At 39.0% G+C, this 288358-nt stretch overlaps 3 protein-coding genes across 3 annotated transcripts; 1 reads left to right on the forward strand and 2 right to left on the reverse strand.

The window, feature by feature from the left end:
* The first annotated feature begins 6073 nt into the window (after positions 1-6073).
* LOC101415845 (maltase-glucoamylase) lies at positions 6074-223346 on the forward strand. The gene is made up of 71 exons (XM_058297493.2): positions 6074-6162; positions 21176-21302; positions 22093-22184; positions 31087-31207; positions 32186-32295; positions 32842-32993; positions 33471-33642; positions 35348-35447; positions 36330-36442; positions 36800-36925; positions 39243-39374; positions 39528-39644; positions 40532-40645; positions 41692-41776; positions 43621-43738; positions 44720-44891; positions 46093-46209; positions 46649-46803; positions 47844-47928; positions 48691-48747; positions 49640-49764; positions 52516-52604; positions 53274-53323; positions 53750-53917; positions 55456-55608; positions 55933-56133; positions 58367-58521; positions 59633-59801; positions 60067-60163; positions 61157-61269; positions 61997-62122; positions 63285-63413; positions 63667-63774; positions 64104-64166; positions 68593-68727; positions 69220-69307; positions 70117-70255; positions 72926-73059; positions 73203-73237; positions 73330-73446; positions 73810-73958; positions 74574-74658; positions 75525-75581; positions 82829-82953; positions 160872-160960; positions 161755-161804; positions 164401-164562; positions 164649-164711; positions 165712-165867; positions 166500-166790; positions 168394-168548; positions 169597-169765; positions 170835-170931; positions 171364-171476; positions 171956-172081; positions 174048-174176; positions 175722-175829; positions 177326-177460; positions 179362-179446; positions 180474-180612; positions 188000-188133; positions 188277-188311; positions 188405-188521; positions 188890-189038; positions 189664-189748; positions 190616-190672; positions 191062-191186; positions 192081-192169; positions 208433-208482; positions 213071-213244; positions 214713-223346. Exons 2-71 carry the CDS (start codon positions 21176-21178, stop codon positions 220578-220580), a joined length of 14025 nt encoding a protein of 4674 aa, XP_058153476.1. The 5' UTR covers positions 6074-6162; the 3' UTR covers positions 220581-223346.
* A 12039-nt stretch (positions 223347-235385) lies between these two features.
* LOC101414077 (putative DBH-like monooxygenase protein 2) lies at positions 235386-244620 on the reverse strand. The gene is made up of 14 exons (XM_004461680.2): positions 244545-244620; positions 243198-243424; positions 242104-242250; positions 241356-241517; positions 241031-241114; positions 240041-240208; positions 239733-239835; positions 239384-239550; positions 238961-239052; positions 238585-238681; positions 238385-238444; positions 236765-236895; positions 235938-236052; positions 235386-235628 (listed from the first exon to the last, which is right to left on the reverse strand). Exons 1-14 carry the CDS (start codon positions 244618-244620, stop codon positions 235386-235388), a joined length of 1872 nt encoding a protein of 623 aa, XP_004461737.2.
* Positions 244621-276281: 31661 nt separating this feature from the next.
* Positions 276282-288246, reverse strand: PRSS58 (serine protease 58). Its single transcript, XM_058298050.1, has 6 exons — positions 288230-288246; positions 287868-287953; positions 279483-279621; positions 279049-279305; positions 276614-276753; positions 276282-276525 (listed from the first exon to the last, which is right to left on the reverse strand). The coding sequence occupies exons 2-6, from the start codon at positions 287905-287907 to the stop codon at positions 276376-276378; spliced, it is 726 nt and encodes a 241-aa protein (XP_058154033.1). The 5' UTR covers positions 287908-287953; positions 288230-288246; the 3' UTR covers positions 276282-276375.
* Between the last annotated feature and the right edge of the window lie 112 nt (positions 288247-288358).

A 288358-nucleotide genomic window follows, 5' to 3' on the forward strand; every position in this document is an offset into this window, starting at 1 on the left:
CTCCACTTCTTTATTGAGAGGCGGCTTAGATCACACATGGCTGATGGATGTGATTCTCCTGCTTGCAGTTGTAGACTCTCTTGGTTCACTGGTGTGGTAGTTGACCATCCTCACCTCCCTGTTAGCTGACCTGGGTAAATCCAACGAACTGGAGAGTAGGTGTTGCAATTCACCTGAAGCTCAGGGCCCATCTGGCACATGGACAGTCCAGAGATTCAAGTCTCCTGAACACACACAAACCTCAGCAAAAACCAAAGGTTCAGTAAAAATGAAAGAAGAGGCATGTGTAGAGAGGTCACATCTGAATCAAACTCCATCACACTCAGGAGCACAAATTCCAAAGTAGGGCCCACTGGCAAGGCACTGAACTCCAGAGCCATCTGCCATGACCATAGAAACTGTGTATCTCTGTAGCCTCAGGAGCACCAGTACCTGGGGTTGAACCTACTTTGGCTGTCTCTGGGATCCTGCTGCAACATGCATAAGTGCGGTCCCTCTGATGATCGCCTGAGTCATTTTGAAATCTCTTAGCCATATAAGTCATTTGTCTTTACCATTTCCCCCTTTTATTCAAGGTCTTTTTCTAGTTGCATCACCAGCTAGTGATTGGTAGAAATCCCTCAGTACCAGGGAGGCTTATCCCCAGGAGTCATGCCCCATGCTTGGGGGAAGGTAAAGCATTTACATGCTGAGTTTGGCTTATAGAGTGGCCACATTTGAGCAACATGGAGGCTCTTAGGGAGGTAACTCCTAGGCACCCTGCAGCTCTAGGTTTAGTTGAATTTCAAGCACACAGGCTCATAAGCGTAGTCATCAGTATCAAGGGCCCATCATTGGACCATCCTTTTCACTGGTCTTTGCTTTTGCACTTGGGGGATTGTTGCTGTTCAATTGGGGAATGCAACAGATTTCTCCTGGCTAGTAACTCAGTACTCCCTCAGTTGTTGTGTATAACTCTACCTACTATGACAATAACCAATAAATAGCTGAACATATTTATACCCTATATACAAGCCCTGGAGAATTCCCTCCCAACCATGCATTCCCTAGCAATGACTCCATACACCAGTGCTCCTCCCCTGACATAGTTGAACCCCTCTGTGATCTAAAACTTCTTAAAAAATGAAGCTTAATATATTGCCAAATTCAGTTAGTAAGAAAATGAAATAGTAATGATAGGTTTAAAGATTAGAAATAGAATACATACTAATCTAGAAAAACTAAAATAAAGTAAAAAATAAATTGAGGTACTAAAAAATGAAAAATATTGTAAAATTTTGTTGTTGACATTTTACCTTTCATCACTGTAATAGGTGTTGCCCTGTATGTACAGTGGCAAGGCAATCTCTTCCATTCCTTCCTCAGTGTCTACATCCTTTTTCTAAAAATTTTTAATCTTGTCTTCAAAAAAGTTTTAGATTACAGTAAAGTCACATATACAATATAGGGGACTCCCATATACCCAACATCAAACCCTCTCTCCCTTCCCCTGCAATGATCTTTTTACATGTGGATATTTGCTGCAGCTGATGTACAGATATTGAAACACAGTTACTGACCATGGTTCCATTATGGTTTACATTATGATTTATATTTTATACTGTACACTTTTCTAAAGATTTTGGTTACATTATGGTTTACATTTTAGACTATACACTTTTATAAATTTTTGGTGAAATTTAACATGCCCTATACCCATCATTGCATGATCTTGTGGAATACTTCCATTGCCCCACAGTTACCCCCTCTTCCATCTATTCTATTCCTCTCTCCCCAGCCCCTCAGGGCCCACAGTGACAACCAAGCTTCACTGCTCAAAAGACAAGATTCATAGATACTTGGAGCAATGCTGAAGGCGTGACACACTAGTCTGTCCTCCCCAATAGGGAGTCACCCATCTTGACCCATTAGACTGGCACTATTATAAAAACAGAGGACTGCAAATTTTGGAGAGGATGTGAAGGAATGGGAACCCTCATCCACTGCTGTTGGGAATGTAGAAGGATCCAGCCATTCTGGAGGACAGTTTGGAAGTTCCTCAAAAAACTAGCTATAGATTTGCCATATGACCCAGCAATTCCATTGCTGGGTATATACCCAGAAGAACTGGAAACAAGGACACGAACCAATATATGCACACCCATGTTCATAGCGACATTATTCACTATTGCCAAAAGTTGGAATCAACCCAAATGCCCATTAACAGATGAATGGATAAATAAAATGTGGTATATACATATAATGGAATAGTACTCAGCTATAAGAAGGAATACAGTACTAACACATGGGATAATATGGATGAATCTTGAGGACCTCATCTTGAGTGAAGCAAGCCAGGCATTAAAGGACAAATACTACATGACTTCTTGGATATAAACAAAGCTTCTTTTTCAAGCTCTTTTAGCAGCTAGGGTCTTGGCCCTTGAGGCCTGCCTGCTGTTGCCTTCTCAAGCCCTCTTCCTTCAGAGGCAGCATGGCAATGGCAGAAAGCCCCAACGGCTTACTCCTCCCACCAGGTCCATGCCTTTGTAGGCCCTCCAGGCAGGCAGAGCCAAAATGGATGCCATGGGAGTTCCCTTCTCCAGGGATGTCACAGGCCAGTATACCCTTGCATAATTAGCCTTTACCCACGTTTTACCTTCCTACTTCTTGCTACTGAATTTCAGAATGTCATAAAATCTGTGAAACCGGGGAAATACCTTTGCTAGCAAGGAAGCTATTGCCTCAGGACCCCAAGGCCTGTTAGTTAGAAAAATTAATCTCTAGTCACTTAATGGCCTTTTGATAGCTGGTCTAACTGGAAATCTCCTAAACAGTATAATCATAAAACTAGAATGGCCTTAAGAACCTCTCCAGGCAGCAGACTTGGCCCAGTGGTTAGGGCATCCGTCTACCATATGGGAGGTCTGCAGTTCAAACCCCGGGCCTCCTTGACCCATGTGGAGCTGGCCCATGTGCAGTGCTAATGTGCCCAAGGAGTGCCCTGCCATGCAGGGGTGTCCCCCGCGTAGGGGAGCCCCATGCACAAGGATTGTGCCCCGTAAGGAGAGCCGCCCAGCGTGAAAGAAAAGTACAGCCTGCCTAAGAATGGTGCCACCCACACAGAGAGGTGACACAACAAGATGATGCAGCAAAAAGCGAAACAGATTCCCGTGCCTCTGACAACAACAGAAGACGACAAAGAAACAAAGATGCAGCAAATAGACAGAGAACAGACAACTGGGGTCGGGGTGGGGGTGAGGGAAATAAATAGATAGATAGATAGATAGATAGATAGATAGATAGATAGATAGATAGATAGATCTTTAAAAAAAAAAAGAACTTCTCTAATATAGGAAGATTTTGCCCCTTCTCTGATAAAGGAGCAATATTAAAGGAAGGAGCAACATTTGGCTTGCAGCTTCAGGTTGAAATCTATTTGGGATGTCTCCTAAGTTCAGAACAGCCCTGGGAATGCCCAATGGCAGGGTTCTGTGATTCCTGGGGTGGTGGGAATCAGAGAGCAGCCAAATGTTTCCTGAGATTTAACTTAGAGAACCAGAGCAGTAAACTCTGAACAGCCCTCATTCCTTAGGCCCTTCCATTCTGAGGGCAGCCAAATATCCCCTGAGACTTATCTCAGGCACTCTGATTTGGGGTAACTGCTCAGAACGTCTCCCACCAACTCAACTTGGGCTCTTTGATCTGGTCGCCAGAAGCATCAGATATCCCCCAAGACTTAGGTCACCCACAGGGATGCCTGTAGGCCAGGTAGGCTCTGAAAATTGAAATTCTCAGGACACTGGGACAGAGCATCAGCTCCAAATTATGTAGAGTGGTGAATATTTTAGTCAGACTTGGACTCTGGGACGCCAGATTGATCGACCAAAATGTGATTCTTCATTCTTCCTAGAATAATGGGTATGGTCTCTAGCCCACCAATAAACTTCCCATAGAGTGTCTTCTCAGGAATCAAGAAATTCTGCCTACTGCTGGTCCACATGGCCACAGTTTAGCCAAGCACAGCCTCTGTATGAAACTTTGAATTCAGTTAAACCAGTGTAAAAAGATAACAGACATATCTGAGGCCCAGAAACCTCATGTCGTGTCTCTTTAGAGAAATGAGGAACCACATCTCAAAGTTCCATTAGTTTAAACTCAGTTGTGCCTGTAAAAGGTGTGAATAATGATCAAGATAAAGGCACCTCATGCGCCACCAATTAAGATCAAAGAGTTCCTAAAAATGCGAAAGGTATAAACTGTTTTAATCTGCACTTAACTTTGTGTTCAAATCTTGAAATCTGTTTATGTTTGTCAGTTTGCTTGTCCACATGGGCTCTGGAGCTGGTGAACATGCATTCAGATGGTAGTTAGACCCTTGCTGCTTTTTCTCTAAGCCTCCGTAGTTGGTCGTGAATAGTGGTGAGATAATTCAGGTGAAAGGATTTGTATCCAACAGTCTTCATACCTGGTAGTTTTCCTTTTTTCCCGCTTTTAAGCTCTAAATTCCATGATCTCACCATGCCAAAGACAAATGGTAAACAATGGTTCTCAAATGCTAGTCTGAAGACTGGTGCCAGCTCCTGATAACATTTTCACTGGTAGTTGATGAAATGATAAAAATAAAGATAAGAAAGTGAAATTTTCAAAACGATAAATTGGTTCCATCTTAGTCTAGGCCCACTATGAAATGCCAATGAAAGCAGATGGTGACATTTAGTTTAGTTTTTTTTCCAAGTGAGATAAAAAGTTTGTAACCTTAGGTTTCTTGGATCAAATTTTTCCTGGATGTTCACTGGCCCATACAGGTAGATGCTTGGGAATAACAGTAGTAGAGCAGCGTTTTTAAAACTATATGTGGCAAAAGAACAATTTTTTGTTGCTGTTTTGTTTTGTTTAAAATTTCCATATGTCATAGGCCAATACTTTTGTTAAAAAAATGGCTTACTATAAAAAGAAATGAAATAAAAACAAAGGACATGCAAATACAAGCTCCTTTTTTTTATATTATTAGGGTCAACAGGCATAAAATCACTTTGCTTAAATTGCAATAAAAGCTTCTAAATATGTATCCTCAGTTTCTGTACTTACCTCTTTGGGAACAACCAGTAACATGTTCTCAGATGGCACGTGGGTAGGCACAGAGGGGAGGACGCTGCCCTACCTTGAGGAAGGGTGTGCCTGGTGATGGAGCAAGGCTCTTAACCTGGGGTTCATGTGTTTTCTTCTGAGATCTTGTGAAATGGGAAAGGGAAAATATTTACCGATTTTGTCTTGGTCAATCTCTAACTGATATTTAGTATTTCTTTTAATTGTAAAGTTAGACCACAAATTTCAGTAGTGTTAGAAATACCTATGACTTTGGTTTTAAAATAGATCACAGTTATTTCCATATGGTAGTTAAAGATAATTTTGAAATATTATATACTGTTTTTGCTATTTTGAAATTGCAGCAGCTATTAGACCTCTCACTAAATCTTGTTACTAGAATACTAAAGGAACAAATGCATTGCTATATTACAATTTTAAGAAATATTCAAGTAACTTTTTCAATGTAATTGGTTCCTTTGTAATCTTATGTAATTTATTTCTTGCATTTAAAAACTTTATTCTAAGAGAGGCCTGTAGGAGTCACCAGACTGCCAAAGGGCATAGCACACACAAAAAAGGCTTAGAAAATTATTTTAAAAACATTTTAAAACAGTTTCCCTCAAACTTGAATCAGCAGGTTGTGCTATTAAATGTCAATGGGCCACAGAGAGATGAGAGGTCACCAGGAGAGAGGGAGGATCTTTTGGGACATCAGAGTTGATTTTTAACTCTTTATCATCCACAGATAGGGTCAGTCCTGTATTCTCTTACCAGGCAAAATGTCTCTGGGCAACTGCAAACTTTCAGTGCCCAGAAGAACTGGAGTGGGTCATTGTTGATCATTTCTTGCTCCAAGATCTTAGGGATTTTCTCTCCAGTGGAAAAATCAGGATTACTAATTAACTAGCAATTCTGATTCTGGAAATTAAAGCTGGGCAGTCATTAGCATTTGAAAGCCACTAACATTTTCTTGATAGGCCTGTTTCCAGCCCAGTAGACTGTTGCCAGGGCTGTGGTTGTGCCTCTTGGACTGTGCTCGTCTACTTTTATTGCTGGCCCATCCTTCAGAGAGAGCAGGAGCCGTGACAAGAGGTATGTTGGTGAATTCTGTATTTGTTTATGGGTCTTGATCTGTGTTTGTGTGTGAATTTTTGTTGCTTTCCTTTAGTCAAATGCCCTTTTCAACAGTAAAAAATCAACAAAATGAATCAATAACAAACCAAAACAATCATCCAAGTGCACACACATGAAACAATCCAACTCATTTCTCTTTATTCTTTGAGGGGATGGGGAAGGATTCCTCTCTGTCATGGCTGGATCCACAAGTTTGATTATAACTAATCTTGTGTCTTTGTGTGTTTCTTTGTGTGTATGGTGGTGATGTGATGGATGATTTAACTTTGGGGGTAAGGTAACAGGAGAAATTCCTTCTGATTCAGAGGTTGAGGTCGGGGAGTAAGGGCAAGAAGTAATAATTTGAGATTAAGATTATTTCAGGGCATTCCTTGTATTTCCACATGACTTTCAGTCCAGATACCACTTCTTTCCTTTCAAAATCTCCTTTCCAACATCACATAAAATCTCTCTCACCCCCACATCAATGCAAATACACACCACAGTATTTCACACTGGAACCCACAGGACACGGGATTAGGACTCTAACATGTCTTTCTTGGGGACAAAATTCAAGCTACTACATGACTCAGATCTCTGCATTTTTAATATGACCCGACTTGCAAAAAATGCCTTAGTTATTTTACTCTTTCCCATTCTCTAAGTAGCTTGGAGACAATGGTTTAGATCTCCAAACACAAATCAGATATTGGCTGTAATGCAGGAATGAGGACTGCCAATTACCCGGGTTTTCCAGATTAATTTAGAGAGCCATGTCAACAATTTGGACCCTCATTTGGTCTGAATAATATGGCTTGACAGACAATAACAATGATGGTACCAGTAAAATGAGCTTCGGCTGTTATTCATATAACCGTATAATTCCAGAGTTAAAAAATACTGTTGAAGTTTTGCACAATTTATGTACAGTATTAATTCTCACTTTTTCAGTGAGATTTTACCTCTCCAACCTAAATAAAATCATAGCCCACACCCCTGTACTCCTCATCGTCTTTTTCTTACTTTAATTTTCTCTATAACACTTCTTGCAATCTAACATATACATGTATTTATTTTCTTTACTGTCTCTTTTTTTCTACTAACAAGAACATAACATCCAGGGGGCAGAGATTTTTATCTTTTTTGTTCATTGTGGCATATCCAGTTCCTAGAAAAGTGCTTGGCACATTGTAAGAGCTTAATAACTAATGAATGAATGAATGGATGAATGAATGAATGAACTGATCAGATATCCCTATGCTCCAAAGACACAGCTTCAAAAACTTGCTTGTGAATAAATGTGAGAAGTGCAGGTATCAGTAACTAATCTTAGATCTCAAAGAGAAATTAAAGCAGTGCTGTGGGCCATGAAGTTAATGTGAATTCAGATTCACTACAGATGTTTACAAAAACACTTTAAAATCCCCAAGCCGTTATGCTGCAGAATTTTGGTTTCCTTTTCATCCATAAACCTTCTAATCCCACAGTTGTCTTTAAAAGGACAGAAGCACTCCAATATACCCTACCTCCCCTTAATTTAAAAACCATTATTATTCATGGATATAAAAGTTTTCTGCCTTTGCATAACTTTGTGGGAGATGGAGGAAGGCCCAGGTTAAGAGCAATGGCTCCAGATCCAGGTGGTCTGGTTTGAAGCCTGGCTCTGCCACTAAGTGGGCTGGACCTTCAGCAACCCAGCCTCTGTAGGGCTCAGGTGAACATGTAAAATGGACATAGTAACAGGTCAAAATTGTAGGGTGGTTGTGAGGACTAAATTAAATTGGGCATGGGAAGTTTTTGGCCTAGTACCATGCACATTCTAAGACTCAGTTAATAAATCAGACACTGTTTGACAAACCTACAAATTGCACCAAAAGCCAAAGTTGGTATAGAATATAAAGTAATGGTCCAAAGCCCCGTATCAGCTATGGACATTATGCAGATTATTTGACCTAGATAAAGCTTAGTTTTCTCATCCATTAAGTGGAGATAGTGACAGTAACTAAGGTGGGAGTTATGCGGCTTGCATGTGACAAAGTATGCAAACCTCTTAGCATATTAGTTCAATTATCTTTAGCCATTATTATCATTACCATTAAAACCTGACATCCAATTTCATGTTTGTCATATAAAAAAAGAGTATTGAAAGATAGATGACAGAGTACAAAATAGAGGTTTTTTAAAAAAAACATTTTCTTCTTGCTTCCTTTTAAAAGCAGTAAAAACTCGTTAAAATACTTCCTTTTGTTGTTTACCTTTTGCCATTTTCCTTGATCTTAGTTTTTCCTAAATTGCACATAATTGAGATAGTATCACATCAAATCCCTGAAATCTTGGTAGTAAAGTCAATCAAATGGTGCCAAAGAGGTGCTTACACAAAGAGAGTATTCGAAGAGGAGCAGGGATGAAGCTGCAGAGGCTTTTATGGCCTGATCTTGGAAGTCAGACACCATTATCCTGCAATTTATATTTTTTTCATGTCACAAAGTCCAGCCCACCCACAACGGCTCCATCTCTTGAAGGAATGAGTATCAATGAATTTCTCAACACTTAAAAAAAAAAATCACCATATCATGAGTTTAAATAATATTGAATTTCATTATATTTCACATATTCACCTAGTTCCCTCTCTAAGATATTTAAGCTGTTTTTAGTCTTTTGGTGTTACATGTAATGCTTTATCCTATATGTCCCACATAGCTTAAATTTCTACTGTGAAATTGTGGGATTATGGCTATGAGCGATTTATAGTTCTTGCCAAACCATTCCTCATTGAGCATATGTCATTTCCAGTTTGGCCAGCAATATGTGGTGCTTATTGCTCTACAGTGTATAATGTAGTGTGTTAAACACTTGGAAATTTAAAAGTTATTAACATAAAAAACAATATCCTATCCCAGGACTATTAGCAACTACTAAAGACGTATGGTCACTTTGACAGGCATTCTGATATCTGCTCTTCTTGTCAGTGAACATAAGATCACTTATATATTTGTTAGTTTAAATATATCAGGCAGAGTAGGTTATTAATCATTATGGAATTTTATAAGCAAGATTAATACTATAAGATTTCTTTTAAAGCCTTTGGGAATGTGAGGCACTAAAGACAGTCCAGGTAAGAAAGACTTGAGTTGGGATAAAAAACAAGGGAATCCTTGTAGAGAAAGGAGGCCTTCACAGCCCTCTTTCCTTTTGCCTGGTACGGGGACATTAAGTTGACTAATAGCAATTTCACATTGATGTATGAGAAGTAGATCATCTTGTCACCTAATCCTTGGGCACGGGACTGACAGGGGCTTCCTCTGACAGGGGAGAATGTGAAGGTTGTTTGAAGACCACAATGACAGAGAGCAAGGCTACAAGGAAACATTAAACAGCACAGTTGAGCTGAGGACTTGAGGACTTAAGATTCCCCAGTTTGGGAATCATGAATTAAGTCATGGGGGAAAAATGGCAGGGGATGATGTTTGGTTTTTGAGTAAAGACAGTGATTTATAAGAATCCTGGGAGTGACTGGGTGGGTTGGTGGAGAAAGTGGGTTGTAAATGGGAAGACGCCCAGGACTTCCGTTTCTTCCTTACTTTGTGCATCTGTCATCTCAGATTCTGAGCCAGTTGCCTGATGCATAGGGCCATAAAGCACTTAGCAGAGAGGTCACATCAGAACAAGTTCGTAAGATAAGAACTGCAGTCAGAACTGAGCACCAGTCTGTCCACAAAATGCTGAGTCAGGTGCTCCATAAAACCCACTGAAAGTGGGATTGAGAGATGTTTTAGGAATATTTTATTTCTTCCCAAGGATGACTGTCTTCTCCATGATAAGCGATAATGTAATAATAGCAAATGCTCTATGACTTAAAGTGTTTTCATTAGGTTCTCAAAATATGATGATAATAGGTAATAATAACAATAGATAGTATTAGTGTTATTTTATAGATAAGAATATTACCTTCAAGAATATTAAATAAATAGTTTTGGTTACCATAGTAAGAAATGGTAGGGCTGGGAATCAAGCCTCAGATCTTCTTATGCTCTATTTAGTACTGTTCTTGCTTCTGAGAAGTAGAACTTGGGAGTACAATGAAGGAAAATACTAGTAAAGATTTTAGTCCAGGCAGCTTTTGTGGAAGGGAGGAGTAGAGATGCAAGAAATTTGTGTGATTCACTCAAACATGATATTAGAGGCTGCTCGGGGGGTTATAGATCTTCTAGTAGCACCTCTTTAATTTATAGATGAGGAAACTGAGAACGAGAAAGCTTACATAAATTCCCCAAGGTCAGCTGGCTAGTTATTTTCAGAATGAGGAATCAAATTCAGGTCTGATTCCAAAGACTAAAGTATGCATTCCTTCTATTATGCAGAAGGAATAACAGTATTGGACTGTAAGCTCCCTTAAGATAGATACCATCACTTTATCACCTAAAACACCTTTAGAGGGTACTCTTTATGGGAATTATTAAGGGATTTTGTAAATATTTGATTGGTGAGTGAATTATTGATTCAGTCAATAAGTATTGATATGCAGATCCTGCTAGTAGGTGCTGGGTAAGGAAATATAGTAGAAGAAACTGGCATAATTCTAGCCCCCCTACAAGCTCAGAATTTGAGAAAAGGGACGTTGTTTACCTCAGGAAGCAGACATACCTTTGTGGGAAAAGCCTTGTGAAAACTTATCCTTGATCACAAATAGGCTTGAAGTAGACAAGGGTATATTGGTATAATGGAGTTTGATAAAGAGCAGCCCTGAGTTGTAAACTTTCACAAAACGTCACCCATTCCTCACTACTCCCACCAAATATGTTATTTAAATGTCCCAAGTACTGCCTCCTACCTACTTTTTTTCCTTTATTTCTCTGTCATCAATTTATATTTGCCATTTCCCCTTTCATCCTATAGAATATTGTCCTACTAGCATAAATAAATTTACTGAGGAGCTCAAAATGCTCAAATAAATTCTCAAAGAAGAGTGTAGGGGAATTGAATACAGGAGTCATCTAGGGGACTTCTAAAACCAACATATAAGGTTTCAAGATGGTTGAACTGATAACATGATTTTATCTTTTTTTTTCCATTCCTTACTTCCATTGACAGTCTAATAAAGATGCACCAGATGAAAGAAATCTGTAACAACATGGAGAAAGAAAAGCAGACGGGACCATTGAATTGCTATATCAGAACAGAGAACATGTCAGTTCATAATCAACTTGGGGAGTGAGTTCTGTAGTGGATTTGGAAACAATTCTGCCCAGGGACCCTCAGGGCTTGATTTAGGAGTAGAAGAGTAGAGAAAGCAGGAGTGGGCTGTGGGCCAGTTTTCAGGTGTGGATCAGCTTATAAAGGGATTGTAAAGTATTGCGTTCCAGAAAGTGTAAGTAAATATTCTATACAAGTGATGGTTTTCAGTGATTCTTTATTATGTTCCAATTCACGTGAAGGATATTATGTACTCCTATGAACTGTAGTTGCAAAGACATGGAGGTCATGCAATAGAGAGGGAGGTGGCAGTGTATGCTGAAAACATTTCCCTGGAGATATTGATATACCTCTCCTCTGTTTTTCAAAAATGACTAATTTAAATTAACCTTTAAATGGATTCTTTTGTAAAATACAAATTCTCTTCTGGTTTATATTTTTTTAAGTCCAATTTATCTTTTATCTTTTTCACTTTTACTGCTATAGTTACTGGTAAGACTCCTAGGTTGAGGGCAAACTATTTCTCATTTCATTCTTCCCTTAGCTCTCTCTCTCTTTTTTTAATTAGTTTTTTTGTTTGTTTTTGTTTATTTCTCTCCCTTTCCCTGCCCTCCCCACTCCAGTTGTCTGTTCTCTGTGTCCATTCGCTGTGTAGTTCTTCTGTGTTTGCTTGTATTCTTGTCAGTAGCACCTGGAATCTATGTCGCATTTTGTTGCATCATCTTGCTGTGTCAGCTCTCTGTGTGTGTGGTGCCATTCCAGGGCAGGCTCTACTTTTTTTCGTGCTGGACAACTCTCCTTACAGGGTACACTCCTTGTGCATGGGGTTCCCCTATGCAGGGACACCCCTGCGTGGCATGGCACTCCTTGCGCTGCACGTGGGCCAGCTCATCACATGGGTCAGGAGGCCCTGGGTTTGAACCTTGGACCTCCCATGTGGTAGGTGGATGCCCTATCTATTGGGCCTACTCTGCTTCCCCTTCCCTTATCTCTTGGGAAAGGGTAATAATGACACAGCAGCACATATACAACACCTGGGATCTTGTGGATATTTTGCAGCTCAGTCTTGCTTACAAATTAGCTACCACTTATTTTGAGTACTTGGCTTGTAGCATCCAGTGAGGCTTTGTGCATTTTTCCCCCCATTTCCCACATCATAGTATACAAAGAAAATGATGACGCTATCACTAGGCTAATGGGAAGGGATCTGGATCCTGAAAGGAGGTAACTTAAATTATAAGAATCATCCACCCAGTTGCCCACAGAATAAGGGAGTTGATATCAGGCTCTCAAGCTGTAGGAGATTCAGGGAGGCGTTAGACACTCTCACTCACTGCCCTCAAATAGTTTCAAAGGGAAGACAGAATTTCCTCAGAGTTGTAAACATCACAGATGAAATGCCTTAGAGTAAGAGATGAAGAGAGGATTATTAATTTAAATCTTGAAGGAAGTATAGTTTGAATGGAAGGAATACAATTCTGGTAAGTGGAGATAGTAGGAATAGGAGAGGGTGTGTGCTTTGAGGCCTCTGGAGCATAGACTGGGAGCAGGTCTCTCAGCTTCACTCTTTCTCCATGATGGCTGACAAATTTTATACCTCTTCAGAACCTCTGTTTCCTTACTTGTAAAATGGGAATCAATAATTGCCGTATTTCAGGGTTGTAAAGACGAATAGTAATGGCTGGACAATGCCTGACATAGAGTAAAGCTATAAAACAACAACAACAACAAAACAAGATGTAATGATTATTAAGCATCAGATTGTAGATGATGCAATTTAATCCCACAAATAATGGGAAGTCATTGCAAACTTGTGAGGCCTGGAAACTAATGATCCCATTCATACACATAATTCTACTACTGCTCTTCTATTCTCTCATCTTCCTTTACTTTACATTCTTCATTATGCCTGACTCTAGATGCTGCTAATGTACAATCTCTTATAACATAAGGAGCTACAAGAAGCTAGATAGATCAGTGAACCTCACTTTAGAAATCATTGCATTGTACCACCCAACTTGCTAATGGCTTCCTTTGCTTCTTTAGACTAAAAGGTATAGATTTTGTAGAGACTCAAGAGAAATTTCTCCCTTATTTCTAGTTTGTGTATTGATTGGACTTGCTATAGCCCTTTTGAGTGGCACATTTTTGCATTATAGTATGACTGTATATAGTTTCTCACATTTTTAGAGAAGCGCCATTTTTGTGTCCATAGATATACATTCCCACACAAAATGTGAAAGACAGAGTGTCCCCTTATCAGTAAGGAAAATCCCTAAAGTGGAAGTCAGGACAACTAATTGTCCCACTGACTTGTCCTGAGCCTTGGGTAATTGTCTCACCGACTTGAGCTGAGCTTTAGGTAAACATACAGCACCTCAGTTCTTTCATCTGTAAGATGGGGAAATAAGCCCTGTCATTCTTATATCTCAATATTGTTGCAGATATAGAATCTTATCAGTGTAGGATGCTGCTAACCTAGGTAAACAGATAGGGTGTTCCTGGAGTTCTCAGATCTTGGTTAAGGCAATGAAATGAAATATCAAGTTTTTATTTTCAATGATAGTAAACATTACCTAAAAAATCCTGTTGAAATTTGGCAGTTTTCAAAGGATATATTTTAATTAATGTTTGGGAGAGAATGCAGAATATTGACCAGCAAAGGACAAGCCTTTTAAAGAATGACAGTATTAAGGCCATAAGAAGATGGTGGGGGTGAATGAAAAGGCATTAGCTAACTGTATTGGTCTGGGGAAACCAAGTGAGGCCATGAGGTAAGTAATAGGAGGGATTTAGTCACTGGCTAGTGATATGAGGTAATGCCACAACTCAGTTGAGAACTAAAATGGTCTCTGACAAAGGAAGGGTAAAGTCCTAAAATTAGGGCACTGGAGGAGATTTCTAAAAAGGACAGGGTGTGAGGCATCATCCTCATTTCAGTTTGTATATGGTGATTAATTTATTGACAAGAAAAAACCCTTAAGTTTGGTTTGTGACTTCCTGGCTGAAGACTAGGGAAGCCTGTACATAGCACCAGTTCCAGCCTGGGTCTTGGTGACTGACAAACCCCATGGTCTTGACTTTAATAGTTGTCAGTTCTTCTCTTTAAGTCCCTATCTCTCTGTTGATAATGATACTTGCCCTTAAGTGTGTGGTATTTTATTTCTTTATTTGAATGTTTGCTATTGTTTTTTGCTCCATATCTGGACAGATACCCAATCAAACTAATGAGACCAGAATAAAAATATCCATTCTTCTGAGCAGTTCAGTTGATCTCTGGGCACAGGTTTGCCTGTAACTTCCTCTACCAAGGAAAGATTGAATGAGAGTGTGGATGACTCTGCCTAATCCTTTCTCACTAATGAGAAAGAATTTAAAAGCCCAATTTATGGTGAATCATTGTATATAAAGGATTTGCCGTTAGGTTTGAACTCCATGAATCATATTTGAGAATCAAATTTTGATTTAAAACAGTCTATCAAATTTAACTTTCTGATAAGAGGAGCTTCATGTGTTTGATTTTAGTGTTCTACACTTCAAGACCACTCAGGAATCCCTAATGCATTGCAGAGATACTATTTGGCAGAGAGCAATGAACTGGGATTCACAAGACTCTGCATCAGTTTGAATAGCAGGAGAATGCCATCCATGTGGAAAGTTGTGTAGTAGGAGGTCCTGAAAGCCAGATGTAGCTATGAAGAGGATATTCAATTCCAAGGCAACTTGCAGGAATTAATTTATAGGTATCAGTGTATCAAGCCTTTGCAGACAGGAATATAATATAATATAATATAATATAATAAATATAATATAATTAATATAATATAATAAATATTGTATAATAAATATAATATAATACAATATAATAAAATATAATACCTGGCACCAAATCTGATGGAGGAGGTGAAGGCAGAAACAGGTCACGAGGATATCAAGAGCAGGTTGGAAGATGGAAGAGGAATAGGTTGAGGCAAATGGTTTAAGACTAAGTTTGTGGTAGGTCACCGGAATGTTCGATTCATGGAGTGCCTACTTAAAGTTGCCAGGATGGGTACAGTAGCCAGAGAGAACTACATTCACTTGCTTAGACAATTTGGGTTCCAGTACCTGATAATGTGACCTTGAGAAAGCCACTTAACCTACTCTGTCTTAATTTTCTTATCTACAAAATGAAAGTGCTAGGCTAATCTTTGGTTCCACTTCTATTTTTTTTTTTTTTAACCTTTATGGACACCATTTTTAATATGTTTGTCTAGTAATCAAAATGTAGCAAACCTATAATAGTATCACTGGTTATGAAACATGGTTGCTTGTCAGAATCATCTGTGGGGCTTCAGAAAAATCAGATATTCAGACATTCATCATAGAGATTCTGATTCTGTAGGTGAGGGGCAGAGTGTAGGTGCTGAGCATCTGATTTAAACTTCTTGGCAAAATGTTCAAATCCCTAACTAGGGTTCAGAATGATTTCTTTATTGAAATTACATATTCTCAAGGACTTTTTAAGAAACCCAAAGGCAGCCGCTGGCCAAGCTGATCCGTAAAGTGCCTTTAGAATTCTTGGTTAAATTTTAGAATTCTTGGTTAAATTTTACAAGCTGATCCGTAAAGTGCCTCTAGAATTCTTGGTTAAATTTTACCAGCTTTCAGTAACGTTATAGATTATCATGCTAATACCAGAAAGCAAGGACTGCTAGCGTTATGTCAACAGGATGCAGGAACCAAGTTGAAGAGGCTCCCACAGGCCAAAGATGAAACAATATAAGCATCCATAATAATCATAATAAGTAATAAGAGGTACCTGAATCTGACCAAATATCTAGGTCTAATAATTAATTTACAGGAAATAAAAAATAGACAACAATGGAAAAATTCAGATTAAGGGAAACTCTACAGAGCAAACTCTGTTGATTAAAATAAATGTTTGGATGGTGCAAGATGGTGGTGGAGTAAGGAGCTCCTAGAATCAGCTCCTGCCACGGAGTAGTTAGTAAACACCCAGAGCTCTCTGGAGTTAGCTGAAGCACCTGTTTGGGGGCTTCAGGAGGCCAGAAGGGCATCCTGCAACATCCTTGATGTAATGGAAGGAGGAGATGCCCATCTGCAGAGAAGACTCATAAGTAGAGCACTCCATGCCCCAGAGGCCAGTGCCCATCCTCCACTGGAGACACAAGCCACCTCAGGAGCTGTTCCACGGCTGGAATTGAAAGCTCCACTTTCCCAAAACAGGGGAGGAAGAGATGGTTGGGCACCAACATCAGCTACTGATGAGTAAAATTCAGAAAGCTAAAGTATAATCCTGAGAACAGCTAAAGTTTGAGCCTGTCCAAGTCAGAAAGAGGCTGGGAGATGCCATTTAACTCTGCACCTTGCTCAAGGGGAAGTGGGGTGGACTGAAAATCCCAGTGCTGGTGGGGACCAGCTTTTTTCCATCCAGGTCAGATTGCAGGTCTAGCCTAAACCTCAGTGCCACCTCCAACAGGGAGGAAGCTTCAGGGACCTGTGCCAGCCTCTCTGGGAAATTGCTGGCCAAGCCGCGGAGGCCGGTGATTGTCCTACTCTGGTGGTGCAAGCCACCCCAGGAGCTGTTCTGTGACTGGAATTGGAAGCCCCATTTCCCAAAAACAGGGGAGGAGGAGATAGTTGGCTGCCAATTTCAGCTACTGATTGGTAAAGTTGGATGGCTAAGGAATAACCCTAGGAACTGCTGGGGTGTGAATTTGCCCAAGTTAGAAAGAGGCCGGTGGCTGCCATTTTGACTCCACCCCCAGCCTGAGGGGAAGCCTGGCTGACCAAACAGCACAGTGATGGTAGGAACCAGTTTCTTTCACCCAGATCAGCCTGCAGCTCTAGCCTAGGCTTCAGTCCCACCTCTGGCAGGGAGGAGCCTGGCTAGCTCTGCACCAGTATATCCAGGTAACTGAGGGTACCTTTGGCTGGCACAAACTGAATAATTGGAAGGCTACTAGGGTAACTGCAATCATCTTGGACCAGCACTGCATAGATTGCTGCCCACTTCTGCAGCTCTATCCATGCCCTACGCAGGAGAGAAAGGGGGTGTGAAGCTTCATAAGTCTCTCTGGGCAACCACAGTCTAGGCCTGCATGACTTGGATTATTCCACACAACTGTGACTTGTCCCTACCTCTGGGAAAGGAGAAAGTTGGGAGAAGCTTTATTGGTCCCTGGGGCAATGAGGGCAGGTTGAGCCTCCACAGTTTATAGCACCAATTACATCCTTAGCACCTACTGCACAACCAGCAAGGGAGAAAGGGCAGGAAGCCCTAAACTAGAGAGAAAAACTGCACCCAGAATAAACACTCAAGTAATCCAGATGCCAAGGCACCAACCAAAAATTACAAAGCCCACCAAGAAACAGGAAGCTATGGCCCAGTTAAAAGAAAAAGATAAGCCTCCAGATGACATAAAGAAGTTGAGACAACTAAGTACAGATGTTCAAACAAATCTCCTTAATAAATTCAATGAGATGGCTAAAGAGATTAAGGATATTAAGAAGACCCTGGATGAGCACAAGGAAGAATTTGAAAGCATGCATAGAAAAATAGCAGATCTTATGGGAAAGAAAGGTGCAATAAATGAAATTTAAAAAACATTGGAGTCATATAATAGCAGATTTGAGGAGGCAAAAGAAAGGATTGGTGAGTTTTAAAAAATGCCTCTGAAAGTGAACATACAAAAGAACAGATCAGGAAAAGAGTGGAAAAAATTGAACGAGGTGTCAGGGAACTAAACGACAGACAGAGATGTACAAACATACATGTCATGGGTGTTCCAGAAGGAGAAGAGAAGGGGAAAGGGGAAGAAGGAATATTTAAAGAAATAATGTTAGGAAATTTCCCATCCCTATTGAAGGACATAGATATCCACATCCAAGAAGGACAGTGTACTCCCCTCAGAAAAAAATCCAAATAGACCAACTCTGAGACACATACTCCTTGGAATATCAAATGCCAAAGACAAAGAGAGAAATCTGAGAACAGCAAGAGAAAAGCAATGCATAACATGTAAGGGATACCAAATAAGATCAAGTGCTGATTTCTCACCAGAAACCATGGAGGCAGGAAGACAGTGGTCTGATATATTTAAGATATTATGAGAGAAAAACTTTCAGCCAAGAATTTTATATCCAGCAAGACTGTCTTTCAAAAATGAGGGCAAGATTAGAATATGCACAGATAAACAGAAACTGAGAGAATTTCTAAGCAAGAAGCAGATTTTCAGGAAATCCTAAAGGGTATGCTAGAGTCTGAAAAGAAAAGACAGGAGAGAGAGGCCTGGAAGAAAGTCTAGAAATGAAGATTATATCAATAAAAGTGTCAAAAGAGTGGTGAAAATAAAATATGACAGATAAAATTTAAATAGTCAGGAATAAAAACTTAAATAGTCAGAAATAAACTTAACCAACGATGTAAAGCACTTGTATTTGGAAAACTGCAACCCAATGTTAAAAGAAATTAAAATAACTGGAAGAACATTCCATGCTCATGGATTGGAAGACTAAATGTCATTAAGATGTCAGTTCTACTCAAAGTTATATACAGATTCAATGCAACCCTGATAAAAATTCCACCGGCATTTTTTAAAAAATTGAAAACACAATTAGCAAATTTATTTGGAAGGGTAAGGGGTCCTGAATAGCCAGAAACATCATAAAAGGAAAAGTGAACCCTCATTTCCAGACTTTAAGTCATACTAGCAAGCTACAGTGGTAAAAACATCATGGTTCTGGAATAAAGACATTGACCAATGGAATCAAATTGATGGCTCAGAAACAGACCCTCTCATGTATGTTCAAGTGATTTTTGACTAGCCTGTCAAAGCCACACAACTCGGGCAGAACAATCCATTCAGCAAAATGGTGCTGAAAGAACTGGGTATCTATAGCCAAAAGAAGGAAAGAGGACCTCTATCTCAAACCTTATCCTAAAATTAACTCAAAATGGATCAAGAACCTAAAAAAAAAGCAAGAACCTTAAAACTTCTAGAAGAAATTGTAGGAAAATATCTTCAAGACCTGGTGGTAGGTGGTGGATTCTTAACAGAGATAAGAGAAGGACTGAGATGGACTACCGATGTTTAATGTATGTAGACATTTTAATTAGCTTTACCGTAAAAGTGTGGAAATGTATAGAATGAATGGTAACAACTAGTGAGTAATAGCTAGTTTATAAATGAGGATGTGGCTGAAAATGGTAGTCTAGGGATGTAAATGCCAACTGACAGAATGCTAGAGAATAATCTAGGAACTGAAGATCACAGTGAACCAGAGGTGGATGAGAATTGTGGTTGATGGTACAGATGCAAAAATATCCTTTGTGAGCTAGAGTAAATGTATTTCACTACTGCAGGGTATTGGGAACACATGGGAAAAATACAACTGGAATGACCTATGAGACTGGTTAACAGTGATAATATAATATTCTTGCATCTACGCCAAAGATGTACTGTGTTGATAATGGGACAGTATGGAAAATGTGAGCGAAATGTATGCTATGTACATGGTAACAATCAGATGATATTACCTTATCTGTAACAAATGTTTCACCACAGTGTGGTCAGTTGATAGAGAGTGTGTTGCTTGGAAATTCTGCACAAGTGCATGATTGTTTTATAAGTTTACAACTTCTGTCATAAAAAATATATTTAAAAAATAATAATAGAGTGGGTTGGGGGAATAACACACCAAATGTAAGATAAGAACTATAATTAGTAGTAAGATTTTGACAATATTCTTTTTTTTTATCTTATTGTAGACAACTGACTACATAATTAATAGTACAAGTATAAGAATGTTCTTTCAAGAATTATAACAAATATACAACATTAATATAAGGTGCAAATAATAGGGTGGTATATGGGGAAAAAGACACCTAATGTATTAGTAAGTATACTTATACTAATACTATTTTATTTTATTTTTTTAATTCATTTTTTTTAGACAATATTCTTTTGTAATTTGTAACAAACATCTTATGACAATGCAAGGTGTTGGTGGAGGGTTGATGTATGGGACCCCTGTATGATGTTATGGATGTTTGCTTTATAAGTTCACAACTTTTACTATACACTTAATTGTTTATGAATGTTCATATATAAATGACATAAAGATAATAATAATAGGGAGGGTTGGGGGAAAATACTTTTGTTAGTACTAATATGTTGACATTGCCCTTTAATCATTAGTTAAAAAGATTTAACAACAATGTAAGGTGTTGGTGGTAGGATGAGTTATGAGAGTCCTGTATGATGTTATATATGTTTGTTTTGTAAGTTCACAGCTATTACTATACACTTATTGTTTATGTATATTTGTGTGTGGGTGATATATTTCAATAAATTAATTAAAAAAATAAACCTAACAGACAAACCAGTTACAATATATAAATCTCACTTGGATACTTATTAGAGTAGAATAAACAAACTATAAAAAATTTAGGAGACAATATTGTTAATATTTTATTAATTTTTTGTGTATTTCATTCATATTTTGTAAAATTGCTTATCTTTTAAAGCAATATAGTTAAAGATTTAAGATTAAAAGATAAGAAATATGAAATTTTCTTCAAAGTATTCCAGGGATAGGGAGAGAAGAGAGTAGGAATACAGACAAAAGAAATTTGGCCATGGGGTGATACTTTTTGAATATAGAGGATGGGCACATTGGAGTTTATGATATTGTTTTTATTTTATTTCTAGTACATTTGAGATTTTCCATTAAAAAACATGGTAGCTATATATTAAATAAAACCAAAATTTAATTGTTTTCTCTGTTTTTATAGATGGCAAGAAAGAAGTTGAAAAATTTTACTACTTTGGAGCTTATGCTCATTTTTCTTCTGCTTGCGTTATTCATCGTCACCATTCCTCTATTTGTGCTTTCGGCCAAAGATTCTTTGGAATCAAAAGGTAACAAAGAACTCTGGTGTTCTCTGTCTATATAGTGTATCAGAATAAAACCTCATCAGTGGCAGGAAATAGTTCCTCCATGTTCATTGATGTTGGGGGGTTGTTTATGTAAGAGTGGATTGTATATGTGTGTTATACATGTGCTGGGTAGCACCTAACTAAAACTGTGGCAGTTCAATAGATGCTCATCATAGGTTTAAGTTCTTGTACTTTCACTTTTCAATGTAATTAGCATAGTTCAGGGTTCCATAATTAATACTTGAAATATATTTTGAATTTCATTGAGCAGTCCTACTTCTGTTAATAATGATAATTAACAATACTTGTTAATAATGATAATTAACAATACTCTTTTATGAAACACAGTCAAATAAGTGTATAATCAGTTAAGGTATTTTGGGCCAAAATTTGGTTTTTAAAAGAAAATCTTCCTGAGTTATTGAAAGTTTACCAAACTGTTTTATTCTAAAAGAGGGTTATATTCTGCTGAGTTATCCATGATTTCTTATCTGCTTCATCTAGGAGCAGCTTCCTAGGTGAACCAGGCAGGAAAGTAAAGGGTCAGTCTTGGCTGGAGAAAAATGTTCCCTGCTCCTCCTATCCCACCCCAGTTATATCAATTTCTAATTTTTTTGTGGGAGCTTAAAGTGAGTGAATGAATTCTGAGGACATCAGAGTAATGTCCAATCAGTAGTGGTGGTTATATAATTGGAGGTGTTGAGAAATATGGAGTGTAGAATGCCTGTGATATTAAATCTGCTGAGGGTCATTATGTTTGCTTTTGTGATAGCCCCAGATCCAGGTCCCCCTAATTCTGCTGAGTGCCCAGTGCTCAGTGAAGTGGAGCGAATAAACTGTATTCCTGACCAGCAACCAACAAAGGTTTGAGATATGGGTCTTGTTTATATTTAAAGGTTTTGTACCATTGGGAAGTGTGTTTAGTTTAGTTTAGTTTAGCTTTCCTTTTTTCCTGCTTGTAACTTCCAGAGAGTTGTTTATATTGCAGCCACTAGTGGCTCAAACAACTTAATCCTCCATCCTTGCTTATATGACAGTGCAGCTTGGGCAGAAGAAAAACTGAAAAATTTGCTTGGGTTTAGAGTTGCCAAATGAAGCAAATACAAATATAAGCCACCCAGTTCAGTTTAAATTTCAGGTAAACAATTTATACATGTTTAGTTTAAGAATATCCCTTGAAATATTTGGAACTTCTTTATACTAAAAAAATATTTTCATTTTATCTGGCAACCCCACTTGGTTACTTGTTTTCTCTGACTCTGTCATTGCCTCTGGTTCTTGTATTCTCTCTGTCTCTTTCATCTTTCAGAATTCCAAAACGTTATCAAGACTTTACTATAAAATATTAAATACATATAACATGATTTAAAATAAGGACAAAGTTTCAAGAACCATATATTGAAAAGGTTAATTAACCCCAGATTAAAGATAATGCAGGCATCTGTGTATTTACTTTATGGAAGTGCTTCTTGATTATCAGCTGAAGTCCAGATAAATATTAATGATTTATAAAGTACATTGCACATATCATATCAGTCACTTTTCACTTTGAGAAAGATATGTGAATGAAAAGCAAAATGCTGCCTTCTGAATGAAGTCAATTGATAGGAAATGGCAGAGAAAGGTACTTTCTGCACATGATGGTCAGGCACATGGAGCCTCTCACATTCCCCTCTATAGCCAGTAGGCTAGGATAATCTATGATATCCTTGAGAGTTGCTGTTTTGATTTGTCTAAAGGTCCTCTATATCAAAAGACTTTTTTTCTTTCCTATTAGATGATAAATATGGCTTTGTGGATTACTTTCTTGTGGGTATGGAATGTGGTAGAAGTAGCCATGAGTATGAAAGGAAGAGGCATCAAAATCATCATCATGACTATCTCAATTAGGCAAAAGTATAGAAATGAATAAAGGCATAGAAATGAATAAGAAGTGAAGAGTCAATTAGAAAGCATGATGTTTCCAAATATCCAGATGTTTGGTGTCTTGCAGCACAAATTCTGGCAAATTGACTTGATTTCTCCTTTTGTCATGAGCAATTTATTATTGGGTACACCATGTTGATGGATCAGCAAGAGGCCAATATGATTGGAAAAATATGAGAGAAGGGGAGAACAGTAGGGGATGATGTAGTAGAGGAAACGGCATGCATTGGGGAGGGCAGGTGCGTAACTTGTAGGGTCTGTGAGTGATTCTGAGAACATGCATTTTCAGTTAATCAGAATATTTGATTAACCAATAAGAAGTCTGATTATAAATAAAATTAGGAGTTCAGATATGGGGTAGACAATCATGAGCCAGAGAAGTGTCACTCTTGATGCTGAGCAAGGAACTGGCCTTGAGCCCTGAGGAGCAGGCAAAAGGGAAGGTGAGAACATGCCTGTAAGAAAGGTTTATGTGGACAAAGTTGCAGTGATGGGAATTGTGGAAAGTAGGAATTACTTCCAACTGTGTTTCTGGTATTGATTAAAATGATACAGAAGGTGAGTCAGTGAGGACTAAGGGAGCAAAGAAAGAAAAGATGAGAGACAGGCATAGGATATGATGGACTGTGCATAGGGGAAGCTGGAAATTAAGGCAGAGAAGGACCAGAGCCAGATAGGTAGCTTGAAATAGGGAAATGACTAGTAACTGCAGGTTGGAGCAGAGTGATGAGCCAAAACTAGTCAGAAAGTTCAGAGGCCATATATAAGGCAAGAAAACATGGTCATATTGGTAGATAGTTAAGGATCAGGAAATCCCCAGAACCGGACAAAGAAGTGACCTGACCAGCTGTTAGGACACAAAAGGACATTAGGCTGGGCAACAACCCTGCTAAGGCAGGAATGAATCCCAGTTAGACCGACTTAACCTTACCAAGACTACTATAGTATTCAACCCCTCTCATCTGGCATCTTATCCTGTTTGGAATGAGCGTAGCCTTCTTGGAGTAGGAAGCTATGAGGCTTAACAGAGAAGGTAGGTTCAGATTTTGAAATAACTTGGAAGTAGACAAGTTTGGTTTTGATGTTATACACAGCAGCAAGGGGCAGTCATTTAGGGCTGAAGGGAGCCATGTAGTAGGGAAAAAAAGAAAGGAGATAATGAAATAACTTAGAAATAAAAGTGAAATAACAGAGGAAAGAGAAAAAAATGGTTCAGTATGGGGCCAAATGTAACAAAGTTTAGCATAGGTTCAATTAAACCAAAATGTTTCTTGTTAAATAGTCTGTTAGGGGAGATAAGCCAAGTGAATAAGGATTTATAACAAAAGACAATTGGTAAGATATAAAGGAAATACTATTGGAATAAGAAAGGAGAAGAAACTATTATCAGGGAGAAATAACAGATAGGGATTGAAGAGAAGCAGGATTTTGACAAACAGAGATGTGAATGTATGAAAAAAAATTCAAGATAGAAGAGAGAATGTAAACAAAGTTACAGAAGAGGATATTGTGGGGAAAATCCATGATATGTGAATGGTCCTATATGGTGTTTAAGATTGTAAAGTAGTTTGGAACTTGATGGTAGAGGACTGTTAATGTGCTGCTTTGTCAATAGAGATGGGAAGTTGTGGTCTACATATATTGCACCTAAATGGGATGTTTGGTGCTTTAAGTTTGCAGAAAGCAGAAAGTTGAGCCACACCATTTTTTCATTTTGCTTTTTTTTTTTTTGCCCCTGTCATATTGTGCTGGGAAATAGTTACTTTGCAGTCCACCAAGAAGAATACCACATCTTGTTATTGGCCACTGGTGAACTTCAGATATCATTACTGCCTCAGTAATGATGCCTGGTTTTTGATAAGATTTTTCAATAAATACTGTGTTATCAAGAGTATAGTTCAACAAATGACCTTTGACTTTTTCTACATGTTGCACCCAACAGAATTATTTTATGCCCTTGGTATTCATTCATCTTTATGCTCCTCTTTACTTCAGCTAGACAGTTACACTTTGGGAGCACTTTCCAGAATGTATTTTCCATAGATGGTGTATCTTATGCATTATGTTGTATTTTTTAAGTGTCCTAGATATTATTTGCTGATACAGACTGTTGTTGAGAGGATGAGTCTATGGATAATAATGTATTTATATAATGTACATGTTAAAGAGAAGTATATAGCTGTGTGAAGGAGAAGGGTTGAAAGAATTGTGAGCACAGCACACCGGCTAGGCAGAATGTTCAGGCCACTGAACACAGAATGTTCAGTCCACTCTTATAACACTATATCATTCCTAATTCCTTCTTTCCCGTAGGATTTCTTAGAAAGGATCAAGTGTAAATTTCTCCACAGATTCTTGGTTGCAGATTCTATAGTCTCTTGTTCCCAGTAATTGGAGGGGATCCTGTGTCCAGGGCAGGATAAAGTAATGTGTCAAACTATTCTGAGTAATCTTGGGAGACTTCTTTAGAGAAAATGCAGGAGGAGTCCATTTGTTAGGCCTTAGGAAAATGATGACTTAGTTATCTAAATCTCTAGTCCTAATCTTTAGTTCTGCATTTGCAACTGGTTTTGGGGCACCTTCACTTGGATGTCTCACCGTCACCACCAGGCTCAACATACTTTAAGCTGAATTAATTCCTCCTCACCAATCTACTTTCCCTTCTCAGCTATCATATTTCCGTTAGTGATTCTATTATGCTTATAGCCTCCGAAAGAAATATCAGAGCCTTTGCTTAACTTTTTTCTTCAATCCATTTGGACAGAATATCATGGTATTTTTAAACATTTTTCTTAACTGTATTTTTCAGAATAAGTACTTGATTTCCATTCTCACAGCCTTCATATTAGACATGATTACCTCATGCATGGATTTATTGCAGTAGTCTCCTAGTGTCTTTTCTGAATTTCATTTTCCCTGTCTACTTCATTGCATGTGTGGTCAAACATCTTTGACATCCTACTTCCATTGTATCTCTATCAACTTGAGTACTATAGCAGTCTATTATTTTATATTGAGTTAATATAAAATATTTTATTCTGTTATCTAAGACCCTATTTGACCTTCCTTGTGCCTATAAATTTCAGTTAGACTACCCTCCAACCCAGATTTTAGAGACAGCTCTCTATACTTATTCCAAATCTATCCATCCTTAAAGAGCATATCATTTTCTACTTCCTTAATGGAGCCTTTCATCCACAATTCTGGAACTCAGAGTTGACACATCCCATTTTTGGCAGGGAACACAAATATTTAGCCAAATTCCAGAAAAGAGATGGTAGATGTTTTTAAATACTTTGATTATCAAGATTATAATGTGTTGTGTAAATATGAGAGAGAGCAGAATTACATACTTAAAATACATCTGCATGCCTTAAGTAACCATTGCAGAATGGTTAAGCTGAGAGAAATTCACAATGAAACATTTTCCATGGATAATAATAATGATGGTAATCTTTATGATGATATTTGAGAGGTGACCATATTTCTCATTCACAAAATTTGTCATTTTATAGCAAACCCATTTAGTAATTATTATTTATTATTTGTTTATTGGCTTATGACATCTTTTTTTTCTAAATTTCAGTTTCTTATCAACAAAGGTTCTTAAATACTTAGCAATAAGTATTTAAGGGATAAAAGTTTATGACATATCAGCCAGTATACTTCATTTTGGCAAGGTCATTTTAAGTCTCTACCCTTAAAATTACTCTGTGTTATACAATATTAGTAAGCAAACATTATAGGGTGCTGGGAAGAGCTGTGAGCAGTAAAGTCCCAGAGATAGACTTATGTTTATTAATTTTGTGGATAGAATGGATCATGTAGCTGTTGGGAGGCAGCAGAGTAGGGGAGAGAGGAAGCTAAATAGACCTGGCTCTACTCTGTGACTTGGTGAAGTCTCTAAGTCACTTTTCCTTGCTAACCCTCAAATTCCTTATCTGTGAAATGAGATAATGTGACCAGGTACTTTTATTCATTAAACCAATGACTAGTGAACATGTGCCAAGCATGATACTGAACTCTGTGGTTAAAGAGATTTGAAAATCGTTCACAGACTAGTGATCTCAAAGGTCCTAGGAGATATTCTGTGAACATTTACTAAAGTTTGATTATGGGGACTAGAAAGTCTGAAGCATGGTAACTGCAGAGGTGACACTTTGGTTTAAAGTATTTGTTGCCACATCTCATCTTGGGATGGAAAGATGTGGCCAATTTAACTTTCCAAATCTGACAGATATGTGATTAATTTTACTCATTTTATTTATTCATTTATCCAAACTTGTTGCACAATAATGAATAGAGAATTAATGAATAGAGAGCAATTTGAGTTACCTTTATCATCAAGTGTTTTTCAACTTCTAAAATTCCTGAAGCTATTTGTAAATGGTATACTTGTCCTCATTCCACGCATTACCCCATACCAAGACTTTCTGTTTCTACCTTTCTGTTCACAATATCAGGTTCTCCTCACATTTTAGAAAATAAAGCTTTATTTCATATACCAACAGAACAGGGCAGTGTTCTCCCTTTTCATCTTTCAGCTTCCCCTTTGCTTCCTGAGGTTAGCATGAATTGCATATCTCACAGTGCTGTTTTTCTAGAGCCCTGTTGTATATAGAATCATGTGGAGAGTGGTAAAATATGCCTGACCTCCATCCCCAGAGTTTCTGTTTTAATTCTGATGGAGTGTAGCCCAGTTTGGTTACAGTATTAATGTTGGACAGGTGATTCTAATGTGCACCCAAGATTGATAACCATTGTTCTAGAGCAGTAGTTCTCACACATTGGCCTGCAGTAGAATCACCTGGAGAGCTAAGAATGACCCCAGAGGCCCAGCCTCATTGAAGTAGAATAGGACATGGGTGTTAATATGGTTACCAAGTTTCCCAGGTGATTCTGATATGGACCACAGATTGAGAGTGCTAGGTGAGATGTGCAGGTTTATTTCTTCAGGTTATGATATTGGAAGGGATTTTGGTGAAAGTATGGAATGTTTTCCATGTTTTTTCATATTTATTATGTACGGTTAGTATAGTCTTCTTGGTAATACAATAAATGGAAGCTTGGCAAATATTGATGAATTTGGAACTCACATTATGGAGGAAAACTGAGCAAATAGGTAGTTCTTCATTATTCTCCCATAGGATTTGATTTCTTTACACATAAAACTTAATTCCTTTTTAAAAAATTATCAGGCAGTAGTTAAGGTATACAAGAGTATGTAACCACTATTCAACATAAGTAATAAAACATTTTCAATAGAGTATCCCATTTTCCTCTGTCTTCTTTAGCAGTAACCACTTTTCTGAAGTTGGTATTTGTCATGCATTCCTTTAAATAATAGCTATATACAACCTATGAACAAAATGCTTTTTTTTTTTTTGCATTTTTTCTCAACTGTGAAATCTGTCTATGTTAATACTATATAGCTATACTAGCTTTTGGTTAGCCTTCCCCACACATCTGTTTTCTTGCCTTTTACTTTCAGCGCTTCTGTGAACTTAAGTTTTGAATGGCTTCCTATAAGCAACTTTTAGTTGGATTTATTCCTTCAAATGTTATCTTTGTCTTTTAAATATTTAAACCATGTGATAATTATATATATTTAAAATTTTCCCTAAAGCCTCGTTTGCATTTTCTGTGTTTCTTTTTTGTGTGTACTGCGCCCTGTCCCCTACCATATACATTTTTTATTTCTTTATTTTTCAGATTGAGGTTTTTTCCCCCCTAGTTTTTATCTCGGTACTGTTTTGGAAACTGTACACTCTATATTATTTTGGCAGTTTCTCTTAAATTTTCATTCTCATATCCAACATAAATATATTTTTGGTCTTGGGCCTAATTCTCTCTTTGTTTGCTTCATCCTATTTGGGTTGTCATTTTTCATAGCTTCACTCAAAAACTATTTTCCTAGGTGTCACATAAGTTCTGCTGTCTTGTTTATATACACCTTCCTCCACTTTCTTCACACTTCTCATAATTTCTTAGCTACACTAGAGAAGCTGGCACTTTCAAATGAGCCAATAGAGTCTTTCTTTTCCTCTCTGCTTTGGCTACTCCAATCTTTGCCCTTTCCAGTTCAATGAAGAAACTATTAAGCTCCAGGGAGCATACAAAAACTGTTCTATTTAACACCTTTTCAACACCAGCATACTGAGGTCTCATCTGAGTAGGTTTTGAAAGAATAAAGAAAAACAAAACTGCTGATTGAAATTGAGTTCACAGTGAAACCTGACCTAGTAGCAATACAAACTGAAGGTGGACGTGGTTTTTCATCTTTAACATTGGCATTGTGAAAAATTAGCGTTTGAGTAAAATCTAATTTTTCAGGTATCTGAGCAAATATTTTTTGAGTCTTAACGATTGCAAGGCATTGTTCTAGCCTCCTGGAAATATGCTTAACAAATATGCTACCCAGAGTATAGAAGAAAGGAAATGGATAACTAAGAAAACTAAGTTCTGGTCCTTGCCTTCTTAATAGCTAACTCTGTAACCTTTGGCAAGTCACTTCACCTCTGTGTGCCTTTACCTTTGTGGGCCCCAGCTTCTTCATCTGTAAAATGATGTGGCAGAATGTCTTAGTTATCTATTGCAGCATATTAAATTACCCCCAAAACGTAGTCCTTAAAACAATAAATGTTTATTTTCTCACAGTTCCTCTGGTCAGAAATCTGGGCAGTTTAACTGGGTGTCTCTGGCTCAGAATCTCTCACAAGGCTGCAGTCAAGGTGTTGGCTGACCCTCTGGTCAAGCTCACTCAAGTGTTAGTTGATGTTAATTGACAGAATTCAACTCCTTGCTGGGATTCAGGATTCAGCTCCCTCATTTGCATACTATTCCACACCTCCACATAGGACAACTTGTTTCTCCCAGCCTGAGGACTCCAGCAGAGAGCAAAAGCAAGTTGAAAGTCAGTCTTTCTATAATCTAATCTTGAAAGTGGCATCCCATCATTTTTGCTGTATTCTCACTAGAAGTCTCTGGGTCCAAACCACATTCAAGGGGAGGGGTTTCTTTGTACCTTTTAGTATTTAATCTGGTTGATTCTCCCCAGTTGGTGTGAGAAAGTAATTGTATTCATTGTAGTATCTACTTGATTCAGTCATTAATTGTGGTCTAAGGCAAGCGCTGTTCTTAAATAAGAATTAGAATCATTTGGGTGTCTAGGAAAGATTACTTTCTGCCTTGGGATATACACTATATATGTATAATCAAAAGTCAAAGTAAGTGAACCCTAAGTTAAACTATGGATTATAGTTAATAGAATAATTATAGAAATGTGCTTTCCTCGATTGTGGCAAATGTCCCACACCAATGCAATGCAAGATGTTAATAATAGGGAGGTTTATGGGAATCCATGTAAATGGATACACAATTGATCTATAAACTCACTACTTCTCTAATTAAAAAAACTAAATCAGAAAAGTCAAATTAAAATTGGTTTAATTTCAAAACTTCTGAATAAAGTTGATTCCAATGTCCTATTTAAAAAATAAATCTAAGACAATATAAATGAAGCTCCATTTGTAATTTTGGGTTATAGATTAAATATTTGAATATACTTATCAGTTTGGTTGCAATAACAGTTATTTAACACATTTGTGCAGAATAGAAGGTAATACTCTTGTGTGGATTAGACATTGCCCAGAAAAGCTGGATATTAGTATAAGCCCTGCAATTGCTTGGGATATAGCACAGTTTCTCTAAGTATCCGTTTCCTCACTTGTAGCATGAGGTCAGTGATACCACACACTCAAATTAAATGTTTTGTGTTTGATAAATGAATGACAGTGTTCTATAAATGAATGGCATTACTCTAACTAATCTCTTGTTTCAGGCCACGTGTGACCGACGTGGCTGCTGCTGGAAACCTCAAGGATTCATAAGTGTGCCCTGGTGCTACTATTCAAAGAATCATGGCTACCAAATGGAGGGTAACAGTGTAAACACAAATGCAGGTAAACTGGACTCTGCTATGAGACAGGAGCCTCATACTTTGGGAGGTTGGTCGGAATCCCCCCAAGAAGAGAGATGTAGCAGCATACAGAGTATTGTTCTATCCTGGCACACTACCACATGTGAGAGAAGGTGGATACTGCTCTTAAGCTGCAACTAGAATCTAGTCTTTCCCTTGGAAATTCAGAGACCATGTTCTTTTCCTGCCTCTGCCTTTATGTACCTTTTTGACCTTGAGCCTTCATCATGACCTCTTTGGTTCCCTTTTAAAGTGAAAAATTTGAACTCAGTAACTTCTGAGACTATTTCCAGCTCTAATATTATGTGATTTTAATGATATGGAAACAATTCCAATTTTATAAACACTTTATGAAAATCACTAGACACTGTGAATTGTGATGGACTGACTATCCTCTTTGACTTCTATCCCTCTGTGCTGAAATGCAGAACATAGTAATAAACATTCTAGGCAATAATAGAATACTTAGGGAAGGCTCTCAATATAAAGGAGAGGTTCTCAACCTGATGGACTCTACTCTGACAAGGTCTTGACTCTTACCTGGCTTACCACGTAACTGAGATGGCATCGAGGTATATGAACACTCATGGTCTAACATGAAAATAACTGAGGAGTTACATATAGTTACAATTTGAGGGCTGATAGAATGGTGTCAGATTAACACAGAAGGACTAATGGGCTGGTGGAATGAGAGTCAGGCCTTTTGGGGAAGATTTTCAATCAGATTTTGCAGAAGAGAGACATGGATTTCTGGATTAGGTGATGGCAGTTCCTAGCTTCAGGATCTGTCCTAAAGTGTATGTGTGTATGATGGGGTGCATGGCTGTCTCTTCTCTTCTTTGGGGAAATAAAGGCTTTTATCAGTCTCCTTTGATATAAAGCCTAATTTTTTTATGGATATTATTTATAAATTTGCAGAATGAGCTATGAAAATCTCACACACACCCTCCCCCTGTGTTAGGATTCACAGCCAAGATGAAAAGATTGCCTTCTCTATCCCTGTTTGGAAATGATAGCAATGATGTCCTCCTCACTGCGGAATACCAGACATCTAACCGCTTCCACTTTAAGGTTATGGTTTATTTATTTATTTTAATCTTTTGGGGAGGTTCTTGTTCCCCATCTGATGACTGCAAGTACTACAAACTAGAAAATTTTGTTAATGCACATATTTTTCTCTACTGTCATTTTATTCTTATTTAGCACATCTAGGTGGAAGGCATCTGTGACCTTCCTTCATGTGATAACTTCCTCAGTATGTATCATAGATTTGATTGCTGAGCTTTGGATGTCATTCACTTCACTTGATACCACGTGAAATGTAGTAAGGAGAGGAAAAAAAATTCTTTTTCATAAAAACGCCAGGGATAGCCCATCTCTACAGACTCGTAGTATATATTTCTACCTAAAGAACTACTTATACTCAAATGTTAAACATTTGAGTTTGGTAATATAATATGTGTACCTACCTTAGACATAACACCCTTTGGATCAGTTCTTGAGTTCCAGACCATAAGCACAGATGATAGGAAGCACTACTGTTGATAGGCACATTTTCCTTTTGGAAAAACAGAGTGGTTTCATTTTGCCTTTCTTTACCTTTATCTCTCTGGACAGTTGACTGATCCAAACAAAAGCAGGTATGAAGTGCCCCATGAACATGTGCAACCCTTCCAAGGAAATGCTGCTTCTAACTTGAACTACCAAGTTGAGGTCTCCAAAGAGCCATTTAGCATCAAAGTGATCAGAAAGGCAAACAATCGTGTTCTGTAAGTTCTGAATACCTGTGGGAAGCATATGGGGGTCTATAAGCCTGAGGAAGGATGCATCTCAACAGCATTCTTGCAGGTTGTGAGCCTGCTATCACTGACTAGATTCTCACTCCACAAGTGTACTTTCCTCTGCTTTTCTTCCTCTTTATTCCTTCTGTTTGCCCATTTTTTGTTTCTTTCCTCTATCCATCCAATGACTTATCCACCAGTCAATATTTACTGGATATCGATTATCATTTAAGTATAGTAGTCTGATCAGGTGGTAGGGTGTTTGAGAGATGACTCTAAGAAATATACCACAGGGTACCTGCTCTCAAAGGGTCCTGGTTTCCTGCTATCATGGGAGGACAAGTGGGGCTGATTAAAGAGAGGTTATGAGTCATTGAGATATAAAGAACACTTTCCAAGCAGTTGTGTTCTCTCCACCCTACTTACATACCTATCCCTGTGTTTTTGTTTTCCACCTGCGTATAGGTTTGACTCCAGCATCGGACCCCTCCTGTTTACAGATCAGTTCCTGCAACTCTCCATCCGACTGCCTAGTGCCAATGTGTATGGTCTGGGAGAACATGTGCACCAGCAGTACCGACATGACATGAATTGGAAGACCTGGCCCATATTTTCCAGGGACACAACGCCAAATGGGGTGAGCTTCAGAATGGGCCCCATCTCTGCTGAATATCATAATCTCATTCTTGAAGGTCACCTCTGGTAGTGCCATTTAGGAGTTAAAAGTAAGATCCTTGGGCAAGACAGCTTGGATTTGAATCCTGGCTCTGTTATTTACCAGGTCTGTGGCTCTGAACCGGTTATTTACCTCTCTGTGTCTTCAGTTTCTCATCTATTGAGTGGGGTAATATACTTGCCTTAAAGGTTATGGTAAGGATTAAATAAATTGAAGCATGTAAAATATCTAGAAGAGTAAGTGCTCCATAAATGCCAACTACTCTTGATTACATTTTCCCTTTGAACTAATTAATTGTGGAGAAAACATTACTAATGTCTAGACTCTATAATATGTTGGTTATACTCTCCTTATTTTTAGGTTGATGTTTAAAACCAGTAACTTCCAAGGTTTATCAGCAAAATAGGAAAAAGCACCAGCCAAAGCAATATATTAATCATTCCTTGTGTGAAGACCAATTGGGGTAGTGAAAGAATAAACAGAGTTTTGGTTTTTAATTTTTGTTTGCTTGTTTGTGTTATTTTGGCTGCTAAGAGTCAAAGCAGTTATTTCCTAGGCTCAACAATTCTATGTTCAGGTCTTGTTCAGCAGCTTTCTGATTATGCAGAACTAATGACTGGATGAAAGGCGATTATAGCAATAAGTTTTGAGCACCTATTTTTATACATTATTTCTATTTACCAAAAGGAATTAGAAAAAATGAGTGTAATTTACCCTAAATAACAGACAAGGAAACAGGCTCAGAGAAGCCATACAAATAGCCCAAGGTCAAAAAGTTTGTAAGTAGCAGAGATAGGATCTTAGCCTTAGCGCATCTGATTTAAAGCCCATTATCCCTACTAAACCATTTGCCTGACAGTAAAGCAAGACAGATACTGAGCCAGAGCAGCTCATCTGGGAAAAGCTTTAATTAATGAATGTTTGATTTTTAAAATCTCAGATTCTTGCTACTCAAAGTGGGCGGCAGGGGCGCTACCATGTTAGAGGTGCAAACTTTCAGTCCCCTCCCTCTATTTCCTGAATTGGAATCTGTATTTACATAAGATCCCTATGTAATCTGCCTGCGCACCAAATTTTGAGAAACCCGGCTCCAGAGCAGCGGCTCTCAAACATATATATTGGAATTGCCTGGGGAAATTTAGAAAATACCCATGCCTGTGCCTACTCCAGAGAATCTGTTTTAATTGGTCTGAGGTGCAGCTTGGGTTGAGAACTCTGTTTTAAAGACTAGAGGACTAGCTTGATTCCTAGACTAGAGCTCCATCTGGTTGTATGTTAGAAGGTGCCTGATTCATATTAAGGCTCCATGCAACTTTTGTAGATGTGGTTAGTTCAGGTTAAGACTGACCTCTTTGTGAGGGGAGGTTTTTCCAAAGACAGATTTAGAATTCACAACCTCCCTCATCCTAACAGATATTACATTTCACATTCCTACTGGATGAATAGTCATAGCTGACTCATTCTATAAGAATATACCAGTTCACTTGGTTAGTATCAACCAAATATAGACTCCATATTTTAAAATTTATTTGAGTTTCTCCTGACCATATGTCCCCTGTCAATTACTCATATGATTAATTAAAACTGATTTACTAAACCTTTTCTAGCAATCTGGGGTTTAGACAACTAAATTGTAAATTTGGGGTTTTTAATTCTCTTTCTGCAGGATGGGACTAACTTGTATGGTGTGCAGACATTCTTCCTGTGCCTTGAAGATGCTAGTGGATTGTCCTTCGGGGTGTTTCTGATGAACAGCAATGCCATGGGTAAAGGACTAAAGAAAGCACTAAAACAAAAGCACAGGAGTAGTTTTTAGCCCCTTTCTTATAGTGCTATGATAAAAGGAATAGATCCTTTTGAGAGTGGCTGAGCCATAGCTAAGGGACTTACTTGTATGTTCTCTGAAAGTTCCATTTCTATTTTATTACCTGTTGGCTCATGGTAGCCATGGGTAGGGGTTTCTCTCCTAGCCTATGATGCTCTGAGTCTGGTTGCCTTGTTAGAATATATTATTGTATAAAATTGAGACAGCTACCTCTTTCCTATAATCTGAGACAGTTTCTACCAGTTTGTTCTTCCTCCTTAGCCACCCATCCAGCAGTGGTGTTGATATAAGTTCAGGGAATAGCAAATTTCTCCAGCCTAATGATGAGAGAAAGTGTGCCTAAACAGGAAGATTTAACTGAGCAAAGAATATGTTCAGGCACTCCAAAAGCAGCAAGGTAAAGCCGTGGCAAGGGTCAGGTGGAGTTAAGATCAGATGGCTTAAGAGCAAATGATATAAATGTTTGCTTTCATAGGATGCCAGAGAGTAGCAAGCTTTCCTGTCTTTGAAGGTTTTAGACTAGATCATTGGTTCTCAACTTTTTCCTACTTGTACAAATAACAACAGATCCCAGTAGTAATGGGACCTGGCACAAGGAGTTAACTTCCAGTCTGTGAAGACGGTCACACTCAAATGTTTCAGCTCTGACGTGCCATGACTGTGGACTTTGACTATCAGAGTTTCTCACTCTTTGTACAAAATCCAAGACATCATTATTATTTTATTAATGTTGAGAAGGTCAGTGATCCTCTAGTCTAAAATGTTGTATTACTACTCCAGAATATATTCTAATTTTTATTTTCTTCATTTTTAATCCTTCAAGAGGTTGTCCTTCAGCCTGCTCCTGCAGTCACTTATCGTACCATAGGGGGCATTCTGGATTTCTATGTGTTCTTGGGAAACACTCCAGAGCAAGTTGTCCAAGAGTATCTACAGGTAAATTTATGATATCATGCTTATTTTGAGGATATCCTGAATTGCACAAAGAAAAGTAAATTTATTATGGAAGTGTAACTACAAAAATATCTATTACAAATTTGAGATATTAAGAACTGATTTGATGCATGCACTGGAAAATTGCTCTATTGCATTTTTATGTTATAATAAGAAGGTAAGAGAATATCAAGATTCCTAAAACATGGCCCTATCCTCAATGATTTATATAGAAAAGTAAGACTAACATTCTAACATTGATGAAATAGTGTGCTGAAAAATGGAGTATATTCTGTGTCCCCAAACCAATGCTTAGAAACAGTTGTAATAAAAATAGATACCTCATAACTTTCATTTCAGCTCATTGGACGACCAGTTCTACCCTCATACTGGGCACTTGGATTTCATCTCAGTCGTTATGACTATGGAACACTAAATAACATGAAAGAAGTTGTGGAGAGAAACCGAGCAGCACAGCTTCCTTATGTAAGTAGACTTTTAAAAAAATCCTCCAAAAGTGGAGGAATTCCCTTAAGTAGTAAGAACACAGCTGATTATATTTTTATGTTTTCTTCCCCTAAGCATTTCCTTTCTTTTCTTTCTCTCTCTCTCTCTCTCTCTCTCTCTCTCTCTCTCTCTCTCTCTCTCTCTCTCTCTCTCTCTCTCTCTCCTCTCTCTGTCTCTCTCTCTCTCTCTCTCTCTTTCTTTTTAATAATATAAAGATTTTTATGTATTTTTTAGTACTAGACTTTTGTTGGACCTCTGGTTCTTTTTAGTGGGGAACAGTATTTAGAGACCATAATCATGGGCTTAGAGAAGAAAACATAATCTTGTCTCTATTTCTTTTTTCGTCACAAAAATGTTCTTACATTTTATCAGCAAAATTTTCTTGTCCTTACTCTTTTAACTACATTTTACATACTATGTTTTTATTTGCGTTTTCAAGACATTTATCTCTCTAGTTTGGATTACAATTTGGATTACCATTTATACTGTAAAAAATTAATACTTCTAAATATAGATTTTTCTCTTACACATGTTCTTGGTTAGATTATTTTGATCCAACAGAATTATAGCGGAGACTGACCAGGAATGTGATATATTTGTTGAAATCCTCTAAGATTCTGGTGTAAGTTTGAGTCTTAGATTTAGTGTCTGTAATGATACAGACTGTAATCAGTATGCTTTACAGAGCCTTTTGGAGCAAATTGAGGAGGAAATTTTAGACCCAAAGGAATTTATACAAAAGAATTATACTTCTAAACATAGCCTCGGGTCATCTAGGTTCACACATGTATTTCACAGATAATAAATTGAGGCTAAGTCAGGGGGGAGATAACTTGACCAAGACCAGAAAGCTAATGACAGAACTGATACTATATGATTAAATAAGATTATCAAAATCATATAACAAATTTTAAGTCTATCTATGCATTGGTATTTTCATTAGTGCTGAATTAGCAATGATTCAAGAAGAGTTTGCCTCTCTGCATGGCAAACACATTTTGTATTTGAACCAGGGCTTCCATAGACAGTTTGGAGATGGCCAAAAGAAGGTCCATAAAAATGAAGTGTAAAAGAAAGCTTCTAACACAATGGAGATTCAAAAAGCCTAAGAAAACTGAGCAGATAGGGGGAAGTGAAACAGTTACAGTGGACGAAAATGGTTGGGCAGGGGATTTCACTTTCCATTTTGACTGCAGAGACTACACCCAGAGCTCACCTGCTTTATTCACGTAGGGGAGGGGGAGGAAATAACATAAGGTGTGTAGAAGCAGTATTGAGGTCAGGGATCATATACAACCATCCTAACAATGAGCTTTCCAAGCAGTGACCACCCCCTGTGGCAGGCACTGTCTTTAGTTATCACAACCCCATTTTAATACTACTAGGTAGAAGAACTGGTTTTCAAGTCAGATCTCTATCACCATCATTGCTCTCTATTTTTGATGCCATTCTTCTTAAATGCAATTAACAGATGTACATTTTTTGCTTAAGCTAGTCCAAGGAACTAAAGGATTTACTTTTATTGGGACATAGTGGAGTAAAATGTAAAAAGGATTATTTAGACGTGGACTTGAAGACTATTAACCAAGTTCAGTATAAATATTTAATTTTGCCACATTTCAGTGAGCAAGAGGATACATAAAGTATTTTTATGCTTTGAATGGCTCAATTTGAAGGTGTCTACTATTTTTGAAACTATAGCAGGGAATGAGATGTCATTAGAAATGCAAAGAGAAAAATCCCCAAAGTGTCTAGAAAAGTCCTTTCCCTGTTTCTCACTGCATGTCCTTAAAGGCAGATACCTTGGCCTTAGAGTAATAGTAAATTTCACTGTGGGTTCTGTACTGTTGTCAAACTGATAAAATTGAGAAAGAATAAGCACCAAGAGCAGGCTTGAAGTAGAAGTAACAAAACAGAAAATGGGGGAGTAAAATGGGAGAGTCAAGTGGGGAGAGATCCTCCCTTACTCCTTTAATCTTGTGGATAGGAAAAGATTTAGGTAATACATTATTGGCAACCTTAGTGGCTTGTGGTAGTGGTTGTGGTTTGTATGGCAGTAGTTCTGGCAACTGGGATTCAATGACGTAGCTATCCCCTTTGCAGGGGTGGGGACAGGTCTTAGGGAAGCAATAGATCTTTTGTTTTTTAAAAATTACTATTAGAAAAGAAGCACTTAGGTGTTAGGAATTGATTAAAAGCAGTCTTTTACTTGAATAACAACAATGTCAATTAAACTGACATGTTTCCCCACATAAGGTCCTAGGCGTAAAATTGTATACTTTGTGTATTCTTTTAGGACGTACAGCATGCTGATATTGATTACATGGATGCGAGGAAAGACTTCACTTATGATCCAGTAAATTTTAAAGACTTTCCTGAGTTTGTTAAGGATCTACACAGTAATAATCAGAAATTAGTCATCATTGTGGTATGTGCCACCCTTTCATTCCGCCCCCCCCCACCAGATATTTGCTGCTTCCTTTTCATCATACCCACCCTCCCCCTCTGAGTCCCTAATTCCCAATCTCCATTCTGTGTCTCCATTTTAAAGCTAGTTTCTTCATTATATTCTTCATCTTAGGATCCAGCCATCTCCAATAACTCGTCCCCAAGTAATCCCTACAGCCCATATGACAGGGGTTCAGTTATGAAGATATGGGTCAATGCTTCAGATGGAGTGACTCCTGTCGTTGGGGAGGTAACTAATGGGGAAGCTGGGGACTGGCTGGGGGGCTAAGGTACAGAATGTGTGTGTATATTTTTGTTTGTTTTATATTTTCAGGTGACTTATATATAGTAGGGATAAACTTTCCCTTATCCTTTCCCAACTACCTAACAACCACCCCTAGTTCTCACATTCCTTTAATAGCCCAGATTTTAAAGTCTAGTTTATACACTTCCTCTTTCTCACTCATTCCTCAGCTGATTGCAGTCTGATTTCTTACCCCACCACTTCACTGACACAGCTCTAACAAAAGGCACCAGTTACCACAGAATTGACAAATGCAGTGGAACTATTTCATTGCTCATCTTTCTCAATTTCTTTGCAGCATTTCACAAGTTTGACCATTTCTTTCTCAAACCTTCATTTGTCCTTGTTTTCTATGAAGGTATTATCTAATGCCTCAGAGTACCCTTTCACAGTACATAGTGTCTGTGGAGAAGTGGACAGGAAACAAACAGAAAAGACTGAATGATGATTAGGACCCATGTGATAAGTGGCTCCAACTTGTAATGGACTAGTTGAAATTTGTACAGTACTCTCTTCCATTTACTATTCCCAGAACTGGGAATACAGAAATTGAGAGGAAAGGGTGAACCAGAGTTGAAAATTGGCAAGTCAGACAATGCTTTTATCTGTGGATTTATTCATGAAGAATTTGCCTATGTTTTTAAATAAAATTTTTCTCAAGTGGCTATTTGACTCCACCTGCAGCTTTTTCCAGGTGTTCTGAGTGCCTTGCATTCCTAATTGAGAAGGTTCTATGCCAGGGACTGCATTAAGAATTTCTTTGCAAAGTATGCTATTTTACTCTATATTCCTTTAATTTTATTCTCATCAGCATTTTTCATTTTCTCCTACAGGTCTGGCCAGGAAAAACTGTGTTTCCTGATTACACCAATCCCACATGTGCTGTTTGGTGGACAAAGGAATTTGAGCTTTTCCACAATCAAGTGGAATTTGATGGAATCTGGATTGTGAGTTCTTAGTAATTTGATTATTAGGTGACTAATATTCAGATTGTGCATATCCATATATTTGAGTCATGGAGCAGAGGGGGAAGATGAGGAAGGAAATATGAGGGAAAGCAAGTATAACAATAATTCTCAGGATTCTCTGTTTCACTATTTGAATAATCTTATACCAAAGCATATAGCTTAGAATCAAAATCAGAAAGTTTGTAAATAAACTCAGATTTTTTTTTTTGAGTCCAACTCTCCTTTTACAAATGAATGAGTTGAAGTCAAAATAGGTTATAATACTCCTTACATTGCTGCAAAGTATACATATTGTCCAATTGCCAGTACAAGGCTCTTTTTATTTGGACATGTTTGACCAATTGATGAAAGTCAGTGTACAAAGGTTCATGAAAAAACTGTGGCTGCAATAAAGACAAATAATGTCCCATATATTATCAAATGAAAGCAAATGCAATAAGCAAAATTTAGGTAGATATGGAGTTGAATTTTTTCTATCTAAGAGAACTGTGGAAAATTCAAATAGTACACAAAACTTAAAAGATGAAAGGAAAAGCTTTCAAAAATATCAACAACCAAAGACACAGGCTATGAATATTTTGGTATACAACTTTCTAGACCCATCGCTATTACCACTATTGTACATGTGCTTTGCCACCTGCATGTATGTGTGTATATATATATATGCTTACATATATAGTGTATGTATTTGTATGTGTATTCATAGTTATGTTTTGATATGTACCTGATATATAAGTTGATATAAGTGAAATCATAATATATAAACTATTTTGAAAATTTTTTTTCAACTGATATCTTTTAAATTATTGAATTTTAGTGATTGTAGCCAAATATTTTAAAAGGATTTTAAAGAACCTTCTCCATGAGGTTTTCAATGGATATAGAAGACAGGAACATCTATTTCATTCCATGTATATAAATACCTAGAGTAATTTTTTCTGACCCCTGGAAAAAAAGTTACCACCAGTATAATATAAGGGACATGTTACTTTTTCTTAACACCTATTTCTTTCTTTGTCTTTTAGGATATGAATGAAGTCGCCAACTTTGTGGATGGTTCAGTTTCAGGATGTTCTACAAGCTATCTAAATTATCCCCCATTCACTCCCAGTAAGTCTTGGTGGTAGGCCTGATTAGAAGTGGCAGTGTGCATTTGACATTTTAAGTTCATTAGGATAGATCTGATCAATCTGTCAAGGGATTGCGCACATCTATCCTTAAATAAATGTGCATAGGCCAAGGGAAAAAAATCTCAGTAATATAATAAAAACTGTGAAATAAAATCAACATACCTAGGCTTTTCTAAATGAGAAAAAATCCAAAGGGATAGTACCTCTAGTCCAAGCTGGCTGTAGGGGAAAGAAAGTCCAGAAAGGATGTGGTATAGAAATCAGAGCTTAGTGGTTAGTTTCTATCACTCTCGAGTATGCCTTTCATGGGTCAGAGCTTACCGGAGGAGTTGATATGAGATGTAAGGCCAGAAAACTAGAATTGCTCTGCAGGTGAAGGTCAAGTTCCTTGATATCAGCAGTATAGAGAGCAGACAGGAACCATAGGATGAAAGGAAGCAAGAGTTCAAGGCTTGGGAGGTCAAAATCAGAGTCAGTCAATGTAGTCCAAGTGAGCTTTGCTTGATCTTCCATCAATACGATTAGGCATGGCTCTGACATTTGTTATAGTTAGAAGAAAGCTAGAGGCCTATGGATACATTGTTTCTTGCTGAGAAAAGTATGAAGATGCTGCTAGGATTATCACATTTTAGGAAAACTTCCTGTCTGGTGGGAAAATCCAGACAGATAGGTCTGAATCAAATGTTGCAGGGCTTGGATGGGAGATTAAACAGTTCATACATTTGATGTGTGATAGAAGCTTTTTATGTTTTAGTAAGAGGGGAATATCATAGTGTATTAGTCAGCAAAGGGGTGCTGATGCAAAATACCAGAGATTGGTTGGTTTTTATAAAGGGTATTTATTTGGGGTAGGAGCTTACAGATACAAGGCCATAAAGCATAAGTTACTTCCCTCACCAAAGTCTATTTAATGTTTTGGAGCAAGATGGCCGCAGATGTCTGCGAAGATTCAGGCTTCCTGGGTTCCTATGTTCCTGGGACTTACTTTACTTTGGGTTCAAGGTTCCTTTCTTCCTGGGGCTGGCTAATCTTTCCTATGTGAACTTACTTCCCAAAGCTCCAACTTAAGTCTTCAGCATCAAACTCCAACATCAAAACTCCAACATCAGAAACCCCTCAGCTCTGTTCTTTGCCATGTCTTTTATCTGTGAGTCCCCACCCCTTGGTGATCAGATTACAAGCATAATCCAATATCTATTTTTGGAATTCTTAACCATATCAAACTGCTACACATAGGTAATTGGTTTTAGAAAGATTATTCTGGCAATAAAATATGTAGTATGACTTAGAAGATAGAAATACCATTAGTAAGTTGACCATTAAGAAGCAATTGCAATACTTGGGTAATTTGGATCTGAACCAGAGTGGTACGGAGAAGGATAGATGAATAAAAAAGGGAAATTGGGGAATCATTCTTTGCAAGATATAGTCAAAGGAGAGGAGGGGCCATAAATTAATTTATGCCTTCATCCAAGATTTCTATTCTTGGGGCAACCACTCAATTTAGTTCAATTTGAAAGTTTCAGATTGAACCTCAAGACTAATTAGATCCTCTTGCTTCTGAATGCCTGCCTCTAGGCAAATGAAGACCCAGGTGGGAAGATGTGTGTGAGTTCACACAAATATTTTAATATCTGAGAAACTATTCCAATTGTACAGCTTTCTGATGTACAATTTCTGATGATGAAGAAGCAGTATGATCATTTACAGAATGGCCACATTAAATGCCTATCCAGAGAAGCCACTATTTCAAGTTCTGTGATAGCCAGGGAGCAGGGAATGTGCATCCCAGGCTCTCACTGACTGATCTTTCTTTTGTTCAAGGAGTCCTCGATGGGTACCTTTTTCGTAAGAGTCTCTGCATGGATGCAGTACAGCACTGGGGCAAGCAGTATGATGTCCACAATCTGTATGGCTACTCCATGGCAATTGCTACAGCAGAGTAAGAGTACAACTGCTGTAGACTTAACATATGGTTAAATATTAGTCTTACTAGATGCTGGATGACTCGTATGTATTATTTATAAAATTCTGCAAGAGGGGTATGGTTATGCTTATTAAATGCATGAAGAAACTACCTGATACATAGGAAGGAAGGAGTCAAATAAATATTTGTGGAATATATAGAATGAAAGAGAAAGAGAGAAAGGAAGGAAGGGAGGGAGGGAGGAAGGGGAGAAAGGAGGGAGGGAGGTTGGAAGAAAGAAAGAGAGGTTAAGTAACTTTATGCCCAAAGTCAATCAGCTATTAAATCACAAAAGCAAAATTTAAGCCCAATTCTGCATGAGTCCAAAGTCCATGTATTTTCCCCTCTGCCACACTACATAGACTGGAGTATGGAGGGCTAAGTGTCTTGTGTTTTGAGATTTCAGATACTGTAGTTTTAAAAAATATGTATAAATATAGGCTTCTAATTTTAAAATATATAAATAATATATATTTATATATATTATAAATAAAAGTACACATGTATAATTTTTAAATGTGTTTTCTTATTACAAAATTATTACCAAAGCCTTTCTATTTATACCATGTTTAAGTTCCAAATGCTGGTCTTCAGTCCTTTTTTTGTGTATGTCTGAAGTCACACATTACAAAAGATCAATGTATATATAAATCTAATGTTAAAATTTTGTTGCACAGAAATTGTATAACTTTAGTTACTAGCCTTTTAAAGGCAGCTTTTTAAATTCTTGGAAATTATGGGCCTAATGATATCTATAAAACACCTTAAACAATACAAAACATGAACACCTACTCAATAGTGCAGACTACTCCTTACAGCAAGTTTGACATTACTGGGAGAGAGTAAAATATAAGAATGGGGTATTACTTTTTAAATCCTTGTTATTGTCGCTGAATGCCCTGGACTGAGATGAACTAAGATCACATACTGAGTCCTTATGTCTCTCCCTCTTTCTAGAGCTGTTAAGACTGTGTTCCCTAAGAAGCGAAGCTTCATTCTTACCCGTTCTACCTTTGCGGGATCTGGCAAGTTTGCAGCCCATTGGTTAGGGGATAACGCAGCCACCTGGAACGACCTTCGCTGGTCCATCCCTGGAATGCTGGAGTTCAACCTTTTTGGTATCCCAATGGTGAGTACCAACCCGAAGTTCTCTTATGAACTTTAATTCCCATAAATCTTCATCCTAAAAAATTTCCAAACCACATAATGCCCCTTTTCTGCATCATCATGGCTGAAGAGATTTAATGTCTTGACATCAAGTGCTTCACCTATGTAAGTATGATTCTGATACCTTACTGCCTTAAAAAGATAGCAAGTTCAACCTTGAAATATTATCGCAGTAATTTTTCTTTTTTATTGAAGTATAACATACATACTGAAAAGTACATGTTATCATTAAGTATACAGTTTGATGAATTTCAGTAAGTGAACACATCTATGTATCCAACATCCAGATGAAGAAAAGAATATTGTCAGCATGCTAAAAGTGGTTTTGAAGTCTTTTAGTTAAATTCACTATATATATTTATTGAGCTTCTGTGCAAGGTATTGAGGTAAGTATGGATGATAAGGGTAGAGAAAAGCATAAATATGATAACAAAAGCCTTTTCTTTCCTTAAGAGTTTATCATTTCATAAGAAGAGATATCTGCAACAAATAAGCAGAGACTCATGTAACAAATAATTATGATAAGCTAAGATAAAAGTGCTGATTGGGATTTATAACTTCATGTTAAGAGAGAGCCTGAGAAAGGGACTGTTATCCCTGATGAGATCATGTCAAATGAAAAGAGCTGGGAGGCTGGATGGAACGTGAGAGAGTGTGGGCTATGGTGTGGACCACAGGCCATGGGGTGCAGCGATGCCCAGAGATGTACTCACCAGATGCAATGGATGTGTCATGATGATGGGGGAGAGTGTTACTGTGGGGGGAGTGGTGGAGTGGGGGCGGTGGGGGTGAATATTTTTTGAATGTAATATTTTTTTTTAAAAATGAATAAATTGAGTAGAATTTGAAAAAAAAAAGAGCTGGGAGGAAGTCAAGACTTCTTGGAAAAGATGGCACAAGTTTAACATTGAAAAAATGGGTATATTTCATCAGACTAATGGGGGAGGACATTTTAAGATTGAAAGATAAAAAATAAAAATTAGCGAAAACAGTAATGTGCCTTTAGGGACTGGTGCATAGGATTCCTGGTGGTCTGGGTAGGAAATGATACTGGACAGGTTGGTTGGAGCCAGGTTATGAAGAGCTAATAGGAAAAGCAACAAGAAACCCTTGATGGTTTTTGAATGATCAGAGTTTTATGTGCTCTCTGTGTGCCCTTCCAGGTAGGTCCTGACATATGCGGCTTTGCATTGGATGCCTCTGAGGAGCTCTGCAGGAGGTGGATGCAGCTGGGAGCATTTTATCCATTTTCCAGGAATCACAATGGCCAAGGCTACAAGGTAAGTCTTCCAAAAGATAAGATCAAAAGAAAGTTGGCATACATTAGACCTGCATCTGTCAGTATCCTACAAAGAATCCGACCTCTTCCATGGTGGTTTCGCTTCACATTTTATCCATGTTGCTCATTTTGTAATGAAAATCAATTGAGGAAACACTTCAAAATTTTATAAATGACAATACACTGAGAAGAATTCTGAAGAGTGAGTGATCCAGAATGGGTTGTAAGATAAAGTATGGCCGCCTACTTTTGAAACGACCACCCCTTGCTCACCAGTGCTCTTAGAGCCAAAGTTTGTAAAGTAGGTCCCAGGCCATTCAGAAACAAAACTCTCAGTTGCCATGAATGGGAGTGGGGCGGGGGGACTGTCTCTGGAATTCTCCAGGTGCTTATGAAATTCCATAGCTAAACCATAACTACAACCTTCTGCTTCCTACCAGGCTCAGGATCCTGCCTCCTTCGGAGCAAACTCCCTGCTATTGAATTCTTCCAAGCACTATCTTAACATCCGCTATACTTTATTGCCCTACCTCTACACTCTCTTCTACCATGCTCACAGCCGGGGGGACACAGTGGCCCGGCCCCTTCTGCATGAGTAAGTTCACCTAACTCACAGGGGTTTTGTTAATTCAACCTGAATGGCATTGACTATTCATCATCAGATGTCAGAGTGAAATTTGAAATAATTCAAGCAATTATTCAGATATTTTTTCTAATTGGAATGCCCAATTGATATTTATAAGGATATAGCTGCCTAGATATTATTCTAGGGGTATTTAAGTATTATAGTATGTTCTCTTTTGGGGAGAGCTCTGGACCTAAAACATGGATTTGAGGTCTTTTCTTTGTTCTTCCACTAACTAACTCTATATCTTAGACAAATCATTAGGTTCTTTGGTCCTTATTACTTTAGTCCTAATTTAAGGGATTTTATAATTTGCATACTAGTTTCCTCCTGCAGTAATGCATTACTATTCCAGGACTTTACTCAGGCTCTAGGTATGAGCCTGATATTTGAAGACAACTAAAAATAGTGCAGAGGATTTCTAGAACTCTAGAATTCTTATTGCCAGCAAATGGCCTCTCTACATTAATTCTAAAAAAGTAATGCTTTAATGGCTTTCCTTGTCAATATATAGTTATGAATCTCACTTATATGTCTAACACACAAGGCCCTCATGCACATATTTGCACTATTATATAGTCATTCTTTTGGTTACGATTTTGCCATCTGGAATTTCCTGTTAAAAGGCAAATATCCTTGAAGATAAAATAGTAAAAATTAAAATTATCTGCTAATTTCCATGAACAGTTCTAGTTCCTTCTTGATAATCAGCTGAATTTGAAAATTTATTATTTATTTTACTTACTATTATTATTTTTTAATAGATTCATGGCTGGGGCTGCCTAGCACAGTTTCGAGAACAGGAAATTTGGTCCCACCTGATGTTAGAATAGGAAGGTACAGGGTCTGGGGAAGGCCAGAAAAGTGGATCTGTCAGTGGTGTTTGAGGAGGTGTCAGAATAGTTTGGGGGGTTTGCTCCTGGCAGGCTGTCTGCATGTTTTGGGGAGGATAGGGGGACAGCTGCCAGAAAGCAGCCCAAATCTCAGTGAATCGTCTCTTTTGTCTCCAGGTTCTATGGTGACAACAACACTTGGGATGTGCACCGACAGTTTTTATGGGGACCAGGCCTCCTCATCACTCCAGTTCTGGATGAGGCAAGTGTTCCTGCAGGGATGCACTCGTGGTCTCTGCTTCTGTTTCTATTTACCCTCCAAACTCTGCTCTGTTCCTGGAGTCATTTCTAAATGCATTTCCAACATCTGTGGAGGAGTCAGCTTTGAAAAGGGTGTGCTATGCTTTTGGGGGCATGCATATCTGATACTTACATGCATTCTTCTCCAAAAACTCTTTTTCTCTTGTCCAAGTTCCCAACCAGTGTAGAAGCAGCCGCTGGCAAATCTGGGGTTTGTGTAGGGGTTGTTGACTCAGTCTGATAACAGATCACTACTTGTTCTGCAATGTAGAGGGGCTATGACCCAGCACTCTGACTCTAAAGTCAGCCTGATTGGAGTGTGATTGTTGCCTCTTCCCCTTAGTACCTATGTGATCATGGGCAAATTGTTGGGCTGGTTACTCATTTGGGGTAGTTAGGAAGATTAAATGAGGTAATCCATGTAAAGCTGGAACCTTTACCACAGTATGTGTTTTGTTATTATTATTTGTTTTATTTCATTGTTATTATCTTATTCCTAATGTCACCCCATTTGGGATTTTTCTTTGGGTTGGCAAGTTTTTGGTTATCTTATTCCTATTAGAGGTAAAGGTAGACAAAAGACACTATTAAATAACAAAGAAAAGAAAAGCCATTTCCATCTTCTCAGTACATAGTTAAGGTGTTCCCTAAGGAATGCTAAGAAATCCATTTTATCTGTTTCAGAGTCTGAGCCGTGAAGGCCAATATTTTGTTTTAATTTCAGGGTGCAGAAAAGGTGATGGCATATGTGCCTGATGCAGTCTGGTACGACTATGAGACTGTAAGTAGCTTTGACTTTTCTTAAACTTGTCAAGATCATAGCTGCAGCTACATAGACAAGATGCCTTCCTAGAGAGAAAAGCATCTATCCATGTACAGGAGGGTTTCTATAGTGCTTTCTGTAATTTCATAGCAGAGCCTAAGTCATGCACAAACAGTGGGGCTTGGAGCTTCTCATGCAAAATCCGAGCCCCGAACAAGCTTTTCGAGTTCTTTTTATACAGAGGAAGGGCCAAATGGTTCTTTGTTTCAGTGCTCAATAAGCTTGAATTAACATAGATCTTCTACATCCTAGGTAAGCTTTTAGCATGGACTTCATACATTCTAGATAAGCTTTTGGCACATTTGGTTTGCATTTTCCCTGAATACTTAGTTTATAGAGTTTGCATTGCTAAACTGCTTTTCTGGGACTGGAGTTGTTGTCATGGTTACCAACGGCAGGGCTGCAGTTCTCACTGTCCCAAACGCACTGCTCAGGACATTTACAGCTCAGGTTATCTACGAAGAGATGAACAGCCCCCCACCCATAGGCTACATCAATATACTTTCTTGAGTAATAACATATAAACTCAAATAGAGTGTCTTATGAGCAAGTATTGGAGGGACCTATGAGCAATTTGTGCTTCATCAGGAATCAGATTATTTGCTTAGAACTAACAGTTCATATGCACAGCCTTAGCATGGCATAAATGTTTGCACAAACACCACAACTGATTATAGAACATGTTGCACCTAATTTTTCCCCCTTCCTCTTGTTTTACTGCCTAATTAGTCAGTAATTTAGCTAGGTGGAGAAGGGAGAAAGCTGTAGATAACTCAGCAGCACAAGGATAAGCAGAGGAAGTGGCTGTGCTGCTCATGCCAATGTGTTTGATTTACCTGCATGTTATCAGGGGGGCCAAGTAAGTTGGAGGAAGCAAAAAGTCGAGATGGAACTTCCTGCAGATAAAATTGGACTTCACCTTCGAGGAGGCTACATCTTCCCCACACAACAGCCAGCCACAACCACTGCAGCCAGGTAAGCAATGCCGGGAGTAACTCACAAAGCAGGTCTATATATATAGGCACTATATATAGTGCGAGGAGAAAGGGTACAGGTATGTGGAGTCATCAAACTCTGTCCTCTGGATTTCCCTTGGACTCTTCTGAGGAAGCTGTTGGTTTAGAACTGTGTCTGGATGGATTTTGAAAGACATTATCACCATCCCTTCCTAAATCCCCAGAGTGAGTGTCTCTTCAAAGCACACTGGGGACTAGGTGGGTAGCCTTCCTGGGTAGCCCAGAGCTGTCCTGCTTTTAGCACTGAAAGTCCCAAGTCCTGGGAAATTTCTCAATCTTGGGCAAACTGGGACGGTTGCTCGCCTTACCTGTTCTAGCTTTGCCATGCATCCATGGTGCTGGGCTCAGGACTCGATCGTTTTCATTTCTAAAGTGTGGGGTCCACAGTTCACCTCTTCATAATTTGAATTGCCCATTCCTTTTCTTCCACTGAGCCTTTGCTTTCCTGAGATTCAAAAATGGGTTAAAAATTACCTTCTTGTGGGAGCCTCAAATCTTCTCCATATCATTGGTTTCTCCTTTAGGCATTATATTATATATTATATTATGTTATGTTATGTTATGTTATGTTATGTTATGTTATGTTATGTTATATTATATATTATATTATATTATTAATGAGGCCATCTGTACTAAAGGGGTACACGTTTATAAGTATATGTCTCTAAAATTATTAACTTTAAAAAACAGGCTGAGGGTTCTTTGGAGGCTGGAAGCTTGCCTTTCTTTTAAACCTTCCTTACTACCTTCATTTTTCAAACTGTAGACATTTTATGATACTGATAGAAAATATGCCTAAATCTAAAACTGGCTAGTTTCTTTTTTCTCTAGTTGTTCTGCTTTAGGTTGTTCTGCACATTGATACAAGATTATTTTTCCAAAAAGAAAATCTCCCCTGCTTGAAGTGTAAACTCTTTAATTATAGGGTGTTTAAAGCTAATCACTATCTGGTTCCAAATTATTTTAAGAACAATATCTCCTGCCACACCTTAATACATACCTGTTAGCCAGTCACACACAAAAAAAGCTTGCTGTTCCCCAAACCTAACCATCCATTTTATTGCATTTGGGCCTCTGCATTTATTGCTCTTTTCAATATACTTTTCAATATACCCTCCATATTAAATTATTTCATCTTTAAGAAATCATCCCCAACTCTTCTGGCAGAGGGAATGCTGCCACTTCTAACCTTGACTTTTTAAAATACTTATGTACTTCTTAATATTTTTAAATAATTCAATTATGGTTATTTTATATTGGGAACATAAATCTACAGGGAATATAAATCTACAGTTAGTTATTTTTTAGGTGGTTAGTGATTTTTTGTTTTTCAAACTGAGGTAATCTTAAGGATCCAAATAGGGATCTCATAGCTCCAGAAATGATTTGCCTGTTCTTCTGTTGCAAGCCAGAGACTGCTGCCAACTTGGGATCATATTAGCTTCCTTCACACATACCGGCTTCATGTGGAAATTAGGGGTTCATCTTCTCTACCCTGGATTACAAGGCTTAGTTGCCCAGTTTTATCATTGATATAGGCATTTGCCCCAGTGCAATCCCAGATTTTGCTTACTGAGCACACTTTTGATTTTAGCTCACTGTTTGGTTTTTGTTGTTTTGGTCTTTCAAATGGTATATTGCTTGTTTTCTTGCAAGCCCAGCAATATTTTAATAGAAATATGTGATGTATCTAGTGGGTAGGTCCTTTAGGATATCTAGAGTTTTTCAGAATATGGCGTCCACAATACTGCTGGATGAGTCAGACTGGACTCCTATAATATCTTAACTTACCTTTTTTATGTCACACATCACTTTTTCCTCATTTGGTGAATGTCTCTAATCTTTCTTATAATATGTAATGTTATCAAGGTCAGGAGTTGTGATTTCTTAGACTTCCCAGTCAATGATAGGGACACAATGCATGGCTGTTAAGTGAAAACAGGTGATTTGGTTGATAACTGACTTGGGTTAGCTTAGCATACAGAGTTTGACTGACCTGTGAAAGAATTCTGCAGGGAACACAATGCCAGTAAAGAATGCATGAGGGTAGGAAATTGGAAATTAGTCTAGAGGAGAGATTCAAAATGAAGTTGCTCTTTCTTTTCCTTTCCCTCGATGTCCATCTATTTCACCATCTCTTTGAGTAGTGTTTTCTGTTCCTCTTCTAAATTATGAAGCAGATAATTAAAATGTTGTTTTTCTCTCAAAACAAACTCATAATAAATAATCCAATAAAGAAAGTTACCATTATATAGATGGACCTTATTGTATTTTATTGCTTTCTAAGTAAAAATGGTCCTTGTGGGAAAGAAATGTATCTCCTCCTTCTGCCTCCATTAACACTTCTGCAGTTTTCATCTCTAAAATGAGCAGGCCTAACCAATTAGAGTCTAGGATATTTTTCATTTCTAATAGACTATATTCTAAATAACAGTTTCACTACCAGCTTTTTTTGTAGCTATTGCAGTGATTCTGGGGCTTAGATTCTTGTGTCCTATGTAGACTTTTCTTGCTGGAGTTTGGGGTTTCTCCATTTTCCCTGACAATACGAGATGCTCCTGTTGATTGTACCTTTGTGCCTGAAGAAAAGCAGAGCCATGCCCTGTCAGTAAGCTTTCCCATTTGAAATTTGATGGAAACCTTCCAGCTCATTTGGCAACATTCTTTGAGTCTAAGTCTTTGTCTCTTAGATAAATCTTCTTTTCCACAGTCGACGGAACCCTCTTGGTCTTATCATTGCCCTAGATGAGAAAAAAGAAGCAAAAGGTGAACTTTTCTGGGATGATGGGGAAACCACAGGTGAGCACTGTCAGGATAATGTTGCTGTTTCTGAATCTGCCACTTTGACCTCTATCCCTTCATTCCTGCTTGTCATTCAGCTGTGGAAAAAATCTCATCAGGCACAATTGCATTAGTAACTCAAGAGAAGAATTTTGTTTTTTTGGTTTCATTGCTCAGAGATAAGGAAAACTCATTTCTACTTCTTAGAATTCCACCACTGGCCAGCAATATAAATAGGCTCTCATTTTATTGTCAACAGGCAACTGGAAAAAATATTTTCAAGACTGTTCCTGTAATTCAATGTAGATATTTCCCCCAAAGATACATATGAACAAATGTCGCTGATAGGAAAGACTTAGGCATGCTGTGAGGCTGTGAGAATACACTTTTCTAGTATGCATACATGTAACCATGCTTTTTAGCACATTTTTCTGTCTCCAATCTGTCAATAATCTTGTGGCTCAAGCTTAGGAAATAGTTACTTTTGAGGCATATGCCTCAAAAGCTCTTAGAAGTAAATCTGTTCAAGGTTCTGGTGGAAAGGGGGAGAAAAACAGTGGCTTACCTTGGAGACCCTATTCATGATCTTGTCATTCTCAAGATGTAGCTTTAAGGAGAGAAAAAGGTGAAATCTGCTCTTCTGTGGTGGGCAAACCAGAATCTAACAAATCTTTCTCTTGCTTTCAGATACTGTGGCCACTGGAGCTTATGTTCTCTATGAGTTTTCTGTTACTCAAGTAAGTAAATTTTTTGAGTCTTCCATGTGGGCTCTTGACCAATTAGCTCATGTGTGTCTGTGTATGTATGCAATTATATTTGTGGCTTCATATGTATTTATGACTATAGGTGAACAGATTTCAATTTAACTTAACTTCCAATAATCAAGTCATCCGTGTTAGCAAGAGGAGGCAATGGTAAGGAAAATATAGGCAGTCAATGCTTCTAAATATAGTTTTATAAAATGTCTTTCTGTCTGTGTGTGTATTCCGATTTTTTTTTAATCAGGGGATTATTAAAATAAATTTATGCTTCTCAAGTACATATTAGTAGGGAGAACTGAGAGGCGTTCTGAGTGACTGGGTTATCTGGCTGAGGATGGAAAACTTGAGTGATTTGAAAATTTGTGTATGACTGGTAGCCCTTTGTGCTTGTTTGTTTTGCAGAACCGCTTGGATATAAAAGTTGTGCACTCAAACTACATAGATCCTAATAATTTAGCATTTAAGGAGATCAAAATCCTTGGGACCCAGGAACTTGGCAACATTACAGTAAAACGCAATGATAACCCAATTCAAACTTCTCCTAAAGTCACTTATGATTCCAAATTACAGGTAAAAGTCTATTTCGTCCAAGTGGTTTATCAAGAATTTTTTGTAGCATCATGTTGTTCCTTCTTGCCAAGGTTGCATGAACTCCTGAAGGACCAGCACATTCTCTGAGGCCTGTGGGAGAGAAGTCAGAGGGCTAGAAAAAACAAATCTGTGAGGAGGTACGAGAGCTAGAATGAGTTAAGGAACTGCTGAAGACCTGGGATGAAGTAAAACAGTATTATCATCCTTATTCCCTTCTCTGATACTTAGTCTTCTGCTCTCTCTGACTGGTTTTAACTTCAAAAAAAAAAAATAGCTATGATTGGGAAATAATTTTACAATCCTACCTAAAGGTGACTTATTTGATTAAATGATTATAATAAAATGATTTTTCATCAATTGTAATGAGACCTGACACTGCTGAGGAGGTTGTATTCATGGCCTTATGCTAGCACAAAAAAAAGAGGAAACAGGAAAGAAGTAGTCAAGATGATGGGGCAGGCCCTGAAATCAAAAAACCAATGCTTGGCTAGCACCCCTAGTGGACTTGCACTTACCTGCTAATGGCCACTGCTGTATTACATGGATTCTATGTGGTCAGACGGTGGAGGGTTTTAGGTGCCAGAATAGACAGACAGACTTCATCTAATGCTCAAAGAGCTGTACATTGGTTTTTAGAGCAACGATATACCATGGTAAAGAGCATTTTTCTGGGGTGAGCATGATGGGTTTATAGGACAGGGAAATTCAAGATGAATTTAGATTAGGAAGAGACAGGAAGAAGGATGATAATCCCTAGAATGCTATTTTGTTACTGCATACAAATGAGGACCTTCACTGTGGAAACTGCTATTTAAAGAAGAAACAAGCGTAAGAAAAATATACAGGGAGTATTAAATCTTTGGATTGGCAAGTGGCATTCAAAGAAGAAGGCTTCAAGTTTTGAACTTTTAGGCTTGGAGAGACGAAGAGAGTGGGGTGTTAGAAATGGCAGGAAACAACCATTTTGCTAACTAATTTTGCATTTGATAAAACTGAGACTCGAAAAATTACAATAATGTGACTAAGTTCCCATAGCAAAATGGGGAAGAGAATCCAGGCCACAAGATTCTTACTCCTGTGTCTTTCTACCATTTCACACTATCAGGGGACACTGGTTTAGGAAGAAGGGAGGGTAAAGAGAGAAACTCAATTTGGGATAATACTGTGTGTGCTTCTGTGTGTTATGCTGTGAGGGAAAGTGCTGAAGAGAGCCATCCTGATGAAACAGGGAGGAGGAAGAAGAGTCAGGGTAGGAGAGAAAAGGGGGTGAGCACGAAGGGTTTTATTTGACCTAATTCTTCTCAAAAATGTTATGTATAAGAGAGTTGTGACATTTGTTCTGCTGCTACTGGCTATTTCCCCCCTTCTACTGCTTTTCATATAAACTCCAGTGGTAGATTACTTGAATTGATGACAGTCAGGTCTTATTTCTACTTCCTGTCCTAAAAAGAAGTTTCAGATCCCATAAGGCCTTGTGCCTGAGGATGAATTTCCTTGTCACTTTCTCCTTTCTATAGGTTGCCCTTATCACAGAACTTAATCTTGACTTGGGACAAACATACACAGTGGAATGGAACCCGATGATAAGGGATGCAGGAAAAATAGACTGTTATCCTGATGAGTATGGGGCTTCCTCAGAAAACTGTACTGCCCGTGGCTGTGTCTGGGAGGTAATCAGAGTAACAATATTCACATATATTAAAATCCTCTGCACTTACTTTACCTTATTCATGAGCATAGTATCAATGTAACTACTAAAAATTGATAGAGGGAAAAGACTTCCAAAGGAATCTGAGTTTTCATTTGTGGGGTAGGAGTGGAACATTTTTACAAATATTTTGCATGGGACTAGAAATTTAAACTTTCATCAAATTAAATGTAAGCGAGTGAGTCATGGACTAACTTTATCTCCCTGTAAATTCTCTTTGTAACACCTTTCTAGTTGATAATCTTAGAACTATGTGCTGATATATGACTTTGGCCTTACCTTTCAGGCATCCAATTCTTCTGGAGTCCCTTTCTGTTACTTCACCAATGATCTATACTCCGTCAGTAATATTCAGTATAACTCAAATGGGGCAACAGCTGACATCACCTTAAAGTCTTCTCTTTATGCTAATAGTTTTCCCTCAACACCTGTGAGCTCCCTCCGCCTGAACGTTATCTACCATAAGAATGACATGCTGCAGTTTAAGGTAAACACGGCATATGTATAAAGTACTGCCTAGGCCCTTTTCAGTTCTATTAGTTATTGCTAGTCAAAGTTACAAAACCTTAAAGTAAGTTTGCTCTTCTAAGTTAACTATGTTGCAATATGCTAGATCATTATCCTAAGAGCAATGAGAGACCATTGATGGGACAGTGAGGCCTGCTCTGATTTGCATCTTGAAAATATTGCACTGTCTATATTAAGGAAAATAGGACATGAATGGATATGGAGAGATTAGCTAGTAAGTGATTGTAGTAGCCAGGAGAGGGATCATGGTAGCTTGGGCTGGGATCCAGGAAAGGTAACGGAGAAATTGGAGGCAGTATTGTAGAATTTACACTTGGATTCAATTATTTGCGTATAGAGAGCCCAGGACTCAGGAATGATTTTAAGAAGGAAAAATGGTTTATTGACAGCCTGCAGGACTCAGGAGCTTTCTGTTTCAGTCCCGAGCCCTGAACAAGATTTTTGAGTCCCTTTTATACAGAGAGGAAAGGCCAAATGGCTCTTTTGTTTCAGTTTTCAATAGGCTTGAATTAGCATATGTCTTCTACATCCTAGGTAAGCTTTTAGCATGGACTTCATACATTCTAGATAAGCTTTTAGCACATTTGGTTTGCATTTTCCCTGAATATTTAAAGTTTATGGACTTTGCATTGATAAACTGTTTCCTGGGACTGGAGTTGTTGCCATGGTCACCAAGGGCAGGACTGCGGCCTCTCATTGTCCTACACCCACAAGTCTGGACTGACAGTTTAGGTTAAGGTTATCTCCGAAGAGACAAAGAGCCTCCCACCCATAGCCCACATCAGTAGGATTACAGAATCTGGGAAGAGGAAGAGGGAGGAGTCTAGAATAATTCCCATGTTGCTGGCTTGAGCCTTTGTATGGATGGTGATGTCATTAACTGGAATAAGGTACATTGAAAAGATTTGAACTTGGGGAAATTTTGATGATCAGTTCAGTTTTGGATGCTGAATTTGTGATATCTGTGAAATAGCCATGAAGTATAGCAATCTCATCTCTTCCATGGCTTCAACTACATCAAAGTACTTACTAATTCAAGTAATTACAATTGAATAATTAAGTTGAAGTAATGGGCTGTTTTTATGTATGCTTCCCTACAAAACTGTAAGCTTCCCAAGAACAGAGATTTGTCCTTCAACTTTGTGCTTCTAGAATTTAACACAGAGCCTGGTAGAATGTACTGAGGGAAGGAATGGGAGATCAGGCCACTGCTTGCCTAAAACATTCTGCACAATCAGACATCCACCTGGACTCTGAGTTCTTTTATCACTTCTAATGCAGGATGATGCTATTTTTTATTTGCATACCTCACCACAGCACTAGCATGGGATAGGCACCCAGTAGGTTTGAAATTGATGAATTTACTTGGATTTCCAACCTTAATTCTTGCCTCTACCTACTTTACTTCATCATGACCATATAGTAGCTCTCTTCAAAGGTATGTCCCTCTTTCTGAGCCCACTTTAATTCTCTGTGCCTTTGTGTTTATTATTTCTCTACCTGGAATGGTGTTATCTCCTTTCTATGTTTGGTTAGTGGCTGCAAAGCTTTTAAGACTCAGCCCATATTTCTCCCATGAAACCATCTCAGTCTCCCAGAAAAAGCTTTGGGCATTTCCTTCCCTATAATCTCACAGCACTTCTACAAAGCTCTACATTAACACATATCACCCAGGTGTTATGGTTATCTTTTATCCACTTCCTAATGGATTTCTTAAAAGCAATGGCTATGTCTTATTCAGTTTAGTATTTTTAGCATCTCAAACAATACCAGTAAAGAGTATAATAGGTACTCAATGAATGAATTTAGATACTATTTTTTAGCAAGGATATATATTTATGTAGAGTTTATGCTTTTTAGGGGAGGATGCCTTTCAATTCAGAAAAGCTTTCAGATATTCACATACATGCATATGCTCATACACAAAGTAATAAATTATATATTCATATATACCACACTGATTGCAAACTGATTTTCCAAGAGAACACCACTGTCAAAATGAATAGTATCCTACAAATGAAATAAGGCAGATTCAGTTAAGAATGTCAAATCTGGTATTGTCTTTGACATTTTAATTAAATCCAAGGTATCGTGAGTTTAAAGAAGAAAGAAATATAGACTGCATGATTCTGCAAAGGGTATAGGTTGTAAGAGTACCTTCATTGCCCCAAATCTCTTTCCTCTGGCTCCAGATATATGATCCCAACAACAAACGGTATGAAGTCCCAGTCCCTCTCAACATACCCAGAGTTCCATCCAGCACCTCTGAGTCTCAACTCTATGGTGTCCTCATTAAGGCTAACCCATTTGGGATTGAAATTCACCGGAAAAGTACGCACACTGTAATGTAAGTGATTCTGACTCTTATTTGGAATTGATGGCTATCTGTATATACATCACTAGGCCCATTGTCCTTGGAGTTATAATGGCTTAAAACATCACCCTGTCCATTTCCAGATTCATGAAGAAGTTATTCCCATGAGAGCTTTCTTATGGGAAATCATTAGCCTTTTGGGAATAATTACTGAATCAGTTGTAAGTATCTGGAGATTCATTAAACAAATCTATGCAGGGTGACTTCTGCAGATTATGTGCTATTGTAGGCACTACGGTTATAGACAGATGACGCTTCTCTTCTTATGACAAAAGATGATAAATAAATAGCAAAGATGATTTAAGCTGAAATATAAATAAGAAAGTATAAGTAGTGGTAATTGCTGTGCAGGAAGTAGAGCAGGGTAATAGATAGTATTGGGTTGGTGCTGATTTTGATACTGTGATCAGAGAAGTCCTCTTCACGCAGGTGTCATTTGAAGTAGAACCTGACTGAGGAGAATGAGTCACCCCATGGGGAAAATGGGGGAAGGTTAAGAGCATTTAAGACAAAGGAAAAATGGTAAATGAATAGGCCACGAGACAAGAGCAAACTTGGCATGTTAAAGAACAGAAAGAGTTTAATGTAATTGGAGCAATATAACAAGGGTCAAGAGAGGGAGATGGAGCAAGGGTGTTAGGGAGACTCCAGATCAGGTTTGGTCTTGAAAGCTTCATAAAATATTTTAATGAAGAGCCACCGAAGAACTGTAAACAAAGGAGTGATAAAATGTGAGTTTTACTTTTTAAAATTATCATTCTGATGCTATGCAGAAAATGGGCCATCAAGATCAACAGCAGAAGCTAGGGCCAGTATGGAGTGATAGCAGTTGCCATGTCAATTTGACATTTAGAAGAAGAACTGAAAGAAGCTAGTGACAGAGGGAAATAGAGGAAAGAAAGATGACTCGTAGGCTTTTAGCAAAGGTATCTGTGATTATTTTAATCAAATAGAGTTTATGTTTTGTGTGGGAGATGAGCAGATTCTGGGGGTGAAAATAAAAATTTCTGTCTTTGAAAAATCAGCTGCTTGAAGCTAATAGAATAGCCCATTTCTTTCTCAAGTCTACTCTTTTGTGTTGCAGTTGGGACTCTCAGCTCCTTGGCTTCACCTTCAATGACATGTTCATCCGCATCTCCACCCGCCTTCCCTCCCAGTATATTTATGGCTTTGGGGAAAATGAGCACACATCCTATCCAAGAGACATGAACTGGCACACATGGGGGATGTTTTCCCGAGACCAACCTCCAGGGGTAAGGAAAGAGCCTTTGGGATACATGTCTCAGCCTTTCTCTACCCTCACTGGATAACTTTGTACTTCGTCATACCAGGCTCAACTAGGATGGTCACCTTCTAGTTTTGGAAAGTGGGTCATTTTTCATATTCCTTTGATTCTCATGGGTTTAATTTATTTTACACACAAGACTAGACCTCTTAGTGAGCGATCGTTTTTTGAATTCCTTTATCAATCACAATGTCTTTTAACCTACTACCACTTCTCCCCCTTGACTCGCCCAGTACAAGAAGAATTCCTATGGCGTGCATCCCTACTACATGGGTTTGGAAGAGGATGGCAATGCCCATGGTGTGCTCTTGCTCAACAGCAATGCTATGGGTAAGATAACAACAGTGTCTCCCCTTATTTTTCTGAACCAGTCTTTCTTGGGTTACTGATATGTTTGGCCTAGCTTTTTCCTGAAGTCAAAATTATTTTCTAGTGAACATTTTTGTTTGTTGTGTTTTGTTTGTTTTCTCTGATTAGCCTTTCTGTTTATTTCAGTTCAGTATCACATAATAATGTGAATTAACATATTTAATTTTTGGCATAAGTCAAGTAAAAAGGAATAACAAAATCAGCCAGTGGGAACCATGTATATAGTTTGAATTAATGGTGAAACCACTTATTTTGGGGGTGGGATGCATTGGAGAAAATTTATATGGTATAAAGGAAAGCCTTAAATGTGGAGGTGGATAAAAAGAGATCATGAAAAAACTGATGGGGTCTGAATAAGGTCTGTACCTGAGTAAATGGTATTGCTATCAATGTCAGTTTCCTGGTTTTGTCAATGTACTGTGGCTATAGAAGTTTATCATTGGAGGAAGTATAAATGGGAATTCTAAGTACTGTGCTTGCAATTTTTGCGTATTAAATTATTTCAAAATGAAAAGTTATAATAGGAAGCAGATATGGCTCAAGTGCTTGAATGCCTGTAGGTCCTAGGTTTGGTTTCTGGTGCCTCCTGAAAACAAACAAACAAACAACAAGCAAAACAAATGAAAAAACTAACTCACAGAAGCTGATGTGGCTCACTGGTTGAGTGCCAGCTTCCCACATATAGATCCCAGGTTCAATCCCTGGCCCTCAGTACTGATAAAAAAAAGTTACAAAAGACAATAATAAAGCACACCAAGGAAATCAAAATTCAGGGGTGGGATCCTGTAGACTTTCATTTAGCTTCTTCAGTTTTGTGTGAGTAAAGTACAAAATACCTGCTCTTAAAACTCTGCAGTAGGAGGACACAGTAAAGGGAAAAGGTATTAATTTAAGAATAACTCCTCATCTTGAAGGGTACAGTACAGTTTGGTTGGTATTTTCCTTTATTTTCAGACGTGACATTCCAGCCCTTGCCTGCCTTGACATACCGCACCACAGGGGGAATTCTGGACTTTTATGTGGTCTTGGGGCCAACTCCTGAGCTTGTCACTCAGCAGTACACTGAGGTAGGAAGGAATTCACTTGATTATCAAGTATTTGTACAGCACATTCTGTGTGCCAAAAATCATCTTAGGTACTTTCATTTTTATTATTCACAGATGATAGCTAGAATTGTTGCTCCTTCTGGAAGACAGGTAGATAATAGAATACATTTCAGTAACTATTAAATTTCTGGCTCTTCTAAGGATTTCAGAGTACGAGATAGCAGTGTTGGTAGTAAAGGTGGTGAAGGTTATGGTGGCTCCTGTGGTTGTGGAGTGGTGGTTGCGGTGACAGCAGTAAACATTTATATATTATTGCGTGTCAGGCACTGGTCAAAATATTTCACATGTATTAACTCTTTCAGTCCATGCAGAAACACTATGAGGTAGATACTATTAATATCCCCAATTACAGATGAATAAACTGAAGTTCAAAGAGGTTTCTTCAACTTTGCCCTAGTCACAGGTAGCAGGGACTGAAGCCCATACATTGACCTAACATTTTGCCTCCAGATTCTGTGCTCTTCACCAGTAAGCTTGACCACCTCTAGAAATCAGTATCAAATCAGATTTTCCAGAAATCCTAGAGAGGGAGCTCAAACCTAACAGGAAGCATTCTCCTCTGCAACCCCGCAATTTCCTTCTAGATTTGAATTTGTAGATTACCTAACTTGGGGTGTTCTTAATACTCTGAGCAATTTCAATTTCAGTTTTTCCTTTTTGGGGGTTAATATTTCTGCTTATTTTCTAGTTGATTGGTCGGCCTGTGATGGTACCGTACTGGTCTTTGGGGTTTCAACTCTGTCGCTATGGATACCAGAATGACTCCGAGATTGGCAACTTGTATGATGAGATGGTGGCCGCCCAGATCCCCTACGTATGTTCTCAGTCTGTGGTGTACTGGTTCTGGGACCTCACAACTAATCCCAGTTGTCTCTGTGTCTGGATTACTTTATCTGACTTTTGTGGGGCTTCATAAAGTTACACACTGCTTTTTCATTCAATATCACACTGGTTCCTATCCCAATCCTGTGACATAGGTGAGGGTCATTTTCCTCATTTTATAATGATGGTAGTTCAAAGATTAATTTTCAAGTGGAGAAGAAGAGAGGGCCAACTCCAGGGCTCTTTCTGCTATATCATGCTTCTTTTTATTTTATGTGACCCAAAACAGTTAGTAAAAAAATGGCCTGCTACCATAAGAATTGATGATTTCCAAAGGGTATTTTTGCTTAATTGAAAAAGAATTAATTCAAATTCAGTCAAAACATTTCACTGGTAATATAACCTCAGTCCCAATATTTCTCAGGACAGTGTTTCCTCAGATTGTAGCTAATCGCTGGTTGAATGTAATGATCTTGAGAATGGTTTCCAAAGGAAACACATGTGGAAACAAACTCTGTCCTTTAGTTGAGGAAAAGAGGGGTCCAAAGATCAGAGAATTAATCATGTGAATCACTTACATATTTATTTCATTTACTTTTCGATTGTTTAACTACATTGCTCCTATTAACAAAAGGCCTAGCATGCACTTTATCATTATTAATAAGGAAGCTGCATGTCTGATAAACCACTAGACTGGATATTCCAAAGGAATTATAGGTATTTTGTTTCATTTTTTAGGTGATTTACTGTCCATGCTGTATTAGCACTGATGGTTTGCATTACGTTATTTTCTTTGAACATGTACAAGGGCCAGGGCCAGCAAGTTGGTGGAAATAGTGGCAATAATTCCTAATATTGGTTGTTTACAAAGCATTTTCTCATCCAGTATTTTCATTTATTCTCAAAACAACCCTGCTGCAGATGGGCATTATCACCTCTATTGTCTGCTAACCTAATTTTTGCTACTTTATGACTGAAAAGTTGAAAATTAGATGAATTGCCCAGAATCCCATAGCTAACAAATGACAAAGGTAGATTTGAAAGTAAAAAAGAAGCCATTTGGAATTCCCCATTGGGTAGTGGAGGGTTATTTGCACATGTAACCCAGACTTTTACAGCCAGTGGCCACCCAGTTCCCTTGTGTCCTCCCCTAGGATGTGCAATACTCAGACATTGATTACATGGAGCGGCAGCTTGACTTCACCCTCAGCCCCAAGTTCACTGGATTTCCAGCTCTGATCACTCGCATGAAAACTGATGGGATGCGGGTCATCGTCATTCTGGTTAGTTGTTACATGTGGAGTTTGTTTGGGAGAGTGAGCAGGCTTTGGTGGTGAAAGCCTCATATTGTATTTCTTTCCACATTACAAACAGAAAATTTGAGGCCAATAAGAAAAGTGCATTTCCCAGGATTCACAGAAGCTGTGCAGTTTGGGTTGAAGCTAGGACCTTCCCTTTTGAGGAGCTCTCCTTTTTTCCCGTCCCTAGTCAGTCTCTGCCTTTGGTTTTCCCACCTGCCCTGTGCTTTGATTTCAGGACCCAGCCATTTCTGGCAATGAGACACAGCCCTATCCTGCATTCGCCCGGGGTGTGGAGGATGACGTCTTCATCAAAGCGCCAAATGATGACATTGTCTGGGGAAAGGTATGCTCTGAGTGATGGCCCACCACTCCCCAGCTTGGATATGGGTGTTAGTAACTGTTAGGATACCTTTGCATTGTTGTTTTGGCCCTTTGCATTTGCGTTCTGGGGTCAAAAGTCTCAACTTCTCAATCAATATTTGTTGACTCAGTTAACAACTTTACAAGGGACAAAGGTGCATTGTAGGCTCTACTTTTCTCTGTAGCAATTCTACATGAAAATCAATTATTTCCTGTAGGACCATGGTTTAGATTTTCCTAGGAAATACTGTATAAGGGAAATTATCTCATGCATTGCTTTTGAACATTTTTATCTCCTTTGTCTCTCCTCAGGTGTGGCCTGATCTTCCCGGTATCATTGTTAATGGGTCTCTTGACTGGGAAAGTCAAGTGGAGGTAAAAGGCCCTTTGTGACTGTTGACCACAGTTTGTGTTGCTAGAAAGGTGTTGCCACAACTGGGATACTGGGCATGTCCATTCTAGGGACTCCAATTTATGGAGCATTTCTGAGTGTCAGTCAGTATGACAATCACTTTACCACATAATATTTTACTCCCAATTTGGAGAAAGGTACTATTATCCCCAGGATATCTATGAATTTATAACTAATTAAGAACTTAAATAACTTGTCCATGGTCACAAGGTTTTAGGTGACTGAATGGTGATTTCAAATCTAGGTCTGTAAGATATTAAAGGTCCATGAAATTTCTACTGCAAGATAAAGAAATACTATCTTTTCCTTCAATTAGTAGATTTACTGTTGTTATTATTTTTGCTGCCTTGGTAATCCCTTTTAAGAGTCTCCAGCACCTACTTGCCTTTAATGACTGGGTGTTTTACTCTGTACATATTTCTTTCTTTCTTTTTTTTCTTTTCATGCACAGGCTTCTTTATCTTCACTCTTCTAAGTCCTCCCTATCCCACTTAGGTTCCTAAATTTTTCATTTAGCCTCGTTTTCCAACCTTATGTAAAATTTACTCTCTGCTGGGAACCAGGTTTTATTTGCATAAGTCCAGGTATCTCATATTTCTGGACCTGAAATTCACTCAGGCTTTGTTGCTTGAATGAATGCATGGTTCCTTGATGAGACAGGAAGCCTTCAGCCCCATCCTCTGGTCAAGACATGTGCCGAATGGATTGATGGATTGATGCAGGCTGTTTACTTTTTTTACCATTTGCCCTGATAGTACCTGTGAGCAGGATTCTGGGGTGGGGTGGGGAGCTCTACTGGAGAGTTACCTTACCTTGCCCCTTTATCTCCTCAGCAATAAGTATTACGTCTGAACAGGAATTGTAGCAGGGCATAGCAAGCAATGGGACCTCCACAGAAAGAGCTTGGAAGACAAGGAAAAGGCCTATATCCCAGGGCACCTTTCAAGGATTAAAGGAACAAGAGGCTGATCTCTGTGTGGACAGCCCTGTTTTGTGTGTTGTAGTGTCAATAAATTCTATCAGTCTCAAATATTAATCAGATAATTATCAGTGTTAGGGGATCAAAACACAGCAGTGGTGAATATAGGAACCAGGCACTTACAATCCCAGAAGCAAAGACTCTTCTAGGGAGCTCTTTCCATATAACACAGGACCCTAGCCAGAGGGCAGAGCTGCATGAGTGAGACATCAGCTACCAGGAACATGAAGGGCAGATAAGTTGGTGTTCAGGGAAAGTGGTCAGACCCAGAGGGGAAATGACTATTAGAACTGTTAAGGTCTGAGGACCAAGGGCTCAGGCCAAGAACAGCCCTGATAGAGCACAAGGAAGAGACAACCCTGCAAGCCAGTGATGCACAGTTACCTGATGTTAGTGTCTGACATCCCGGATCCTAGAGCCGGTTGGCAGCAGTGTCACTCTTCAGGCAAAGTGAGATCCCCATACTTCTGACCTGGCTGCTTGGCCATTGGTCTTGTATCTTATTTTCCAGCAGTGATGCAGTAGAAAAAACAGAGGTAGACCTGGGCAGGGTTTGAAATTGGTAAGAATGCAGACTCAGATTCAGTCAAGGTTGTTTCCATTTTATCTGTTACTGAATGGGTAGCACAAATATCTATATTTCAGATAAGGACTTGAGAGAGAGGACCTAGCTTCCTGTTCCCTCTGTTGCTTCCCACAGAGGATCACCTGAAGTTTGGTCACCTCAAGGTCATGGGCTCTAAGACTTATAAATCACTAAGCTAGGAGAGGGGCCCCTTTAGCAATCACAGCATTTGCTACCATTAGATGAACCCCACAGTCAGGAGCCAGTAGGAACAATATTCTATCTTCAGGCATGTGGAGATCTGTGGGACAGTTTTGGTTATCATAATGACTGGCATTTAGTGGGCAGTAGATGCCCATAGTTCTGATTGTAGGGGAGTCTCCTCAAAGAATTCTCCTACCCAAAATGCCAGTTGTGTCCCTAATAAGAAATGCTAATGGGGGCAGCATGTAAGAGACTCTTGGTAGATATTATATTATTTATCTCAGTAGATATTATAATTACTTATACTAATTAGATCCTCTTGATGAGGCTAGTGGGGATGAGGCTACTGATATGTAGGTATGACCTGGCTGAGGACAGCATTCAGGAAATAAATAAACAGACAAATACTAAACTCAAAGAATTTTAGTTCAGTAAGTTGGGGATTGAGTTCAGGAATTGGATTTTAATAGCTTGCAGTGGATTCTGATAAGTGATCCTGGGGTTAGATATACAAGTGTAGAATATTGTTGATTAAGAACCAGGGAATATGAAGGCAGAAGAGTAAGGCAAGAGCTGAACACAGACAGGAATAAGGCCAACCCAGCTCCTTGGGGAATATGTTGTATTACTGGGTAAAGATAATCAGAGTAGCATTTAGTAAATTAAGGTTGATCAGCATACCCAATGTATCCTATAGATTGCACAATTCTGATTCAGACAGAGCAATTTTTGACTCTATTTATTCTCATCTTCCCCTCCCCCACCCCCATCATTTCTAAACCTACCTGAAATGGAGCACTCTGTTTCTGGTGAAAGATTCTCTTTGTCCGGTTCCATTGTGTCTTAGTTTGCTACAGGGCTGCTAATGCAAAGTACCAAAAATGGGATGGCTTTTATAATGGGGATTTTATTAGGGTAAAAGCTTACAGTTCTAAGGTTGTGGAAATGGCCAAATCAGGCCATCATCACCAAAGTCAGCTGCTGGTGATCTGGCATCCTGCCACATGGTGAGACAAGATGGTGGGTCTGTCAGTCTCTCTCTATTTACTCTTTGAGCTCAGCTGCGGATGATCAGGCATCTCTCCCTGGGTTTCTCTCCTTGAGCCTCTTGGGGCTTCTCTGTCTTTCTGTAGCTGTAGGCAAACTTGAAGTCTGCACTCTTTCTACTTTCTCCTTTCTCTCACATGGCAGGATTAAAATGTCAGCTTCCTTTCTCTATGTCTTTCTGTGTGTTCTCAGTTTATATTATGCCCATCAAGAAGGCAGAGACCCAACCTGAGTCATGCCTCACTGACACAGTCCAGTGGAAGTGATCTAATCAAGTGATCTAATTAAGGTCCCTTAACTGAATCTAATGCAACCAAAGGATCTCACACCCACAGGAATGGATTAGTTCAAAACCATAATCTTTTCTGTGATTCACAAAAGAACTTCAAATTATCACACATAGTTTCTACCTCCATTTTCTAGCAAAATGGCATCCCTGGCACATTTCACTCTCATGAGATTCTCCATGATGGAACTCATTACCCTTTCACTTCTCAGCGAGCCAGAACCATGTATATTGGCCTGTTTCTGTTTTATTCTTTCGGTTTCTTTTTTTCCTTTTATTGCACATTCCTACTTGTTTTTTATCTCTTGTGTAGTGTATAAGAACTGGAGTTCACCTAGAACAAGGTCCTCTTTTTCCCCCAGCATTATTTAGATCTTTAACTCTTAAATTGCACTTATTGACTTAGAGGAACCTGATTACTGAGATATGCGAAAGATCATAAAATTCCATAGCAAGCAAGATAGGGAAAATAGGAATTCATGGAAATTTACTGTTGCTAAGTAGTGTGAATTCACAGTTATAACCTGAGCATTTATTTTGTAGTAGATTCTAAGCTAAGCACTGTGGGGAATATAAAGATCAATGAGAAGAATATAAGACAAGCTTCTAGCTCTCAGAAAGCTTACAATATTGTTAAGGACTTATACCCTGAATCTGTTTCCAGGTTAAATAAAGACGTGACTTATTATCTGAGGAAAGGTGAAGGGAAGAGTGGTTTGAAACTTTTCTTTAAGTCCTCCCAGTTTAATTTACATACAACTATAGTTTTCAGGTGATTCTGAAAGCACAGAAAGCACATATGCTACTTAGATATTCTAATATGATCTGTAACCTTATCCCTTCTCCTTTCCCCAGTGGGATTCTCGTAGGAGGGGATCCTCGGCAGGTTTTTTCCAACTTAACAGTGCTTTTGATATTGGTTCTTTTCAAGCAACTGTCTCCCATTTGGCTCATGCTTTGTCTTTGAAGAATTTTGGGGACAGGACTATAGGACAATTGTAGAATAGGAGGTAAAAAGTTGGGCATCTAATATATGAAGTTGAGTGCTGATTGCTATCTTTTATGTTCATACAAAGGGGAAAATATCCACGAATTCTTTCCAAACACTGCAAAGGTTTGTAATTTGTGCCATTGTCTCTCCTATGTATTTAGTGTATTTCCAATAAGCAAAGAACATTACTTAGTTTCTGTTTGGATTATCTGTCGCCATGCAGTACAAGACTTTGTGCAGATTAAGTTCTCAATAAATGTCTGTTTGCTGTCTAACATATTTATTAGGAACAAATGACTTGTATTTAATTTTTACAGCAATACCGAGCTTATGTGGCCTTCCCAGATTTTTTCCGCAATTCAACTGCTCTGTGGTGGAAGAGGGAAATAGAAGAACTATATAGAAATCCACAGAATCCAGAGAAAAGTATAAAGTTTGATGGCATGTGGATTGTAAGTGTGTGTGTGCATGTCTGTGTACATGAGAATAGATGTGTCTATCTTTGTGTTTCTAAGTGTATATTCCACTGACCTTTAGTCAAGAGGATACTAATAATCCAAGAAAGACTTTGGACATATCAGACTGTACTTCCTCCAGTCAGGAGTGGAATAGTTTTGATATTCCTCATACCTTGTACCTTGCCTGAAATTCCTGCCTATAAAACCTCCAGTGCAGTTTCTGGGAATTCCTTGGAACTGAGCCCTGCCTCACACCCTGAGGGAGAATTTTTGTTTTATTTTTTATTTATTACCCTCTAGATAGTATTTTATTGAGGGTAATTGATCTTTCCAGTGAATTCTCACCAGGATTTGGTGAGTCTCTCTGGGTTGATAACTACAGGGATTACTGTCTATTGAACAATTTGTTCACTGCTCCCTTCTCTCTGAATTGATAGGGTGTAATTATTTTAAAAAGTAAGATACATCTGTGTTTTAAATTTCTAGGACATGAATGAGCCAGCAAGCTTTGTGAATGGGGCAGTTCCCCCAGGCTGCAGAAATGCCACTCTGAATCACCCTCCCTACATGCCACGTAAGGACCCTTGGCCTCTTCCACTGGCAGAGCCATAGCTACCGGGAAGATGACTGAGGGCTTTATCCTGACTTCTCAGGGCATGTCATCAATTGTGCAGTGTGGTTTATTGAGAATCAAAGACAAAAGTACTCAAAGCACTTTACCCAGGTAGTTGAGTCTGTGCAAAATACTGGCCCCATGAAGTAAATTTTTGGTATTCGTTCAAAAAGCACTTGACAGTGGTAATGTCTCCAAAGGATTCTCATGGCTAGATTTCTTACTTCTTTGGGCTTGTATTAATTTCTCAAGAGGATTTTTTTGTACCACAAATGGATGGAAAGTAGGGGGTTCCCCCTATCATGGGGTCAATGGATTTCGGAATTTTACTTGTGGTCATATCTTGACTCTGGAAATTATTCTTTCTGTGAATTGTGGACCTTCAAAAGATTACTTGGTGCTTTCAAATCTCAGGTTCTGTACTGTAGGAGGAAGATAATGATACCTTCTTCACAGAGTTATTATAAGTATTACATGAAATAATTTATATTATTTCAGAATGCCACATAGGAAGTATTCTACAACTATGGGTTCTTTCTCCAACTCCTGCTTTCTCCTGGAGACCCTATCAGACAACTTGGTGTTGGAAACATCAGCAGGCACCACTACAACTAGGAATAGAGCATTCTTTTCCATGCCCCTGGGAAGGAGGGGAGTGAGCCATTCAGGGGTTAGGTTAATCTTAAGATCTAGAGTCTGATCCCTTGAAGAGAGTCAGGAATAAAGCAGCATCAAGGGTGGCTTTCTTATCACTAGACCTTTTTCCTCAGATCTGGAATCCAGGGACAGGGGCCTGAGCAGCAAGACCCTGTGCATGGAAGGTCGGCAGATCCTGCCAGATGGCTCTGAGGTGCGGCACTACGATGTGCACAGCCTGTATGGGTGGTCCCAGACCCGACCCACATACGAGTGAGTCCCCATCTCCCTCCTCCAATCAGTGCACCCTGTGCAGGCAGCCAGTGACTAACACAACTACCCTGCTTGTCCTTTGACTTTGTAGTGTATGCATTCTTTGACAATTTGTTTCATTCAACATTACACTTGTGAAAATTGTGTGCCTAGATATATTTTTCATTCACTCATTTTCTCTGCTGTATAGTATTTCATTGTATGGCTATGCCATGGTTTATTTATCCCTTCACCTGTGGATGGACATTTAGATTATTATCATGAAAATTTGCATGATCCAATAAATTTCTTTTCCTACTTAAAAAAAAAAGTGTTAAGAAGATTTTAATTACAACTCTATAGCAATTCTTATTTGTTAAACAAACATGCATTGAGCATGGAGCCAGGTCCTGTGATTGTAGTTAGGAGTACACATTTAAATGTAGCCATTCGGATTTCTGATGTTAGAGTTTGATGCTGAAGACCAGGGAAGCCACCACTCAGAGGAAAGAGAAGCCACCCCAGGAAGGAAGGAACCTTGGACCCAGAGAAAAGCAGGCCTCAGGAATGTAGGAACCCAGGAAGCCTGAACCCTCACAGATGTCGTCAGCCATCTTGGTCCAAATAGACTTTGGCCTTGCCGATTGTGAAGTGGCAAATCCTCTCCATGAGCGTGGAGACAGAAGGGAGCTATGGAGGGCCAGATAGCCTGCATGGAAGAGAATGTGCTTCGCTACAATTTTCACCCGTTGATCCTGATTCTGAAGAAACGTGGAACATATCTACCAGTTCTTCAACTGGATACGTGTACATTCCATTGGGAGGGTCCCAGCATGGCCTGCTGGGGACGCTGTTTTCCACTGCAATGACGTTTGCATTTGTGAGCTACTGGCATGGCGGGTATGACTACCTTTGGTGCTAGGCAGTGCTCAACTGGCTGGAAGTCACCTTGGAGAATGGAGTCCGGAAGCTGGTGGAGACCCCATGTGTCTGGGACAACTTGGCCCGATTCCTCTCTCCACGAGCTTGCCGGCGATTCCACGCTGCCTTTGCCTCGTATTCCACCTCAATGCTCATCCTGTCCAACCTGGTGTTTCTCGGGGGAAATCAAGTTGGAAAAACCTATTGGAACAGGATCTTCATACAAGGCCTAATATGAAGATACCTTCTTCCAGCCAAGATTGGTTCTGTCAGACGTGCGGTTCCATCCCCTCAGGAAGACTCTTCTTCCCTCACCAGGGACCAGGCTGGCCCTGGGTGACCCTCTCTGTCCTGGGATTCCTGTACTGCTACGCCCACGTGGGCATTGCCTGGGCCCAGACGTATGCCATGGACTAACGCTGCCCGGTCCCAGCCCACCCTCACTGCTGGCCTCCAAGACGAATGGTGCTTCACCCTGACCTCACACCCTAAGATATCTCCAAGGGACCTGTGCTTGATCTGCTCATCTTTTGTTCAGCTTACTTCACCCCAAGACTGGGAGCTTGAGCTATCAAAGAAAATTCACAGCCAGAGAACCTGCTAACTGTGGGGCCTTAGAGATCATCTACTCCAACCCTAATTCTCCTGCTGGGTAAGCTGGGGCCTGGAGCAGTACCGTGTCTTGCCCAAGTGCACGTGGTGATGTGGTGCATTAGAACCCAGTTCTGTGGACCAAGTATTAAATATTCACATTTCTTGATTGAGACATAGAAATTCTGGTTCATGATAGGCCTGTCCTCCACTGGGCAAATTTCTGAAACATTTTGGTGATGTTTAAGTGATCCCTTCCCCTTGTCCTGCAAGTGCAGTCTCTAGAACCCATTCTAGGGTATGAGGCTTCACACTACTTCTCCTTGGCAGGAAGGTGACAAAGCCATACCTGTATTTCTAATTATCTAGTCAGAGTATATAGAAGTTGTCCATGCCTTCCAAGTCAGTACCCAGGGAGACTTGTATTTTGAACTTTATCAGGTAGTCTAGATTTGTCTGCTTGGTTCCTAAGACTTGCAGAGAGGTATAAGTATGGTAGTTCCTCTACATGACAGTTAACTGTTTCTCAATAAAGAAGTAGAATTTTAAAAAATAAATAAATAAATGAATGTAGCCATTCTGCCAGTGGGAAACTGATAGTCCTATGAACTGTGGGGAGACAAACATGGTCACTACCTAGTAGGGTAGGTGCAACAGTCAAACAGTAACTTTATTTGCAAGTGGCAAAGAGAATACACAGGACTGGGCATATCCCTCTTTTATTTCCCAAGTGGAGAACCTCTTTTTTTTTTTTTTTGTCATTCTTGTTTGATAGCCAGCCAATGTTGGACTGAATTAGCATAGTCCCATTTTGTCAAAGAATAATAAGAATCATCCTTTATAAGTAAACCTTATAAAGGAATTTACATTCTTCCCCCAAATATATAAAACCAATTACTGAGTGAATAATTAGCAAGACTGAGTGATTACGTTCTATTTTTTGGGTAATCCAATGAGTTACAGCATTTAAATGAACAACAATGTTGTTATTATTTCCATCATCTAGGGCCAGTCAATGGGGTCTTCCTTATGTCTCAGATTGCGCGATCCCCTCAAAAGTGCAGAAAGCATTTCGTCACCAGGCTATAAGCTCAGAAGCTCTGAGGAGAAGCTCTATGGCTTTTCCTTGGTTTGCTTTCTTGCTGACATCTAATCATTAATTTGTTCCCCTCCAATAAGAGCTGTGCAGGAGGTGACAGGGCAGCGAGGGATCGTCATCACCCGATCCACATTCCCCTCTTCCGGTCGCTGGGGAGGACACTGGCTGGGAGACAACACTGCTGCTTGGGACCAGCTGAGGAAATCTATCATTGGTGTGTAGGCTTGTTCCCAGGGCCCTCTGCTGTCAGGGAGGGGACTTAAGGACCCTTGGAAAAGGATTTTCTGAGGAGGGAGGATGAGGAGGGTCGAATGCTCAGGAGTCCCTCACCTGACACAGCCGTGATTCTCTTTGCAGGCATGATGGAGTTCAGCCTCTTTGGCATATCCTATGTAAGTTTTCTTTGGCTCACTCTAATTACCAAACAGATGGCAATATCTTTCCAAAATTATGAACGGGCTTGTTTTATTCCATCTTGTTTTAGACAGGAGCAGATATTTGTGGGTTCTTTCAAGACGCTCAGTATGAGATGTGTGCTCGCTGGATGCAACTGGGGGCTTTTTACCCCTTTTCACGGAACCACAACACCATTGGGACCAGGGTAGGACATTAGCTCATACCTCAAATGATTTGTGTCACTTAAAATGCAGCCTCCAGATAGCAAAATCTCAATTCACTGGGAACATCTTCAAAATCATGTCTCAATGAACCATATTCCTCAGTGTTCTTTAGCTTGTTCTTTTCATTTAGGCAGAATTGCCGCAAACATATCCCAAGAAGAATGTCTCACTGGAAAATTTTATCACCTGTTCTGGGAGGCTTCCTTGAACTCTTTAAGTTTGCAAAGACTGTTCTCTGAATCTCATCTACAATTATCCCTGGTTTAGCAGTGCATAATCTTCATTTGGAATAAGGTTTCAATGACCTTCCTTAGGAAGTTCTGATTATTCTTTTTCTCCTTTAGAGACAAGACCCTGTGTCCTGGGATGCTGCCTTTGAGAACATCTCCAGAAGTGTCCTGCAGACCAGATACACCCTGTTGCCCTATCTCTACACCCTCATGCACGAGGCCCATACTGAGGGCAACACGGTTGTGCGACCCCTTCTCCATGAGTGAGTATCTAACTTGAATTTTATGAGAGGTGGCTAATTTTATTCTATATGGTAAAGATTGAAGAAAGCAAAAATCCTTCCAAATTAAACTAAAGATTTGGATTGCCTTTTGCCATAAGCTTTCCAGGGCACACATCTGCTAGCACAGTGGCATATATGCTATTGGTCCTTGGTAATTGGCTATTGAGTGAAAAAAATTTCTAAATGAAACAATATGGCACAGAAAGACTTCTTTCTAGTTTGGGCATGCCAATGGCTATACCTGTCTTATGCAGCAGTTTGGTTATGGACCCAGGCCAAACTGAGCTGAGATCACAAAAAAAGGGATTCCAGGGGGAGATAGATTTCAGGGCTGAAGGCCATCTTTGCATTTAAAATATGCCATGGATAAGAAACATAGAGATATTTTATGGGTGAGAATATGTCTAAATCCTGCCATTCCTGGAGTTTGAAGAATACGACATGTAGAAAGTAGAGCCATATGTACCTGGCAAAGCGAGACCTAGGGGAAGAGTCAAGGATGGCACACATGTAAGCTGGATTTCTGACTTGGACCTGAGCTGGATGAGCCCCTGTTAGGAGCCCTGATTGTGGTACTTTGGTTTCCCTTTTCAGGTTTGTGTCAGATAATGAGACCTGGAAGATAGACCGTCAGTTCCTACTAGGCCCAGCCTTCCTGGTCAGCCCAGTCCTGGAGCCTGTGAGTATGGAAGCTCCACTGGGCAAAGGATCCTGCCTAAGAAACATTTGGTGCAGTGGGTGAGGAGAAGAGGACTGGTCTGGGGGTGATGAGGCCCTGGTTTCCTATTTGCCCTCCATCTCTTCCTTTCTGTCTGAGCTAAAGTCCATCCCACACTTTAGGTATTCTGAGCCTCAGCAACCTCATTTTAAAAATCAGCATAATAATTCTAGTTCATAGGACAATTAAGAAGGGGGAAAAAATAACCCTTATGATCTATTTAAAGATATAATCCTTTCTCCGTTATCTGGAGTAAAGAGTAAGGGGCCAATTGGGCCAATAGTGTAAACAGTGCATTACAACACCATGAAAACAAAACTTTTCAGGATGATTGCTTGCAACATGTGTATAATATCGTTTTCCCTCTATAAGAAATCCTCAGACAGTAAAGGCCATTTCTTTATTTCCTGTTGATGACTAAGGTCTTCATTAAAATACTGTCGAATTATATTCTCTACAGATCTTACTACACTAATCAGTAGTTGTGAAGTATTAATATCATAAAACCTAAAGATTTTCCTTCTATACCACACCCAACCTCAATTCAGTCCCTTAGAGAGGGTATGAGGTAAACCTTCAAGTAAATGGTAATTTTATTTTCTAAAAGCCCTGAATCCCAAAGGGCTTTATGGAAGCCATGAATTTTGGGTAGGTAAATCTTCCCTATTTGAGGAGGGGGAAAAGAAGGAAGGCTTCCCTAACATTGCTGAATTCTAGAGACAGGCAAGAGGCCAAGGTCATTACCACTGTTTTAACTCCCATACTATGCAAATTGGCTATTCTGCACTAGATAACAAAGTTCATGCCTTATTTGTGTTTCCTTTTAGAACGTCACAAATGTCACTGCATATTTCCCTACAGCCCGCTGGTATGACTACCACACAGTAAGTTTTTTTTTTGATTATTCGTACAGTCTGAGAAGGTGGTTAAGTGTAAAGACTTCACATTCTGACAGACCTGATAGGCCAAATTCTAGCTCTGTAACTCTCTTGATGTGTGGCTTGGACAAGGCAATTTTAGCCTTCAATAGTTTTCTCACCTCCAAATGGGGCAAGGCCACTTCCCTCTCAGGATTGTTGCAGAATAACACATGAAACATCTCACTGTGGCCTCCTGAGTGTTCTTTATGTGGCAGTTTTTATCTTTCTTTCTATCACCACTATTCACCATAGTGGCTAAAGATAGATGCTAGTGCACTCTTGCAATTGTGCTGTCAACTATAGTTTTTTTTAATATCTTCTCTTGCTGGACTATAAATTCATAAAGGTAGACAGCCTTTTCCTCTCTCTCTTTTTTTTTTTTCATTAAGCACCTCCTTCCACAGCATAGATGGTTAAAGAAGAGTTGTTAAGTGTAATTATCTAAGGTAAGTGAATTACTAGGCATTATGTAAATGTACAGAGCAGGATGGTGCCCAACACTTGTGAGTTTAGAAATTTAGAAACAGGAATCAACAAAGAATTCTCTGTATGTGAAATGTCTGGGCCATTCTGAGCCTCATAGGCTTAGCTGGGAAAACAGGGTTTTCCGAAGTAGCTTCAGGCAGTGCTTTCTTGTGTGGATACACACATTCTAAGTATGAATTTGGCATCTTGGGGAAGAATCAAAGAGAATGGTTCCTTTCCCACTGACAGACCTCCTTTTTTGACTTTCCTGTGGAGAAACAAAGCAGAGGACTGGAAATGCAGAATAGGGATAACAACAGGATGCAAGAAATAGAGCATGCTCTGTCCCGTTTCATCCAAGAGGTTTGCAGTGGGACTAGGTGAAAACTACTCAAGGACAACGGTAGCTTTGCTCCCCCTCTTCTCTACCTCATGGAACCCTAAGTCCTCCCCTTTACACCTCCTTTCCTTGTTGGGGTACATCTGTCTTCAGGGTGGCAATTAAGACTGAGCGTTGTGCTTTCCAATCAGGGCTTTTCTAGGGGGATCAGCCTCCTATGAGTGTAAGCCCAGCCTTTGGCGTGCTTTTGCGTGGTGACTGTCCCATTCACCAACAGTCATTTTGAGTAGATTGAGGCTCACTGATAGGACCTGGACTAGGGTGAAGCTAGTGAGGACCCAGAGCATGCAATTTTTTGTTGTTTTTTTAAGGCTGTCCCTATATAGAGGGAGTGCCTTCTTAGAATTTGTGCCCTAGGCACCTCTGGGCTGTTGGAATACTAGAAAAGTTTCCTTATGAAGCTCACCATCTAACCAGCAGCAAACATTTGCATATCATAAACACTAATATATATGTAAATATATATTCATATCATAGCACATCATATGAATAAAGTGAAGTGTAAAGGCTAATTAAGAAAAATTTCCTGGAATATCTGATTTTATACACAAGTTTTAATTAGAAGATAACATTAGTTGATGAAGGAAAGAGAAAAGGAATCATTTGGAAGCCAAAAATTGAAGGAACAAACCATTTAGGAAAAGAAAATTTTGATGTTTAACTAGAATCAAGATTCCATGGTTGGGATTATGGAGAAGGGTCTCCTGAATTAGCCTCTATCAGTTTTGAGTACCTATTCTTCACTTAGTTTGCAGTGGTCTGCAAACTGAGGCCCATAGTCAAATCTGGCTGCAGGCTGTTTTTGTAAATAAAGTTTTATTGAAACACAGCCATGCACATTTGTTTACTTGTCAACAATACTGCTTTCACGCATAATGGCAGAATTGAGTAGTTGCAACAGAGACCATCTGACCCATAAAAACCTAAAATATTTTCTCTTTGGCTTTTCACAGACAGTTTGTCAATCCTCTTCTAGAAGTTACACAAACTGAATGGTACATATTCCAACACTTAATTGTGTGAAAAGGAATATATTAATTATTGAACATGAACAGCACTGTGGAATACTAACAAGCAGTATAGAAATTTAGAGGAAGAAGAGATACAGGCATTAGGCAGGCATTAGGGAGGCATTAGGGAGAACATGGCGTTAGAAAGTTACCCAGAAAGTTATATAGGATGCTAAAAGTACATTTAAAAAGTCAAAAAAATCTTCCATTGGTAAAAATTCAAACATTGAAGAAGGCTATAAAATGGAAAGTAAAATCTATAATCCTCATTGTCCTCCAACCTTCGTCCCCCTATCCAAACCCAACCCCTGTTAACAGTCAGTTATATATCTCTGCGGATAAAAAAAACCCCTTGTACACATATTAGCATACGTATATCCTTTTTTACTTACACATATGGTTTCTTTTTGTAAAATCAGAAGTTAATTGCTCTTTGTAGAGTAGTTTTCCATCTTGGTCATACCCAGTGAAGAGGCAAGCTGCATGCTTAAAGTTGTTTTCTGTCCATTCCCTTCTACTTCTGGTCATATTGGGCACTATATAGTTTGGAGATTTAGAATCACTTTAGGAAAAATAACCTGATTTGAGGAGGCGCATGTATGGGCCTCCTCTACCTCTAACTTGCCTATTGTAATGATAAGTCTAGGCCCATTATCTCGATGTTTAGGAGTAGACAATGGGCAAAAAATTTTTATCTACTTGTGTCCAGTCATTTTTTTATTTTTAAATTCACCATAAATTTTATTTTTAGAGAAGTTTTACATAACAGAAAAGTTACCTCAAAAGTATAGGGGAAAGCTAGAGAATAATCTAAGGACTGAATAATAACGAATCCCAAGGTGGATAAAGGATTGTGGTTAATAGTACAAATACAAGAATGTTCTTCTATGAATTAGAACAAATATACTTCACTATTGCAAGGTGATAAGAATATAGTGATGCAGTGGGATACAGAATTAATATAACTTATGGACTACAGTTAACAGCAATATTGTAATATTTTTGCATCAGTGATAAAGAAGGTACTATATCAACACTAAGAGTCAATAATAGGGGATATGGGATATTTTTCTTTTAGACTAAGGAAAACTTTCAAAGACATACTGAGGTGATAACTGCAGAACTCTGTGATGAAAGTGAGAGCCTCTGAGTGTACACTTTGGGTAGAAAGTACAAGGCACGGGGCTTTATAATACAGTGAACCATGTGGTGAAGATGGACTGTGCTTAACAGTACAAATATGAGTGTTCTCTTATGAACTACGCCAAATGTACAATACTAATACATAGTGTTAATATTAGGGGGTGTATAGAAAAAATATTCCAAGAGTACACTATGGACCATAGTTCTTGTTGATAGTCTGATCATGTTCTTTCATAATCTGTAACAGTTGTTCCACAACAATGTAAGGTGTTGGTGAAGGGGTAATATGTGGGAATTTTGCATGCTAGGCATGATTTTTTGTAAGCTCACAACTTTTTTGAAAAAAAAAAAAGAAAAAAAGTATAGGAGATTCCCATATTCATATTATCCCCACCTACCCACATTAATATTCACATCTTACATTAGTGAGGTACATTTGTTACAATTGATGAACCAAATTGAAGCATTGCTACTCATCCAGGTCTATAGTTTATAGTTTACACTTTATAGGCTTTGACAAATGTATAATGTCATGTAGCCATCATTGCAGTATCATACAGAACAATTCCAGTGCCCTAAAAATGCCCCGTGTTCCACCTATTCATCTCTTCCCCTCTCCTCTGAACCTCTGGTAACCACATCTTTATATCAATGCTGCTAGTTCTTCTGTTACCATATGATAATACCTACAGTAACAATAAATCTATGTTGGTCCCTGATTACTTCTCTCCCTCCCCTTGTTCATAATTCGGTCTTGAGGAATTTAGAATGACATCTGCTCTGACTTCTTTGGGTTGAGATGAGGTTTAGATATTATGGGGCAAGTGGAAAGGACTGCTCTGCTTGCAGTAGATTCTCCCTGATTTTTGAGGATAGGGATTGTCCATCATCGTCATTTTGTTAGTTGTCCTGGGCATGTCTAAAGAACTGGAGAGATTTTGGCTTTGTGACCATTTCTTATTTTTGGGAGATGGGTGAGAGATTTACAGGTTAGAATATATGGTATATTTTCTAAATCAGTCCTTCTCAATTACAATCAGTGACTATGTAGTAGGTGAAAATTTCCGTGTACATTGGCATGCTAGGTTGTCGTTTCTTTTTAACAGTGTTGCTGCTCGATTTTTCATATGGATAAATTTATGTGGATATTTTAACAGGAATTTGTTATGCTAGTATGCTCAGAAACAATTTAAAGGATAGTAAGCAAGTTTGCAACTCATTAAGTATTGCAAACGAAGCCTTAAGAAGATTAAAACCGTATCATCACATTCAGCTATAGTTGTAGAATGGAAGTGCCATTGAAAGAAAAAACAGATTTTATAGGATGATGAAATCGAAAGTTTAGCATTTACCCTCACTTGAGGGTAGAAAAATCAATGGAAGAAAATGTCCAATATACATAAGATACTGGAGTGAAATTTCATTCAAGACCGTATAATCCAGTTTCCTCATATCAGTGAGCAAACTAAGTAAACCCAGAATTATAGGACTAAACTGCTTTTTTATATTATCTTATTTTATTACAATATGGGTAATAAAATGTAAGCAAAATTAAAATCTAGGAGATAATTGCATTTTGCTTCCATCTTCAACTTAAATCTACTCTTCCTACACAAATCATTTATGCCACTATGTGTCTCAGATTTTAAAGAGCCATCCTGCTGAATTTCAGTCTGAAAAATGAATAAACAGAGGTGACATCAAAACAATTAAGCAGAGAAGGTGATATTGATAAAAAAAAGTTGAAAGTAAACTTTATCTTGGCTAGAATTGAACATTCATAAATAACTTTCTCCAAAAGAAAATCTCACATAAAGTTTCTTTTTCTGTACAGCCTAATACCAAGTCAGTTGGAAGTCATGACATGATGAAACATTTTCACTCTATTCCAATTGACTCATTGGGCATGCTATTTGGTATCTTTTTCTTCTCTGAAATAGCTATTTCTGAAACTGGAAATGAAAGCTTACCTAAGATTTAAGCTTTTAAAAAACAGCTTATAAAAACACCAAAACAATCAGGGTTAGAGGTCTTACCTTTTCTTCACTCTATAGCAGCTACTTCTACAAATAAAGACAATCTATTTTCTAAGAACTCAAACTGAGAAAACCAAAAACATAGAAGTCTGTGAGTACATGAACATGTGTGCACATGTGTATATAGGCTTAATCTCCACATCCTCTAAACAGATTTAAAACAGGGAAGATAAACTCAATATTATAAATGTTGAAAGCAAAAATAAACATGGTTTTGTTTGCAAATCAGTGGTTTTACCAGCTAATATAGTTTAGTTAGAATTCTGAAACTGCAGTTCAGGGGTACTTTGGATCTCATTTTAAAAAGTGTTCAAAATAATAAGCACATTCTTCTTAGCAAAAAATTCTCCCACTTTTTATTTGTTATACTGATATTTCTGTAAATTTACAAGTGGAAGATAAGCTACTTAATAAAAGTCATTTCATATATACAATATATAGAAATTATTTAAAAAGTCTGTTGATAAAATGGATTCTTTTAGTACAAACAAAAATTTAAGATGCAAATAATTGACTAGAAATATAATCATCACTAAACCAAAATACACAAGTACTATACTTCATTCTAGGAAAAAATCCAAATATTCTTACTGTGTTAGAAGAATAAAGTAGGTTTGTCATAGTATACATTTTCATATTCTCTTAAAGCAGGAAACATGCTTTTTTTGTATTTAAAAATGTTCAGGGAGTGGATGTGGCTCAAGTGCCCACCTCCCATGTGGGAGGTCCTAGGTTCAGCTTCCAGTGCCTCCTAAAGAAAATAAACAACAAGCAAAACGAATGAGAAAACCAGCTCCAGGAAACCCATGTGGCTCACTTGTCGAGTGCTGGCTTCCCAAATACGAGGTCCTGGGTTCATTCCATGACTCAAGGTAGCTCAAAAAAAAAAAAAAAAAAAAAAAGTTCAGGCTCACCTCTGTCTGTGTACATTCAGGAACGATAATCATATCACTGGTTGCATACAAGCATCATGCAAAAAATCTGTTATTTTCTAAGATCTAAACAGGTCAAACAATAAGCTAATAGTAATTATTTAATTAGCAAGCTGTAAACGAGAGATATGTACAAATTGAGCATTTGAATTGTATTTCCTGTTGGGACTGGAGTTTTGATTAAATCCTATTAGATTTCAGAGTCTTGAGCCAGGTCCATGGAGTAGGGCCTGCTGGCCCAGGAAATGTGGTTGAGGTCACTGTACTTTCTTCTCTCACGTGCACCTACAGTTTATACAGAGGAATGTATGTAAAATGAACACAGGGACCAAAAGTGAAGTGTTATGATAGTTTTTCTCCTTACCTCTAAAGTAGTGGTTCTCAAATGAGGGCGATTTTGCCCCCCAGAGGACATTTGGCAATGTCTGGAGATATTTTTGGTTGTCACAACCAGAGAGGGAGTGTGATTGGCATCGAATGGGTAGAGACTGGGGATGCTGTTAAAACATCCTACCATGCACAGGGCAGCCCCCACAACAAGGAATTATCAATCCCCTAATGTCAACAGTGTCAAGGCCAAGAAGCCCTGTTCTAACTTGAAAAAACTGTGGGAGGATGACCCCTTAGGAACTGAAGGTTTATACCTTGGAGAAAGGGAGTGCCTCTCCCTGTCACACAGGAGACAAGATAAAGTCTTTCAACATATATATCAAGATAAAGAAAAGGATTTGTAAAGTTAAGTCAGCTCATGTTGATCCTTTCTATGAGGTAGGGTGGGAAAACAGTAAGGGGGAGACAGAACAAAAGTAGGCTCTAGGTGAAAGAGAAGGACTAGAAATGCCATTATCTGGAGCCAATAAGTAATGAAGAAGAGGATTGTATAACCTTCTCTAGCAGTGCTTCATGGCCCAGAAACAGGATGTAGAGTGAGGTTGGGGTGTGATCCATGCTGTGACCTCATGTAGTATGTACTGTAAAAACCTCAAAAGGCAAGGGGTCCTAGCAAGTTGCTCTGGCTGCAGTGCTAGCTTTCACATCTCAGTCGGGTGGATGTGGAAAAACACAATAACATATGTGCGGAAGGGTGATGAGTAAGTGGCAGAGGATGGATGAGATTTCAGGTAAAAAGTGGTTTTCAGAGGGAAGAAGTGTCTGCTAATGTGGGGCATGGCCATATGGGTGCTGTCTTTTTTTAAATCATCTCTTACCTTCTTCTGGTCCATAGGGTATGGACATTAAAGCAAGGGGAGTGTGGCGGTCCTTGCCAGCACCTCTTGACCACATTAATCTTCATGTCCGTGGGGGCTACATCCTGCCTTGGCAAGAGCCTGCACAGAACACCCACTTAAGGTAAGTTATCGGACTGGAATTCTCCTTTACACAACTGCTAGCTCACATCCTGATGAAGCCACCAAGATGTAAGCATCACCTTTAGGCTCAAAAGCAATTTACTAAACGTGTTTGCTGATTCATTTTTTTAAGCATCTTTTGAATGTTTTACATCCTTTGACTAGTATTAACTATTTCAGATGTGTGAGGTAAAAAGATATGTCTAAGAAGTGACATTTGAAATTGGTGTCAAAATAGGAGAAACCAGTGATTCATGGTAGTTGTAGAAGACTATCCAAATCTAACTAATCCTCTGCTAAGATGGACTAATGCCATTTTGCAACTGATGCCTGAGGCTGAGGTGTCTAATATAAATTATTTTAATATTCTAGATTTAAGTCTATATACAAATTCTTAATAGCCACCATCAAGTGAATATGCTAAGAACTATATTAATATAGGGTTTCTATTTGAGTAGTCTCTAATTTTTTCTTAACAAAAGAAAACATTTCTTTGAGGTAGTTACTGTAATTATCCCCAGTTTGCAAATGCACGAAGAGAAATTTCAAGAGGCTAACTGGCTTAGATTCACACAATTAATAAGTAGTCAAGCAGGAACTCAAATCCATGCCTGTCTAATCTCAAACCTAAAATTCTAAAACCCCTGCTCATTTGATTTCAGTGGTTCAGATAAAAACCTAAGAACTTAATAACTCATTGTGTATGTGTTTGGGAAATTAGGTCATGAAAGAAGAAAGAGGACAGCATCAGGATTTTCCCTATAAAGGGGAAAGGCAGGAATCTAATCGACTTGCTTGCAATTTCTTTAAAAGCCTTAAAGGAAAATTCTCCTTGATTAATTAATTGATTGATTCATCCACTCATTCCTAAAATGAAGTCATATAACTAGATGCTGGCAGAACTGGGTTAAGTCCAAGCCTCTTGAATCCTAGTTCCCAGTCTTTATATCACGAAGTCTTCTTTTTGCTACTTCATTTCTTTATCCAAATCCTCGATTTGTGAGTTTGGCTTTGTTTTTGGCTAATGCCTCTCTCCCACCTCATTACAGCCGCCAGAAATTCATGGGCTTCAAGGTTGCGTTGGATGATGAGGGCAATGCTAAGGGCTTGCTCTTTTGGGATGATGGGCAAAGCATTGGTGAGTAGAGGTGGATTGGGATTTGAATCAATATCATTGGCTAGGTTCCTATATATCTTACAGCCCCGCCTTTTCCTTTTTCATGTTGAAACAATTTTGCATTTTGAAAAATAGCCATTTGTTACTTACAAGTATTACTAAGAAGCTATATTTTAGATGAACCTTATGCCTCATGTAAATGAAGCTTAGCTTTGAATCTCTCACCAATATCCAGCTGTCTAGCCCACTGTGGAAGGCAGCAGGACAGGAGCCAAAAGTGAAATTTTCTTTGTAGAGCTGAGATATTCTTCCATGTGATTTATAGTCAAGTGCACATTCCCTATTTACATGGTTCACTGTCCTGGGAAGAAGGACAATACCTTCTATCAGCTGTGCTATTTATTTGGTAATTTTCCACTTAGAATATATAAAAATTGATAAACTCTCAGGAGAAGAGCTCACGTATTGTTAGCTATTTCTAGACCAGTTCTGTCTAATAGAACCTCCTGCAATGAGGGAAATGTTCTACATCTCTGCTGTGTAATATGCAGCCATTATCCATATGCTACTGAGCTGAGCATGTGAAATGTGGCAAGTGCATCTGAGGAACTGAATTTCAAATCTTATTTCATTTTAATTAATTAAAATTTAAATAGCTATATTTGGTTGGGGCTACCATCTTGGATGTCACAGTTCTAAAGAATAGCACTGAGCAATGAGTAAGTTAGAGACTAACAGCAGAGAGAACGAGGAAGGCATGAAGGCAGGGCATAGGATGGGAATACCTGTAACAAGGCTCCTGATTGGTCTATCTTCACTGGGTATCCTGAGCCTCAGATTCTACGTGGACTTATGGCATTCTTTATGGATAAACAGATAAAAGTAACGAGGTGCTTCTATGGCTTTCTTTGTTCTCTGGGGATCACATTTTGTAAATTGCCTAATCCCTCTCAAGCATAAGCCCACCAAGATAGCAGTCTTGGTGTGTGTGTATGTATATGCTTGTGTGTGCACATATGTGTGTATCTAGCACAAGGAATCTGGAAATTCTAAGGAAACAGAAGATATTGGGAATGGTAGACACAAGAAGAGTAGTGGTAGAACAGTGTTAGGAAACTATGGTATATGGTGTATGAGGTGACTCCATCTGAAAGTTGCATGTATATTATACACACTAATTTCAATCATTTTGCATAAATTTGAGGTGTGGGAGTGACAGTCCTAGTCCCCATATGGAAGGCTTAAATCACAAATTAGAACTTTGTAAAGAAGAAATATATAAGAAGATGGAAGTGGATGTGGCTCAACTGATAGAAAGTCTTCCTGCCATATGGAAGGCCAGGGTTCAATACCCAGGGCCTCCTGGCCCTTGTGGTAAGCTGACCCACACGCAGCACTGCCACATGCAAGGAGTGCCGTGCCACGCAGGGGTGCCCCCTGCATAGTGGTACCCCATGTGCAAGGAGTGCGCCCTGCAAGGAAGGCCACCCCATGCAAAAAAAGCACAGCCCTCCCAGGGGTGGCACTGCACACATGGAGCGCTGATGCAGCAAGATGACGTGACAAAAAAAAAAGAGACATGGATTTCCGATGCCACCTGACAAGAATGCAAGCAGACACAGAACACACAGTGAATGGACACAGAGAGCAAATGCGGGGGAAGGGGAGAGAAATAAATAAAATAAATCTTTTTTAAAAAAAGAAAGAAATATGTAAGAAGAAAAATATATACTTTTGTTTGCTAAATATTTTAATTATAATATATATATATAATAAAAATAATTCCTATTCTTTCAACCAAGACAAGAAGGTGATAAGAATTCTATAGTAAAGTTCTGATCATGTTTATCACATTGTTTGTTTACAGATACATATGAAAAAGGACTCTATTACTTGGCTAACTTTTCTGCCAGCCAGGTGAGTATGACTGATACTATGAAGTATCATTCTACTGGTTTAGCAGGATGTTGAATATTATTAGGGCATAAAATACCACCTAGAATTTCTTCATTGCTCATCTTGCTACTTCACATCCTTTACCTCCTCCAGAATTCAGGTAGAGATTTACTATGCTCACAGGAGGTTTTCTCTGATTAAATCCATAAGTTTCATATTAGTAACTTACACCAGTTCCCTATTGCATAGATGGATTGATTGTTTCTTGGTTATGTGGTCCTTGTTCTTATGTTGTCTTAGAATGATTTCCACATTGTGTGACTTCTCCATATGTACAATGTAAGTTTCTTAATAGCTGTCAATCTTTGTTTCCTATAGCGTTCAGGGCAATTCTAGAGATCCAGAGGTCTCTATGGATCTAAGTCTAAGTCTCTATGTCTCTGAGTCAATGCAAAGTGGATAGTAGTTAGCAACAGGAGATAGAGTGCCAAAATCATTGTCTCCACCATCCACAGGCACAATATATTGACTCTAAAATTGTCATAATTCGTTATCTACATTTATGCCTATATAGATGTTGGGAAAGTCTGAACTGATTTTGCTTTCTATTTTACCCTCTCTGATTTCTTTTGTCTCCAATTTGACAGAATACAATGCAGAGTCATATAATTTTCAACAAATACATCTCAGATGTAAACCCTTTGAAACTAGGCTTCATTGAGATCTGGGGAGTGGACAGTGCCCCAAATATCAGTGTCAGTATCTCTGTGAATGGCGTGGTTAGCACACCCACCTTCAACTACAACGCTACAACACAGGTTTGTGACTGCTGAGAAGTCTAAATGATATTTCCCAACCCTGAGATGCCTAGTGCAATGTCTGCATGCTTCCCATCTAAATGAACCTTTCCTGCAAATCCCTTTAGTGATCCCTCTGTTTCCATTGTCTACAAGTGGAAAGCATGGAGGTAAAGGGAAAAATCATGGTTTATCATGAATTGGAATTGAGGGTCTGAATCCTTACCTTCAATTTTTGTCTTCTTGTTTACCAACCTATGTAAAACTTTGTCTTTACTCCTTTACTTTTGCCTCAGAAATCTGCTTCCCAAACAACTTGAACTACAATATTCCATCAAATCTAAGATGCCATCATTAAAAGATGCTCCATTGTTTTACGTCTCTGAAGAAGAGAAAAGGCTGACAAAGCATTGATGTAATGCTTTCATATCACCTAGAATTTTTATTTTTTTAAATCCATAGAAAGGTCTTAAAAGCTTCCTTAGACATAAATTTTTATCACTTTATTATTGTACATATGTAAAAGCAAAATATAAGTGATGTAAACTGGTACTTCTTCACATTCAAAATTCAGAATATCTTAATTACTTTAACAAAGAATCCCCAATATCCAGGTATTGCCTCAGTGTTATGAAGAGTACTGGTGATTCAGCACTTTGTAAATATTTTTCCACTATTTTCTATAAGATGGTCTTCCAAGCCACTAACATCTATTATACAAGTTTTGATCCTCTACAGACATCAACCAGGACTCCTATTTCTTCCTAAAATAATCCTGAAATGGTTTGCAGTTGATCCATTCATAGTACTAATAATAGCAAAGCAACTTATGCATGCACAATGGCAATAATGTGATGAGTGTTGCCTGACCCACAGTAATTCTAAGGCTATTGATTGCAAACATGTTCTGATTTCATGCATGTTAAATATATGAAAAATTGGCATCTTGGATGCATTAATAGTCCCAGTGCCTATCATCCTGGTGGTGAATGGGACCTTTTTGTGCCTACATTCTGATCTTTCCTAAACTATTTTCTCTCAAAATCCTTTCTGATTATGGGATTTGAAACAAGAGTTTACTTTCATTTTGCATTTAAAAAATCCATCTCCCCATGCTGGTGAATTGCCTGTCAACCAAATTCCCCAACTTTTTCAGGTACCCATGGAGGGCTCTGCCTAATTCAGTTGTTGACCTACTCATGGCCTAACACAATCAAACTACTGCACAATCAGTGAAACCTACTGGAGAGTATTTGACAAGAAAAAAAATTAGGAATATTAGGTTCCTTCTGGGTGATCATTAGGGTGCTGTGAGAGAATAGGGGAAGGATGAAAATAATGGAAGCTGGGAAGCTCGTGGAAAATCAGCATTCCAGAATACTGGAAAAAGGGACTTTTTCTCAATGTGCCTGTGCGCATTGATAGAGTGATTGCATATTAGTTAGAGGATTATCATCTTTTCATTATCATTGAACCTCCTTTGTAATTTAAAGAATTAGGAAATACCTTCTTTACCTGCAAATTTGAGGGCAGTCTGGCAGCTAGGAAATGAATTGTGGAAGTATTGGGAAAGTTATGTGGCGCATTGGTTTATATCTGATTTTTTGTGTCCAGGAAAACTCAAACACCAGATTTCTCATATTTTTCCTTTGGTTCCCAATAGGTCCTTAACATTGATGTGACCAACATAAGTATTAGCCTACATAACTCAATCTCATTGACATGGAGAAGCACTCCGTGAATCTTCAGAGCAAGAGCCTGATGCATATTTTGAATGTCTTTAGGCTACTTACATTTCATGCTAATAAAATTAATGTGTGTTGCTAATTGGTGCATGCCCAGTATGGGTAAAATGTTTTATTAGTTTTGATACATATTTTATCTGTGAATCCTAAAATTTGAATCTTCATCCAGCGAAATGAACAGTAAGGAGAGGTAGAAAGTCTATAGGTATCTCTATGTGAGTAGTACAGTAGCAGAGCTTCATCATGCGACATTTATGGAAGATGACCTGGGCGCATGATTAAGTGTGTGTGTGTGTGTGTGTGCATGTGCATGTGTGCATGTGGGTATAATTGGGGAATGAACTCTATTCTCTAGCTAAATATGTGAGAAAAACCTTGCCAGGACAGTTCCAAGTCCTGAAACAAACCAATACCCCTAGAAAGTATCCAATTAGAACATCTTCTAGTTAGTTACAGGGAGAGAAGAACAAGTGCTGAAAGCCTGACATAAGGGTAAGAAAAGGCCATACACAAGGAAAAGTAAACAGGAAAGACGAGAAGAAAGAGTAGGCAATGGTGAAAGTAATCATGACAATAAGAACATAACATCAAAATATCCAGAATAATAATCTCATGGGGAGGGGAAAGAAAGAGTCAAGTCACCTAAAAGGGAGAGGAGGAGTTAGGGGAAATCCTTAGCATACAGGAATAGGGGTGAGGATCAAATTTAATGCAGGCAAAGCTGAAGGAAGGAATTTGACTGTCAAAAATAATTTATTTTTGCACTGGTGTGCTTTGAAATGTGTAAATCTTATTTCTGTACACTGTCCCCAGGGTATATAACTACATGCAATGTATGAGACAGAAAAATAAAACAAGTGAATTTACAGGAGATTCTGAATTTTGTGATATTCTGACCATGGGAAATCTTGCTTTGGGGTTAAGGTTTCTTCTTGTCAGCAAACCCTTGTGAATTTGTACTTCTGGTTTTCTTTGGCATCAGAGTTGTAGCAGTCTAATCCACCCCTGGAATGATCCCAATTTTTGGATCCTTTCTCTTTACACCTGTGGCATGGGTTTATTTTAAGGTTTAAGTTTGTGAAAAAGTGTACTTAAATGTTTTTTAAAAGTCATCAGAGCAGTTGTTATGTTTGGTGAAATATCAACTCTGGAAAAAATATGTAACATGAAAGATGGTTAAAATTTGGGATGAAGAAATTATAGATTAATGTTCAACAGGGATATTTACTTATAGTATTACTTAAAAATGGAATGTGTTTGAAATGAATGTGTTTATTTCTCTTTTTTTTTTTTCTTAATACCAGGAAGCCAGATTCTGCTGGTATTCAAGTGTTAACACCTGCATATGGCTACTGACAAACAATATTATTAAATTTGTTCAACGTTCTAATTGTCAAAGATAAATGGTTTTGGGAACAAGGGACTGAACTAATTACGTAATTAGTGAAACATGGGAAAGCAACCAAGGGAAGGGCAGGAAAATGGTCAGTTCTCTGCTAATCAACCCAGGAAGGCTCCCAGGAGGAAAGCATTATTTACTTGACATTTGAGAAACAGTTTATGTTACTATGAAAGATACAATGGTAGAAGTTGTCTCTGGCTGACAAAAAGTGCTCAAGGAGAGCTTTTCTGACAAGAGAATTGTGAAAGCAAGGCATGTAGGTGTTTGCAACGTTTTTAGGGTAATGGTCCTGTTGTAGAATTTGAGAGAAGTTCAATTATTTGCGTATAGAGAGGCCAGGACTCAGGAATGATTTTGAGAAGGAAAAATGGTTTATTGACGGCCAGCTGGACTCGGGAGCTTTCTGTTTCAATCCTGAGCCCGAACAAGACTTTAAGAGTTTCTTTTATACAGAGAGGAAAGGTTAAATGGTTCCTTTGTTTCAGTTCTCAATAGGCTTGAATTAGCATATATATCTTCCACATCTTAGGTAAGCTTTTAGCACGGACTTCATACATTCTAGATAAGCTTTTAACATATTTGGTTTGCATTTTCCCCAAATACTTAAAGTTTATAGACCTTGCATTGTTAAACTGTTTCCTGGGACTGGAGTCATTGCCATGGTCACCAAGGGCAGGACTGTAGCTTCTCACCATCTCACACCCACAAGTCAGACAGCTTAGGTTATCTCTGAAGAGACAAAGAGCCTCCCACCCATAGCCCACATCAGTCCCAAAATTAGTCAGTCAAAGGGGTGCTGATGCAAAGTACCAGAAATCTGTTGGCTTTTATAAAAGGTATTTATCTGGGGATAAAACTTTGGTTACAAGGCCCTAAAGAGTCCAACTCAAGGTTGCTTTCTTACCAAAGTCAGTTACGATGTGTTGAAGCAAGATGGCTGCTGATCTCTCACTGGTCTCTCCCTCGTAGGCTTCATCTTCCTCTTGAGGCTCAGGGGGACTAGCATCTTGCAATATCAGCTATAGGCTGGCATAGGGCTTATCTCTCAGGGCTTCCTCTCTCTCAGCTGTAAACTATCAGATGCATGGCTCATCTCTCCCAGGGGACTCAGTTTCAATAAGGACAGAGCTCTCTCTCTTCTTGTGTGTCTTCTTGAGTGTGTGTCCATTTATATCAGCTCACCAATGGGGTGGGACTCAACCTGAGTCATGCCTTACTGATGTGTTTGAATCAAAGCCCTTAACAGGCCATTTAATCAAAGGCCCCTCAAAGAATATAATATAATCAAAGGGTACCATACCCAGAAGAAAATATTAGTTTACAAACATAATTTTTCTCTTTTTGGGATTCACAAAAATAATCTGAATCCCCAAAAGATATTACAATATTCCCCAAAACCTTGAATCATCTCAGTAGCAGTGCAAAGTACAAAACCACATCGCAATCAGTGCTAGGAATACAGTTTGTCTTGGGGTAAAGTTCCTTTTGGCTATAGACCTATGAAACATACAAAATAATTTATCTGCTTCCAATGTACAAAAGAGGCACATACATAGGCTAAACATTTGCATTACCACAAGGAGAATTTGGGAGGGAAACAGTTTAAAAAACCTTCCAGGCATAATCCATTAGATTTCAAATTCTGAGAGTCATTTTTAAAATAATGGTTTCTTTTGCTCCTTGGGGCCTCATGGGGGCCCTCCCTTTCCCCAGGCTTGCCCAATGGCCATTTTCTTGGTTCCACCCTCATCAAGCATTTGGGTGGTAACCTAACTCCAGACCTCACCATCCAAGAACACTCAGTGATGGTCACACTTGCCCCCATCTCTGGGGTAGAGTCTCAATCCCCTTAGTACGGTGAGGTATTGGCAACATTCTCCTTAATCTCTGGCATACAGACCCAACCTCCTCAGAACAGAGAGATGGCAACCTGGCCTTCCTCAATCAATAGGGAACAGGCTCACCCGACTCAAGGCAATGGGGTGGTGACCTCACACTCCTTAACCTATAGGGAACAGGCCTACCCCCATAAGAGAAGTGGGGTGGTGATCTAACTCTCCCTAACCTATGGGGAATATACCCACCCCCTTCAGAGAAGTGGGGAGGTGACCTAACTCTCCCCAACCACCAGGGGATGAGCTCTACCCTCTCTGTAGCCTGGGGTAGCAAAACTCTCCTTGAACAATGGGCTGAAACCTCCATCCTCTTCAAATGCTGAAGTAAACTCACCCTCTCCTTACACAGGTGTAGGGTCCATTTCTTGGCCCAAGGAGATGTCTTAATACTTCAGCTTCCATGGTTTTCCTCTTAAAGCCATTTCTGTTCCATCTCTCCCCTCTCTATTTCTTTTAGTCCAGGTGTTGGTAGTGGTTTTGTTCATACAGATCTCACAAAAAGTGTGTTAGTTTAGCATGCAGGAAGCAGGGGTCCAAGGCATCAGAGAGGAAGACTTTCCACAAGGCATTCCTGGATAACCACATTTTCAATCCTGACTTACAAGTTCCAAGTTTACTTAATGCCTCAAATGGGGCACTATTATCTGGGGACTTGATTTCCAGTAGCTTGGAATTTCTGGAATCAGTCTCTGATTTCTTTGTGCCCAACAGTTCATATCAGCTTATCACTTTGCTCTCACATTTTTCTATAAGCTGCAAGGAGAAGCCAGGCTGCATTCTCCAAGTTTACTTCGGAAAGTTCTTCAGTTAAATGTCCAGTCTCACCACTTTCAAATTCTTCCTTCCATGTAATGTAGTGAGCAAAGGAGGTCATGATGAAGTCAAGAGTTCATGTTCCCTGTTACATACCTGCATGCGGGTCGAAATAGGACAGGAAATGCAAACCATTCCATGAACTACACTCTTGGCTGAAGTGACTGTCTTTCTTTATAAGGATGTACATCCGGTTAATTAAAAGAGGGCGTGTTTTTGGAGGCAGAACTAAAGACACCTGCTGTTTTCATAAAAGCTAAAAATAACTTCATATATAAACATCATTGTACTCCTTTGGAATAAAAGCATGGAGCTGACTCTGCTTTGCTGAATGCCTGAGCGAGCTTCAGTCCTCCTTACTACCAATTATCCTGGCTGCTGACTCTTATCTCCGTCTCCATTCCATAAAATTTTACACAACAATGTAACATCAGAAGTCAATCTTTCTAAGTTCTCTGCAACTTTAAAACACAGATCACCTTTCCTCCAGTTTCTAATAATAGTTTCATCATTTCCCTCTAAGACTTTATCAGAAATAACTTTAGGCTCCATTGTCCTACCAACAGTCTCTTCAAAGCAACCTAGGCCTTTTCCATCAAACATCTCACAATTCCTCCAAAAACCACTCCCTACCCACTTATAAAACTGTTCCAGCACTTTTGATAATTGCAACAGACTGTACCCCACTCTCCTGATACCAAATTTTTTGTTAGTCTGCCTAAGGGGTTCTGGTGTAAAGTACCAGAAATCCATTGGGTTTTATAAAGGATATTTATTTGGGGGTAAATCTTATAGCTACAAGGCCCTAAAGAGTCCAACTTGAGGTTACTTCCTTACCAAACTCTGTTGCCACGTGTTAAAGCAAGATGGTGGGCAATGTCTGTGAGGGTTCAGCCTTCTTCCCTCTTAAGGCTCTATGGTCCAGCTTCTTCCCAATCTCAGCTGTAGGCTGGCATAGGACTTGTCACTCAGGGCTTCCTCTTGCTGCAAACTATCAGGCAAATGGCTCATCTCTCCCAGGGGACCCAGAATCAAAAATGACAGAGTTCTCTCTCTTCCCCTGTGTCTTCTTGAATAACTGTCCATTTATATCCATTCACCAAGGGGGCAGAGACTCAACCTGAGTCACACCTTACTGATGTGGTTAAATCAGAGACCTGATCTTAACAGGGAATTTAATCAAGGGCCACTCAACTGAATCCAATATAATCAAAGGGGTGTCACACCGAGAAGAATAGATTAATTTACAAACATAATCTTTCTGTTTTTTGGGATTCACAAAAATAATCTAAAGCTATCACAGTTCCTATTGGCAGTGTAGTGACACCTACAGTGTTTTTAAATATATAAAGTAAATGACCTACTATTTAAAAGGAATCATATTATATTAAAATACACTCATCCAAATTTTTAAAATCAAATTCGATATCATAATAAGCTTCTTTATTAATACAGTAAATAACATAATCTGCAATGAAACTCATAATGCCATAATTTCAATCAGATGATCAGCATAAACAATATTTTGAGGTATCTACTACAACTGCAATGTGATACAAAATATTTTTATTTTTGATAAACTCATGTACCACTAAAATTACTGTGCTTTTTTTGTCTATATTCATAACCTAAAGAAATGCTAAATTTCACTTAGAAATTAATGGAAAAAGGTATTTGTTCCCATCTCTGTTCACAGATTCCCTAAATCATATCCACGTGCCCCTTACAGGTCTGTGGGTCCTAAAGTTAAGGAACTCCCGGATAAGGCACATCACCTTCTGCAGCTCCAGGTAGCAAATCAGGCCCCTTGTAATTGAAATAGTTGTAAGCACTCCCAAGCCCTAGTCAATCTCCTCTTTCTTGAATTCACTCATCCTTTTGGCCTTTAAACACCCAGTTCCACATGGACATGTAAATCTAGGTCTAGAATTAGAAATATTCTTAATTGCTCAGAGAAAGGGGATCAGTGGAGGAGCTGTGCCTGTGGCTCCCTTAGTTTCTCTCCCTGGAGCAGAGGTGTCCATCTCTAAGTTGTCTAGTACAGGATAAAAGTACAGCACTTAATATTAATTAATGTATTAATGCATAAGTATTCTGAGTTGCAATTAATAGTTTTAAGTTCCAGGTTTGTAATACTTTACATGTTATCTCTCCATGGGAGCAGGCCATAATGCCAATTGTGTTTAAGTTTTACTTACAGTATCCTGGTAATCATGGCTCCACTTAGCATGTTCTTCACACAGTGAGCAAGTCATAGCATCGCTGATCCTAGAGAGAGTTTCCAGTATTCTACCAGCCTGGTGCATAGTGTTCTCTGGCACTATGGAACAATGCCAGTCTGGAGGCAATATCCATTGTACACTTGGTTGTACTGAGTCATCATTGGCTGCTGCAGGACCTTGGAACTGCAACGTAGTTTCTGTCGACTTTAGGAGCACAACTGATATAGCAAATATTTCTATTTGAGGGGTCAGTGATGAGCCTAGCCAATAACTCACTTGGAGAGGCAAACTGTAATGTATTTGAGGCCTGGTTTTGAATGCACAAGAGAGTTTGACAATGTTAAAGTTTATCCCTTGATTTTATATATATTTAAACATTTTTTTTAAAAGATTTATTTATTTATTTCTCTCCCTTTCCTCCCCCCCGCCAACCCCGGTTGTCTGTTCTTTGTGTCTGTTTGCTGCGCCTTCTTTGTCCGCTTCTGTTGTCAGCAGCATGGGAATCTGTGTTTCTTTTTGTTGCATCATCTTGTTGTATCAGCTCTCCGTGTGTGTGGTGCCATTCCTGGGCAGGCTGCACTTTCTTTAGCACTGGGTAGCTCTCCTTATGGGGTGCACTTCGTGCGTGTGGGGCTCCTCTATGCGGGGAACACCCCTGCGTGGCATGGCACTCCTTGCGCGCATCAGCACTGTGCATGGGCCAGCTCCACACGGATCAAGGAGGCCCAGGGTTTGAACCGCAGACCTCCCATGTGGTAGACGAACGCCCTAACCACTGGGCCAAGTCCACCGCCTTTTTAAACATTTTTAATGGAACACATTATATATTAAATGACTTTATTTTTTTACACTTTTACCATGAAGATACTAGCAGGCATTTTACCTTAGTAGTAGAAGAAAAAACTATTTTTTGTTGTTAAAATGAAAATGGAAGATTCCCAATAGAATCAAGATAACTTTTCATTACCATTTACTTAAATATGCACCTTGCGGTGGCCTTCAGACAGGTTTTATTATCATGAAGTTATTTGCCACCAATTCCAATCCAGGATTTTAGTTAACAACGGCTTCTAGAACTGGAACCATTTAAACGTTTCAGTTTGGAAGATGTTTTTACAAACTTTTTATGATTGATGACAACCACATAGACTAGTTACCTTACATTTAAATAAACTTATTAAATTACAATTACCAACCAAAGAAGTTTACTTTATTCATTTAAGACAGCATATCTACAGTTTTCTTCTTTAGCTTAATTTCATTAACATGAACTTACAATTTTCATTACTCCAAAGATTTTGTACATATAACGTTAATTTATTTAATGGGTATTTTATAAACTAAGGAAGATTACACCCAAGCTAAATAAAACTGAAACCATTATAGCCTATGCAAGGAACGCTCTCCCCACTTTCCCCATGGGAAGCCAAAATCTCTTTCCTTTGTTTAAGTTCTGAAACTGTAAATAATTTTAAAAGCATACTGACTACCAGATTCCGAAACACATTACAATCACATAATTTATTTAATCATAATCCAGGAAAGATCTCTCCATAGCTTTTATGGACCTTTCTTTACTTACTGAAATTTGGCAACAGAACCACTAACCACCCTTATTTTAAGACTGTCAAAAGGTTTAAACTGGGAAATTACTGGGCAAACTGATTTTAATTTGCCAGACTAGTAGATAGGTTTAGTCTGCCACACCTAGTTCTGCCCTCAAAGCTCTTACAAAGAGAAGGCCTTTTCCCAACAGTTCCTATAATCAGATTTCTATATGACCTTTCCATCCTGCTTAGTCTAACTTGGGCTCCAGGAATATTTATTCACATATATAACTGCATATATAATTTTTAACAATTTAAATAGAGCTTTTTTAAGAATTTTCATTTGTTAATTTGATATTAGCATCCTGATGTATGAAGATATACACTGAGCAAGTAGGCACACACAAATAGAGTTAGACACAGAAACACAACTCATTGATGTTACTTATAATTTGCATTATTTTATATACTGCTTAATTTGGGTTCCAGAAATATATATTACTTATATAACTGCATATTTAACCCCAACAATTTGAGCAAATAGGCAGACATGAAGTTTGACACAGAAGCATAACTTAGTTACTTAAAACCTTCATTTTTACAAAATAAGTGTGACTACAAAACATATCAAAGACTCCTCAAAGTTTTTCTTAATTTGCTCTATGACCATGCAGTTTTGCACAAGAATTTTGTTTCTTAACTAATGGCTTGTAACCAAAATGTTCCCAATGTTTTAGCACAATTTTCTTTTGTTTCAGAACTTTATATTTTACCATGAATTTAGCAGAATTTTGGATGAGCAACAAGACTAATTCTGTGTATATTTACTGAGGCTATTGAAGTCTTAAGGAGACTGGTTTCTCTCATGAATTGCCACTCTTAGGAATCCTGACAGTCAAGGCAGGAGGCCTCCTTTATTTTTTAGTCCTTGGAGATGAAAAAACTCCAGTGGATGTTTAACCTTGAGAGTTAAGAATTCCACCAGGCAGCAATTTAGTTCATACTTGGAATCATGAGAGAAAGCGGGGTTGCTAATACCAGTAGGACAGGAGACAGGGATGTCCTAGCTTTTCCCTGGACTATAGGGGCAGAAGCTGTTATGAAATAATCATAAGCAAAGGCAAGGGGTGAGTCTAGGCTAGGCTTGAAGTGACCATAAACGAAGGTAAGGTTAGTTAGAATTTACACTTATAATAATAGGTTCAGGTTAAATTCACCCAGTTATAATTTCAGTTATTAACTTTTTGCTGTTTTATACTATAAATGCATCTATAAATGATCTTAACTCTTAGTTACAGAATTAAGGTGAATTGGATACCTTTATTGATTAAGTTACAAGAATTTTATTAGTAACAATTCTATGAAGTTCTGCCTTTTCCTAGTAATGGAACAAATTCTCATCTGCAGGTTATGCATTTAATTCACCAGCAAGAGAGTATTGGTATTTAAAGATTCATTTTTAAACTACCTTTTACTGTGAATTTTTAGGCGCCAGCAACTGACAAAAGTCAAACACAGATTTTTTCCTCTGCAGTTTTACAACCCTGATGTTCCCAGCCAGACCATTCAAAAGGCTATCAAGTGATTAGAGGTCCATTGTTTCAACTGAAAGCCTCCTTTCTTCAGATTAGTTTACAGTTCTAAAACATTTCAAAGCATTTCAACATAGTCTCACAGAGAGAGAGAGATTTGGAAAAGCAGAAGAACATGGGCAGAATGCAAATTTTTTTGGCCTTTGACACCCTAGGGAAGAAACTTTATTGCACTTATTTTGATTCTGCTTTTCATCCCTTTCACCTGCCCCCTTCCAGGCAGTCAGGTGTACAGTGATCAAATAGTAATGCGGCTTATGAATAGAAGGTGTGGACTCATTGGAAAGGGGCAAGCCCCTCTCCCCTTTCCAGCTTTTGGAAAGAACCTACTCAAATTTGGCACCCCTCCCAGGGACCCAGTCAACCTGATTGGGGCAGCCCCAACAAACTGGGGTGCATGGCATGGACACAGACAGCACCCAAGCCCTGGCAAAGGGACAGACCAGAGACAAGACAGCAGAGCATGTACAAACATCCCGACTCCGCAGTTTTGCCCCATAATCAATTCACCCCTTTGCCAATGGCAAGGGAGGGTTCCAGCTCAACCAAATTCCACCACTTTACATAACCATACAACTCAAACACTAGCATTGAGCTGACACAGACAGAAGCACAAAACTCATTAATCTGGCCCACAAGTTCTATATATATATATTCTTCAGCATGGCTTCCCCAGCAGCTGTTACAAACTTTAGAAAGAGAGAACTCTTACCATTAACATCTGATAGGAGGTGAATTCATTTGCAATTCAGCACCATAACAAAAGATTTTATCTAGACCTTTACATTGTTTAATATTACACCCAGACCAAGCTCCACCAAAAAAGCCAATCCAGTCTCCTGTAACCAAGTTTTTCAAAATCTAGACCAATTTCCAGGATGTTAGGACTTGAACCTATAAACATCCCTTCCTATTATAATCAAGCCTCTACGCTTTCAGTGGAGACAAGACCAGAACCAGATTCTAACATGCAGTTAGACAAACCCAAAATACCAGGCTTTTTCCCCTTTTTCCAGACCTAGAGAGAACAGATTCCCCACAAATTTCTGGAGGTACTAGGGTCCTCTCTTGGGAGGTGATCAGCTCCCTCCCCAGCAATTAAGCCTAGGGTTTTTCCCAGCTATGCTCCCCTGGGGAGTCTTAGCTTCCTCCACATACAGAGTTCTTTTTTGTTCCCAGAATTTTTCTCTTCAGACCTTTCATTGCCCTTGATTTTCATCAGGAAGATTCTGGTGGAGCCCACGTCTTTTCTGGATTAAATTTAATCCAGGGGTGCCCAGATTGGAGTTCACCTGAGTCCTCCCAGCTTCCTCAGGGACCTGGAAGGGGCAGCGAAATGCTACCTTCTCTGGCCTTCATTTGCCAATCCCAGGAGAGCCCCCCAAAATGTTGTAGAAGTCAAGAGGTTCAATTATTTGTGTATAGAAAGGCCAGGACTCAGGAATAATTTTGGGAAGGAAAAAGGATTTATTTAGGACTGGCTGGGCTTGGAGATTCTCATTCCAAAATCTGAGCCCCAAACAAGATTTTTGAGTTCTTTTTATACAGAGGAAGAGCCAAATGGTTCTTTGTTTCAGTGCTCAATAGGCTTGAAGTAACATATATCTTCCACATCCTAGGTAAGCTTTCAGCATGGACTTCATACATTCTAGATAAGCTTTTAGCACATTTTGTTTGCATTTCCCCTGAATATTTAAAGTTTATAGAGTTTGCATTGCTAAACTGTTTCCCAGGACTGGAGTTGTTGCCATGGTCACCAAGGCCAAGGCTGCAGCTTCTCACTGTCCCACACCCACAGGTCAGGGACACAGACAGCTTAGGTTATCCATGAAGAGATGAGTAGCCTCCCACCCATAGCCCACATCATAAACTTCCTTTTTTTTAAAAAATTTGCACTATGACCATGCAGTTTTGTACAAGAATTTTGTTTCTTAACTAATGGCTTGTAACTAAAACGTTTCCATACTTTAATACAATTTTCTTTTGTTTCAGAACTTTATATTTTACTTTGACTTTAGTAGATTTTTTTGGATGAACAACAAGACTAATTCGGTATATACTCACTGAGGCTATCAAAGCCTCAAGGAAATTGGTTTCATTCATGAATTGCCACTCTTAGGAATCCTGACAGTCAAGGCAGGAGGCCTCCTTTATTTTTCAGTCCTTGGAGATGAAAAAACTCCAGTGGATATTTAACCTCGAGGGTTAAGAATTCCACCAGGCAGCAATTTAGTTCATACTTGGAATCATGAGAGAAAGCAGGGTTGCTAATACCAGTAGGACAGGAGACAGGGATGTCCTAGCTTTTCCCTGGACTATAGGGGCAGAAGCTGTTATGAAATAATCATAAGCAAGGGCAAGGGGTGAGTCTAGGCTAGGCTTGAAGTGACCATAAACGAAGGTAAGGTTAGCTTAGAATTTACACTTATAATAATAGGTTCAGGTTAAATTCACCCAGTTATAATTTCAGTTATTAACTTTTTGCTGTTTTATAATATAAATGCATCTATAAATGATCTTAACTCTTAGTTAGAGTTTTCATTAAGTTTTTACCTTAAGGTGAATTGGATACCTTTATTAAATAAGTTACAAGTCTTTTATTAGTAACAATCCTATGAATTGGCATCTAAAGATTTATTTTTAAACTACCCTTTACCATGCACTCTTGGACACAAGTAATTGATGAAAGCCAAACACAGATTTTAAAGTTGAGGTTTATCCCTTTTTATTTTCCTGCAGTTTTATGACCCTTACAGCTGACTGCTTTCAGCCAAATCATTAAAAGGGCTATCAAGTGATTAGAGGTTTATTGTTTTCAAGCAATAGCCTCCTTCCTTTAGACAAGTTCACAGCTTGAAAACATTTCAAAGCATTTCTACACAGACTCATAGAGAGAGATTTTGAAAAGCAGAACCTGGGAAGAATGCAAATTTATTTTGGCCTTTGACACCTTATGGAGGCAACATTATTGCATTTATTTTGATCCTACTCTGCATCCCCTTCACCTCCCCCTTCCGGGAAGTTGGGTGCATAGCGATCAAATAGGAGTGTGGCTTATGAATAGAAGGCATGGACTCACTGGAAAGAGGGAAGCCACCTCCCCTTTCCAGCTCTCTGCTAAAATGGCTTGAAAGAACTTTTTCAAATTTGGTACTTTTCCCAGAGATCCCCCTGTCCTGGCAAGGCTATGATTCAAGTTATTGGTTCTACCAGCCACTCTGACTGGGCCAGCTCCAATAAACTTGGGGACATGATGCAGACACAGACACAGACAATCCCTGAGTTCCTGCAAATGGGGCCCACACAGAGAGGCAAGACAGCAGAGCATGTGCACACACATTCATGCAGAGGTTTTGCTTCACAAACTATAATCAACTCACTTCTTCGCCAATGGCAAGGGAGGGTTCCAGCTCAACCAAATTCTACCACTTTACATAACCACACAACTCCAACATCAGCTTTGAGCTGACACAGACAGAAGTACAAAACTCATTAATCTGACCCACAAATTTTATATATATATCTTCTTCAGCACGGCTGCCCCTGCAGCTATTAGAAACTTTATAAAGAGAACTCTTAACATTAACATCTGATATGAAGTGAATTCATTTGCAATTTAGCACCATAACAAAAGATTCCATCTAGACCTTTTCACTGTTTAACTTTACACCCAGACCAAGCTCCACTGAAAGAAGGCCAATTCATTCTCCTGTAACCAAGTTTTTCAAAATCCAGATGTTTCCAGGATGTTAGGACTCGAACCTATAAAACATTCCTTCCTATTACAATTAAGCCTTTATTACCTCAGTGGAGACAAGACCAGTACCAAATTCTAATATGCAGTTAGACAAACCCCAAATACTAGACTTTTCCCCTTTGTTTTCTCCTTTTTTCCAGACATAGAGAGAACATCTTCTCTCCAAATTTCTGGAGGTACTGGGGTTCTCTTGGGAGGTGATCGGCCTCCCTCCCTAGCAATTAAAGCTAGGGTTCTCTGACTATGCTCTCCCCTGGGGAGTCTTACCTTGTTCCATGTTTGGAGTCTTTTTCATTCCCAGAAATTTCTTTTTTTGTGGACCTTCCATTGCCCTCAATCTTTGTCGGGAAGATTCTGGTGGAGCCCACGTCTTTTCTGGATTAAATTTAATCCAGGGGTGCCCAGATTGGGGTTCACCTGAGTCCTCCCAGCTTCCTCAGGGACCTGGAAGGGGCAGCGAAATGCTACCTTCTCTGGCCTTCATTTGCCAATCCCAGGAGAGCCCCCCAAAATGTTGTAGAAGTCAAGAGGTTCAATTATTTGTGTATAGAAAGGCCAGGACTCAGGAATAATTTTGGGAAGGAAAAAGGATTTATTTAGGACTAGCTGGGCTTGGAGATTCTCATTCCAAAATCTGAGCCCCAAACAAGATTTTTGAGTTCTTTTTATACAGAGGAAGAGCCAAATGGTTCTTTGTTTCAGTGCTCAATAGGCTTGAAGTAACATATATCTTCCACATCCTAGGTAAGCTTTCAGCATGGACTTCATACATTCTAGATAAGCTTTTAGCACATTTTGTTTGCATTTCCCCTGAATATTTAAAGTTTATAGAGTTTGCATTGCTAAACTGTTTCCCAGGACTGGAGTTGTTGTCATGGTCACCAAGGACAGGCCGGCAGTTCTCACTGTCCCAAACACACAGCTCAGTCAGGTTATCTATGAAGAGATGAACAGCGCCTCCACCATAGCCTACATCAATATCACACATCATGCAGCCTCTGGAAAACTCCACTGTATGCTCATGAGAGAATGAGAGTAAAAAGGCAGATAACATCTTAGTATTTTTAATGAAAATTATCTTACTTCACAATCCCCCTGAAAAGGTCTCAGGGACCCCTAGAGACTATTCTCCTGACCACATTTTGAGAACCACATTGAGCAATCTTCATTTGTGTCTACTTCCAAAGGAGCCTCTACACCATGGACCGACACTCCTGGGCAGCTATTAAGGGAAAGGATGGTGTCTTACTTATTCTCTCTTCTCTAGATCAAAAAGCAGAAGTAATACTGACCCTTTCACTTAAACAGAAAGGTATTTATTCCTTTTCTTGTTAAAAGAGTCCTTGTTATAACATTATCATTTGTACCTGCAAAGATAAGGTTGTATTGGCCTTGGCAGATGTAGCGTCTCAACAATATTTCATTTTTCTTATTATTGCAGTAGAGTCATTGAGAGTTTTACATCTGACCTTGGAGGAGGGCGTTCTGAGAGTTAAGAATCATATGTGTCTTTGGTTCCTGACCTGATGATTCCAACCATCTTCTTGCTTTGATCACTTTATAAGTTCTACCAAAAGCTTGCTTCCCATGCTTTCTTGCTAACTTTTATGACTGAAAGTCATCAGATCACATGCTTGTCTCTGCCATTCAGGATAGCTTTATCACTTATTCATTGCTCAATACAAGCTTGTGACCCAAGAGCTTTCAGTCACTGTTAGAAAGAAGGAATGTCAAAATTAGGTATTTTCTGGACCTTAGGAAACTAGTTATAGTTGGAATTGACTGGCACTATAACATGATGATGTCACAAAAGGGCATGGACACGGGGATTTAAGAATAAAGACTCATGCAAAGAATAGAAAGATCTTGTGTAACAATAAATATCTGTTCTTGACCTTTGTCCAAGATCTCTTCCCAATTTGTAATGAGATCCATGTACGTTTCCCTTCTAACAAAGGCTCCATTTTACTAGACAAATAATAAGGTGGCTTTGTCATTCCAGGAATTCATAATGGCACAAAACAAGTTTCTCTGTGTGTGTCTGTGTGTCTATGTGCATATGTGCACACAAGCCCACACAGAGCATTTGATGTGTGTCTGTGTGCACATGCGCACACAAGCCTACACAGAGCATTTGATGTGTGTCTGTGTGCACATGCGCACACAAGCCCACACAGAGCATTTGATGTGTGTCTGTGTGCACATGCGCACACAAGCCCACACAGAGCATTTGATGTGTGTCTGTGTGCACATGCGCAAACAAGCCCACACAGAGCATTTGATGTGTGTCTGTGTGCACATGCGCACACTAGCCCACACAGAGCATTTGATGTGTGTCTGTGTGCACATGCGCACACAAGCCCACACAGAGCATTTGATGTGTGTCTGTGTGCACATGCGCACACTAACCCACACAGAGCATTTGATGTGTGTCTGTGTGCACATGCGCACACTAGCCCACACAGAGCATTTGATGTGTGTCTGTGTGCACATGCGCACACTAGCCCACACAGAGCATTTGATGTGTGTCTGTGTGCACATGCGCACACTAGCCCACACAGAGCATTTGATGTGTGTCTGTGTGCACATGCGCACACTAGCCCACACAGAGCATTTGATGTGTGTCTGTGTGCACATGCGCACACTAGCCCACACAGAGCATTTGATGTGTGTCTGTGTGCATATGCGCACACTAGCCCACACAGAGCATTTGAAGCAAGCATGGGGGACTACTAAGGGCACTGTTACTTACCAATTTTAGCTGCTATCAAAAGAACCCACTTTAACCTCATGTTCCGTGGTAGGAATGAAAAATAGCACCACCACTTTTTTTTTCCTATGTCACCAGGAAAACAAAGGCCCCTTTATCATCTGTTGTGAAATGTACTTTTCTCCTCCAATTGCCTTCAACATTACAGGGTAATAAATCAATTGTAGCAGAAGACGTCTAAGTCGGCCCATTCACCTTTGCTCAGTGCTCCTCAAGAACCACTGAGGGACAGACACAGTAAAGAAAAAGATACTGCTATGAGGTTAGTACTTGTCCTCATCCAGGTGGTCTTTTGGGTGTGTAATATCCCTTTCTATTTGTAAATGTTCCTCTCTGCTTCTTTGCTAAGACAACCCATACTTTTCTTCTGGGCCTGATATTTTGTTTCTTTTCCATATTGGTGAGGGATAGGAATGAGAGAGTGCATGACTTCATGGGCTGATTGGAGAGGAAAGATGGGTGTGTGTGTGTGTGTGTGTGTGTGTGTGTGTGTCGGTGTTTAGGGGCAAATGAAGAGGGTCTAGTGTGAGATATTCCTCTCTCATTGGGAGAACCAAGGAAGCAGTAAACAGACAGGATTCTTCTGGAAACTAACTGAAGGAAGCAAGAGTTGGGAGGAAGGTGAATGCTGTGGGCAGCTAGGTTTTCTAAGTAAGGAGGAATTCTGCCTTGAGGTGTATCCACTTTTACCATTTTCTTGGATGACAACAGACCCTCTGGCAAAGAAAGGTCTGGGGTTGCCTGGCAAGTGTTCCTAAACTTCCTGAGCAGCTGGTGTTTAATTCCAGAGGGATTAAGGAACTGTGGAAGCAGTAACTGTTTTTGGTTTGCACAGACTGGGAAGTTAGAAATCTTAGAAACAATACTTGGGTAAGAGGCTTATTGATAATGTGCTTACTGTGGCACTAAGTTGACTGTATGAGGAAAAAAATTACGTGGGTATTTTAATGTATTGTGTGGGCCCCTCAGATTTTTTCAATGCCTGAAATTCCACCATTAGAGATTTATCCTCTAAGGCTTAAAGCTCTACAGTCTGGATGACATTGTGGAGACAGTACTCAAGTAGCTTAAGTAGTTTAAGAAGAAAGAACTCTGTTTTCTCCTAGGTCACACCACGCGGTTAGACCAAATTCCTTAACATTCATCCGTAAAATGAGTATCCTAATCAACTTTCTAAAGGGATTATTATGGAACTATAGTAATATTTGCACACCAATGGGGATTAGTAGAAAACTCTTGAGTGATTTAGACTAGGAGAAACCTGATAGAGTTAACAGGGAAAATAGTCAATAGATCCCAACTTCAATCTCAAACTCCAATTTTGCCAAGGGCTAAGGATTCTTTCTAAACCATTCTTGGCAAATTATCTAATGCAACCCCCACTTCAATATTGAGGTGTTTCTTTTCTTGGTTTATTAGACATTAACCTGAAGGCTGCTGTCAAATGCAATTTAAATGCAATTTAAAAGCAATTTCTTTTTTTCCTGAAAATAAAATAGACTTAAAAAAGAGGGTGCCGAGCAAGCTTATTGAGGTAATGCAGAAGCAGCACCAAAAGAGGTTTCTGCTGAAAAAGGGTGAGCTGGGGAAGCAGTTTATATGACTGCTTGAAACAAAGGGAAGGTGTGGAGGGGTGGGGAGGGATAATGGGGACAAGATATATGATTAGAAAGTGAGTTCTGTGAGCTGTGTGGACTGTGGGGCAACAGGGGCTGTTTGGACAGGGTGTCCTTGAGGCCCAGTTCTTTAATTAGCAAGCAGGATGATGATGTAAGATTGTGGTCATTTGGTGAAGATCAGCAGACTGACTTTGCTGGTGTCAGCTTGATCTCTTTGTTATAGTTCTTCCTCCCAGGCTGGGGCAGGGTTTTTATCAGCACCGCAAAAGATTATTGGTATGTCAACCCGTTTCAGTTAACCTCCGTTTCTTCATTATAATTCCCTGGATAAAATGGAAGCTCAAGCAAATCAAGATGGTTAGTAAAGTTATTTATCATTCCAATTTCACTTATATACTTATATAAAAATGTTTGTAGAAATGATCATGGCCTTGGGCTGGGGGTGAGAAGAGCAGGAGAACAGGAAAATGGAAAGTGAAAGGAGAGGAGAGGTTAAAAAAAAAAAAAGAGACATGAAATTCTTTGTCCTCTATTTATAGATTAACACTGCATAAATGCTTGTTGAGAAAAGAGGCAGAGTAGATGGACATAGGTGGTGTTATGTAGAGCTTTGATTCCAAAGTTTAAGAGTTTATATTTTATCTGGAAAACCACTGAAGATGTAAATACAAGAGAGCCAAATGGCCCAGTTTTTGCTGTAGAAAGACTGCTCCAGCTGGAATGTGTTTAATGGATCTCAGGAGCAGGAAAAGGGGAAACAGGGAGCCAAGTGGGAGGAGTTCTCACTGTTCAGACCAGAAATGATGACCCGACTAAGGCATTTCCAGTAGGGCTGGAAAGGCAGGAACAAATCTGAGTGACCCCGGGAAGGTAGTCTGAGTGAACTGATACCTAGCTATGAAAAACACCACCAAGAGATGAGTCAAAGGGATCAGATATGGCTCCAGCAGTTGACCTCCTGCCTCCCACATGGGAGGTCCTGGGTTTGGTTCCTGGTGCCTGCTGGAAAATAAACCCCAAAAGAACAACAAGCAAAACAAATGAATAAACCAACTCAGGGAAGCCAATTGGCTCAGTGTTGAGTGCTGGTTTCCCACATACGAGGTCCCAGATTCAATCCCCAAGTCCTAGTACATATATATATGTTATATATATATAAACAGAGAGAGAGATAGTCAAAAAGCATTCACAGATTTGTAAACAAATTATGATTATGTTCCTCAAGCTATTAATTATAAGAGGAAGAGCCAGTTTGACAGAACTGGCAGACATTGAGCCTGGGGAGAGATTATTTCATGCCTAAGTATGTTTGATTTAGTTTAGCCTGTTAAATATCCAAGTGAGAAATCTAATAGGTGGTTGAATGTATGAATCTAAATCTCAGGCTAGAACTATAGATCTGATTGTTGTCAGATGTTATATGAAGTTATATGAAGCAATATGGGTGGCTGGGATTCCTCAAGGACAGCGGGTAGTTTAGAAGAGGATGGGGGAAACGGACTTGGCCCAGTGGTTAGGGCGTCTGTCTACCACATGGGGGGTCCGAGGTTCAAACCCTGGGCCTCCTTGACCCGTGTAGAGCTGATGCGCAGTGCTGATGCTCGCAAGGAGTGCCGTGCCACGCAGGGGTGTCCCCCGCCTAGGGGAGCCCCACACACAAGGAGAGCCGCCCAGCACGAAAGAAAGTGCAGCCTGCCCAGGAATGGCGCCGCCCACACTTCCCGTGCTGCTGACGAAAACAAGCGGACAAAGAAACAAGACGCAGCAAATAGACACAGAGAACAGACAACCGGGGGAGGCGGGGAGTTAAATAAATAAATAAATCTTTAAAAAAAAAAGAGGATGGGCCTCCCTGTCACTGAGGGTTTACTACCAAGCACCAACTAGCAATGCAACTGAAAAAAGGCCTTGACCAAAAGAGGGAAAAGGTAAAGACAATTGAGTTTATATGGCAAAGAGACTTCAAAGTAAGTCAGGAGGTCATTTCAGAGGTTACGCTTAGGCATGTCTCATCAGAATCTCATTGACTGCCAAAGTAGATACACCCCCAAATAGCGGGGCTCCTGAGGACTCTGGAGACATCCAGACACTATAGTCAGGGCAGAGAGCTCAGGACTTTGGTTCCCAGCCAGTTGGCCCCACTTTGGAATTTGTGCTCCCCAGGGTGACAGAGTTGGACTCTGTTGTGGTTTCCCTACACATGGCTCTTTTGTCCTTCTATTTGAACCTATAACTAGTACTAGAGTTGATAGGTTTATGTCCAAGAGACTTGATATTTTGGGCTGTCCATGTGCCAGTCAGACCATGAATCTCAATGAAGTTGCAAACCCTAGTCTCCTGTTCATTGGATTCACCCAGGACAAATGACAAGGAGGTGATAATGTACAACTACCATACCAAGGAACCAAGAGAGTCTACAACTGCAAGCAAGAGAGTACCATCCATTAGCCCTAGGGGATCTCAACCTCCTCTCAATTAGAGGTGGAGTGGATGTCACCATCCCAGAGTCCTTGGGATTGGGGGATGGGCTATGGACTAGAGTGGACTTACTGGTATTCTACTGTAGACTTATTGTGATTGTAGCAATGGAAGAAATTATATCATTGATGTGGAGGCAGTGGCCACCAGAGGTTCTGACGGCAAGGAGAGGGAAAAGCATGTAAAATATGGGGGCATTTTAGGGGTGTGGGAATTATCCTGAATGACATCACAATGGCAGATGCAGGCCATTATATATCTTGCCATAATCTACAGAATTGGGTGGGAGAGAGTGTCAACTACAAGGTAAACTTTAATCCATGCTTAGTGGCAATATTCCAAATTGTGTCCATCAATTGCAATGAATGTACCTCACTAATGAAGGATGTTGTTAATGTGGGAAAATGTGGACAGTGTGGGGATCAAGGCATATGGGAAACCCCTATATTTTTTATGTGATATTTGTATAATCTAAGTATCTTTAAAAAAAAAAAATAGAAAAAAAATGGAAAGAAAAAAAGAGGGCCTATGGTGAAAGTGGGGCATAAGCATTTAATGAAATAGGGGACTACAAAGAAATTTGAAGAAGAATAACAAAAATATATGAAAAAGCAAGATTAAATTGTATCAAGGGATCCAAAGGTGGAGAGTTTCGATGAGGAAGGAGTGGTTGATAATGCTATATGATTAAGACAGTGCCCATTGTATTCAGCAGCTAATTTTCTGGTGACCTTGGAGAGAGGAATGTCAGTGGAATGCAGGAAACACAAGTCATGCTGGCTATATATAAGGAAGGGAATATAGTGTGGAAATCTCTTGTTAGAAAGTTAGCTATGAAAGGAAAAAGAAAGTTATAATGGTAGCTAGAGAATAACACAATCAACAGAGTATATGGCAAATGAGCTAAAGAACAAGTTCAGAGGGAGTGGTTGATAATCCAAGAAAGGGGAAGAATAATTAGTGGAATAAGATTTTTCAGAAATTCAGAGGCTATGAGATTTAGAGAATAGATGCAGGGATTACCCTTGGACAAGAGGAAGGAAAACTCTTCCATTAAGAACAGAGGGAAGATTTACTTAGATATGGGAAAGTTTGCTGAAAAACTTGGGTTGAGAAGAAGGGAGATAAATTAGTTTCTGGAAAATAGTTATTTTTTTCTGTGAGATTGGAGATGAAACTGACTGAATGTGAGAGAGAAGGTGGCTTGAAAAGGATTGATGTCTGAAATTATTTTTGTGAAAAAATGAGAGGCATTGGCAAGATAGCCAGTTTGCTGGCCCAGTATATTTGGGAAATTATGAGCCCAGTGGCATCTCCATTGGACCAGGGGCATAAAAACATATAAGGCAGAGGTTTGTAGTGATTTCATCATATAGGTAAAGTTAGCAGATAAAGGAACAGAGAAGATGAGAGTACTGGCAAGGGAGTTGATAAAACAATGGATATTGATGCCTAAGTCAGTTTGGGAAAAAAACTGGGAGGGGCTAAGAGATTGAAAAATAATGGAAAGAAAACAGGATTCCATTTAATCAAAGAATAAGGGGAATTGAAGTAAGGCAATGAAAGATTAAAAGGACATAAGGTGGTCATCAGTAAAAGGACAGTAGAGTTTTAAGATTTCAAAAGTGAATCAATTTTGGGTGGCAAACCAATGTAGGGGGCTGGTGGAAATGGAGTGGTGATGGTGATCAAGATGGGGGGTGTCAAGGAATGGAGAGGCATCCAGATAAGGTTAGATTTTCTATAAATAAGGCAGAAAAATGAGTGTACCTTCAGAATCTGACCTCATTTTATAGATGAAGAAACACAGATCCAAGTAGATAAAATGCCCAACTGTTAGAAAGAAAACAAGGACAAGAATTCAAGCCCTTTGATTCCCTGTTCAATACACCTTCCAATAAGTATTTTAAAGCTTGAGTCTGTGCATGATCTTCAGGGCTAGTGTGAGCCATCAAATTGATATGGATTTGTGTGCTGTGAACATACAAGCAAACATTATGCTGGGTATCAGGTTCATTTTTATTACTGGATTTTTAAAAGGATCAGTGATCTCTAAACAAGTAAACACCTCAGTATCGTGCAATGTGACTTGGAATATGAAGACCTAGATTCAGGTTTTGCCCCTTTCTTCTTCACTGAGTGGATCCTTCTCTCTACTGCACAGAGTGCCAGTAAAGATCAAAGAAAGAGAGTGTGAAGGGCTTTGTGAGTCATCTTAGCTCCTCCAATTTCTTTCTCTTTTACTCCATTTCACTTCTTCTTCTTTCCCCCCAATTCTTTATGTCTGATATATTTTTACTTGGGGAATACTGAATCCCTTTGCAGACAACAAAAGCAAGAGCCCTAGAGGTGTTGGAGGCACAGACTAAAGCTAATTGGTAACACTGTGATTAACAAAAATAAATGTTCTCTCCATTATGTAAAAAGAAATGTTGGCAATCCAGGTTGTCTTGCAGGTAAACTCACATTTCAATCACAATGCCTAATTACTCTCTTGAACCTAGGGTGTTTTGTTGTTTGCTTTAATCCAGTTATCTGTGCCCATCTAGATGGCCAGGAAGCTCAGCGTATTGGAAATCCTTCTGATCGTCTTCTTCCTGATTGTACTGTGCGTAGACATCTTTTTGCTGTTACTCCTGTTGGAGAATCCAGGTAATGGAGATGCTTGTGGTTGCTGGGTTGGAAAGGTTGGTAGTGAAAGTCTTTTGAATGTGAAAGGTATTTTGACTCCTTTACTCTTCAGCAAGCCACCACATTCCATTATTCAAAAGCCAAATTTATAATAGTCTCTAAAAAATAAAGGATATTTTCTTTTACTCCAACAAATCTTTGAATATTAGTGATACTCAGGGTTTCCCAAGACTGATTTGGTGTAATTCTACAAGGATGCAGAATTAGGCTCACCAGATGCTTATCTTTCAATCCAGAGTCATGAAGTCATAGAGCCCTCAAGGAGAAAGAAGAGTAAAGGCAATAGTGCCCAAACCCTTTACTTTATGGAGGATGAAACTAGGCTCCAGGGAAGATGAGGGATGATTAACTTGGCCTAAATGTATGTTATACTTAGCCACCAGTTTAGAGTCATCCATATTCTGACTAAAATCACTATAATTTTTTCACAGATACTTTTGAAACTGCTCTCTCTCTCTTACAGAAGCATCAAACAGAATGTGCTGTCCTTCATGCACACATTATACTCTAAATAATAAAACAATATATGTAACATACAAATCTATTTTCAATTAAAGCTGAATTTTGGGCTTGTTCTATTTGATAAAGTTGGCTTTACAGATCTAAATTATGCCTTGAGTGAAAAGAAAGTGTACTGATAGCAGAACACTACCTTTTCAGTTCTCTTTTCATCATCCTTCATGGCAAACATTAGGCACCTGCCAGAAACAATTACGATATAGAAAGAAGATTTGAAATGCATTGCACCAAACCATTCTTGAACCTGTTACCACTTTTGCCCCATAGTACTTTTTGGAGTAACAAGTCCCACGAGGTTACTACCTCATGAATATGAAGAAATAGTTCTTTATTTAATATAAAACTAAATATTTACACCTGCTTTCATCCTAAACCACACTCCAATTCACCCAGAGTCACTCAACTTTTCACTGTCTTACATGTTGAATTTCTCTGAGAAACATGAAGACATGTTTCCATGGGTTGAAATTAAATTTCAAATAAAATTTACATACATGCGTACATTTGAGGAGACATAAAGAAAGTAGAGATGTTTTAAGGTCCTTTTTTAATGGAAACAAAAGCCTTGAAGGGCAACTATTACTTCCATGGTTAACTGTTGCTTCAGATTGAATCCTGAATTTTGAAAAGCTCATGAAGCCCAGTGAATCAAAACCTAGTTTTGATGTTTTTATATTGGGGGTTTCACAACAGTAATAAAAGCTAAAGTAGGATGGCCAATTTTCAGTGAACATCAATACTTAAAATGGAATCAATAATTTCTGTTGAAACTACCAAGCAGGTTGTTGAGAGTGAGTGGAGCAAAAGAAAAAAATAAATGTGTGAGACTATTGGATATCCACAAACAAACAAACAAACAAAAAGAAGTGGAATTGAATCCCTATCTGACATTGTATATGAAAATCAGCTAAAAATGAATTAAGTACCGAAATATAAAGCTAAAACTATAAAGCTCTTAGAAGAAAATGTAGGTGTAAAACTTTGTGAACTGGAATTAGGCATCAGTTTATTAGATATTATACCTAATGCAAAGAAAAATAGATAAATTGGACTTTTTCAAAATGAAAACTTTTGTGCTTCAAAGAACATAATCTAGAAAATGAAAAGCAAACCCATAGAATGGGAGAAAATGTTAGCAAATCATGTATTTTATTAGGTCTAGTATCCAGATATTTGTAAAGAAATATTATAACTCAAAAATAAAAAGCCAAATGACTCAATTAAAGATGGACAAAGGACAAATAGATATTTCTCCAAATATGATAGCAAATGGCCAGTAAACCCATGAAAAGATATTTGATGTCATTAGGGAAATTCAAGTCGAAATAATGAGATACCACTGTGCACCCACTAGGATGGCAATAATAATAATAACAAAAATAATAAATAGACAATAACAAGTATTGGTGAGGATGTGAAGAAATTAGAACCCTCATACTTATGGGTACATGGTTTCTTTTTGGTTGATAAAAATGTTTTGGAATTAGAGAGTGGTAATATTGTTCAACTATATGAATATATTAAAAACAACTGAAGTGTATATTTTAAAAGGGTGAATTGTATGGTATGTGAATTATAGCTAAATAAAAAGCAATAGCATCATCAACAAGAAACATAAAACTAGCATTGTATGCAAATGTAGATACCATCTACTAGTGGTATGTTAACTTCGGATAGACTTTTGCCTAGAGAATTGCCTGAAAGTCTGTTTGTAACTGTGCCAGCTTCCTTTCTGAAATTGTGATTACACTACAAATGTTCACCTTTGTTCTTTAATTCTTGTGCAGATACTTCATTTTATCCAGAGTGCTCAAAAATTTCCCAGTCAGAAAGGATAGACTGCGCCCCTGGCCAGCAGGTGACAGAGGTCAGAGAAATGGGATTTCTGCTGGTGGCCTGTTGGGTTTTATTTAAAGTAAATTAATGTGTATGAAGTGGGAGAGGGATGTGATGATCATGGTAGTGGTGGTGGAATGTTTATGAGCTTCTGATTTGTTTGGGTTTATTTTTTCCCGGCCTTTTTGAAATAAGCAGCCACAATGAGGAAATGAGGGAAGCAAAGTAGGGTAAAAGGAAAAGAAGGAGAAACTAACAGATATTTTGGCCGATGGATCCTAAATTCCTGAGTGGAGGAGTTACCAGTATTGCTAAATGTGTCACAGGTCTGTTTCCAAAGATAGATGGGAAGATTAAATGTTTGTGGGCTGTGCATCCTTTGAAGATAGAGGCCATCCATGGCATGGATCTTGAGTCACTTGTAGAACTCAGGGTGACTTGTTATAAAAAGAGACTTCCAGAATCATGTTTTGTTTTGTTTTTTTAGCAACAGAAGTCCCAAGAAAACATATTCTAAAGAAGATAGGTTTTCTCCTTGATTAGCACCCATGAGATTATCAACTATTGTACCCTGCTTAGTTGTACCTTATGACTTTGTCCAAAAAAGTTGTATATATTTAGATATTATCCCTTTACCCCATTCTGTATTAATGTGTTCAGTAGTTTATCACCTAATCTGTAAATAGTTAATTTTATTTGTACTAAATTTAACTTCATCAGGATGTGAAAATTTTATCTCACATTCTTTTAGCTAAGGATGAATGAACCATTCTGTGCTCTCTTGTCCTGAGTGGAATACTGACTGGCATAAAAACCAAAGTTTCAGAAAAATGAAAATGTTTTTAGAAAAAGAATAAAAATACTAAAATTTTCCTTTAAATGATCAATGCTGAAATTAGTATTACTCAATATTACATAAATACTCCACACTTTTATTTTTTTTAGAGGGCCTATACATACTTATGCAATCATGTCTTGAATAAAGCAATGTTAATTTATTTAAATAGACACTTTTCTGTTAAAAAAATCCACATAAGTTTATTGTACTAGTGCATTGCTTAAAAAATAATAGGTTTCAAGGTATAGAGAAAACCTTGAGAAAAGACTAAGTGCCAACTGTACCATTATAGTTAAAACAGCAGGCATTGTGAGAAGGGACTCTCGGATTATAAAGAAAGCTAATCTATTTTGAGAAAATAATAATCTTTTGACGTCTTGGAATACCATGTGTAGCTCTTGACATTGCACCCTCAAAAGATGTAGAAATTTAAAATAAGAGTAGAAAATACTAGTTACTACAGAACGATAATGATGGAACAAGTTTCCTCATAAATATAGATTCAAATGACCTTTCAGTGGAGACAGGTGCGTAACAGAGGATAAAAAACAATCTGTAAATTAACTGAACGGTATAGAGAAAAATCAGAATCTTCAACAAATACTTCAATGTTGCAATGAGTGATTCTTTTGTGCGTTTTTTAAAGTAGTGTATTTTGAAGGGTAAACCAAAACATTTTATGGTTCAAGGTAAAATGTTCTCAGGCTACTTTTCTGAGGTAATTTTGAAATTAAATTATGTGTATGATTATGTCTGTTAAAATGTGTCAGACTGAAATTATTGAGGACAGAGTCTATGTGCAGACCTTTGGTACTTGATTTCACTTTCCTCTTTAACATATTCTTAACTTGCCTACAATAATGGCTCCCTTGATTTGTCAACACATAGGGCTTTCTTCTAAACTTGTGCCATTGTCAGACTCCTCAGTGTTCACAAAGGGAAAGCTAATGTTTCCTCCTCACTTTCATTTCCACTTAGCAGACTGTTGAAGCATAAGACTGCACAATTAAACGTAAACAAAAAATAACTTTAGTGTATGCATTTGTCAGAGCATACAGACTCAAACTCGCTGATCTCAAGTACTATTTAGCAAAAGCTCTGCTGAAGAGACATTTCTTTTGAAGGATTAGCTGAAGCCTATGAGGTCCATACATTTGTCTAAGGTTCTAAAATGACTATCATTTAAGCCAGACAATCAAAGAGCTACATACCCAGACAGCAATCTTTTGTGCTTTTAAAGAATTGTTTTCCATTAATAGTGTGCTTGGGCATTTTGTTATCAGCTTACATTAAAAGGTATTTTAAAGAACAACACTGTGTAGGCTGTTGAATTTATGTTAAGAACATGGTTGAGGTTATTCTTTACAGTAAAAGGTGTCTGTGTTGAGGAAGATATTTATTCTTCAGGAAGAATTTTACATTTCTTAAGTAATTATATTTTAGGGACACTGTTGCTAATGTTTTCCTCTTTGTGTTGGCTTCCAAGAAGCTTAGAGCTGTTCTTCTTCTGATACTTTTTATTTTTCCTTTGCCTTGATTTCTATATTATTTCAGGATGTGTGTTGCTGATGAGACCTGTAATATTCATTCATCATAGAAGCACACCATCATTTCTTCTTTATCTTTGTTTATGGAGTTTATTATCCTGTATAAATTTTAAAACGCCATGTAGTTAAGCCCATCTGACTTTTCCTTTAATGTTTGTGGCTTTTCTTTAAATCATAGAAAGGACTTTAACATTCTATGTTATAAAGTTTCCACTGTTATTACAGCTTCATTTAAATACTTGATCTATATTGATTCATTTGGGTGTAAGTAAGACAAATAGATCTAGATTTTTAAAAATAAAAGTTCAGTTATCCCAATACTACAAAATCCCAAACAAAATCTATCATTCCTTTACTAGTTTGAAATATATAGGAATTTTCAAATATGCTTAGGTATGGTTCTGAATTCCCTACCTTTCCACTGATTTTTCCACTTATTTTTCTGTCTATCTTGATAAATCTTTAATATAAGGTAGAGCTATGTCCTCTTCATAGATATTTTCCTGGTATTTGTGAATATTTTTGTTCCATAATAACTTTAAATCATTTTTGAGCACCCACACACTTCCTATAGGGATATTAATTAGGATTGCCCTGAATTTTGGTTTGATTTTAGGTAATATTGGTATCTTAATCATTTTGAATCTTTTCATTCAAAAAAACTTAAAAAGTCTCTTCTTGCCAACTCTTTTAAAAGAGTGTTTTTCAATTTAGTGTTTCTCAATTTCTCTTAATATTGGCCTTATTACATATATATTATGAAAATTTCCCCTAGTATTTAAATATGTTAGTTTCTCTTGTAAATGTAACCTATTCCATTGTGTTTGGTAACTTATACCTTTTATTATAAGAAATCTAATGATTTTACATATATATTGTATAATTGGCCAACTTAAATTTTCTGTTGTTTCTAAAAAGGTTTTTGTAATTAAAGTATACAATAATGGATTAGGCAAATAATGATAAATTAGCTTTGTATTAATATTTATATCTCACTCATTCACATATCCAATTACATTGCCTAGTTCTTCCAGAATAATATAAATGAAGTCATGATGGTTAGCACCCCTTTGTACATGACCTTCATGGAAATGCTGCCCATGTTAAATCATTAAGCATGATGTTCACTGCTGGTTTAAGAGGGCTGTTTTATTTATATTAGGAACTATATTTCTATTCATATTTTTAAGCATTTTATTTTTTAAAAAGTGGATAGAGGATTTTTTACCTAACAATTTGTATGGAAATTTTCCAATATAGAGCAAAGTTGAGAGAATTTTACGTTAAACTCCCATTACCTGCCACCAAGGTTCTAACATTAATATTTTGCTTTATTTGTTTTCTCATATCTATCAGTCAGTCCCACACTTTACCCATCTATTGAGCCAACCCATAAGCACAGTATACTACTCCATTTATTGAGATTTTTATTTTTGAAATTTTTGGTGTAAAGGTCTGGCAAATTTTTTTGCTGGATTTGTTCCTATTTGATATTTTGTTACTAAAAAAATTAATGATACTACTTTTAACTTTTAATTTTCTATGTAATCTTGCTGGTACATAGATTTAAACTTGATTTTTCAACATAGATCCTGTAACCAGCAATTTTCTTAAATTTGCTTACTAATTTTCCTTTTTGTCTGTAGATTCTTTTGCATTTTTCTAATGCCATGTTATCTGCAAATAATATTAATTTAAATATTTTCCCAACATGCATTCCATTTTCCTTGTCTTATAATACTAGTTTAACTTAAGGTTCCTTTTTCTTTCTAATTTTCTAATTTTTCAATGTCTTTTTGAGATAGATGATCTAAAAAGTGATATGCAAGTATGGTTGGTTTTAGAGGATGGAGTTTTCTGAAGACTCATCTGAACAAGAAATAATTAGGGGGAAGTGGACTTGGCCCAGTGGTTAGGGTGTCCGTCTACCACATGGGAGGTCCACAGTTCAAATCCCGGGCCTCCGTGACCCGTGTGGAGCTGGCCCATGCGCAGTGCTTATATGCGCAAGTGCCCTGCCACGCAGGGGTGTCCCCCGCATAGGGGAGCCCCATGTGCAAGGAGCGCGCCCCGTAAGGAGAGCAGCCCAGCGTGAAAGAAAGTGCAGCCTGCCCAGGAATGGCGCTGCACACACAGAGAGCTGACACAACAAGATGACGCAACAAAAAGAAACACAGATTCCCATGCCGCTGACAACAGCAGAAGCAGACAAAGAACACACAGCAAATAGACATAGAGAACAGACACCTGGGGCGGGGAGTGGAGAAGAGGAGAGAAATAAATAAATAAATCTTTAAAAAAAAAAGAAATAATTAGGAAAATATTAACTATAACTGGATTTTCCTGCTTTTAGGGGAAGTTGGCTACATGTCATTTACAGAGTTTAAGTATGAGCTACTCTCTTGAAGAAAACCCTGCATTAAATAGAGGTTGGAATGGGTAATTTCCAAGTCAATTTTCAATTCTTAGTTTCTAATAGCCAATAACCTCTGAGAGAAAATAACATAAAATCTATATGGAAGAAAATTGGAGAACTATTCCGAAACCTTTGATGCTAAGGAAATAGAGACAGGGAGACTTAAAAGTCATTTGCTGTAGTCCAGGCATGAGCTTGTGAGGGTCAGGTTTATTCTGTGGCAATAGAAATAGGAAAGAAGGACTGCCGTTTGAAGGTGGGGGTAGGGTAATACCTCCGAAGTCTGACATTTGATGTCTTGGATGCAGGTGATGGCTTAAAACTGAAATAGGGAGGGTAAGAGATGTAAAAATTCATGTTTATCTGAATGTACTCAATATTTTATTTAACTTCTTTTTATAGAGGTCTATAGACTTTGGAACAATTTATGGCAATGAAACCGACCCTTGGACTTTACAGACTTACATTTCAGAAGCAGGGTGATAGCTTCATGTCTGCCTCAGATCTAGATATAAAGAGATTTATCCAAGACCCCAAACATCTTTCTCCACTGCTTTCTTGCTCTAGCCTTCTTGTAATTAGGTAGGAATATCAATTAGATGAAGAGATTTTAGTGGTTGTAATATGTTTCCATTATTAATAATAATTATATTCATATTGTGACTTTTCAGAACAATTGAATTAGATGTTAGCATCTGAAGTATTTTGTAGTAGCATAACTTTTAAAAATGAGTAGTATTGTGATTTAAAAAAATTTTTATTACACAATCTATACAGAATACAATCCTTTAATAAGGAAGATTTAGACATTGTAGTTATGTATGCAGAATAAAATGGGAAAATCCTTATTAAAATGCTTTCTCTCTACCTCCAGAACCCCTCTCCAGAATCAAGTCAATAGCTAAGTGTGTGTTCTTCTCTTTGTCTTTCTATGCTTTTGCACATATATGCGTATCATCATATATATAATTTTTTGCTTTAACATGAATTAGATTATACCATATATAATTTTTATGACTTGCTTTTTAATGTAACAAAATATTTTCCTTAAGAAAATTACATTACCACATTTATTTTTAACTAGTGTGCTTCTGTCAAGATGCTCATGTTTTTTTTCTATCAATTATATTAAAAGATTTCTTAATTTTGAAGTTGCTCTCATTTGATAATCCCTACTTGGGTAATATTCATTAATTCTTTTAATAATTAATTTATAATAATTAGTAATGACTTCAAAGTCCTTCTATTTTATTAAAATTTTGTGCATCCATTTTTTGAATGAAATTGGCCTACATATTTTACTTGTTTATTTGAATAATCTTTGTCTAATTTTTACCAGGATTGTTCTATCTTCATAAAATGAAGCAGGAAACTTTCCACCCTTTTCTGTTTTCAAAAAAAATTATATAAGAATATCATATTCCTAAAAGATAAGGTAGAACTTTCATTCCAAAGCCATCTGGGCAAGGTATCACTTTTTTAGGGAAAGGTTTTGAAGACTTTAAACTCACCCTCAGTTTTGAAGGACAGTTTTGCCAGATAAAGAATTCTTGGCTGTAAGTTTTCTCTTTCAGAACTTTATTATACTACTACCTTCTCATCTCCATAGTTTCTGATGAGAAATTGATACTTAGTCTTATTGAGCATCCCTTGTATGCAATGATTTGTTTTTCTCTTTCTGCTTTCAGAATTCTCTTTATCTCTGGCATTTGACATTCTGAATCATAAGTGTCTTGGAATAGGTCTATTTGAATTTATTCTGCTTGGGGTGCTTTGTCTATCTTGAATACTGATGTTTGTGTCTTTCATAAGGGTTGGGAAATTTTTGGTCATTATTTCCTCAGATATTTTTTCTGCTCCCTTTCCCTTCTATTCTCTTCTCCTTCTGGGACACCTATAACAAGTATGTTTGTGCATTTTACATTTCATTTAATTCCCTGACACTGTTCCATTTCTTCCAATATTTTCTCTTTCTTTTCTCCTATCTTCAAATGCAGATATTCTGTCCTCTAATTTACTTATTCTGTCCTCAGCCAATTCAAATCTACTACTACATGCCTCCAACGTATTTTTTCTTTGGGTTGTGTTTTGTTCCAGTTTTACCGAGAATACATTACCTACAGAAAAAGTGATCAATAGTTCTATATTTCCATGATTTTGCCACCAACGTATTTTGAATCTCATCCATTGTGTCTTTAATTCCCATAAGATCTGTTACTTTTCTTTGCAAACTTTCAAATTCTTCTTTGTGTTCAACTAGTGTCTTCCTAATAAGTTTAGTCTCTTTAGTCATCTCACTGAATTTATTAAGTAGATTTGTGTGGATATCTGTGATTATTTGTCTCAAATCCTGTGTTTCATCTAGGTTTAATTTGTTCCTTTGGCTGGGCCATATCTTCTGTTTCTTTGTATCATTTGTAATTTTTTGCTGGGGACTTGGCATCTGATATTTTTATGTGTTTATTATGTACTCAGTTTCTTTCTTTAGCCTATGACTTTTTTCTTGGTTATCTTTTTGCTAGTTTCCCCTTTTCCTCTTCCATGCATTTCAGTCTGTTCTGTTTGTTTTATTTTCCTTTGTATATATTTGTATATATTTTTAAAGATTTATTTTTATTTATTTCTCACCCCCATCCCCCCTGTTCCCCCCATTGTCTGCTCTCTGTGTCCATTAGCTGTGTGTTCTTGTGTCTGCTTGTATTCTCAATAGGCAGCTCTGGCAACCGATGCTGGGGCCTTCCGGAGTGGGAGAGAGGTGATTACTCTCTTGTGCCACCTCAGCTCCTATTCTGCTACTTCTTATTTTTTCTCCTCTGTGTCTCTTGTTGCATCATCTTGCTGCACCAGCTCTCCGCATTGGCTGGCACTCCTGCACAGGGCAGCTTTCACATGTGGGTGGGCACTTCACGTGGGACAGCTTGCTGTGTGTGTCAGCTCGCCCTCACCAGGAGGCCCTGGGCATCGAACCCTGGACCTCCTATATGGTAGACAGGAGCCCAATTGGTTGAACCACATCTATTTCCCTGTATATGTATTTTTATACTCCTTTTATCTTCTTGCTACTATTACTTGAAGAGCTAATTTTTGTAGAAGTATCCCCCTGGAGACAACCTTCTCAGTTCTGGTTTTGCAGTCAAAACAGGTTTAGGGGACCTATGAAAGGAGTGTAGATCAATTCCAATGTGCTTTAGAGAAGAGACCCTAAAGGCCTCCAGTCTTCTTTTTGACATCTCCCTCAACCTAGGATTTCCTAGGGTACACAGCAGGTAGTACTCTTTGTCCAGATATTCCCTGCTACCCTAAGGTTATTCTATGCCTTTCATTCTCAGCTGATTTAGCTCCTGGTGTACTAAATTACCAGCCTACTCAGGATGAAACTGTTGCACAGCTGCTAGCCCCTAAGATTTGAGTTCTCTGGTCAACTGCCACCTCCTGTGCTGTCCTTCCCCCAAGGTGGGCAGGGTGACTCTACTTGCACTGTTTTGAAAGATATCAATCTGACTGCTCATGGTTCTGTTCATTCCAGGGGCCTCTTGGGGGTGAGGGGCAGCAGCCCTTCAGTGTGGGCATGGGGAAGATACTTGAACTGCTTAAAGAGAGTGTAAGCATTTCCTCCTTCCAAGGCGCATTGGGGCTGAGCGTGCAGTAGCCATTTTAAAATGGATAGGGTCAATGTGCCTATGCTACCAAAGAGAGAGTGCATGTTTCCTTTCTGTCCAGGAGCGCTGAGTGTGCAGCAGCCCTTCAAGTTAGGCAGGGTCAATCTGCCTGCTCAGCCCTGAGAAACTTCAAAACTGCACCCAATTTCCACTCCTCCTGAGTGTGTGGGGGCCTAAGCAGTGGCTGTCCAAACTGGGCATGCTGAATCAGATCCCTATGTTCGCAGAGGACCTGTACATTTTCCAATCACCCCTGCATCTACTCCCTCAGGGATACAGCACAAAGGATGCTGACTTCTTTGTTGCTTGGGCAGCCATGCTCAAGGTTGGAAACCAGGTAGCCAAAACTGCCAATCACCAACTGTAGTTGGTGTCAAGCCACTTCCCCTCCCCTGCTTTTCAGAAAGAGAGCTTCTGCTTCAAGCCAGTGAGTGGGTCCCCAGGTGGCCCACCTTACCAGTGTGGGATGGGCAACCACCTCTACAATGTGGAGGAATCTATACAGGAATCTTCACTGAATATAGTTGGTCTCCTCTTCCCATTCTTCCCTGGATGGTGTGCTGTGTAATTCGGGTCTCTGGAGTCTCCCAAACAGTTCATCAAAATACATCCTGTCTGGGAAGTGGATTTGGCTAAAGGATAGAGCATCTGCTTACCACATGGGAGGTCCAGGGTCCAAACCCAGGGCCTCCTGACCCATGTGATGAGCTGGCCCACGTGCAGTGCTGATGCGTGCAAGGGGTGCCGTGCCATGCAGGAGTGTCTCCCACGTAGGGAACCCCATGAGCAAGGAGTACATCCCATAAATGAGAGCTGCCCCATGTGAAAAAAGTACAGCCTGCCCAGGTGTGGCGCCACACACATGGAGAGCTGACACAGCAAGATGACGCAACAAAAAGAGACACAGATTCCCGGTGCTGCTGACAAGAATACAAGCGGACACCCAAGAACACACAGCAAATGGACACAGACAGCAGACTATGGGGGGTGGGTGTAGAAGGGTGGGGGGAAGGGGAGAGAAATACATAAAAATAAATCTTTAAAAAACAAAACAAAACAAAAAACCAAATAGATCCTGGCTGATTATTAATTGCCCTGTGGGATGAGCTTATTGTTAGAGTTTCCTACTCTGTCACCATCTTGGGTCCTCACCACAATGTTTCTTTTGTTTATTAAGTTTGGTGCCTTTCTGTCATGGAGTTGGTTTCTCTCAAATGTTAGGTGATGATTCTTCATTGTCATCTTTTTATATTTAAGTACCAATGACTGCCAGTCCTTTTTACCTTGGCTCACACTGAGTATTTTTCTTTAACGAGACCAATAACAAGAGTTTATTAAAAAATGAGAAGTATGGGAGTACACACCCGAGACATGGGTGCGGGCATGCTAAAGGGTTAGACGCACAATGTGGGGACCATGGTAGGCCTATTTAAGGCCTTCCTCCTCCCCTCTTGCCATATTAAGGAAGGATCTCAGCTATTTGCTGTCCTGATTGGTTGCATTTCTACCTTCACCTGTTAGCTTTCAGGGAACCAATAGGGACGCCTTTATATTAGGAGGTATCCAGGGCTTCTTTTGAGCCAGGAGTCTTGGTGGACTCTTTGGCTGTAATGTTTATGGCTTTACTCTCAAGTAGCTGCTTACCCTCAGGGGGTTTCTGGGCAGGGTCTCATGGCTATGTTCTGACCAGCAGCCTTCCTTTGTTTTCTCTACTAACCTGTCACAACTCCCTCCTCAGAGAGTTTACACCTTTATTCTTATGGGTAGCTGAAGGATGATGGTCATTCTTCTGTAGCTGCTCCCTGATGGTTAGGGGCAGTTGTCTCTGCCTGACAGGGTGTGAAACTTTCTGACTAGCCTACTGAGGTTGAAGAAAGGCAGGTCTGGCACCATGGTTGGAACTGGATGATATCCCCACATGACTAATGCCTTGTTCTGGAAGGCATTGATTTTGGAAGATATACATTTAGTTAGAATTTTGAAGACACACAGTCTTACTAAAAGGATAAAGAAGATTGTGGTAAGCAGTGCCCAAAAGGGGGCCAGCCATGACACACTGGACTGTGGCAGCAAGAAAGGCCAGGTGCCTCCAGAAGCTGCATCCTCCCAAAATTGATAGGCTTGATCTTGTAGGTTTCAAATGCTGTCTAGGACTGTTCTGGAACAACTGGCATACAAACAGTATTCCTCCTTGAGGAACAGGCAGGTTCCTCCCTATACTGCTGTTAGCGTGTTTAGGGCTCTGTGATTTTGTAGCACCACAATGGCGAGGGGGTTTATTTGCTGTTTAGGGTTTCTTTGGTGTGACTAGCTTCTCCTATGCTGGTGGTTAACTCTAGGGAGAGACTGTGGTAGACCTGCTGGGCTTCGTGTAAACTGCCCAACCCCAGTTTCCATGGTGGTGGTTATGCCTAGGACGTCTTGGAGAGGTATGAGAGGCATTGCCTTAGACATGAACTCACAAAGACAATATAGGCAACAATAAGACAAGCATATGGCAAGCAAAATAAAGACAATTCTTAAGAGAGCCATTTTTAAAATCTTATAGGCATGTTCATTAATTACTTAGAAAATGAATCAAGTTTGCTAAGACCTTTAATAAGTTCAATATCCCTCTGCATATGATCTAGAATAGAGGACATCTTATCATATTCATATGGTATATAGCTACAGTACTTAATACTAGCCAATGCACAAGTTTCTCTTTGAGCTGCAGTCAGTAGAGCTAAGCCCCAGGTTTGCAGTACCATACATGTTGTGTCTCCATGGGAGCAGGCCATAATGCCAATTGTGTTTGTTTAAGGTCTACTCACATTACTCTGGTAACTTGACCCATCTAACCCACAACAAAAATGGAACGGTGCAATGCAGGGTATTGGGGGGGAGGGGCCTGATTCGTATCCAGAAAAGAGTTTGATGATAATGCTATTTTCTTAGTACCCTCTAAACCTATGGAGATTACATCCAAGCTAAATAACCTTCCTCCACCAGAGGCTAAAACTTTCTTTCTTTTTTTGTTTTTTAGTCTCAAATTGTGAATAAACTAAAAAGCATACTGACTGCCAGTTTCTGGAATATATTATAATTGTTCAATTTGTTTCAATTTTAATTTAGAAAAGATCTCTCCAGAACTTCCAAGGACTTTTTCTTTACTTACTAAAATTTGGTAATTGGATTATTAATTTCCCTCATTTTAAGACTGCTAAATGGTTTAAATTAGTAAATTACAGGCAAACTATAATTCTTAATTCCCCACATTTCCCTATCTTGTCATACCTAGCCCTTCCCTCGTAGCTCTTGCGAAGAGGAGGAAGCCCTGGAGGGGAGGAGGGGTTGGGTAGGTCAAGGAGCTTAGGAAACACTTTTACTTCTCAATAGTTTCTATATTTAGATTTCTTTATGACCTTTACATCCAGTTTAGCTTCTCTAATTTGGGCTCCAGGAATATTCATTTACATATATACGGGCACTTATTTAATTTTTAACAATTTGAATAAAGCTCTTTTAAAATTTTTCATTTGTTAATTTGATATTACCATCCTGAGGTATGAAAATATACACTGAACAAGAAGACACAAATAGAGAGTTAGACACTGAAACACACAACTCACTGATGCTACTTATAATTTTCATTCTCTTACAAAATAAGTTTAACTGTAAAATAACATATTGAAAAGATTTCTTGAAGGTTATTTCTGATTATTCTAATCTGTGCTGTGACCATGCAGTTTTGCACAAGAATTTCATTCTCTTAGTTATTGGCCTATAGCCAAATTGTTCCCAATGCTTTAAAATACAATCTGCCACATTTTCCTTTACTTCACAGCTTGCTTACTTCCCATTTCAACTCTGACAGACCTCAGATGAGCAGCACCTATTACAGCACATACTCACTGAGGTCACTGAAGTCTCAGGGGAAACTGGTTTCTCTTAGGACAAACTGCTTTCAAGATCCCTTATGCTCAAGGTAGGAGGCCTCCCATCCCCCAGTCCTCAGAGATAACAGGACTCCAGTGCCTGCTGGACTGGAAGAGTGGATGTCCAAACCCAGCGGTCAAGGATTCCACTGAGCAGTGATATCAAAGTTTGTGGGGCCCCCCTGGGCACTTGCCTAGAGTAGATAATTTGGATTCCACACCTGGATAGTCAAGAGAGAAATCAGGGTTGTTAACACCAAAGGACAGGAGAGAGGGGGTATCTCAAATTTGCCCTCCCTGGAACCAGAGGGTTCAAAAGTTGCCATGGATTGAAACAGGGGATAATAGAGCAGTTACCATCACAATGGTGAGGTCAGTCCTGAAATAACTGTAAACAAAGGACAAACTCAGTTTAGAATTACCATCAAAATAACAAACATACAGGAGGGTAAGAGCTAATTTTGAAGTAACCATAAGCAAAGGTAAGCTCAGTTTAGAATTCCCATCACAATAGGAAGTCTAAGGGCAAAGCTAGTAAGCTAGTCACAAAATAACCATAAGCAAAGTTAAGTTCAGTAGAGAATTACCATTCTATAGCATGCATACACAAGGGTGAGGGTAGACTTGAAGCAGCCATAAACAAAAGTTTAATTTAGAGTTATAAGTATAGGCTAAATCCAGCCAGTTTCAGCAATTTCAGACATTATCCTTTTGCTGTTTTATAATATTAATGCAGCAATATAATGATTTTGCCTTAATTCTTAGTTGCAATTTCTGGTAAATTTTCACTTCAAAAAAAGCTGGGCACTTTCATTTATCAACTAAACAATTAAAAAAAAACTTTTATTAGAACATTAATGTTGCTAAGTTTTTCTGCTTTTCCAGCAATTGAACTACTTTCCTTTGTGATTTCTTTTATATATCAAATCCAATTGCAAGATATTGAAATTTAAAGACTCACTTTTAGGTTACCTTTCACTGTTATCCAATTTGTAACAGGTGAATGCCAAATCTGATTTATGCACTCCTAGGCACAAACAGACTGACAAAATTAAAGCACGCACAGATTAGAATTGAAGAAAGAATTTTGCACTTACTTAACACTAGGAAATACCTGACTTTAAAAGCACCTTCACACCAAGTGCCCAGTGTACACCCATAGCAGAAACCTCCTTTGGAAACCTCCAGCTTTGTTCCTCCAGGGAAATTCCTGGGCAGCTCTTAGGCATGGAGCTGTAGGATTCAGGGAAGGCCATATAGCTGAGAGATGTGAATCAGGGCTGCATCTCCACTAGCTCCCTCTTGTAAAGGAAAAGTCCTGCTGATTTTTTCACTGGAAGGATTGTAATGTTGCATGGGAATTAGCAGTGAACTAGGAAGCTGTTCTCCAGGCACTTTTTAATCGTGGCTGGAGACATTTACCAGAGGGGATAGTCCTTAACTGATGGCTTATGAAGTTTCTTTCCCATTCTACAGGGGAGGTGTTTAGTAAATGGCCTAGATCTTGATTTACCATCCACTCCTCTTATTAGGCATAACCAAAGCTAGAGAGGTCCTGAGTGGCAGGTCAGGACCAAGTAAGTGTCTCCCATGTTAATTAAGAAAGTAAGGATCTTACCTACCACATGAAGAGTCACCTGAGGCTCCTCCTGGTTGATGGTTCTCAGTGTCATTCAGGGAACCTTGCCTGGCTTCAGGCCCCTTCTGTCCTCCCCTGGCACAAGGCCCTGGAGCATCGAGCTGCGAGGCAGCATAGGACAGTCACGTTTCCAGTGGCCCACCTCTCCAAAATTGAAGCAGCTGACGTGGAGCCTGAATTCGGGTAGCCTTGAAGTGACAGGGTTCCTTTATTGATGGCAGTTAAAAGGTGAGCCTGCTCCTGGGGTCTTTGCCTGCCCCTCTTACCTGTTTCTCCTTGGCAGCGTGGTCTCGGTTGCTGAAAACTGTCAAGGCAGTTTCTAAACGGGAGTTCATGGAAGTTTGGGGAACCAGGGAAAGTTTTTGCAGCTTGCCTCAGATATCTAAGGCAGACTGGCTAATAAAGTGAGTTCCTAGGAGGATCTCTTCTTCTCTAGAGTCAGGATCTACCAGAGGGTATTGTAGTTGGTTTTTTTGCCACTACCAGCTTTCCTCGGAAAAAGGCTGAGTTGAGCTTCTAGGTTCTGCCTCTGTATAATTTCCCTGAGCTTATTATAATTGATATTTTTGGTAGTGCACTTGCTCATCCCTCTGAGGAGAAATGTGACAACATGGTCTCTAGCTCTCAGATCTGCCTGCCCCCTTCTTTCTTACATAAGAGGTTTAACTGGAATTCAGGGTCTTGGCCATCATCTCATTTGTATTGCAGTCACATGGCATGGCAGGTCTTTTTTAGACCATCAGTAGGTAGGTTGTCCCAATTCCTGGGAATATACCTCAAAGGGGCGTCTGCTGGAATGCTGGAAAAGCCTCCTATTATCCTAGGGGAGGATAAAAGCATTCGTCAGTCTTGGCGGTGACCCAATCCTGTATCTCATTGAACGGAAACTGCTCACCTCCTCAGTATCCCACGGATCGGGAGCCCTGCTCACTGTCCCGCTGTCCTTGGATTGGGAGCCCTGCTTGCTGGGTGTCCCCAAGGATTTAGAGGTCTTGGGAGACATCTGGGTCGTGTTCCCAGACTGAAGCCACCAAGCTGGACTTCCTCCCTAGAAAGTGACCTTTCTTTCAGTCTAGTGTTCAGAGTTCTTAGGAAGTGACCGTGAGAGAGAACTCATTTTAGGACCTCTGCCAGGGACCAAGTTATGCACTTAAACTAGACAGTAAGAGGTACCTTGAGAAGCTAGGGACTAATTGTTCTGCGGCTTGCAGGCAACCAACCATGGGGCCCCTGAGGTAATGGTAATGGATTAACAGGAATCTCAGGGCCTCCTGGGTACTGAGGAAGGAGCAACCCTTTGAGCACTACCAAGAGTGGGAGTCTGGGATGCCTCACTAATAAGACAAAAGAGGGCACAGACAGGCTCTAATTGAAAAGCCTAGACTTTCTAGTCTTGGTTGAGTGTCAAGGAGTGCTACTTGTCTCTATATCTCCTGGCTGGCTTGCCAAATACGTTAGTAGAATGCTCTGGGTGTCTAGGTTCTTGGCGTCATCACAAGAAAGAGGTCAGAGATGTATCAGTTTAATGAGACCAGTAATAGGAGTTTATTGAGAAATGAGAAAGAATGAGAGTACACACGGGAGATATGGGTATGGGCATGCTACAGGGTGAGATGCACAACACACTGAGTATTTAAGGAGGAAGGAAAGGGCTGTTGGAGGGATTATGGGTACCTTGTCTTGGGAGGGTCCCTCACCCCCTTTAATCATTAGCTGGGATCTCATCCTGCTTCTGGGCTTCCAGCACCTCTCCTCACTCCCTTAGCCTATGAACAAATACTCTGGGATGCCAATTAGCAAGAGCTTAGTAACAACTGTTAGAAAGGTAAATTTGGCCAGCAGAATATCTTAGTAGACCTTCCCACCCAGTCACCTGCAACTATACCCCAGGGTTTCTTCTGCTTTTCCTATATACTGAAAATGGGTGCAGAGTGGTTCTTTTCCCTTGTGTTTTAGCTATGAATATATTTTTCCCTATACTTGACAATGTCTATTTTCTATGTTTCTGGAATTTTATAACATTTTTGGTCTGCCATATTGCATTTTTTTCTGTTTTATAATGGATGTGTGGCTTTTTTCTTAATGACATTTCTTTCACTTGATGTAAATTATGTGGGGAGGTGTAATGCTTGTGTTTACTGCAACATATTGATTCAATCGGCCACTTATTTTATTGATTTGTTATAAAAAACAATTTTTCTATGGTAGTTATAGGATCTTTAGAAAGTACACCTCACCAAATAATAATTAAAAATGCTATCTATAATCAAACCACTCTGAGAAACCCCATGTGATTTACTGTTACCTTATAATATTGTGAATTTTTATGCCACCCTCTCTCCTTGTTCTATCTTAATTTTCTTTTTTTCTTTTCCTTTGTTTTACTTTTTCTTAGTTTTTTAAAACTACATTTTTCTTGCTACATTGTTAGCTACTTCTATGACTCTTCCTCAAGATAAAAGTCCAGACTATTTGGTTTGGTATCCAAGTGACTCATAGAGTAGAGACGTGCATCCCCAGCCTCATTTCTTTTACTCAATAATCTTGACACAATAAACTTGTGTTTTTTCTAAATATTTCCCACATGTTATTTTTATTGCTGCATTCTTTGCCTGGACTATCTTGCAACTGTTTATCTGTCCAGCCCCTCTTGGTGCTTTAGTATTGGACTTACCTTTCACATACCTGGGAGCCCTCAGCCTACCAGGCTGGGTACGAATCCTTGTACATACATTCTCTTAAGCCCTGTGCTCATTCTACTTGAGCGCCCATCTCATCATTCTATAGTTGACTGTTTAATTGTCTGGACTTACCATTAAATTGTAAGCTTGTCGAAGGCAAAGACTTTGTCTTCTTTATCTGTATTATCAGTTTCATGCCTGGAAGATAATAAATACCTGTTGGCTCGGTAAATACGTGAATAAATGAGGGACAAAAAATGAATGAATGCAAATATAACCTGTCTTAAATTCTTCTTGAAATAAAATGTGTTATGGATAGACAAATAATACTTTCTTTACTTCATTTTATATAATGTTACCTCTGTCTCAATTGCTACAGGGAAGGTGTAAACAGCAATATGGGTGCTGCTGGAATCCTGTGGCTGATACTAATGTCCCGAGGTGTTTCTTCCCCAGGAACCGGGGCTATGAGGTCAGCAGTCGCAGCGAAAATACAAACAATGGTAAGGACTGTCCTGTTCTTGCCTCAGGGAATAACTCTGTGGCTCTGGTAAATGGGATTGCAAAATAAAGGCTAAAGTCTCCTCTCACCCCCATCTCAGGGTTCACTGCCCAGTTGAAGAGGTTGCCATCCCCGTCTCTGTTTGGAAATGATGTCAACGATGCCCTCTTCACAGCTGACTACCAGACATCCAATCGTTTTCATTTTAAGGTTGGTTTGGGAGTTACCTTTTAATACCTCCCTGAAAATAACTGTGCCCCCACTCTGGGTTTGCATCCTTCTCCCTTAGGCATTACCTAGAGGTGCAGAGGTGGAAAGTGCCTCTGTACCTCTCTGCAGGAATCCCTGGATAGGTTAGCTAATTTTTATTTGATTGAGGACAAGTGACGGGTGATTTATAGGTACAAAGCAGGAACTACAGGGTCAGGAATTATAAACTGTTCTTGTTAGGGCATGTTTGAAAGAGAATATCTTCTGTGGTTCTATAAGGAAGTGGTTATATCTTAAGTTGTTCCCTCTGTTTTTCTCCTGACAGATCACTGATTCAAATGGTATACAATATGAAGTTCCCAGTGAAATTCTTACACCATTTAATAGGACTGCTAATACCTCCAATTTGAGCTATCACATAGAGGTCTCTAAAAAACCCTTCAGCATGAAAATAATGAGGACGAGCAGCAGACGAGTCTTGTGAGCTTTTCAGAACTCTTTGGACATCTTTGAATATACAGTCCTAACAACTAATTCCAACTTACTGTGGGTGGGCAATGAGATAAGCATTACTTGGGAAAATATTTGGACCTCAGAAAAATGACTGAGTTTTTACCATCATGATTATAGAGCAAAGAATAATAAAATGGAGAAATGTGCTATTTTGCTAAATTTTGCAAATATGCTTTTGATTCTCATGTGTTTTTTAATAGGGGATTTTATTATTTGAATTAATAGTCAGGTTGGAATTCAACTGCACTAATTCACCATTTCAAATTATCATTTCCTGGGAAATTTATCATCAAGCACCTAATAAGAGTTCAAATTTAAATCACAAAATACATTGGAAAAAATATAAGTATTAATGTCAGTAAACCTGCATTCACATCCTGGTTCTAAAAAATCACCATTCTACTGTGTGATAGTTGGCAAGGTACCTACCTCCCTCAGCCTCATTTTCCTTGTCCATACAAAAGAAGATCAGAATATCCACTGCAGAGGCAGTTGTTAGGCTTAATGAGATAATATTTACAAAGCCTCCAGAGTAGTCCCCACGCGTGCAATGGATGCACAGCAAATTTAAGTTCACATTTGCTTTCTTCCCCCAAAGCATTTAACTCGAGTTCCTGATATCATATCACTAGTACTATGTTCCTCTAGAATTAAAGATTTAGAGACATCCTAGAAGAATTATTATAATTATTACGTTCAAAGATGGTGTGAAAGTTCTTGATAACACTTGAAACATCCGATCTGCGAGGTGTTCATGGAAAGGGGCAGACAGTTCCCTGGCAGAGAGGGCTGTTTGGTGACTCCCCCTTCCTCCATGGCCCAGGTTGGACACGAGCATCGGGCCCCTCCTGTTTGGCCTGCAGTACCTGCAGCTGTCTTTCCGCCTGCCCAGCACCAACGTGTATGGGCTGGGAGAACATGTGCACGGGCAATACCGCCACAACATGACCTGGAAGACCTGGCCCATCTTCACTCGGGATACCACCCCCACCGAGGTAAGGTCGTCTCCTGGCAGCTCATTACTCACAATAAGGAATGCTCACCCTCCTTTCTGGAAAATAGCCTACAGAGCAAAGTCTAGATCTTATTATGCCCAATTTATCTCTACTTGTGTTGGAGAATATTTGTTACAATTAGAAATACAGCAATTTAAAAAAATTTAACTTTTATATTTATTTTGTTACTGACTGATAAAAAACATATTGGGGAGATACCAGTCTGTGGATAACACTTTGAGTAGCATTGCTTTATAGAGTATGTCTTGAAGTCTCCATTGTGCTGATTACGTTTCTCAGATGTGTGCAAGAGATGCAGGATGATGCAAGAGAGGGATGGCACTGGAGTTTTAAATTCAGTTTCCATAGGAAATAAGCAAAGTGACAAGCAGAGTCTGATGCAAAGGAGGTAACACACTAATTGAAATGAACAAAGAGAAAAAAACAATGGCTAACAAATTCATTAAAAGGCTGGTCAAGGACCTGACCATTCTGGAATATTAAGCATTATGCTAAGTTTGATTTCAACTACTGAATTTCTTGAGTTGTGTAGTCACAGACAGATTAAAAGCGTAGGTATGCATAGGTGTATATATGTATGTTTGTATGGGCTCATTAATTTTTTTATTTGTCTGAATTCTGAGTATTGATATCATGAGTATTTATGGTTATGATTTTAAAATTAGCCTGCTTTTCATAGGACTCTTGGTCTTTTTTTGTTTTGCATTGCATGCTGATTCTCTTTGTCCTATTCTCCTTCTGTCTGGACTTCACCTTTATTCTATTATTTACATTATTTACATGGCCCAAAATCAGGTGCAAAATTTGCAATACTATCAAACAGGAAGCTTCTGTAAAGGTTGCTGTATGGTAAAGAATAGTATCATTAGCTTCTATTTTTACAGTATTTACATTTACATACATATGACTTTTTATGTCAGTGTTAATCCCAGCCCTGTGACAGGTTCAGTACCTTTCTTTTACTTTAGTCTTAAACTTTTTTATTACCTAAGTAATACATATTCATTATAGAAAATAATAGAAAACACAGATTAAGAATAAAGAAGAAATTTAAGGGATCTAAGCCCCCTCTTGATCTAGAGGTAGAGAGGACATCACCATTCCAGGGTCCACAGAATGGAGGAATAAAATATGGACTAGAGTGGACTTACTGATATTCTACTATAATACTAGTGTGACAAGTAATAGAAGAAATTTTAGCATCAAGGTGGAGAAAGTGGTCACAGTAGTTGCGGAGGGCAGAAAGAGGAAAGAGATGTGACGTGGGGGCATTTTTGGGATTTTGAGTTGTCCTAAATGATATTGCAGCATCAGATGCTGGACTTTATATATCCTGCCATAACCCACTGAATGTACTGGGGGAGAGTGCGAACTACAGGATAACTATTATCTGTGTCATGTACCAGTGCCCCAAAATGTGTTCACCGAGTGCGATGAGTGTGCCACAATGATGGGGGAGGTTGTTGGTGTGGGAGGAGTGGGGGGGGGGGGGGGGAAAGGGGGGTATACAGGAACCTCATATTTTTTAATGTAACATTTTTATGTGATGTATCTACAAAAAAAAAATTTACAAAAATGATGGGGTGGGGGGATTGGGGAGTGGGGTACATGAGAAAAATTTTTTTAAAAAAGAGGAAATTTAAGAACACTTATAATCCCATTCCCTTCTTATGTCATTCCAGATATTTTCCAATTAAAAAAAAAACTTGATTAAGTATAATTCATATACAGTAAAATCCATCTTTTATGTATTCAATTATTTTTAGTAAATTTACTGAGTTGTGCAACCATTATAATCCAGTTTTAGAACATTTTATCACTCTAATAAGATCCCTCACAATCTTTTACACTTAATCCCTATTTCCATTCCAACCCAGGCAAGTACTGGATTACCTCTGTCTTTTTAGATTTGATTTTTATGCACGTTTTATATAAATGGAATCATATAATATGTGGTCTTTTGTATCTGGCTTCTTTCTCTTAGTGCAACATTTTGAGGATTATCCATGTAGTAGCATGTCAAATTAAAGAGTATTTAATTTCTTTTTAATCCTGAAAGGTATTCCATTGTACATTGTTTAAGCATTCATCAGTTGAAAGTCATTTCAATATCTTTTGGGTACAGTACAGAAACAAATAAAAAAGGGAAAGGAAAAGTAGAATAGCATCATGTTCAGAATGAGGAACCTGCCACTGAGAGGCAATGGACCAGGAATCAGGAAACCCAGGTTCTAATCATGACTAAATTATCCTGCCCTGAGGAAATCTGAATGTCCATCAAGTACATGTTGTGTATAGCTTTTGATTTTATTTTACGGTGAATGAAAATATTTTTAATCCATAATAGTATTATTTCTTTTATTTATTTTTTCTTTTTATTTGCTTACAGGGCATGATCAATCTGTATGGGGCTCATACATTCTTTTTGTGCCTTGAAGACACCAGTGGCAACTCTTTTGGGGTTTTTCTGATGAACAGTAATGCCATGGGTAGGAAGCATCTTTACATTTTAGCAGGGATGTGATTTGGGCTGCTGCTTTTTAAAAAATGTCATGTTGAGATCACTGCTTAAACAGAGGATACATTGGATCTACAATGCTTCTATAGAACCTGAAATCTACACCTCCAGTTTATGCTTCTAAAAGCTATTTTCATTGACAACTACTTCAGCGTTCTCCTTTGATGTAATGCTTTCCATAATATTCTATAGATAATAGAACCAATTGATAGAGAAGCTCCAAAGATACCCATAGATTTTTGATATTTAAGCCATATTTTGTTTGGAGACAACAAGGCTGTATTTTGTAGGCCATTTCTCATGGCCCACATCTTCCTCACCCTTCTAGTTTCTGGATTAATGTTACTCTAATAAGATTTTTCTTTTTCTGAGGGTTAACCCACTTGCAAACCCCAACAGTTTATATTTTTATACTAAAATAGAACTTGTTCTTCTTTGTTCTTATTTTTATACTAAAATATAACTTGTTATTCTTTTTTCTTAAGGTTAACCTACTTCCAAACCCCAATAATTTGTATTTTTATATTAAAATTGAACTTGTTCTTCTTTCTCTTAAAAAAATCTCAGTTCCTCATTGGTGTTTTACTAAATCAGTATTCTGATGAACTTCAGTAACTCTCTAATAAAAGGCACAGATATAATTTCCATCTCTTTCAAAAAATGAGACTGAAGCTATTTGTTTTAGATAGCTTAGCTATTCACATTCTAGGGAAGAGCATATTTTCAACCATGAGATTCTAATAATCTTCATTTTAATCCTTTCAGAGATCACCCTTCAGCCTGCTCCTGCAATCACTTACCGCACAATTGGGGGCATTCTTGACTTTTACATATTCCTCGGAAATACCCCAGAACAAGTGGTTCAGGAGTACCTGAAGGTATGGGTTTATATAGATAGTGATTATTCATTGCTGTTACCTCACATGCTCACTCTAAATTAACAGGAAGAAGATAAATTTTATGAATAAACCATGGATTATAAATGCTAGATTTATCTTTCATTACTGTGCATTTATTTTTATGAGCACTTTATATTAGATTCCTTCTGCATGCAATAAGGCACTGTGCAAGTCTGGAAATGCAAGAATAAATCAGATACCATCCTGCATTCAAGGAACTCATAGTCCATCCACATGTAATCAGTCATTTCAGACACTCAAAGCCACAAGAGAACTGAGTTCATTCATTCATTCAATAAATTAAAATTCAGTGAAAAGGAACTGTTTAATAGGAACTGTGGTAGTTATTGAAAATTGTTTATATATATGTATTCAAGCTTTTAGGACTTTAGACACTATTTAGCTAAAACTTCCTATGTTACAGTTGAGAAAACTCAGGTACAGAAAGGTGAAATGACTCATAAAGACATATGAAATATGATACCAAATTTCAGCAAATTTAAAGTCAAAGAGAAATAGTCACTCATAGGGCACAAATAAACTGTATGGGAATTCAGAAGCATGAGAGAAAGCACCCTGTCAAGAAACTCTCATATTGGAAACCAGGGACTGCTTCTTTATTTATTTTTTCCTTATTTCTCCCCTTCCACCCTTCTCATTGTCAGCTCTCTGTGTTTATTTCCTGTGTGTTCTTCTGTGTCTGCTGTATTCTCATTAGGTGCCTCCAGGAACCCATTCTGGGACCTTCCGGAGTGGAAGAGAGGCAATCATTCTCTTGCTCCACCTCAGCTCCCTTGTTTGCTGCATCTCATATTGTTTCTTCTCTGTGTCTCTTTTTGTTGTTGTTGTTGTTGCGCCATCTTGCTGCATCGGTTCTCCATGTGGGCAGCACCACTCCTGGGCATTCTGCTCTTCCACTCAGGGGCTACATTCCTTGTTGTGGGGGCCCACTCCTTGCACGGGGTCCACCCTTGTGTGGGGCAACACTCCTTGCGCAGAGCAGCACTCCACATGGGCCAGCTCACCACATGGGCCAGGAGGCTCTGTTTATCAAACCCTGAACCTCCTGTGTGGTAGGTGGAAGCTCAATCCATTGAGCCACATTCGCTTCCCCAGGGGCTGACTCTTTGGGACAATGTAAGGCAAGACACTATCGGGGATCTTCTTAGAATTTTGGCTTGAGAAACTTGGAATTCTTTAATTTTGAACATATTTCATTATTTCTTCATCTATCCCTTTCCCATTAGTCCTGATCCCTTTATCCTTAGCACATACCACTTTTGGAAATTATATTAAATATTTACTTTTATCTTTTGTGTGCTCCCCACTAAAATTTAAGCTCCTGAGGATAGGAACTATGTTTATTTTGTCTACCACTACATCCCAAGTGCCTAGATCAGCCCTTTCCATAGCATAAGCACTCAGAAAATATTTATTATTGCTTTCTCCCCAAGATTACACTGTATTTTCTGCAAATTTCCATTATCTTCTTATGTTACAGTTGTTTGTTGTGCAAAGGATGTGCATTGTGAAATTTCATAAATTACCAAGGATATTCATTTTGGCTCTGACATTATTAGGTCTGGGGACTTAACAGAAAATGAAACGGAACCAGTGATCCAAGTTTTGCACCAGGTGCTGAAACAGTGTTTATTCTAAATGCTAGACACATCTTTTTACCTTTTCCAGCTTGTTGGTCGACCATTCTTGCCTTCCTATTGGAGTCTTGGGTTCCAACTTAGTCGCAGGGATTACGGTGGCAAAGAAGGATTGAAAAAGGTTGTAGACCGAAATCGTGCAGCTGGGATCCCCTATGTAAGTTGGGACTTCTCCTATCATGCATTAAGCATCATTTTTTATCTTTTATTTTTTGCATAGAATTCAATTTGTTATGAAAAAATCTGTCTAATAGGTGTGATCGATCGATTGATCTATTGATGGAAGAGATACATACACAATAGCTAACAGAAATTTGCCTGCTAAATTACCTATCACATTGTGTAAAAATCAGTTTTAAGGTTGCAGATGGATATGGCTTTACCTCTTGCCAGTTCTACACAACATTGGGCTAATTAACATATGAGTCTTAGTTTCCTTCTTCAGTAGTGGAAAAATATTTAAGATGTTCATTATCTACTAGGAAAGCAAAAGATAATTATTACTTGCATAATATTTGGTTCCCTCCAGAAGGTACACAAAACATAATTAATGAAGTTGTCAAAGCAATTCATTTAGGGCTAGCTGTTTGGAACTTTGGTGTAAGCAAATATTTGTTTAGCATCTGAGGAAATTCATGAAAGAGGAAGTAACTTTGGTCTGATCTCAGGCTTCCCTCAGAGAAACAATGAGGGAAGACAGTGGGATGAATTGTTCCTGTGAGAAAACAGGCCATGCTTGTGTTGATTTGGTGTTAAGGGAAAACTGAGAAGTGTTTAATTTTAGTTTTCCCATATATGCTACCTGCAAACTCCCAGAAGAATCAGACTAGATCTTACCACACCTTCATTATTTTATGAAGTGCTTTCACATTCATTTATGGCTAGTGTGTAAATTAGGAATAGAGAAAATGAATGGTCAATGACTTTTTCAAGGTCACACCACTAGCTTAGTGACAGAAAGATTCAAGTCTACTTCTTTTGACTCTGCACATGGCATTGATTGCAGTCTCTCTTCCTGTCTCTGATGGAAAGGGTTTTTTGAGGTATTGCTAGTTAGGGAAAAAATGAGCTCTTTTTCCATGGATCAGAATTTTTCTACCACTTGACTGTGAAGGACACATGGGTCCTGAATGACTGCCCAGGCATTAGAACAGATGATGCTACATGCCATGTTTTCTGACAAATAAGCTAGAGCCTTCTAAAACACAAGTTATATCTAGAGGGAACATGGGAAGCACTTTTGTATGTCTTTAAGATATATGGTCCAGTAGAAAAAAGAGTTCCAGAGTCAAAGGGCCTGTCACCAAAGCCCCAATTTGTCCCTGACCACCCATGTATGTGTTGGGAAAGGTGATTTAACTTCTTCATGTTTCAATCTTCTCACTAAGAATTGTAGCTGCTTCTTACAGGATAGTATGCAAACACAAGAAATAATGTGTGAGTGAGAGTTTGGTTAATTAAAGCCCTTTAACTTTATCATTTATCTTTGTTATTCTCCTAGCAGTTTTATAGAACAAGAAGGCCATTTTCTCCTCTTATCATATATCCTGGCTATAACTACATGGTTATAACATTACTAATATACTCATTCACACAAATACCCGCTTCATGTCAAACAGTCAAGCTCTCAAGTTAAAGAGATGAGCAGAATGTAGTCCCTACCTTCAAATTCCTCACAATACTTCATAGCACACTTCTATCAGAGTGAGAAACTAAACCTGCAGCCTGAGAGTGGTTGCATCTTTCAAAGAGGACTGATTTACTCCTAGGATAGAGCTGAGCCCTGGAAATTCCAGAATCATTAAGAAATATGGCTTCAGTTTTAATGATCAGGAACCAAAACTGTAATATTTTCCATCAGCATAGTGATATTTCCCTGATTCTAATATGCCAGTTCAACTTTTCAGGATGTGCAGTACTCTGACATAGACTACATGGATGGAAAGAAGGATTTCACTTACGACAGCATAGCTTTCCCTGGTCTCCCAGAGTTTGCCAGGGACTTACACGATAATGGGCAGAAATATGTCATAATTATGGTATGTTCAAACACTTATGCTCTCTCCTTGATTTTTTCCTTTTAAAAAGCTAAAAAGCTTTATAAAATAACTTTTGTGTCATATTTATTTATTAGAATGCTGGCATCTCCAAAACCTCTAACTACACGCCCTATGAGACTGGAGACAGAAGGAGAGTATGGATCTCAGAGAAAAATGGAACTGTCACTGGGGAGGTAATTTCTCAAAAAAAATGAGAGTAAATTACAGTTATTTAGGGGAAGTTTGTACTTTTGGTATGAAGATAGGTGGAAGGCAGATGACAATATTGCTGCTATCTTCATAGCTTTGAGGTTTCTTTTATTATTATTTTTAAAATAATGTAATAGTAGAATGTTTAAAATTCTGAGGGATTTAAAAAACTAGACTCTGATCCTTTAATACTACAGATAAATGAGAAGCAATATAGTGCTGGAAGAAAATTCAGTTATACTCAAAGTCCTCCCTATTCTCCACTTCCAGCTTTTCTCCAAAACAAGAAATTCAGCTAAGATAATGAAGCAAATTGCTCACAGGTGAATATGAAAGCTAGCTCAGCCACTATACTTTTACTTTACACAAGACTTATTAGCTAGAGCCCAGCCTTGATTCTAACACAGTGTCCAGCAATCCCTAGATGATTGATTATTCTGAACTTACTAAAATTGCTGTTTAATCTACAAATTTCATCTGATTGCAGTTCTTGTTGCCTCTGGATAATTTCCTTCACAAAACTGTCTTTTTCACATTTACTGATGTTGCCTTACCTAACTCTGCCCACTTAATTCCTCTTAACTTTAATTGTTTACAACATGTAATTCTATTTACTTTTTTTTCCTTCAATTCTAACTTTTCATAAAAGAGTAGTTTCTTCTCTCCTCCTAACAAAATCTTTGTTTTTACTATTTGCTTGAAGTGAATTTTTAAAACATCAGATAGACTAATATAAGTACAAAATCAGGGGCCATAGTCATTTAAAAATTGTTTTGCTATTCTAATAAATTACACTATCTATACCTGTGAGTCACTTTAATAGTAGTTGAATTTAGGTGCTATAAGCAGGAATTTGCATGTTTGATTAGAATGTAATTAAATTTATGTCCATTGATTGATAAATAGCTTGAATCATCTGATCAGAGATATTGGCAGAGGCAGTAGTAGTGATGGTGGGAGGCACTCATTATAAATATATTTGTTAGAATGAAGTTTGCTGGGCCTGCTTTAGGTAGAATGTTTCTGTGACTGCCTTTGCCACACTGCCCGTTGTTTGCTAAGGTCCAAAATTACCTCTAATTATTACTTGGTGTCCCATTATCTAAAACGAAGTACTGAGAGTTCAGTCTGTTTAAAGTGAGAATTTCAAATTCCCATCTCGAGTTTTAAGAAGCCTCTGCTTCTTAAATATATATATTTAAGAATATATACACACACACACACACACACCTATATATGTATATAGCTTGAGTATGAATTTGTCCCTAAATGGCAGCTTATAAATTTGTTGGGACAGTAAGCAAGAATGTATGCACAAAACCTGTATCCAAAAAAAAACACCCAAAACCTTGTATCCTAGTAATTCAGAATTTTCAATAATTTGGTTGTGGCTATATCTATCTATGTGCTGTTTGTGGAAACTGTTTGTTTGTGTTTGACAGAAATAGACAGGAAAAGAGTAACAGATATTTGACCTGAGTAAGAAGCACAAACTTTTTTAACCATCTTAAAAAGACTATTTATACATGAAAAATCAATGTCTTATTTGCAAACACCATTCGTTCAAAGTAGGTTTTAGATGTTTAGATAGCCTTTAATTAACAAGTCAGTCACTATCTTTAAGAATTTCTCTAATTAGACTTTCCAGTATTTTAAATAGTTTTACAAAATGGCCTGACATAATGAAATTTTGCTTTTCTTTTTAATAGAAAAGGACATTTGATGGCATTTCATATATGCAACATCAATTGCTTTACCTTTTTTTTTTTTTCCTTTTGTCTCCTTGCATCTGTTTGATTAGGGGATTCTCAGAATGTGGCCTAAATGAAATGCTGCATGGAGGTTCTTGTAGAAGAAACAGAAGTTAGTAGTTGAACCATTAAGCAAACTAATTGCCACAACTTTCTTCCTTGTTCTCTAGGGACATCCTGGACCGATAGTTTTTCCTGATTTCAGTAATCCAACCTGTACTACATGGTGGATTGATCAATTCACTGAATTTAAGAAAACTCTGGAATTTGATGGAGTGTGGATTGTAAGTGGTTATCCCAAGGTCAACTTTCCTTTGGAAATGGATAAATCCAAATTTTTAGAAAAATTTTTACTCTGATCTGTAACAAAATAGTTTGCTTGACTTAGTCATACTCAAAATTCTTTTACGCAATGATGAGCTTATATGCAGTGAATTAAGCCCCTCAAAATCTTAGGTCCTAATCCTGTACCTGACATCCACTGGTTATTTCTTTTAGAAAAAGTCATTTGTTTTTTCATGACCTCAGCTTTTTCCTTCTTTGATTGTCTTTCAGTTTAAAAATACTGTTTTATTAAACTTAACTATAGATGCAATTATTTGTAGCACCAATTCATTAAAATTTAAAGTTAATCATTAGTAACTAATTAAGTCATTGTGATTTTAGGGGACAGCAGGCACAAAAAATTTCTTTGAAATTTGAAAAAGTATCTCTGTTTGCCAGCAGGATAGTTATCACATTTTTAATCAACTTGGAAGAGATGGATTTGGTATCTTGGTGTTCCTCACTGAGTTGGATAAAAGACAAAAAATTGTAAAATAGAAATATTATCCTATCTTAATTTCTTTAAAAAAATACTGAAACAATAGCAGTAACAATAACATCTTCACAGATTATAAGGAATTAGCCATTGAGTGGTATTTCTCAATTATCTTATTGTAATCAATTTATAAAAAGGTAACTATGCCCAACTTAGAGCTGAAACTTATGTTAAGTACGATCTAAACCAATAACTCAATTTTACCAGAGTTGAAGCAGAGGTCAAGCAATGTTAGGGAGATTACTCAAAATCCCAAAGCTAGTTAACAAGAAACCTAAATATCTTGACTTCTAGTTCAGTAGAAATTCCTCAATAGCTAGCTGTACATCAATAACATTTTCCATTTTGTGTATTTTGTGTCTTTGAAGGAAATGGATGAAGTATCTAACTTTCTTCACGGTTCTGATCAGGGGTGTGAATCAAACAGCTTGAACTATCCTCCTTTCACTCCTCGTAAGTTTTCACCTGTTTCTAATGACATAGCCCTAGGGTATGGTTAAAACAACCTCAATATTAATCCCTGTGGTCTAGACCAATTACACTCTCTGGTCCAAGGAATCCCCCAAACATCCTGACCCCTCTTCTACTTGTGTTCCTGATGATGGTTTGGTCTCTTGTCCCCACCTCCACCCCTTTTTTTTTTACTGTCATAAGCCAAGGGCTAGCATGTGATGAAAGTATTAGCCTGAGCCTGGTTACTTGCTTTGGTTGTGCTACCTCTGTAGAGTTCCAAAGTTTTCCATCCTTTCACATCCTCCAAACCCCTCATACAGGTCATTCAATTGTAAGCTTTATCAGAACACTTTAAGCTACAAACTACCTTCCCCTGAAATAAATTTGTATTTTAACTTCCTCTTTTATTTTTTTAAATTTTACTTTATTTTTTTAGCTCTTTACCCAGAGTTTAAAGCATCAATTGTTCCTTTTAGTCTTTTCCATTTATACATCTCTAATAAAGGTCAATATTCCAGGCCCTGATTTTGAAAGAATGTAGGGGAAAGCAGTTTATAATGGGCTATTCTATAAAAACAATTAAACCCCAAATCTCAGGAGATTGATGTGATAAAAGTAATTTTTGCTGATGCCACACATTGTGTAGTGAAAGATGGGTGACTCTCATCCAAGCAATGACTCTGGGATCTAATTAATTCCATCATCTGATTCTTCAGTCTCAGAGGACTTTGGTTCCAGCTTCATGGATGAAAGAGAGAGTTTGGAGGGATGTTTATGGACAGGCATGGAAATGGGATTTATCCAATTTGCCCATGTTCCTTTGACCAGTATCCTAATCACATGTCTTCAGTTTAACTTTAAGGGAGAGTGGGAAACATAATCTTCATATATGCCCAGGAAGAGGAAACAGACTTGTTAAACATCTGACCAATTCCTAGTGTCTTCTTGTTTGTCCACTTCAATTGCACTCCTTGGACAAAGGTTTAACTGATTCTTTAGTCCTTTACAGTCACTAAAGGAGTGAAAATTTTTTTAGGGGTGTCTCAACTTCCAACCATTTAACTCCTTTGCCAGATATGTTGAAGTAGTTATCTGTTTCCCTAAATTATTCTTTGTCGCTTTCTGCTCCATCTGTTCTCCTTGAGCTTTTCTACTCTGGGTCAGCTTATCATAGTTTCTCTTAATATTCTTGGCCAAACTAAATTTTGTTTATTTTTTTTTCTTCAACAGAAAACTTCAATCCTAACCTCCTCTTCTTGTTTCTGGGAAGCACCTCATTCCCTGCTCCCAGTATTTTGATCACCTACATATGACCAGTCCCTTCCCTGTATTACTAGGCTTCTCACCTTTTCAGAATTCATAATTTTCAGAATTGCATCTCACCTTTTCTGAAGGTAGCATGATGAAACTTTAGGTGCAATCACTTTTTAATATGGGGAAATTTTAGTGTCCTTTTTTTTCCTTTAAATTTTTTATTTTGAAATAATTCCAAACTTACCAGTACAGTTGGAAATATAATACAATCCCCACAGAAAGAACTCGAACATACCCCCACTTCCCCTGATAATAGATCTACCAATTTTAACATTTTGTCACATTTGCCATATAATTCTATCCCTGTCTATCTAATCTATCTATCTATCTATCTATCTATCTATCTATCTATCTATCTATCTATCTATCTATCTATCTTCTGAATGTATTTAAGCATAGGTTGTATACATCATGCTCTTTGAACATTTAATATTTCCATGTACATTTCCTAAGAACAAGGATATTTATTTATGTAACCAAATTAAGTGCAGTTATCAAATTTAACAATATAAAGCTACAATTTTTATACACCTGACTAATACCATTTGAGTCTTTCCTTCTTACATCTCACCCAGGATCATATATTGCATTTAATTGCCATTGTTGCTTTAGTTGTTCTTTCTTTTTTTTTTAATGGTGGAAACATATTTATAATATAAACTTTCCCATCCCAACCACTGTCAAGCATACCAATCAGTTGGATTTATCGCATTTACAATGTAGGCATGCTCTCACCACCATTCATTACCAGAACTTTTCTATTGCCCCAAATATTAAATATTCCCCAATTCCATCTTCATCCCCTTTACTCTACTTTCTGTCTCTAAGAGTTTGCATATTTTCTTTGTGGTTATCATAGGGCTTAAATTTAATATCCTGAATCTATAACAATCTCATTTGGTTTGAACCAACAACTTCAATAGTATATACAATCTTTGTTTCTGTACCTCTCTGTGTCCCTACCTTTATGTAGTTATCACAAATTACATATTTGTACATGATGAGTCCCAGACCACTGATTTATCATTACTTTTTATGCATTTGCTTTTTAGATCCTGTAGGAAGTAAAATAGTAGGGTTTCAAACCAAAAATACAATAGTACTGGCATTTCTATCTATTCATGTCATTAACTTTGCCAGAGATCTTTATTTCTTTAGCAATCTATTATCTAATATTCTTTCCTTTCAACCTGCAGAACTCCCTTTAGCATTTCCTATAGGTCAGGTCTAGTGGTGAGGAACTTCCTCCTCAGCTTTTGATAACCCAGGAATATCTTAATCTCTCCTTCATTTTTGAAAGATGTTTTTGCCAGATATAGAATTCTTGGTTGGCATTTTCTTTCTTTCTTCCTTTTTTTTTCTTTCCAGGATTTTAAATATGTCATTTCACTGCCTTCTTGCTTCCATGTTTTCCAATGAGAAATCACTGCTTAATCTTATTGAGTCTCCCTTCTATGTGACATGTTGTTTCTCTCTTACAATATTCAGAATTCGCCTTTTATCTTTGACATTCAACAGTTTGATTATAATATGTCATGGTGTTGGTCTATGTATGAGTTTATCCTGTTTGTTGAGCATCTTTGATGTATGGATTCTTGTTTTTTATTAAATTTAGGAAGTTTTTAGCCATTATTTCTTTGAATATTTTCTCTGTCCCTTTCTCTATTCTCCTTCTGGGACTCTCACAATGCATAATCTAGTATGCTTGTTAGTCTCTCACTGGTCCCTCAAGATCCTTTCAATTTTCTTCATTTCCCCCCCTATTTTCCTCAAACTGAATGTTTTAAATTATTTTATCTTTAAATTCACTGATTCCCATTCTTCCAGCTCCAGCTGGCTTCAAACCCCTCTGGGAAATTTTTAATTTTGGTTACTGTGGTCTTCAACTCTATATGGTTCTTTTTATAATTTCTATATCTTACTGATATTATCTTTTTGTTTACATAGCATTTTCTAATGTCTTTTAATTCATTGTCCATGCTTTCCTTTTTCTTTTAAAAGTCTTTGTCCATTATGTTGGTTGCATATATGTTCTTCCTCATTGAAAGTTTCTTCTCCTTTGTATAAACCATAGTTTCCTGTTTTTTTCATCTGTTCCTCTGTATGTAATCTTTTAAAAATATACATTTACTTATTTATTTTAAACATACTTTAGATTACATAAATGTTGTCTAAAAACATATAGGGTATTCCCATATTCCCCACTCTCTTCCCTTCCCACACTTCCCCACATAAACAACATCCTTCATTAGTGTAGTACATTTATTACAATTGATGAATACATATTGATGCATTGCTACTAGTCATGTATTATTCTTCACATTACAGTCTACACTCTTTTCCACCCAATTTTGTAAGTTATGACAAAATATATAATGGCCTGTATCCATCACTGCAATGTCATACAGGATAATTCCAATGTCCTGACAATGCCCCCATAGTATACCTATTTTTCTCTCTCCCTTCTCTAAGAACATCCAGTGGCCACTACCTAAACATCAATGATAAAAGTTCTTCCATTGCTAGAATAACAATAAGTCTATAATCTTTTGAGTCAACCTGGGCATTTACTATTTTAATATGCTATTGGTAAAAAATTGACTCTGAGGCATCTGTCTATTATTTAAGATTGTAACTGATAAGTGTTATGGCAGACATTTCCTTGAATGTGAAGAGTTAACAATAGCAACAACAAGAGAAGAGAAACAGAAAGAAAACACCTTTCCTAGTCTTTGCAGATTAGCCTGTGAAAGTATTCTTCCTGAGAGATTAGCCATATATTAAGTTTAGAGAAAAGCTTGACATAAAAGCGTAGAGTTCTCCCTGATCTTTCCTGTACATGTATTTTGTACTAGGCATGTATGTGTGGTCCTGGAATTTCTCCATTTACATGGATACTAATGTCCTCATTCCCCTAGGAAAAAGTGTTTCCTCATGAACACAGACACTATGTCTCACAGCCAGCAAACCCAGGCAGCAGTGATTTTACTGTTCTACAGTGTTCTGTAGGAGAGTTTTGTGAGCTCCTCTACATGGCAGGCAAATTTTGGGACGGCAACCCTGTGATGTATGTCCTGGTTCAGTCCTTCAGGCTACCATCAGACATACATGCTCTTAGTATGTGCCCAAGGATTTCTCTGCTTCTTCTAAAACTGGGACCAGGAGTGTGGGTTGGCTCTGTGCCAAACTGATGAAAAGATGGGTGAGGTGGAAGCATGGACACTAATGATCTGACCCTTTTTAAGTTGTCTTTTTCTTGATTTGGCACTCTCCATGCTACTGTAATTCTTAAACTGTTTTCTGGAGTTTTCAGAAAGATGTTTCTGCCAGTTCTTGCTGGTTGTTCAAAGCTTCTGAAGGGTAATGGAGCCAAGGAGTATCCCACATCACCATCTTAATTGGGTGGGTTTCTACTGTCCTGTCTTGGAGATGAAATGGTTATGAATCTCATCCCCATCTCTTTAAGAAATGAAATTTTCTTGATATTTTATAACAACTTAATTTCTGACTCCAAGTTCTGATTGAGTTGGCTCATGGGAACAATTCAACCTCAATCTTTCCTGGTTCCATCAATTTCTAGAATTGAACCTTATTCCAATGTCTTATGTAGTGACAAGTCTTCATGGAAATGGACAGATAAGATCCACAAGGAGAGGAAGGGGAAGAAGGAGATTACAGGCCACATGGCAGCAACCATTTTAGATATGAGGAAGATAACATAAAGTACAGTGGAAATTCCTAGAATTCTTATTAATGAGGCCACCCAAATGTCATATCTCATTTTTTAAAATGTGTGGCTGAGATTATGAATGTCTGTAACATAAAAGTGAAAACATTTCCTTTTAATGCTTTTGTACATATACTTTGTACAACCAACTATATTTGTTTATATAAATATTGTATATTCATACTTAATCTCAAATCTGCCTCCTGTTACTCTGAACATGTCTGCCTCCACATACCACCATTCTTTGTGAGCCTAGGGAATGCAAATTAATTTTTAAAAAGTTTAAATTTTGAAATAATTTCAAACTTATAGGACAGTTCAGGCTCTGATGGTTCAGCCTGAAGGACTGAACCAGGACACACATCACAGGGTTGCCATCCCAAAATTTGCCTGGCATGTAGAGGGAGCTCACAAAGCTTTCCTACAGAACACTGTAGAACAGTAAAATCACTGCTGCCTGGGTTTGCTGACTGTGAGACATAATGTCTGGGTTCATGAGGAAACACTCTTTCCTCATAAAACCCACAAATTAATTTTAATGATCCATTTCAGTTTATGTCCCAGGTAGGAAGTGACATTTAGGAGAATGTTTAAAATATGGTAAGGATTTTGTCAGGTAGAGATTGGTGGGGAAGGTACAGGTGCCAGGAACAAATTGATTGAGTGGCTCTTTTGTTAAAGTTGGTTGATGAGAGATGTGCCTAACTGATAGCTGTTTTTCTTGCAGGAGTTCTGGACCGTTTGCTTTTTGCAAGAACCATATGCATGGATGCATATCTTTATTGGGGCCTTCACTATGATGTCCACAGCTTGTATGGCTATTCCATGGCAAAAGCCACAGACAAGTAAGGATTTCGTTTTCTAATTCCAGATATGGGGATTTGGAGGGTGAGGGGTTTCTTTTCTCTCCATAAGTATATTTTTCAAATAATTTTTGTAGTTATACAGAGATAGAAACTGGTCTTACAGATTGCTTAAGGGGTTCTCTCATCCAACCCCATCCAACCCCTCAGTTTTTGAGCAAAATTAGTTTTTTAAAAATAAATTTTATTGAAATGCATTCATAAACCATACAATCAATGGCATTTGGTATAATCACAGAGTTGTGCATTCATCATTATAAGCAATATTAGAGCATATTTTCTTTTTAGTGTAAGTACATTGAATAATTTAACTGGTAATTTTTATTTGCTACACCTGACAACCTTAGTGTAAAACCACAGCACAATCAATATCATAGCTCAAGCAAGAGCTGACTTCCAGCTGGGGATTCTAAAAACCTGATCATTATTTCCTACTAGTTTCCTTGAAATTATGAAGCCCCTTAGCCATAAGTCAAACAGAACTAATCGTGGTGGTGAAGTCTAATAGCCAAAGTAACTGCTAGAGCTAAAGCCCACTTTAATCTTATCATCCACTAGTCTTTCCTCAACCTTTGCAATTGAAAGTGTGGTTCAGGGTCCAGCAAAGTCAGCATTGCTTGACAGACATGTTATCCTGCAACAGACGTTTATGCAGCAGGATTTTGTTTTTGACGTTTACCCATGAAGAGCCATTTAATAGCTTCTTGGCTCATTTATTCATTTCTTGATGCAGGCATACACGCACACAGCAGTGTTCTCCATAGTCCTATTGATGGACATAAGCTGGCAGAGGCTGCAGATGGATCAACTGTCTTGCTTGCCATTGTGGATATGCTCTGTTTTTTGGGATGGGTGTTGTCCATCAACATTCTTTTGTGAGTCCATTGAACTGGAGAGTAGGTGTTGCAACTCTGCTGAGATTCAGGGCTCAAGTGGCATATGAAGAGACTAACAATTTAAGTCTCTGGGACATACGTTTAAAGAGTATAGTGCTAATTTTGTAAGTACAATAAAAAGGGCAAAAGAGCCATGTATAGAAAAGTTATATAGCCATAAAAACTCATTTGTATTCAATACTTCCCCCTTTTAGTCAAGGTCTTTTTCCAAACGCATCACTAGTTCAAGCTTGGAAATAATCCTTCAGTGCTAGGGAAGTGCATCTCTGTGAGTCATGTCCCACAATGGGGGAAAGGTAGTGCATTTGTATGCTGATTTGGCTTAGAGAGAGGCCACATTTGAGCAACAACAAAGCTTTCAGGAGGTAACTCTTAGGCAATATATAATACTAGGCTAAGTTTCAGTTTCACAAGAACAAGGTTCATAAGTACAACTGTCAATACCAAGGGCCTGGCATAATGTTCTATCCTTCCAGGCATTGCCCATGTACTCAGGGAATTCTTGCCACTCTATTAGAGAATGTAGCAGGACTTCCCAGAATGGGAACTCAATATTCTTTTGGTTATTGTGTGGGACTCCACCCACTGAGACAATGCCCCATAACCTCTTGAACATATTCATATGCCACAGAAGAATGCCCTAGGTATACCCCTCCCCATACATCCCCTCATCACTGATGTCCCACACCATTGATGCTTCCCTGCCACAGTTGTGACCCTTCTGCAATTCAAAACCTCCCACAAAACAAAGCCAAAAATAAATAAATAAATGAATCTCTCAAGAACATAGGCAGTGCCTAGTAAAGGAAACAGATCAATATATCAAGCCTTCCATATTATTGCATGTAACTATGAACCTTATTCTTCAAAAATTGAAACTTACTAGTTACCAAAGTTCTTGGGGGTGGGGGGGTGGGGAGGGGATAAAAGAACAGTTGAAACATAGGGCATTTTAGGGCATTGGAATTGCTCTATCTGATCTTGTAATGACCAGTACAGGCCATTTTAAATTTTGTCAAAACCTATAAAAGTGTATGGTGCAAAATATAAACCATAGGGAAGCAGACTTGGTGCAGTGGTTAGGGCGTCCGTCTACCACATGGGAGGTCCACAGTTCAAACCCCAAGCCTCCTTGACCTGTGTGGAGCTGGCCCATGTGCAGTACTGATACGCACAAGGAGTGCCATGCCACGCAGGGGTGTCCCCCGCGTAGGGGAGCCCCACACGCAAGGAGTGCACCCCATAAGGAGAGCCTCCCAGCACGAAAGAAGGTGAAGCCTGCCCAAGAATGGCGCTGCACACATGGAGAGCTGACACAACAAGATGATGCAACAAAAAGAAACACAGATTCCCAGTGCCACTGATAAGGATAGAAGAAGTCACAGAAGAACATGCAGTGAATGGACACAGAGAGCAGACAACTGGGAGGGGGGAGGGGGGAAGGGAGAAAAGTAAATTAAAAAAACATGTATATAAACCATAATGTAAAACATTGACCATGGTTAGCAGCAATGCTTTGATATTTGTACATCAGTTGTAATAAATATTCCATACACATGTAACATGTTATTAACAGGGGAGAATAGGAAAAGAGGAGGGGATTGGGTATAGCAGAAGCCCCTATATTTTCAATGTGACATTTCTGTAGCCTAAAGCTTCTTTGAAGATAAAATGAAAAAAAAAATGAGACACTAGGGGAACATATGGAATAAATTGTCACTGTATTGTAGTTGGTGCTGGGGTTTGAGATATATTTGGGGGATTTGAATCTCTGGACTGAAAATATGATAGCCAGGCCCTGAGCCTCAACAGACTTCAACTCCTACACTCTGATTTATTGGACTTACCCCACTCAGCTAACATGGAGTTGAAGAAGGTCAACCACCACACCATGGAGCCTAGAGTGTCTACAACTGAAAGCAGGAGGAGTGCATCCAGTATCCATGTGGAATCCAAGCCCCCACTTGACATAGATGTGCAATGGACACAACCAATCCAATGTCCACAGAGAAAATGTGGCATGGGCATGGGAAGGGTGGCCATGGTGGCTGCTGGGTGCAGGGAATGGGAGGAAGAGATGAGATGGGGAGGCATTTCCGGGACTTGGAGTTGTCCTGGGTGGTGCTTCACGGACAACTACGGGACATTGTAGATCCCCCCAGGGCCCACTGGATGGAACGTGGGAGAGTGTGGGCTATGATGTGGACCATTGACTATGGGGTGCAGTGATGCTCAGAGACGTACTTACCAGGTGCAATGGATGTGTCATGATGATGGGAGAGAGTGTTGCTGTGGGGAGAGTGGGGGGTGGGGGCGGTGGGGTTGAATGGGACCTCAAATTTTTTTAATGTAATATTTAAAAAAAAAAATTGTCACTGTACATAAAAGACCATAGATCTTATGGTGATGAAAGACAGAAAAATTTTTAATTAAATTTTTAAAAAATTTTTTACTTTTGTATTTATTTTGTTATTTATTGTTTTATTTTCTAACTCCTTCTTGATTAAATGTGTTATAAAGATCTTGGGAAGTGGATGTGACTCAAGTGATAGGGCTTCTGCCTACCATATAGGAGGACCCAAGTTCGATCCCTGGGGTCTCCTGGTAAAAAAGTAAAAAAGAAAGTGTGCCTGTGCATTGAGCCAGTGCCTGCATGGCAAGCTAAATACCTGTGTGAGTGCCCACATGGTAAGCCAAGTGCCCATGTGATGAGCTGAATGCCTGCATGAGTGTCCACGTGGTGAGCCAGTGCCTGTGTGGAGAGTTGGAAGCCCACATGGTGAACCAGTGCCGATGCAAGTGAGTCATGCAGCAAGATGATAACACAACAAAAGAGAGACAAAAGGGGAGAGTCAAGGCGAAGTGCAGCAGAAACCAGGAACTGATTTTGTGCAAGTGACAGGGAAACTCTGTCTACATCAGAGGTCCCAGGATTGAATCCCAGTGAATCCTAGAGGTGAAATATAAGAAGAGAAGACAAATAGAGAAATAGATACAAAAGATCACACAGCAAATGGACACAGACAGCAAAAATAGCAGGGCGAGGGGAGGGCAAGAGGAAAAGAAAAAAAGATCTTCTCCCATTTGGGGGCTGGCTTGTATTTTAACCATTTTTTAATGGTGTCTTGTCAAAATTTTTAAAATGTTAACATAAATTTACCTTTTCTTTTATGCTTTATGAAATTCTTTTCTACCCCCATACTTCTTCATGCAATAAATTATTTTTAAGGGCTGTATCCAAAATTGTATCTTAAAAAATGACTGTGCAGGAACCAGCAATTCTGCCACCAGGGGAAAAAAATACCGGCATTCACCTAAACACAAGCATAAAACATTTCATAATTTAGCTTTCTTAATATTTTTATTTTTCTCTCATATTTGCCACTCTCCTCCTCACCCTGTATGCTCTGGTAATACATAGCTACTTATTATTCCCCAAGTCAAAATGCTACTTCATTCATCCATGCCTTTGCATGCACTATTCACCCTCCATGGGGATGGCTTTCCCTGCCCAATCCATTTCATTTATTTTAAAAACCTCATCTCAGGTGTCAGCTCTTGAAATCTTCCTGACATCTCTAGGAAAAGATGATTTCTTCCTTCTTTGAGCTACGTTTGTTCATATCTTAATATGCTTGCTATGCAATAATATTATATTATAATGTTTTAGAAGTTCACTTTTTTCTTGCAGGATTGTAAGTTCCTTGAGGGCAAATTTGCCCTCTCTCCTTAACCGTAAGAATAGTTTGTGTACCAAAGGCATGTTTGTTGACTTAGTGTTTGGCCTGAGGGAAAAAAGAACAGGATGGACACATTGGGGACTTAATGAATTAGAGGATGAGACTGTCTAATTTCTTTTACAACATTTTGGTCTCATGCCTTTTTACTACACTGGAGTACTCAAGGGAGGGAGTCCTTGTCCACTAAATGCATGCCATTCTTTCTGTTAAAGAGTCTTCAAAAAGAAGAATATCTCCACTTTTTTTTCATGGTTTCCTTTCTGATTTCTCTCTATCACTCTAACTTTCCTAGAAAGTGAAAGAGATGAATAAGACTCAGTTTCCTCATCTGTGAAATGAGATTTTTTCTGAAATAATTTGATTTTGAAATCCTTCTATCTAAGACTACAAGGTGGGAGTATGTGAGAAAGTAATAGGGAAGATAAGAAAGAGGAAGGACAAAGGAAGGAAAGGACAAACTGGCTTTATTGCTAGTGGATCCATGTTGACATATGTGTTAAAAAATCATGATGGGGTTTGCTAATAGATGCTAACAGCCATGGTAATGGTTAAAGGGCAATGGTTACTGAGTAAATAATAGGTGCCTTTGTAACTTCTCTGCGTCAGGCACAGTGGTCTGAGATCCCAGACAACAGTGGAGATATATGGACCTTGGCCTTTGGCATGATGCTAAATTGGGTTAGAAAAACAGAGAAGGTTTTCCACTCAGTGGGATCTGGACATCAGATGAACTCAGTATGCAGGCCTGCTGAATATTTGTGTCAAAATGAACTGGAAGTGTAGTTTGGGGACAATGGGTAGGTCCTACTGGTCCCACTAGGGAATGAACCTCACCTTCCTGGAGACTTAAAGCAGGACACCAAATCCTTTCAGAGATCAGGACCTGTCCATGAATAGGCCAGACATGGGGAATAGGCAAAGGAATTCTAGGCTTAAGGATCTCTGAACAAGACTTCTCTTAAGTTGGAAAAAGCAGACTGTTATCTAATCTGTGTTACCATAGCACCCTACCTTGAAATAAACTGCAACCTCAGATATTCTTGTGGCTGTTTCGGTTTCACCCTACATGACCTGAATGCATTTCTCTCATGAGGACAGTTGAACGCAATAAACCCTCCAGCCAGTGATAATATAGGCAAAGTATCTGCTGGTCTATATCAGAGAAAAAGTAAGGATAAGAATTGAGGCGTGAATCCTCTCCTCTCTTTCCCACCCCCAGTTTTGGTCAACAAATTATCTCAGTGGAGTGCTTCACTTTCTTAAACAAGTCTTCTGTTTCAGATTTTTCCTCTTTTTGACTTTATAAGTCATTCTGCATTTGTAGGTTTCCATCATATGCTTAGGAATATGAGGTGGGAAAGTGTTTGTGGCTGTGGCAGAGAGTCTGTGAGGAATCACTTGGGCCTGGTGTTCTACAGTTGTTGAGAGAGGATTTAGGAAAAGATAAACTTGGCTCAGTCCCCATGCTGGAAACGAAGATAGAAGAGTTACCTGCAAAGGGCTAGCAGCCATTGTAGCTCAGGTGCCACCACCCTTTAGTTGTATTGTTGTTCAACTTTGGAACACTAAAGGAAGGATTGGACTGTTTGGCTTAGAAGAAGAAGGGAGGGAGAGGTGAGTCAGCAAAGCACCCAGGCAAAAGGGTGTTCATGGGGCCAGGGCTCGTGGCCCCTCTACCACACACATACCACCCTGGCCCCTCAGACCCTTCCAGGGAGCTGGTGTGCTGCACATGACCAGCAATAAAGGTCTCATTGAGAAAAAAAAAAGTGTCTAGAGTAAAAGTTAAAACAGCCTTCATCCAACCATATGTCATCCTATCTTACCTTGCCTCCTCCCTCCTAAAGTAGTTATCATCCCTAACTCCATGTCTGTAATTCCTCTGCTTTCCTTTCTATATGGTTTTATTTTATCTTTAGTATATTATATGCAATACAATAAAATAATGTTTTCTAGTTTGTTGTTTTTAACTTCATAGAGTATCATATTTCAGCTTTTGAAATTTGTTATTTTCAATTAATATTGTTTTGCTTAGATTAAGATTTGCTAAAATTGGGAATTGCTAAGAATAAATTCTAGAGATTGAGAGGAATCCAAGTATCTGGGGCGCAGCTGGTATACTAACTCTCCTCTTAGGCAAGCAAGGAGCATGGAGCCCCAACCTGGGTTGGCACTGTGATAAATAAGATTATGCACATGCAGCAAGGCATGGGACCAATGGATATTAGAAAAACTTTGTTTAGAGAAAAACAATGAGGCTAAGAATAAAGACATACTTCCAATGTGGTATCATCCAAAGGGGCTAGACCTCAACCAGACCCAACAATGGAGAAAACATAATCAGGAGGGTAGGGAGTTCCTTGGGGAGACTGAAGTACAGAAACTTGTGCTGCGGTGGGAAAGCACATCTTAAAAATGCTAAACTAGTTTGGACACCTGTAGGTATTCATGATACCCAGATGGTTTTATTTCTCAGTTTTTTTGGGAAGCCCATGGCTGCCATTAGAATAAGTTCACCTCACACTCAACCTGCTGTATTCCTTTTCAGGGCCCTGGAGAGTGTCTCTCCCAAGCACAGGAGCTTCATTTTATCCCGTTCTACTTTTGCTGGGTCTGGCAAGTTTGCTGCTCATTGGTTGGGGGACAATGCGGCCACATGGGATGATCTCAGATGGTCCATCCCCAGCATCCTCGAGTTTAACCTATTTGGTATCCCCATGGTAAGCTTTACTCTCCCCCAAAGAATTTCATCCTTTGTCCCTTGACACTATTTCTGCTACCAGTGTTTGGGGGTGTCTTATAATTAAAAAGGATGTGTTCCACCATGATTTTATTGGCAAAGTTAATTTCTACATGTGGTCTAAGCTGCCTTGTGAAGATTGGTGATAAAACTTTATCACCAGGCTGTCATCCATGGAATCTCTGGAGTTATAAAGGAGACACCATAAATGTAATGGATTATTATCACAAAAAAATCTCATCAGGAAAGTGCCAATGAATAGGAAAATATGAAACTGGGAACCGAATATTGAAGAAAAGTCAGGGATAATTGTCTTCACCACCATTCAGTCTTCCCCAGCCTCAGTCTGTTCTATGATTCATACTTGCTTGTTTCCCTCATTTGGCTGAGAGCTTGCTACTGGGAGACCAAGATTTCTTTAACCACAGGAATGATGGGAATATAAGATTCTCTTTTTCCCTCCTCATATAGGTACACAGGTAGTGTTTTCACCACTCTCACTGACCACTGTTCTTGTATGTGTGCTCATTCTCCAGGTGGGTGCTAACATCTGTGGTTATAATAAAAATGTCACAGAAGAGCTCTGCAGAAGGTGGATGCAGCTTGGAGCATTTTATCCATTATCTAGGAATCACAATGGACCTGGGTTCAGGGTAAGGTCCCCAAGAGATATGATGGAAACTTTTTTTTCATACCAAGTCTTTAAAATTCAGTGTGTATTTTATTCTAAGGGCACATCTCATTTTGGATGCTAAACTTTCAGTGATTTAAGTGACATGTAATCCTACCAAAGTAAAGTTGTGTTTAATGGAAACATTTTATATTGATTCTGTTTTTGGATTTATATTTAGGTTAATTAAAATTGGAAGAAATTGAAAGTTGCTTCTTCAGTCTTACTAGACACATTTCAAGTGGCCAAATAGTTCATGACTAGCATATTGGACACATTGTTCTAGACTTGTCTCAGTTGGAAACCCGGGTTATGGAGACCATAACGTATTGTTCTCTTTGGTATTTGACCTCAGGGTTTTCGTGAACCTTAGAATAGGGGCATGGTGTAGTCTCATACAGTAATTCTACTTGGAAGGGAGAAATGGGAACCTCAGGGAGTAGAAAAAAGGAATAAATTCAGGTAATGTGCTCTAAAATTCTGTCTCAGGAATATAGTACAGGATGATAAGCCTAAATATCACATGCATATATTCCACATCTTCAAATTACAAGGGGAATGAACAAAATAAATCCCCACCATTGATGGAAAATCTGTCTCTAGCTCCTAGGAAAAATAGATTTCCTTTCTAAGGGATTCCATCTGTGTTCTTGAATAAAATCTGCCAAAAACAATTTTTCTGATTTCTTTGCATACTACATATTGAAGAACAAATAAAGATCTTCAGGATAGGGAGTATAAAGCAAATTTTTATGGGAAAAATCCTGCTGATAAAACTGGATACTAGACATTTGAACATAATTAACAGCACTGCATTATATATCTGAATTTGATTAAAAGGGAAAATGCTAAGTTGTGTAATAGAATAAAACACCTAGATACTAGAATTTTAAACTTGTAAATTCATAAAGGTGCATAGGAAAGGAAAAGATAGATTGTAGAAAATTGTGGTACGCAATGTAGTTTAAGGTAATGGATTTCAAACTTTTTGTTTAGTAGTAGTACAATTATTACTATTATTTTGCCAGATGAAATATTTTGGATAATCTCAATATATAGAACAAATTGAAGCAGCTCTGGAAAGAACAAGGGTTAAGAGTGAAGCCCCACCCATTCTGGCCTCTTCATCTCCATGGCAACCTTTGGAGCTCCCCTAGACTTTATTTAAAAGACTTGTGTCAAATTTAATTTCTGCCACTTGTTTGCAGACCTACATTGAGAAGATATTTAATCTTTGACATTGTTTTCTCATCTATAAAGTGGATGTCCTTTCAGTTCTGGAAATGCCATGATATTCTCTAAGTTGATGAACATGACTCCTTTCATCCGAGACACTTTTTATCATCAGAGAATCTTTAAACTATGATGGAAATGTTTAGCAAATGCTTACCTTTCCTTCTAGGACCAGGATCCTGCTGCCTTTGGTGTCGACACACAGCTGTTGAATTCTTCCAGGCATTATCTGAACATTCGCTATACCCTGCTGCCCTATCTCTACACTCTCTTCTACCGTGCCCATACCTGCGGGGAGACTGTAGCAAGGCCCCTTGTACATGAGTGAGTTTCCTTACCCCTGAGACTCCCTTTCAGATCATAATTTCACTGCACGACCTTGTTGCCACATAATATGTTATTTCTATACTGGAGGCTTCACCAGCTTCACAGTGTTCTCTTCTCTGTTTTCTAGGTTCTTCCAGGACCCAGACACATGGGATGTACATGAGCAGTTCTTATGGGGGCCTGGACTCCTCATCACACCTGTTTTATATGAAGTATGTTTATAATCTAAACAGTGGGGTGGGATGTCACATTTTTCCTCATGGATCTACAGCTGAATATTTAGGTCCTGAGTTAATATAACTGCATTTAAATATATATATGAATATAAATAAGAAAGAGAGAGGTTATGAAGTTTAGAAATTAGAAAAATCATTACTCTTAGTCCACTGTCCTACCAAGCAAAAGGGTTTCTATTTTGAAAAATCACTTTAAAGACTGTGCCATAGGACATATGGGGCATGTGGCAATGGTGTGGACCTGGGCTTAAATATCTTCATGTTTGTGGGCTGACCATATGTCTATATTCTCTTTGTTCAATGAAGATTGCTTTTGGGGTTGGGTTGGGGAAAAAGAATAGGTGTGGAGAGGAGCAGTGCTCGGCAAAAGGAAGGTGTTACTCTGAATCCAAGAAGGACCAAAGGTATCCTACTGAAGTATGATTTGTGACAGTGGTAAGTGGAGAAGTACATGGGAAGGATCAGCATTATGCTGGTAGAGCACCCATGTAATCATGTCAAAGGTCCTTTTCACTGATGATCCAGCTGTACCATCTGATGGCACATCATGCCTACTAGCACACGTGACCCTAGGGAGTTACCGTCTTGGGGCCTGGCTGACTCTCCTAGTCAAGTCCATTCTCCTCCCACAGGTCAGATTACCCGAGTGACTCAGTGAATGAACATTATCTGCTTCTGTGAGAAGCAGGATGGTGTGACACCAAGTGAAGGAGCATGGAAATAAAGTAGACTTAATTTCTTATTACAGCTCTTACCCTTCTCTTCAGGATTGTTCAGATGAGCACATGCAATGGCATGTGGAAGTACTTTGTAAACTGTAAAGGGCTGCACTAATGTTACTCATTATTGTTTCCCCAGGGTGTGAATCAAGTAAAAGCATACATACCGGATGCCATCTGGTATGACTATGAGACGGTAAGTGAAACAGTCCCTGTTGGCTCAGTCCTGTCCCTAGCAGAGTCAGCACTTTGGTGAGCTAGGAGAATAATACAAGTTTAATGTTTCAATGATTAGGATTACTCTTCTGTGATGAAAGTCTTTCTAAATGTCCCATGAAATAACTTGAATAACTTGAGTAGGTAATGAAAATTTCATTACATCAGCTTGTCTACTGTGCAGTTATCAGTGCAGTTACCTTTGCCTTTGACTGTGATAACCTAGAGAATTAAAGCCTAGTTTTGGAATCACAGCTTTTTTTGGTATAACATAAAGAAATGGGGTGGGACACAGAAGACTTGGGTTTGAATATCAGCTCTGTTATGAACTACCTAAATGCCTTAAGCAAGTTACTTCACTTTGGTGGGAGACCTTATGTGTTTTCCTTTTGTTGATTAGGGAGTAGCTATCCCATGGAGGAAACAATCGATAGAGATGCCACTCTCAGGATCTGATATAGGACTTCATTTTCGAGGGGGCTACATATTTCCCACCCAGAAGCCAAACACAACCACAGAGGCCAGGTAAATTCACCCTTGTAAAGTATGAGGACTTTGGTGTTCTAATGGGGCAAGTCATTGTGGGAGAGGCAGACAAGTCCTAGGAGTAGATAAGCAAAGGGAAACATCTATAGTTAATAATCATCCTCTCCTCTTGTTAAGGTTTGCCCAAAATTGGCACCTTAGTCCTCATTTAGCAAGGAACAAATGTAGCCTCAGCTGTACTATGTTTTCATAGTCTTTCATTTTTTGGATTGAAATTAGGTTAAAGAAATAGTAAAAATAATCACTCATGAGGACTTCTCAATGACCAGAAATTGTAGTCAGGTAGATTTCCTAAGGCACGGAAGAATGTAATTTAAAATATGATAAAAGGGTTATCACAAGAAAGGCCAGATAGCATGGAAGTCAAAAGTTCAGACTCTGGAGCCAGAGTTTAAGTTCCAGCCCCTGTTTTACCATGCTCAAAATGTGTTATCTTGAGCAATATTTTGCTTCTGTTTCTCATTTGAGGGCTAACTGAGTTAATGTATTAGGGTTCTTGGAAGAGTGCCTGGCACTTGGTAAACACTAAGTGCTAATTTGCTAGTTTTTTCACAAACCTGGTTTTCAGCATGACTGCTCCTACCATTCTTCTTGTGCTCACTCACTATTAACTTTTTACTGCCATCCCAGAAAAAAATATATGAAGAATATGGTTTAAAATAGTTCCATCTTTTCTACATTCTCTAAAACTTAGAATTTCTCTTTTACAGTCGGAAGAATTCTCTGGGACTTATTGTTGCCTTGGATTATAAAAGAGAAGCAAAGGGACAGTTGTACTGGGATGATGGTGTATCTAAAGGTAGACTTCCTTGTGGTACCATCACTGGTGTTCTCAATGAAAATTAGCCATTATGGACTGCCCAATATGGCACTAATTCTATTATTGTTGTATATTTCTATAGCTTAAAATCATTGGGTTAAAACTCATTCTGAAAGTTCAGGTTATGTTAATCAAGCACAATACATTAAAATATACTTCAAATATGAAACTTTTGTGCTATCAATCCTACCAAAGCCACAGACATAACTCGATTTAATTACCCTTTTTAATAGATATCATTACCAATACCAAGTAATATGGTTCGTTAATAGCTTTGTAAAGTACTACTTTGGTTACTATCGGGGGAGAAGTATCTAATTTGTGCAGCATTATTTTCCGCTGCAAAATTTCCATATAAATGTCAACATAAACTTATGGTTTGTTGCCCAGTGATTATGTAAAAATCCTACCCTATATAGAATTAGTATTTAGAAATATTTATTGACTGTTATTGTACTATGTGCTAGGGATATAAAGATGAATAAGACATAAACATTATCCCTTGTAAGTAACCATACTGCAACTCTACATATATTAAATGTCAACAACAACAACAAAAATGGTAGCACTAAGTGTCATAGGAGTGTAGAAGAGAGAACAGTTACTGTGGGTTGAAGTGTTTTAGGAAACCTACATGGAAGGGATGGCATTTGAAAAAAATGGGTAGAATTTGGATAAAGAGCACTGTATGGTAAAGGTATTCCATATTCCATGGTGATACAGCTCTTCTGTTTCTGCCTAGTAATGGGTATTCCTCTATTTTCCTCTTTTAGATGCTGTAACTGAAAAGAACTATACTCTGTATAACTTCTCTGCTACCTCTGTAAGTACTTTTTTTGGAAGAACACACAATATGCATTCTTTTATGAGATTGTTTTTGAGGTGTTGATTTATTATAGATGCCTGATCATATAGAATAGGAAGAGTGCTGGACTCTGATGGTCACAGAAATGATGCAAGTTAAAAGTGAAAACTTCAAATCTGTGTGAGACACATAAGCCCATAAAAAATCAATTTGAGTTCAGGGAAGAACTTGTTTCTTCTGGGAAAAAAACACTTTTCAATTTTAGGGGATGAGTCCTGGCTTCTAAGATGCGTCATTGTTTGAGGCATCAAGTGTCTGGTATGGGTAGAGGATGTTGAGCGATGAAGTGTCTTTTTGAGATACTTCCACAATGGCCTTTTTTTCTAGCTCCTAAAACTTGACCTTGACCACAGGTGTGAAATGACAACTTTGAGAGTTTGGAGGAAAGGGGGCATTGTTTGCGTCATCTCTATTTCCCAAGGGAACTGAGAGGAAGAAAGTGGCAGGATTAGCTAAGGATGACAGAATTCTAATTTGGTCTGATCATGAATGAGCAGAGATTTTTTTTGCGTGGGTATCTCTCTCCCTAACTCCTTTCTTTCTTCGTTTTAAACTCCTAATATTGTTTTCATTAAAATTTTTATTTTGAGATAACTGTGGGTTCACATACACTTATAAGAAACAATACAGAGAGATCCCTTGTACATTTTACCCAATTTCACCAATTGTAGCATCCTGCAAAACTATAGCACATCATCACAACCAAGATACTGACATTGATACAGTCAAGATATAGATCAGTTCCATCACCAGGATCCCTCATGCTATTCTTCTATACTTACACCCACTTTCTTCCTGTTTCCATTTCCTCCTAAATCCCTGCAGCCACTAATGTTCTCTGTTTCTGTAATTTTGTCACTTTAAGAATGTTATGTAAATGGAGTCATAACATATAAAACCTTTTGGGATTGGCTTTTTCACTCAGCACAATTTCCTCAAGATTCATCCATGTTGAGGTATATATCAATAATTTGTTTCTTTTTATTATTGTGTAGAATATTCCATAGTATGAGTATACCACAGTTGGTGTAACATTCACCCATGTGGAGACATCTGAACTATTTCTGGTTTGGGAATGTTGTGAATAATACTGCTATGAATATTCATGTAGAGGTTTTTGTGTGAAATTAGTTTTCATTTCTCTGGGATCAATGCCCAAGAGTGCAATTGCTTATGGTTGTATGGCTGGTGCATGTTTAGTTTTATAAGAAAGTACCAAAGTTTTCCAGAGTGGCTGTACCATTTTTACATTTCCACTAGCAATATATGAGTGATTTAATTTCTCTATCCTTGCCAGCATTTGATTTATTTTAGCCATTCTGATATGGATATGATGATATCTCTTTGTGACTTTAATTTGCTTTTCCCTGATGGCTAATCATGTTGGATATCTTTTCATGTGATTATTTGCCATCTGTATATCCAGTGGTGAAATTTATTTTGCTCATTTTCCAATTGATTTTTTTACCATTGAATTTTTACAGGTCTTTACATATTTTAGAGACTAGTCTTTGCCATGTTTGTGGTTTGAAAATACTTTCTCACAGTCTGTAGTCTTTCTTTTTATTTTCTTAACAGGATCTTTCATAAAGAAAAAGTTTTTCATTCTAATGGGCCTAATTATCAATTTTTATGGATCATGCTTTTGGTGTTATCTAATAATTCTCTGCCTAGCTCTAGATTATTTTCCTAAAACTTTTATACCTTTACATTTTAACATTTAAGTCTGTGATCAATATTGAATTAATATTTATATAAAGTGGGAGGTATAGATCAATGTTTATTTTTTTGCTGATATAGGTCCTGTTGTTCCAGCCCTATTTGTTGAAAAACCTATCCTTTATCATTGTATTGCTTTTGTACCTTTGTCAAAATCATTTGGTTATAATTGTATGGTACTCTTATTTTATTTACTTATTAAAGTGTCCCTTTTTCTTTATTTTCAGCTCTTTCTGTCATATTTTGGTTGTGTCACTTTTTGAACAGTAGGACACTGAATAGGTCATTTAATTTCTCTATGCTTCAGTCTTCTCATCTTAAAAATGTGGATAATTTTAAAGTTTGCTGTTAGAATTGAATCAGATAATGCATGTAAAATGCTTAGTAGAGTGACTGGCACATAGTAAGTATTCATAAACATTAGCTCTTATTATTTTTACAATAATAACAAAATAAATAATTGGGTGCATTTTTTGTATGTGTATGTGAATGCCTATATCTTTGTGTGCCAAATAATCTCTGTATCTTTTTCATTATTTTATGGGTACCCATCTTGTCCACTTGAAAAATCCGTGACATCAGGGACCAGTTTTCTCAGTAATCTAATCAATAAAGAGATGGTGAACCAAAGCAGGGACTAAATATTATCAAAAGAAACAAGATTAGAAGAGACTTGGTTAACAAATTCCTGCTGTTTCCTGAGGATGATCACCTGGCAACAGTTAGTACTTCAGAGAGAAAGGAGACATCTTAGATCTCAGAAAGATGCGGGGTAGTATTTGGCAACAATTTGATTGTGGTGTACCTAGTCTCTAAACTAACATTTCCCCCACAGAATCATCTACAAGCAGAGATTATAAATAACGGATATGAAGACCCTAACAAGCCCACATTTACAGAAATTAAAATCTTGGGAATGGACAAGGAACCAATTGATTTTAACATATCAATGAATAATGCTACCACCTACGATATTTCTTATAATAATTCAACAAAGGTAATAGATTTTTCTACCCTGTAGGGCTCTTGACAAAAGCCTGAGACTGATAGTCTGTTGTCCTTTGCTCTTTTGATTTCGGGTAGTTACAAAGACAATTGGCTTGCCAGAAAATCCACTACATCACAGGAAGGATACAGAAGAGAAATGTGAGCATGCTAAATATGGACCCCTGAGCTTTTTTTTGCATTTGAAATCTGAAGACAGTGAAAGTAGGGACCTGAGAGATGGCAATACTTCTCTGGGAAAATTTAGAACTAGACAAACTGGTTCAAGATTTGGCATAGTGAAAAAATTGCTTAATACACTGGCCCAATTTTGAAGAGGGGTATTTACATATTTGTCCTCTTATTTAAATTAAACCCTATTTGAGATACAATATTTGTCATTATGAAAATGGAATAAAACACAAAAGTAATCCAGTTTTGCCCTTATTGGATGATCCCCTTACATGATAATCTCTATCAAAGAGGCCAATCTTTTAAATACTTCAAGCACCAGGGATTTCACTATTCCTTAGGGCGGCCCCTTTTAGTTTGGTTTTTAGAATTAGACAGAATGAAGTACAAATCCTAGCTGTATCATTCTCCTGTATGTGAGATCTTGGGCAAGGTATTAAACTTTTCTGTAGCTCAGTTTTCTATTTTATAAAATGGAGATTGCCATAATATTCACAGTATAGGATTGGTTTTTAGGATTAAAGGAGGTAATGCATAAATGGTGGTTATCACAGTGCTTGGCCTATATAAGTACTCACTAAAGTTTAGCTATTGTTATCATTGTCATAATTATTAAAATGTACAGGTATCACATCTCAGAGAGCAGTAAGCCTCATAATGACAACCCTGCCTGTGATCTGTATTCATTAATATCATCAAAGCCCTTCCTATCCTATACTCTTTGACTTATTGCCACAATGGTTCCACAAAGTCAGAAGGTCAGGAATAAGTCAAGTTCATTCTCTTAATAGGAAAGTCAAAAGTCCCAGAGGAGAAAAAATAATATTCCAAACACTGCAATGCAAAATGATATTGAAGAAAGTACAGGATTCTTTAGCCCTGACTTCCTGACTAATAGGGAAAGACTTATCCAGGTGGCTTTTCCCCATCTCCCCTGTTTGTCACTATAGCCTCCTTCTTCTTCCTGCAGGTGGTGACTATCACTAATCTCAAGGACCTGGAACTGGGGAAAAATTTTTCCATTAAGTGGAAATTTTCAGTCAATGACCTGGAGAAGTTCAACTGCTATCCTGACAAAACTGAGGTCTCTAAGGAGAATTGCACGCAGCGGGGGTGCCTTTGGGAGGTAATGGTCAAGAGTAGAGTTACCATACTGAACAGAAAATGGTAAAAACTGTCCCACAAGTTATTAGGCATCTAGAAAACCCTTTTCAAATTGAGCAGTAATCATTCTTCAGGAAGAAAATCACTGTCCCAACTAATGCATTTTGTCAACTTTGTGTAATAGATTATCAATACTTTTCTTAGATATCCCAAATCAGGAGAAACACATTGCTACTCTGACTCTCTCATTCCTCTAACCACATCTGTTAAAGCACCATTAAAAAATTAAGTTACAATAACTGGGTATGCATTGTGTGTTGGAGTGTTTTAATTGGTTTCTTTTCATTGCTTGAGCCCAGGCAGGCAGTTATGGTAGGACTGTTCTTCTCCAGTGGAACAATAGAGAGAATGAAAACGAGAAAGCAAACGACTTTCTCAAGATTACAGTGGGGGCATTATGGACCCTGGACCCATATCCCCCTGCCTTAGGATTCTATTCTCCAGATCAGGCTTCCTGCTGACCTTGCACAACTTGCTGTTACAGGAGGCTTGTGAATTTTTAAATGGGCACAATGTCAGAGACTTAGTCCATGTTAACCAGCGCCTCGAAGTGTGGTGCTGGGTGCTGACCAAGAATTCCTCCTGTTGTTCCAGGCCCCAGCTTCTCCTGGTGTGCCCACCTGTTACTATGACACAATCCCTAATTACGCGGCCACTAACATTCAGTACATGCCCACGGGCATCGCCATGAATCTCACCCTCCTGACAGCGTCTCAGCCAGCACAAGCCACGGCAGCGGAAGCACCTGTGCCATTCCCACCACCACCCATGGCTGAACCATCTCCATCTGTGACAGCAAAATCCACCTCCCGTTATCTCTCTGCAAAGATCAGCTCCCTCACCCTGAGAGTGATCTACCATACAGTAAACATGCTGCAGTTCAAGGTAATTCCCGTGGTGTGGATTCTGTTTCTCAACCTGGTGTTTTGAACTTGTAGCTCCATGAAGATGGAAGTCAGTGGAACATCTTTTATTCCAAATCCCTCTTTTTACAGAAGGGGTAAGTGAGGCCCAATGAGGTAAAGGTCAGAACGTTAGTAGGTGGTAAAGCCATGATGTGACCTTCAGTCATCAAGGCTGTAAATTTAATATAATAATGAATGCTCCTGGTCATCAGCATCCTTGAAGAATCATCTCATCCTCTGAGAAAAATATGCCTTCATAGTTTATCATATAATATGATAAACTCATATTAACTCACTTGCAACATCAGAGTTATTTCTCGTGCAGTGGTTCTCAAACTTTAGAGTGCATTGGAATGATCTCTTAAGACAGATTGTTGAACCTCACTTACAGAATTTCTAATTCAAGTAGGCCTGGCCTGAGACCCGAGAATTTGCATTTCTAACAAAGTTCCCAAGTGGTGCTAAGGCTATAGGTCCAGAGAGTGCTCAGCTCTGTTTAAAAGAAATATACTGTGAGCCACGTATATTTTATAGTAGCCATACTAAAAAAAATTAAGAAAAAAACAAGTGAAATTAATTTTAATAACATTTTACTTAACCCTTGTATTAAAATAGTATCACTTCACCCTGTAATCCATGTGAAATTATAAATGACATCATTTTACAATCCTTTAATCATACTAAGTCTTTAAAATCTGATGTATATTTACACTTACAGCACGTCTCAGTTCAGGTTAGCATTTTCCAGGTGCTCCAAAGTCAGTGTGGTTAGTGGACACTGCCTTGAGTAGTGCAGCACGAGATATTGCCTTTCATATTTAATGTCTGATGAATCATCGGGGGAAATTTTGGACATGAAGATTCTGATTCCAAAGGTCTGGGGTGAGGGCCTGTGAGTCTGCGTTTCTAATGCACTTCCCAGTGTGGCTGCTTCTTCTGGTCTGAGGAACACATTTTGGAGAAACAAGGCTTTAGGATAAATTTCATCTAAGCATGTGATGTTTGATTTTGAGGAAGAGGGTGACAGTTAATGGTCATACTCCCTGACCTTGCATGGCACATTTCACTTCTCTCATTTTTTTTTTCCATGCATTAATCCTGCTAGGAAAGCAGAAGCAAGTGGTTTTATTCCACTTTTACAAAGGAGACATAATAAATATCAGAAAGCTATATAACATTGAGAAGATTAAACAGTAAGGGGGGTTCAGAGTCCATACAAAAACTCAGTTGTCGTACTCCTAACATGAACACACATGCTTATGAAGTCACACACACATACATGTTCACACACCACACACACTGCCATTCTATATCCAGGGCTCCATTCCCTTGAGTCACAACTTCTTTAGATGAAGGATCCTCCCTGGTTTTGAGTGGGCATTACAGAGGCATTTTTTGCAATTCAGGATTTATTTGGGGCATGGTCGGGGAGGTAACCCTTACATGTATTTGCTTTGAGATATTTGATGCCTCGTACTGTGGTTTAAACAGGAAAGAAAGCTCGGGAACTGAATTAATGAGGCAGACTTAAGGTGCTTTAGGTCTGAGACTACATCAAAAGTTTCCTTCTCTCTCTGTTCCAGATCTATGATTCCACTAAGAAAAGGTATGAGGTCCCAGTCCCTCTGAACACTCCTCCCTCTCCAGTTGGCACCCCTGAAAACCGTTTATATGATGTCAAGATTCAGAACAATCCTTTTGGCATCCAGATTCAACGCAAAAGCTCCAACACTGTGATGTAAGCACTATTTATCTGGTATAAGCAATGGTGGTTCTAATTAGAGCAGGTGAAATCTTTTAATCTAAGAGATGCTATGTAAATATGCTTGTGTTTTATTGGGTATATCTGTTTCTCCCAACTGCAGTGGAAAATTCATTTTTTATTAGTAACTTAACAAGAAAAAGTAATCAAACAAAGACTTCATAAAAATAGGTGTTTGATTTCAGAGAAAGAAAAAGATATACTTTCCTCATCCCTCTTACTAAGGAGGAAGCAGAAAACTCTATTTAATAAGCACAACAAATAACCCAAGATATAAATCACTCCCATATTATGGCTCATCAAGAAAGAAAAACTGAAGAGGCAGAAGAGAGAGGCAAAGGTTGATAAGGAAGGAGAAAAAGCTTCTTAAAGTCTTTGCTTCTATTGTCACTGTAGACTTAAATATTAAGCATGAGAAGAGGTTCATTTCTCATCTTTTGTTCTGCTGCTGGAAATGAAGTCAAGGTCTGGATTCTGCCTGGGGCTGAGGTCCCCATCCAGCAGAAGCTGCCACCTGGGTGTGTACATTGGTGTCCTGTGTACAGGCATCTACTCTGATTATGTGTGTGATTTTTCTATCTGTTGCCCTCTTTGGTAAAACTACTTTGACCAATCCTGAAAAGTTTTTCTATTAGTTTCACACTTATCTACTGAAACATTTGCTTAGCCCTTATTCATTTATTCATACATTTTCCAAGCTGATGTACCAGGCACTGAGGATTAGAGATAAAGAGATGAATGAGACATGGTCCTTGCCTTCAAGGGGCATCCACAAGCCAGAAAAGTAGCTCTCAGTCTTGCAGAATAAAAAAGCAATTGTAGAACTTTGGCAGTGAGCCATCAGCCCTTCTTTTGATGTGGATCATTCCACAGTATTTAAACCTGGCTCCAGATGTGCAGCATTTTACAGGCCTCTGAGTGAACTGGTGGCCAAGAGTCTCAGCACAGGATGTCCTAAATGAAGTCCCTTTTTGTTGTGACTGGTGATTCCAGCTCGGCATAAAAATCTATCTTTGTGTTGCAGTTGGGATTCTCAACTCCCTGGCTTCACTTTCAACGATATGTTCCTCTCCATTTCTACTCGCCTCCCCTCGCAGTACATTTATGGTTTTGGAGAAACTGAGCACACGTCCTTCAGAAGAAACATGACCTGGAACACATGGGGGATGTTTGCTCGTGATGAACCACCAGCGGTATGGACTGAGGAATAAGATTACCAGTCAATTTCTTTCTATGTCAATTAATTTTAATCCTTATGCCCAAAAGTGGTGCCCTAATCATTTAGCCTCACTGTTTTAGTTTCCTAAACAGTGGAAAATACCATGCAATGAGTTGGCTTGAACAATGGGAATTTATTAGCGCATACTTTAGGGGCTAGGGAAAAAGTCCAAATCAAGGGCCCATCAAAATGATACTTTCTTTCCAAGATTGGTATTCTGGGGCTGGCTGCTGGTGATCCTTGGTACTGGGCACCTCTGTCACATGGCAATTCACATAGCAGCCTCTCCTGGCTTCTCCTTCTTTTCTGGGTTCTATTGACCTTCAGCTTCTTGCTTTCCTGGTTTTCTTTCCCTCTGTCTGAATTTCATTTTGCCTGTAAAGGACTCCAGTAGTGGGATTAAGACCTATTCTGATTGAAATGGGCCATGCCTTAGCTGAAGTAACCTCACCAAAATATAGTACTTACAATGGGTTCTCACCCAGAGGAATGGATTACGTTTAAAAACAAGCATGTTTTTCTGGGGTACATAGCTCCAAACCACCACATTTACCTTATATTGATAAATTCCATTCTCAGATAAAATAGGCCACATGTCATGGTCTTTTGCACCTAAAAGACTTGTGCATTTTTTCTTGTGAACTATGGATCTTAATATTTCATGTAATTTATTGAATATATTCTATGTGGCAAGTACATTTCCAAATTGCTTAGCCACAAATTTAATAAAATGCTGTCTTTGTTCTCCAGAGGCTTATAGACTAGAGGAAGAGTTACAGAGAGAGATGCAGAAATGATAATAGTGTAATCAGTGCTATATTAGAATTATATAATAATAAATGAGGAGAGCCCAGAGGAGAGAACACGTAAGTTTTATTTGGGGTGGTAAGGAGGGCTCAAGGGAAGGTTTACAAAGGACATGACATTGAGCTGAATCTTTAGTGTTGAGTTAGAACTTTCTGTTTGAATTACGACGTGGAAAAAATTTCTTGGATTTTTTTTCTTTTTGATTACCCATCGACTCTCCCCCATGATTCTTCCAGTCCAAAAATAATTCCTATGGTGTCCACCCCTATTACATGGCACTGGAGGAGGATGGAAATGCCCATGGAGTGCTTCTGCTCAACAGCAATGCCATGGGTAAGAGAGAGGAACCTTCATTAAACAGCTTGACCACTGTATTGGGATCTAGGCTATTAATAGAAATAGGGAAATTCAGAGGCAAGGAAAATAAAAGAAATAAATGACCCCCTATTCATTCATTTATTTGCGATTGAGTTCCAGGCCAGGAGTTGGGGATAAATTGTTAGCTAAACATGGTCCCTACTCTTGTATAAACTTATTTTACTGTGATTCTTTAGATCTTTTTCGCTAAATGATAGAGGATGCATATTACATTTGGGGTGTCTTCAAATCCATCTCTGATTCCACTGAATGAGAGAAGACTTTCTAAAAAAGGCAGACATTAAAGAAAGAGAGTGAAAGTATTTTAGCAAAATTTAGGGAAGTTTCCCCTACCAGGGTGATTTGACGGTCCAATATGTTCCACATCTACTATCTTCTTCTTTACAGATGTGACATTCCAGCCCACACCTGCTCTGACATACCGCACGACAGGAGGGATTTTGGACTTTTATATGGTTTTGGGGCCAACCCCTGAACTTGTAACTCAACAATACACTGAGGTTGGAAGACTTCTGTCCATTGTTAAACCATCAAAATTTTATTGGGCATTACTACATTCTTAGTTCTGTGCTAGCCCAATTTATTTCTTTTGACTCTTGGCTGTGTCTTTTCTAAAAGTCGGAATTTAGGGTTGGGGGGTCATGAAGCCATAATAATATCTCTCCTCAGAGGAACCATCTGTCTTTTGATTATTTGCTAAGAAGCCCTTCTAAGAATCTCTAATCAGTAACAACCACCAAGCTTTCTGGTTTCCTAGAGTGGAAGCTTTAGACTATAGGGAAACTTCAATTTAAATGATTTGTGCCATTCTACAGTCCCATAGAGGGCCTACATTTATTTGGCATTGTTATTTTTCTTGGGTGAGGCCTCTTAGATGAGGTGGTACTCATTATAAATGTCCATGTGGCTTCCAATATAATCAAACAATCTTTTCTTCCTTAAGAAGCCTACCTGTATCCACTTTTCTCTTCCATTCTAGTTGATCGGTCGGCCAACGATGACTCCGTACTGGGCCTTGGGATTCCAGCTGTCTCGCTATGGATACCAGAATGATACTGAAATTGCCAATTTGTATGATGCAATGGTGACAGCCCAGATCCCATATGTATGAAACCTTCACTCAGTCTGTGGTTTACTTAGTTATGGGAATTTATGGTTAACTGTTTATTGAAAACATGTTTGTAGAAATTACAGATGTGGCAGTAATTCAGTATTTTTTAAAAATGTAGCTGTGGAACTAGCCCTGTGTGAAATACACTGCTTCTCAAACTTGTTTCATGCTATCCTTTAAAACAAGGGTTCAACATTAAGTGTTGCATAAATTCTTCAGCAGTTAGTGGTATGATTGTAGGAAATTTGTACTCCCAGTCTCATGTATCAGGAGATTCCTGTAGTATGTGTGGCCAGGCTTAAGTAGTGATTCTAAGTGGCAATCATGCTGATTACAACAATTCTAGGAGATTCTACTATAACTCCTTTTAGGGATAACGTGGCAATATGAAAGAAGGTAGTCCAAATGTAGCCTTCACTTTCTCTAAAACACACATATGCATATCCTGAAATAAACTAGTCCCTCACAGAAGCCATGTAAAGTTCAATTAATTGCTGCCAACAAGCAGAATCTCACAATCATCATGTTCTTTCTCCTCTTATAATTATCAGGTCCTTTCTCAGCTTTCAATTCATATTCTGAGATTTTGGAGAACAATGATTGGAAGATGAGAAATGAAATGAAGTGCTATAATGTTCTCAACAAAGATAATTTGATACATACACCCAGGCTAAATTTTGTTCTTATATACTATTATACTGTATGCTTATTAAACAGATAATGGAAAAGATAGGAAAGTAAAAAGATGAAAAAACCCATAGACCTATCACCCTAAAGCAATCAATGTTAATAGTAGGTCAGTTCATTTTTTTCAGAGCTTTGGCTTATACATGTCTCCCCTCCCCCAAAAAAGTCTCACATAGAGTCTTTTTTTCCTCTCTTTTTTTTAAAATGTTACATTCAAAAAATATGAGGTGCCCATATACTCCCCACCCCCCTCACCCTACCCCTCCCCCCATAACAACAACCTCCTCCGTCATCATGAGACATTCACTGCATTTGGTGAATACATCTCTGAGCACCGCTGCACCTCATGGTCAATGGTCCACACCATAGCCCACACTCTCCCACAGTCCACCCAGTGTCCTATGGGAGGACATACAATGTCTGGTAACTGTCCCTGCAGCACCACCCAGGACAACTCCAACCTCCAAAAATGCCCCCACATCACATCTCTTCCTCCCACTCCCTACCCCCAGCAGCCACCATGGCCACTTTCTCCACACCAATGCCACATTTTCTTCGATTACTAATCACAATAGTTCATGAATAGAATATCAGTAAGTCCACTCTAATAGAGAATGGGTTAGAGTAGACTCACAGTCTTAAGGCAATGTGGGTGATTATACCCTTCTGGAGCGCATTTTTTCCCCTCAACTGAATGTTAACCATTTTAGCCTTCCGGTGTCATCCTGTACACAGAAACTTCATACTGTGTGGAGAAAGAGGAAGGCAGCTTTCCCATCTCAGGGACCATCCAGACTAGTGGGATGCAGAAATATACATGTACTAGAAAATGTGAAATAATGTCATTTTAAATGCAAATAAAATCAGTCAGGTTTACTGGAGAAAAAAAAATTCAGGTATACAACCTTCTCTGTTTTTCAGGGAAGTCCCACTCCTTCTACCCTTGAACATTTCAAGTAGGACTTTGAGTAGTTCAAGGAGTTTGAGATTTGAAGAGTTAGAAAGACAGGAATTGAGGGAAGGAAAAGGGAGAGAATTCCAGTTAGGGGAACAGAAGGAGCCGAGTAGGAATAGGTGAGCCATGTGCAGGAATCAGAGCAATTTCAGTCAGCAGAATTGAAAAGTCAGCCTAGCAGGGTAAGGAGATGAGAAGCTAGAGGGGCTTGGGCTGGAGACAACAAGCAGAGACCCGGCCCCCTGACAGAGGAGTTGGTGCTCCTGGAAGGATTACTTTGTGCTGGGTCCTGAGTGCCCTGTGTGCTCCTTCCCATAGGATGTGCAGCATATAGACACTGATTACATGGAACAGGAACTGGGCTTCACCCTCAGCCCCAACTTTAAAAACCTCAGTCTCCTGATTGAGCAAATGAAGAGAAATGGCATGAGATTTCTCCTTGTTTTGGTAGGTATTTAGAAAGATTAGCTTCGGTTCTCTATGTTCATGGTTCAAAAATAATACCTTTGGGAAAAACTGGGTGAAGGGGACATGTTTTGCAACTTTCTGTGAATCTACAATTACATGTATTTAAAGTTTAAAAGGCAAATAAACAAAGGTGGGAAGAAAAAATGAAAAAAAAGGCACTTATAAAAATGATACCTTTGGTATTTAATTTTCAGAACTGAAGCCCACTGGAATGTAATTTCTCATTACTGTTCTCTTAGTAGAGTTAGAAAAACTGTTGACTGGAATAGTAAATATAGCTGCCACTCCCCCTCCTCCCCACACACACAAAAACAAACAAACAAATTCAAACCAAACAACCAAAAAGGTGTCTCACTATTTCAGGCTGTGCCTCAGAGGTAATAGTTGTATTTTAGAGTCATCTTTACCTTTTGGGCTTAAAAAAATGTGACATATCATGATGTATGTTGTATCATCACTCAGCAGTGGGTGAGGCCCAGGAGACTTATTTTCCCTTAATTAAATTTGTAGACACTGAGTTAAGATCCAGATCACCAACTTATTATTTATTATTGAAAGCTATATCTTGATAAGCATAGAACTAGTCATCTGCAAGTGGTCCTCCTTTAGAATTTCCAAAAATTAGAGTACTATTTGCTGACTTTTGTTTTCATTCACTTATTCCTTCACTCATTCATTTATTGATCACTAGCTATTTCAAAATTACTGCCCTAAAAGTGATATATATACACACAACATATATATGATATACATAATCTAAATAAGACAATTTATAAGATGTATTCTAGTGGAGGGAGATAGCCAATAAATAAATATTAAAAGAAGATAATTTTAGATAGTAATAATTTATGTGACAATTGTGAAAAAGGATCCTATTATAGAGACTAAGGGGCAGGTATGGGGTGGGGGTGAACAAGGAAATTCACTTTGGATAGACAACTTGGGCTATTGAATAGAAGAAAGATTCATGTTCTTAAGGAATATGGCAAATATACTGTGAACACCCAATAGTTGGACTTTCTCTGCTTGAGGATATGTCTAATTATCTCCAGGAATTGTTTTCAAAAATTAGCATGGGTTTTCTTAAGTAATTTTTGAAGATGCACCAATATATTCTTTTACCTCTTAACTCTCTTTCCTTTACAGATTTCTATGTCATTGGAAAATCACTTATGTCATGTCATACTCCTGTTTCTACAGGATTTAAAAAACGTCATTAGCCATAGCTTTTGATTGTTACTTTCTATAATATAGAAAGACTCCTTAATTTATGGTCACAGGTTTTGATACCCTTTGAAAGCAATTGCTCTTCCTAAGAGAAACATATCTTAATTTAGATACCTGTGGAATCCTCTTATTTCAATTTGCCATAGTAATACTCCCAATAGACATAAGGTAAATTATTCATGTTTTCTGTATATGGAGGTTCACCATTTTTTTCTGCACTATGAATTGTTAAGATTTTGGAGAGGCATTTCCTTGATGTTTTTCTAATTTTTGCCATTTTATATCCTTTCACTGCAGGAGCCAGCTATTTCCGACAATGAGATACAATCTCTCACATTCACAAGAGGGCAGGAAAAGAATGTATTCATCAAATGGCCTGACAACAGTGATATTGTTTGGGGGAAGGTAAGGCTTGAGAGAGGGTGCCTGTAATTAATCAGTACTTCAATTCTTGATTAAAAGATGTTCTCAATAAATCTTGTAAATGTATCTTGGGCAATTAATAAATTATGAATAAATAGAAATCTGCCTGATGCTGATTAGCTCAGTAATATTAATAAGACCAAGGTTACAGGTCTAATACTCTAAAATATCAGTGAGATTTGTTTTTTGTCCATAGATATTTGTATCCTCTCCCCCAACTTTTGTTTTCCAGCCGGTCATGTCACAAACATAAAGAATCCCTTTGAAAATGATCTTGAAATCTTTGAAATCTCTGTCTCCCAGTCACCCACATTCAATCTTTCATTTTTCTTTGACCCATCGTGCACAATCAGCCTCTACATCTAAATAAATCATTAAGTCCTGTAGATTGTCCTTCTCTATCTCCTTTAATTTCACTTTTGTAGTCTCAGTGCTCATCCACATATGTCTCACTTAGTGCAATAGCATTTTAGGTTTTTGACTCAATGTGACAATATCTCTTAGCCAGGATTCAAGCCATGTATTTTCATCATATACAGCATCCCAATGCTCTGAGTATGTGCTGTGCTTACTGTGCATTTGAAAATTACTTTCTGCATTTCAAATAATATCTGCATATGAAGAACCAATTTAAATCTTACCTCTTATGATCATTCAATGAATAGTTTAGCTTTCCCTAGTTCTGTCTTTTCTATACTGTAGCCCTTGGAAAGTGTAGCATACAAAAACAAGGGTAATTTCTCACTTAAATCATATAGATATAGACCCTAGACTAGTGCCTGACACATAACAAGTACTCCATAAGTGATTGCTGCATGAATCAATTAATAAATGTATATTATGAATGTCCTTTTAGTACCAGATTAAAATGATTATGATAGCACAGATTTTTCATTGCTATATAGACTGGCGTCTACAAGAAGTCCAGATGCTCCTGAAAATAAGTTAGAATAAGTTTTATTCATTATGAACACACTGGGTTTTATTGAATTGTCTACATGTAAAAAGAAGATAAAAGTAAAAGGAATAATGTCCTTGATCACAGCACTTCCTAGCACTCACATCAGCTGGGCACCTAGCGTTTCTCTGCTCTCCTGCTCATTTTTCCCTGGATGACTGGTCCTCCACCATTCCATCTGGAGTAGGGACAGCTTCTGTGCTTTGAAGTTTCAATGTTTACACACTGGCTTAATTTCCCAGTTCACTTGTTTAAGTGCCCAATCACAAAACTAACCCCATGTTTAAATGGGATTTTAAGATTCTCTAATCTTCTAGAAAGATAAAGAATAACATTCATCTTCCTTGATCTCTCTGTGTCTACAGTAAGCTCTGCAGTAGCTACAGACCAGAGGTTAGGTCAGACACCCAGTAGGGCAGTGCTTTGCACAAGCACCTGCTCATCTTCTCTTCCTGGTCCCCAGACTTCACTTCCTGGACAGGCTGAAACCCCACTTTGAGAGCGTGTGTTACTCTTTCAGCGGTATCAGGCCAATGTTGCTTTTCCTGACTTCTTGCGCAACAGCACAGCTGCTTGGTGGAAGAAAGAAATACAAGAACTTTATGAAAACCCTCGAGAAAAAGAGAAAAGCTTGAAATTTGATGGATTGTGGATAGTAAGTGCACCCTTATTTGGTGTTTTTTTTTTTTTTTTGTTTGTTTGTTTTTTTGAAATGGTAGCAGTCAAAATAATGTTCTCCAGTAGAAGTACAGATTATTATGGGCCTCTCCAGGGACATAATGTCTGGTGGGAGTTGGAGCTCATGGAGGAGATGAGCGACTCCTGGAGATGCTGTCAGAGCAAGAAAGGGAGTGAGAGAGAAATATATTGTTTCTCTTATCCTCCCACATGCTCCTCTCTGACCAGTGCCTCCCATTGGCCAAACTGACCCTACAGCCTTAAAGCCCTTCTTGTGAAACAGAGCAGAACTGGTGGTAGGAAAGGAATGAATTCGAAAGCCAGTAAATGTTTTACATAGTCCTGGTATAGACTTCTCTGACGGAATGACTTGAAAGCCCTCTTGCCCAGAACAAGGGATCTTCTCTTTGTGTTTTTCTAGAAATGGGAAGCTTATCAGTGTCCCCACTGTGCAAGAGCCAGAACTCCTGAGTATATTCTTGAGCAGCTTTGCAGAACTGCTCAGGTCTGGGCCAAGCTAGAAGGAGCTCATGATTCACATAAAAGCAAATCTGCGAGCCCACTACCAGCATTAGGTCCTTTGTGGCCACTCACACCTTTAGGATAGATTGGCACAAAGCCGACACACGAAAGGATACAAATTAACTCAAGAGGCAAATCTGACAGTGAAGAGACATGGGGAGCTTTAAGAAATAAGAGATACTGATAATTCTAGTCTATTTGTTCCAAAGGAGGGAGAGTAATCCAAAATAGGGAGTAATTCCCCAGATACTTGCATTTGCCTTTAGTAGTCCAGTATATATAATTTTAAATTTTCCCTTGATGAAGTAGATGGTAAACATTTACCTCAGAAGTCCCTACTCCATGCATTTCTATAATAAATTCCCCCAAGTATAATTTGATTTCCAGATTTGTTTCTAAATTACTTACAACTCTTTTGGAGTACGTCTATTGCAAAAGGTGAGGTTTTTTTTTGTTTTGTTTTTTGTTTTTAATACCTCCTTGGGTTTGGTCTATGCTGATATCAGAAAAATTCCAAGCTATCGGACAAAGGTATGTTAGGACAAGATAACAATTAACATTAGACTACAGGTAAAAAGTGAATAATCCACATATTCTTGTGTGTGGATGATGAATCGAGAAGCTTTCCTTAGATCCTGTGTCCTCATAATATCAATATATTTCTGAGACAATCCTTACAGGTTTAAAAATGCTAAATAAGCTAGAAGGGGGAAGCGGATTTGGCCCAGTGGGTAGGGTGTCCGTCTACCACACAGGAGGTCCTTGGTTCAAACCCCGGGCCTCCTTGAGCTCCTGTGAAGCTGGCCCATGCTCAGTGCTGATGCGTGCAAGGAGGCCCTGCCATGCAGGGGTGTCCCCCGGTAGGGGAGCCCCACGCGCAAGGAGTGCGCCCCGTAAGGGGAGCCGCCCAGTGCGAAAGAAAGTGCAGCCTGGTCAGGAATGGTGACGCACACACGGAGAGCTGACACAACAAGATGACGCAACAAAAAGAAACACAGATTCCCATGCCGCTGACAACAGAAGCAGACAAAAAGAACACGCAGCAAATGGACACAGAGAACAGACAATCGGGGAGGGGCTGGGAGTGTGGGGAGGGCAGGAGAGAAATAAATAAAATAAATCTTAAAAAAAAAAAAAGCTAGAAGGAGTTTAATGCTCCATTAAACTAATGTTTGCTTAGAGCCCATTTGGGTCTATGCCTGGGATTAAACAGAGTAAATTATGCCATCAACTGATGTGAGGGCTTTGCTACAACACAGTCATTTTCAAAATAAAATAAAATATTTAATAAAATAATACTATAGCAAAGCCTCATGGCCCTTGATGTTACAGAATCTTTTTGTTAACTTATTTCAGAATATGAACGAGCCATCAAACTTTGTGGATGGATCTGTCAAGGGCTGCTATGATGAACGTCTTAATAAGCCACCCTACATGCCATGTATGTAAAATGGGTACTTCATGAAATTACTTCCCTGCTCAAAAACCCTGAACTTTCCTCTTACAGTCAAAATGAAGAGAGAATACACTTACCAGCAAACATGGTAAAAAACCCCAACTGAACAACCTTGAATACATGTAAATAAATAAGGTACTAAGCAAGCACAGAAATAACAATGTGGTGTGCTATGAAATAAACCAAATAATACACAGCATGTCTGATAACGTTAGTAACCATGAACTGATTTCTAAAACTTTAAATAATCCCCTTCACACACACACACACACAAACACTTGATTAGAGATTGAAAACCCAGACCTTGCCCTCTGCCTACGTTCACAGACACTTCATGAAGGATATTCCCTGGTACGATATAGTACAAACAGAAATGGAGACTCATTGGACTTTGGCATAGGAGAGATCTTAGAAAGTTGAACCCTCCCACCTTATAGAAGCACAAGAAGGGAAGTGACTCAGCATCCCGAAAGTACTATCCTAGTAATTTCTGGGACAGAATCTGGAGTCTAGGTCTCTTCATGACTAGGTTACTGCTACTCTGCCTGTTGCTCACTAACTCATTCATTCATTCCTTTTTATCCTTCCTTACTCAATTCAATATTTATATCTCAGGCAAGTGCTGACAAAATCAGAAAGATATAGAGAAACCAATGTGAAGTTGAGTGAAACAAGATCTATTCCCTTGAGAATATTACCATCTAATGGAAGAGATAGACATGACAAAAAAGGAATTTATTAATAACATGGGTTATGATAGCAATAGCACCCTTTAATTGTTAGAGTTGGAGCAAAAAAGAGGGTGGTTCTCCCAGCTCCATGCTCTGTCCTTAGCCTTCATCAGTTTTAAAGTTAACGGATGTTGATTTTTTTAGATTTAAAATACTTTTGAAATTGGACCAGTTACTGGTAATGAAGTTGAAGATTGAAATAGGGAAAAGCCAAAATGATGGGCCTTTCTACTGAATGTGCAAATCAAGTTGTTTTGGAAATAACTAAAATTTCCCCTCAGATCTGGCATCCAGGGACAGGGGCCTGAGCAACAAGACGCTGTGCATGGAGAGTCAACAGATCCTGCCAGATGGCTCCCTGGTGCAGCACTACGATGTGCACAGCCTGTATGGGTGGTCCCAGACCAGACTCACTAATGAGTGAGTATGTTTTGTCACTGGCATCAAAGGTAGTTTCCCACATCGGTACTCTTGTCCATTCATACTTGCACTGCACATGAAAATAAATGATGCTTATTGAGTGGTTGGATGCTAAAATACCTGGCATGTATTCCCAAGGAATTCCCATACCTCTGAGTACATTTATTGAATAGGTGGCTAAATTTATCTCTTTTAAAGTGTGCTTGGAATATTCACAGTTCTGCAACCATTATTATGTACAATCAAGTTCTAGGATATTTTTATCACCACCCCCAATGATACCCCATACCCATTGGTGGTCATTTCCTACCCTTCCTCCAAGCTCTCCAGCCTCAGCAATTACCAACTTATATCTATATGAACTCGCCTACTCAGAACATTGCAATGGAATCACATAATTCATTTATGTAGTAGCCTGTATCAGTACTTCATTATTTTTTATTGCTGAATAATATTCCATTGTATGAATATACCATATTTTACATGTCCTTTCATCAGCTGATGGACTTTAGTTTGCTTCTACTCTTTGGCTATGTAAGTAGCGCTGCTATGAACATTCATGCACTGGTCTTTGCATAGATATATGTTTTCCTTTCTCTTGGATATATATCTAGGCATGGAATTTCTGGCTCATGTGGTAACAATATATTTAGTATTTTGAGGAACTGCCAAACTGTTTTCCAAAGCAGCTGCACCATTTTCCTTTCCCACCAGCAATGTTTGAGGGCTCCAATTTCTTCACCTCCTCAATAACACTTATTATTGTCAGTCTTTTTTATTATGGCCATTCTAGAAGGTGTGAAACAGTAGTGCATTGTAATTTAATTTGCATTTCCCTAATGACTAAGGCTGTTGAACATCATTTCATTTGCCTATTGTCTATTTGCATATCTTCTTTAGAGAAATGTTTATTCAAATCCTTTGCCCATTTTAAATATGGTTGTATGCCTTTTTATTATGAATTGTAAGAGTTCTTTATATATTCTGTATACAAGTCACTTATGAGATATATAATTTGCAAATATTTTCTCTCATTCTGTGGATCATCTTTTCACTTCTGTGATCATGTATTCTGAAGCATAAAAGCTTTTTTTCATTGTGGTTAAGTTCAAATTTATCTTTGTAATTAAGTGATTTTGGTCACTTGTAGGTTTTTTTGGTGTCACGTCCAGGAATGCATTACCTTACCCAAGGTCACAAATTTTACTCCTATGTTCTTTATTTTTTTTGAAGATTCATTTATTTACTTTTTCTTTTTTAAAAAATTTATTCCACCTCCCCCCCCCACACACACACATCTGTCTGCTCATTATTTGTTCGCCTTCTCCAGGAGGCACCAGGAACTGAACCCAGGACCTCCCACATGAGAGGCAAGTGCCCAACAGCCTAAGCCACATCCACTCCCTGGGGGTTGTAGCCTTTGCTGGGTGGTGGCATCTGCTTGTCTTCTTTTAGGAGGCACTGTAACCTCCCATGTGGTAGGCAGTCACCCAACTGTTTGAGCCACATCTGCTTCCTTCCTATGTTTTTTCTAATAGTTTTATAGCTTTAGATATTACACTTAGATCTGTGGTGCATTTTCAGTTAAATTTTGTGTATAGTGTGAGACAGGGGTCCAACTTTGTGTTTTGGTTTTCTTTTTTTGCACGTGTCTATCCAGCAGTTCCAGCATTGCTTTTTAAAAAGACTATTTTCCCCCATGTAATTGTCTTGATACCCTGTCAAAAACCTCCTGACCATAAATGAGGAGGCTTATTTCTGGACTCTAAATTCTATTCCACTGATTTCTATATCTATCTTTATGCCAGTACCACAGTGTTTTAATCAATGAAGGGTGAATCCTCCAATTTTTGTTTTTCTTTTCTCAGTATCATTTTGGCTATACTTGGTCCCTTACATTTCCATTTGAATTTCAGGATCAGCTTGTCAATTTATACAAAAAAGCCCCAGGGATTTAACAAGGGATTACATTGAATGTGTAGATCAATCCGGGGAGTATTGCCATCTTAACAAAATTAAATCTTCTGATCCAAGAACGTAGAATGCCTTTCCATGTATTTAGGTCTTCTTTAATCTCATTCACCAATATTTTGTAGTTTTCAGTGTACAACTATTTGGCTATTATTTCTTCAAATATTTTTCTGCCCTGTTCTCTTTTTCTTCTCATTCTTAATTTTCCCATTAGGTCTCTGAGACTCTGTTCATTTGCTTTTTTTTTTTTCTTTCTATTGCTCAGATTGATTCATCTCTACTGATCTATCTTCATGTTGCTTCTATGGCTTTGGTTAACTTCCAGAGTTATGAAAGGGTGGTTTTAGTTGTTTTTCCAGTATTTCCATTGTTTTATTGGGAGAACATATGTCCTACTCTGCTATTCTGGAGGTCAGTCTCCCTGTGGTTCTGATTTGAAGTTAGCTTTAGGTTGATTTTTCTATAGATATTCTCATAACAAAAAATAACCATCTCAAGAATCAAGTGGTCTTTTCTATTACGTTCTTATTTCCCCTGAAGGCAGCCACATTCCCTATTCTGCTTCTGAGGGTTACAAGAATCCTGGGCTATTTAATGTTGGATTCTCCATAGATGCTGCATCAAGGCAGGCTCCACAATGAAGATAACATGACACTCCTCAGTCTTCCCAATATAAATTCTTATTTTGAGGCTGCTGATTTCTTTTCATCTGCATCTCTCTCCTCAGTTGCTTTTTCACAGTTTTCTTTTCCTTCAACTAGCCCTGGGTTTTCCTGACCAGGGAAAAGACTGATTATTCAAGACAACACCTGTATCTTTCTGACTTGCACTTACATCAGCAGTTTTTCTGTAAGGCATGTATTTTTTATTTTGGTGGGGGCTACAGATATTCTAAGAGAGTGAGAAGGAAAGAAGGCATGGTAAATATACAGAAAACAATTAGCTCTATTACATTCTCACACATAACCTTACTTCAGAAATATTAAGGATAAATAAGTCACAGTTCCTGCCCTCAAGGAACTCATTATCTAAAGGAGTCCAAACTGTGGTAATTTTAAAAACCTTAAGTGTTTCAATAGAGGCTTAGATGTGTGCTATGAAGCAACATTGTAATAACTGTCTTCCTCTTAAACCTGTTCTCCATGTCTCTTTTAAGCGAATGGAACCATGTCTACATAGCCGTGTAAGTCAGCCTAGATTCTTCTCTCTTCTCCCACTTTCAGTCAGTGGCTAAGTTCTTAGCAACACTCACATCCACCCTTACTCTATATCCCTGCCTTATTTGCGGCCTTTGACATCTCTCACCTGGACTATTATAAGAATCTGCTAAATGGCCCTCAACTTCTAGTCTTTATATGCTCCAAGCCTACCTTAAAGTTTTTCAATCACCAAATACACATACTTTTTCAATCTTTCCCGAATCTCTCTCTTCACCTTTCCATCCCCAATGTCACTATCTTGGATTAGGCAATAAAAATCCTGTACCCAATATGCAGTAACAACTTCATAATGGGTCTCCTAATCTCCAATCCTTTCTCCCCTGTGTATGACAGTGATTTTTCTTGTTTTTAAGAGGTAGTCACGTCATTCTTCTTGTAACTCTTGAACATTTCACTTAGCATAAAGCCTAGCTCTTTAGCATGGGATACTAGTGTCTCAGTGGCCAGACCCTTCCTTACATCTCCAGCTTCTTCTCTCACCATCCCTATTCATACTCAATGGGGAGTTACAAATACCATAGACATCTTCGTGACCATCACTTAACATTTGATCAAAATTGTTTCCTTATATCACTGAAAATTTGTTGTAAATATAAGTTTTAAATCATACTACTTGTTTAACATATGCTAAGTCATCTTTCCTCCATTGTTGTACATTTAGGATACAGAGAAATAAATTTGTGACCATCTTCCTCAGATTTCACTTAATGACAGAGCTAGTCACATCATAAAAGGTTATTAAATCAGAGTCAAAGGATGGAAATAGGTCCTCTGCTTGCTAGATAGCCAGGGGGACAGTACTTTTAAAAGGTAGGGGGTTATTAACTTCACCTTCTGCTCCTGGATAAGGATATAATCTTGCTACTCATGTGTTTGACTTGAGAACTAGGATGATTTTTGTATTGTTATTATTTCCTATTAAAGTCACAGATTATGTAAGTTTTTCCTGAACAATTATTCAAGACTTAAGTATAAAAGTTATTATAGTATAGCAAGAAATGAATGTCTTGGATCAAGAAATACCCTACTTTGTGTAGATCACGTCAGGAGTCACTCAGGGATTAGGAAGTGCAAGGAGCAGCCATTATAAATCCTGCCTGAAATATACGCAGTTTTTTTTCTTTCTTTTTGATAATTTTTGCAATTATAAATAATGCAGTAGTAACTTCTTATATAGAGTTTATTAAAAATAAGGAAATCAATAAATATATTGTGATTCATCCATTAAACTATGCTTTATATTATTTACTTGGGATAGATAATAGTGAAATGTCTAGATCAAATGCTATGAGTATTTTTAAGATTCTTGATACAAATTTCCAAATTGCTTCCCTGAAAGATTTATGTTTACTTCAGCAGACTAGGGAAATTGGCATTTTACTGCACTCTTATCATCACTGAATAATATCCTTAAAAGTCAATTTGATATATAAAGACATAATATCTGCTTTTAAAAATTATTAGATTTTTAAGTGTTTTTGTATTCATGAGCCAAATATATTTCCTTTGATAGTTTTTCTATGATTTTTCTTCTAATATAAATGAGCTGTTCCTATTTCAATGTTATTGATCTCATCACTATAGTATTCAGTGAAATTATTTTACTATTTTCTTTAATCTTTCTTATGTATTATATATATATGCTTTCAATGTGTATTTGGTTAAATTTATCAACTTTTACTTCATTATATTTTTGTCCATTGTTTTTATTCTTTGGGCCACTTTTGCTTCATTGATTTTTTTCCCTCTCTCCCTCCACCCGCCCCTGCTGTTTTTGCTGTCTATGTCCATTCACTGTGTGATCCTCTGTATCTATTTCCCATTTTGTCTTCTCTTCTCATCTCTCTCATCTCTAGGATTCACCAGGATTCAATCCTGGGGACCTCGGATATGGAAAGAGGTTCCCTGTCAATTGTACCACCTCAGTTCCTGGTCTCTGCTATGTTTCACCTTGACTCTCCCCTTCATCTCTCTTTTGTTGTGTCATCATCTTACTGCATGACTCACTTGTGCAGGCACTAGCTTACTGTGCGGGCACTCAACTCACCACATGGGCACTGGCTTGCCATGCAGGCACTCACACAGGTACTCAGCTCACCACGTGGGCACTCAGCTGGCCACATGGGCATTTGTGTGGGCACTTGGCTCACTGCACAGGCACTGGCTCACTGTGTGGGACTGGCTTACCGCACAGGCACTCATGTGGGCACTTGGTTTGCCACATAGGCACTTGCCCAGACACTTGGTTTACTGCTTGGGCACTTGGCTCTCCATGAGGGCACTTGTGTGGGCACTTGGCTCACCACGTGGGCACTTGGCTCACCATGTGGACACTGGCTCACCACGCAGGCATGCTATCTCTTCTTCTTTTTCACCAGGTGTCCCCAGAGATTGAACCCGGATCCTCCCATATGGTAGGTGGAGGCCTTATCACTTGAGCCACATCCTCTTCCCTTCTTCCAGTTTTAATGGAGTTGTGTGCCCATCCACTCTAAGATTTGTTTTGGTGTGAAATATAGGAACTGACCTAAATGGATCAGATTCCATAAATAGCTAACTTTTCCTCAGAAATCATCTATTAATAATTCATCCATCTATTTTTTTAATATATTTTTCTATTTTTTCAAAAAAGATTTATTTATTTATTTGTCTCCCCTCCCCCCCCCCCCCCACTCCAGTTGTCTGTTCTCTGTGTCTATTTGCTGTGTCTTCTTTGTCTGCTTCTGTTGTTGTCAGCGGCACGGGAATCTGTGTTTCTTTTTGTTGCGTCATCTCGTTGTGTCAGCTCTCCATGTGTGTGATGCCATTCCTGGGCAGGCTGCACTTTCTTTCATGCTGGGCGGCTCTCCTTAAGGGGCGCACTCCTTGCGCATGGGGCTCCCCTACGCAGGGGACACCCCTGTGTGGCACGGCACTCCTTGCGCTCTTCAGCACTGCGCATGGGCCAGCTCCACATGGGTCAAGAAGGCCCGGGGTTTGAACCGCGGACCTCCCATGTGGTAGACGGACCCCCTAACCACTGGGCCAAGTCCACCACCTCATCCATCTATTGATTTGTGATGCTTCGTTTAGCAAATATTTGGGTTCTCTATATACTAACATAAATTAATAGGATTTCTTTTTTGTTTCATTAAATTGTGTCACACACATTTGCTTTTATTTTCGGAATAGAGAGCACATAGAACATTTGTCTTTAATTGAAGGATATTTAGACACTTTTTAAAAAAAGATATTTCTTTATTCCTCTCCCCTCTCTTGTTGTTTTTGCACTTGCAGTCTGCTTTCTGTGTCCATTTGCTGTATGTTCTTCTGTGTCTGCTTGTCTTCTTTTTAAGCAACATTGGGAACAAACTGGTCCTGGCACTTTCTGGAGTGGGAGAGAGGTGCTCAATCTTTTGTGCCATCTCAGCTCCCTGGTCTGCTGTGTTCTTCCTGTTTCTCCTCTGTGTCTCTTTTTGTCGTGTCATCTTGCTACACCAGCTCTCTGCATGGGCCAGTACTCCTGTGTGGGCCAGTACTCAGCGTGGGCCAACATTTTGCATGGGTCAGCTCTCTGGTTGGGCCAGCTTGCTGTGCAGGCCAGCATGCCTTCGCCAGGAGGCAATGGGAGTTGAACCCTGGACCTCCTATATGGTAGATAGGAGCCCAATCACTTATGTCACATCCTCTTCCCCAGACACATTTATATATGTTTGCTTCTGTGAGCAATATTTATCTAGCTGTTTGAGAAGTAGCAAAGTAGAGTCTATATTACCAAAAAGCTGTAGTCACTGTTATTGAATTCCAGCTCTACCCATTTATTCCTTAATGACAAGTTATCTATTATAACTTCTCTGAGTCTCAATTCCCTCATAGTTAGAAGAAATCAAGAAAAACTTCCTCATGAGTTTTAGAAACACATGAAAATGCCTCTCCTACTCCTTACCTTTGCTCCATTTAGACCACTAGTTAGAGAGATTTTTTTAAAATAGGAAAGCCTTATTCTGGGTGCTGATATATCTTCAGTTGTCCCACTTTGAAGGACTCAGCATCACTTTCATATAGCAAATCTTTCAGGGGAGACACTCTCCAGTTCATAAAGGAATACCACTGCTGTCTCATGCTCTCAGTTACAACAACTCTCTTTAGTGAAGTTCCATGGCTCTCCATTCTCAAATTCATTTCAAATCATCTCCTTTTTTTTTACCTCTAATCAGAGCTGTGCAGGAGGTGACAGGGAAGCGAGGGATCGTCATCACCCGATCCACGTTCCCCTCTTCCGGTCGCTGGGGAGGACACAGGCTGGGAGACAACACTGCTGCTTGGGACCAGCTGAGGAAGTCTATCATTGGTGTGTAGGCTTGTTCCCAGGGCCCTCTGCTGTCAGGGAGGGAACTTAAGGATCCTTGGAAAAGGATTTTCTGAGGAGGGAGGATGAGGAGGGTCGAATGCTCAGGAGTCCCTCACCTGACACAGCCGTGATTCTCTTTGCAGGCATGATGGAGTTCAGCCTCTTTGGCATATCCTATGTAAGTTTTCTTTGGCTCACTCCTAATTACCAAACAGATGGCAATATCTTTCCAAAATTATGAATGGACTTGTTTTATTCCATCTTGTTTTAGACAGGAGCAGATATTTGTGGGTTCTTTCAAGACGCTCAGTCTGAGATGTGTGTTCGCTGGATGCAACTGGGGGCTTTTTACCCCCTTTCACGGAACCACAACACCATTGGGACCAGGGTAGGACATTAGCTCATACCTCAAATGATTTGTGTCACTTAAAATGCAGCCTCCAGATAGTGAAATCTCAATTCGCTGGGGACATCTTCAAAATCATTAAATCCTCATGTCTCAATGAACCATATTCCTTTAGCTTGTTCTTTTCATTTAGGCAGAATTTCACCAAACATATCCCAAGAGGAATGTCTTACTGGAAAATTTTATCACCTGTTCTAGGAGGCTTCCTTGAACTCTTTGAGTTTGCAAAGACTATTCTCTGAATCTCATCTACAATTATCCCTGGTTTAGCAGTGCATAATCTTCATTTGGAATAAAGTTTCAATGACCTTCCTTAGGAAGCTCTGAATATTCTTCTTTTTCTCCTTTAGAGACAAGACCCCATGTCCTGGAATTGTACCTTTAAGAACATCTCCAGAAGTGTCCTGCAGATCAGATACACCCTGTTGCCCTATCTCTACACCCTCATGCACAAGGCCCATGCTGAGGGCAGCACGGTTGTGCGACCTCTTTTCCATGAGTGAGTATCTAACTTGAATCTTGAGTGGTGGCTAATTTTATTCTATATGCTAAAGATTAAAGAAAACAAAAATCCTTCTAAATTAAACTAAAGATTTGTATTGCCTTTTGCCATAAGCTTTCCAGGGCACACATCATAGTTTATTACTCCTGCTAGCACAGTGGCATATATGCCATTGGTCCTTGGTAATTGGCTATTGAATGAAAAAAATTTCTAAATGAAACCATATGGCACAGAATGATTTCTTTCTAGTTTGGGCATGCTAATGGCTATACCTGTCTTATGCAGCAGTTTGGTTATGGACCCAGGCCAAACTGAGCTGAGATCACAAAAGAAGGCATTCCAGGGGGAGATATTTCAGGGCTGAAGGCCATCTTTGCATTTAAAATATGCCATGGAAAAGAAATATAGAGATATTTTATGGGTGAGAATATGTTTAATCCTGCCATTCCTGGAGTTTGAAGAATACGACATGTAGAAAGTAGAGCCATATGTACCTGGTGAAGAGAGACCTAGGGGGAGAGTCAAGGATGGCACACATGCAAGCTGGATTTCTGACTTGGACCTGAGCTGAATGAGCCCCTGTTAGGAGCCCTGATTGTGGTACTTTGGTTTCCCTTTTCAGGTTTGTGTCAGATCAGGAGACCTGGAAGATAGACCGTCAGTTCCTACTAGGCCCAGCCTTCCTGGTCAGCCCAGTCCTGGAGCCTGTGAGTATGGAAGCTCCACTGGGCAAAGGATCCTGCCTAAGAAACATTTGGTGCAGTGGGTGAGGAGAAAAGGACTGGTCTGGGGGTGATGAGGCCCTGGTTTCCTATTTGCCCTCCATCTCTTCCTTTCTGTCTGAGCTAAAGTCCATCCCACACTTTAGGTGTTCTGGGCCTCAGCAACCTCATTTAAAAAATCAGCATAATAATTCTAGTTCATAGGACAATTATGAAGGGGGAAAAAATAACCCTTATGATCTATTTAAAGATATAATCCTTTCTCCGTTATCTGGAGTAAAGAGTAAGGGGCCAATTGGGCAAATAGTGTAAACAGTGCATTACAACACCATGAAAACAAAACTTTTCAGGATGATTGCTTGCAACATGTGTATAATATCGTTTTCCCTCTATAAGAAATCCTCAGACAGTAAAGGCCATTTCTTTATTTCCTGTTGATGACTAAGGTCTTCATTAAAATACTGTTGAATTATATTCTCTACAGATCTTACTACACTAATCAGTAGTTGTGAAGTATTAATATCATAAAACCTAAAGATTTTCCTTCTATACCACACCCAACCTCAATTCAGTCCCTTAGAGAGGGTATGAGGTAAACCTTCAAGTAAACGGGGATTTTATTTTCTAAAAGCCCTGAATCCCAAAGGGCTTTATGGAAGCCGTGAATTTTGGGTAGGTAAATCTTCCCTGTTTGAGAAGGGGGTAAAGAAGGCAGGCTTCCCTAACATTCCTGAATTCTAGAGACGGGCAAGGGAGGCCAAGGTCATTACCGCTGTTTTAACTCCCATACTATGCAAATTGGCTATTCTGCACTAGATAACAAAGTCCATGCCTTGTTGTGTTTCCTTTTAGAACGTCACAAATGTCACTGCATATTTCCCTAAAGCCCGCTGGTATGACTACCACACAGTAAGTCTTTTTTTTGATTGTTTGTACAGTCTGAGAAGGTGGTTGAGTGTAAAAACTTTACATTCTGACAGACCTGATAGGCCAAATTCTAGCTCTGTAGCTCTCTTGATGTGTGGCCTTGGACAAGTCACTTTTAGCCTTGAATAGTTTTCTCACCTCCAAATGGGGCAAGGCCACTTCCCTCTCAGGATTGTTGCAGAATAGCACATGAAACATCTCACTGTGGCCTCCTGAGTGTTCTTTATGTGGCAGTTTTTATCTTTCTTTCTATCACCACTATTCACCATAGTGGCTAAAGATAGATGCTAGTGCACTCTTGCAATTGTGCTGTCAACTATAGTTTTTTTAAAAATATCTTCTCTTGCTGGACAATAAATTTTCCTTTCTAGGGAAAAAGAACAGACTATGTAGGTCAGATGATAAACTTGACTGCTCCCCTTGACCACATTTACCTTCATGTCAGAGGAGGCTACATACTGCCTTGGCAAGAGCCTGCAATTAACACTCACTACAGGTAAGGAGATGAGGAATCTGACAGCTGCAGTACACATATATAATGAGGCTACTTTATTGGGAGCTTCCCCACCTTTATCAGAGCTTTGTAGGCAAATAAACCAAGTTACAGACAGGTTTTAGTGGTTTGACTCTGTGAGTGCTTCTGAATTGAAGCTGGGGAAAATGAGTTCATCGAGTCAGTCTTGAGGAGCTCTTTATCTGTAGGGCTGTGTCAAAAGTCTGGGGAAAAACCTATGGCGGCATCATGTACTTTGTTCCATGCTATAAAAAAAAATGCATTGGGAACTTAATGAGATCTTTGTCCTGTAGAGAGAAAATAACTGTTAGTTTGTGGTGTAAAGCCTAGCTTCAAAGGGTGCTCTGAGCTGGGTCTGGAAAAATCGTTAAGATTTGAATGTGTAAAGACAGGGGAGAGATATATTCTGGGAGGATTAGAGAACTGAACGTGACAAATGAGTCGAGTTTGGGAAATACTAAGCCATTCAGTTTAGCTGGAGCATTGATAAGGAAGGGGGATAAAATAAATAAAAGTCAAGCAGGTTGGGATCAGATCATGGAGAATTATGAACGACAGACTAACCACTTTTGATTTGGATTTTATTTTGAATCAAACTGTAAACTATGTAAACTAGGTTTTCGGTGCTTTTCTTCCTAAGGAAGTGTGTATACTTGGTTTTTACAAGTTGAAATTATATTTTAATTACATTTTAAAACATTTTATCATGAACTTTCCAGCATCATATGTTTCATCCCATTTTACCTATTTTTAGAAAATTATGTGTGTATATTTAAAATACTGCAGTTTCCCCTGGATAAGTAATATTTTCAACAGAAGCTGACTCTCATTTTACAATCTACAATCTAGAGAAAAATAACTTTCTTTTTTTGACAGTCGACAAAAATTTATTGGATTGACTGTGGCTTTGGATGACAATGGGAAAGCTCGAGGTCAGATGTTCTGGGATGATGGACAAAGCATTGGTGAGTATGAAATTTCCAGAGTCCCTGTACATCATTCAGAAATACTATACTATAGTGTGGAATACCACCATTAGTATGAAATGAAAACCTACCTCTGGTTTCCCTATTGTTAATAAGGCAATGATGATGGGAGAATTTTTGTAAATTTTGTCTCCCCTTATTTACTATACTAATTGGCATAGACCAGGGAATGGTCCCTAACTTTACAGGTTTAGGATTCATGTTATGGATTCAGCTAGGTATGATCAAGCTCTGTATAACTATCTCACGCTGATAAAACAATGTGTAAAACAACAGCAGGCTGATAGTGAATTCATTTTCAGTGGGACATAGAGTTGGCTCCATTATTTGGGCCAACAATCTGTACAAACCACCCTTTTTATCATAATTAGTCCAAATCAGGAAACAAATTACAGCTTAGAAAAAATTTTGGTGACCAGAAAAAGGGAACTAAGTACTGCCCCAAAGTTATTCCTATCAACAAAATATTCCTTTGTATGCTTTCTTTCTCCAATCTTGGCATATAAGAGTTCTCCTTTAGGTAATTGGCACTTGTCATTTTAATGAGAACACTCTCTTCCTCAGACATTTCTATAGAAACACTGACACAGCACAACCAACTGTCTCTCATTTTCAATACTTATCACTGTGGACCCATCATTCTAATCTTATAACAAGTTACATTTTCTGAAATTATAGCACATTTTTCTTTAGTAACATTTTAAAGTTTTCCTCCTTTTAGTTTTCATTGTAACTGTAATATAGTCTCATTAAATAAAAAATTTCAAAGATAGAAAACTAGACTAAAAGTAAACACAACCATTTTCAATATTTGTTATTTTATATTACATAAGAAAATGCTTAAATTTTTATAGTTGAAAACATACCACATATTTGTGAATCCTGTTTATTTTCACCTAATATAATGACAGAAACATGTCTAGATATTATTACTTACTCTTTATAAACATCATTGTGTGTATTCCATTGAATGGATATACCATAATTTATGCAACTTTCTACAGTTACTCTTTTTTTTTTGAGGATGCATGTGCCGTTTATTTGGTGCCCATGTGTACAGTTACTCTTTATGCAGAATGTTTTTCATTTTCATTGTTATAAATAACAGCTTTGAGTGTTAACCTTTGTTCACATTTCAAATTATCTCCAAGAGATAAATTCCCAGAAATATCTTCTCATTAATTTTATTGTTATAATTTATGTAAATGTAATTCATCCATTTAAAGTATATAGTTCTACAAGTATTCAGTTGTATAACCACCATCACAATCAAGAAATAGAATATTTTCATAACCCAAAAGTTTCCCTTATACCTCTACTTGGTCAAGAGCAACCCCAGTTTCTAGGCCCTGGCAACAACTGATCTGCTTTCCCTTGTTATATATTAGATTTGACTTCTCTGGCTTTCATCTAAATAGAACCAAGCAGTATGTACTCTTTTAGTGTTAAGCTTCTTTTGCTCAGGGAAAAAATGCTTTTGAAATTCACCCATATTTCATCTAGAAGTAGTTAATTACATTTATCCATTGTGTGACTATCCCACAATTTGTCTACTCATTCAGTTATTGAGGAATATTTAAGTTGTTTCATTTTTTGAACTTTATAAATAAATCTGCTATGATTATTTGAGTATCAGTCATCATGTGATCCAAAGTTTTTCATCTGTCTTGGGTAAAAACTTAGAAGTGGAGAGACAAACAATCAGGGAGTGGAGGTGGCTCAAGTGATTGGTATCTCCCTCCCACTTGGGAGGTGCTGGGTTTGGTTCCCAGTGCTTCCTAGAAAGAAGAATAGAAAGCAGACAGAGTGCAAACAATGAGGATGGGGGGAGGGAGAAATAGATAAATAAATAAATAAAATAAATCTAAAAAAAGGAAACCTAGGAGTGGAATTTCTGGACTGAGCCATATGATAAATATGTTTAACTTCTGAAGAAATTGACAAATTATTTTCTAAAGTGTCTGAGCTATTTTCTATTACTATCAGCAATAAATGAGAGTTATGTTTTCCAAATTATCACCAATATTTAGTATTGTCCATTTTAAAAATTTCAACCATTCTTGAATATGTGTAATGCATCTCATTATGGATTTAATTTGCATTTTCTTGATGACTAGTTAAGCATCATATCATGTGCCCATTGGCCATTTGTATATCTTTTTATGTGAAGTATCAGAACACCTTTGCCCAATTTTTATTTTGTTGCTTATCTGTTTGTTATTGAATTGTAAGAGCTCTGTACATCATTCCTTTAGCAGATGTATGATTTGCATCTCCTTGTCTGTTGCTTCCCTTTTCAGTTCCATTGTGGCATCTTACAAATAGCAAAGTTAAATGTTGGTGAAGTCCAATGTATTGTTTTTCTTTTATGAGTTGTACATTTTGTGTCTTGACCTAAACCAAGATTACAAATAATTTTCCAATTTTTTTAGAAGTTCTACAGTTTTAGCATTTATATTTACAGTAAACACCTATTTTGTATTAATTTTTATATGTGGTGTAAGGTAAAGGACATGGTTCAGTTTCCCCCATATATTTATTTGGTTGTTCCAGCACCACTTTTTTGAAAGTACAATCTTTCCCTTATTTTATATCTTAATATTTCTGTTAAATATCAATAGATCATATATGACTGAGAGTATATGTTTGGATTACTCATATTGTCCCACTGATTTAAATGTGTATTCTTATACCCGTGTAATACTGCCTTGACTAATGCAGCTTTATATTAAGTCATGAAATCAGGTAGAGCAAGTTACCCTACTTTGTTCTCCTTTTACAAAATTGCTTGCGAAAAGTCTCCTTTGCATTTCTATATAGATTTTAAAATCAACTTGTCAATTTCTACCTAAAACAACCTGCTGAGATTTTTATTGGGATTGCATTAATTCTAGAGGCCAATTTTGGTTGGTCAGTCTATCTATCTATCTATCTATCTATCTATCTACTCACCTACCTAATCATCTATCATTTAGCTATCATTTATCAATGTATATAATAATCTTCATTGCTTACATCTTTAATTTCTCTCAGTGACGTGTTATAATTTGCAGTATATGGGTCTTGCATATGTTTTGTTAAATGAATCCTAAGTATTTCTAAGCTTTTGATGGTTTTGCAGATGGTATTGTAAATGGCATTTTAAATGCTTCTCCGCAGTATATGGATAATACATAACAGGCCTTTATACATTTAATGTATATAAGAGAGATTTTTTCCAACTGCTTTAGGTACCCATTTATGGTGGAACATGGCAAAAGGGAAGGCTATGAAGGAATTAGGTGATTTCTCTTTTCATAGGTCAATTAAGTTTTTGAAATTTTAAAAGCAATAGTCATTCTGATAAGTCAATTGTATGGAGGATGTGGCATTTTGCAATAAAATAAACATGGGTTCCAATGCCATCTCAATTATTTTCTAGTTTTGTGTCTTTTAGCAAGTAACTTCATATCTCTTTGTCTAGAAAGGAAGTTTTGTGTACATGGATGATGAGAAAGAAATCATGGTTAAAGGAATTAACCACCATGCTGAGGTAGTCAACACAATAGCAGCATTCTCCTCAAGGTGACTACAGATTATGTATTGTCAGAACATGCTAAGTGTCTAGTTGGGTGATTAGGCAGGAAATAATACCATTATCATGGCATGGAATATGAATGATAAAGCCAGTTTAGTGGATGATGAGAAATAATGAGGCTAATACTACAGACTTTGAGTTTAAGTTACCTGTAGGGTTTCCTGGTGGAGATGGCTAGTACAAAGTTTGGAAATATGGGTGTAGTAATTGAAAGATTGATGAGGAGTGGAGCGATAGATCTGAGAGTACAAAGATAAAGAGAAATCATACATTGTATTTAAAAATTAACTAGAAAAAATTAAAAAGACGTATTTTATAAAAAAGAAAATGCTTTTTGTCCCCACTTCTGGGACCTGACTAATTTTTTTGATAACAGATTTATTGAGATATAATTCAATTACCATACAATTCACCCATTTAAAGTGTACAGTTCATTGGTTTTTAGTACACATAAAGTCACAGAGCCCTATAACCAGCACCACAATCAGTATTAGAGCATTTCATCACCACAAGAATAATAAACCCCATATCCTTTAGCTATTACCCCTTAGTGTCTCCATTCTTCCCATCTACGCAGCTCCAGCTCTAGAAATCCACTAATCTACTTTCTGTAGATTTATTTATTCTGTGTATTTCATATAAATGGAATCATATAATATGTGGTCTTTTGTCCTGGCTTCTTTCATTTTGCATAAATTTTCAAAGTTTATCCATATTGTACTATGTAGCAGTACTCCATTACTTTTATGACTGAATAATAGTCATTTCTGGATATACCACATTTTTATAGTTAAGATGGATGCTGGGATTGTTTCCACTTTTTGGCTATTATGAATAATGCCACTATAAACAATTGTGTATAAGTTTTGTGTAGACATTTTTTCATTTCTCTTGGGTACATACTCTAGAGTGATAACTCTAACTTCTTGAGGAACTGTCAAACTGTTTTCCAAAGATGCTGTACAATTTATATTCCTACCAGGAGAGTATGAGGGTTCCAATTTCTTCACATCTTTTTCAAGACTTATTATCTGTCTTTTTGATTATAGCCATCTTAGTGGGTGTGAAATGGTACCTCATTGTGATTAAAATTTACAGTGCCCTAATGGCTAATGTTATTGAGCATCTTTCCATGCACTTACTGGCCTTTAGTATATCTTCTTTGGAGAAATGTGCATCAATATCCTTGCCCATTTTTAATTAGGTTGTCTTTTTATTATTGAATTGAAAAAATACTTTCTATATTCTAGATGCAAGTCACTTGTGAGATATATGATTTGCAAATATTTTCTCCCATTTAGTGATTTGTCTTTTCATTTTTTTGATCGTGTCCTTTGAAGGACAAATGCTTTTCATTTATCTATTTTTTTCTTTAGTTGCTTCATGTTTTTATGTTATACTTAAGAAACCATTGCCCAATCCAAGATCATGAAGATTTCTTGTAAGAATTTTATAGTTTTAGCTGTTACATTTAGGTTTTTGATACATTTTGAGTTAATTTTCATATGTAGTTGAGGTGGTGATCTAATTTCATTCTTTGGCATATGGATATCTAGGTATTCCAGCACCATTTGATGAAAAGACAATTCTTTCCCCATTGAGTTGTTTTTGCACCTTTGTAGGAAATCAAATTACCATAAATGTGAGAGCTTTTCTCTGGAATCTCAAATCTACCACATTGTCTTCATTGTATTGCTTTGTAGTAAGTTTTGAAATTAGGAAATGTCAGCCCTTCAACTTTGCTCTTTTTTCAAAGGAAGTGACATTTTTATGGCATAAACTTTTATTTTAAATTTTGACATAATTTCAGATGTACAGAAAAATTTCAAGAGTAGTACGTAGAATTCCTATATACTCTTCACCCAACTTCCCCACATGTTAATATTGTACTATATTTGCTTTTTCCCTTTAATCTCTTTCTCTCTATACATCCATATTTTTTGAATAATTTGAATGTAAGTTGCTGACATGATGCCCTCTCCCTTAAGTAATTTAGTATAAACTTTAAAAAAAATTAATATTTATTTTTATTAGAGAAGCTGTAAGCTTACAAAACAATCATGCATAAAGTGCAGGATTCCCATACATTACCTCTCCACCAACACCTTGGATTGCTGTGGAATATTTATTACAGATTATGAAAGAACATCATCAGACTATTACCACTAACTATGGTGCATACCTTACATCTGGTATATTTTTCCATACACTTCCAATTATTAACATCATACATTAATATTGTACATTTGTTATAGTTCATGAGAGAACTCTCTCGTATTTGTACTGTTAACCACAGTCCATTGTCTACCACATGATTCACTGTGTTATATAGTCCCATGCCTTGTACAGTCTATCCAAAGTATACACTCAGTGGCTCTCACTTTCATAATAGAGTTTTACCATCATCACCTCAGTAAATTTTTGAGCATTTTCTTTAGCTCTAAAGAAAAATTCTGATAGCCCCTATTATTGACCCTTAATGTTGATATAATACCTTCTTTGACATTGATGCATGAATATTGCAATATTACTACTATATATAGTCCATAAGTTACATTAATTGTATTTTTCCATTGCACCACTGTATGCTTACCACCTTGCAATAGTGACATACATTCATTTGTTCCAGTTCATAGGAGGACATTCTTGTATTTGTACTATTAACCACAATCCTCACCCACCTCTGGGTTCACTATGTTATTCAGTCCCTAGGTTATTCTCCAGCTTTCTTTCAATTAACACTTATGTCCCTACCCTACCCCTTTCATCTACAATCCCATTTATAAACCAGTGGTGTTACACTCACTATAATGTGTTAACTTCCATATTTCCACACTTCTATAATCAAGCTAATTAGATACTCTACGTACATTAAGCACCAGTATTCCTTCTCAGCCTTCATTCTATATCCTAGTACCATATAATCTAGGTTTTAACTCCACATGTTTGTTCTTCATATTTAGTTCATATTAGTGAGACGTACGAAATTTATTCTTTTGTGTCCTGATTATTTCACTCATCATGGTGTCCTCAAGTTTCATCCATGTCATCAAATATGTCCCAATTTCATTTCTTCCTACAGCAACATAGTCTTCCATCCTATGTATATACTAAACTTTGTTTATCAGTTCATCAGTTGATGGACACTTGGGTTGTTTCCATCTTTTGGTAATTATGAATAATGCTACAATGAATATCAGTGTGCAAATGTCTGTTTGCATAACTGTTTTGATTTCTAGATATATTTCTAGTAGAGGGATGGCTGGGTCATACGGCAATTCTGTATTTAGCTTCCTGAGGAACTGCCAAACTGTCTTCCACAGAGGCCGCACCATTCTACATTCTCACCAACATTGAAGGAGGGATTCTATTTCTCCACATCCTCTCCAGCACTTATTGTTTTCTTCTTCTATTTTTTAAATAATCGCCATTCTATGACATATGAGATGATATCTCATTTTAGTTTTGATTTGCATTTCTGTAATAGCTAGTGATAATGAAATTTTTCTTTTCATATGCTTTTTGCCCATTTGATTTCCTCTTTGGAGAAATGTCTATTTAAATCTTTTGTCCATTTTTAAATTGGATTACTTTCCATTTTATTGTTGAGTGGTATGATCTCTTTATATAGCATGGAAATCAAACTCTTATAGGATATGTGGTGTCCAAATATTTTCTCCCATTGAGTGGGCTACCTTTTCACCTTCTTGACAAAGTCTGTTGATGCACAGACGTGTTTAAGTTTGAGGAGATTCCATTTATCCATTTATTCTTTCATTGCTTATGCTTTGGGTGTAAGGTTTAAGAAACTACCACCTACCACAAGATCTTGAAGATGATTTCCTACATTTTCTTCTAAGAGTTTTATGATTGTAACTTTTATATTTAGATCCTTGATCCTTTTTATTTTCTCTCTTTATTTATTTTTAATGTTACATTAAAAAAATATAAGCGGTCCCCATATACCACTCCACTCCCCTCACCCCACTCCACCCACATCAACAACCTCTTTCATCAAGTGGGACATTCATTGCACTTGGTGAATACATTTTGGAGCACTGCTGCACCACATAGATAATGGTTTACATTGTAGTTTACACTGTCTCGCAGTCCACCCAGTGGGCCATGGCAGAGCATACAATGCCCAGCATCTGTCCCTGCAGTACCACCCAGGACAACTCCAAGTCCTGAAAATGCCCCCACATCATATCTCTCCTTCCCTCTCCCTACCCTCAGCAAATACTGTGGCCACTTTCTCTACATTAATGCTACATTTTCTTCCATTACTAATCACAATAGTTCCGTAGTAGAATATCAGTAAGTCCACTCTAATCCATACTCTATTCCTCCGTCCTGTGAACCCTGGGATGGTTATGTCCACTCCATCTCTATATTGAGAGGGGGCTTAGATTCCACATGGATGATGGATGCAATTCTGCTGCTTGCAGTTGTAGGCACTCTTGGCTCCCTGGTGTGTGGCTGACTTTCTTCACCTTCCTTTTAGCTGGCCGGGGTAAATCCAATAATCCAGAGGGTAGGAGTTGCCTTTTGAATTAATTTTTGTATTCAAAGCGAGATAGGGGTCCTCTTTCTTTCTTTTGGATATGGATATCCAGTTCTCCTAGCACCACTTGTTGAATAGACTGTTATGCCCCCACTGGGTGGGCTTGACAGCCTTGTCAAAAATCACTTGATCATAGATGTGAGGGTCTATTTCTGAACCATCAATTTACTTCTGTTGGTCTATATGTCTATCTTTATGCCAGTACCATGCTGTTTTTTCTACTGTAGCTAAGTAATATGATTTAAAGTCAGGAAGTAAGAGTCTTCCAATTTTTTTCTTCTGTTTAAGGACATTTTGGTAATTTGGGGGCAATTTACCCTTCCAAATAAATTTGAAAATTGTGCTTTCCATTTCTTTTAAAAAGACTGATGGAATTTTTGTCAAGATTGCTTTGAATCTGTAGGGTAGAATTGACATCTTAATGATATTTAGTCTTCCAATCCATGAACACAGAATATTCTTCAATTTATTTATATCTTCCTTGATTTATTTTAGCAATGCCTTGTAATTTTCTGAATACAAAGTGCTTTATGTTTTTGGATAAATTTATTCCTAAAAATTTGATTCTTTTAGTTGCTATTGCAAATGGAATTTGTTCCTGATATCCTCTTTAGATTGCTCATTAGTAGTGTAAAGAAACATTACTGATTTTTGCATATTAATCCTGTACCTTCCCTCTCTGCTGAACTCCTTTTTATTAGCTCTAGTAGCTTTCTGGGCTTTCTAGGTATAGGATCATATCATCTGCAAATAGCAAAAGTTTCTTCTTCCAATTTGGACACATTTTATTTCTTTTTCATGTCTGATTACTCTAACTAGAACCTCTAGCCTTATACTAAATAATGTTGGGCATACTTGTCTTGTTCCCAATCTCAATAGGAAAGCTTTCAGTCTTTGACCATTGAGTACATTGTTAGCTGTGGGTTTTTCAAATATGCTTCATATCATATTGAGAACATTTCCTTCAATTTTTATCTTTTGGAGTATTTATATTAAGAATGTATGCTGTATTTTGTCAAATGCCTTTTCTGCATCAATCAAAATAATCATGTTATTTTTCTTTTTTGATTTTTTGACGTGATGTATTACACTGATTTATTTTCTTGAGTTGAATCACTCTTGCATGCCTGGTATAAAACATACTTAATCATGATTGTGATAGTTTGAGATTATTTTATGAATCCCAAAAAAAGAAAGATTATATGTGCAAATTAATGTATTCTTCTGGGTGTGATACCCTTTGATTGCATTAAATTCAGTTGAGGGGCCTTTGATTAGATTCCTTGATATGATCAGTTTAGGACTTTGGATTGGTCTAAGCCAGTGAGGCTTGATGCAGGTTGAGTCCCCACCCGCTTGCTGGGTTTGATATAAACAGACTCACATGGACAAAGACAGAGGAAAAAAGGAGCTTGAATATTTGATTTTGCATTGTGAGAGAGAGGACTGCTTAAGCAGAAAGCCCTCAAGTTGCTGGGCTCATGGAGCAATTCAAAAGGAGACTATCCCTTCTATATGCCTGGAAGCTTACAGCTGAACTTGGGAAGAAAGTGGATCAGCTGAGATTGATATTGGAGACCCAGAGAGAGTTATGCCCTGTATCTGATTGCTCAAGGCTGAGCTCCATGAGATGGTAGATTCTGGAGGGGAAGGCATAGAACTTCGTAGAGGTTGGTGGCCATCTTGCTTCAATATATGGGAGCTGAGAAAGCACCAGTTTGGTGCCTTGAGGTGGACTTTTCATGGCCTTGGAACTGTGAGCTTTTACCCCAAGTAAATTACCTTATAAAACCATTCCATTCCTGGTACTTGGTGCCTGTTTTGCAAACTAAAACAATGATGAATAATTCTTTTAATATGTTGTTGGATTTGATTAGCAAGTATTGTTGGGGATTTTTGTATCAATATTCACTAGGGAAATGAGTCTGTAATTTTCTTTTTTTGTAATATCTTCATCTGGCTTTGGTATTAGGGATATTGGCTTCATAGAATGAGTTTGGCAGCATTCCATCCTGTTCAATGTTTTGGAAGAGTTTGTGTAAGAATGATATTAAGTCTTATTTGGATGCTTGGTAGAATTCACCTGTGAAGCTATCTAGTCCAGTGCTTTTCATTTGAAGGAGTTGTTTGATGACTGTTCCAATCACTTTATTTGTGATTGGTTTGTTGTGGTCTTCTATTTTTTCTAGGCTCAGTGTAAGTTGTTATATGTTTCTAGAAATTTATCCATTACATCTACATTGCTTAGTTTGTTGATGTACAGTTATTCATAGTATCATCTTATGATCTCTTTTATTTCTCTGGGTTCAGTAGTAAAGTCCCCATTTTCATTTCTTATTTTATTTGTTTGCATTTTCTCTCTTTTTTTCTTTGTCTGTCTAGCTAAGTGTTTCTCAATATTGTTGATCTTCTCAAAGAACCAACTTTTGGTTTGGTTAATTCTATTTTTTTTTCTTAATTTATTTCTTCTCAGATCTTTTTTTATTTCATTCTTTATGCTTGCTTTGGGAATAGTTTGCTCTTCTTTTTCTGGCTCTTCCAGCTGTGTAGTTATGTCCTTGATTTTAGCTCTTTCTTGTTTTTTTAATGTATTCACTGAGGGCTATCATTTTTCTCTCAGTATTCACTTCACTTATATCCCATAGGTTCTGATATATTGTGTTCTTATTTTCATTCACCACAAGATATTTACTGATTTCTATTGCAATTTCTTCTTTGACATACTGATTATTTAAGAATATGTTATTTAATCTCTATGTAGTTGTGAATTTTCCCCTTTCCACCTCTTGTTGATTTCCAGATTTGTTCCATTATGATCAGAGAAAGTGCTTTGTATAATTTTGATCTTTTAAAATTTATTGCGATCTGGTTTGTGGCCCAACATATGGTCTATCCTGGAGAAAGATCTATGAACACTTGAGAAGAAGGTATATTCTGCTTTTGGGGGTAACAATGTTCTATATACATCTACTAGGCTTAGTTGATTTATCTTATTATTCAAGCCTTCCGTTTCTTTCTTGATCCTCTGCCCAGATGTTCTATCCAATGAGAGTGGTGTATTGAAGCCTCCAACTATTATTTTAGAGACATCTATTTCTTCTTTTAGTTTTTCCAGTATTTGGTTCATGTAATTTGGGGCATTCTGGTTAGGTGTATATATATTCATGATTGTTATTTCTTCCTAATAAATTACCTCTTTTATTAATATACAGTGCCCTTCTTTGTCTCTAAAAACAGCTTTACAATTAGAGTCTATTTCATCTCATATAAGTATAGCTACTCCAGCTTTTTAAAATTTATTATTGCATACATGAAATACCTTTTCCCAGCTTTTCACTTTGGATCTATTTGTATCCTTGGGTCTAAGGTGAGTCCCTTTGTAGAGAACAGATCGATGGCTTATATTTTCTTATCTATTCTACCAGTTTGTGTATTTTGATTGGGAAGTTCAATCTATTAATGGTCAGTGTTATTCCTATAAAGGCAGTTCTTACTTCACCCATTTTGTCCTTTGGGTTTTATCTGTCATATTTTATTTTCACCACTATTTTTACACTTTTAGTTATTTTGATGATATAAATCTTCATTTCTAGACTCTCTTCCAAGTCTCTCTCTTCTATCTTTTCTTTTCAGTCTGTAGCACTCCTTATAGTTATTCAGGCAAATTCATCTCTTAGTTACAAACTCTCTCAGTTTCTGTTTATCTCTTAATATTCTAAACTTGCCCTCATTTTTGAAAGACAGATTTTTGGCTGACAATTTTTCTCTTGCAATATCTTAAATATATCATACCATTGCTTTCTTGCTTCCATGGTTTCTGGTAAGAAATCAGCACTTAATCTTATTGGACATCCTTGTATATGATGCATAGATTTACTCATTGCTCTTAGGATTCTCTCTTTATCTTTGGTGTTTGACATTCTGACTAGTACATGTCTTGGAGTACATTTATTCAGGTTTATTCAACTGGGAGTATATTGTGCTTCTTGGACATGGATGTCTATAACCTTCAATAGTTGGGAAATTTACTACCACTATTTCCTCAAATATTCCTTCTGCCCCTATTCCCTTCTCTTCTCCTTCTGGGATACCTGTGACATATATATTTGCATGTCTCTTGCCATCATTCAGTTCCCCAAGATTCTGTTCAATCTTTTCCCTTTCTTTTCTTTATCTATTCTTTTGTATGTTCACTTTTAGAGGCTCTGTCTTCAATCTCACTGATACTTCTTCTGCCTGTTCAAATCTGCTCTTATATGCCTCCAGTGTATTTTTTTTTAATGCTATAACCCAGGGCCTCCAGTGTATTTTTTTAATATACTTTTTTATTTTTATTTTTTAAAGAAACTTAGATTACATAAATGTTACACAAAAAATATTGGTGATTCCCATGTGCCCTGCTCCTTAGATCTCCCACATTTTCCCACATCAGCAAAATCCTTCATTAGTGTGGTACATTTGTCACAATTGATGAACACATCTTGGAGCATTGCCACTAAGTGATGTCCAGGGTATTTTTAATTACATTTATTGCACCTTTCATTCCCATAAAATCTCCTATTTTTCTGTGTATTCTTTCAAATTCTTTGTGGTCACCCAGTGTCTTCGTAATATCCTTAATCTCTTTAGCCATCATATCAAGTTCATTAAGGAGATTTGTTTGAACACCTGTGTTTAGTTGTATTAACTCCTTTATGTCATCTGAGACTTAGTTTGAGCCTTTGACTGGGTCATATCTTCCTGTTTCTTGGTATGGGTTGTAAGTTTTTGCTGGTGTCTTGGCATCTGATTTACTTGATGTATTTCTTCTTTGTTCAGTTTCTCTCTTTTTTCCAAGGCTTGTGCTGCAGACCCTCTTTGACAATTGGTTCAACTTAATTTGGAACTTTCTAGTGGCTCATGTTTAGAAAATCTAAAATTTTCAGATCTTTTCCATCTCTTTCTTGCCCTTTCTCTCTTGTTGGTTGCAAGATAGGAACAAAGGATGTGGCTTGTACTGTAATCCATGTAGACTGAGGCTGCTTTGTTGCCCTAGGAACTGATTAAGTTTCTCTCATCTTTCTCCCCTGCCAGGGGTAGTGGTGCAGGCTCAGCCATACTCAGCCATCCAAGCTGTGCAGGCCAAGACTGTCTGTAGTTGTCCAGAGAGACTGATGAAGTTCCACATCCCTTCCTCCCCTTCCTAGGGCAGCAAACTAAGCCTTGTGAATAAAAACTGGCCACAGTTTCCCAGACAGACTGAGGAAATATCAGCTCCCTTCTCCTTCTCTGACAGATGAGGGGATGGAGCCACAAGTGTGCCCAACAATCTAGTCCATGCAGGCCAAAAGCAGCTACAGTTGCCCAGAAGAGCACTGTCTCTCCTGTTGTCCTGTTAGAAGTGGTTATGGAGTCAGAGGTGTGTCCAACAGTCTAGTCCATGTGGGCCAAAAGCACCTGCAGTTGTCCAGCAAGGCTGAGAAATCACCTCCCTCTTCTCCAGTCCTATTGAGGTCGGGGATGGAATCACAGTGTATAACAGTCTAGTCTGTGTGGGCTGAAAGTGTCTACTGTTGCCCAGAGAAGCTGAGGAAACACTGCATTCACTCCCGTCCTGTTGTGGGTGGGGATGTAGCCACATGGGTGCCCAGTCTGTGCAGGCCAAAGGCAACTACAGTTGTCCAGAGGTTGATGCAGTTTCCTTCAACTTTCTCCCTGCCAGAGGCAGGGCTGGAGAAATCTGACCTGGATGGAAAGAAGCAGGTCCCTACTGTCATTGTGATTTTCAATTAGCCCTGATTCCCCTCATGCTGGGGGCAGAGTTAAAATGGAGGCTGCCAACCTCTTTCTGACTTGGATAGGTTCAAATTTTAGCTCTTCTCAGGACTGGACTTTAGCCAGTTAAATTTACTAATCGGTAGCTGAAGTTGGTGCCTGACTGTCTTTTTCTCCCCTGTGTTTGGGAAATGGAGCTTCCCACTTCATTCAGGGAATATCTCATGAGGTGCTTGTGCTGCCAGTCAGGGCTGGGCATCAGCCTCCACGGCATAGGGTGCTCTATTCATGAACCTTCACTGCAGATGGGCAGTCTTCTCCTTCTGCTCTTCCAAGGATGTTGCAGGATGTTCTTCTGGTCTCTTGGCCACCCAAACAGATGCTTTAGATGGCTCTAGCTGATTACTAACTTCACTATAGGATGAGCTGACTCTTGGAGCTCCTTACTCTGTCCCCACCTTGTCCCTCCTCCTCAAGTGTTAATCTTGAATGTGGCATTTCAAAACAGGTGTTCTCAACTGTTGGTAATATCAAAACTTTGGGCTAGATAATACTTCGTTGTTGGGAACTTGTCTGTTCATAACAGGATATTTAGTGACATCCCTGCCTGGTACTCACTAGATGCCCAAAAGCACCACTCCCTTATGAGATGTTGCAACCAAATGCAAAATATCCTGAGAAGCAAAATTGCCATGGGTTGAGAACCAATGTTTTAAGGAAATCTGAGGGTCCTTTTATACAGATTCAGCTAATCAGGACTAGATGAGTGATGTGGTAGTGGTTAATAGCACAGTTAGTATGTCAAATCAATTGTCTGAGCAATATGGTTCACAATTTTAAGGGAATAAAAACTATTTCCTACAAAAATTTTGATTCCTATAATAATATCTATAATAATATACATTTTAGTCTCAAGCTTAAAAATAAATATCCTGAAACTTTTAAACTTTTAAGACTTCTTAATTTTTATAGATAAGCTCTTTTTGTAGATAAGTCATTTTGGTCAAACAGGCTTAGAAATTCAAATTTAACATACCAAGATACAGTGTAAGTATGGACTTAACAAATTTTTCTGTTAACTGGCTCATAACTATTTGTTAAACTTTTCCTTTCAATAAGAGATAGAATGGCTAGTTCTAGGAAAATCTTAAACCACCTATGTTAGTAGAATCCCATTCTTTAAAATTTTTTCAGTAACTGCTAAAAGAGGCTATAGGTTGGATAAGGTTTCATTTTCTGGCCAAGGCTAAATTTAAAAATATGGGTTTTATATTTATTTGTTTCCACAAAAGTGGAGATAATTTAGAAATCAGAGAAGGTTTCTTGGTTCAGAGAGAATATATTGGTATACTGACAAGAGATAGAATGTTGACAAGGACCAAGAATAGAATATAATGGAAAACTGGTATTTAAGAAATAGGAGGAGTTATAGTAGGAGAATGAATAAAGCAGACATCAACTAAGGAGTATTTCAAGAAGGACAAGTATGGCTAAAGAGGTGTATAAAAGGTAAACTCCATGGAGAGACACGTAGATTTTGTATACTATGTCATGACTTTGAAAGGATTAGGACAGAGTGGAAAAGGAAACACAAGAGCTGAACAGTAGAAGATATAGGTAGGATTGAATTATGAATTGAGTATATAGATATCAGAAGTAAAGGCTACCTTTTTGAGACATGCGGCAATATAAAGGGAAAGTAATGGTAGCTCAGTATAGAAAGAATCAAAGGCTTTGTAAGAATGGAATGCTCTTGAGCATAATTATAGCCTAGAGAAGTGGAGTTGGGTATAGGGAATAACTGATGGAGTTAAAACTTTGCTAAGGCAGGAGGGCTTAGGATCTGGAGCCCTGTGAAAGGATGAGCTAAGAGTAAGGAGAGAAAATAAAGAGAGAATGAAGATGATGAGGCCTTTAGTGATAGTATACAACAAACTGTGAGCACTTATTCTGTACAAGCAGACTGTTTTGTACCTTATTGTTGTGAGCTAGGTACTATTATTTCCATTTTACAAATGAGAAAATGGGGGCACAAGTAAGTGAGCTGGGTTTTAAATCCATATCTATTTGACTTGAGAACACTTCTTCACCTATGGTATCTAAGCTTAGTTCAACACAGTTTCTTTTGCATTTGTGAATGCTGGCCATCACCTCAAGATACTCCCTTTCTCATGCACATCTCCGCACTGACCTTTGGTGGACTATCACCTCAGCTACTATTTTTAGTGCTTCTCAGATATTTTCCTGATAAGTAGGTGTGACCCCATGAGATAGTTTCTTATTGCATCAATATTATCTGCTACAATCAAAACAATATGTAGTTGCTTTTCCTTTTTCTTGCTTACAGATACCTATGAAAGTGGAATTTATTTCTTGGCAAACTTTACAGCAGAATCGGTAAGACTATTTTATTGCATTCAATAAATACTTTTTGAATTATCTAAGGAGTAACCATTATCAATGAATGGTACAAATAGCCCACATCTTAAAAAGAGTTCCTTCCTGCCTTTGAATCTATAATTGAGGTCTGTTGACTTTCAAATAGGGAAGACAAAATTCTTGTTTTAACAATATCCAGTACCATCCCACTATAAAAAGAAACTTGGCACTCATAATTCTGTGGGAAAAAATCTGGGCCCTTAAATATATAAAATATTTTCTAGGTATGAGGAAGCATTTTCAGGCTGATAAAATTTTGAGTGGTAAGTTATCTAAAGCACAATGGTGCTGCATAACAAACAACCACAAAACTTTATGGAATGCAATAAGAAATACTTACTTAGTTCATGAGTTTTCAGGGTTGAGATGATCTGAGCTGAACCTGACTGATTTTCTTTGACTTGTATATATCTTTTTTGTGTGTGTGTGATTAACCAACTTTAAAAAAAATTTTTTCTCTTCATTTTTTAAAAAATGTTACATTAAAAAAATATGAGGTCCCCATATACCACTCCACTCCCCTCACCCCACTCCACCCACATCAACAACCTTTCATCATCGTGGGACATTCATTGCATTTGTTGAATACATTTTGAAGCACTGCTGCACCACATAGATAATGGTTTATATTGTAGTTTACACTCTCTCCCAGTCCACCCAGTGGGCCATGGCAGAACATACAATGCCCAGCATCTGTCCCTGCAGTACCACCCAGGACAACTCCAAGTCCTGAAAATGCCCCCACATCATATCTCTCCTTCCCTCTCCCTACCCTCAGTAAATACCGTGGCCATTTTCTCTACATCAATGCTACATTTTCTTCCATTACTAATCACAATAGTTCCGTAGTAGAATATCAGTAAGTCCACTCTAATCCATACTCTGTTCCTCCATCCTGTGAACCCTGGGATGGTTATGTCCACTCCATCTCTATATCGAGAGGGGCTTAGATTCCACATGGATGATGGATGCAATTCTGCTGCTTGCAGTTGTAGGCACTCTTGGCTCCCTGGTATGGTGGTTGACCTTCTTCACTTCTCTGTTAGCTGGCTGGGGTAAGTCCAATAAACCAGAGGGTAGGAGTTACAAGTCTGCTGAGGCTCAGGGCCTGGCTATCACATGGACAGTCCAGAGTTTCAGGTCTCCTGAGTATACACCAACCCCAGTACCAACCACAGGTCCGGTAAAAGTAATAGAAGAGGCATGTGTAGAAAGGTCACTTCTGAGTCCAACTCCATCACACGCAGGAACACAAACTCCAAATTAGGGCCAACTGCTGTGGCACTGAACTCCAGAGCCATCTGCCGTGATCATAGAACCTGTGGGTCTCTGTAGCCCTCAGAAGAACCAATACCTGTGCTTGTATCTACTTTGGCTGTCTCTGGGACCCTGCTGAGGCGTGCATAAGCGCGACCCCTCTGATGACCTCCCGACTCTTTTTTGGAGACTCATAGCCATGTATCTTTAGTCAACTATCAATCTGATAGGCTGATTAGATGATCTTATTCACATGTCTTAGAGGTCCTCTGGCTCTCGGACTATTTAAATTGGCCTTGTGGGTAGGACAAGGCATAATTTTTCACTATAGTAGAAGAGGGAAAAATGGAAGTGGAAATGCCTGGGGACTTTTTAATATTTCTTCTAGCATCACATTGTCTAATATTCCACTAACATAGTCACAGGGGAAAGCAGGAGACAAGAAATGGGACAGAATACCCCATTCATGGAGAGTGGGCATTGAAAAATTACATAGAAAATGGTATGGTTAGAGAGGGGTGAATAATTGGAGATAATGCAATCAATCTATTCCATGGATAGTCTAAATAACTCTAATCAGAGTAAGAAGATCAGTTTGTAGTAAATAAAGGGAGGACAAACATTCTGTGTCAAACCTAGACTCTGCTTCTCTATGCTTTTACCTATTAACTTGAACTAAGTACTAATGGTACAAATCTGTTGTCTCTTTTCTACAAAATAGTGCTTCATATGTTTGAAGATGACTGCCAGACTTCTGTCTTCTCTTCCTTGAACTGTATGTCTTCAGGCTAACTTCCCACTTCCTCTGTTTTGTACATATAATGGTTTCCAGATCCGACATCCTAATTGGTGTACAGTTAGCCTAGATTCCTCTTAAAACATGGTGTCTAGCATTGAGGTAATATCTTAGAGCTGCACTATCTAACAGGGTAGCCACTAGCCACGTGTGGCTATTGAACACTTGGAATATGACAAGTCTAATATGACATATTTGAAAGTTAATGTGAAAAAAGATTGAGATAAATAAATATATTATTAAAATAAATATCTTCTTCTTCTTTATAATTTTAAAAAGTGTGGGGAAGTAGCTGTGGCTCAAGAAATTGAGCTCCTGTTTACCATATGGAGAACCTGGGTTCAATCCCCAGGCCCTCCTTAAAAAAAAAAAAGTGCCTACTTCAAAAATCTAATTGCATATGTCGTTTAAATTCTATTTCTATAAGACATCACAGACCTCAATATTGCTTAACTCTTCTTTTTATACAGACTATATTTATTTACCAATGTTACCTCATATAGTGCTAGTATTTTAAATACATATATCAGATGTTTTGCACAGATAAGTCTTACAGTTAATTAAAACTTTCAAGTTATTTTCATCTGTGTGATTTTCAGGTTAGGCTTTTTCTATCCTGAATTTACCCTTTTGAAACTAAATGCAAGTCTGAGTATATTAAATATGTAAATCTCTGTACTTAATTTAAGAAAAGGTGAGTTGAAGACCACATATTTTTCCTCTCAAAATAGCATTTTTTGATCAAGTCATTGATCTGGAAGTCCTGGATTTTGGTTTTATTTCTACTAGCTTTTCAACATTTAGGAAGACACTTCCTCTGATGAAGCTGTGTTTATTATGAAGGAATAGATTACCCATAAATAACTTCTGGCACTAAAATTTCATTCTTTTGTAATTCCAAGATAGTGATAAATGGATTCTTATTTCTATGTGATGTGTGATGGATTATGGTTTTTTCCCCTAAGAATTGGTGACCTGAAATGATGGGAAACTTCCAACTTTTTCTAAGGATTATTACTACCAATAGTGTGCTGACTGGTAAGCTAGCTTGGCATGCAGACGGGACAATTTGTAGCAGTTTGCCAATTTCTATGGTATAAATACTCCCACCACCATTGCTGGTTTTAAGCTATTTACAAGTTAATAACTGGTTTGCAAAATTTCAGGAAATTTAATAATTGGCCCTCCTAGGTCCCTAAGAACCAGCTCCAGCATACCTAATTTACTTCAAGTTATATCCTTTTTTCCTCATTTCTCTCCATTCCACCTGTTCAGTCAGTCACAAAATTCCTGTTAATTCTTCATAATGCCAATTGCACGTGTTTCTTTTTCTTCTTACTGCTACCTCCAGGGTTGAGGAGCTAATTACTTCATTTTACTGCAACTATCTTGATTTACTGTGTAAATCGTTATAATGTTATCTTACATACTTCACCAGTCTCACTTTTCTGTTTGTACAAGCTACAGCAACCCTTGTACTCAGTGAGTTTACTTTTATTTTTTTTATCCACCCCTTATGTGGCTTTTTGTGCACTGTCTGCTATCTGTGTCCATTTGCTATGTGCTCTTCTGCGTTTTTCACTTGTCTCCCTTTTTGTTGCATCACCTTGCTCAGTCGGCTCTCTGCGGTGCGTGTGGGCTGGGCAGCACTCTGTGGTGCCTGGGCAGTCAGCTCTCTGCAGCGTGCGGCGAGCTTGCCTTAACAAAGACGCCCCGGGACACAAACCCAGTACCTCCCATATGGTAGATGAGAACCCAACTGAATGAGCCACAGACTGAGTTTACTTTTGTTCAGTATGTTGCTCTCCCCACATTCCCTTTTGCATTCATTTCAACTTTATCCATCCCTCCAGGGCTTCTAAAATTCCCTGTCTTTCCTAAGTTCTTCCCTGACTTCCCTATTCCCATAGTGAGTGATTTTTCCTTTCTCTGAATACCCCTAACAAATATTTTCTGTGACTTTCATTTAGGCTTTAATAGGTCACCTCCTGATTTATCTTACATTATTTTAGCTCTTGTATGGATACTTAAACAAGTGACATGGATAAGTGCCTATATTTGTTGCAAATTGTCTTTAGTCCTAGGGATTGTTTGCCATACTTCTTGTGTACCTTGTATTAGCAAAAGTAGTACTATATACATACGCCCACCAGTATTCAAATTGGCTACACCAGTTACCTATGTTCTCTGTGCTACTCACTGTATCTCTAAGTGCCTCAGTTTCCTCATCTGTAAAACATGGATAATGGTGCCTTCTTTTCAAAATCATTTTAAGGATTAGTAATGATATAGGTAAAGTAAGGTCAATAAGTTTCACAATGTGATCATAATTGTGACCATTAAATTTCTTATGGATGTTACTGAAGAAGTATGTCTTTATGAAATATTTAATTTTTAAAAGCAAATAACAAAAGTAATTTGAGATTCCTTATTATTTTAAAGACAGTATATTCTGTTAACAGCTTGCCTTTTCTCTTTAAAAATTCTTTATAGAGCGTCTTAAAAATCCAGACCATACACAATAAGTATTTGAATGACTCAAGTCTACTGAAAGTTGGGTATATTAGGATCTGGGGGATAAATGCTACTAATGTGACACAAGTCATTGTCACCTATGACAACCAGCAATTCATGAAGAACAACTTCAGCTGTTGCCCTTACAATCAGGTACATTGCCAAGGAATGTTATCATATCATAAGTGAATTTTATTATTCTGCAAAATCATCACCACTATTATTAGTCTTATTCTAATTTACATTAGAGATGTTATAGACATGTGGAATAGATATGTTCCTGAAAAGTTTCAAAGTGTTGAATCATATTGTGAAATGCATAGCACTAGTTGTCCTCCCAATGTGGTCCCAATGGGCTGATGAGATCCTCTCTATGCATTTCCCAAAGAAATCATATTGTGTATTAAGATTGGACCTCCAGGCCAGAATAAGAAAGCCTATTTACCTTTCTTACATTATGCTAAAATAAAGGAAAGAGTGAATCCCTAAAGTTTTGGGAGGTTTTCCCCTTCTTCATATCTGTGGTCAAATTGATGAATGTTATATGTTGGTGACAATTGGCAGTAAATTGTGGCGGTCACTAAATGAATATGTGGTATGAGGTATGTGGTAAACTTAACTGGTTAACAAACAGGGTGATGTAAATAACAGACAAGTGGTTTTACCAAAGGCAACCAAGCAGCTTCTATAAACCAACATTTGGGAAGAGAAATTACCAACAGAGTTAGCAAGAGCCACTCCAAAGGGAGAAGAATCCCACTTTGGAACATGAGACTACTCATAAATATGGATTCAGTTGTATATTTATGAAAATGGATAACTAAAAGTCCTGTTTTCTAAAGGGTGAAAAGTGTGCTCTACTGGTATTTGTATTTCAGAAAATGGCCCTTCAGAACACCCAACAAATCCTCTCTATAGTCACTTGTAGTTATTGACTTCAAAACATTTGTCCTAAATTATTTGGTTCAAAATCACCCTTTGCAAGTAATTGCTTCTTTGTAAGACTTATTTAGAAAACCTTTGAACACTTCATTTTGGGAAACTCTATAGCATATGGGAGGCCTGCTATGTGCCAAGCATTATATTAGGTGTTGAGAATAGTGAGAATATAAAACGAGCCTGCCCTCAAGAAGGTTACAATCCAATGGCAAAAGAATGAGATTTTGATAAACACTGGTTGTAATCAAAACTAAAAATTAGCGATCAATGTTCTGATTAAATGAAGTGGAAAGAAAGAAATTTCTAACAAGGGGATTATGCCCAGGAATCAGAGTGATTTTAAAGCAGGGGTTCTTAACTTTGTTTTTGATTCCATGGACTCCTTTGCTAGTCAGGTGAAAACCACGGACCCCATCTCAGAATTAAGCAGCAGATAGTTTTATGACACTCAACATTGGCATGTTTAAATTAAAATTTTCAATTCAAGCTCACGGTCACCCCTGAAATCTTCGAGGACCCCTGGTTAAGAACCCCTGCTTTAAAGGAATGTTAATACCCTTCTATTGCTCCCTTGGGGAAGGATGAATACATTATTTTAAAATAAATTTTAATGTGAGGTGTGATGTGAACGACATGTTTAAGAAATTTTAAAATGCCAACTTTTTCTCTTCTTTTCCGGCAGACACTAACTATTCAGTTGACTGAAAAGACAATCAGGCTGGAAAAGTTAACTGAGGTTACTTGGATTCATGGTGACCATGTAGCCACAACGCCCTCAGTGATAAGCACCTCCCCAACGAATTCTTCTCTTTCTACGTCTCTTATGCCTACCAGTTCTGAGAATATAACCAGTAGCTCTGGTAGGACAAGTACTGATGTTCCTAGCATAAGCACTTCTGTGACTGTCCCAACAGTTACTACTGAGACTAGTACTATTAATCCAGTGACTATTACAAGTAATACTACAAGTACCACTAATTCTAGTACTAGTAGTCCTGGGCCTATTGCAACCACTTCTTCTTTGACAAGTCCTAATGAGACTAGTACTATGATTCCTGTGACTAGTCCAACGACCTCTTCCCTGACAAATTCTAGTGAGGCTAGTACTAATACTTCTGTGCCTGTTGAAACAACTTCTTTCACCACAAGTCCTACTGCAGCTACTACAACTATTCCTTTGCCTATTACAACAACTTCTATCCTGACAAGTCCTAGTGTGGCCAGTACTACTCCTCCTGGGCCTATTGCAACCACTACTTCCCTGACAAGCCCTGGTGAGGCTAGCACTATTACTCTTGTACCTACTGCAACCACATGTATTCCTGTAACTCCTAGTGGGCCTAGTATTTCTACTGCTGTGACTATGGCAACCACTCCTTCTACTACACATACCACTGATGCTCGTATTAGTAGTCCTGTGCCTACTGCAACCACTTCTTCCCTGACAGGTCTTACTGACACTAGTACCACTAACCGTGGGACTATTGGAACAACTTTTCTTCCTACAATTCCTACTGTAGCTACTACAACTACTCCTGTGCCTAATGCAACCACTACTTCCCTGACAACTCCTAGTGTGGCTACTACTCTTACTCCTATACCTATTAGAACCACGTCTAGTCCTCCAATGGCTACTGGGGCTCATACTACTCCTGTGAGTATGGCAACCTCTCCTTCCACTACAAATATCACTAATGCTGGTATTAGTTCTCCTGTGACTAATGCAACGGCCTCTTCCCTGACAAGCCCTAGTGAGGCTACTTCTACTACTCCTGTGTCTATTGACAGAACCTCTTTCACCACAAGTCCTACTTCGGTTGCTACGACGACTCCAGTGCCTAATGCAACCACTACTTCCCTGACAAGTTCTAGTGTGCCTAGTACTATTACTCCTATAACTATTAGAACCACGTTTAGTCCTGCAACTAGTACTGGCACTCATACTATTCCTGCTGTGAGTGTGGCGACCTCTCCTTCCACTACAAATATCACCAATGCTAATATTACTACTCCTGTGACTAATGCAACCACTACTTCCCTGACAAGTCCTAATGTGTCAAGTACTATTACTCCTATAACTATAAGAACCACGTCTAGTCCTCCAACGGCTACTGGGGCTCATACTACTCCTGTGAGTATGGCAACCTCTCCTTCCACTACAAATATCACTAATGCTGGTATTAGTTCTCCTGTGACTAATGCAACGGCCTCTTCCCTGACAAGCCCTAGTGAGGCTACTTCTACTATTCCTGTGTCTATTGACAGAACCTCTTTCACCACAAGTCCTACTTCGGTTGCTACGACGACTCCAGTGCCTAATGCAACCACTACTTCCCTGACAAGTTCTAGTGTGCCTAGTACTATTACTCCTATAACTATTAGAACCACGTTTAGTCCCGCAACTAGTACTGGCACTCATACTATTCCTGCTGTGAGTGTGGCGACCTCTCCTTCCACTACAAATATCACCAATGCTAATATTACTACTCCTGTGACTAATGCAACCACTACTTCCCTGACAAGTCCTAATGTGTCAAGTACTATTACTCCTATAACTATAAGAACCACGTCTAGTCCTCCAACGGCTACTGGGGCTCATACTACTCCTGCTGTGAGTATGGCAACCTCTCCTTCCACTACAAATATCACTAATGCTGGTATTAGTTCTCCTGTGACTAATGCAACGGCCTCTTCCCTGACAAGTCCTAGTCAGTCTACTTCTACTACTCCTGTGCCTGTTGACAGAACCTCTTTCACCACAAGTCCTACTTCGGTTACTACGACGACTCCAGTGCCTAATGCTACCACTACTTCCCTGACAAGTCCTAGTGTGGCTACTACTATCACTCCTATACCTATTAGAACCACGTCTAGTCCCGTAACTAGTACTGGCGCTCATACTACTCCTGCTGTGAGTGTGGCGACCTCTCCTTCCACTACAAATATCACTGATGCTGGTATTAGTTCTCCTGTGACTAATGCAACGTCCTCTTCCCTGACAAGCCCTAGTGAGGCTACTTCTACTACTCCTGTGTCTATTGACAGAACCTCTTTCACCACAAGTCCTACTTCGGTTGCTACGACGACTCCAGTGCCTAATGCAACCACTACTTCCCTGACAAGTTCTAGTGTGCCTAGTACTATTACTCCTATAACTATTAGAACCACGTCTAGTCCCGCAACTAGTACTGGCGCTCATACTATTCCTGCTGTGAGTGTGGCGACCTCTCCTTCCACTACAAATATCACCGATGCTAGTATTACTACTCCTGTGACTAATGCAACGGCCTCTTCCCTGTCAAGTCCTAGTGAGGTTACTTCTACTACTCCTGTGTCTATTGACAGAACCTCTTTCACCACAAGTCCTACTTCGGTTACTACGATGACTCCAGTGCCTAATGCTACCACTACTTCCCTGACAAGTCCTAGTGTGGCTACTACTATCACTCCTATACCTATTAGAACCACGTCTAGTCCCGTAACTAGTACTGGCGCTCATACTACTCCTGCTGTGAGTGTGGCAACCTCTCCTTCCACTACAAATATCACCGATGCTGGTAATAGTACTGCTGTGACTAATGCAACGGCCGCTTCCCTGTCAAGTCCTAGTTTGGCTACTTCTACTACTTCTGTGTCTATTGACAGAACCTCTTTCACCACAAGTCCTACTTCGGTTGCTACGACGACTCCAGTGCCTAATGCAACCACTACTTCCCTGACAAGTTCTAGTGTGCCTAGTACTATTACTCCTATAACTATTAGAACCACGTTTAGTCCCGCAACTAGTACTGGCACTCATACTATTCCTGCTGTGAGTGTGGTGACCTCTCCTTCCACTACAAATATCACCAATGCTAATATTACTACTCCTGTGACTAATGCAACCACTACTTCCCTGACAAGTCCTAATGTGTCAAGTACTATTACTCCTATAACTATAAGAACCATGTCTAGTCCTCCAACGGCTACTGGGGCTCATACTACTCCTGCTGTGAGTATGGCAACCTCTCCTTCCACTACAAATATCACTAATGCTGGTATTAGTTCTCCTGTGACTAATGCAACGGCCTCTTCCCTGACAAGTCCTAGTCAGTCTACTTCTACTACTTCTGTGCCTGTTGACAGAACCTCTTTCACCACAAGTCCTACTTCGGTTACTACGACGACTCCAGTGCCTAATGCAACCACTACTTCCCTGACAAGTCCTAGTGTGGCTACTACTATCACTCCTATACCTATTAGAACCACGTCTAGTCCCGTAACTAGTACTGGCGCTCATACTACTCCTGCTGTGAGTGTGGCGACCTCTCCTTCCACTACAAATATCACTGATGCTGGTATTAGTACTGCTGTGACTAATGCAACGGCCGCTTCCCTGTCAAGTCCTAGTTTGGCTACTTCTACTACTCCTGTGTCTATTGACAGAACCTCTTTCACCACAAGTCCTACTTCGGTTACTAGGACGACTCCAGTGCCTAATGCAACCACTACTTCCCTGACAAGTCCTAGTGTGGCTACTACTATCACTCCTATACCTATTAGAACCACGTCTAGTCCCGTAACTAGTACTGGCGCTCATACTACTCCTGCTGTGAGTGTGGCGACCTCTCCTTCCACTACAAATATCACTGATGCTAGTATTAGTACTGCTGTGACTAATGCAACGGCCTCTTCCCTGTCAAGTCCTAGTGAGGTTACTTCTACTACTCCTGTGTCTATTGACAGAACTTCTTTCACCACAAGTCCTAATTTGCTTACTACGACTACTCCAATGCCTAATGCAACCACTACTTCCCTGACAAGTTCTAGTGTATCTAGTACTATTACTCCTATAACTATTAGAACCACGTTTAGTCCCCCAGCTAGTACTGGCGCTCATACTACTCCTGCTGTGAGTGTGGCGACCTCTCCTTCCACTACAAATATCACTGATGCTAATATTACTACTCCTGTGACTAAAGCAACCACTACTTCCCTGACAAGTTCTAGTGTGGCTACTTCTACTACTTCCCTGACAAGTTCTAGTGTGGCTACTTCTACTACTCCTGTGTCTATTGACAGAACTTCTTTCACCACAAGTCCTAATTTGCTTACTACGACTACTCCAATGCCTAATGCAACCACTACTTCCCTGACAAGTTCTAGTATATCTAGTACTATTACTCCTACACCTATTAGAACCACGTTTAGTCCCGCAACTAGTACTGGCACTCATACTACTCCTGCTGTGAGTGTGGCGACCTCTCCTTCCACTACAAATATCACCGATGCTAATGTTACTACTCCTGTGACTAGTGCAACCACTACTTCCCTGACAAGTTCTAGTGTGGCTAACATTACTACTCCTACACCTATTAGAACCCCGTTTAGTCCTGCAACTAGTACTGGGGCTCATACTACTCTTGCTGTGAGTATTACAATCTCTCCTTCTACTGCAAATATCACTAATGGTAATATTACTACTCCCGTGACTAATGCAACAGCCTCTTCCATTTCAAGTCCTAGTCAGGCTACTAATACTACTCCTGTGCTTATTGACAGAACCTCTTTCACCACAAGTCCTAATTTGCTTACTACGACTACTCCAATGCCTAATGCAACCACTACTTCCCTGAAAAGTCCTAGTGTTTCTAGTACTATTACTCCTACACCTATTAGAACCACGTTTAGTCCCGCAGCTAGTACTGGCACTCATACTACTCCTGCTGTGAGTATGGCGACCTCTCCTTCCACTACAAATATCACCGATGCTAATATTACTACTCCTGTGTCTAATGCAACGGCCTCTTCCCTGACAAGTCCTAGTGTGGCTACTGCTATTACTTCTATACCTATTAGAACTACATTTATTCCTACAACTAGTAATGGGGCTCCTACTACTCCTCTTGTGAGTATGGCGACCTCTCCTTCCACTACAAATATCACTGATGCTACTAGTAATACTCCCATGACTAATGCAACGGCCTCTTCCCTGACAAGTTCTAGTGAGGCTGCTACTCCTCCTCCTGTGTCTATTGACAGAACTTCTTTCACCACAAGTCCTACTTTGGTTACTATGACTACCCCTGTGCCTAATTCAACCACTACTTCCCTGACAAGTCCTAGTAAGACTGAATCTACTCCTCTGCCTGTTAAAACAACTTCTTTCACCAGAAGTCCTACTTCAGCTACTATGACTACTCCTATACCTATTTCAGCCACTACTTTCCTTACAAGTTCTAGCGAGGCTACTTCTACTCCTGTGTTTTTCGAAACAACTCCTTTCACCACAAGTCCTACTGCAGATTCTATGACTACTCCTGTGCCTGTTGCAACTACTACTTCCCTTACAAGTCCTAGTGAGGCTAGTACTATTCCTGTGCCTATTTCAACAACTTATTTCATCACAGGTCTTACTGCAATTACTACAACTACTCCTGTGCCCATTATAACCACTACTTCCCTGACAAGTCCTAGTGAGGCCAGTACTATTACTCTTGTGCCTACTGCAACCACATGTATTCCTGTAAGTCTTAGAAGGGCTAGTACTACTATTGCCGTTACTCTGTGACCCATTCCCTCCACTACAAGTATCACTAAATCTAGTACTCCTTTGCCTATTGCAACCACCCCTTTTCCTACAAGTACTAATGATGCTAGTATTAGTACTGCTGTGACTACAAGTCCTACTGAGGCTACTACAACTGCTTCTGTTCTTATTGCAACCACTTCTTCCTTGACAATTCCTAGTGAGGCTAGTACTAGTAGTCCTTTGACTATTGCAACTAGTTTTCCTACAAGTTCTGCTGAGTCTAGTACTACTACTCTTATTCCTATTGCATCCGCTTCTTTTCCTACAAGTCTTAGGTTGTTTAGTACTACTACTGTCATGACTATTGTAAACCCTCTTTTCATGTAATTCCAACTAAGACTAGTACTGCTTTAAAAACCACCTTTCTATAGGCAATGCAGATATCACTACTAAAGCAAGCACCACAGAAGCCAGTATTATCAATATTACCAATATAATACCTATTGTTACACACATTATAAGTACCCCTAGTAGAGACAACTCAACTACTCCTTTGAACATCACAACTATTCCTACTGTGAATACTTTTTCCACTACTCCAGAGATAATAATTTCTAGCACTCAAACTTCTCCAATTTCTCACATATACAACATACTGATAGTCTACTTCTAAAGCCACTGGGAATTCCATTTCAGATATGATATCACCATAACTACTCATATTTTCAACACAGAAACTTCTTTTTTTTTTAGATTTTTAAAAATTCATTTCTCTCCACCCTACCACCCCCCACCCCCGCCAGTTGTCTGCTCTCTCTGTCCATTCTCTGTGTGTTCTTCTGTGACCGCTTCTATCCTTATCAGTGGCACTGGGAATCTGTGTTTCTCTTTGTTGCGTCATCTTGTTGTGTTCTAATTCAATGACTACTTCTGGGACAGACCTTATAAGCACTTACATTCCAAGTATCACAAATCCTAGAAACAGTACAGGAATTATAGTAAATATAACTGATGCAGATGGCTCCTGCTATACTGCAGGTAACACTACAAACATTTCTAGTCCCAATACCACAACAGCCTCAGACATGTTAACTACTGCTGATCTAGATACAGCAATTTACTCCCCAGTAACAAAAAATTCTACTACTAGTTATTTCCCTATTACTGCACCCAATACTACTATAGCTATTAAAAATATTTCCATGTATTCTTTAAATACTACCACTTCTGATAGAACAATAGATGCTTCTGCTGCTGCACTTAATGATATTGCAAATATCACAAATACTACTCTAGTTGCATGATTAGTAATACCCAAGGCAGTATAATTACTATAGACATGAACTCTTTAAAACAACTATTCAAAATATAGAAAGCCCATTAACACATAAACTACAGGTATTTTATATATCTTTGCTATGACTTCACCGATGATTTTGGAATCTCAGGTAATACCACATTAGGCTCCATTAGTGGTATTGCTTTATGTAATTATTGAAGTGACCCAGCTTACATCTTGGGTTACAGGACATAATGCCATTACTTGAGAACATAGGCCTTTCTATATGCTGGGCACTCAAATGACTACCGTAATATGGTTATTAATACTATAGTAAATTACTTAATTACTAATGCTAAATAATTATATTTTATTTTCCTACGGTCTTTTCCAAATGCCATGGCTACCAATTTAATAATTTTCTGTTACCTATACTGAAGGTATTATTGCTTCTAAAGAGAGCCTACCTGCAACTATAGATAGGGAAAATGCATTCATTTATCTTTATAGATCTTGTCTATACCTTGTATCCAGGTACTGAAATAATAAATTACAAATATTGTATGTTACTTTTACTACCATAGAAAATATTCATATGATTATAGATTTTAAAAGCAAACATAACTTCCCAAACTTTGCAACCATTACTTCAACAAGTACTATAGAAGCTCTTACAGCAGATTTGATTGACACTTCTATTTATAGACACTGGAAATATTTCAAGGAAACTAGAACAAACCTTAGTTGTGAGGTAGTCTTAGGTCCTTAGGTCCTTGCTATTACCACCACTGATTCACTTAGAGTAAACTGGGTAATACTAACTGGGTTCACTCACAAGCCTCTGACCCTCCTATAGACTGGAAATCACCCAGAAAATGATGAGCATATGAAGTTATGGCATAGGGAAGACAGCATCTGCCCTGGGATCAGAGGTCATAATCTTGTTTGCTTTTTCTTTTCCTATCAGCTTTTCTTTTATTATTATACCATCCAAACTGTCCCTTACTGTGTTAATGCTTTCAGCATGCTCTTGACCTTTCATCCTAATTCACCATTTATTCCTTAGATCATCTAGACCCCCCATGAATGGACTCCTGTCCATAACCACATCTGATCAGTTGGTATTGTTGACAGTTTATCCCTGTAGTTTGGGGACCTCTGGCAGGGGGTGGGAGTGGGGCACAAGTCCCTTTTTGGATCCACAAGGTTAAATCTATATCCATAATCATAGCAAGTTGTTATTTGTGTGTTCGCTCTCATTCTCTCATGGATATATAGTGGTATTTTCCAGAGCCTTCATGATGTATGATGTCACAATAGATGAAAATAGAAACAGATATAAGGATCTAGCTGTCTTCTAGTAAGCCAGATGTTAAACAGATTTATAAAAATGTAACCTAATGCCATTCTTCTCACCAAATATTTTACTCTGGAAAAAACAGTTATTTTTCATAAAAATATTATTTATGTTAAATTTTACTGGGTTATTGTTATTTTTAATGAATTAATAAATAAATATTTTACAAGTGACTCCATTTTAATTTCTAATAGAATAAATATTAACAGACATAACCCACAGACACAAAGCACTCCAATTATTTTAAAGCGGGTAAAGGGGGCTTCAGAAAAATGAGTTTGAGAATCACTACCCTAGGAAAATTGTATCCTAGTTCCACTCTCAGGTCCCTATCAAGTATACAATGAACTTCCCCACTCTGTAGGAATTCTGGAAACTGTGACTTAAGATGACAAGTATACATGAATGTGTGCTACCTTCTACCCACATCTCTGCCCAACCTTCTGGCCTACCACCACTGCTCTACCTTGGACTGGACAACTTACTGGTGCTTCACAGAAGGGGCACAGATTCATCAGTTGGTTGCTTTGTCTTTTCGAATCTGCTCACAGGTTATAGTACTCTAGACAAAGTTGATAAGCCTTCTGCCAGAGTATATATCGTAGTTATATTGATCTTCTGATTCCAAAAAACAAACCAAAACTCATAATTCTAAGCAGTACCAATATATTTTGTCATACATACCCTAATTTGTATCTTTACTGAAGGAACCACAGGGTCCTTGTTGCAAAGGCACCGCAAACCAATACAAGACAAAGTGCTGTGTGGCAAGGCACCAGGGCAGATGAGCTGATGAAAGGCTTCACTTAAAGCAATTGGGATTTGGAAAACCGAGGATGAATTTTCTCAAACACCAAATTCTGTAGTTACTGAAATCCAATTCCATGATGCATATAAATGTACTATGATTAACAGTGAGACATTGTGAAAAAAAATAAGTAATACTGTTATCAAAACACATGAACTTAGGTCAGACATTTGAAGAAAATTGAGAGTTAAAACTCAAGAGGATGGTGCTTCAGGGGCAGTCACCGGACAGTGTAAATCCTCACAAGGCCCACTGGATGGAATGGGGGAGAGTATGGGCCATGATGTGGACCATTGACCATGAGGTGCAGAGGTGCCCAGGGATGTGCTTACCAAGTGCAATGGATGTGTCATGATGATGGGAATGAGTGTTGCTGGGGGGGGGGAGAGGTGGGGTGAGGGTGGTGGGGTTGAATGGGACCTCATATATATATATTTTTTTAATGTAATATTATTACAAAGTCAAAAAAAAATGAAAATAAAAGATTACAAAAATTGAAAAAAAATTAAAAAATTAAAAATCAAAAAAAAAGAGTCAATGCACAGGGAATGGTCCTGAGACCAGGTTAGAGACTGGAGGTAAGGTTGATATGCTTCTACTACCACCTGGGACTCTATGTAAAACTTGTGCATAGACCCTGGTTTGTAAGATTGAGGGAAACCCATGTCCCATAATAAACTGGAAACTATATTTTTGGTCCCACTGAGCCCACATCATGTGGCCCACATCCATATGACATGATGTTAATTATATGCCAAAGATTATAACTCATATTCTACATATAAATGCATTTACTTTTCTGCTCTTCTACCACTTGAGACATTCCTACCTCCACCATTACCATTGGGCGTTCTTATTACTAATAGTACACCTGAAATGTCCAGTTATTAACTTGAACTTTATATTGTAGTTTTCTAAGCATCACTCAACACACACAATTCATTCTGATCACTTAAGTGTTATCACAACTAGTACATAATTTTTCCAGTGAGGGATATATACAGCAGATGTTTTGAATTAACAGGAAACTTACTGAAGTCTAGAGATACCCACTCCACTTGAGGAGTGGGAGAAGTTGAGATATTCCCAGTAGCACAGAAAAGAGTAGAGGGGTGGAATGGGCTATACAAGGATTCAGAGGGGGACTTCTCATAGTGTGAATAGGAGATGTAAAATAGACTCCTTTCTATAGCAGGAGTGTGGTGGGGGGAGAAAAGATTTAGAGATAATCAATGTCTATCACCTACCTTCAGCATATGTAAGAGATTAAGCATTTGAGTGAGAAATTGATGAGTGCTCTTTCAAGGAGATTAATTTATCAGGATAGAGAAATCTGTTGAAAAACTGCTTCTGAAGATTAAGAGTGTTTGTGAGAAGCTATGACTGGCCTCTCACTCCCAGCAGAACACTCACTGAGCTGCAGAAACTCCTGGCTCCTAAGTGACATGACAGAGCATGGGCAGCATTTGTGGGGATCACAAGATGTATCCCCAGAGCCTGGAAGTGAATGTAATCATAGGGATTGGGATCAGGGTCTTGCTGGGAGGATTCTGAAGGCAGGAGGGATTGGAGACTCCAAGATGGCGGGATGTAGAGAGAGGGCAACAGTGGGACACACTGGGCTCACAGTGTTTGCTGTGGCATGCACGCTCATGTTCCTCAGGTGATATGTGGTAGAAGGTGGTTGGGTTGGAGCTTTCATGAAGAAAGCCTGTCCAAGGGGGAAAGAACTATAATTATAAGAGGCTGTAAGATGGACTGCTGAGAGTAAAGATAAAGGTTTTTTTTTGGTTGTTTGCTTGTTTGTTTGCTCTTGTTATTTTTGTTTTGTTTTGTTTTGTTTTCTGGGAGGGGCCAGAGATCAAAATAGATCAGGCAGCAGATTGCAGCTTATGTGTGTGAGTTGCACATAGGGTCTCTGAAAACCTCACTAAGCCTGCCATACCAACGTACCAAGGGCTGCAGTATCAAAGCTTCAATCACATAACAGCCCTTTGCCTTTTCCTCTGATTCCCCCCAGACCATGGAAACAGCTGAGAAAGAGGAAAAAGAGAAGGCAGAAATATACAAAAAGCACAGATCATAATTCCCTTCCCTACTGCTCAGGTCTCTGCTAGGGGAGGGAATAAGCCCTTAATGTGAATATGAGATCAATAATCTGATTTCAACTAAACCAACCCTTGAAAACCTCCAAATGACCAGAACATGGAGGTCTGTCTGAAATATGGGGTAGGAGAAAGATTTTGAGCCTTGAAGGAGAAGGGTGAGGTTCAGAAAACCAAACAAAACAGAACAATAAACAACAACAATAAAGAATGCTGAAAAGAAATAATGCTACGTCACTTCATTCTGGGCTACCTTGCCCTGACCATTTCAGAAACTCAGCTGGGTATTTATTCTGCTTTTGGGATGAAGGCCATAAGGTGTAGATTTGTGGGATATAGCAAAAACATCACTTATTCCAATGGATTTCCCTAAATATAAAGTGGGAGCCAAGCTTATATCTATATTTTAGGGGTCTATGAAATAATAGGGACTGTGAATTGTTCTTGATATTTTAAAAAGTCCGATAGAGAGTAAACATTCTCCCTTAAAATCAGAATGCTTAATAAGCAAAATAAAATCATTTCTTTGTCAAATTGTGGGAAACATTGATTTATCACTATATTGATCTGAAGTTCCTACGGGATGTTAATATCACAGGAATTCCTGGGTTTTGCTCATTGACAATGAATGTAAAAAAAGTAATTGATAATACCTAATTGAGAACATTCAGTACACGATACAATCAGGATACAAGTATAGAGTGCTGATAAAAATATTTCAAAACTTATGGTTAAGGTGACTGATGAGGTTGGTGCTTCCTGAGTATGGGTAAGGCTGATAAAATGCAAAGCAATATTCACACAAGAGACCCAGGAAGTGCCTGAATTCTATCCATCTTTCAGCCCAGGCTGCTCATCTCAGGGAAAAACCTGAAAAATTTATATCTGGGCCCCACAGGAAGACTGGGGCTTCCTTTACCTTAGCCAATTCCTGCTGGCTCTAGATATGTAGAGAAAGTGGATTTGGAAAGTCTTTACTATGTTATTAAGAAAAGTTTGACTAAAATAGGAGTAAAAGTGTTTCCAGGACCTAAGGACCTTGTTACATATCTCTTTATATTTGCACCATGATTATAGTTTGCACAGAGTTTTTGGATAAATTGTTAATTTTGTTTTACGGATTGTGAAGTAGAGAGGACGTGGGGTTTTTTACTCTTTGCTTCGTATGATAAAAAAAGACTCAGGAAGGTTGAGTGACTTCCCAAAGATAACGAAATTTTTAAAAATATGGTGCAGCTTGGTTTTCTGATTCTGATTCTTCTTAGCTTTCTATTTCAGCCTGCCATCTCCAGAGGGAAAATCATCTTCTGCCATGGTATTGTGGGAATGAAAAACAAAACAAATAACTAAATGTCACAGGCTTTAGAACCAGAGGAAGCCTGATTTTACTGCTACCGTCTCATATGACCCTGAGAAATTTGCTTGATTTCTCTGATCCTTAGTTCCTTCATTGGTAAATGGGAATAATTTTGTGGGAATGAAGTACAGATTGAGAAAAATTCTAGGAAAATACCTAGCATAGCAGAACCTGTAACTTAATACTCCCCGTCTATTTACTAATAAAGGACCAACCTGCTTCTTTCCCTAGTTACCACGATCACCGGGCATCCCTAACGTCCTGGGTCCTCTCCCCAAAATTCTTCCCTACTTAGTAACAATAAAAATGAATAATTAGTTGATGAAATGTATTGGTTGCTGCTGATGCCTTAAGGACTTTACATGGAACTGATTAATAGGTGCCATTTAATTTTTGCCAGACCCTGCCTTTGCTTTTCTTCTCACCCTTCCTTCCCTGGGATTGAAGCAGCTGGGTACAAGTATGGGGTCAGCCAGAGCAATAACTCATAGCAAGTGTAATCCAGGAGGACCTCTGTGTGCAGGAAATAGAAGGCATGGGCAAAAGAGTTTTATGTTATACAACTCCATGCAAGGATGAAACTTAACGGGGATTTATGGACACCATATACCATTTTCTCCTCTTTCTAATTCAATGCCTTCTATTTATTGCCCATTTTATATATTTTTTTATGAATTAATGTTTGGGCAGTTTATGGAGAGGAAGATTAACATTTATTGACTGTCTACAGAAAGACAATTTCCATCTTCCTTAATTAAAGCAAAACTCAGACTCTTGAAGGTAAGTTATGCAAAGAGTATCTCCAGTGTGTGTGTTTTGATATAGTGGAGGGGAGGGGAAGAGACTAGACGGAACTTATGGTCCCAAGTCTTCCTCTGTGAGGTTAATGCCTCCTTAGTAATCTTTTATGGATTAATAGCATCTCCATGTGATCTCAAAGAGGAAGAGTGGAGAGCTGCTTCCAATACACTCTCCAACACAGATATGAGCACACGGAGGTGCTGTTTATCAGTAAGAGATCATGGAGGAGAGATCACCCTTTTTTTTTTCCCAGAGCATAGCTGGGATAAGGAAGGATGTGCTAAAGCACTGAGACAGGGTCAAACCGGGGCCTTGCTGAGCTTTTTGTGGATGAGGGCCTTTATGATGGTGAAGTATCCCAAGGCTAATATGGTGGACGATGCTTTAAATGAATGGGATTGTGAGTCCTGATGCAGTTGGTACTGGTTGTGGGAGGAGATAGCAGCAATCACCTGTTTGCAGCTTTGGAGATGTTTTGATGGCACTAGATAGTGGAAAAACCTCAGAAAAAAATTTTCACAACCCAGGTCAGGGCTGACTTATTTGAGGATAAGATACATAAAGATCTCTGGAAACCTACTTTCACCCAAAGCAAGAAGTTTTATCATTTGATAATTATAAGAGCAATACAAGATGTTCTAATTTCAATTTAGAATGGAGATTATATTTTTTCTTTTGCAAGCTCTGTTTTATGGTTTACAACAATTTCTTTATGACCTTTATGATGATCTATATATATAATTTCAGTTTAAGAAAAACTGGTCTTTTACTGAATTATTTCAGAGGATGATTGGTTAGACAACAACATGGTTAAATTAAATGACAGACCTATGATGGAGGTAACACAATTTTTTTCCAAGTATATACCCAGATTAAAGCATATCAGACTTAGGAGAGAATTTAGGTTCTATGTGATTTAAAATTTCCATCTCAAAGTATAGTCTCCCCTACACCATATCCTTCCAGTCCTCATCAGTATCTGATTAAATCCTTCCTCAAAAGGTTGTCCACTGAATTATTGGGCAGTACTAGTTTTGAAGATGTTTTCCCTGGTACTGGATACACTTTGACTCCTCAGAGGGCTATATATAAGCTTTAATTTTTAAACTGAAACCACCTCTCCTTTCACCTTTATATAGTGGCATCTGTTTTGCTATGAAATCATCCAGGTTAAAGTTCCCCCTTTCTCTGAAAAATCCTTCCCATGACCTGTAGATTTAAAAAATTATGGATTTTGTAAATTATTTTTATCTAACTGCCACCATTTGGGTCTACTCAAATAATTGTAAAAAAAATTCTAGTATTTTGCAGCTCTGTGATATCCATGTTCTTTTTCACTTGTCCTGTCTAGTAGCTGAAATTAACCCAAAGACATACTATAGCTTGGAGACTAAAGCTTCTCTGCTCTTACATCGAGAGTTGGTTGAAAACTCTTGCTTGGAGAGCTTGCTGGTAAATCTTCACTTTTCTAAGTTATATTTTGCCGTTGTTACTCTTCATCTGACTTTTTTTTTTGTAATATTTCTTCCATTTGCCATACAGACTTTGTAGTGATGTGCTGTTGTTTTTTTTTTGTTTGTTTGTTTTTTTTTATTTTGGAAAAAGTTATAAGAAGAATATAAAGAACTTCTGTGTACTCTGTACCCAGATTCCTCAACTGTTAGCATTTTACCACATTTATTTTATCATTAACTTGCTTAAAGTCAAACAGAGTGAGTAGAGGAGCCAAGATTGCAACTCATACAGTCTGACTAACAGGGATATTTCGAGCCCTGAGATAGACAGTGGGAAAACAAAGGTGAGCATCAGTCTCTGCCCTGATGGTGCTTACAAGCCATAGGAGGGGTTGCAAGCTTGAAAGCCTGCAAAGAATATGTAGACAAGGCTGATGTTTTAACTGAGATATCCCAGGATAGTGGTACCAATTTTAAGGTCTTGAAATAATTGAATAATGCTCAGTAAATAGACTCTTCCCTGAACTCTCAAAAAGTCTCCCTTCTATGAAATTCCCACACATCCTCACAATCCAGCAAGTAAAAATTTAACTGCTGGAAAGCAGGGCACTTCTAGGATGCTTCTGCCCTGGTGTCCACTCTGATAAAGTGCCTGTGCTATGGCTTAAATGTGTGAAGCCACCATGCAACTCCTGTCTTCATAGAGGAAAAAGATCAGTCAGGAACAATTGAACTTCTAGTTCCATAGTTTTCAATCATGGATGCATGTTGGAAACACCTCCAGAGTTTAATGATCTACCAATGCCTGCATTCTACACTCATCAGGAGTGCCAGCCCCTACTTAGGAGATTCTAATATGCAGTCAATATGAGAGTGTCTGTGTCTGTGTTAGTGGTTTTGGGGAGCTTTCCTGCTCCATCTCAGCTGAGAAAATAGTAACAGAAAGTTAGACACTGATGAGAACTCTAACCAAATAGGGAGATGAGAGAAACTGGATTATTGCCTTGATGAAAAGTTGAGAGAGTGCAATCACCAGTATTCTTTCTTGTGGGATGTAGCTGGAGAGAAGATTTTACATTTGTAGTGGAAGAGACATCAGAAGAAATAGTTGACTCTGAAAGACTTTGAGTGCCTCTGGGATTACCCTGGTTGGTCCTGACTTCCCCTTCCACCATCCCAGGTTACTCGTGTTAATTGCTATAGCCTGAGATGGCAAATCCAGTGACCCCGGGACTAATGCTCCCAAAATATTTACTGAGATAGGTAAAGGAGAGATGAACTCACCAGGTCCTCTTACTTTTACTCACTCTTCCCCTCCACTTCTCTTCCTATTCTCTGTACTCTCTCATTTTTCCCAACTTATTTCAACCATACCCAACTATCCCTACTCTTTCTCCCAAACTACTTATGGGGACTTTAGCAACACAATTGCTGCTGCTGAGGTAATCTGGATGATTCCTGTACTAATTACCTGGATTTTATGTGTTTGGGGAAGAGATACAAAAGATAGAGTTCTCAGTTTCTTCAAGGTCCCTAGAATGTAATCTGAGCTACAAAATGCATAGGCAACATGAAATCGGGGAAAGGACTGCAGGCACAGAAGGCCACACTGGAAATGCTTGTAAGATGCCATTATTGAGCAATAAGAATGAAGGAAACTTTGTGGGGGCAGGGGTGGAAGGAAGAAAGAGTTTGTGGGAGAGTGTTTGAGTATACTCTCTGTCTCAGAAAATGTCCTTTCTATTTGATCCATCCATTTACCTTCTACCTTAATCCGAGGCCAATACAAAAATGCTACTGTCTCTAATTTTCTTTGGTTCTATGTTCCTACCATGTAAGTAACATCCCAAGAGTTGTAAACCCTGTAAGAATCAGGCTCATTCCTGTTCTTACTGTATATTCTCCACTCCCAAGTAGAACGACATAACCCCTAAAATTTAGGAGCTTTCATCTTCCGCCAATACCTGGATCGGTTACTTTTATCTTCAATGATGCTCTCTTCTTCCCAACTCTTGAAGGGTACCTATAGCCCTGTCCTTATTGCACAGAAAAAACCAGAGTCACTGTCAAAATTAGCCTGTAGTTTCTTTTGTCCCCACAGGACCATAGAAAATAGTAATGGGGGAATAAATCCTTTATTTACTCTCCAAATTTAACAGGGAGTTTTGAGTAAAGGAGGTGAGATGGAAAAGGAATTACAGTTTTAGAATTACTAAGAGCTGACCTGAACTTAGAGACCCCTGAGAGATGAGAAATGACAGAAGTGACAGACAGAAGTGACAAAATGTTCTTGGAGGATGTTGGGGGTCAATACTTTCCACCTCAACCCAGAGGATATTTCTCTGGCAGTGAAACAGTAAGTACTAAGGAGTTGTAGTCACAAAGTGTATGAACTGGAAAGTAACTTGAGTCATCTCACTCCAGCTCCCACCACTACAGGAATTTTTAAAGTACTTTCACAACACTATCACTCTACGCTTTCTAGCCAATATATGGGTAGTGTAAATGCATACTATAGAAAGGTGTCATTTTTTATAGGTTGATTAAATATAGTTCCTCTCTTGAGACCATCAGAAGAAGAACTGATAGGAGACAATAGGAATAACTCAGAGACTGAGTGTGAACCCGAAGACAAAATGGTGGCTCAAGGGTTGGTGGAAGCTTGACTGCATTTTCACAAGGACAGAGGAGGTATATGTCCTATTTCTTGTTTATTTCAGAAGCTCCTATTCCTAATCTAATATCAACCTATAGTAAATACATCCATAGTGACTAAATGCACAATAACTAATCAGAAGATGGAGAGAAAATAAAAGATAGACTATTAAATAAGAACAAGAAATTAAAGGTTATGACAAGGGAGAGCAATAGATCCTGAGAACCACACTGGCACACAAGCTGGGAAAAGGGAGCCATTGGTAGGTTCTGGCTGCCTTGCTGGTTTGGGACTGCTAGAAGAGACCTGAGAGGGAAGTTACAGCATGAACTTAGTGTAGGGATCAGAAACCCGGCCAGAGAAGGTATTTCAAAATTTTTGGTGTGTGTGTGGGTTGGACTTGCTTGTTAATTGGGCAAAGCAAAACAGTGGTCTGTTCTGGTTGTTTAATTTTCTATCTGGCTTAATTTTAATCAGTGTCCCTTCATGCTATAGAAAGTAACTTGTATACCTCAAACAACTGGTGGATAGCTACAAACATGTGTTAGGTTATTACCTAAAAGGAAAGCCTCCATCTCCCTTGAATAGTGACAACAGAGAAGGTCAATGATGAACACAGATCTCCTCTGGCTTCAAACGAACTTTGTTTTCTCATTATCATGAATTTTGGAAAACCTCTCATTAAAGGACAAGACAATCTTCTCAGAGGTCAAGAGGCCCAGAAGTGGCCCCAAGCATTGAAAAAAGGCAACACTGAGGCTGCAGGAGCTGAATGTGCACACTAAGGATTTTGCAGAATCTCAAATTGGAGTGTCCAGGATTTTCCAAGAAGAATTAATGGTTAATGGCCTCATAACTTCCCATGCCCATATCATACCTCACTAGTCACAGAAGAAGATGCTGTTCTGGCAGGAAGCAGTGATATGACATTATACCAATGTCCAACTTCCTCAGTGACTCCTCTCCTGACTCAATGCTCCTACCATTGTCATTTGCTTGCCTCATTCTTCTCTTTCTCCACATTTGCCCCAAACCATCCCATACCCTACCATCCCTAATTCTGCAAGGATGGTATCACTGGGGACACTCACGTCAATGATCTTTATTATCACTTCTTCTACTTACTATCCCCCAGACAACATCTCCACTCACTATCCCCAATGCTAGTGATCCAAGGTTCCTCAGGGCGCTGCCTAATCAGCCCCTGCCTTATTCACCTCTGCATTCATTAGTGTCTGACTGTCACAGCTCTGGCACCAGCAGGAATTTTGTGAGATATTTTTCCATATCATGAGGTCATTCAGAGGAGCAAAGAAGAGCTGACCCTGAGAAGGTTAGAAATTCTTTGTCTGCCTTTTTCTCGTACACTACTTGACTTGGTCAAAGTCTGTATTTTACTCTCAAATAGCAACTCTTAATTATTTGGGAACAAGGGTCCACTTTGTGCTTGAGGAAAGACCTGAAACTTCTGACCAAGAAAACTAAGAAAAATGCATATCTGTGCAGACACATCCCTGCTTACATCCAATTTCAGAGCTCTTTCTTCTATCTGATATCTCCTCTCCTGCTGCAAATGTAAAATCCTCACTGCAGCTGCACCCCAGAGGAAAGAAGAACACTGGTAATTGCACTTTCTTGACCCTTCATCAAACCTGCCACCCAGGTCCTTTCCTCTACCTGATTGGTAGAATTCTCATTGGTATTGAAATTCCAACTAAGATGGAGCAGGAAAGCTCCCCAAAGGCACTAACACAGTGACTCTCAACCTTGGCTACATACTAGAATCACCTGGGTGGGGGTTCAGACTCCAAATGAAAGTAGAGCCCAGGTATTGGTAGATCACTAAGCTTTGGAGTTGTTGCCAGTATGCATCCAAGGTTGACCAGGAGGTTGCTAAGCCAAGACCCATGTCTCCAGGGGATTGAGATCGCTCCAAACACCTAGGGATAGTCAGGGTAGGGATCTGTTTAATAGGACATAGACAGTGAAGAAGAAAATTCATAGACTAGTATGGTGACTTCAAATCCTTAAGGAAAGGGTGGTGCTAAACTTCTCAAGCTTAAAAGAGCAACCAACACCACTTACCTTTCCTATTAATTGTGACCAAGGACTACAGCTGGATTCCACAAACCACTTATACCTATTCTCTGCTCTTTCCATGTAAACCTCCTTGACATGTCTTGGGCTCCATAGCTAAGTACTACCTCTCTCCACCTTTCCTTTGTATTTGGAGCTCAATCCAGCCTGGCTGATCAGGTAGACCTTTGATATCCAGTGACTTGAGTGTTGAGAATGTGACACTTGGTGAAATAAAGCTTACTCTGACAGTAGTGACATAGAGAGTAAAGACTGTGCATTAAATGTGGCACTTTGAATACTCTCTAGATGCCTTGTGCTGAGCAAGTTGAGAGACCTCCCAGTGGCCTCTTCTGACCAAGATCTCAAAGGAAAGAGATGCCTGAAAGAGGCATGTTGAGTTCTTTTTAATTTGATGCCTTGTGCATTCTCCCTTATTAACAGAACCCCTCATTTCATCACAAATTGTCCTCCACCCACCACCACACATGTGGCTTACTGCCTTTGCCTCACACAGAGGGCTGGGCAAGAATGTCAGATGAATTCTCTAGCTGGAGAGGCAGGGCTAGCATGGGCCAAGAGGTTCTACAGGGCCCTTCCTCTCTGGACTTCGAGCCCCTTCTTCTCCACCTGTCATCCCCTTAAGTGAACTTGGACACTAGACCTCTCAAAGAGTGATTCATTACTTCCCACCCAGCCTGGAATCCAGATTGTGTCAGGAAAAATGTGATCCTTGCCAGTGCTTCTGAAGTTTTAAAGGATGAATTGAATTGCTGGTTACAGAAGAGCCTTTATGGAATATCTACAATACCCAGGCCTGTAGTGCTATGGTCTGGGCCATGAGGAGGGACACAGATAGGAGACTTTTGGGGGGCCAAAGCAGGGAGGAGTTTCAATGTCTGATAGTCTTGGGAGGGGTGAGGAGAGCTGATAATGCAAGCTAAGACAATATCAGACTCCAGCCTGCAGGCTGGCAAGGAGCCATGAGAGTGCCCCCTGCCCAAATAAAAGGGCTGCCAGGGGGAGGCACCTCAGGGTGGCAGTGCTGGAGTCCAAGAGGGCCAGCGGGGCAGCCCTGAAGCCTGCAGGGTTCTTGTCCTGAGGCTCCACTTTGCCTCCAGAGGATTCTAAACAGGGTCCACGAGGAGTAGGAATGATGTCTGGAATCCAGCCTGTTGTGTTTTCTACCACCTCCTGCAGGGATGGGAAGAAAATGGGTAAAAGTAGATGTGCTCATATCTCCTTTCTTTCCTGAGACCTTCATTGGCTACCCCAGCCCTTTACAGACCTCATAGGGTACTACTTGGGAAACTTCAACCACATCCACAGCCCAGAGCAGCAGCAACCCACCCTTCTGCTTCCTCAGTCCCCTCTCTCCTGACCCAAAGGTCCTACCATTGTCATTCACTTCTCTCATTCTTCTCTTTCCCTGCCTTTTCCCAACACCATCCCACACCCCACCATCCTTAACCTTTAGACGGTGCTATCTCTTGGAACACTCACATCAATGGTCTTTATTATCACTGTCTGCTGGGCCTCCTTGCAAGCTTTCTCAGCCTTCTTAATGTTCTCTGGGGTCCACTCCACATTGTTCATGGCCATCATGCCCTCCATGGAACTGCCGTGTGTTGGGATCAGAGTGGAAGAACAGAATGTAGTTTAGGGTTGATTTAATAGCTTTGACAGAATGTGTACAAAATGCCCTCACTTTTGTCATCTTGGCATAAACCATAAGGAATTTCTTACAACTTAAAGAGACAATTATATTGCATTTGACAAAAGGGATTATCAGAACTTAGAGATGACAATTAAAGAAAATGTTAAAAGATCATCTTCTGACTCTTTAAAGAAGTGATTCTTAATCAAGGAGTAATTAAGTACGAGAAAGTTGATGGATTGACTTCAGGGAACCTGCTAATTCTCTGAAATTGTGTGTAAAAGGGGATATGTCTGCACAGAGTGCATTTTTCTTAGCAAGAAGTTTTGGAGCCATTGCCTGAATGTGAAACACAGCCATTGACTGAATCAAGCAGTGCATGAGAAACAGGTAGGCAAATAATTTTATGTAAGTGCTCTGGCTTCTCAGGGTGAATTTTTCTTATTTCTCCTCTGAATGACTTCACTGATGTGGAAAAACATCCCACGAAATTCCTGCTGGTGTCAGAGCTATTACAGCCAGACACTAATGGGAGCAGGGTGAAGAGGGCAGGGCTGATTAGGCAGTCCACTACTGTGGTGGGAATGCATGATTCTCCTTTTCCTCCTTCCCCCATCCTTCCCCAGATCCCTTTCCTGCACACTTGAGGCTCTTATATTCCAGGATGACTCACTCTGATACCTCCTCCCCCAGCTCATGAGCCACGTAGATGATGTCAGGGTACCCCATGCAGCTGGAGATGTTGTTTCGGGGATAGTAGAAGAGGAAGATAAGGCACATCTCATTAATGGTGCTGGGCCCTCCCTGGAGGAGAGAAGAGAGACAGAGATGGAGAGAAAAAGACATAAAGGCTTACAGAGAGTGGGGAAGGGGGCAGGCAGAAAACAGTTCGGGTGGTTATTCTACCAATGATGCTGTGACCCTTTTCCCTTAATCTAGAACCAGCTCACTGCTCCTTACTTACTACTGACCACACTTCTTCCTTTCTTCCCTTTTGTTCCAATCTGTGGATAAATAGTGTTTATTTATCCCCACATATCTACCTATCTATATATCTACTGCTACTATCCTGGTTTGACTAGAATTCAGCCACTCAACTAGTCTCCTGTCACCATTCTCTCCTGATTACAATCCAACTTTCACAGACCTGCCAGACTAATTTATTTACATCTTGTCTCCTGCCATCTACTTATTTAGAAACCTCCTAATGTGGACCATTGACCATGTGGTGAAGCAGTGCTCAGAGAAGTATTCACCAAGGGCAATGAATGTCCCATGATGATGGAGGAGGTTGTTGTTATGGGAGGAGTGGGGTGAGGGGATGGGGGGTATACGGGGACCTCATATTTTTTGAATGTAACATTAAAAAAAATAAAGACAAAAAAAAATTAGAAACCTCCAGTAGCTTCCAATAGCTCCTTTCCTTTAAAAATGTTCATGACTATACGTATGTGACATAAACACCAACCTATTCATTCTTTTAATTCATTAACCTGGAAAATATTTATATAGTGACAAAGTTAGACTCTGCTGTTGTGGAAATATAGATGTTATACTGTATCACCTCTACTTCAAAAACTCTATCCAAACCTATCTCTCTCTTTCATTTCCTTCCTTCAGACATCTTTCCCATTCTTTAATTTCAAACCAAGTTCAGTATCCTTTAAACATATCCCATGCCTTCCTCATATGTATGATTTTTTAGTCTATTCCTTTTATGAATTCCCATCTCTGTATGACTATAGGAAGACCCCCTCAAATGTGCCACATATTCAGTTCAGTGTACTAAGATCTTAAGATTTTTCCAGTGAATTCCAATTATGCATTATTCCAAGTCTTCTCTTATCATATATATTGCTTTCAACTGTGTTTAATTGTAATTATTTGTATAGCTGCATTTTTTCCCTCAATTGCACGTGACTCCCTTTGAATCCCCCAAGTGCTAAAACATTCCCAGCATGCAAAAGAGGAAACTGAGGCCCAAAGAGGTTGGATAACATGACTAAGTTCAACAAGCTACTAAGTGTGTTGACAGTCAAACCAGGCAGTGACATTAGTCAGTTACATGCTGCCTTTCCATGGCCTTAATGGGCTGGTGGGAGAGAAGGCAGAGAATCAATCCCTTTACCCAGCTTTACTCCTGATGTGAGATCATGAATAGGCCCATGTGAACAGGTAATAGCATTGGAAGAAAGAAGGGACATCAGCAGGAATAATCAGTCACTTAGGAGGCAAGACCAGAGATGGGGCTCTATTCTGGGGCCATTGCCATGGAAGGGAGAGAGACACTTACAAAAGTCAAGGAGTCACGGTCCAGTGTCTGATAGTGACACTCTACCAGCAATTCATCTCCCTGTTCAGAGTGAAACACAAATGCTGAGGCTGAGGCACAGAGGGACCCACACAGTCTTAGAACTCTCTTGGCTAACAGTAACGAACTGTGATTTCCCCCTTTCCCCCAACTGCAGCCATGCCCCATCCCCAGGCTCCCACCGGCTTGATCTCCACTCGATAAGGTAAATCTCGGGTCTCCTGCAGATTAAAGTCATAGGCATCATCTTTACAGATTGTTCGGAGTTGGGTTCCATTTCTAGAGGAAACAGGAAGGGGAGGAAACAGGAAGAGGATGAAGTGGGTAGGGGTCTACCAATAAAGAAACATTGTATGGGATCATTCTGTGGGTGAAGATTCCCTATAAAACACAAAAAGTTCCTTCTTCCACAGTCTTTTCCAATCATCTTCACTTTAGGGAAAGTTCTAACTCCTTACTTTCAACCAAGCATAACTTAATGCTGCAGAATAAATAACTAGTCCTAAAATTTATCCCCACATTCAGAAAGGAAAGCCTCAAATCAGGTTCTTGCCTTACCTGTATTGCACGGCCTGTAGAGACCGCCCTGCCAAGTGGGTGTGGAGCAGGTATCCATATACTTGTATGTCAGGCACTGGAGCCCTGTTTATCTGTGACAGGAGGGCAGGCACATGTCATTTAAGAATTCTTCTTCAGCTCCTTGGTTCCTCCCTTGATATTTGGTATCTTTCTCTTATGACTCTGATACTCACCCCCATAATCCTTACCAAACCCGCCTGGCCCCTTTTTTCTGTCCCACTCCCCTTACTCCCAAAGCTCCAACTCTTTCCCTCCCTAACATGATTTGTGCTAGTGAATTTCCTGAGCACCAGGCTGTAGTCATTCTCCAGGTCTGGGGGTCAGGCTGAACAGGCTTGTGAATCAGACCAGATCTGTAATGGGAACAAGGACCCTTCGGGAGGGCCGGCTTCCTAGAGTCACCTCTTCAAACTTGTCCGTCTTACACAGCCCATAGGACATGAAGGACTCAGCGCCCGGGGGTATGAAGTGGATGGGGAAAGTGAAGAAGCCCAGCTGGAGGACTCCCATGTCATATTTGCGCAGTTTTGGGCTGTAGTATATGCGAATCCCTGAGGAGTCATACACACCTGGTACAGAAAGGAAAAATGACTGAAGGAAGGAGAGCATCCCCTTGTAGGGATAAAGCCACCAGAAAAAGTTGGGCAGTGGCAGTGATGAAAAGGAGTCTGGATATATCCCACAACACTTTCCCAGACACATAAAGGAAGCAGCTGCCCTTCCTTAAACAACCCATCCTCTAGCTGCTCACCAGGGCGGTTGTGAAAATTGCTGTAATGAATCTCTAATCGGATCCACTGGGGGTCCAAGGGAGTTCCAATAGAGATGCCCACATCATCTGGGAACTGGTAACTCTGTTGGAGGAAGGGGGATTTGGCAGCAAGAAGGGCTGGGAGCCAGGGGCAAAAGTCCAGGGCTCCTGCCCTTGTCTTCTAGGCCTCATCCCAGACCTCCCCTACTCTCGGCCTTCGCCTTGCATCAGGCCAGCAACCCCATTTGCCTGACAGCATAACCTCCCCCCCCCACCTCAGCCATTATTTCTCCCACCCTAGGACTCACAGTGCCCCCGACAGCCCAGCCCACGATGACCTGTGAGCAGAGGGAGAAGGCAGGGTCAGCCCCATAGCAGTCGCTGATGCCTGTCGGGAGAGCACTGGCATTGCCACAGGCGTACACCAGGATGTGATGCACCATTGTCTCATTGTGGTCGACCAATTTTTGTTCAAACTGGGTAGAGGATGGAGGTCAGATAACATTCAAGATCTTCTATGCCAAAGCCTTTTTCCACAACTCCTCTATGTCCATTCCCCACTTCTCTCCTTTTCTCTTTCTCTTCTACTTCTCTCTGGTTTGATTCCCCATCCTGTCATTTTCTTCCACTTTGTTTGACTCATGTCTCAAACTTAACCCTTTTAAAATCCTTCCTTGACAGCATAGCATATCAAGTCTAGCCTGAGATATTCTAAGACTTGCTGACTGTCTCTTGATAACCTCTGTCAGTTTCATTATATCTAAGCATGGAACCAAACCTTTTTGAATCCTCTTTCTAAAAGATCTTCCCAAACATTTGCTACCTCTTATAAAAGAATACTTTTATTTATTTGATCAAAATGTACATCACTCAATGTGAAATTAGGTGAGAAAATTTGAGTTCATTTTAGCCAGATGTCCATGACCCTACAGCCCTTGGCCACATCTCTTCTCTGCCTTTGCCTTCTCCAGGACCAAGAGAGCACAATGCTGAGACCAGGTTAGGGCTTACATTTTGTTTTTTGCAAATACCTATCCCTTACTAACCTTCAGCAAAATAATTGCTACATTGTGGGGCTTAAATAAAATAGTGTTTGGAGCTATAATTCTTTGCTCAAGAAATGATGGGACTACCAACTCTACCAAACTCAACCTGGCTCCCATTGTCTCCCCTGCTACTCCCATTTCCTCAACCCAGCAATTTTCTGAACACCATCCCTTCACAACTGCCCACCCTCAGTGCTCTTCTTAACCATCTTTCCTTCTGTTTTTCCTGTGTCTCACTCTGGTTTACCGCACCTTGTGGATGTGATGTTTCTTGCTAACGATGGGGAGAGGAAGAAAGGTGCAGGCATACGTGGTGTCATCTTCTGGAATAAGGAACTGCAGGAGGGTAATACAGAGGTTGAGATGGGGTAAGACCAAGGTTCTAAAAGAAGCAGGGAATGGGACAGTCCAGGGAAGGATGTTCACATTAGGGCTAGATTGGCAGTTCTTAGGGGACTGAGGGAAGTGAGAGTAGCATCAATCCAAGATAAGCACTGAATGTTGAGTGCATGAGGAAGGCCCTGGATTGAGTGAAATGATGGGAGGAGAGCTAGAAGTGGTTGAGTGAGGGTCTTACATCAGTGATCTCCAAGTCATGGATGATGGTGTCCTCAGGGACTTCAAGATCATCAGGGTGGACTATTTGTAGCAGGAAGATGGACTTCACAAAAATGTGCTCCCGATCCAGCTTCAGAGTGTCATCTAGGCCATAGGCAGCCAACACCCTCACGGTGTCACTCTGTAGGCATGATGGGCATTGAGGGACTTCTGCCCAAGAACAACACTTTACAAATACCCACATCTAAGGATGTACACAAGCCCCTTGCTCATATGTAAACAGTAGAATGGAAAGAACTTCAGACTGGGAGTCAGGGCACCTTGGTTCTAGTTCTGCCTCAGAGGCTAACTTGCTGATAATGTTAAGCAAGTCACAATCCCTCTCATATTGTCTTTCTATTCCTGTTCCCAGATGTAAAATTAAAGGGTTGGGCTAGATAAATTATTAAATCCTAATATTTCAAATTTCAGCAAATTAAAGCAAAGATCTTCAAGTTCTATAATTTTAGGGCCCAGGCTCCTGCCCGAGAGAAGCACTGGGGAGGGGAGGGTAGAGAGTGAATCAGTGGAAAATTGCTCAGTAGAGGACTTGCCACAAGAGGTGGCATTATTGAGGAAGTACCTGGGAAGACTGAGAGTAAAAGAAGTCCTAGGAACTGTGACTGGCTACCTGAGATATATGGACATTTCCAGATTGGAGATGACTCCACCTCCCCAGAAAGAAAAACTTCTTGTGATTCAATGTTATTTTCCCTTCTCCATTTTACCGTAATGTCTTGGTCATGAGGGTCACAGGAGCGGAAAGGCCTGGAAAATCGCATGGTGGTGTATTTAGCATCTTCCATTAGCCCCTGCAGTTCAGCATCCTGGCTCCGGTCTTCCTCTAGGGTGTCTTCATCTACCAGGTGCTGATCCTGGGGTTCAATAATGACCAGGGAATAAGAACCAGAAGCCCAATAGTCATTCCTTTGGGGTAGTTTGGGGGTAGTAGGTGTTCCTTTAGCTCCTACAGAATGCTAATGTAGCAGAGCCTAAGTCTTCATTATTATATAGTTTACTCTCAGGATAGAATAGAACATTAAGTGGTGGATTCTTGAGGAAAAGGGATGGACCACATCTGATCAAATTCTACTACCTGACCTTGGTTTACTCCTCCCATTTAAATCTCCTCTCCATAAATCCTACTCTTCTCATGCACTTTACCTTTGAAAAGCTCACTTGTTCTCTGAACTGTCCATGCCACTCATTCTCTCTGATCTGTCTCTTAACATACATTACCTTGCACTGTTAATTGACTCCTTATATAAACATGATTTAGAAGAATGACTAAAATATTTCAGGATGGATGAGATTGGGAGAAGGTTGAGCTGCTTCATCATCTATAAAATGGGGATAATATAGTCCACCTCATTGTGATGATGTGAGGTTTAACCTGCAGAGTTTGAAACATGCATTGTTAATCAAAAGAACCTAACACTTTTAAGGAATTATTGTTGTTGTTAAATTTCATGTTGAAACACCTGATTGACTGAAGGGAAATTGAGAACAAGCACTGTGTCCCAAATATCTTTGAATCTGTACAGTGATCTGAATTTAGTGAGCCATTAGCAATTATTTGGTTCAAGACTATCTCTCTTAGTCCAGTGACCCCATTCTTGCATAGCCTTAGGTACACGCATTCTGGAAAATCTAGGTTGAAGCTCTACCATAGGCCATTTCTTTGGGGAGCATCAGCTGGTGCTCTGGGAATGTACCAAGGTATATTTGGGGAATGTGAATCCTTCCTTAAGATGTGACACAGAGCCATCTTCAACCCACCAAAGAACACTTATCCCTGAAAAGTAATCACCTTCAGACTCACCGAGAAATAGACATTGCCATCAGGCAAGACTCCTCCGACAACCAGATCACCTCCCACGTTGGTATAGCGATTTGTGACACCCAAACCCACCCAGCCAGCTGTCCGGACCTTCAGCTCAAAAGTGATGATCTCAGCATCAAAGTCAAAGTCCCAGCTCAGGAAAATGACATTGGATGGATCTAGGAACCTGGAATACCGCAGGTGAGATGTGGAGCTGTGGTGATGGCCTTGAGAGGAAGCAGACAGAACCAGGAGTAGAAGAAGCCTGAAGAGAAGGGCACAGGTCATAGCTCCTAGGTCCTGGATCATCTCTCCTCCAGATGAACACTTGCAGGGGTGGCTGACTTATATGTGCCTCTACCTGTGCCAGGCACCATGCCATGGAGGAGGGATGGGCTGGGACTCTTCTGATCTGATTATCCTCTGGATTCAGAGTGGTGCCACTTATGTAAGACTGGTGGTAAGAGGTGCTGAGAGAAGGTACAGGGCATTTCACCCTGGAGCAGAGACCTGGCATGAAATTCTTAGGAGTAAATCATTCAGACTCTTCCACTCCAACATGATAGTGTCCTGCTGAAGTGTACCCTGCAGAATTAGGAGGCTTTTGTTTCTCTGCCTCTTCTCCTCCAATCCCTTCCCAACTCTCCCCCTCCCCCCACCATCACTGTATACTTGGATGTCCTTACTGAATACTCTGCCTCTTGCAATTGTCCCCCTACCCAGGTTTTTGTGGGCATTTTCCATTTTGTCTCCGCTTAGAACTAAGGCACTAGCAGGGTGATAAGGGACTGCATGTAATCCTAGGCATTCAGCCTCTCAGAAAAATGTAGGAAGAATTTGTTGAGAGGGGGTTGGGATAAGGCTATAATATCCATCTCCTGAGGCAGTCTTTGCTACTAATCCCAGGAAGGAGACTTAGAGGTGGAGGAAACATAATCAGCTTTCCAGATGAGCAAGCTTGGGACAGGTCGGAGTTTCTGCATATCTCTGGGGAGGAGCAAAGAGGAGGAGGCATGAGAAGAAGAGGGAGTAAATGGGGAATAAACATGACTTTGTCTTTGGGATGTTTGTGCTTTACCCTTCCTCCCATGAATTGCCTTTATGAGAAATTACATTTCAGTAACTCTCAATAGGAAGCTTACCCCCAACTTGCAAGCACATTGGTATTGTACAAACTTTGAAACCACCAAAACAATATTAGAACACCAGAGCACAAAGAACTTTAGATAAACTTCACTTTCAAAATTTTCAGATGAGACAACAGAAGCCCAAGGGATAAAATAAGTAATCCCAGATAACCCATAGAGTCAGTGCAGAGCTAAAGCAAAAACACCGGGGCCCTGGTACCTTGGCCAATGCTCATTCCATTATCTTCTTGGGTGACAGACACCCACACGACACTCCTGCCATTAACTTCTATCATGGCTTGGCCTAGTGGGGAAAGGTGTCATTTGCTGACTGCTTTTTAGGCAGAGGACAAAAGTAAGTCTCACTTTAACACAGTTTTTTTTTTCTCTTGATGTCCAACACAGCTAATCAGGGACTAGAAATAACTTCATTGGATCCCCAATTGTCCTTTCTCCACTGGGAAATGGAGAACTCCTGAAAAATTAATGAGGACATGTGCCCTGAGAACCTTCCTCAACACAGAAACTGGAACATACTTCTCCATGGAGCACTATAGCCCAGATGGGGGTGGAAGACAGCTGAAGTGATATTACTCCTTCATTCAGTGCATGTATATTGTTCTTATTACAATAATGAACTCATCAAAACTGGAAATGGCCCCACTGAGGTTGTTTGCTGCTGCTGTGGGCACTTGAGTCATACTTGGGGAGTGGTGAAGGAGAAAACAAATTTCCTAAGAGGACACCATAACTCCAGCCCTCTGGGTGTGGCAGAGAAATTGGGAGCCAAGCATTCATCTGGAAGGAAAAGGCTTAGCTAAACCCAAGAAAGGGAGCCAGGCCAAGAGAGGAGGAGAAAGTGGAACCTGGGGCACATTGACCTTGAAGAGCAGGAATATCAGGGAGGGAGATTACAGGCATGTTGGAGACACTCTGATCCTAATCTCATTTGGGGATTAAGGATAAGGAAATGGATAGGATGGGGCAGGACAGGCAGAGGCAGTCCTGTAACCTGAGATAGTCCCAAGATCCTTTATCTGCAATCTGTCTCCAAAACACTGTCCTCATGGAATAGGCAGGGTCCTTGCAGAAGAGCTGGGAACCATGGACCTCAGATTCAGGGAATCTCTTCTCCTAGCCCTCATTTGGCTTCCCACAGGGCTTAATTCTCTCTCCACCTTTTTATTTTCCCCAGTTACAACTTTCTTTGCTTCCCCAGCCCTCTTTCCTTTCACAGTCCAATCTTCAGAGTGACCATCTCCACAATACTCAGAATTAAGTGTGCAGTGGCTGGCCAGAGTGAGAACACATCTACCTTTATATTTATATTTTTCTGGTATTCAAGATGTGTGACTTTGCCAGTTCCTCTCAGAACTTCATCTCTCTTTCTTTCTGGGATGATGTGGTTCAGAGGAGGTAAAGGAGCACAGAGGTAAAAGTAAATGTATTAGGCACACCCCCCAGAATGCCAGGCTATTGCCATAGTTTCACATGCTAGGGAGATGGGACCTGGGGTCTGGCATTATTCCTCTTCTTTTCTTCATTTGTCAGGTGTCTGTGATGTGGCATATATTGAACTGGGAAGACCGCTAGTATTCAATGCAATACCTGATCTTGTTGCTCACCCCTTCTGTGATGCCATATTGTTGTCTATAAAATGTTAGAGCTAGAGAGATCATTGGTTTCCAAACTCTTATCAATGTTAAAATGTTATGAGAACTTGTGCTTTGAATCTCAGTTGATTATTAAATGTTAGGAAATTAAGGAAAGACAAAATCTACTATTAATTCCATTATGTTTTAAATGAATTTGAAAAGTTTACCATTGTCTAAGAGTCAGCTCTTATTGAGTGCTTACTCTATGTCAAGTTCTGTTCTAAGAATTTTTCATGTATTAATCCATTTACTCCTATGAAACAGTTTTCATTATTATATCCATCTTATAGATGAAGAAACAGTGGTCCAAGGTCACACAACTAAGTAGTGCCAGCATTATGAGTAAAACAGGTAACTTGAGACCAGTGTCTATTGTCACACTGTCCAATGTTGCCTTGCAACAACTTCTGCGTGTACTTGAAGCATATGGTTGAGAGATGTTTTGTTTGGTTGTGCTCAATTAATTTTATTTATATACACTCCATAGCCACCAAACATGCATTCCCCTTTTTCTCTTCCCCCATTGCCTGGTAAACTCTAATCTACTTTTTGCCTCTGTGGATTTGTTATTTCAAGACATCTCTTACAATACAATATTTGTCCTTATGGGTCTTGCTTCTTTCATTGAACATTTCCAAGGTTCTTCATTCTTCCTTATGGCTGAGCGGGAACATTTTTTTCAATCTACAAGTGTCAATAGGTTACATTTAGATATTGTAAATATTGGAGACACAGATTCAAAACCTCTGCTCTAGGAATATACAGGACACAGTTGAGGGAGTGCAAGACCAAGTACTTTCACTAAGGAAGGGTGTACATTTGTGAGGTGTATGAGTGTATGTGTGTGTATGCACACACATACTGGTGCTCAGGAAGGAGGAAGCACTCTGCCTGTTCAAGGTTTGAACTTCATTGTGAAGATGCAACAAGATACTGAGTTTCCTAAAAACGCTACACCCTTTGGGCTTCAGGTCCAGAGTGTTAGCCCCTGAGTGCTGCCTTAAGACTGGGATACTGCTCTCCTACCTGGCTCACCCTGTCCCCCTGCCCTGCTGGAAGGTGTCCGCAGGCCAGGGAATTGTACCATTTCCTGTTCTATAAAACAAAATGTTCATAATTGCTCTGAGTACAAGTTATATGCCAAGCAGGGGAAGCCTATCAATGGGTTGAGGGAAGAAGAGAGGAACACACAGTGGACTGGGAAGAAATCTGAGGAAATGCCGAGTACTCAGAAAAGGGGTGAGGTGAATCTCAATGTGTACCCACCCCCACTTACACTTCTGAAATAAAGAAATAAATACCCATTTTCCCAAAAGACCCCCATCCTCAAGACCTCCATATGAATTTGTCGTGCTCCAATCTTAAGCTAATCTTTTTATAAGAAAGACCTTCAGAGAGGGCTTGACCTAGAAAAGACCAGAATCTAGAATTTGTAGAGAAAGGCTTTTCCAGGCAAATATTTAACTGCAAATCCTTGAATCATAACTAGACCTGCAACCAGAGTAAGGCCATGCACAGAGTGAGGGGCAGAATAAAAGGACTCAAGGCTCAGGCAAATCGTCAGGAACTAGGAGGTAATATTGAGGGATAGAAAGCCCCAGGATCCTGCAGAAGAGGAAGAGAAGAAGAAAGGGCTACTGTAACTGAGCCACACACTGTTTCTAGCTCAGAGCTTCTCAGTCTCAGTGGGTGTAGAAAGGTGAAAAGGTAACAGGAACACAAGATGGGAGTGAGTGAGTGGGAAAGGGGGCCGCTCTACAGAATGCATTTCAAAGGTACTTTCAGCTCTTTTGGGGGTGTGAATGGTTGTAGAGAAGATTCTGGAAAGGGCTATTTTGTCACTGCTTGTGGTAAACGAAGAGTTTTTTCCATTGGGAGGCACCACCTGCCCACAGTTCTTCATGGACGGACACTGGAGCCTGAGAGACCCCAGCACACTTCTCAAGGCTCCTGCTTTAATTATTTCTCTCTCCCTTTCCTAGACCTCCAATCTGTCACCCCTATCTTTCTGTTTCCACATAAGGGCCTGCAGAAATGAGGACCACCTGGTTACAATAGAGGCTTGGCTTAGCCTGGAACTGGGCAAGCTAAATTGGGTGCCACCTTCCTCTTCCTTGATTTCTGGTTCCTGATCTTTCCTAAAATACTGTATGCTGCTAAGGAAGATGGCCTTTCCACATGGACCTCTGGCTTTCATCCTGTAATGTTCTTTGCATTGCCTAAACTGAGGAATTTCTTCCCCAGAGCCATCTGCTGCTAGCTCACAGAGAAGAGGGACTAGAAGCTCAGATCCTGAGAAAAGGCTCCCTAAATACCTGAAATCAAGGGCTTTACCTTGGATAAATTGTCCTGGTTGCATTTGGAAGTTCCTTCCAAGTTCCTGGTGCCTCTGAATTAATGTAACTTTCTCTGCTTGGGTTCTCAATCATTCTCCTCCTCTTCCTCCTCCTCCTCCTCCTCCTCCTCCTTCTCTCTCTCTCTCTCACACACACACACAATACACACATATGTACACACACACACACTTGGGACAGCAAATTAAAATGGACAATAAAATTGTCTTCTTCAGGTCTACACTGGTCCTTTACCCTGTTATGAGTTTGGGCCCATGCCCCACATGCCCCATATTGAAGGGCAGAGTCTAGATTTAGGGCAGAAAGAGACACCAGTGTGGAGCATGATGAAATTGCAGACAAAGTCAGAGTCATCAAGAAGATGCAGACATCAGAGGTTTATTTACATGGGCATTAACTCAAACAGAAGGAATGGAGAGGTATGTGGGAGACAGGTGATTGGTGGACAGTGAATCAAAGGTAAATCAGACAGTAACCTTGGAATGGAAGCGTCTGTAATCTGAGTAAGATAGAGATGTCTAGGATCAAAAATGGTTCATGTAGTTCAGTCACCCCCGGTGACATTCTGCTTCCAGCCCAGGTAATTACAGACTTTGCTAGACAACCACTGTAGTTTTTGTTAGCCCAGTCATAGACTAAGGATATTAAACCTTGCAGACTATGGGACCATCTGAATCATTCTGCCAAAGGTGAGCAGAGGTCAGAAATCAGGTCTTGTTATCTCATCCCTGGACTGCGTGGCCCCATTTCTTGTTTTTCTCCACCAAAGTAGCACAGGGGATTAGGGCTCTTGAGTTCTGGGGAGGAAACTGGCAATGTAGCAGTCACGATCAAAGCAGACTTTTCTCTACCCTTGTGACTATCACCAGCTTGCCCATCATCTGCCACATACCACAAACATTCTTTTTCTCTTTCTTCCTCCATTCACCACTTCCCTCCCATCCCAGTCAGCAGGGATGCCATCCATCACAAGTTATTGTTCCTCTCCCAGACCCCTCTCAGATATTGTGGTTGAACCCCTCCCAGCTCGAGAAGATGAAAACAGTGATGGAGAGGAGGTCTAGAGCCTGTCCCGGAGTCCTGGGGACATTTGGGCACCTGTGTGTTTCCTCATTCCTCCTGGAAGCACACCCCAATTTGAGAACACCATCACTGAGGGATCTTTGATCAGGGACCACTAAGAGATTTGGGGGGGGGGGGCGTTCTGCGGTCAGGGATTGAACATGGGACCTTGTATGTGGGAAGCTGATACTCAACTACTGAACTACATTGACTCCCCTGAGTTGGTTTTTTCATTTATTTTGCTTTTTGTTTCTTTTTCTTTTTTGGAGGCACCAGGAACCAAACCTGGGACCTCTCTTGTGGGAAGCAGACACTCAACCACTTGAGCCACACCTGCTCTCCCACTGAGAGATTTTTAAATCTGGAAGCAGTGTCAGGGCAGGGAGGTCTTGAGCATTCACTCTCAAAAGAAAGGCAAGGCCCTCAGCAGGCAGCTCCTGAAATAACTACTGCCAAGCACCTCTGTGGCTAGAGTGATGGAAGACCGAAGAGGTCTATGTGGATTCCCTTTGACTTCAGTCCCTTTGACCTCAGTCACCTTAAGACCATGGCCTGGATCCTTGATCCCATTGTGATTAAACCAGTCCTTCTAGTTTGGTACAATGTAGGGGCTCAGACAATGTGTGTGTGTGTTTTTAATTGAATGGATTATGTTATCCCTTCATTATTCAGATAGGAAATATTGAATCTATATAATAAGTTTCCTGTCTTCAGGCTGACATGGATTATTTTTCAATATCTTTACAAAGTACATTCAATTTCATTTTTTCACTTAATCCTTTCAAATGCCCTATAAAGTATCATTTTTTAAAAATAGGGAAATAAAAGTGCAGAGCACTTAGATAATGTGCCTGAAATCACACAGCTATAGTAGCAGTAAAGCTAGGACTGAAATATGGGATTTTGGCTCTAATTTCAGGACTATCTTATTCCATGACTCATTGCATGGTCTCTCTGCATAATGAATGTATATTGCAATGAGTGAGGTGGGCAGAGGAGGTGTTATCTTGCATGCATTTTTGTACCTTTCCTAAGTCTAGGGTGCCTTCTTTACATCTCTACCAATATCCATTTCTCCCATACTTCAGACTCCAACTATGGGGTAGTTCTCTTCAGGAAACCCTCCATGAGTAATCCAACCACAGTCCAATCATTCATTCACTCATCTATTCCCTAAGATTCGCATGTGCATCTCTCAGTTTAATGGATATCCAATGTCATATTTCATTAGCTTATTTCCCTATCTGTATTGTGTTTCTCTCATCTGATTGATGGTTTTTAACTGTGGTAGGATGTGACTTTTTATTGATTCTGGAGGTGCCTAGTTTGACATTCTGTCCCCTCAGCCTTGCATTTCCTTTATGGGAAAGTGAAGGTAGTTCCCCCAGGAGAATGAGTTTTCCAAGCCTATAGTGTATGTTTTCTCTATGGATAACATCTGAACTCTGGATTTTCACCAGTGTTGTGGATTGACACTGCCTCTCTAACCTCACTCCCTGTCCTAACTATCTACTGCTCACACTTACAGCTCACTGTCAAAGTGTCACCCTATCCCACATCAGAGAGCAGTCCACTCAGGTTATAGGTGGAGGGCAGTTTCAAGGGTATTATGTGGTTATTGGGCCCACTGGGCTGGCCAGCTTAATAAACAAGATGTTGCTGTCAATAATTGAACTGTTCATTGGGTTGCAGGATACAACAGTTTGAAGTTCTTTTATGAATCCCAGAAAAAGAAGATGTTTTTTAACTAATCCATTCTTGTGGGTGGAAGACTGAACCTTTTGTTATACTAGGTCAGTGAGGCATGACTCAGTTTGAGTCTCCACCCTCTTACTGGAAAAGATAAAAATGGTAACATGGAGAGACAGACACACAGGAAAAGGAAGGCACCATATTTGATCCTGCCATGTGAGAGAAAGAACTCTAGTTTTACCCATGGCTGAGCTGCAAGAAGAGAAGCCCTGAGAGACCCAATGAGCTGAAGCCCAGGGAGAGACAAACCATATGCCTGAGAGCTTGCAGCTGAACTCAGTAAAAAAGCAGAGAAGCTGCAACTGATAGAGGAGGATTAGAAAGAAAAGTCCTGTGCCTGGTTGCCCACAGCTAAGCTCCAGGAGATGGTAGATTCTAGAGGGGAAGTCTGAGACCTTGGCAGAGATTGGGGCCATCTTGCTTTGACATGGGGGGCCAGACAACAGGCTCAACAGTAGCTGATTTTGGTGAGAAAATACCTCTGATGGTTCCTTGATTTTGACGTTTTATAGCTTCTGAACTGTAAGCTTTTACACCAAATAAATTCCCTTTATAAAGGCCAATATATTTCTGGTACCTTGCATCAGCAACCTCTGGCAAACTGAAACACAGGGCAAACTTGGTCACTGGGATTAGCTGTTCCAGTGCATCCTTTGGAGTCCCTCCACTTTCATCTGGAGGTCACTAAAAAGAGAAGGGAGTATCTTAGATATTCCATTTTCTAGGACCCCATTATCTTGTTCCACCTTGGGGCTTATTCCCAGTTCATATTCTTTTTATCTTGCAACTGTTTATGTTTTGGGAAAGATTACTCTGTCTTTATAGCTAGTATCCAGTCTGTTAACCTAGCTGGATCTCCTTAAGATTGATGTGCCTGAAATGGAGGATTGTGTCTTGCTGATCAGTTGTAGAGTTCCTTGAAAATAAGTCCCTGACTTCCTTTCTTATACCATTCCTGGGCTCTCCACTTAGTGCTGTGCTGCAGAGCGTATGAGTGCTGTGCTGAGAGCATCTTTCAACTATGTTTCTATGCTCAAGATGACTGCACTTCTTAGATTAGAGGCACTCACCTGAGCTGAGACAGCCATGATTTTCCATTCCATTCCTATACTCTCTCCATTACTTATGGTCGAAAACAGAGGGAAGTTGAGAGAACCCCACAGCAGTTAATCAGGGATCCTCCACAGATGTGAGCACCTTCTATTTGGGGACATGCAGTATTGAGCAGTATCCTTGTAGGAATCAGTCATAACCTCAACATTCTTGTCATCATTTTTGTAGAGGAGGGATGTGGCTAGGAAGGAGGGAAAGTTTGGAGATCTATACTGATTGAACAAAATCACTTGGAGAAAAAAGTAATATATTTTCTGATTGTGTAAATCAGTTTCTGCTAACTCCATAGCTATTGCATGATAGTTTGGATTAGTGTTAAGTTTGCAGAATTTTAGGACAGCTACCTAAGGGAGTTGGTTGTTCATCCTCCAGTATTTTACTAGATATGGTGTGATTTTCAAGAAAAATGAGGCATCTTTCCTTATCATATCCTCCAAATTTTACTCTTCTTCATGCCTTCTTCATTTTTCATTTAGAAAGTCCTCAGAAGGCAGAAGGAATGAGCTTGAAAATTTACCTCCAGCTTCAAGAAGTAAAGAGAGGAGGCTGGACTAGATTCCTGAGTGCCAAGCAGAAACATAGCCTGTAGTCATGGCCCATAACTAATTTCAGAGACCCTGAGAAGAGTAGAGTATTTCTAATGGGACAGTTGTGGCTTATATACAGGTGAGCTGGTAGGTGAAGGAGTTGCTAAAGGGTTAATAATTATTAGGGCTTCATTGTCTGTGCAAGGCCCCTGAGCTTAGGTGTACATCCAGGGCATCCTTGCAGAAGCTGGTTAAGAAGTCTATAAACAGATAAAATGGTCTTGGGGGACCTGAATCCTGACATGAGCTAGCAGTTAGCTAAGCTGCAGAGAAAGTACAGAATACTAGAAAACTCCACAAAATCAATATAACTAGGTAGGTGCGGTTACAGATGAGTTTAACCTTGTTTTTCTGTGTTTTGTGGGTTTACTTCATTTTCTGTGCTGAGTGCTTATTCCTTCTAAAATCAGGGAAAGCACTTCAAAAAGAAAGCAATCCTTTTAAATTACCTTTCTAAATGCTGAAAATATAAAATATTTATCTTGTAGTTATTATATTTTTAGACCCAATCCAAAGAAATACGACAATATTGTAAAAAGTTCTCTTGATATTTTTAATCAAAGTGTCTCTCTTCCAGACAGGCTGTGTAAAGTAGTTTTCTGACACTAGAAGAGAAGGAATATTTGTAAACAAATTTTATCAGTTAGCATCTTCAATTCTCTGACTTTTGATTTATTTTCCGTGTACCTGAAAATAGTTTCCATTATAATTGAAGAAAGATATACACAGGTGTAAATAAGTGAGGACATTGATTCCCAATCACCACTTGGCAAAGACTAAAGTAGCTATGAAAATTTATTGAGTGCCTACTATGTGCTAAGTACTATGCTATGTACTTTACATAAGTAATCTTATTTATCCTCAATAATCCAGGAATGCATTATTGTTCCCATTTTAGAGATAAGGAAACTATAACCAGAGAGATTAAATTACTTAATTATTTGTCCAAGGACACATAGCTAGTAGATACTGAAGTTGGAATTAAATACTTAGAATGATTGATCCCAAATCCATGCTCTTTCTATTGTACTAAGCTTGAGATGGTTCTTTTACAACCACTACCTGGAGGTAGAAGTCAGTGCTTTTTAAATTAAAAATTTTTTTTATTTATTTTACTACAATGGACTCTAGACTTCGTGAAAAGAGACATCTTAAATGGGGATCTAGAATTATATAAACTCACAGTGTAGGGACAGATTGTAGGGCTCAAGGAGTGGCAGATGGCATTAGCAGGAGGGAGTCAGCTAGATTGACAGAATTCAGACACCAGAGTACTGAAATGAGGGTAGAAGGGCAATCAGGCAGGCAGTTAAGACCAGGTGGATGGTAGAGGTGCAACAGGCAAGGGAAATGCCATGTTGGAGAGTGAGGAAACCAGTAGCACTTTAGGTAATAAATTGTGGAAAGCTCTGACAGCAAGAAATTGGCCTCCATAAGGGATTCCAGAAGTATCTGGTAAGGGTAAGGCAAGACCTAAGCTTGGAGAGGGCAGGGCAAGATGGGGTCAGAGTAAGTGCACCCATATCATCACTCCTACAAAAAAATAATTGGCTGAGTGGGGACAAAATTCTGCCTGAGTGAGCAGTTTTGGGAACCCACAAAGAAAGAAGCTACTGGATGTTGCCCTTGAGAAAGCATGACAAAAAGAGTGATAGCTCAAGGTAATACTGCAGGTTTCTGCCCCTCCCTCAGGGTAAGAAATCACGGCTTTCCCTGAATCTCGCTGGTCAGGTCACACAGCCAGAGGAGAAAAACTCAGAGAGTGGGGACTTCTGGTGAAGGATGGAGAGGGGTCCTATGAGTGTGGGTTCAATTGTCTGGACCCCCTTTTTGGGCTTTGAGGAGCATATCAGCTGGCTTGAGGAGAAACCAGGAAGAGGGGAGAGATGAATCTGCTGAGGCAGCCCTATTTACCTAACCTCTGTGGGTTACATCTGGGAGAAGGTGGAACCAGGCAATTAAGTAATTCTGTGTGTATTAGTCAGCCAAAGGGGTACTGATGCAAAATGCCAGAATTGGTTGGTTTTTATAAAGGGCATTTTTTTGGGGATAGTAGCTTATAGATACCAGGCCATAAGCATGGTACTTCCCTCACCAAAGCCTATTTTCACATGTTGGAGCAAGATGGCTGCCAATGTCTGCAAGGATTCTGGCTTCCTGGGTTCCTCTGGACTCAACTCCTCTGTTTTCTCCACAAGGTCAGCTGTAGACTATGAGGCTTTCTAGGCTTTGCCTCTCTCCACAAGGTCAGCTGTGGACTACCAGGCGAACGGCTCTGTGTCTTTCCCCGGGGCTCCAGCTTAAGATTTCAGCATCAAACTCCAACATTAAGAACCTCTCAACTCTGTCCTTTGCCATGCCCTCCATCTGTAACTCAACACCCTAATTATGTGGCCCAATCAAAGTCCTAATCATGCCCAGGTACAGACCAGATTACAAACACAGTCCAATACCTATTTTTGGAATTCATAACTATATCGAACTGCTACACTGTACAACACACCTAAGGGAAGGGGACAGTAGGAAGTGCTTGGTAGACCCTCACGAACATCTTTAGGGTCCCCAGCAAGTTGTGGGTGCTCTCTCTCAAAGAGACTGAGAGTCATTATTTTCCATGGTGATTTGGTTCACCAGAGTCCCATGTGAATTTTGGAGGGGAGCTCTCACACAGACTTCCTGCTGCCCTGAGAGATAGAGAAGAGAGAAAGGGAGAAAGGGAGAAGGACAAAATTCCTAATTACTTTACTCAATTGCAAAGAGTCTTTCCTGCTCCTGAAGGGGGACTTTTTTGAACAGTAGTTAGACTGCACAAGGTCTCTGGTCTCTGGTTCAGATCCTGTCTCCTCTTAAGAATAGTGACCCACTGGGATATTAGCTGATACTTTGAGACAGGGAAAACATAGATATTATTCTTGTATTAGCTTTCCTTAGGTCTCATTTTCCCTAAATAAGAACATAAGAGGGAAGTCTGGTTTTTTATTGTTTGGTTAACTCCTTGCTTGAGGGCTTGTGTTTATTTTTGTTTTGTTTTGTTTTGTTTTTCTTGTTATCTTGTCTTTTCTCCTTCTTTATTCCCCGCCCTTTTTCTTTAGTTTTCTTTTTTCAATTAGGTGCTGCTGTCTTGTTTATTGTTTGCTGTGCTTCCTCATCCTCAATTTCCTCTTTTCTGTGTGTACTGATTTTGGCTACCAACACTATCTCTTTTCCTTCTTACATCTTCCCACCTTCCACCTTCTCTTGTTGCTCTTACATTACACCACTCTTTGTTTAGCCCCCAATTTTTCTGGCCTTTATTTCTAACATTTCTACTCTGTTTCCTATCTTTTATTAACTCTTTATGCTACTGTTCTTTCTTTTCTCTTTTCCTCTCTCCTGATCATGCTAGCCTTTTAATTCATACTATATTCTTCTCTATATTCAGTTTCCCATTTCATTGTAGGTACTCCACTTTCTCATTCCTATAACTATACACTGCTTACATGAGTTTAATATTTATTCTCCTAGGTCTTATATAGTTCTTCTGCTACCATTTACTACCAATAATACCATTATACTTTTTCTTTTCTTACCTCTTTTGCTTTCCCTGGCCCTAATCTTTTTCCTTCAAGCTAACTTAGACAACAGCAAGGAAATGGAATAATAAGAAGAAAGTGTCAAAGAGAAAACTTAACACACACACAAACAGCACCTAAAAAAAAACAAAACTAGAGGAAGAAGCTAATCAACTGAACATGCTCATCAAGGTAAAATGATGACCAGACAGCAACAAAATTTACACATCATACCAATAATCAGAAAAACATGGCCCAGTCCAATGAATAAACTAAAAACCAAGAAGAAGAGCAGAACATCAAGCAACCAATCAAAGCTCTCCAAACAAATATCATGGACCAACTTAATGAAGTGAAGGAAGAGATTAAGGGTATTAAGAAAACACTGGGAGAACATACTGAAGAAATTGTAAACATACCCAAAAAAGATAACGAATATGATGGTGATGAATGACACAATTCAAGAAATCAAAAATACACTCTCAGCAAATAGCAGCAGATTTGAAGAAGCAGAGGAAGGAGTTAATAATGTGGAAGACAGTACATCTGAAATCAGATTGTAGAATTGATAGATCAAAAGATAAAAAGAAAATCCAGCAGGGACTTAAGGATTTGAATGGGAACACAAAACACACAAACATACACATTACAGGCATCCCAGAAGGACAAGAGAAGGGAAAAGGGACAGAAGGGGTATAGGAGGAATTAATGACTGAAAACTTCCCAAACTTATTGAAGGAGAAAAATGTATATGTCCAGCAAGTGCAGCACAATAGTCCCAATAATCCTACCCCAAGACATATACTTGTCAGATTATCCAATGCTCAAGACAAAGAGAAAATACTGAAGGCAGCAAGAGAAAAGAGAACCATCAAATATAAGGGAAGCTCAATAAGATTAAATGATGATTTCTCACCTGAAATCATGGAGGCAAGAAGGAGGTGAAATGACATAGTCAAGGTACTAAAAGAAAAAATTTCCAGCCAAGAATACTCTATCCAGAAAAGCTAGCATTCAAAAATGATGAAGAGTTCAAAATAGTCACAGATAAACAGAAACTAAGAGAGTGTGCCAATAAGAAACCTGCCCTTCAAGAAATACTAAAGGGAGTTCTGCAGAAGGAAAGGGAAAAAACAGGAGAGACAGAGTTGGAGGAAAGTGTAAGAACAATCAAAAAGGCAAAAAGAGAAATAAAAACAACATATGACACACACAAATCCAAAGAAAATATGGCTAATGTAAGTAATTCCTTCAGACTAATAACATTGTGTATTAATAGATTAAACTCAGCTATCAAGAGAAACAGACTGGCAGAATTGATAATGAAATATGACCTATCTATATGCTGTCTACAAGAAATCGACCTTATACCCAGGGATTCAAGGAGGTTGAAAGTGAATGGCTGGTAAACAATCTTACAAGCAAACAATAACCAAAAAGGGGCAGGAGTAGCTATACTAATACTAATATTGGACAAAATATACTTTAAATGCAAAGCTATTTTGTGAGACAAAGATGGACACTACATATGAGTAAAAGGGGTAATCTTTCAAGAAGAAAGAACAATCATAAATATTTATGCACCTAATCAGGGTGCCTCCAAATATGTGAAGCAAACACTGGAAAAACTAAATGAAGGAAGAGATTCCTCTACTATTATAGTGGGGGACTTTACTATACCATGATCACCATTAGAACATCTCAACAGAGAATCAATAAAGAAACAAAGACTTTGAATAATATATTAGAGGATCTGGACCTAATAGACATATACAGAATCCTACACCCAAATACAGCAGGATATACATTCTTCTCAAGCACACATGGATCATTCTCCAAGATAGACCATATGCTAGGCCACAGAGAGAGTCTCAATGAATTCAGAAAGATTGAAATCATACAAAATAATTTCTCTGAGCCCAATGGAATGAAGCTGGAAATCTGCAAGGGCCAAAGACCCAGATTAGGCACCAAGATATGGAAGTTAAGCAACACACTCTTTGACAAGAGTTAAAGTGGGTCAAGGAGGAAATCTCAAAAGAAATCAGTAACTACCTTGAAACTAATGAAAATTACAATACAATATATCAAAACTTATGGAATGCAGCAAAAGCTGTCCTGAGAGGGAAATTCATAGCCACAAGTTCACACATCAAAAAAGAAGAAAGAGTCAAAACCAAAGACCTACTGCACAGTGGGAGAAATTAGTAAAAAAAACAACAACAAACTAATCCCAAAGGAAGAAGAAAGAAAGAACAAAGATCACTGCAGAAATAAATGAAATAAAAAGTAAGAAAGCATTAGAAAAAATTAAAAGAAGAGCTGGTTCTTTGAGAAGATGAATAAAATTGACAAACTCTTAGCTAGACTAACAAAGAAAAAAAGAGAGAAGATGAAAATAAACAAAATAAGAAATGAGAATGGGATGTCACTACTGACCACAGAGAAATAAAGACTATCATAAGAGGAAACCTTGAAAAACTATATGCCAACAAGAAGGACAATTTAGAGAAAATGGACAAATTCCTAGAAACACATAAGCAACCTACAGTGATGAAAGAAGAAATTGATGATCTTGACAAACTAATCACAAGTAAAGAGATAGAATCAGTTATTAAAAACCTTCCAACTAAGAAGAGCCCCAGGCCAGATGGCTTCACAGGTGAATTCTAGCAAGCATTCTGGAAAGAACTATCAGCAATCTTGCTTATACTCTTTTAAAAAATTGAAGTAGAAGGAACATTACATAACTCATTCTATGATGCCAACATTACCCTAATACCAAAGCCAAACAAAGGCACCACAAGAAAGGAAAATTACAGACCAATCTCTCTAATGAACCTAGATGCTAAAATCCTCAACAAAATACTTGCTAATCATATTTAACAACACATCAAACAAATTATACACCATAACCAAGTGGGTTTCATCCCTGGTATGCAAGGATGATTCAACATAACTAAATCAATCAATGTAATACACCACATAAACAGATCAAAAGAAAAAGTCACATGATCTTATCTATAGATGCAGAAAAAACATTTGACAAAATACAGCACACTTTCCTAATACATATACTGCAAAAGATAGGAATAGGAGGAAACTTTCTGACAATGATTAAGGGGATATATGTAAAACCAACAGCTAACATAATTTACAATGTTGAAATCCTAAAATCTTTCCCTCTAAGATGAGGAACAAGACAAGGATGCACACTATTACCCCTCCTATTTAACATTGTATTAGAAGTACTTGCTCAAGCACTGAGGCAAGAAACAGATATAAAAGGCATCCAAATTAGAAAGGAAGAAGTCAAAATTTCACTATGTGCTGATGACATGATCCTATACATAGAAAGTCCTGAGAAATCTACAACAAAACTTCTAGAACTTATAAATGAGTTCAGTAAAGTCACAGGTTATAAGATCAATGTGCAAAAATTAGTGGCATTTCTGTACACCTATAACGAGCAATCTGAGAAGGAAATCAAGAGACTAATACAATTTACAATAGTTCTACTTTACTGGAATTATATTTGGTGCTGGGGTTTAAGATATATCTAGGGGATTTGAATCTCTGGACTGACAATATGATAGCCAAGCCCTGAGCCTTAACAGACTTCAGCTCCTACACTCTGATTTATTGGACTTACCCCACTCAGCTAACATGGAGTTGAAGAATGTCAACCATCACACCATGAAGCCTAGAGTGCCTACAACTGAAAGCAGGAGGATTGCATCCAGTGGGACAATTGCTGGACATTGTATGTCCTCCCATGGCCCACTGGATGGAACATGGGAGAGTGTGGGCTATGGTGTGGACCACAGGCCATCGGGTGCAGCGATGCCCAGAGATGTACTTACCAGATGCAATGGATGTGTCATGATGATGGGGGAGAGTGTTACTGTGGGGGGAGTGGTGGGGTGGGGGCGGTGGGGGTGAATGGGGACCTCATATTTTTTTAATGTAATATTTTTAAAAAAAGAATAAATAAAATTTTAAAAAATTTTTAAAAATTTACAATAGTAAATTTAAAAAATCAAATACCTAGGAATAAATTTAAATAAAGATGTAAAAGACTTATACATAGAAAACTACACAACACTGTTAAAGGAAGTCAAAGAAGACACATATAAATGCTTCGAAGAATATTCCCTGTTCATGGATAGGAACACTGAATGTTTTAAGAGGTCTATCTTATTGAAGCCAGTCTACAGATTTAATTCAATCCCAATAAAAATCAGCACAGCATATTTACTGGACTGGAAAAACTAATTATGAAATTTATTTGGAAGGGAAAGAGGCCCTGAATAGCCAAAGACATTGAAAATGAAAAATGAGAGTGGAGGCCTCACAATACCTGACTTTAAAACATACAACAAAGCTACAGTGGTCAAAATGGCATGGCATTGGCACAAGAATAGAAATACTGACCAATGGAACCGAATTGAGAGTTCTGGTATAGATCCTCACATATACAGTCATCTGATATTCAACAAGGCCACAAAGCCCACTCAACTGGGAGAGAATGGCCTCTTCAACAAATGGTGCTTGGAGAACTGGATATCCATATGCAAAAGAATGGGAGAAGATTGCCATCTCACACCTTATATAAAAATCAACTCAAGATAGATCAAAGATGGGGGAGAGTGTTATTGTGGGGGGAGTGGTGGGGTGGGGGCGGTGGGGGCAAATGGTGACCTCATATTTTTTTAATGTAATATCTTTTAAAAAAATGAATAAATTGAGTAGAACTTGGAAAAAAAAAAAGATACATCAAAGATCTAAATATAAGAGCCAAGACCATATAGACCTTGGAAGACAATGTAGGAAATCATCTATAAGACCTTGTAATAGGAAATGGTTTCATGAACTTTACACCCAAAGCACGAGCAGTGAAAGAAAAAATAGATAAATGGGACCTTCTCAAAATTAATGCCTTTTGCACCTCAAAGAAGTTCATAAAGAATGTGAAAAAACAGCCTACAGAAAGGGGGAAAATATTTGGTAACCATATCTCTGATAGGAGCCCAATATCCAGCATATATAAAGGAATCCTATATTTTAAAAATAAAAAGACAAACACCCCATTCAAAAAATGGGCAAAAGATTTGAACAGATACTTCTCCAAAGAAGAAATACAAATGGCTAAAATGCACATGAAAAAGTGCTCAACATCACTAGCTATTAGGGAAATGCAAATCAGAACTATAATGAGATACCATCTTACACACATTAGACTGGCTGCAATTAAAGAAAAACAGAGGACTACAAGTGTTGCAGAGAAGGTGGAGGAATGGGAACCCTCATCCACTGCTGGTGGGAATGTAGAAGGATCCAGCCATTGTGGACAGTTTGGCATTTTCTCAAAAAACTAGCTATAGTTTTGCCATATGACCCAGCAATTCCACTGCTGGGTATATACCCAGAAGAACTGAAAACAAAGACAAAAACCAATATGTGCACACCAACGTTTATAGCAGTATTATTCACTATTGCCCAAATGCTCATCAAGAGATGACTGGATAAACAAAATGTGGTATATACATACAATGGAATACTGCTCAGCCGTAACATGGAATTAGTACTAACACATGTGATAACATGGATGAATCTTGAGGACTTTTGTTGAGTGAAGCAAGCCAGGCATTGAAGGACAAATACTACATGAACTCTCCTACATTAATTAAGTGAATCGAGCTGTCTCAGAGAGCCACAGACAGGAAGATAGGCTTACTAGAAATAGGAGGGGAGAGAGGAAGGAAGTGAACCAATGCCCACATGGGCAAAATCTATGATAAGTAGTGCAGTGGAGGGAGAGAAGGGGGCATAGGGATACTATGGGTTGGGCTTTGCTGACTTGAGGGATGCTAGGGTTGGTAGGATGGGTCAGATGGTCTACAGAATTGGGGGAGTGTTGGGGGGAGCAGGTGAACACGGGAGATTGTTGGGTATGTGGTTGAAACTATAGTGTTGAGAAAACTATTTAGAAAATACAATAATGAAGGGTTATTTGTTTAAGGTGTTTGACGGGGGGCATCTGTCACAGGGTGCACATGGGGCATACTTCTAGGGAGTGTGTGAGTGCTTATCATGTCATAGTGTATTATATCAGTGGGTGGAAACCAATAATGTGAGTGGGAAGGTGTTGTACCCCCATTCTGGGGAGGCCTGATTTTCTCAAACAGGGAAGGTGTCTCGAGAGAGCATGGGTGGCTCTCAATCGGGGAGGACAGACTAATGTGGTAAGCCCTCACCATTGTTGCAAGTATCTGGTAGACTTGTCCTTCAAGCAGCGAAGTATGGTCGTCACTGTGGGCCCTGAGGGGAGGGGGTGAGAGGAACAGAATAGTTGGAAGAAGGGGTAAGTGGGGGGTTGTGGAGTTGTTCTACATGATCCTGCAATGATGGATACAGGCCATGTTAAACTTCACCAAAAATTTATGAAAGTGTATAGTCTAAACTGTAATCCATAATGTAAACCATAATATAACCAAAAATTTATAAAAGTATCCAGTTTAAAATGTAAACCATAAAGTAAACCATGACAGAGCCATGGTTGGTAGCTATGTTTCAATTGCTCATCAACAGTTGCAGCAAATGAAACATCCACATGTAAAAAGATCATTGCTGGGGAAGGGAGGAAAGGATTTGATGTCAGGTATGTGGGAATTCCCTATATTTATGTGACTTTACTGTAACCTAAATATTTTTGAAGACCTAAAAATAAAGAGAATGCAGACACTTAGGAAGAAATAGAAGAGATTGCCCTTGCCACTGTATATACAGGGCAACACCTATTACAGTGATGAAAGGCAAAACATTTAAAAAATTTATTATGATATTTTTCATTTTTTTCATACCCCAATTTATTTTTTACTTTATTTTAGTTTTTCTAAATTATTATGTATTCTATTTCTAATCTTTAAACCTAACATTACAATTTCATTTTTCTATCAATTGAATTCAGCAATATATTAGACTTTCTTTTTGAAGAAGCTTTGGATCACAGAGGGATTCAACTCTGGTGGGGAGGAGCACTGATGGGGAGTGTCATTGATGGGGGATGCATAGGTGGGAGGGAGTTCTCCAGGGCATACATATGGGGTATATAGATATGTTCAGATGTTCATTAGGTATTGACATAATGGATAGAGTTTCACATGACAACTGAGGGAATGCTGAGTTCCCATTCTGGGGAACTCTGTTGCACTGCCCAAGGAGCAACAACAATCCCTCAAGTGCAAGGGTAAAGACCACTGAAGAAGGATGGTCCAGTGATGGGCCCTTGATACTGATGACTATGCTTACAGGTCTGTGTGCTAGAAATTTCAACTAGATCTAGAGTTGAAGGGTGGCTAATCTACCTACTGAGAACCTCCATGTTGGTCAAATGTGGCCACTCTAAACCAAACTCAGCATGTAAATGCATTTCATTACCTTCCTGCCAGCATGGGGCATGACTTCCAGGGATTAGCTTCCCTGGTATCAAGGGATTTCTACTAAGAGCCAGCTGGTGATGCAACCAGAAAAAGACATTGAACAAAAGGGGGAAAGAGTAAACACAAATGAGTTTATATGGCTAAGAAACTTCAAAGTGAATTGGGAGGTCATCAGAGGGGTTGCGCTTACGCATATCTCAGCAAGATCTCAGAGGCAGCTATAGGAGATACAAACCCAAGTAGTGGTGCTCCTGAGGGCTACAGAGACACCCAGGTCCTTTGGTCATGACAGATGGCTCTGGAGTTCAGTGCCTTGCCAGTGGGCCCTACTTTGGAATTTGTGCTCCTGAGTGTGATGGAGTTGGACTCAGATGTGACCTCTCTACACATGTCTTTTCTGTCACTTTTACTGAACTTGTGGTTGGTTCGGGGGTTCACGTATGCTTTGGAGACTTGAATCTCTGGACTGACTTTGTGCTGGCTGGACCCTGAGCCTCAGCGGAATTGTAGCACATACTCTCTGGGTCATTGGACTTTCCCATGTCAGCTAAAGGGAGGTGGGGATAGTCATCCACCACACAAGGGAACAGAGAAAGTCTGCAGCTGCAAGCAGGAGAATTCCATCCATCAGTCATGTGGGACCCAAGCCCCCTCTTGGGTTTGAGATGGACTGGGCTTCACCATCCCAGGGTCCTCTGGATGCAGGAATAAAATATGGGTTAGAGTGGACTTACTGGCATTCTACTATAGAATTATTGTGACTCTAGGAATGGAAGAAACTGAATCATTGATGTGGAGGCAGTAGCCATGGGAGTTGCTGAGGGCAGGGAGAGGGAAGAAGATGTGTGATATGGGGGCATTTTCAGGAATTGGAGTTGTTCTGAATGATATTGCAGGGACAGATGCAGGATATCATATATCTTGCCACCCACTGAATGGACTGGGAGAGAGTGTAAACACAATATAAACTATAATCCATTCTGTATAGCAGAGCTCCAAAATGTAGTCTTCAAATGAAATGAATGTGCCGCACTGATGAAAGAATTTGGTGATGTGGAAGGAGTGGGGGCAGGGTGGGGAGTGGGGTATATGGGATCCTCTTATATTTTTTAATGTAACATTTTGTATGATCTATACATCTTAAAATTTTTTAAAAAATCTATTAAAAAATAAAAATAAAAGACCTAAGTTTATAGGAGCTGGAGAATCAGACAAGGTTGTCAAGGCAAAGACAGCTTTAATGAAACTGGAATGTAAAAAGGGGACTAGCTATAGAAATAAAACAGAAGCCCAGTTATTAGAGTTGTGCTATTAGGATAGAAAAGTGTGACAGCAAGTTTGGCTTGGTAATGAGTCACTTGAGTAAGTATCATGTTTAAACATTTAACTAAGGATACCCTTGGTCTCACATCTTGGGCTGCCCAAGATGGGCTCTAGAAACTATAGATACCAAACAGAGAAGGTAGGGATTTGAAGGTCATGGAGAGACAGGCAAAAGCAAATTTGGATACTTATTTTCTGGTTGTGCAATTAACAAGAGCTTCATAAAAGCAATGAAGCAAAATGTATAGTCTGAAAAGAGAGACAAGGAGAAGATATTGTCTCTAGACATATTACCTATATAGCACAATGGTTTGATTTTAGCCAGAGCAACTGCCAGAAATCCTGTTAGGCTTCCACCCTAAGTAAATACCCTTTTTAAAAGCCAACAGATTTCTGGTATTTTGCATCAACACCCTTGTAGCTGGCTAATACAGATTTCTTGCCAGTGGTATAGCCTCTCTAATCCCCATTTTTAGCTTAGAGTGGACAATTTGATTCCACTTCAAATTTTCAGAGCCAAATGACTTCAAACCAGGGCTTTTTCCACTCACATTCCCAATCAAACCAAACCCATTTTGATTTCTCAGATCCTCTTATCTTTGAAATGAGCATGGTCCTTCTATATGATTTCTAAATTACTGTCTATTTTTGTCCTTTTGTAATGTCAGGGAATGCCAAACAAGCGGAGAGTTGCAAATTCTAAGTCTTGAAAGTCTTATCAGTGTGGTAGCTGGCATTTATTTCTTTCTACAAGAGTGAGTCTCTTTCCCATTCTTTACTTTTATTTTATAAAATCCTGGCCTCTCCATTGATGTTTACCTTTTTGGGTCATGATTTCAGCCTTGAGCAAGGTGTTTTATAAGAATTATCTCTTTTCTCAATAGAGAACTTGCTCTCTAAATCTTAACATATGGTTTTTTACAGTGGGAGGATAACCATAAATGACTCCCCTACTTTCTCCCTATGAATCCTGAACCAATTGAGAGAGACAAGAGAATATGGTAAATGGAGAGGGAAATTTCCATCAATATTATTGATTAAGCTGATAGAGAATAAGGCTTAGAATATGTGGCAACAACAAGATTCCCCATGTGACAACCTGAAATTAGAAAAACTTATCCCACAATTCAGGATACTGTGATCTATTCCATTCATAATTTTTCCATTAAAAACATAAAATGAAAATAGCCTATCTTCAAGGACTATGAAGCAGAGCTTTACAGGTATCACATTTTCTCCTCCTTCATTGATGTCTACGCCCTGCTAAAGGGCCATTTAGATTTTAATATAATTTGTTTAAGGAAAATAGACATCTCCTTCGCTTAAGATAAAAACAAAGAACATTGCATAGTGATGTGTGCAGGTCCTTAAGAAGATGCTCTTAAGGGTGTCCTAATATAATGGGGTCCCTAGGAATTAAATTGGTAGAAGTCCAGGTTCATACTTGATTTATTTAATCAAACAACAACAACAAAAACAAAACAAAACAAACAACACTGAAAAGATCTGATAATAGTGGACTGATTTGAGCAACCATGCTAAAGTATTGCGGTTCTTACCCACATCACAGACCTCAGTCATATGAACAGATTTGATGCCCCTTGGATGAATAGAAGGTTTCCTAAGGAAGAACCCTATTCTAACATTGAGAAACTTCTTTCAAAAAGCTTTTCCAAAAGTGACCCATGGTTGTTTACTTGGAGGCTTGTGCTCTAGGGACAAGAAAATAGCTACATATTTTAAGAGATCCTGGATCTGAGATATTAACAATACTTATTGATGGAGGAGGGGAGGACTTAAAATCAGTCCTGTCCCTTGATCAGGGTAGAGACTTATGGAAATTAAGGGCTAAATGGATTTTTTAAATCTAAGCCTTCCATAGAGTTAGATGGGGCCCTGAAACTATCTAAAATTTATTTCCTTGTTTCCTGAATGCATTCCTGGAAGAAAAACACTTATTTTCCCAGCAATTGATAGAATCTTTCCTTGGCTTATGAAGTAAGGACTTTTATTGTAGGAGGACTAAAACAAAGGTTAGCAAATTTAAAACACTAACACATTGCAGCAATTAGTACTATCAACAAAGAATTTTTTTTAAACTTTGGTTTTGACAGTTTGCCTGTAATGGGTGTTGCCCTGTTTGTACAGTGGCAAGGCAATTTCTTTCATTTCTTCCTCAGTGTCTACATCCTTTTTTTTTTTTCCTAATTTTTAATTTTGTCTTCAAAAAAGTTTTAGGTCACAGTAAGGTCACATATACAATATAGCAGACTCCCATATATCCAACAATGCTTTTTCCCCTTCCCCAGCAATGACCTTTTCACATGTTCATGTTATGTTTGCTGCAGCTGATATACAGATATTGAAACATAGCTATCAAACATGGTTCCATTTTGGTTTACATTATGGCTTATATTTTAGACTGTACAATTTTCTAAATTTTTAGTTACGTTATGGTTTACCTTATGGTTTATATTTTAGCCTATAGACTTATACATTTTTGGTGAAATTTAATATTTCCTATATCCATCCTTGCACAAAAAAGCACATGAAAAGATGCTCGAAATCACTAGCTATTAGGGAAATGCAGATCAAAACTACAATGAGATACCATCTTACTCCCATAAGACTGACAGCTATCAAAAAAACAAACAAACAAACAAACAAAAAGAGGCGTTGGACTTGGCCCAGTGGTTAGGACATCCATCTATGACATGGGAGGTCTGCAGTTCAAACCCCAGGCCTCCTTGACCTGTGTGGAGCTGGCCCATGAGCAGTGTTGATGTGTGCAAGGAGTGCCCTGCCACGCAGGGGTGTCCCTGCGTAGGGGAGCCCCATGTGCAAGGAGTGCACCCCATAAGGAGAGCCGCCCAGACCGAAAGAAAGTGCAGCCTGCCCAGGAATGGTGCTGCACACACGGAGAGCTGACACAACAAGATGACGCAACAAAAAGAAACATACATTCTCGTGCCGCTGGCAACAACAGAAGCGGACAAAGAAGACGGTGCAGCAAATAGACACAGAGAACAGACAACTGGGGTGGGGTGGGGTGGGGTGGGGAAGGGGAAATAAATAAATAAATCTTAAAAAAAAAAACAACCCAGAAGACTACAAATGTTGGAAAGGATGTGGAGGAATGTGAACACTCATCCACTGCTGGTGAGAATGTAGAATGATCCAGCCATTCTGGAGGACAGTTTGGCAGTTTCTCAAAAAACTAGCTATAATGTGGAGTGGACACAACTATTCTAAGGTCCACAGGATGGAGGAATTGAGTATGGATTAGAGTGGACTTACTGATATTCTATTCATGAACTATTGTGATTAGTAATCGAAGAAAATGTGGCATTGGTGTGGAGAAAGTGGCCATGGTGTCTGCTGGGGTGGGGAGTGGGAGGAAGAAATGTGATATGGGGGCATTTTCAGGACTTGGAGTTGTCCTGTGTGGTGCTGCAAGGACAGTTACCAGACATTGTATGTCCTCCCATGGCCCACTGGGTGGACTGTGGGAGAGTGTGGGCTATGATGTGGACCATTGACCATGAGGTGCAGCAGTGCTCAGAGATGTATTCACCAAATGCAATGAATGTCTCATGATGACGGAGGAGGTTGTTGTTATCGGGGGGAGGAGTGGGCTGAGGGGGATGGGGGGTATATGGGGATCTCATTTTTTTTTAATGTAACATTAAAAAAATAAATAAAGACAAAAAAAAAACAAACAAACTAGCTATAGATTTGCCATATGACCCAGCAACTCCACTGCTGGGTATATACCCATAAGAACTGAAAAGAAGGACAAAAACCAATATATGCACACCAATGTTCATAATGATTGCCAAAAGTGAGAATCAACCCAAATGCCCATCAACAGATGAATGAATAAACAAAATGTGGTATATGCATACAATGGAATGCTACTCAGCTATGAGAAGGAAAACAAAGAATATTTTGAACTGAAATATTCTGGTTGTTAATTTCTATTATAACCCCATTCAATTCTTCAACTTGGTCAGTTCAAAAGAGTGGTGGAGAATGTAGTGTTTAATTATTGTGTAAGCATGTGATAACACCAATTATAGTTACTGTTCCATATGTGGCCTCCTTACTAGAGCAGATAAATATACTCCTTCACAATTAGTATGCAACTACTGATCTAGCAAATACATTTTTCTACATTGTATTTGAGAACCTCAGAATTAATTAGCATTCAGTTGGTAAGGACAGCTGTATATTTTTACCTTATACTCAGCAGTCATCAAAGTTGGCAGTCTCAAAGGATACCATACTGGTCTGCTGTATTAATTATAAGTTGATAGGACTAACTAACAGGACGCAATATCTAGTAGATTTCCTAGATATCTTGGTAAGACAGATATGTTGTAGAGGGTAGATGATATAATTAGTAAAAATACAGTCACCTGATCCTGCAGTGAGGTTTCTGGGTATATGTTATGTTCTTCCACCAAAATGAACACATTGTTAGACCTTATACTACCTCATATTAAGAATGATGTATGTGGTAGTTTGAGTATTTTGTAGATCCCAGAAAATTATATTCTTAATTTGGCTCATTACTGTGGTTGTGAACCTACTGTGAACATTTGATTAGACTAGATTCAGTTAAGGGTTATTTGATTAGATTACTCCAGGATGGTTTAGCCCAGGGTGGGTCTTAATCCTATCCTTGGAGTACTTTATAAAGGAAATGAATATATATAGGAAAAAAATGTTTCAGAGACAGTGGAAACTCCTAAAAGCTGAGAGAGGAAGCCCCATAAGACAGAAGATGAAACCAAGGAAACCCAGGAGAGAGAAAGTCATAGGGGCAGAGAGAAAGCCATAGGCAGCACCAGCAGACAAAAACTGAAAGCAACAGTCTGCAGAGATAAACAGATGCCTCCGTTTTGCCTTGCCATGTGCCTGATTGCCCACAGCTTCAATTCAGAGAAAGTATTTCCTAATACCTTGATTTAGACTTTTTTTTTTTGCCCCAAAACTATCAGCTTTTAAACTAATAAATCCACTTTGTAAAAGTCAACACATTTCTAGTATATTGCCTTGGCAGCTTTTGGCAAACTAAAACAAGTTATATTGATCTAAATTTTGGAAGCAACATATATTTTACTTGCATATCATGCTCTAAGCCTTGTAATGAATGATCTAGAAAATTTATGGCTTATAGTGAGACTCAAAGTCAGGAAAGACTATCCAGCCAGTGCAGGTTGGAGTGCAATTGGCTGTTTCTTGGTCTCTAAAATTTTTAGCTACAATGGGTTAAAAGTATCTGAGGAAGTTTAAGATTCTAATGGAAACTTATGGCAAGGACTAATAAAATAAAAACAGAGATAACTAGACATGGCAGCAAAGCCATATGTCTTTTTCCTTTTGGGAAATAGCTTCTGTTTTGTTACTGGGATCTGGTGAGCACTAAATATCTGAGCTAAACCACCAGGTGACCATGAAAATTGCTCAAAGGAGTGCTATCTGACTCTGTCATTAAATTGGATAGGCTTAGTAGAAGAGGTATAAATGGAACTTTCTGAAGGCCCAAGAAAGTTGCATTAGCAATTGCTCTGGGTGCTCTTTTCTCAGGTGGAAGTTCCCTGTATTTTTGTTGGATTTATCTTCTATCCTCCAACATGCAAACATCTTACTAATGAGTCTAGTCACTAGTTCTAGCAAACTAGGTCCAATCAATATGAGATCATAAATATAATGGACCAGTGTGATGTATTGTGAGATGGACAGATAATCAGATCCCTGTGGACTAGATTATGACATAAGACTGGAGAGTTGACATAACCCTGAGATATGACAGTAAAGGTGTATTGCCAGCCTTGATAGCTGAGAGCAAACCACTTTTGTGGTCTTTACTACTAGCAATTGAGAAAAAAGCATTTGCCAAATCAATAGTTCAAGGTCCAATTTATCATTGGCAGTAACCTACCTCAGCTATAATACTATACCCCAGGGATCCCGTAGTGGTATATGGGCTGCTTCTACAAGGGGTATTGTTGGTTGAACCATGCCCCCCAAAAAAGGCACTCCCAGCACCACCTTCCTTGAACTAACCAAAGGTCATATGTATTCCATAATCATTTTCTCCAACCAATCATCTCACCTCAGAGTGATAGAGGTGAGATAAAAGACTGATGCCCATGGAATTCAGTGACTATTATGTGATCCATCACCTAGAAGTAGCTGGCCTTATAGAATATCTCTATGACCTAAATAAATCTTCGCACCAAAACATTTCTAGAAACTGAGGTACTCTCCCACAAAATTGGCTCTAATTGTTTCTTCCTGTAGCATATATGGCTTTGCATTTTCCCCACAACCCTTCCAATTCTTTCCCCTTCTATTCATGGGCAGCATTTCATTTCTTAATGGTTACACAGCAAGTCTTGAGAAATAACTATTAGCTCATGATCGATAAGTAAATCTTGTATGCTTAAGCTTCTTTTCCAGAAACTCTAAAGATGACCTGTTCTGTGAGTTATGTAGTTTCTGTAAAAAGTAACTTCTGTCCTGCTGAGAAATATTGCAAATGCTTATTTTTAAACACTGTATTCTGTGAGAACCATGCTCCGCCTCAACTGCCATCCCCATCTGCACGTAGACATGTAGTATCGAAGATCACCCTTGCTTTGTGGTGCATGGGACTGCCAGCCTCGGAAGTGCCAGGCTCTCTCCCTGACACCAAGCATGAGGACTTTAGGCCCTGACCAGGCTCAGACTCTCCAAGAGAAAGGATGTTCCTTCTGACCACTGAGGCAAGGGTCCACCTAAGCTCCCTAATAAATACTCATCAAGCTGTACTTGTCAAGGTCTTTCTTTGGTCTGACATATCACTCTTAGTTAGGTGTGAAGCTGTCAGTTTACATGGCTCCCTGCTACATTTGGAACACTCCCATAGCTACAATTTCAGTTACAATAAAATATGTGAAAGTGAAGCCCTCAAAATTACATTTAATAACTGATACTCAAAATTTACTTCCTAATATTGCAAGCCAGCCTTTATTAATTTAAATATTTGTAAACCCTAGAGATTTACTGCTGGAACTTTTGCCTCCTGAGAGTTATTTTCTCTCTGCAAGCTGCTATAAGGCTTCAGTAGTCCATTTGCAGCAACCACAGTCAGAGCTCTCTATAAACCAGTGTGTAGTAAAGAATTTAACCTTGCTACAAAAGAAGTCTGACCTTTGCTCTTAGCCTCTGACAGGATCTCTAAGTCATTGGAATGTCATACCTTATAGGAGTGCCTTTACTTGGGGGTCTTGGGGCAGTCATATATAATAGTATATAGGTTGGGGGCTTTTAGAGTCACCAATAATGTTATTTAGGGTGGTGGCTCTGGGTCACATGTTATCAGTTCAACCTCCTGAAGGGCAGCAAATTGAGATCAGCCACATGGACAGTCAACTGGGCTTATATGATGGAGCCCCAATAAAGACTCTGGGCTCCAAGGTTCAGGTGAGTGTCTCTGGCTGACAGTACTCCATATATATTGTTACATACAGATGCTAGGAGAGTAACATTGCCTATGACTCCACAGGGAAAGGACAATGGAAACTCTGCCTTTGGTGCTTTTTCTGAATTCTATGTTCTTTTCTTGACTGATTTTAATCTGTATATGTTTCCTTGTAATGACCAGTATATGTGAGTATAAATGTAATGACCAGTAAGTTCTTCAAATCCTTCTAGCAAATTATTGAAACTGTGGAAAGTTTTGGATATTTCCAAACTTACAACTGGTGTCAGAAATGTAGGCTTTTTGGTGTGCATATATCAGTGTGTGTCCTCGTTTCAGTTTTTCTGGGTATATACCCAACAGTGGAATTGTTGGGTCATATGGCAAAGCTATAGCTAGTTTTTGAAAAACCACCAAACTGTCCTCCAGAATGGCTGGATCCTTCTGCATTCCCACCAGCAGTGGATGAGGGCTCCCATTCCCCCACATCCTCTCCAACACTTGTAGTCTTCTGTTTTTGTGATGTCTGCCAGTCTTTTGGGAGTAAGATGGCATCTCATTGTAATTTTGATTTGCATTTCTCTAATAGCTTATGATTTTGAGCATTTTTTCATGTGCTTTTTAGCCATTTGTATTTCTTCCTTGGAGAAGCGTCTGTTCAAATCTCTTGCCCATTTTTTAAATGGGTTGTTTGTCTTTATATTTTTGAGATATAGGATTTCTTCATATATGCAGGATATTAGTCTCCTATCAGATATATGGTTACCAAATATTTTCTCCCATTGGGGAGGCTGTCTTTTCACTTTCTTGACAAACTTCTTTGAGGTGCAAAAGGGTTTAATTTTGAGGAAGTCTCATTTATCTGTTTGTTCTTTTGCTGCTTGTGCTTTGGGTATGAAGTTCATGAAGCCATTTCCTATTACAAGGTCCTATAGATGCCTCTCTACATTGTTTTCCAAGGTCTTTATTTCATTTTCCTATTAATTGAATTTGACAATATAGTAGGCTTCATTTTTGAAGAAGTTTTGGACCACAGAGAGGATCAGCTATGATAGGGGAGGAACACTGATATGAGGTGTTATTGATGGGGGCACATGGTTGGGAGGGAGTTCTTCAGGGCATGTATATAGGGTACATAAAAATGTTTGGATATATGTTGGGTATTTTCATATTAGTTACAGTTACAAACAACAACTGAGGGAGTGCTGAGTTCCTAGCCAGGGGAGCTTTGTCACATTCCCCAATGGAACAGTAGCAATCCAACAGCGAAGGCCAATGAAGAAGGATGGTCTAAAGATGAGCCTTTGATACTGATGACTATGCTTATGACCTGTGTGCCTGAAATATGAACTAGGCCTAGACTGCAGAATGCTTAAGAGTTACGTCCTGAGAGCCTCCATGTTGCTCAGATGTGGCCACTTTCTAAGCCAAACTCAGCATGTAAATGCATTACCTTCACCCCAGCATGGGACATGACTCCCAGGGATGAGCCTCTCTGGTGCTGAGGGATTAATACCATCACTAACTGGTGATGCAACTAGAAAGATACCTTGAATAAAAGGGTTAATTTAGACTAGCAGAATATCTTAGCCTACATGTAGGATCATGTGTTAAAACTGCTTTTTGACCTTGAATAAAAGGGGGAAATCACAAAGACAAATGAGTTTATATGGCTAAGAGTCTTCAAAAAAGAATTGGGATGTCATCAGAGGGGTTGAGCTTACACACACCTTAGTAGGATCCCAGAAACAGTCAAAGTAGATCCAACCCCAGGTACTGGGTCTCCTGAGGTCTATGGAGACCCACAGGTTCTATGGTCATGGCAGATGTCTCTACAGTTCAGTGCTGTGTGAGTGGGCCCTACTTTGGAATTTGTGTTCCTGAGTGTGATAGATTTGGACTCAGATGTGACCTTTCTACACATGCCTCTTCTGCCACTTTTACTGAACCTGTGGTTGGTGCTAGGGTTGGTGTATACTCAGGAGACTTGAATCTCTGGACTGTCCATGGGCCAGCTGGGCCCTGAGCCTCAGCAGAGTTGCAACTACTACTCTCTGGTTCATTGGACTTACCCAGGTCAGCTAACAGGGAGGTAAAGATGGCCAACCACCACACCAGGGAATTGAGAGTGCCTACAACTGCAAGCAGGAGAATTTGCATCCATCAGCCACAGGGAATCTAAGCTCCCTCTCGATATAGAGGTGGAGTGGACATCACCATCCCAGGGTCCACAGGATAGAGGAATAAAATATGGATTAGAGTGGGCTTACTGATATTCTACTATATAAATATTGTGACTAGTAATGGAAGAAATTGTAGCACTGATGTGGAGAAAGTGGTCATGGTAGTTGCTGGGGGCAGGGTGAGGGAAGAAGGGATATGATGTGGGGGCATTTTCTGGACTAGGAGTTGTCTTAAATGATATTGCAGCCACATATGCTGGACATTATATATCCTGCCATAACCCACTGAATGGACTGGGAGAGAGTGTAAACTACAATGTAAACTATTATCTGTGTGGTGCAGCAGTGCTCCAAAATATATTTACCAAATGCAATGAATGTGCCACGATGATGAAAGAAGTTGTTGATGTGGGAGGAGTGGGGTGTGGGGGGTGGGGGGTTTATGGGAACCTCTTATATTTTTTAATGTAACTTTTTTTGTGATCTGTGTATCTTCAAAAAAACAATAAAAATGATGGGAGTGTGGGGGTGGGGAGTGGGATATATGGGAACCTCTTATGTTTTTTAATGCAATGTTTTATGTGATCTATTAACTTTAAAAAAAGTAATTAAAAATAAGATAAATAAAGTCTGTTTCATCTAATATAAAAAAAAAGAAGAAAAGAAATGTGGGCTTTTTTGTGGGATTGTCCTCCCTCTAACTGTAGAGTTGCCCTAACTTTGCAACTAGCTTTTTTATAATCCTCAGTCAACTGACCAAAGGAACTCCTCAAAGAAATCTGTCTATTAAAACTCTCAGGTGGTAACTGAGATTGCAAAGGTGAGGTGAAAAAGAAGAATGAAAGGAAGAAATATCTAAAAGTGATGACTGCCAGGGAGTGGAGTTCCTGGGGACAGCTCGTGTTATAGAAAGGGCAAACTTGTGTTAGGAAAATCTGTCCTGCCTTTGCTACTTGTTTAGTTACTGTCATAAGCCCCAGGTAACTTTTACGTTAACCTCTCATGGATCAAGTCCCTATTTGGAATCCTGCAAAACGAATGACCAGAATTTATGCTTGGTGTTGAGAGTTATACAGGCAAGGAAAAACTGAGTGCAATACCTCCTACAGTCTCCATCCTCAAACCTTTCCCCCTCATCTCTGCTTCTATTTAAGTCACTCCTTTATTCATCTTCCTTTTTTCAATTGGCATATGTAACTCGCCAAAACCATGAGTTGTCTAATTCAATGCAACTAGTAGGGCTCTTGATACCCAAAAGTGTTAAAACTTGGACTCTCTTCAATAGGTCAGTTTTAAATTTGTTAGAGAACATGATCATCACTTCTGAAACTTTAAATGTGTAAGGGGTATTAGTTAGCCATCTTCATCTCTAGGGGAAGAAGAACTTCATGTACAGTTACAGCATAGATATGTACAAGTAAGTGTCCAATCACCCATTCTGTTTGGTAGAAGCAAGACAGTATGCATGGTACAACCCAAGGAGTTTATTCAAATTTATGCCTGAGGTTGGACACTGGGCTAGATTGTGTCCATGATCCAGAATTGCTGCCATGGTAGCTCAGTTACGATGAATTATACTTTCAATCCAGTGCACGTAATTAAAAATTCTGGTATAGATGCCAACATCAGCTCTCAAAACACATCCATCAGCAAAAGACAGGATTCCTTGAAGTGTCCCATTGCAGACTGCTGGAGCAGCTTGGACTTCCTGCCAGGAAAAATGGAAATCAGGTTATCTTTCTGGCAAAAGACACAGGAGATAAAATGGGACAACTAAGCCATTGAGAGTAAGTTACCTTACAGGGCATCCTCCTTCCTGGAACAATGCCCACACACATCATACTTTCTTTGATATTGTAAGTTTTATAGGCAGCACGGCATTGTCTTCTGGAGATTACAGTGATGTTCACATTCTGCTGTGAGTCGGGGTCTTTGGCTATAGGAAATAGAGAAATAGAATCACTACTCCTTAAAAATTGTCTTAGATACCAACCTCTTTTTGCTTTTTTTCTTTTTTAATGTGTTTCTCCTTCTCTCAGTAGGAAGGAAAAGAGGTCAAACACCGAGAGAAATTAGAACTCTGACAGTAAGGAAAACATGGATACAAAAGAAAATCAGATTAACAATTTCTCATTATACAAGTATCTGTCTTCTTGTAAAGGAGATTAAATTCTTGGGAGTTAAATGTAAATATGATGCATTGCTGCAATTAAATGAAAAAAATGTTTTAAAAATTTCTGGAAATTTAAACAAAGAGTATCCTTTGAAATGGAATTTTAAGAGTTTGAAAAAATTTTGAGATTTCTAGCCTAGTTTCTAATTCGTTGGGTCAAAAGCCAAATAGTGTTGGGAGCAGGTGTAGTTCAGTGGTTTATCCCATGTGTGAGGACCCGGGTTCAATCCCCGAAACCACCTAAAGAAAAAGAAAAAAAAAGCCAAATAGTTCAAAAAATTACTTGAAACCATACAACCAGTGAGTGGGAAAATTAAGATTTGAAACTGAGTCCCCTGATTCCCAATTCAGAGTTCTTTATATCAATGGTTCACATATATTGTGGAATAGACAGGCCCATAACACAGATTTTCCCATCTGCATCAAAATGAGACAATCAAGAATAAAGTATCTATACATGTGACTGGCAAATTTGCCAAGTATTCTTCTTTGGGAAGGAGTACTTTATTTTGATATTTTATTTACCTAATGATAGGTGTGTGTATTCTGCTCCCCCCATGGCTCCCTCATCTGTCTGCTTGTTGTGACTGCTCATTGTGTCTGCTCATTATGTCCACTCATTGTCTCTGCTCATTGTCTGCTTGTCTTCTTTAGGAGGCACTGGGTACCAAACTGGGGGCCTCCTATGTGGGAGATGGGTGCCCACTTGAGCCACATCCATTCCCTGCTCATTGTGTCTGCTCAGTGCTTCAGTATTGTGTCAGCTGGTCTTCTTTAGGAGGTACTGGGAACTGAACCTGGGCTATCCCCTGTGGGAGGTAGGCATCCAACTACTTAAGCCACATATACTTCCCAGGTATGTATATTTTTAATGTCTTTATTTGAAAATATTAAATTGGCAATCATTGTTTCTTTTCTTGATTATAAGTAAAATTTATGGCTTAATGTATGTAGACATTTTAATTAACTTGACTGTAAAAGTGTGGAAATGGATAGAGTTGATGATAACACATTATAGTGAGTAGCAGCTCATTATAAATGGGATTGTGGCTGTAAAGGATAGTCTAGGGTTGTAAATGTCAACTGAAAGAAAGCTAGAGAATAATCAGGGACTGAATAACTGTGAACCCAGAGGTGGATGAGAATTGTGGTTAATAGTACAAATGCAAGAATGTCCTATGAACTAGAATGGATGTATATCACTATTGCAGGGTGGTAGGAATGTGGAGAAGTATGGGAAAAATATAATTAATGTAACCTATGACTATAGTTAACAGTAATACTGTAATATTCTTTCATCAATGCCAAAGACGTACTGTGTTAATAATAAGAGAGTATGGGAAAAATATGCCAAATGTATGCTATGAACCATAGTGAGTGATAATAATCTGATGATATTATCTTATAATCAGTAATAAATATTCCACAATGGTGGTAAAGGGTTGTTATATGGGAATTCTATACCTGTGCATGATTGTTTTGTAAATTCACAACTTCTGTAATAAAAATATATTTTAAAAAGTAAAATTTATGTAGTAGTCCTTGAAAATAAAGTGTTGGAGATTTTTTTCCTTGTTTTCCAGTCCAGGAATAATTTCATGTCTCAATATTTTTTGGAATACCTTCTTAGGAAATGCATACTTCTTCATGAGCCAGATTAAAATAAACATCATTTTTATAGTCATATCTTATTTTTAACCAAAGTTGTAAAGCCTAAACTAGTTAAACATCCTGTGTATCAGAGAGATATTTGGCTATTTCAAAATTTTAAGTTGACTCTCAAAATATAAAGAACTTCTACTTCTTGATGTATCAAAGAAAACATCCTTTCCATTCCTCTTTCCACTAACAGAACTTCTACCATATATAAATGCAAAGATGATGGTAGCAGTGGAAAAAGCTTTGAAGCCTCCACAGTGAGGTCTAGCAAAAGGGAAAAGAGGTGAAAGACTGAATACAATGAAAGCCTTATGGGCAGAATTACAAAAGTGAGAGCAGAGAATGTGCAGTTTTGTGTTCAATTCTGAAAGAAGAATATTCTGTCTTGAAGTCACTCACCGATATTACAAATGTTGTAGGCCCAGGTGGAGACAGTGCACATAGTGTCTTCAGGGACAGGGTGGCGGGGCAGTCTGACCAGGCTCGTATACTTATTGAGTTTAATCACTCTTTTCAGTTTGATTAACATGATGTCATGCTCAATAGAAGTAATTAAGTAGTATGGATGGTGGATCATCTTCTCATATTCGACCACTTGCAGAAATTTTCTGTTAAGGTAACTTGGGTTTATAATCCCCAATACCACCTTAAGCTTCCTGGAACAATAGGAATGTTCATGAGAGGCTGAGAGATGACTTACCTTTCTTTATGGGCCTTTATGAGCTCCTCCCCACAGACCTTCATCTCTACCACTGAGCATCCCCAGAAGCCCTCCCTAACTGTTCAGTTGGGAGGTGGTCCCAGGCAGGGGTCTGAAGGGGCCTATCACTCACGGTAAATTGCAGTGTGCAGCTGTGACCACCCAAAGAGGATGGATCAGGGCTCCAGAACAGGGCAAGTAATCTGATTTTAAGTAGACCAAATAAGGAGGAACGATGTTATCCATGTAATCTGGATCAAAGAGTAAAGCAACTGGAAAGAGAATTGTAGACAGCAAATATTGAGTTTTTCAGGGATTGGTAGGAAAACCAAAAGAGAAGCATTTCATAGCTTAAGGTTCTAAGATCCCTTTACCCTTCTTGCCAGAGACTTTATCTGTAAGTTGAATCTGTCAGCTGGCTCAATTTGCCCTAAAATATGAAGGAAAATTATACAAACATACCTGTTTCAAAGGATAAAAAGTGTTTGCCCTTTTAGTTGTTAATCAATATTCTTCAAATTTAAATGCCAGTTTCCTTAAAAATTGTCCATAATTCAGTGGGCACAATATTGAACCAACTCAGGGAGAATTTATTTTTACCTTTTTAGAATGCTTTAAAAAATCTTATCCCATTCTCTCAACAACCCTAATGAGGTAGGAAATTGGGTGTTATCTTCATTTTATTCATAAACTGAAATGGAGAAATGAAGTACTAAAATGGCAGAATTAGGAGTAGAACTTAGATTATCTGATACAAGAGAAGAGTGACTTTTGTTTCCTTGATTTTTTTCTTAAAATGTCAACAGTGAATGATATTACTCTACAAAAATAATTTTACAAGCATAAAAAAATTTTAAATATATAAATATCATGTCAGGTATTTTAAAAAAAGTGAAAGAAAATGAGGACTTCCCATTTCAAAACTGATATTATTTATAGAGCTAATATGAATTTTCAGTTCCTAAGAAAGAGAGATAAGCAATAATTCATAAAAAGAAGGAACTTCTAGCTTATGGTTAACTAAAATAACACTAAAATGTGGTTTTGCAAAGGGGTAGGAAACTTTCAAGCCAATGTCTGTGTGCAAGATAGAGGCAATACATGGGCTAGGATGAGTTAATTTGGAAAGGAGCAGCTCTCCAAAGAATATTAATAATTACCTTTGACAGAACCTAGAATTTACCTAGTAGATATATGTATTAGTCAGGGTTCTCCAGTGAAGCAGAACCGATGGGAGGTATCTGCAAATTATATGAGATTTCATAAAATTCTTTCACACCATGGAGAAGAAAAAGTCCAAACTCTGTAGGACAGGCAGCAAACCGGGGGTTCTGATGAAAGTCCTTGGCGAGTTCCCAGGAGATGTTGGCTGTCCAAAGTGGGACTGGGAATTCTGTCTCTGTTCTGGGCTTCCTCTTCTTCATAAGGCTCCATGGGCCCAGTTTCTTCCTGATCTCAGCTGTAGGTTGGCATGGGGCTCGTCTCTCTGGGTTTCCTATATCAGTCTCTGGCAGAGGACTCGTTTCTTTCCGGGCTTCTCAACTGCTCAGCTGCTCTGGTCTCTTCACAAAGTCAGTTGCAAACTATCTGGTGAATAGCTTATATCTCCATGGGGCCCCAGGATCAAAATGACAGAGCTCTTTCTCTTCCCAGGAGTCTTCTTGAGTGAGTATCCGTTTCGATCAGCCCACCAAGCACCAAGTGGGCAGGGACCCAACATGAGTTATGCCTTACAGACATATCCCAATCAGAAGCCCTAAATTAATTTTATCAAGTAAACTTAATGTGGTCCCTCACTGAATTTAATACAAAGTGGATCACACCCAGAGGAATAGATTAGCTTGCAAATATAATCTCTCTTTTTTGGGGATTCATAAATAATTTCAAACTGCCACAATATAATTGTGGAAAAACTTATTAGAGATTACATTTGTACATAAATCAGTGTGATGGCTTGAGTTATGTACCCCTAATTTAGATATATTCTTGGTCTTAATCTGTATTACTGTGGTGTGAACCTATCGTAAATAGGATCTTGTTTTAGTTTCATTGGTTGCTAAAGCATATAACATGTAGTGAGATAGAGTTACTGTGATTCTAGCAATGGAAGAAATTATATCATTGATGCTGAGACAGTGGCCACTGGAGATGCTGAAGGCAGGGAGAGGAAAAAAAGAGGTGTAACATGGGGGCATTTTCCGGACTCGGAATTGTCCTGAATGACATTGCAAAGACAGATACAGGACATTATGTATCCTGCCATAACCTACTGAATGGAGTGGGGGAGAGTGTAAACTACAACGTAAACCATAATCCATGCTGTGTGGCAGTGCTCCACAATGCATTCCTCAATTGCAATGAGTGTACCACACTTATGAAAGACGTTGTTAATGTGGGAAAAATGGGAGGTGTGGGGAGTGGGGCATATGGGAATCCTCCATGTATGTTTTTTAATTTTTAAAATATTTTTAATTTATTTTTTGTCTTTTTTTAAAAGATACATATATCACAAAAAATGTAACATTAAAAAATATAAGAAGTTCCCATATACCCCCCCACACACCCACTCCTCCCACGTCAACAACCTCTTTCATCATTGTGGCACATTCATTGCATTTGGTGAACACATTTTGGAGCTCTGCTGCACTGCATGGATTATAGTTTACATTGTAGTTTATACTCTCCCCCAGTCCATTCAGTGGGTTATGGCTGGATATATAATGTCCAGCATCTGTCCCAGCAATAACATTTAGGACAACTCCAAGTTCCAAAAATGCCCCCACGTCACATCTCTTCTTCCCTCTCCCTGCCCTCAGCAACTACCATGGTCCCTGTTTCCACATCAATGATACAATTTCTTCCATTGCTAGAGTCACAATAGTTCTATAGTAGAGTACCAGTAAATACACTCTAATCCATATTTTATTTCTCTGTCCTGTGGACCCTGGGATAGTGATTTCCACTCCACCTCTAAATTGAGAGGGGTGTTAGATCCTACATGGCTGATGGATGCAATTCTCCTGCTTGCAGTTGTAGGCACTCTCAGTTCCCTGGTGTGGTGGTAGGTCATCTTCACCTCCCTGTTAGGTGATCTGGGTAAGTCCAATGAACCAGAGAACAGGAGTTGCAACTCTGCTGAGGCTCAGGGCCCAGCTGGCACATGGACAGTCCAGAAATTCAAGTCTTCTGAACATACACCAACCACAGGTTCAGTAAAAGTGACAGAAGAGGCAAGTGTAGAAAGGTCACATCTAAGTCCAGCTCCATCACACTCAGGAACACAAATTCCAAAGTAGGGCCCACTGACAAGGCACTGAACTCCAGAGCCATCTGCCATGACCGCAGAACCTGTGGAATCTCCATAGCCCCCAGGAGGACCAGTACCTGGGGTTGTAACTACTTTGGCTGTGTCTGGGATCCTGCTGAGACATGCGTAAGTACAACCCCTCTGATGAGCTCCTGACTCATTTTGAAGTCTCTTAGCCATATAAAATCATTTGTCTTTACCATCTCCCCCTTTTATTCAAGGTCTTTTCTAGTTGCATCACCAGCTGGTGATTGGTAGTAATCCCTCAGCTTCAGGGACACTCATCCCCGGGAGTCATGTCCCACACTGGGGGAAGGTAATGCATTTACATGCTGAGTTTGACTTACAGAATGGCCACATTTGAGCAACATGGAGGCTCTCAGGAGGTAACTCTTAGGCACCCTGCAGTTCTAGGCCTAGTTGAAATTTCAGACACACAGACTCATAAGCATAATCATCAGTATCAAGAGCTCATCATTGGACTGTCCTTCTTCACTGGTCTTTGCCCCTGTACTTGGGATAGTGCAGCATATGGGAATCCCCTATGTATTTTTATTTTTTATTTATTTATCTTTCTTTTTTATTTTATTTTATTTTTATTAACACATTTTTAAAATTAAAGTTAACATCACATTGAAAGTTACATTAAAAAAACATAAGAGGTTCCCATATAACCCACTCCACACCCCCACCCCCATCATTTTTGTAAATTGTATTTTTTTGATGGAAAATATGGTTACATTATAAAAAACATAAGAGGTTCCTGTATACCCCCAGCCCCCACCCTGCTCCTCCCACACCAACAACCTCCCCCATCATTTTGGCACACTCATCACAGTTGGCAAACACATTTTGGAGCATTGCTGCACCACGCGGATAATAGTTTACCCTGTAGTTCACACTCTCCCCAGTCCATTCAGTGGGTTATGGCAGGATATATAATGTCCAGCATCTGACCCTGCAATATCATTTACAACAACTCCAAGTCCCAAAAATGCCCCCTCATCACATCTCTTCTTCCCTCTCCCTGCCCTCAGCAACTGCTGTGGCCACATTCTCCACATCAATGACACGATTTCTTCTATTACTAGTCACAATAGTTTTAAAGTAGAATATCAGTAAGTCCACTCTAATCCATATTTTATTCCTCCATTCTGTGGATCCTGGGGTGGTGATGTCCACTTTACCTCTATATCAAAAGGGGGCTTAGAATCCACAAAGCTGATAGATGCAATTCTCCTGCTTGCAGTTGTAGGCACTCCTGGTTCCCTGGTAAGTCCAATGAACCAGAGAGTAGGGGTTGCAACTCTGCTCAGGCTCAGGGCCCCCTATATATTTTTAAAGTAACATTTTATGTAATCTATGTATCCTTTAAAAATAAATAGAAAATAAATTTTAAAAAATTCAATGGGTCAAGCTAATCAATGGAAATTTATTTGCTAATCGTTTTGAGGCTAAGAGAACATCCAAGTCAAAGTATCATCAGGATGACACTTTCTTCCCAAAGACTGGTACTCTGGGGCTGCTACCACTCATTCTTTGTCCTTGTTACATGGCAATGTGTATGGCAGTTTCTCTTGGCCTCTCCATTCTTTTTCAGTTTCCATTGAACTTCAGCTTCTTGCTTCTCCTGCTGTGACTTCCTTTCTATCTAAATTTCAATTCTTATAAAGGACTTCAGTAATATAATTTAGATCCGTCCTGATTGAGGTGAACCACACCTTAATTGAGGTAACTTCATCAAAAAGTTCTATTTAGAATGAGCTTATACTCACAGGGATGAATTAAGTTTAAGAACATGTGTTTCTGGATATGGCTCTAAACCACCACAGACCTCATGAAAGTGTTATGTTTAGTTAAGGTGTGGACTATCTGAGTAAGACTGAGTCTTAATCCAGATAACTAGAGTACTTTATAAGCAGGAAGAACTGAGATATAGAGGAGCCAGAAGCTGTAAGTCATTGGAACCCAAAATAGAATGGAGAGGCATCATCACGTAATAGGAAAGCCAAGAAACCCAACCAAGGGTTGCTGAACAGCAAGAACACTACAACCCTGGGGAGAAGCAAGTCTTATAGCCTTTGAAATTGTGAACCAATAAGTTCCTATTGTTAAACCAACCCATTGTGTGGTATTTTTTTTTCCATTTTTTTTTATTTATTTTTTATTGACTTTGTAATAATATTACATTAAAAATATATATGTGAGGTCCCATTCAACCCCACCCCCCCGCCCCCCCTCTCCCCCTCCCAACAACACTCGTTCCCATCATCATGACACATTCATTGGATTTGGTAAGTACATCTTTGGGCACCTCTGCACCTCATAGACAATGGTTCACATTTATCGTAGCAGCCAGGAAACTAAAACAACCATGATAATATATGTGAAACTAATTATGCATACTGTACAGAAAATATTTAACATAATAGGCCTGAAACTGCTATCTTTGTAAAATTATTCTTGCAAGGTTGGTCCTTGGCTGGAGTCAGAACTTTGGGAGAAGTCCCACCAGACCAGGTAAGAGTGACTCACTGTGTCTAACTGTATGAACAATACAGTTTATGTTGGACACCCACTTTCCTTCTGAGAGTCTGGAATTTTGGTATGTCCTAGTCAAAGTGACCATCCCCAAATGAAAACCTTGTGCATTGCATTTCTCCTAAGCTGCCCTGAAAGAAAACTTTTTCACATGTTGTCACACTTCATTGCTGAAGGAATTAAGCATGTCCAATGTGGCTCCATTGGAAGAGGAGTCTCAAACTTACTCCTGGTTTCCTTTGGACTCTGCCCAATGTGCCATTTCCCTTTGCTAATTTTGCTTTGCATTCTTTTCCTTTAATTAGTCATGATTATAACTATAAGCTGAGGCATGTTAGCCCTTTTAGTGAATTACTGAATCTGGGAGTGATCTGGGAACCCCTTACCCACATACTTACACATGCAAAGATGTACTGGCCCAACCCAAAGGTCATAGATTGGGGTATGTATGGAAATGTCTTCATTCCTGATGAGACCTCAAGGGAACTGAAGGCAATAGCTCATCCCTGAACTAGTCAGTAAGTAATGCTTTGAGCAGCCAAAAACCCAAGGACAGGGAAGCCCTGGAACCAAACTAAAAGTTACAGAATGAACTCTAGAGGGATTGCTGCTTCTAAGAATTGCAGCAAACTGAGCATCCTGAGACTGTACCTGATATTTACCACAACCATGTAAGATGAGAACTCCAATAAAAATCTTCACACTTTTATGTCTCTAAACTAATCTGAATTGACTGCTGAAGAAAAGGTGGAAAAAGTAAACCACCAGAGGGAAAAGAAAAGGAAGGAAACCCTGGGGCCTCTTTTCTGACAGAAAAAAAGTCCCACCTAAAAAACACACACTACCAAACAACAGACTCTTTGTGATGTCAGAAGAAATAGACCCAGTTGGAGGGTAGTCACAGTGTCTTAGCAGTTGCCTTTGGATGGGTGCCTAATTTCATCATGATTGATATCTTTTATAGATATCTTTACCTTGCTCACCTTTACCCGTGAACTCCCATGAAAACCTTTAAAGCTCAACCCGTGTCCTGTGCCTAATGTATCATCTGGAACCTCCACAGCTTAACAATGATTTCTTGCCCATCCTCTCGAACACCACTATCATTTTGCTCTTAAATACATTCTGCCTTATATAGTCACTTTAAAATTTATTTTTGTCTGGCCATTCCCATGAAAATTTTTAGATAGTAAAAGTCATGTTACATTAACATGCTTAACAAAATCCATCAAATTACCTTCTAGGTATTTGGGATCTTCAAAACACTCAAGTCAGTGGGACAAAAAGCAAACTCCTAATAGGAATGGCAGTATACTTATGGATACTAGGGTTGGCCAAGTGGCCACTAGGCTTTCTGGCCAATGAAGCAAAAAGTGATACAAGCATAATAACTATAACATAAGGCAGAATGGTTTAAAATTAAATGATATTAAAAGAACAGACCAAATACCAAAGAGATTGAGGAGAGGGAAATCATTCCTCCAATAAATATATGTTAAGAGCGTGTATGTGCCAAGTGTTTTTCTAGGAGTTTGGGATATAACAGTGAACAAAACAGAGAAAGATCTCTTTCATAGATTCTAATGTAATGAATTGAAGCTTTCAATCACAAAAACACAATATATAAGTAAAAGAGATACTGTGACATAGTATGTTATCATATGATAAGTACTATGGAATAAAAATGGTCAGGGAGAGAGGGGGAGGTAGTATCAGGTGTGTGTGTGTGTGTGTGTGTGGTGGAGACATCATGTATTAAATCAATGGTCAGGGTAGAATTAATGGACATTGTGAGAAGAAAAATAACATGAAGATGAGAGAGTTAATAATCAAGTATCTGGGGAAAAGGAGTCCAGGCAGAAGAAACAGCTAGAGCGTGGGTCCTGTGGCAGGTTTGGGACTTATTACAGAGGCCAAAAGGGTTGCTGTGGAATGAGGGAGGGGAAGAAAGGTAAAAGGAGATAAAAGGAAGAAATAGTTTTGTAGAAAGTTGTAAGGACTCGGATTTGAATTCCAAGTAAAATGTGAAATTATGGCATGTTTTTGGTAAAGGAGTGATGAAAAGTGTAGAGAGTTGGAAGATAGTAATGGAGAGGCTAGTTTGGAGACTCATTTGATAATCCTGTCAAGAGAGGGGCTCAGCTACAGTGAACAGTGGAGAGGGTAAGAAGTGGTTGGACTTGGGATATATTTAGAAAAGTAAGCCAATGAGATTTTCCAAAGAGATTGAATATGGGATATGAGAGAAAGAGGATTTATGGATAACTCCAAGGATTTTGCTTTAGTAACTAGAACCATGCCAGAGGTCTGTGCCTTTGAACACTTGGCTGTCCTTGGGTTGGAACTCCGCCTTCAGTCCCTGACCCCATTCTTCATTCTTTCACCCCAAATTCAATGCTGTTCTAAACAGAGTTGCAGCTCTCCCTTAGGTGCTGATCAGGGTGTCAATATCCATCCTTCCCCCAAAGCATGCAATCAAGGTACTGTATGAGATGAAACAGGCAGTGCAAGGTCACAGAAGGAAACCTGGTGGACATGGTGGCAGTGGAGCAATAGAGAATCAGTCCCATCCCTGAAGTCTGAAACTTTGCCTCTCCCATCTTCATCCATCTTTCTTGCTTTCCCCAGGATTTCTCTTTGGCAGATAGAGAAAAATGGACATGCACTCACCAGGCAGTTTCAGGAGAGCCAAGAGGAAGATAAACTTCATAGTGATGTTGAAAGCCTTTTCAAAAGGTGAAGTTCAGCTCACGTTTCTGGAGAACAAGAGGGGAAAGAGTGAAATGGACTAAAGAAGATATAGCAAGAGGGGGTCCTAGGGTTGGGAAAAAGTGTCATCTGAATTATTTCAGCGACAGTATTCCAGTCCAGAAGAGGTGTCCAATAATCAGAATAGGGCATGGTGTTGTCAGAGGGGTAAAAGCAGAGAGCAAATGTCTTGTTCCTTGACATAATAGAGAATAGTTCTGGAATTCATAATTATTCCCTGCTTCTTCAGGAAAGAGCCTACACTAAGAGAAGTGGAAACTCACAGTGTCTCCACATCTCCCTCTGTGGTCTCTCTTTTTCAAACTCTGAAGGCAAGTCCCTCTCTGAACTACATGTTAGGATACTAACCCCTCCCATCTGTGTGATGCTAATACCCATTTGTGTGATACTGA

This window comes from Dasypus novemcinctus, chromosome 5 (genome assembly GCF_030445035.2).
Source record: "Dasypus novemcinctus isolate mDasNov1 chromosome 5, mDasNov1.1.hap2, whole genome shotgun sequence".
In the NCBI taxonomy this organism is placed as follows: Eukaryota; Metazoa; Chordata; class Mammalia; order Cingulata; family Dasypodidae; genus Dasypus; species Dasypus novemcinctus.

Bases quoted from the DNA above. Each gene is read 5' to 3' on its own strand.
- LOC101415845 (XM_058297493.2), top strand. From the start codon at position 21,176: ATGGCAAGAAAGAAGTTGAAAAATTTTACTACTTTGGAGCTTATGCTC. The intron at 36,443-36,799 runs GTAAATTTATGA...CTTTCATTTCAG, and splicing joins TTGTCCAAGAGTATCTACAG to CTCATTGGACGACCAGTTCT. The intron at 63,414-63,666 runs GTTAGTTGTTAC...CTTTGATTTCAG, and splicing joins TGCGGGTCATCGTCATTCTG to GACCCAGCCATTTCTGGCAA.
- PRSS58 (XM_058298050.1), bottom strand. From the start codon at position 287,907: ATGAAGTTTATCTTCCTCTTGGCTCTCCTGAAACTGCCTG. The intron at 279,306-279,482 runs GTGAGTGATAGG...CTATTGTTCCAG, and splicing joins GCTGCACACTGCAATTTACC to GAAGCTTAAGGTGGTATTGG. The intron at 276,754-279,048 runs GTGAGTGACTTC...TATTTCCTATAG, and splicing joins CTACAACATTTGTAATATCG to CCAAAGACCCCGACTCACAG.
- LOC101414077 (XM_004461680.2), bottom strand. From the start codon at position 244,620: ATGATAGAAGTTAATGGCAGGAGTGTCGTGTGGGTGTCTGTCACCCAA. The intron at 238,682-238,960 runs GTAAGGCAAGAA...TGTTTCCTCTAG, and splicing joins CTACAGGCCGTGCAATACAG to AAATGGAACCCAACTCCGAA. The intron at 235,629-235,937 runs GTGAGTGTTCCA...CCATCCCTGCAG, and splicing joins TGATAATAAAGACCATTGAT to GAGGTGGTAGAAAACACAAC.